The 288,358-nt window shown below is 37.6% G+C and overlaps 4 protein-coding genes and 2 long non-coding RNA genes across 17 annotated transcripts in view; 2 read left to right on the top strand and 4 right to left on the bottom strand.

The window, feature by feature from the left end:
• CCNB2 (cyclin B2) overlaps positions 1–23,874 on the bottom strand; it is a 28,285-nt gene extending 4,411 nt beyond the window's left edge. The window contains exons 1-6 of the mRNA XM_037502589.2: positions 23,751–23,874; positions 19,829–19,957; positions 19,610–19,717; positions 2,695–2,865; positions 2,139–2,297; positions 1–164 (exon numbers count right to left, since the gene is read on the bottom strand). The exon at positions 1–164 is cut by the window's left edge and continues 73 nt beyond it. Coding sequence (XP_037358486.1) covers positions 1–164; positions 2,139–2,297; positions 2,695–2,865; positions 19,610–19,717; positions 19,829–19,957; positions 23,751–23,774 — 755 coding nt within the window. The 5' untranslated portion in view covers positions 23,775–23,874. The remainder of the gene's footprint in view (positions 165–2,138; positions 2,298–2,694; positions 2,866–19,609; positions 19,718–19,828; positions 19,958–23,750) is intronic.
• An 8,171-nt stretch (positions 23,875–32,045) lies between these two features.
• Positions 32,046–116,147, bottom strand: RNF111 (ring finger protein 111). Of its 9 annotated transcripts, XM_037502583.2 has the most exons (15): positions 115,859–115,906; positions 115,430–115,550; positions 80,858–81,753; positions 69,413–69,539; positions 64,680–64,843; positions 62,803–62,997; positions 56,309–56,625; positions 52,398–52,656; positions 47,497–47,845; positions 45,274–45,426; positions 44,105–44,231; positions 37,896–37,988; positions 36,310–36,405; positions 35,181–35,308; positions 32,046–33,690 (listed from the first exon to the last, which is right to left on the bottom strand). In XM_037502583.2, exons 3-15 carry the CDS (start codon positions 81,732–81,734, stop codon positions 33,573–33,575), a joined length of 3,003 nt encoding a protein of 1,000 aa, XP_037358480.1. In that variant the 5' UTR covers positions 81,735–81,753; positions 115,430–115,550; positions 115,859–115,906; the 3' UTR covers positions 32,046–33,572. The 9 variants fall into 9 exon arrangements, with proteins under 9 accessions (XP_037358480.1, XP_037358481.1, XP_054557876.1 ...); XM_037502584.2 differs by lacking the exons at positions 115,430–115,550; positions 115,859–115,906 and adding an exon at positions 116,085–116,147; XM_054701901.1 differs by lacking the exons at positions 115,430–115,550; positions 115,859–115,906 and adding an exon at positions 115,800–115,820.
• LOC129146982 (uncharacterized) lies at positions 108,946–110,411 on the top strand. The gene is made up of 3 exons (XR_008554414.1): positions 108,946–109,054; positions 109,902–109,965; positions 110,078–110,411. It is a non-coding gene; the product is annotated as an uncharacterized LOC129146982 (long non-coding RNA).
• Positions 116,148–140,745: 24,598 nt separating the features above from the next.
• Positions 140,746–186,891, top strand: SLTM (SAFB like transcription modulator). Of its 4 annotated transcripts, none has more exons than XM_037502576.1 (21): positions 140,746–140,977; positions 141,944–142,031; positions 153,640–153,704; positions 156,397–156,594; positions 157,458–157,505; positions 166,424–166,451; positions 167,816–168,230; positions 168,857–168,906; positions 171,782–171,900; positions 173,758–173,907; positions 174,133–174,236; positions 174,333–174,499; positions 174,944–175,029; positions 175,240–175,403; positions 177,717–177,897; positions 178,637–178,761; positions 179,505–179,675; positions 180,239–180,550; positions 180,663–180,807; positions 183,454–183,614; positions 186,218–186,891. In XM_037502576.1, the coding sequence occupies exons 1-21, from the start codon at positions 140,825–140,827 to the stop codon at positions 186,324–186,326; spliced, it is 3,039 nt and encodes a 1,012-aa protein (XP_037358473.1). In that variant the 5' UTR covers positions 140,746–140,824; the 3' UTR covers positions 186,327–186,891. The 4 variants fall into 4 exon arrangements, with proteins under 4 accessions (XP_037358473.1, XP_037358472.1, XP_037358475.1 ...); XM_037502575.1 differs by having other exon boundaries at positions 167,762–168,230; XM_037502577.2 differs by lacking the exon at positions 140,746–140,977 and adding an exon at positions 141,269–141,339 and having other exon boundaries at positions 167,762–168,230.
• On the bottom strand, positions 178,597–199,472 carry LOC129146981 (uncharacterized). The gene is made up of 3 exons (XR_008554412.1): positions 199,344–199,472; positions 179,887–180,020; positions 178,597–178,847 (listed from the first exon to the last, which is right to left on the bottom strand). It is a non-coding gene; the product is annotated as an uncharacterized LOC129146981 (long non-coding RNA).
• A 1,437-nt stretch (positions 199,473–200,909) lies between these two features.
• MINDY2 (MINDY lysine 48 deubiquitinase 2) lies at positions 200,910–278,790 on the bottom strand. The gene is made up of 9 exons (XM_037502574.2): positions 277,856–278,790; positions 260,864–260,921; positions 247,868–247,932; positions 242,573–242,731; positions 233,465–233,567; positions 225,943–226,085; positions 213,345–213,518; positions 209,297–209,491; positions 200,910–207,271 (listed from the first exon to the last, which is right to left on the bottom strand). Exons 1-9 carry the CDS (start codon positions 278,699–278,701, stop codon positions 207,146–207,148), a joined length of 1,869 nt encoding a protein of 622 aa, XP_037358471.1. The 5' UTR covers positions 278,702–278,790; the 3' UTR covers positions 200,910–207,145.
• Positions 278,791–288,358: the final 9,568 nt, after the last annotated feature.

The raw sequence follows: 288,358 nt of genomic DNA, 5'->3' as shown, positions 1-288,358 counted from the left end.
AAAATTAGAGTTTCCATTTCTCGGATTTCGGAACTGGTATAAGCATTGTCTGTGATGTAAACAAAATCTTCAATATTTGGAGAAAACATCTCCTCATATTTGGAAGCCAAAAGCAGAGCTGTAATCCCAACCAGTTGAAGTTTCTTTCTAGATACTGGCTGAACCTAACAGAAGAAGAATGTGTCAAAAGTCACATCTAAGAAAAGGATCAAGACTCTGGATGGAAGAAGGTAAGAGTCCTGAAGTAGTCGCACACATCATCTCTGCTCATACCCTTCTCCATGGTACCACACAAGACACCTGAATGTTAATAGTAGGTGCCAGCACCACTCACAGTAGCTGTCAGCAACACTCACTATGTGCTGGCACAGTGCTGAGATTTTTAACACATGATCTCCTCAAATCCTCACACACGCATATAAAAAAAAAAAAAATCACAAGTAGTACATTTTCTTATCCTCATTTACAAATAGATGGCCTGATAGGAGATTCAGCACTACCCCAAGATCACTCAATGTGTAGGGAAGAAGCAAGTCTGACAACTGAGCTCCTAGTCATGGCTCTGCCTCCCTCATCCTGATTTCAATGTCTGGGACATCCCTAACCTAGCACTCAAGATCTGAATCAAGTTGAGGCCAAGCAAAAAAGAAGAAATTTAATGGCTGCCTAGGGGTGAGGGAGGTATCTTAAACACATCCTTAGTTCTCATTACAAGTTTACTCATTATTCGGTTTAAAGAATCTTTCACAATGCTGCAGAGCCAGGGATAAATCTCAATCTAGAGTTAAACGGTTCCTTTAAAGTAGCCTAAGTACCCAAAGACAGATTAGGAAAATGCAGCACACACGCACATGCACGTACCTACTACTCGGCTATAAAAAAAAGATAAACTCTTGTCATCTGCAACAACATAAATGGAACCGGAGGGGAGTAAACTAAGCAAAATAAGTCAGAAGGAGAAAGAGAAACACAATAATGTCACTATATGTGAAATAGAGAAATAAAGGGTCAGATCAAATCAAACCCATAACAAGCCCTAGAAATCTAATTTGAATTGAAGCTATGGAGAGGAAGAGTAGAGCAGGGAGGGACACAGCAAACTATGGTGGAGGACTATGGGCACCTGGGTGGGAGTCGGTGTGGCATGGTAGGAGCACACTTTACACTGAAGAGTGTGATCTTGTATCTCTAAATCACACAGTGTTGTAAACCAATGTTGCCTCAATTTAAAAAAAGCTTCCCTTAATTTCCTTTTTTAGAAAAAGAAAAATACCGGGACTTTATATTATTGAAAATATACCTAAATTATGGTTGTGCTTTCCTGCCCCATGAAGACTGTATAATGCAAACCTCTAAATCTATACTTAGGATTTCACAGTATTCAGGGTCATTATTATAAACAATAATTGCTGTATTGCTTGGGTAGAATTTGTACTTACCCTAAACCTCTATCAAAAATATTTTAAATAAATAAATCCTTATTTATAGAGCTACTTTCTAGATAATACTTGTGGTTTATGTCTGGTAGCTTTTCTAATCGGTCAGTCTTAACATGACCAGTTTATAAATATTTTGATGATCACATCTACCTCTGAGTTTATTTTCTTACAGTCCTCTTTAGCTTGTGCCTCACAGTCTTAGTACACTTAGTAAACTGGCTGCACATAACCCTCCCTTATTCCTAAAAATGGGTGTCTCCTCCCTTTTCTACAGTGATTCAGTGCCATGGCTGGCTGGAAATTTTTAAGATTCTCTAGTCAAACTCATTTTCAAATGGAAAACAGTACCAAAAAGTACCAGACTCTGGAAGCAGCATCCAAAGGCACCACAGGCTTCATACTGACTTTCAGCCAGCCCATCTGGTAGCACAGTTCTTTTGAGGGACAATCATGCAATGTAATATTTCCCCTGAGCACTTTCAGCAGGCTGAGCTAACTGAGAGGCCCAACATTGGTCAGCATCATTGAGGTTTAACACTCTTGGATTATTTCCCCTTTTTTAACATCTATAAGATTCCTTTATTCCTTATAAACTGGTTTTGGTCTTTTCTTCAGAGGCCCCACACTTTAGCTTTCTATCCAGAAGCATAAACTCAGTGTTCAGTGAGTCACTGGCACAGTTTCTGAAGCTGTGCTTACCTGTAAAAATCGATCCATAATGGCGATACACATGTACAACGTTTCCTGCAACAGCCTAAACTTGGAGTGGACTTGCACCAGCCAGTCCACCAGGATGGCACGCATACGTCCGTTTATATCTCTTCCATCTAAGAAATGTGGGTGTATGGATTGCAGAACCTGTTGGTATAATTAAAAGTTTAAAAAGCTGGGCCTCCCTGGTGGCACAGCGGTTGAGCGCTGGGTTGCGAAGCTGCCCGCAGCCTCTGCAGCGCCGGTTCGATCCCCGGCTGCTCCCCGGCCACCGGAGGAGGGTCCCACATGGTGCGCAGACCTCTCCTGCCGCCCGCTGCTCCCCTCAGCAGTGTACTTCAGTCCTTCTGCCTGCCCTGCTCCCCGCTCTGGCTCTGGTGAATTCTCTCACCCTCCCACGCTTCTGACTGTACCCAGTGCTTGTATAAATAAATAAATCTTTAAAAAAAAAATAAATAAAAATAAAAAGCTGACTTTCGTATTTTTCGAAGCTGCATGGCAAACTGTCCCTGCTCATACAAACGAAACACAAAGGTCTACTCACCTCAAGCTGCCTTAGATACTGGTAGATATCCTTAACATAGTCACTGCAGAGCTGTGGGTTCTCCCGATCTTCATTATCAATGTCCTCAATCTTGCAGAGCAAGGCATCAGAAAAAGCTTGGCAGAGGCTCTCTTCCTTCATGGAGACATCCTCAGGTACAGGAGGAGGACCCTGCAAAGTAAAGCACATGGTTTACTACCCTAGGAGTAATACTACCTACAAATGCATGCAGAGCCAGTTGGCCTAGAAGCCAGTGGCCTAGAAGCCAGTATCATATGCTTTTGAAATAGTTAAGAAGAATTTCACAGAAAGACAAACACCTCAAGATGAAGTTTTTAGAGATAAAATCCTGTTGTTTCAAATTCATAACCTTTAACCTCACTTAGAGTACAAACCTAAGTTGTCAATGTGATGCCCTTGACAATTATCTCATTTCTCTCCCTTTGATTAGCTTCACTCCTGCTTGTGTCCTGTCCTCTATACACACTCTCCCCCTCTCAGAATGCTCTTACCCCTATATCCAGAAGAGTAATTCCTTCATCTTCAAGTTTTGCTTAAATGATACCTTCTTAATGAAGTCTAACCAGATTCCTATGTAAAATCACTGATCTCCTATATTCCCCCAATACATTTCAACTTCCTGTTGTTCCTACACAGAACCTAGAACTTTCAGATATACCATAGAGTTTACTTGCAGATTATGTATATTATTTTCTGTCTACCTCTGCTAGAACATAAGCTCTGAACACTTTGATTTACTTTAATGGATAAAATTAATATAAGATCTATATCACCCTGACACATAGTAGATGCCCAGTAACTACTGAATGCGGGCCACCCTGGTGGTGCAGAGTTAAGACAACCTATGAAGCTCACCGCAACCACTGCAGCATGAGTTCGATTCCCAGCCAGGGAGCTACCTATATGGCGCAGCAGACCTCTCCTATCTCACCCGCTGCTCCCCTCAGCAGTGTATTTCAGTCGATCTGCCTGTTCTGTTCCCCACTCTGTCTCTGGTGAATCCTCTCACCCCCCACTAGTCTGGCCTATACCCCAGTTCTTGTATGTATAAATAAATAAATCTTAAAATATATAAATAAATATTGAGTGCAAGAAACCTAAGACATCGGGTTCGGAGATTCCTAGAACTGATTCATTTAGCAGTAGTTTCTTTAAAAGATGTAATGTTTTCTTCTTGTCAACTAATTTATTCTCAATTGAGAAATTGTTTGACAACTAAAAAGCAGAAATGCACATTCTAGCCTATGAATAAAATAGGAAGATGAAGCAAAGACTGAGCAAGTAGACACCCAGCAATTTTTCTTATGTTGACTGGGTGATTATAACAATCAAAAATTAAAAATTTATAAAGTAAGTTGAAACAGGGTTAGAATGAAGTATGAATAAACCATTATTTTTAAAAAGTATAAGAGGCAAGATGGCAGCCTCACAGTGACCAGCTGTCAAGGGATGAAAATAGGTTCTTGATTCGCCATGGCACTAACAGCAGTAAAATGGACAACATCCAACAGAACTATCTTGAAACATTTATTTCCAATTCAAAATGGAACCTTATTATGGTGTTTGTAATAAATCTACATATTCTTCTCTTCCAGATGACTATAACTGCAAAGTAGAATGTGCTTTGACATCTGACAGGAGGATAGGATGCTACCACCCATATGTGGCCGTTCCATATGAGCACACAACACCCACCTTCAGCCAGACCCTGTACATAATAATGAGAAAACACATGATCAAGTGCTGAAAAACAGAGTAGAGGGAAAAGGTGAACACTTTCAGCAAGGACATCTTAGCAAACTTTAGATATATATATATATATATCTCACAGCCAAACAAAACCAAAAGCTCCTAAAGGGAAAACAGAGGCCACAGCACACAGCAGGAGTAAGGTCCAGCAGAAAGGACTAGGAAGAACTGTAAGGGAGCTGTGTTATGTGATACCAGGGCAGTACAACCCTCAAGAGGGAGGGGCAGCTGCTGTGCAAAGTACCCAACAGTTGCTGACGCAGGGGCACATAGCAACATAGGGAAATCCTGAAATCCAGCATTGTACTGGGTAAGGGGATATGCAGAACTGGCACCCAGGACAGGGAGTGCAGGGGCAAGCATCCAAAGTGAAGATTACTGACTTGAGTCTGAGATTCTCCAAATAAAACCGCTAAAAGCCCAAATTAGTAGCGACAAACAGGTCAAAGCGGAAGTTGAGATATTTAAACTACCTGCTACCCCTCACCTCAGGACTAAACCAAAGCAAATAATCATTTGCATTAACCAAGTATGTATCTATTAAAAACAAAAACATCCCGACAACTCCTGGGCCTGTGACCCCCATGTCAACTATAATCCTTGCCTAGTGCTACATCTAGTGCTCAAAAATAGCTTAGATGTAGAAGCTGACTAGAAGAAACACTAAAACTAAGGAGCTGGTCTAGAGGAAGGATCACACTGGACCCCCATCATACAACTCTGGCACCCACAGCAAAATAAGAACATTGAATCCCTGACTCTCACGGGAGGTGATCCTTTGGTGCCCACTGCCCCCTACAGCTTTTACACCTACTACCCCTCCCCAGTTCCAGTTCTCCAATTACTTAAGCAGCTGTAAAGACAACAGTTTGAAAGACAGTATTACAACCCATGAAAACTGAAAATGAAGAACCTATTACAAATGCTGGGGCAAAATTATTCTCAGAGGAGTCTCACCCAGTAAAGCTAAAGAATATGACAGAAGAGGAGTTCAAGATAACAATAACAACAATCCTTATGGAACAGGGGGGGAACCCCAGTGGATTAAAAACAGCAACAGAATAAAGATCAAGAAAATATGAGAATCTAGAATTAGAAGTGATGGCACTTAAGAAATACTATAATGACTTGAACACAATTGAGGGCCTCGACAACAAACAGGAGCAATGTAGAGAAACAATGAGCTCGAAAGCACAAAGTAGAGAGCACAGAAATAGAACAGAGAAAAAGAAATTTAAAAAATGCACGTAATGTAAGAGTCCTATAGGATAACCGAAAGGAAGTAAAATTTGTATCATGGGGCTTCCAGGGGATGAAAACGAGAAAGTTATAGAAATTTTGTTTAAAAAAGATATTTCTGAAAACCATCTCAATCTGGGAGACAAACCAGACATCATGATCTAGAGACCCAAAGAGTTCCATGAGACACACAATAAATAAGGTTGTTGAAAACCACCAAGAACAGAATACTAAAAACATCAAGAGAAAAAAGGTAACCTGTAAGACAATACCAGTCAGACTGTCAGCAGACTTTTCAAGTAGAGATAGTACAAACACAAAGGAATTAGCAGGATATTTAAAATAGTTAAAGGAAAAAAGACTACCCTGCAAGATAAACATTCGAGATAGAAGGGAAAGTAATCAACTTCAGTAAAAACAAAAGCTAAAAGAATTTATCAACACCAAGCCACACATGAACATCTTAAAGGGGTTATTATAAAGCAACAGAACAATGAGTACAGAGTTAGTACAGAGGCAACAGACACCTAAATCGCTTATATGGAGGAGGAACAGGAAGAACAAGTCAGAGATCAGACCATCCAGTTTGTCACACAAATAGCTTATCCGATAACTTCAGCAGAACCCTCAAAGAGAAACTAACTGAAGAAACACATGACAACAGAAATGGGACCTAAACAAAACATAAAAAGGGGGACCTCAAAATATAATAAAGACAAAGCAAAAACAATAAAATGGCAATGAGCACTTACATCTCTAAAACCACCTTAAATGTAGACAGGCTGAATTCACCAGCCAAAAAGTATAAAGTAAGACTGAGGGGAAGATGACTGCAGAATGAAAATGTGTACTTGCCAACCCTTTTACTCCCAGGTAGACTGCAGAAAAACAAAGCTAATGGCTCCTGAAGGGAAAACAGAGGGCTGCAGTGTGCACTGGAAACAACAATCTCCATTGGAGAGGAGCCCAGTATGGTCACCAGTTGCTCCAAAAGTCCAGCTGCTCCCAGACTGCAACTACCAGCTGTGGGAGACTGGGTGCCAGCAGTGAGAGTCTAGCCATCAGCTGCCAGCCACAAAAGCTTGGCCATTTGGGGTCGCCAGCTACCAGCCACAAGAGCCAGGCTGCTCTCAGCAGCTGGCTACAGCAGTCTAGCCAACAGCAGAGAGAGCCAATGTTAGGGCCTGGAGACCATTAACTGTGGTCCTTGGTGCATGGAATGAGATGGACCCCGGTCTGAAAGACAGCCCCAAGGATAGGACCAGAATTGATCACCTCTGGGCCAGCACAGACTAGTGCAGACTCCAACAGGTTCCAAACTGAGGCAGTTCATGCTACATTAAACAGAAGATTGGTGGAAAGAGGAACCTGGGGATTGTGGTCTGGAATAGAGGACACTGGTTGTAGGGCTGTCAACTTGGTGAGGGTACCTGGAGAGGGGGAAACAGAGGTTGTACAGAGGGGAAAACCTTATAGAGGACATGGGATGCTTTGCACTGGCTGGGTTCCCCCATAGAGATAATAGCAGGACAGGTATTCTAATCTGTACTCCTGAGATGGAACACAAACACTGCCAAAACTCTTTCCCAAACCCCACAGATACCAAGGGTGCCACAAACAGGAGCCAGACGCACCCGCAACTCATCCACCCTAATGTCTGGACCCTTCCAAACTCCTTTCACCCTACTGACTCAGCAACTACAAGATAGATCTCACTATATACAGAAGTCAGCAAAGCCAAAATAAAGAAAATCAAATCAACAGCACCACCTGTGGGGAAAAAAATACTTTAACCCCCTAAGTTGCTGCTACAGGTTATTGAAATAATAAAGTAGGTGGATCTCAAGTAGTAAAATAGGTCAACAAAATATATAATACATGAAAATATAACACGTCAAGAGAACACATCATCACAAAGTGAGAACTACTCTCCATAATCCAAACACAGAAAACTAATATAGAATTCAGAATTGGGCCTCCCCAGTGGCGCAGCGGTTGAGCGCTGGGTTGCGAACCTGCCCGCGGCCTCTGCGGCGCCGGTTCGATCCCCGGCTGCTCCCCGGCCACCAGAGGAGGGTCCCACATGGCGCGCAGACCTCTCCTGCCGCCCGCTGCTCCCCTCAGCAGTGTACTTCGGTCTTCTGCCTGCTCTGCTCCCCGCTCTGGCTCTGGTGAATTCTCTCACCCTCCCGCGCTTCTGACTGTACCCAGTGCATGTATAAACAAAATGAACAAATAAATAAATAAATAACATGCCTCTATTTAAAAAAAAAAAAAAAAGAATTCAGAATTACTTTGGGTAAAGAAACTCAAAGAGATAGAAGAAAACTCAGAAAGGCAAATCAACAAAATACAAGCGAACTCAGAAGAGCTGAACAAAGAGAGCCAACAAAATTAAGGAAAATAAGTTCAGGAGATAAAGAGCACAATAAATGAAATCAAGAACTCTAGAGAAAGCTATGGAAGTAGAACAGATCAAATGGAGAACCAAATCTGTGACCTCAAAGATAGTAATGCATGAAGAGCCCAGGTGGAAGAAGAGAAAGAAATGAGATATTCAAAAAAAAAAAAAAAAAAAATTCAGAGGCAATTCAATGACATCAAAATGAAGTCAACATTAGATTTATGGGAATCCCAGAATGGAAGAGCAAGGAAAAGCAGGAGCCTATTCAAGGAAATAATAAAAGCAAACTTCCCTCACCTAAGGAAGGAATTAATTGTGCAAATCCAGGAACCTAAAAGAACACCTAGTTACCGAAATATAACAAGACCTATAACAGAGATACATCAAAATATATCGAGATACATCGAAATATAACAGAAATACATCAAGATACACACTTGTGAAACTAGCAAGCATTCAAGACAATATTAAAGGTGATGAGGGAAGGAAAGCAGATAACTTATAAAGGTACCCCCATTAGCATTACATCTAACTTCTCTGAGGAAACCCTACTGGCAAAGAGAGAATGGAATGATGATTTCAAAATACTTAAAGAACTTAAAGAATACTTAAAGAACTTCCAGATTTGAGGGAAAATTAAAGGCCTTGCAAGAAAAACAGAAGTTGAAGGCATTTGTAAACATTAGATCTCTCCTACAAGAAATCAAAGAAAAACCAAAAGAAATCAAATGAGAAAATAAATAGAACAGACTCTAAAGACAAAATAGCAATTGTAAATCCTTCTATATCAACAATCACTCTTAACCGTAAATAGACTGAACTAGCCAATCAAAAAGGCACAGAATGGTTGGTTGGATCAGAAAATAAAACCCAGGGCCTCCCTGGTTGGTACAGGAGTTAAAGACAGCGCTATCAAGCTATTGCCAGCCACTGCAGCACAAGTTAGCCAGGGAGCAACCCCCATGGCACAGCAGACCTCGCCTGTCTCACCTGCTGCTCCCCTCAGCAGTGTATTTTAGTAGATCTGCCTGTTCTGGTCCCCACTCTCTAGTGAATCCTCTCACCCCCCGCACCTCTGGCTTACACCCCAGTTCTTGTATGCATAAATAAAAATAAATCTTTGAAAGAAAAAAGAAAAGAAAACCCCCACTATCTGTTGCCTCCAGGCCAATCTGAGTTCTGAAGTAAACAAATTCACTACACAAAAATCAGTTGCATTTCTATAAGCAAACAATGTATAAGAAGAAAGGGAAATAAGGAGTACAATTCCATTTTTAATCACACCAAAAAGAATGAAATAGCTGTGAGGTGAGCTTAACAAAGGCATGAAGAACCTATATATTGAAAACTCTAAAACTGTTAAAAGAGATAAGACAAAGTAACAGGAAGATATCCCGAGCTCATGGATTGGAAAAATAAACATCATTAATAGAGCCATATTCGTTAAAGAAATCTGCAAGTTCAATGCAATACCTATTAAAATCCCAATGGCTTTTTTCAAAGTACTAGAACACATATACAATTTATATGGAACCACGAACAGCCCCAAATAACTACAGTAATTCTAAAAGAAGAAAAATGGAGGAATCACAATTCCTGACTTAAAACTTTATTACACACCAATAGTAATAAAAGTATTTATGCACACCAACAGTATAACACTAGAACAAAAACAGAGGCTCAGACCATGGAACACAATAGAAAACCCAGAGATAAACCCACACAAAGAGGCTATGGTCATACAGAGAAGAAAACATTGGCTCTTTATTAAAAGGAGTTGGAGTTAACATTATAATGCCACAAGTAAAAAAAAAAAACTAGATCCATACTTTATGTACAAAAAATCATTCAAAATGAACTGAAGATCTGGATATAAAAACCCAAACCATAAATTACTTGAAAGAAAACATAGGGGACACACAGCGGGACATCCACCGCAAACATCTATTTGGGAACTCAACCCCAACAGTAAGGGAAACAAAGTGGGGCAATATCAATTAAGAAGCTTTTATATCTCAAAAGAAACCATCGTAAAAACAAAAAGGTAATCTACAGAATGGGAAAAATATTTGCATATCACACATCATCTCGAAAATTTACAGTTTTAATACAATCCAACAATAAAAAAAGCCCAATCAAAAAAAGGATTTCTAGGGCCTCCCTGGTGGCACAAGGGATTAAGCATCTCACTATGAAGCAAGCCACAGCCTCTGCAGCACGAGTTCGATCCCCGGCCAGCCAGAGAGCAACCCACATGGCAAGGCAGACCTCTACTGTCTCGCCTGCTGCTCCCCTCAGCAGTGTACTTTAGTCAGTCTGGCTGTTCTGTTTCCCACTCTGTCTCTGGTGAATCCTCTCACTCCCCACATCTCTAGCCTGTACCCCAGCTCTTGTGTGCATAAATAAATCTTTTTAAAAAATACATTTCTAAAAATTACACTCAGATGACCTACAGACATGAAAAATTGTTCTACATCACTTATTATAAATGCAGGTAAATGCAAATCAAAACCCCAATGAGATACCACCTCACCCTACTGAAAATGGCCCATATTTTAAAAAATTAAACTCAACAAGTGTTGATGAGGTTGTAATGAAAAGGAACTCATCTGTTGCTGGGAATGCAAGTTGGTACAACCTCTTTGGAAAATGGTAGAGATTTCTTAAGAAAATAATGGAAATTAGGGCCTCCCTGGTGACACAAGGGGTTAAGTCTCAGTACTATGAAGCTATCGGCAGCCACTGTGCCATGAGTTCGATCCCCAGTCAGGGAGCTAACCCACATGGCACAGCAGACCTCTCCTGTTTCACTCACTGCCCACCTCAGCAGTGTATTTCAGTAGATCTGCCTGTTCTGTTCCCCACTCTGTCTCTGGTGACTCCTCTCACCCCCTGTACCTCTGGGCTACACCCCAGTTCTTGTATGCATACATAAATATTTTTTAAAAGAAAATAATAATGGAAATTCCATGTGATCCAGCAATACCACTACTAGGCATTTATCCTAAAAATATAAAAAACCTTATATAAAAAGATTTATGTACACCTACATACATAGCAACACTATAACTGCCAAGTCATGGAACCAATCTAAGTGCCCCTCAACAGATGAATAAAGAAATTGTGGGATTTATACTCAATGGAATACTATACAGCTGTGAAAATGATGAAATAGTGGTTTCTGGGACAAAATGGATGGACCCCAAGTTGATTACATATTAAGTGAAATACATCAGAAAGTAAAAGATATCAGATAGTTTCACTCATTTGTAGAATATAAATAACTAAAAAACATACTCAGGAAAAATGTAATAAGAATAAATCTTAAGGGACTCCCCTGGGGCACAGGCAGTTGAGTGCAGAGCTGTGAAGCTGTCCGCAGCCTCTGCAGCATGGGTTCGATCCCGACCAGCCGGCGAGGATCCCAGATGGCCCAGCAGACCTCTCCTGTCGCACCCACTGCTCTCAGCAGTGTATTTTGTCAGTCTGCCTGTTCTGTTCCCTGCTCTGTCTCTGGTGAATCCTCTCACCCTCCCGCGAATCTGGCATGTACCCCAGTTCTTGTATAAATAAATAAATAAATCTTTAAAAAAAAAAAAAAAAAGAAGAAGAAGAAATCTTGAGTTCAGTAAAGGAATTTGTTACCAGAGGACTATGAGGGGGATAAGGAGGGGATGGGTGACAGAAAAAGCAGGTATCGACGGATGGTTTGCTGAAGGGTGACTGGGACAGGTGCACATAAGAAAGAGTAAAAAGGTAACCCCCCAAATTTTTTAGAGTGTATATTGTATACACACACACACACACACACACACATACATAAATACACACATATGCACCAAAGAAGCACCAAAATATAAAAACTATCAACAAACCTAAAATCAGACAGTGGCTCAACTTGATAGTACCACTTCACTTACATCCATGGATAGACATATCAACCACACAGAAAATCAACAAGGAAATAACAACCTTAAATAAGGAATTTGACTGGATGAGCCTTTTAGACATTTATAGGGAACTACACCTGCTCTCTACCCCCACCCAAAAAAGCCGAGTATACATTCTTTCCAAATGCACATGGAATATTATCCAAGATAGACTTCATGTTGGGTCACAAAGCAAGTATCAGTAAATTCATGAAGATTGAAATCATATTGAGTATCTTCTCTAATCACAATAGTATTAAAGTAGAAATCAAGGAATCAAGTAGAAATCAAATATGTCAATATAGTAAGGTGGCAGGCTACAAAATCAATATACAAAAGACTTGCATTCCTGTTTGCGAATAACGAACTAGAAGAGAAAGAAATCAAGAAAACAATCTCATTTACAGTTGCATCAAAAAGTATTAAATCAGGGCCTCCCTGGTGGCGCAAGGGGTTAAACACCGCACTATGAAGCAATCCGCAGCCTCTACAGCACAACTTCGATCCCTGGTTGACCAGGGAACAACCCACATGGCGCAGCAGTCTGCCTGTTCTGTACCCCACTCTGTCGCTGGTGTATCCTCTCACCCCCCCACATCTCTGGCCTGTACCCCAGTTCTTGTATGCAAAAATAAATAAATCTTAAAAAAAAAAGTATTAAATCACTAGGAACAAAAACATAGGAGGTGAAAGTTCTATTCAATGAAGACTACAAAACATGGCTAAATGAAATAGAAAATGTAAGGAAATAGAAAGCTATTCCATATTCATGGATTGGAGAATTAACATTGTCAAAAAGTCCATCTTACCTAAAGTAATACATAGATCCAAAGGAAACCTATGAAAATTCCAGTGGAATTCTTTAAGAAATAGAGCGACTGGGTATGCCTGGTGGCGCAGGGGTTAAATTCTCAGAGCTGTCAAGCTATCACCAGCCACTGCAGCATGAGTTTGATACCCAACCAGGGAGCTGACCCACATTGTGCAGCAGACCTCTCCTGTCTCACCTGCTGCTCCCCTCAGCAGTGTATTTCAGTAGATCTGCCTTCCCCACTTTGTCTCTGGTGAATCCACTCACCCCCTGCATCTCTGGTCTACACCCCAGTTCTTGCATGCATAAAAAAATAAATCTTTAGATTAAAAAAAGATAGAAATAAAACAAACATTATTGAAATTCACATGAACTACAAAAGACCCTGACTAACCAAAGTGATTTTGACAAAAAAGAAGAGCAATGGGGGTATCACTGCCAGTACACTTCACAACAGTACAATAGTACAAGGCCACAGTATAGTACTGGAATAAAAAAGACACACAGACCAATGGAATAGAATGTCAGTCCATAAATAAACCCACAATTATATGGACAGTTAATCTATTACAAAAGAACCAGAAGTATACAATGGAGAAAGGAAAGTGTCTTCAACAAATGATGTTGGGAAAACTGGTCAGTAACATGCAGAAAAATGAAACTAGACCACTCATACCAGACAGAATAATTAATTCAAAATGGATTAAAGGTTTGGATGTAAGACCAGAAACCATAAAAGAAAACATAGGCAAACCATTTCATGATGTTGGCTTCAATGATATCTTTGGGGGCATAATCCAACGGAAAGGAAAATAAAAAGCAAAAATAAAGAACATCAAACTAAAAAGCTCTGGAGCCTCCCTAGTGGCACTGGGGTTAAAACAGCACTATCAAGCTATTGCCAGCCACTACAGCATGAGTTCGATCCCCATCCAGCCAGGGAGCAACCCACATGGTGCAGCACACCTCTCCTGCCTTGCCCGCTGCTCCCCTCAGTAGTGTATTTCAGTAGATCTGCCTGTTCTGCTCCCCCACTCTCTCTGGTGAATCCTCTCACCCTCCACACCTCTGGCTTACACCCCAGTCCTTGTACGCATAAATAAATAAATCTTAAAATAAAAAGTTCTGCTCAGCAAAAAAGACTATTATTAAAATGAAAAAATATCCCACCAAATGGGAGACAATATTTGCACACCATACATCTGACAAGTAATATCCAAGATATACAAATAACTCATATGATTCAATAAAAAGCAAAGAACCCAATCAAATAATGGGTAGAAGAGCTAAACAAACGCTTCTCTAAAGAAATACAAATGGGGCCTCTCCTGGTGGCGCAGGTGGTTAAGCACAGCGCCATGAAGCTGTCCACAGCCTCTACAGCGCCAGTTCTATCCCGGCCAGCAAGGGTCCCACATGGCGTGGCAGACCTTCCCTGTCGTGCCCACTGCTCCCCTCAGCAGTGTATTTCGTCAGCCTGCCTGTTCTGCTCCCCGCTCTATACCTGGTGAATCCTCTCACCCTCCCATACATCTGGCCTGTACCCTGGTTCTTGTGTAAATGAATAAATAAATCTTAAAAAAAAAAAAAAGGTTTTAAGAAATACAAATGGCCTACAGGCATATGAAAAACTGTTCACCATCACTTATCAGGGAAGTGCAAATGAAAACCAAAGGAAATATTACCTCACCCCTGTGAGAATGACCTATATCAAAAAAGACCAGAAAATGGAACCCTCCTACACTGTTGGTGGGGATGCTGGTGGTCCAGCCCCTATGGAAAACAATACGGAGTTTTCTCAGAAAGGGCAGGAAATATGGACACTTCACCAAAGAGATTATCTAGAAGATCAATGGAAACAGAAAAAATGTTCATCATCACTTAAAACACTAAAAATGGAAATATTGTATGACCCAGCAATCCCACTCCTGGGGATCTATCCAAAGAATATGAAACCATCAACACGAAGAAACCCGATGTCCCACATGTTCAAGGCAGCATTATTTACAATGCTAGGACACTTACAATAGTAGCACCATTATTACAATAGCTAGGACTGAGAAGCGTATTTACTGTGCATCAATGGATGACTGGATTAAGAAGACATTATATAGCCACATTCTGTAGTACTATTCAGCCATAAAAAAGGATGAAATGCAGCCATTTTCAACAAAAATAGAGGGAGTTTGGGAGAATTATTTGTAGTAAAGTAAGTTAGAAAGATAAAAACAACTATTACAAATTTACATAGCAAATGATTCAATAATGTAAAATGCTTTCAAAACCAGTGGACATCAATAAACACCATGAGGGTTCAGAGGTTAAGAGGAAGGGAAAAGGAAAAGGGATAAGGGAATATAAGGATAGTGGTGGGGAAAAAAAACTATCTTTTTGGAAAATCTCTAGCAAATGCAAAGGTAAAGAGAATAGTACAACAAACACCAATGACATCACCTGCTTAAGCAATTGCCAACTATTTTTTTCATATATACCTTATAGTTGGTGATATGGTGGCCTCCTAAAGAGAGAAATTAATGTCCAAATATTTGAAACCTGTATATATGACCTAATTTGGGAAAAGGCCTTTTGCAGATGTTACTAGAGAACTTGAGATCAACCTGGATTATCCAGGTAGACCTTAAATCCTATAACCAGTGTCCTTACTAAAAAAATGTATGAATAGAAGGCACTCTTTTTAATTGTAAATAGTCGTTCTTATTTCTCTCTTGTGTTAACCTTTTATATCAGAGAATGTAAAGCCATAAAACATTCTTATACTTGAATAATGACTATCAGTGAATTTAGTGTTTAAATCAAAACAAGGGTGGGAAGAGCACAAGGGACCATGGTAATAGTTTATGGGTGGTGGGAATTTTATGGGGACTATAACCAAGATGAAAATGCATACATTGGGACTCCCCTGATGGCACAGAGGTTGAGCGCTGAGTTGCAAAGCTGCCCACAGCCTCTGCAGCCCCGGTTTGATCCCCGGCCACCGGGGACGGTCCCACATGGTGTGACAGATCTCTCCTGCCGCGCCCGCTGCTCCCGCCCACTGCTCCCCTCAGCAGTGTATTTCGTCAGTCTGCCTGTTCTGTTCCCTGATCTGGTTCTGGTGAATTCTCTCACCCTCCTGCACTTCTGACTGTACCCAGTGCTTGTATAAATAAATAAAAAAAAGAAAGAAAGAAAGAAAGAAAGAAAGAAAATGCATACGTTGTACAAAAATGAAAAATAATGTAAAAATATATAAAATAAAAATAAATTTATAAAAAAAAAGTATCTAAAACTTCATCCAAATTTCTAGCTGCAACTTCCTAGTACATCTTCTAAGTTTGCATCTACCTCTGTTACAGTGCATTTTAACACATTTTTACTCCTCAAGTTGTTGACTAGGAGCTACTTGAGGACAGTGTCAGCTTATTCAAAGCAAAAAACAGTTTTTTCCCCCAAACTGCAGTATACTAAGTTTCTGCAAATACCTGTGAATGAGTAGAATCTTTTCAAAATCTCAGCCAAGGCCTGTTGTGATTCAGTTGCTTATCTGCTACAAAGAAAGACCTGCCATCCAGTTTTACAGAAGGGAGAATATGAATTCAGTTATAAAAGTCTGGGAACATGTGCTGTCACAGATGTGTAGCTTATGTGGTAAGCTTTCCAGGGCAACCAGAGTTGCTAAAACCCCTTGTGCTCAGCTGGCATTTCCATACCTGCGGGGTATGGCTGTAAAGGAGCAGCAATGGCTGCTAGAACAGATGACAGAACAGGTGACATAAAAGCCAGAGGGCTGATCAGAGAGAGGGAAGCAGCCTGGAGGTGGGGCTTCCTCTAAATTGTGGATTTAACTATTTCTTCTATATTATGTATCTCAATGTGTATTTGAATAGGAAATAATTGTTTGTTAATTCCCTCAGTCTTCTAAAACAAGCTCATTTCACCCATGTAAGTGATTTTTTAAATGAAGTGAGCTACAGGTTCACAATGGCCTCGAATTTGTAAGGAAGCTACAGAAAAAGGAGTCAGCCAAGGATATACTAAAGTAAAGGGAACTCAGAAAGAATGGAGCTGTGGTTACAGGAGGAAATTTCTCCTTTCTTTTGTTCATAGCCTCCCCGTCCCCTTTTTTATCTCCCTTTGATTAAAGTAGAAATATGTACCTATGGTGAAGTCTGAAAATTTTAAGGAAGAAAATATAAACCAATTGTAAGCCCAACATAATACAAATAAGCTACCATTAATATTTTGTATATAAATGCATCCTTTAAAAGTAAATGTGGGGTTTAACTATATATTGTTATAACCATATTTTTCCACTAATATAACATGTATTTTGACATCTTTAATATTCCACTAAAACATTTATAGCTGCACAGCTTTTCCATTAAATGGTTTAAAGTGATGCTGTAACATAGAATATACCTTTCTATATAAGAGATATCCATTGTAGCACTTTTAGAATTTCTCAGTTGTCCCTCTGGTAATTATCTTAGGACAAATTTTTAAAACAGACTTACTGGGTATGGAGAATAATCATTTGAAATATACTGCCAAATCGCTTTCCCACATAAAATGTTGCATAATGGTTAAGAGAGGAAAGTCTGAAAAGTTACCTTTGGGTATGGCATTTAGGAGGTCACTAAAAACTTCCAAAGAGAGGCCTACTAAAACATAATCATTCTTATTTGTCCTGCGCTCTTCTTGAAGCTTTTGTAAGCAACATGCTTACAAACAACACCTCTATATAGGAGGCTTGCAAGTCTCTCCCTTTCCTTCAGAAGTCACTGTATATTTCCAACTTCATTTTCCAGTGGATGTCCCTCTGCTCCCTCAACAAATCAAAAGCCAAATGAGCCACCTTCTCCAAAGCTAACTCCCTTTCCTGACTCCTACTTATTTATTCCATAAATGGCTTCTTAAATACTCACTCGGGCACTCTAAACAACATACCCTAAATACAGGAGGAGGACCCTGAGAGGAGTTCTGCTACATCCTATTACATTTGACATTTTTTCTTACATTACATTATATTACCATAGAGAATGGTGTATGGGTGAGTGCTTAGGGGAGATCTGAAGAGTTCAAGGCCCTCATCAGTTCTTCTTTGGACAAATTATGTCCCTTCCATGGTCACTCACACTGCTTTCTTCATTTCTCTTCAAAATTTTCCTCACTGCCTAATGGGATAAAATCCAAATTCCAGGGCCTTCAACTCCAACTCAACCCTCTTCCCAAATCTATCTTCCGCTTCCTGAAAAACTTTCCAACCCAATTTTGACTTGCTAACTCTGTCCAAAGGACATGATTTTAGATGTATTTCTACTTGGAGTCCTTGATTCCTATTGCCTGCTTTGTTCCAAAATAAAGTGCTCCTTCAGAAACATGCAATCCCATGTTTACTGCAGCACTACTTACAATAGCTAAGATATGTAAACAACTCAAATGCCCCAAAACAGATGAATGGATCAAGAAGATGTGGTATATACACAGACAAAGGAATACTACTCAGCAATCAAAAAAGATAAACTCAAGCCATTTTATGCTCAGGGTTATGCTAAGCAAAATAAGTGAGAAGGAAAAAGATGACTATTGGATGGTTTCACTTATATGAGGAATATGGAGCAACCAAACAAAGGGTCAGGAAAAAGACAAAACTTGCAAGCTGACCATAAATCTGAGGCATCCAGGGGGAGAGGGAGAGGAATCAAAATAGGGGAGGGAACAGCAAAAGGGACTATGGTGATGGGTTATGGGTGCTATGGTGGTAGGAGAACAATAGAGATTATACCTAAAGGGAGAAATCAAATACTATACAAAAATGAACAAAAAATGTAATAAAATAAATTTAATAAAAAGAAAATAAGGTGCTCCTTCATACAGCTTCTCCCTACCTTCAAAAATCCCATTTATTCCATGAAAGTTGCCCTGACCACTCATCCTTCAGTGTTCTCTCCCTCCTTCAGGCGTCCTTTCTGAAGGACAGCCCTCCATCATTTGACATTCATTGCCCAGGGGTATTGAGTATCATTTCCTAGGATTACTAATTTAATTTTCAGGTCCTTATGCCTCTCCTAAATAAGTCTCCTAACGGCAAGGTAGCTCTTTATCAGCCTTAATATAACTGGAGGTATATAGTATATACTTTCTCTCTGTATTTCTTATGTCCAATTTTTATTTCAAAAATTTCAAACATACAATACTGCTTTTTTTTTTTAAACTAGAACAAGTGAGATAGTTATTGTATTCTCAGTACCCACAATAGCACCTGGCTCATAAAATTATATCAGTGTATGCAGTCTATGAATGAGAACATGCATGAACTTGAACAAATAGAAAGTGAACAAGTCAATGAGTCCATTAGCATTCTAACTCCAATTAAGCCAACCAGTCACAGAGACTACAATTTATCAACACAGAGTTTTGGCATTATTCTTACATGAGTATGGGTCTCACAATTGTGAGTTTCCAGATTTCATGAACAAGTTCATTCTAATAGTGGATTATTTTAATAAAACCACTGAATTTCACTCTGAGATCACTAAATTGATTTGGGTATCAAGGTAATTAGTTATTCATTAAATTAAAATGCCATAACTAAAAAGGTGTATATGTTCATTTTCCTACACTATGGTTTCAAAATAGAGCTCTAGCTATGAATGTTCTTCAAAAGTTGCAGTGATAACAAAAGCACCCTGAAAGTTTATCCCACAATGAGTCTACTTCACTTAGTATTTTTGTGTAATATTCCAAAGATAGTATTCCTACCTTTGGAGCCAACATTTGTACTGGTTTCACAGAAGCAGTAGGTTTCAGTTGTTTGTTGACATTTGTCATTTTGGTGGGTTGAACTGGCACTTTGGTGTTCTGAGCTTTCTACAAGGAAAAAAGAAATATAAGTAGGACAAGACAGCCAGTGTTGCCCCTCGATGCTTTACAGAAATAGTTAATAGTCCCGAATGCATACATACAATCCCTGGCTGTTACCTTAGCTACTTGCGTTGCTCTTGTTGAAACTCTATTTCCAATTTCTTCTAAAACTGCCCGCCTGATAGTCACATGACTCTTAGCTTTAGAATTAACTCCTGTGTTAATATTCTCCAAATCAGAGGAAACCTAAAAAAAAAAATAATAATAATAATAATGAAGAGTTGAGATGTCAGATACCCAAATTCAGAATTGCTTGGGAGAAGATGAGTGTGTTGGGATCCATTTAGAAAGGAGGCAAGGTATATTTTTCGGAAATCTAAAAACACTATTGTGATTGGTAACATTCTAAATTAGGCAAATTACTTATCTACCTTAGCTTATAAAAAAAAAAATTCCACTAAGAGCTTCCCAGACTAGTGATTCACATACAACACCCATGTCATTAGAGATTCCTATATATTAAAGACATCTATTTTTAAACGCTCCTTTACAGAGGTTAATTACAAGTGCAATTAAGATACAGTATTAAAAAGCTTAATAAGGGCCTCCCCGGTGGCGCAGCGGTTGAGCACTGGGTTGCGAAGCTGCCCGCGGCCTCTGCAGCGCCGGTTTGATCCCCGGCTGCTCCCCAGCCACCAGAGGAGTGTCGCACATGGCGTGCAGACCTCTCCTGCCGCCCGCTGCTCCCCTCAGCAGTGTACTTCGGTCCTTCTGCCTGCTCTGCTCCCCGCTCTGGCTCTGGTGAATTCTCTCCCCCTCCCGCGCTTCTGATTGTACCCAGTGCATGTATAAACAAAACAAACAAACAAATAAATAAATAAAAAAAAAAAAAACATGCCTCTATAAAATAAATAAATAAAATAATAAACAAATAGAAAAGAATGTATGACATGTTTAAAAAAAAAAAAAAAAAAAAGCTTAATAAATCTGGTTGTTTAAAAAACAGGTGTTTAAAACCTAACTTTGGGGCCTCCCCGGTGGCGCAGCGGTTGAGCGCTGGGTTGCGAAGCTGCGCGCGGCCTCTGCGGCGCCGGTTCGATCCCCGGCTGCTCCCCGGCCACCAGAGGAGGGTCCCACATGGCGCGCAGACCTCTCCTGCAGCCCGCTGCTCCCCTCAGCAGTGTACTTCGGTCCTTCTGCCTGCTCTGCTCCCCGCTCTGGCTCTGGTGAATTCTCTCGCCCTCCCGCGCTTCTGACTGTACCCAGTGCATGTATAAACAAAACAAACAAACAAACCAGCAAACAAATAAATAAAGCATGCCTCTATAAAAAAAAAAAAAAATAAAAAAAATAAAACCTAACTTTGGTCCTTATAGAGGGACTCCTGTAGCTGTGATCTTTTTAGAGATACCATCTTTTAAAATGAGATTGCCATAACAGATTCATGTAAGGACCAAGTGATCCTCATGAATTGCATAAGACTGTACTGGTCATATTATACTCCATCCTCTCTGTGGTTTGCCGAGTGGTGGAGGGGATAAATTAAATAGTAACTTCTGACACTAAATGGGAAGGTGTTTTGTTTTAAAATTGCAATGAAATTGGTGTAATTAGGAATGAAGATAAAGGTTTGTACTGCAGGACCTCCCTGGTGGCACAGGGGTTAAAGATATAGCACTGTCAAGCTATTGCCAGCCACTGCAGCAGAGTTCAATCCCCAGCTGGCCAGGGAGCTACCCTCAAGTTGCAGCAGACCTCTACTGTCTCATCCACTGCTCCCCTCAGAAGTGTATTTCAATAGATCTGCCTGTTCTGCTCCCCACTCTCTGGTGAATCCTCTCACCGCACTCCCCCCCCATCACCTCTGGTCTACACCCCAGTTCTTGTATGCATAAATCTTTTTTTAAAAAGGTGTTTAAAAAGTTAGTACTGCAACAGAAAAGGTCTATTAAAATTATAAAACTTGGGGCCTCCTTGGTGGTGCAGGCAGTTGAGCACAGTGCAGCAGACCTCTCCTGTCTCACCAGCTGCTCCCCTCAGCAGTGTATTTCGTCAGTTTGCCTGTTCTGTTCCCCGCTCAGTCTCTGGTGAATCCTATCACCCTCCCGCACATCTGGCCTGTACCCCGGCTCTTGTATGCATGAATAAATAAATCTTTAAAAAAAAAAAAAAAGTATAGCGGGCTCCCTGGTGGCGCAGCAGGTTGAGTGCAACGCTGTGAAGCTGTCAGCAGTCTCTACAGTGCCGGTTCGATCCCTGCCAGCCTTGGAGCAACCCACATGGCACGGCAGACCTCTCCTGTCTCGCCAGCTGCTCCCCTCAGCAGTGTATTTCGTCAGTCTGCCTGTTCTGTTCCCCGCTCTGTCTCTGGTGAATCCTCTCACCCTCCTGCGCATCTGGCCTGTACCCCGGTTCTTGTATAAATAAATCTTTAAAAAAAAAGTATAAAACTTGGTTGCATTATTTGTGGAGGCTCAAACTTGTCTAGTTAAATTTCCATTTGTTCTGCATTTTGATTCTGAGAAGAAAGCTGGCTTTGTCCATTTCTAATTTCAAAAATAATTTCTAATTTTAAAAATTAAAAAAAAAATAAAATGAGGTTGCCATGGCATGCACTCTTTTAAATTAATACTCAGGAAGGAAGTAATTTTCTTGGGTAAAGTAGTTTCACTCTCAAGAGGAGGGAATTATATGAAATAAAAATTGTTAGCTCACCTTAATTAGCTTTAGACAGAATGTACTTAGAAACAAAATTTGCTAAGAAAAGCAATTCATTTAAAATGTTTTATTATAGAAGTGATAAACATTTCATGAAAAAGAAACAATATTTCCTACCCCTGAGAACTGGGAGTCTTAATCCTAAAAACTAACAGGGAATATGAATGGAACTACTTGGATAGAAAGGCGGGGAAAACTCAAGTCTTCTTTGGCTAGAGAGAATTTGAGGAAGAACTTTATGGGATAGACGAGACATAAATTACTTTTCAGTTTGACTTACATCCATATAAGGATAGGAATTAAACAAGGAGTGTATTCAATTTATTAAGATTCTTAAAAGTCACACTATTCAATTTTTCCAGTAGTACTGCCAATTTTCAAAGGTGAAAGGGTTAACATTAAATGCTTATGGTTTGGAACCTGGTACTAGGACTACAGGCGAATGCATCTGCAAGGGAAGATTGGCTTTAACTAGCCTTCTAACAGGGGATGGAATTCAGGTGTGTCAGGGCCCTCTATGTGTCAACAAGGGAAAAACAGGTCCAGGTAAAAAATTCAAGCCCCCTCCCCCCGCAAAATAAATAAATAAATTAAATAAATTAAAAAAAAAATAGGGGGCCGGGAATACCCTAACAGTTTGACCTTTGCAAAGAGGAAATAAGTGAATTTGGACCCTTCGCTCTCAGTCTGCCATATTGCTGGAAATCGTATGCCAAGTCTTATATTTACACTTGGAGTAAAGAAATTCATTTGAGGGACAAACGCATACGTTAGTGAACTTCACCTGGAAGACTGTGTGTCAAAATAGATGGGAAACTCCTATAAAGCCAAGTGTGGAAAAATCTGAAAAACAGCTGTTGGCTGTTGTCTGCTCCAACATTCCGAAGACTGCAGAATTCCTTCCAGCCCCTCTTCCCACCCCGCCACGGATCCCTTAACGGCAAGGAGTGTGGAAAAGGGGGGCCACCCCAAGCTCCCGCATGCAGACCGCTAACCGCGCAGGACGCGAGGAGTTGGGGGGGGGTTAAGGCCCAGGGCTTGGGAAGCCGCTTGACAGCCGCCCCCTCGGAAGTGCCCCGGACGCCGCCCGCGCCCCAGACAGGCGGGGCTGTGGAGCCCGAGCGGCGCCCGGAGAGCCGAACCACCGCGGCGCGGCGGGAGGGCCCGGCCTAGGGCCCGGGGCGCGGGGCAGGCCGGCGGCGGGGAGAAGCGGCGCAGGTCGGCCCACGCAGCTCTGAGAAGAACCGAGAAAAGCTCGCGGCAAGAGGGGCGGCGCGGCCTGAACTCCCCGCCCGCGCTGGGGGTCTCCGGGCCCACTCACCGTCGGGCGTTGGAGCAGCGCCATGAGGGACGCGGTAGGCGAGGGGGCCTGCCCGGCCCGGAGAGGAACGCGGGCCGGACCGGGAGGGCGCCGGCTACTGCGACGCCGTTGGGCCCGACTGCCGGCCCGCACCGCCGCGGCTCTGGGCGTCGTCGCCGCGTTCAGGATTCAAATATCGCGCCGCTCGCGCGCCATTGGGCGGCTGTGCGCACGCGCGCGCTGTCATTGGCTACACGGACGTTCGCGCAGGCGGAACTGTCGGCGCGGTTTCGTTGTCATAACAACTGGGTGGGTTTTGTTTTTTTTTTTATTCTGGGCCTTAGATAAACAAAATATTTAAGTCTTACTGGGAGAGCAGACGTAGGGCGGCGTCTCTGAATTTTGACAAGGCCGCACCTCCGAGTGAATCTTGACGTTTGTGCGGGGAAGGCGGAGGTTTTAGGGAACACCCTGGAAATGCCATTTCTGACCTTTATTCTTTTTCCGGGAATTTAGGGCTGGAGTTTTGGGGGGGTTGGCCTAGGTAGTGGAACTGGCGCCTTTGGGTGGCTCCGGGCTGCAGTGTTAGGTGCTTAAAACCAAAGTGTGCTAAAAGAGTGGGAATCGTGGCTTAACTTCAAGGCTAAAATTTCCAAGAGGCAAAAAAGAAATGCGATCTGTGGTTCGTGCTTCACAGAAGCTCTCTGTTGTACGGCTGGCACCAGTCACGTGGTTGGGTATGTGTCAGGGTCGGTGTTCAATACATAGTCATCCAGTAAATGACCCTATCAAGTACGGAAAATTTTTAAATGAAAACTAAGATGGGACCTCAAAGCGTTGGGGAGAAGGGTAGGAGGAGCAGGTAAAGACAGGAAGAGAGAGAAGGCCCAAGACCAACAGTAAAGATAGGGGAACGACTCTAGATGCAGGCCCCATCGAAGAATTTGAAGCTTTCCCATCACTCCTACTCTTTAAAAAACAAAGGTGGGGGTGGGGGCGGGAATCATATCTCTGTGACTGATGTGTGAAGAGACTTAAATGAAGTTAAGTGATTCTAGATTAAATTCCTGTCCTTGTCCTTGGCACCTGACATTTCTTTTTATAGAGGCATGTTTATTTATTTATTTGTTTGCTTGCTTGTTTGTTTATACATGCATTGGGTACAGTCAGAAGCGCAGGAGGGTGAGAGAATTCACCAGAGCCAGAGCGGGAAGCAGAGCAGGCAGAAGGACCGAAGTACACTGCTGAGGGGAGCAGCGGGCGGCAGGAGAGGTCTGCGTGCCATGAGGGTCCCTCCTCCGGTGGCCGGGGAGCAGCCGGGGATCGAACCGGCGCCACAGAGGCTGCGGGCAGCTTCGCAACCCAGCGCTCAACCACTGCGCCACCGGGGAGGCCCGGCACCTGACATTTCTAAACCTGTTTCCCCCTCTGTAAATTGGGCAGCTACTAGTTAGCACAGGAAGATGTTGCTATATCTATCCACCATCCTATAACTGAAAATTAGGCATCCAATGAAAAATTTTGAGGAAGGAAGCATAGATACTTCAATGCACCAGAGTTGTAAGTAAAATTATGTTTTTGCTTTATTGCTATAATATTATGGTGTTATCAAAAACTACAATCCCTGCTGATTCACAGGACTTTGTAAACAGAAATGTTATGAACAAGTTTTATTGACTTGCATTGCAAAAATCAAATAATTTAATACACACTTTCAAATTGTATCTTCATTAAAAATGGAAGAAACATTTTTGTATCTGTCATAGTAACTAATATAGAAACTTACAAATACCTATTTTAATTCAACTTATTTAATGCATTTTACTTTTCTATTTTTATTTCTCGTTCCCTCCTGTCTTAGGTAACATTTATTGATCACTCTCCTCCTTATGTACTAATTTAAATCTCATTGAATGCTCATAATAATCCTTATAAAATAGGTAGTACTATTCCCAATGCAACAAATAAAACTAAGCTTCAGAGCTTAGTTTTGCTTTTTTTTTTTTTTTGAGGGAACATTGATTTGCATCACTGCATATATGTTAGGAATATAGGTTCATGTCTTTTGAAATGAAGGTAAATGTCTTGACTACAGACATAATGCTTTTACCATTTTCAGAGCTAGGATTTGTAATTGGGTCTGATTCCAAAGCTTATTCTCTTCCCACACTCTATCATTGTCTGCTTCTATTTACATTTGGCGGAAAGAGTATGAAAAGTTTGAAGCAGTGACCAAAGGAAATCAAATAGAAAATTTATCAAGCATTAATTTCTTAAAGATCAATGACCCATACAGTATGGTAAATTCTACGCAATCTATTTTTATTTCTTGGTCAAATATTGCTTCTGAAGGGTGTGTATATGTACTTCAGCGGCTATGGGGTAAAGGGAGGATATTGTAGATCGAAGGAGCACCGCAAGTAAAAGCATAAACCACATTTCTGGGTTGGCATGACTGGAGACAAGGTGAGTAGCTTGGGTTAGCAGAAGCTATTGGTCTTCAAGGTAGCTATAGTCTAGAGTCTCCCAACCCCATGAAAGGGAGTTAGATAGAAAGAGTGCAAAATTCCTAAACAAATGTTTAGGTCCTGCAGTTAGTGCCAAATGGGAACTCTTCTGACACTAAAATCCTCCAGCACCGGGTCTTGCAGTTTGGGCTGTCAGGACTGTCCTGAATCACTGAAGATTTACTGGCTGTCAGATCCTCTTGACCTTCAGTTTCTTACTCAGATACCCATCTGTTCCTCCTGGCCTTAGGATTCATATTTCCAGGAACTTCCCCTATTGGGAATACTTCACAGACACTGTTGGTGAAAAATTAAAAAACTCTCAGGTTCAACCCTGAAAGCTGTTTAATGCCAACAAGTGCACTAGAATGTAAACTCAGTGAGGACAGAGGTGTTGGTTTTGTGCACCATTCTCTCTCTAGTGTCTAAAACAAATAAGGTACTTATTTATTGTTGAATTTTTTTAGGATTCATTTGAGCTGCATACTAGTCTCAAATCTAAATTTTCAGTTCATAGCCATTCTATACTTTGAAGAATGCTTTTCCTGTTTGTCCTTGATGACTCAGAAGCAATTGTCCTAGTTCAGTGAGAGAACAGAGAACCCAGTTTAATCTATATTATCACTAATTCATGAATGAAATTCAACAAATTACAATTTTCACCTGCTGATTTTTTAACAGAAGCCAGTTATCTTCCTAATATATTGCAATGTTCTTCAATTATTCTTCTCTTATTTCTGCTCTCTATCCCTACCCATTTTTGCATACCTTTCTGGTTTCTTCTTTTCTCTCTTAACTAGCTAGAAGATAAATGAAAATTTAGTTGCATTATTATAATTAAAAATTGCAGTATGTTTAAGGCATTGCAAGGAATACAGAGAATAATTAGCCATCACCAAAGTTCAAAACAAGAAAAGGAAGACACAAAGGCACAAAACTAGTAGAGGAGGCAAAGCCTATAAAATATTGAGCACAAAGGAGATTAATTCAAAGTGGTGGTAGGTGAAAAAAGACTTACTAGGAAGAGGACATTTGAAGTAAGTATTGAAAAAAGAAATTTTAGAAGGCAGAAATGGCAAAAGTGTTCAACGATTGGGAACAAGGAGAATAAAATCTGTGAAGAAGCAAAGCCGGAAGCATTTGGATCCGAGGAATATTAAAGGTAAAATTACAAAAGATCCTGAAAATGATGAATCACAAAAACTTTTTAAGAAGGATGACATGGTTATAGCTTTGCTTTAGAAAACTAGTTCCTGGGGGTTGCAATAAAGATGGATTATACTGAATTGTAAAGCTACAGATTTTCCAGGTGAGATGTTAAAAAATCTGACTTGGATGAAAAAGAAGAATGAAAACATAGAAACAAAAATAAGGTATTTTTGGATAAATGGCAGAATATGGCAAATAACTGAATGTAGATGACAAAGGAAAACAATTTTCTCCCAAGTCACTCAAAGATATTTAAAAAAAAAAAAAAAGACTAATTACTTTGGAGGAAGGGGCAAGTCAGTCATTTTTCTTATAAAGTCTTTTTCCTGTCTTGCTCATATCCAACTTCATCCACTAGTTTCACCTTGATCAGTAGGTGTTTTTTTATCCATTGCCTGAAGGTAACAGGTACTCTATTGCTGGTTGGACAGGGTGTATGCAGATGCCCCAGTCTCCGACCTGTAGAAATAGGGAGTCCCACTGGCAGAACTTTCTATTGCCTTCATGAGCCTTCACTCACAATGATTCTTTAAAATCTAGATACCTCAAGCTTGTGGATTATTCAATTTTTTTAAATCAACTAATTGCCTTCTTATAAGCAAAGCACTGTGCATACTACTTAAAATGAAAAAAAAAAAGACATTAAAAAAGTGGATCCCTGCCCTCATGGTGCTTAAAATAGATAAGGATACATGAATGGATAACAATTTTCATCCTTAGAGTAGGTAAAAATGTATGTTAAAAGCCTCCCTGGTGACACAAGGGGTTAAAACGCAACCAATGAAGCTATCCCCAGCCTCTGCAGCATGAGTTCGATCCCCGGAGTTCGATCCAGGCCAGGGAGCAATCCACATGGCGCAGCAGACCTCTCCTGACTCAGCAGTATACTTCGGGTCAATCTGCCTGTTCTGTTCCCCACTCTGTCTCTGGTGAATCCTCTCACCCTCTGCCCCCTCCCCAGCCTGTACTCCAGCTCTTGTATGCATAAATGAATAAATCTTTTTTAACAAATACATGTTAAGGATAATAAGCCATTGACTCAAGAGTTCAATTATGTATTTCCTGTTCTCTAAGAGAGAAACATTGTGAACACTTTTTTAAAAATCATATCCCGGGCCTCCCCTGGTGGCGCAGTGGTTGAGCACTGGGCTGCGAAGCTGCCCGCAGCCAGTTCAATCCCCGGGCACCAGGCGAGGGTCCCAAACGGGGGCGCGCAGACCTCTCCTGCCGCCCGCTGCTCCCCTCAGCAGTGTACTTCATCATTCTGCCTGTTCTGCTCCACGCTCTGGCTCTGGTGAATTCTCTCACCCTGCCGCGCTTCTGACTGTACCCAGTGCTTGTATAAATAAATTTAAAAAAAAAATCATATCCCAATCAACTTTGGTGGAATACTTAAGAGTTGCAGAATGCAGAGAATGTCCCAATTGGTATAGCAAATTGACAAACAGTTCCAACAGAAGCAAGCTAAGTAGCTCCCAGATTCCTGGCCAACAAAACTGAAATATATTTGATGTTTAACCCACTAAGTTTGGGGTTGCAAAGCAATTGATAACTATTTCACACAATATGTAATATAAAATTTAAGGGAGTATGTGGTTAACTGAAGTTTTAGGAAACTTGGTACACGGTAAAATTTAATCTGAGCAAAAACCAATAATGTGTGGTCTATTAAATAGTGGGTCAATTTTATTCCTTTTCATTTTATTCCTTTTCATCACTGGGATGCAGTGGATGGGAGACTTACCACACCTCATCCAATTCTTCTGTCACTTTTCTTACAAAGGCTCTTGAGAATGTGAAGAGTGGACACCCTAAGATAACAGCTTTGGGGCATCCCCTATTACCAAGGAAATCCTAGATATGTGAGATGGGCAGGCAGGCCTTGTGATCATCCCTGAACTGTCAGATTGGATATCTAAGTGTCTTGATAAGGATTTGCTGACAAAAGCCACAGAAGCAATGGAAGAAGTCAAATTCTTCCTTTCTTGAGTATAATGTATCATAATAATCTGTAGAATTTTACACTTCCTAAAAATTTCTCCCACACATACATCTTGGATATGCCAACTAAAGCAAAACTGATTCACTTCATACTCATGATGCAGCAGACCCCACAATGAAAATTAGGTATTCAGTGAATCTAATCCATTGTCTGTAGTGATGATAGGATTAACAGAAACATGCAATTAGGTGAAACAAAAGCTTCCTCCCCTGTTAACCCAGACTTTCCATATACTGTCTCAGTGATAGCTATCAGCTTTCAGCCTGACAGAAGCAGCTAACAAAACCATGTAGGAAGGGGTCAATATTGTGTGCTAATTAACCCGTAATGGGAACCAGGCCCTATATGACATGATTTTGCGAGGGAAAAAAAATCAGGTGAGAGAAAACCTGGTTAATTTCTCCACTTTTATTTTTTTAAAGATTTTATCTATGCATACAAGAGCTGCGGTATAGGCCAGGGGGGTGGGGGTGGGGGGGTGTATGAGAGGATTCACCAGAGACAGAGTGGGGAGCAGAACAAGCAGATCTAATGAAATACACTGCTGAGGGGAGCAGCGGGCGAGACAGGAGACATCTGCTGCGTCATGTGGGTTATCTCCTTGGCTGGGGATTGAACTCATGCTGCAGTGGCTGCAGATAGCTTTATAGTGCTGAGACTTAACCCCAGGGAGGCCCTCCATTAATTTTTCTTTCAGATTAGAGAAGGCACATGATTTCATGTCCTTTGCCAATTTTGATGCACTGGAAGTAGCTTCTTAAAACACAGCATTGGATGTTTTTGATGGACAATTATTATGCTCTTGTTGTAACTGGAAGGCAAGGGAAGAAAGTACCTGTAATAAGAATATTCTATCCTCTAGCAGAAGAAAAATTCCAAGCCATCTCATAAGGACTGAGGAGAACTGTTCTTTCTTATTGATATATCCATAATAATTAGTTGCTTGGAGTCAGTAAGAGAAAGTTTAGCAGCAAACACTAATCTATGATTCAGTACTTTGTTATGCGACTACATTTGTTATCACAGACAAGTAGGATGGAGTGATGATCATCAGGAAAACTTATATTCTTAAGTATGAACTACATGCAAAGCTCTTTACACTCATATAATTCAGGTAACAGCCCTAGGAGACAGGTTTTATTTGTTTTGTAGATAGAAGGACGAAACCAGAAAACTTAAGTTGTTCAAAGCTACACAATTCAAATCCCAAGTCTGTCTGACTCCATCTTTTCACAACTCCACAAATCATGTATAGCCTGTGAATTTAAATAGAACACACAGGGAGATAGAGGAGATTATCCCCAGCAAGTCCAACCACAAAACTGGTGATGTTTATTTTTCTTAGTAAAAAATAGTTAAGACATAATTTTTAATTCAAGAAAATGATTGAAATCTATAAATGAGAAGATATTTCAAGCTTGATTATCTCCATTATTACGATACATGTTGAATAAGCAAGAAAATTTACTATTTCCAGAGATTTGGGAAGGTAAGTTAGAAATTAGGATGCATTTTCTACAGAAAATGAAAAACTAATGAAATGTCCACAAGAGTTCATATTTTAATTTCAGAGTTTCAATTAGTTACAAGTATCATTTTTAAAACAGAGTTTTCTGTATGCCAAGTTGTTATGGTTCAATGATGAAGTGTGCTAGCAGCTAAAATAAAGTCACCAGAGTAAGGAAAAGTTTCAAATATCAGTTTATCACTTGCATATTAACAACAATAAAAATAAGGATTTGCTGACAAAAGGATTTCGTTTTAAAGTATTTGGATAGCTGTCACTGAAATTTTCATTTTGACATAAGATGCAGCAGGATATGGAAGACACCAAAACAAAGCACAAAAAGTTAAAATATTAAAAAAATTATTTTCTTCTTTACTTGGCTCATTACTAATCACATTTTTCTGTAACTAACTGCAGTAGCTTCATAATTAGCTCCTGCATTAACAATTCAGATTTATTCCACAAATACTTGTATTAAATAAATTTCAAATCAACGCTTTATCTACATAAAAAATCAGTAGCAATTATTAAACAGGTCAACAGTGAGTCGTGCATCTAAATCTGATGTCATATTAAAATATAGAGAAATCTATCTGTATTTCCTTGCATTTGGGGGAGCAGCAAGAGGACTCCAGAGTATAGCATTCTCCCCGTCACATACTTCTTCAATTCCTTGGCATAAACCCTGGGTTTTCCAGTGGCAAAATCCTACATCCATCACAGGCTACTTGAAGACAGGCTACTTGCTCTTTTCCCAAGATGGCAGATATGGGTCACACTCTCTTCCCCCACCAGCCCCCTTCTACAAGCTGCAGCTTAATGAAGTATACTTTTAAAAAATGTTATATCATATCTGAATTTCTTAACCATAGTCCATCCTCCATCTCTACACACACTACATTGAAACATGTTGATATTGACAAGTACTACAGTGTAACATTTACTAATACAAGAAAGGCAAGTTGACAGAACTGAATGAATACAAACACCAAATTATGCAAATGTCAACTTGAATTAGATCACTATTTTTGAATTCCAAGATGTTTAATGTAAACTCTTTTTATAAAAACTAATTATGAAACACAAAGACAATAGAAATATAAGTTATTTATTAATCGATCCACTTACAAAGCAGGTGGCTTAATGCAAGCTTATTGACATCTTCACATATGATCCATGGGAACATGTCTTCCACATACAGACAGTGATGTTACTGACTGGATGCAATTGCAATCTGGGGCATATTAAGCATATTTAGACATAAAATTAGGCTATCCTGTATATGAAAGTATCTGGTAATATGCATCCTGAAGTGGATTAAAACTTTCTCCAAAGGAGAAATGTTAGTACATTAACTTAACTTTATATTCTATATTATGCAGTACATCTTAACTATAGAAATTAAAAATTTTAAATCAGTGATCGACTCTTGGTAATATATGCAATGGGAGTCTAAAACCAGAGCAACAGTAGGTTGACAGTATAATTTGATTCTCACAGTATCTGCAGATTTACTGTTTTCAAGTTTAAAGAGAAATAAAACAAGAGACATGTAGATTCAGCTGACTTTATTTATCTTTAAACTAATAAAAATCCCTTAAAAGTAATCCTGGGACCTTTAGAAGTTCTATGAATGCATAAATACCTGCCAATGACTGCAATTCTAAATCTTTACTGGATGTGTTTACAAAATTAATGTAAGCAGATATTTTTCCTATACGTGCTTAGCAGAAGGCTGAACAAAATTCTACATGTCTTCTTCAATTTCCCTAAAATTTTGTTAAATCTGCAAGTATGTACAATCCAGCTAATTGAAATTAATATTTAGTGTTCATCAGAGCTGTTTCACAGCAGCAAAACTGAATCAGGGAAATAAAGTTATAAACAATGTAGGAAAAAGATAAATACAATCAGAACAGCAGTCTAAATGTATGATATCAATATTTAACTCTATCTGCATTGTGTTGAAAGAAAAAGGATACACCAAGAAAATTTCTATTGATCACTCTGGTGATGTGAATACCACCTGCATCTGATTGAATATGGTTTTTAATCTGTTCCCAGCATTAAGGATGGTATTTAACTCAGAACTCTATATTGTAAATATACAGCAGCCATTTTGTCCTAATTAAGGAATGTCTTAATACACAATATTATCATTTTCTAGAGGATCTTTATACATTAAACTAAAGTACATGATTGATTAAATTAAAGGTTAGTAATGGATAAAAAAATTCATAATTCTCAAGGCCTGGTACTATGTAAAAATCAGAAAGACCACAAAATTCTACTTACTAAAGCAGCTAATCTTGCCTGCAAGTTTAGGGTCACAAGCCCTTAATATGTGCAAAGAAATGCAATACAAGGAACCATGCAAAAATACAGTAAAATGATACAGGAAAAATGTCAAATCTAGAAAAAAAAGCTTTTATAAATACATCAAAATCAACTGTATACATAAAACTGTAAGTCTAGCATTAGTTGTACCATATAGCAGAGCCAGCACTCTTAAGTTCAAGGCTTCCAAATCTGCGCAGGTAAGTCATGCCATCTTTGGTTGACTGCAGTACCAGGAGGATGGGAATGAGGAGGGAGGGCAAGAGTTCTGAAACATGGTGTCAACTTTCACTTGGCAGCTGGGCCTCAATGTCCACTCTGCATATGGGGCATTTCTTATTGGTAATCAACCACTGGTCGACACACACTTGGTGGAAAAGGTGCATACAAGGAAGGCGTCTATTATAAACAAATAAAACAAAAAGCAAAAGTTAATTTCATGATAACTGCACGTGCATTTATTTTTAAACAAATGATACAGTGAAGTAGTGTTAAAAATTTCTCTAACAAGAGTTATGCCTAATATTAAAATTAATACCCTGGGTAATATAATGTATAAATGACTAAGACAATTAACTGTCACAATTCTGGAAGCAAATTATATGGTAGCTCAAGAACTGTTAAGAATTACTTTGACAGTTATTCCAGTTTTGTTTCTGCACACAAAGAGCTGCCAACACAAAGGAACTGGTATATGTTTCCTGTTGTATAATAATGCAAATAATTTTTAACATCAAGTCATTTTATTTATGAAGCATTTTTTAAAAGTTATCGCACTTGATTTTCCCTCAAAAACATTAGAACTTGTGTTGTAAAGTAAATAGCAGTTATGTGGCACTCACAAATGTCTTAAAACATTTTTTTCTATCAGGAGGACCTTTATGCATTAAACTCAAAACCAAAATTGATTAAAGATTAGTAATACTGTCATCATGGGATAACTGTTATATCCATTTAATACTATGTTACTCTTTCATAGGTAGGTTAAAAGGAGATATTTAGTATACTAAGTTATCAATTTAAAAACTGAGAAAGCAAGCTTCCAGACAATACAGGATAATACTAACTCTAAGTGTAACAGGAGATGGTAAAAGTTACTGACTTAAGGGTCCTTTTCTATTTCAACACTCTGTTAAGAGCTGTCGTACATTTTCAGACCTCCTAACATTTTATGAAAACATTAGCTAAAAAGAGGTATATGGTTGACAACTGTTCATAATTACTTTTCTTGCTCAGTCAAATGAAGAAATATAACAAAGTTATCCTTATAAATTAGGGCAACAAAAATACCATACCACTGTTACATATTTTATACAACCTGTTTCATGTAAGATCACATTACATTAGAAAAAACAGAATAGGAACAAAATGATTACTTAAGCAATTATAAAATAAAATGCCTCAAGTTAATACTAGGTTAGCATAGGAATGTTTTCTAAATCACAGAAGTGTAAGAATAGTCCTAGTTGAAAGGAAATTTAGGACAAATTAATTTGTAAATGGTGCTATAAAACAAATTATAGATGCTGGAACTAATCCAGGATATCTTTTTAAACTCTAGAGAATAAAGCTACTTTGAACTCCAAAGCCTCTCAAGAATTCTCCTTTCTGTAAGATTTAAAGAAGGCAATTTTGATGACAAAATTTCCCTGGCCAATTCTTGGTGTGACCCTAAAATAGTTATTTCCCACTTCCACTCCCACTCCCTTATTGGTAATAGAGGTTTTTATCTTTTTATTCTCTTACTCACTATATGAAGGCAATTCTACATGACTGAGGTTGGTGACAGAGTATGCTAGGAGTAATATTATTTAGTTTCTAGTCGACACTCAAATAAAATCTCATATCCAATTTTGACAACAGATCTTGGATAATTCAAGTCTAGTTACCTCACATCTTCACCTTCCTCTAAAATAGACAAACAGATAGTACATTTTTCCTCTGTGTCTTCTTCAGTCCCTTCTTCCCCATCTTGTTTACAGTGCAGTTTCCTCTGTGAGAACCAATCAGTTGTTACCTTATTAGTAGAGATGACATTATTGAACAACTGAGTAAAGTCTGTGCTTATTTGAAAAACAAAGCAAAACAAACAAAAACATACATTCACCCACAGTTTATTTCCCATGAACAACAGTCATGAATTAATGAATGAATTAAATAACTATTATCAACAAAATATTTTAAAGACCCTTAAATAATCCACATTAAAAGCAAAATTATATGAAACAGAAACTGATTAGTTTGAAATGTATTTTTATTAACCCACATTAGGATGCTATACAATATAAATTCTATGTCCTATACTGAGTATAGCTAAATATACTTAATTTCACTAGTGAATGTTTCAAATACTATCCAAATAATTAATGATAATTATAGTATTTAGTTTAGACACTTGAAAGGACTTAAATTTAGTGGTAATACCTTATTAATATACTCTTAGAAAACAGATGAAAATGTAAATTATATTAATTTTCATACTTTATTATTCTCAGTGTAGCATAGAGCATATTTAACATGTCTATTCTATAACTTCTAGATATAATACTACACATGGGATTGAGGATAGACTATAAGAAATGTAGATCAACTAAATGTTCATCAAACAAATGACTAAATCATGGTACAGTCATATGACTGAATTCTGTATGTTATTAAAAAGAATATGGGTGATCTGTGGGTGCTGATATAGAATAAAAAGAAACTGCAAAACTATGCTTCTCATCTCCTTTGTGTTATTTCTTAAAGTGGAAGAAAAACATAAACACAGGCATCTTATTAATGCATGAAAATATCTGGGACTATTACCTAAGAAATTCTTAACCATGATTTTCCTCGTGAGAAGACTTGGTAAGAAACTTCAGAGTATGTATTTTTGTACTTTCATTTTTTAACCATATGCATGTATTTTTAATAAGTAATGTAGTTGCTAGAATCCACAAACCCAAAAAAGGTCCATAATATTATCTGTTATGTATTTCGATAATGAGTTAGATGTTTCACAGAATAAATTCTTACCTTTTTGTATTTATGTGGGTATGTACATCTTTCAATTGTTCCCTGGGATGCTCCTCGATTGACATTTCCTAATCTTTCTTCCAAATGAATCAGTTCCTGAAGTGAAGGAATAACTAGCATTAAAAATCAGGATGAGTGCCTCCCTGGTGGCACAGGGTTTAGACAGCGCTATCAAACTATCGCCAGCCAGCCACTGCAGCAAGAGTTCGATCCCCAGCCATCCGGGGAGCAACCCACATGGCTCAGTAGACCTCTCCTGTCTCTACCGCTGCTCCCCTCGGCAGTGTATTTCAGTAGATCTGCCTGTTCTGCTCCCCATTCTCTCTAGTGAATCCTCTCATCCCCCACACCTCTGGTCTACACCCCAGTTCTTGTATGCATAAATAAATAAATCTTTAAAAAAAAAATCAGGATATTATTCCTTAAACAGTACTGTCTATATTGTAAAAGTTCCATTTTTATAAACCTGCAATATAAATACAATGTTCAAAAAGATATATAAAACAAACATTTGTTTATATAATCTTTTTTATATATGGTAAGGGAAATTATTTATAATTTCTTTCCTAATCAATTGAAGTGACATGGAAATTTATCCTTTCAGATCAGAACATTTCCACATACAATCAGGTAAATCAGTAAGTATGTATACCTATAGAACATGAAACCATTCTAGTAAAAGAGAAATCATATACTGACTCCAAATTTCAAATTGATAGGAAGGAACAAAACTTTTTTTTTTTAAGATTTGTTTATTTATTTATACAAGCACTGGGTACAGTCAGAAGCACGTTAGGGTGAGAGAATTCACCAGAGCCAGAGCGGGCAGCAGAGTAGGCAGAAGGACCGAAGTACACTGCTGAGGGGAGCAGCGGGCGGCAGGAGAGGTCTGCGCACCATGTGGGACCCTCCTCCGGTGGCCGGGGAGCAGCCGGGTATCGAACCGGCGCTGCAGAGGTTGAGGGCCGCTTCGCAACCCAGCACTCAACCGCTACGCCACCAGGGAGACCCAGGAACAAAACTTTTTTAAAAAAATATTCATGACTTATAACAATCCACATTTATTTATGTTATATATTTGCAATTATTCTTTCCTAAATGCTTAGGTAACTTTTGACCCAAGAACTAATATTGCTTAGAAATCTTCCTGTAATAACCCCTCAGAAGTAATATCAGAAATTAAGGGCCTCCCTGGTGGTGCAAGGGGTTAAGATACAGCTCTATGACGCTACAGGCAGCCACTGCAGCACCAGTTCAATCCCAGGCCAGGGAGCTGACCCACATGGCACAGCAGACCTCTTCTGTCTTGCCTCCTACTCCCCTCAGCAGTGTATTTCCTCAGTCTGCTTATTCTGCTCCCCACTCAGTCTCTGGTGAATCCTCTCACACCCTGGCCCCTGCCTGCACCCAGCTCTTGTTTGCATAAATAAATCTTTAAAAAAAAAAAAGAAATTTACACAATTTACTGTCTTCTTACCCACAGCCACTGCAGCAATCCTATACAACTGTGAATACTAAAAATACATAAATACACTTTCTGCATTAAAGACACTGTGATGAGTATCTTCATTAATTTTATTACATACCTCAAAATTGCCCCTGAAAGGACCTCTGAATGATGTTCCATCCAATCCCGATGAAATATAACGGATATGAGGATAGCCTGCCATGTCAGGAACCTATTTCAATAAATAAGACAAACTGTATCAATTAAGAATAGGCTTGAGTTTTACTGTACATTGAATAATTTAAGATAATTCTATTCATTTGGTTACTCATAAAATTCAACTCAGTATGTATACCTAGTCCAACTAATTAGCATTCTGTAACAAGGCTAGGTTCCTATAAAAACATAATCTCAGGAGCCTCCCTGGTGGCACCAGGGGTTAAGTCTCAGTACTATGAAGCTATCCACAGCCACTGCAGCACGAGTTCAATCCCTGGCCAGGGAGCTAACCCACTGGCTCAGCAGACCTTTTCTGTCTCGCCCACTGCTCCCCTCAGCAGTGGGACAGGCAGACGCCTGTTCTGCTCCCCACTCTATCTCTAATGAAACATCTCACCCTCCTGCACCTCTGGCCTCTACCCCAGCTCTGTATGCATAAATAAATAAAAATCTTTAAATAACATAATCTCAAATAATATTAAGATATATTCAGGAGACATTCAATAATTGTTTCATGAGATAACAGGTTTCTCCTACTTGATTTATTTTGCACAAAGAATCCTATGTTAAAAATATCAAATCCATGATTAATGTTCATAGTAGCATTTAAATAAGCAATATCTTTTAACCTTCAAATAGGGTACTTAATATCTGCAACTTAACTTATAATCACGTTCAGTACTGTCCAGCTCACAGTAGATAACCCAACCTCTTACACATCTCCAAGAAAAGTGAAAAATCAGAAGGAACTTTTTCCAAATTATCTTGTCTTCCAAATTATCTAACTGCACTTACTCTGCTGTTAAACTTCTCTAATCTCCCTCTTCTAGATTTAACAGATGAGCTTCCTCTTTCTCCTACTCAAAGTTAAACTCCAGGGTCTTCCCGGTGGTGCAGAGGTTGAGCGCAGCGCTATGAAGCTGTTCACAGCCTCTACAGCACAGGTTCAATTCCCAGCCAGCCAGGGAGATACCCACATGGCACAGCAGACCTCTCCTGTCTCGCCCGCTGCCCCCTCAGCAGTGTATTTCGGTCAGTCTGCCTGTTCTGTTCTCGCTCCGTCTCTGGTGAATCCTCTCACCCTCCTGCACATCTGGCCTGTACCCCGGTTCTTGTATAAAAATAAATCTTTAAAAAAAAAAAAAGTTAAACTATCACTTGCTCCCTTCTTTGCCAGTTTCCCCACCCCCAATCATCCTTAATTAACACTAGCGACCTTTCTCTTCTGTATCTTCAAACAAGTCCTCTCTAATGGCATTCTGTCTTAAATCTAAAAATACCTTTCAAGTTCCTCCAAATCTAAGTTGTTTCTTTTATGCTGGAATAATTGTCAATCATATTTTCCACTTTTCCAAGTAGTCTATATCAATGTTCACATTTTCACCTTCCATGCTGTCATCTGAGCAGCACCCTGTCATCATTCCCCATTAATAAAATCACTCTGACAAAAGCCACCATAAACTCCAATGCCAAATTCATTCAACATTTTTCAAACTTTTTTTTTTCTGGTGAGACACTACTGACCATAGTATTTAACATTATTCTAACTTTGCTTCTCAACTTTTCTAGTCAGTTTTCAAAATCCTTTTTTTTAAATACAGTATTGTCACCTAGCATATTATCACGCTATGTATTTTTTCCTAATCTTTTGTCATTCTACACATTTTCCTAAAAATTTAATCTTCTTCTATGGGTTTATATAATACGATATATATGTTGACAGACCACTAATATCCTACTGGCTGTTTTTATTTCAGATCTCTACATAGCTTTAACTCAGTATCAGTTTACGGTTTGGACGTCTAGACATTTCACCTTGATGCTCAGCTTTTCAAATTAATCATGTTCAAAACCTAACTCACCTGACCCTTTCTCTTAAACCCTTAACTCATTGCTCCAACTTAGTGAACTGCAACACTACACACCTAATAACCCAAGATAGCTATCTGGGAGTCATCCTAAATTTTATTCAAATATGTCTCATTATTTTTATGCCACTGCCTCTATTCAGGTATTTATCAATTTTTATCTCTTCTACTATATTGCTCTAACTAGTTTCCTTCCTTCTACCATGACCTATTTTCCACACTACCAAGGAAGTGGTCTTTCTGACTACAATGTGATTAAATCACACAAATATGACAGGACATTCCCCTTCAATGTTTCCTGAGCCCCAGTTTCTTGGTAAGGCAGCTTTATTCTTTGTTACTGATTGACCCTCACCCATAAGCTCTAGAAACATTAAATTGCTTGGAGTTCCTTGTGCTTGCACTGTTTGTTCTCTATATAAGAGCACTATTCACAATTCCAATGGCTGTTTAGAAGTTGCATGTACAACAAAACATCTCGAAAACCCTTGTAGTGCCTCTAACCCCAACAAGACATAATTATTTCCTTCTCTATATCACTGTTTTAACATGTATGATGAATAGCAAACTCAAATGTTTACTAAACTTGTTCTTTAGAATTCAAATTGGTATAAATCTGTTCAAATCAGATAAAGATTTAGTATAGTCCTTCTGCAGGTCAGAAAATAAAGTATGACTGCATCAAAGCAAACCTATTACCACTTATGGCAAAATAAACTAAACTATGTGTCCTAGTGACAGTGGATCAAGATTATCAGCATTGACATGGATCATTCTCCAGGATCGATCACATACTGGGGCACAAGACAAACATCAACAGATACACCAAGATTGAAATCATATCAACCATCTTTTCTGACCATGAAGGCATCAAACTAGAAATAAACCATAAAAAGAAGGCAAGGAACTTTCCTACCTCATGGAGATTAAAAACCACACTACTGGAAGACCACTGGACTAATGAGGAGATCAAAGAAGAAATTAAAAATTTTTTTGAATTGAACGACAAGGAGGACACCAATATCCTAAATGTATGGGATGCAGCAAAAGCAGTAATAAGAGGAAAATATATAGCAATAGAAGCTCACATCAAGAAACAAGGAAGAACTCAAAGAAACAACCTAATCTCGAAGCTCAAAGATCTAGAAAAATAACAACAAAAAAACCCCAAAACCAGTAGAAAAAAGAAATAGTAAAAACCAAAGCAGAAATAAATGAAATTGAAACTAAAAAAACAATCCAAAAGATCAATGAAACCAAGAGCTGGTTCTTTGAAAAAATCAATAAAATAGACAAACCCCTAGCCAGGCTCACAAAGGAAAAAAAGGAGAAAGCACAAATAAACAGGATCATCAATGAAAGAGGAGAAATCACAACGGACACAGCAGAAATCAAAAGAATAATCAGTAACTACTATGAACAGTTATATGGAAACAAGTTTAACAATCTAGAGGAGATGGACAAATTCCTACAACTCTACAATCACCCAAAGCTAGATAAAGAAGAAATACAACACCTAAACAGACCAATTACAAGCAGCGAAATTGAAATGGTAATCAAAAACCTCCCCAAAAACAAAAGCCCAGGACCTGATGGATTTACAAATGAATTCTACCAAACATTCAGAGACGAATTAGTGCCTATCCTTCACAAACTCTTCCAAAAAATTGAGAAGGAAGGGACAATACCAAACACGTTCTATGAAGCCAATATTACACTAATACCAAAACCGAACAAGGACAACACAAAAAAGGAAAACTACAGGCCAATCTCCCTAATGAACACTGATGCAAAAATCCTCATAAAATTTAGCTATCAGAATCCAACAATGTATCATAAGATAATTCACCACGACCAAGTAGGATTCATTCCAGGGACACAAGGATGGTTTAACATCCGAAAATCAATCAACGTTATCCAACACATCAACAAAAAGAAATATAAAAACCATATGATAATATCAATAGATGCCGAGAAAGCTTTCGACAAAGTGCAACACCCATTCATGATAAAAGCCCTTGATATTCTTGGGATACAAGGAACATACCTCAACATCATAAAGGCCATCTATGACAAGCCAACAGCCAGTATCATTCTCAATGGTGAAAAGCTGAAAGCAATTCCATTAAGATCTGGAACAAGACAAGGATGTCCACTCTCACCACTGCTTTTCAATATAATACTGGAAGTCCTAGCCAGAGCAATAAGACAAGAGAAAGACATCCAAGGAATCCAAATAGGAAAAGAAGAAGTCAAACTATCACTATTTGCAGATGATATGATATTATACATAGAGAGCCCCAAAAACTCCACAGAAAAACTAATTCAACTCATCAATCAGTTCAGTAAAGTGGCAGGATACAAAATCAACACGCAAAAGTCAGTAGCCTTCCTATACACAAACAATAATCTGAAGAAGAAGAAATCAAAAAAACCATCCCTTTGTTATTGAAACAAAAAAATCAAATATTTGGGAATAAATCTAACAAAGAGGTAAAGGACCTATACAAAGAAAACTATAAAACACTGTTAAAAGAAATAGAAGAAGACCAAAGAAATGGAAAGACATCCCTGCTCATGGATTGGAAGAATAAACATTATTAAAATGGCCATCCTTCCAAAAGCATATACAGATTCAATGCTATTCCAATCAAAATTTCAATGTCATTCTTCAAAAATAGAACAATTATTGATGAAATTCATATGGAATCACAAAAAAACCCGAATAGCCAAAGCTCTCCTGAAAAAAAAGAAGGGAATGGAGGCATCACACTCCCAGACTTCAAACTATACTACAAAGCCATAATCATCAAAACTGCATGGTATTGGAACAAGAACAGACATACAGACCAATGGAATCGAATAGAAAATCCAGAAATAAACCCACAGATTTATGGTCAACTAATCTTTGACAAAGGAGCAAAGACTATGCATTGGAGCAAAGAAAGTTTGTTCATTAAATGGTGCTGGGAAAACTGGGTCGCTACATGCAAAAGAATGAAGTTTGACCACTACCTCACACCATACACAAAAATCAACTCAAAATGGATTAAGGAACTAGACATAAGACCTGAAACCATAAAATATATAGAAGGAAATATAGGCGAAACACTACGTGATTTGCACATCAAGACATCTTTACAGACACATCACCCAAATCAGTGATAGTGAAGGCAAAGATAAACAGCTGGGACTACATCAAATTAAAGAGCTTCTGCACAGCAAAAGAGACAATAACAAAAACAAAGAGAAACCCCACAACTGGGAGAACATTTTTGCACCCAACACTAATGATAAAGGACTGATCACAAAAATCTGCAAAGAGCTGATGAGACTCAACAACAACAAAGAAAATAATCCAGTCAAAAAATGGGCAGAAGAGCTAAAAAGAAACTTCTCTGAAGAGGAAATGCAAATGGCCAACAGGCATATGAAAAAATGTTCAACATCACTTGTCATCAGGGAAATGCAAATCAAAACTACCATGAGATACCATCTTACACCAGTGAGAATGGCACATATTAAAAAACTAGCAACAACAAATGCTGGCGAGGGTGTGGAGAAAAAGGAACTCTTCTGCACTGTTGGTGGGAGTGCAAACTGGTCCAACCACTGTGGAGAGCTGTGTGGAGATTTCTGGACCTACTAAACATAGAGCTTCCATATGATCCAGCAATTCCACTCCTAGGTATTTACCCAAAGGACATAGAAACATCATTCCAAAGAACACTGCACCCCTATGTTTATAGCAGCACTGTTTACAATAGCTAAGCTTTGGAAACAGCCCAAATGCCCAAAAATAGATGACTGGATCAAGAAGATGTGGTACATATATACCATGGAATATTACTCAGCATTCAAAAAAGATAAACACATGCAATTTGCAGCAACATGGATGGCGCTGGAAGGGATCATGCTCAGCGAAATAAGCCAAAAGAAAAAGAAAAATACCGGATGGTCTCACTCATAGCAGGAATCTAGAAAACTTAAATAAGGGACCAGGAAAATGAATAACTATAAGAAAGTGAAAATCAAAATCAACAAAAACTATGAACCAGAGACACTTTTAGGGGTGGGGGCGGGAGGGAGGGATTGGGGTCAGAATGGGGGGGCTGCAATTGTATGGGGAATATAACAATAAAATTTATTATTAAAAAAAAAAAAGATTATCAGCATTGAAAACATTTCTAACAAAATATTTAATTTAGAAAAGAATACTTTTAGAAGAATATGTCAGAATTTTGAAATTTTTCTATTTTACCATTAAAGGAAGCGCTCCTAATTGCAAGTGATGAAGTCGAGGAGGTGCATGGTAATGGGCCAAGTGGGGGTGCAATGCACCAGGTGTGTAAGTAGCTGCAGTCACTCCAGCTTCAATTCCCAGTTCCCTAACAAAGGATGAAAAAGTTTAACTTTTAGTTGTCCTTAAAATGTCTCTATTTTCAACAATGGGTGGGTATGTCAAAATTTCTAAAAGTGATCTAAAGATTTTTTAACTTACATAGCTGAGAAAAAGATGATTTACTTCAAAAGGTTTAACTAATATAAAATTCATTTCAGAAATTAAATCTCAAAAACTCATTTTATGACCATGAAGAACAAGGTTTTTTTACTGTTTCACATTTAAAAAGGAAGGAAATATTATGAATGGTTCCTATGGTTACTTCCAATCGAAAAGTCTGATTCCACCTGAGAAGCATACAAAGTAGAGTTTACTTTTTTGGTTTATAAGAATGCTGCAAATGCTCCAGGGGCTTTTGCTTGGTAGATAGTATCTCTAGGTTGTTGGTATCAGAAAATTAGAAGAGCAAATACTCCACAAGGGTGAAAAAAAGGAGGGGAAAGAGAGAAGTAAATTGGTAATTATCAAATCTTCATTTATTTATTCTCTATTTTACGTTTTGCCTCAAAAGTCATTGTGGATCAAAATCTCAATGACAACCTACAGACAATAATTTCAGAAAGAAAATTAATGCAATTCTGCCTCCAATTCTCTAGTAAAGCTAAGCCTATGAGGATGCAGCCTGGATTTCTTTTATCAACAGCAGAGGTTAGGAGTGGCAATTGGGTACAAAGTACGGGAAAGATAAACTGAAAAGTAGGGGCCATTTAGGGAATTAACTTTGATGGTAGATACCCCTGAAAAATAAGAAAAACAAAAAGATCAATTCTTGTTTGAGATAGTTTCCTACCCCAGAATTCAAGCTCCTATTCTTTCCTCTCTAGGAAAGAATTTTCATTTTGATTTTAATATTCCTCTCCAGGAAAGAATTTTAATTATTATTATAAATTAGCCCGGAGATAGTGCCTCACAACTATGCTGGAAGTCAGTTCTCCACATCACTCATATGTCATTCCACTGCAAAGCTTCTCTTCCAAAGGTTTTACCATAGCTGCTGAGGATAGTTTTGAAATAAACTAGATACTGACCAGGCAGATCTCTCCGGAGCCTGTCGAGGATGTGAGGACATAGTCTGAGGCACATGAATATGATGCCCATGACCATAGTTTGGGTGCATCCTATGTGGATGGGGTGGGGGGCGTTCATGTGCCCGCCTGGAAACACAGAACACAAAAAGACCACTGGAAATAATTGAATAATTGGTTATTTCTTAATGTAGAAAGAACAGCCTAGTATTACTATTATAAACATCTACAGATTAGTCATGAAAAATATTCTGCAACAATAAATTTTAAAAATGTTATGTACAATTATTTAATAATAATAAATCAAGAAATAATAACCCTGCAAATTCTCACTGGTCATTAAATATAATGCCTCTAATTCATATGTCACTAAAAGAAAAAAGTTAGTTTTAACATTATCTTGTATGCCTTCTTTACATCAGATATTTTAAGTAGAATAACAGGAACTGAATGGAAATAATAGTTTTAATGAAATATCTCAGAAAAATGCTACAGGTACACCTACATTATTTTTTATAAACATGTAAGACAGAAAAATGTAACCTATTTTTTTGCTTCACTTTTATATTGTTACATATCCATTTTAATGGATAAAATTTTTAAGAGAAAAAATTTTTAACTTTGTGTTTGTTTTCAATACATGCAATTCATACAGTACTCATAAATACATATGGGAAACTGGTATTAGCTCCATTCACATTATTCTGCATCCAGTTTATATTTTTTATTCCTAAAGTGAATCAAATTTACAAAAGCAAATAGTCATAAAGTTCTAAACAACTAGCACTAGAAAAAAAAATTCCAAGGATTCATTTTTATAGTTTAATTCATATTTTCTATTAGCTTCTAACACATTTGCAGATATTCCATATTAAACCTTAATGATTTAGAACCAGTAATTTTCTAAATACTAGAAGATCTGAATGTTAAATTGGAAACTGTCTGTATATACAAAGAGTTACTACATTAGAATGACAATAGAAATTATGGACATAACTTTATATAAGTAAAGGAAGAAATTACACAGCTCTAAATCATTAATCAGATCAAGAATTTTGCAAACATAATCATAAAGGGCCAAATAGTAAATATTTTTTCGCTCTATAGGTCATATGGTCTCTGTTGCAACTATATAACAAGCTTTGTAGTGTGAAAGAATTCATACATGAATGAACAAATGTAGCTGTTTTCCTATAAAACATTACAACAATAAGCAGTAATTGTCCAACAACTTGCTGCCAATCAGAGCCTTAATTTTCAAAAGAAAACAATAAGTTCAATTACAGTCTTTCCATATGTTTAGCAAGTACAATATTTTAATATTTAAATTTATTACTAAACTAAGCTATGGACTCTTTTGTTTCAATTCTAGTTGTTGAAAATTCTGCTAATGGGGGAAGGGGCTCAATGAACTATGGTGGAAGATTACTGGTGCTACGGTGGTATGTGAGAATATATATTTGTAGAGGTATGAACCTATACCTCTTAAATATAGACAGTGTTATAAATCACGACCTCAATAAATACAATAAAAAAAGAAAATTCTATTAATATTCTTCTTCCCTCTGGTTAGTAACATGCATCAAATTAAATCTTAGGTCCCTTAGTAACTAGGGGCCTCCCTGGTGGCGCAGGGGGTTAAGATGCAACCTATGAAGCTGTCCACAGTGTCTGAAGCACGAGTTCGACCTCCGGCCGGTCAGGGAGCAACCCACATGGTGCAACAGACCTCTCATGACTCGCCTACTGCTCCCCTCAATAGTGTACTTCAGTTGATCTGCCTGTTCTGTTCCCTACTCTGTCTCTGGTAAATCCTCTCAACCCCCACACCTCTGACCTGTATGCCAGTTCTTGTATGCATAAATAAATAAATCTTTAAAAAAAAATCTTCTATAACTATCTTTTGTTCCTCAGTATCATTAATTTTAACATTAATCTTTACTAAGGAATACTGCAGAAATAAACAAATGCGATTGGTATGCAAAAACAAATATCTCTGGGTCATCCTAAAAGAGGTTTGATTTCATTAAATTGATCCAAACTTGTCTTGTCAGCACCTACAACTCAGGATAAGACAGGAAGATTCTGGAGGTAAAGAAAAAAATCAATTTCCTACTGAACTGTAGTTCTAGTATAATTCATTGCATCAAAAGATTTTATAGTTGTAAAGAGCAGCGGAAACAGAATGAAAAGGAATGTTTATCTTTTTAAAAACATGAAACATACGTTGGATGCTGCATCATCCTCCTCCTTTGAACTTCCATCCTCTGCATCACTTCATGAGGATGCAATCTCTGTGCTGGAGGTGCTGTGGCTGGAATATGGTGTGAAATTGGCTGGTGTGTAGGAGGAAGATGCTGAGGGATTGGTGCAGCTGTACTGGCTAAATGAGTTGGAGGTGGGGGTGCCACAGGGTGAGATGTTGCATGAGAAGATATTTGAGAATGGAAAGCATGTACAGGATGAGGAATAACATAATCCACTTGAGGTGGAGGTTGAGTCTGAGGAGGAGGGTTTCCATGAGAATGTGGGCAGGCAGAGGCTTGATGATGAAGTGGTCGTGTCAAAGAAGCATCTGTAAGAAAAACATAGGTCTCATGAAGTTGCTATTAAACATGCCTTTTGTATTTCACAAAACAAATATTTTACAAATATAAATTAGCATATACTGAATTTTTATAAATATTTATCAGTGCTTAAGGCTCCTCAATTCTGCTTTAAAACCTGCTTCCTTCTTTGAAGTCTTAGATGTCTTCTCATGTCAATATATGTAGCTTTAATTCATTTACAGCTTCAGCACTGTACTACAGCAATGTATCACATTTTTAAAGAAAACATCGTTGATAAAAACTGGAAGCAACCCAAATGTTACAATAAACACCTGTATATAGGCTCCCTCTTGTGCTAACTCCTTCATATGTGAAAGTACATGTGTGTACACATGTGTGCATGTTTACACACACACACACACACACATTACTGAGACAGTTTTTGTAAGAAAATTTCTATACGTAGTTTGAAGATTGAGAGAATTTAAATTCAGATACCATTTGAAAAAATACCCATCAAAAAGTTGTAACTCATGTCTATCAAAAAGTACATAAGAGACAATAACAAAAACAAAGAGAAACCCCACTGACTGGGAGAACATTTTTGCACACAACACTAATGATAAAGGACTAATCACAAAAATCTACAAAGAGCTGATGAGACTCAACAAAAACAAAGAAAATAATCCAGTCAAAAAATGGGCAGAAGAGCTAAAAAGAAATTTCTCTGAAGAGGAAATGCAAATGGCCAACAGACATATGAAAAAATGTTCAACATCACTTGTAATCAGGGAAATGCAAATCAAAACTACAATGAGATACCATCTTACACCAGTGAGAATGGCACATATTAAAAAAAACTAGCAACAACAAATGTTGGCGAGGGTGTGGAGAAAAAGGAACTCTCCTGCACTGTTGGTGGGAGTGCAAACTGGTCCAACCACTATGGAGAGCTGTGTGGAGATTTCTGGACCTACTAAACATAGAGCTTCCACATGATCCAGCAATTCCACTCCTAGGTATTTACCCAAAGGACATAGAAACATCAATTCCAAAGAACACCTGCACCCCTATGTTTATAGCAGCACTGTTTACAATAGCTAAGCTTTGGAAACAACCCAAATGCCCAAAAATAGATGACTGGATCAAGAAGATGTGGTACATATACACCATGGAATATTACTCAGCATTCAAAAAAGATAAACACATGCAATTTGCAGCAACATGGATGGCGCTGGAAGGGATCATGCTCAGCGAAATAAGCCAGAAAGAAAAAGAAAAATACTGGATGGTCTCACTCATAGCAGGAATCTAGAAAACTTAAATAAGGGACCAGGAAAAAGAATAACTATAAGAAAGAAAATATCAAAATCAACAAATAACTATGAATAAGAGACACTCTATAGTGGTTGGGGGGTGGGGGTAGGGAAAGGAGGGCTTGGGGTAAAAATAAGGGGGTTGTAATTGTATGGGGAATATAAAAATAAAATTTAAATTAAAAAAAAATAAAGTTCAATCATCCATTCTTAAAAAAAAAAAAAGTACATAAGAGTGCCTGAATACCCCCACACTATTACTAATTATTTTAAATGCTAATCAGAGAAAAAGCTTGTATTTATTGGCCACTTTTTCATCCCTATTCCTATTCTTAACATTGTTCACTTTTTTCTCAGTTGCAGTGGCTGCTGATAGCTTCGTAGTGCTGAGTCTTAACCCCTTGCGCCACAAGGGAGGCCCATGATTTTTTAATCCAATTTATTAAAAGTTGTATTTTCAGATCAATAATTTATTCTACGAAGTCACAAAGCTTAGTACTTCTTGGTCATAAGCAGTCACTATGGGCCTCCCTGGTGGCGCAAGGGGTTAAGCACTGCACTATGAAGCAATCCACAGCCTCTGCAGCACGAGTTCTATCCCCAGCCGGCAAGGGAGCAATCCACATGGCAAAGCAGACCTCTCCAGTCTCAACCACTGCTCCCCTCAGCAGTGTATTTCAGTCAGCCTGCCTGTTCTGCTCCCTACTCTGTCTCTGGTGAATCCTCTCACCCCCCTGCATCTCTGGCCTGTACACAGGTGTTTATTGTAACATTTGGGTTGCTTCCAGGTTTTATCAATGATGTTTTCTTTAAAAATTTGATACATTGCTGTAGTACAATGCTGAAGCTGTAAATGAATTAAAGCTGTATGTATGCTCTTGTAAAGCTTTAGTAAAGCTCTTGTATACATAAATAAATCTTTAAAAAAAAATAAGCAATCACTGTTTTATCATTGTTCACTATCCTTTCTCAAATTTAAAGCAATTTTTCCAGTTTTACTTCACAGTTTTCTATTTCTATAATTACTATGCAAGAATTAACAAATATTTAAAAAATTTAATTTTACATCACTTAAGTTTACATTTAAGTTTATAATCACTTAAGTTACATTCACTTAAGTTTAACTTCACTCTAATTTTTTTCAGTTTGATTTAGGTTTATTTTACAAAAAATTCTATATACTTAAAATGTACATTGTGGTAATATGATATAAGTATATTTTGTGAAATGACAACTACAATCAGGTTAACTAACATCCATCACCTCACACAGTTACCTTTTTTATGTGTGTGGTGAGAACTTCAGCTATCATTATAATTCACTGTTTGTCAAAACAACACAGACTGTTAACCGCTGTAGAAAAGGGGTATATTCTACATTCCACTTATCACTTCCCTCTCTTCTATAATTTACATGTTCTTGCCAGTGAAAAATAAAGTTCTTGATATTGTTTCCTAAAAGTAGATCATGTTACTCTTGATGCTACAAACTTACTCCTAGGACATTATCCAATAGACTCAATCAAATATGATCATTTAAACAACCATCAACAGAGGCCTCCCTGGTGGGGTTAAGATGCAGCCTATGAAGCTGTCCACAGCCACTGCAGCAGGAGTTCAATCCCCAGCCAGGGAGCTACCCACATGGCTCAGCAGACCTCTCCTGACTCGCCCGCTGCTCCCCTCAGCAGTGTATTTCAGTCAATCTGCCTGTTCTATTCCCCACTCTGTCTCTGGTGAATCCACTCACCCCCGCACCTCTAGCCTGTACCCCAGTTCTTGTATGTATGCATAAATAAATCTTAAAAAAAAAATAAAATAAACGACCATCAACAGAGGGCTGACTTAATGTGCTAATATGGAAAAGGTCTAAATTGTATAATTTAAATTTTGGAGAAAAAAAAGTTGAAAAATCAAAAAGAAGCAAATATATTTGCTATGATCCCATCTGTCTATTTAAGGAGAGGCATATGTACTTCTGTTGGATGTATAAAAAAAATTTCTGAAAGATTTTATAATAAACTGTAAGCAGGGCCTCCCTGGTGGCACAGGAGCTGAAGTCTCAATGCTATCAAGCTACCAGTCTCACCACTGCAGCATGAGTTCATCCCCATCTAGGGAGCTAAGCCACATGGCGCAGCAGACCTCTCTAATCTTGCCCACTGCTCCCCTCAGCAGTGTATTTCAGTAGAGCCTGTTCTGCTCCCCACTCTTGTCTCTGGGGAATCCTCTCAACCACGTACCTTTGGCCTAAATCCAAGTCCTCATATGCATAAATAAATAAAATAAATCTTTAAAAAAATTAAAATAAAAAAATAAACTATAAGCAATTGCTACCTTAAAGTATTCAGAATAGCAACATGGGGGAGACAGGAGTTTTAAATTCTCATTTTAGTTCATTCTGCAGTTTGAACTTAAGAGGTAACTTTTATAATAAAAGTCAAACAAGTTTAAGTTTCAAACATTTTTTTACTATTTATTCTTTATTATTTTAAAAATTCAATAAAGGAATGAATTCATGTAAAAACGGGCAGAAAGCCACACATTATGAACTTGTAGTAAAAGATGGTCAATTAAAAATGACTATCAATAGCTATTAGAAAAGAGCCTTTATATATGTTCATACACAAAATGTGCTTTGCAAAAATCTGTTTTCAAACTTACATTTTGAATTTTAAATTGACTAACAAGGTAAGGGGTACAGAGATTTCACTGTACAAATTCTGAGTTGTCTCCAGCTGTATTTGCGGAACCCAGACTTTAAAAAAACATAAGAGTGGAAGATGAAATCTAAGGAGATACACAATTGAAATTATCCCTTGCATGTAATTAAAACAAAAGTAAATTTCCTATCTAACTTCCTGGTTTACTCCTGGCATGAATTTTTTTTAAATCAAAGTAGCTTTCCATTTGCTTATTAGCCTACGATTTAACAATTACTCAACTTTCGAATTCTTGTTACTTTAAAGGATAAATCTAATTTCCTTTAAAACTTCCTTTTATAGGAATCTAGGGTGTCAAAGTTTTCAATTTTGTAAAATAGGCAAAACATGGTTTTTTTTTAATTTTCCTAACCCATTAAAAAATCTACCCTTTTTACCTTAGAAAACTGTTTTGGCGATATGAACTGAAGGGGGAATGAAATGGGAAAAATACACCCCATGCTAGAGCCAAGGAAATATTAAAAATTTATGAATGAGGATTATTTCATGGAGGAGTATACAGAGCTTCATTTATATACCTCTAAGTAAATTTATACTTACAAGGAGGTGGCATATAATGTCGACATGAGGAAAGTGAGGCTTGTGGAGGGGGCTGGGGTGGGGGCTGCGCAACCATGCTTGTTCCATAACCATCTATCGATAATGGCTGACTTGGGGCAGCAGCAGCAGTCTGATGGCTAAAGATTGCAGCTCGGGAAGAAGAAACAGGGCAGCAAGGGTCAAATGCAGATGCTCCATGAAAACCACCACTTCCATGACTTCTGATCCCACTGTTGCTCAGGTCTACAGGCAACGCCTGCTGTATAAAGAGAGAAACTATATTTTAACTTTCTTATAAAGTTTAGGCAAAACAATGCTTCATGTTATATTATAAAAGTATACCTAATACAATCTAGAAAAACAGACTCTTTGGATTAAAAAAATTTGAAAATGACATTTTTAGTGTCAAGAACTATTGAACACCCAGAAAATATTGTCTAGCTTGGACTGTGAAAATTATAGTGATTATATACTTAAAATCTAAAATGAATTTTTGAAAATTATAAGCTTATAGTACAAGGTGAACTAAAGTTAATTAACATTATTTAAAGGACTGTTTCTCTTCTATTATTTAAGTCTCAGAGAGAAGGTATCTTTGAAATCACACTTCCATATTCTCCTTTACCCTAAAGTCATTAGTAATTTGGGACTCCTTTGGAAAACATCATTATACCACTGAAAACAATAAGGTTCTAGGTAAAAACTTATCTGTCCCGAATTTCTAAGCTGTTATAGCAAGTATCCAATTGAAATTCTAATACTTCAAACACTATCCAAAACAACAAAGGGTTGTAAGATTAGTCAGGCAAAACCATATGTTATTTCTGAACCTTTTTCACTTGCAAAGGAAAAAATAATTAAGCCACTGGTTTCACTTATTAGGAATATGATTTTAGGCAAGGTCCATCACTAAGTTGGAAAATAAATGAAAAAGTCTAGATTCCATCTCTTCTCAACACAAAAGCATTTTTGAAAAATCCTGACTAAAAGACTAACTTCTGTACAGCAGGATACAGAAACAGAATTGCTTTTATGTACCCTTACATAATTTAAAAACCAGCCTTTGCTTAGTGTTCAGAATAGCTGTCATTTTTTAAACATGATTAAGGAAAATAGCTGCTGTTATATATGAAACTATATATAGGAATTGTTTGATATGAGAAGTTGAGAGGTTAGAAATAAAAGAAAGCTGGTATAAAACATTTATTAAAAGCAGAAGTCACCCGGCAGTGCCAGAGGAAATTAGTAGTCTTTATATATCTAATGGGCTTCAGGCTCAGAAGATATTAGAAGCAAAAGGAATTCTGGATGCTAAAAGGGCAGGGAATCAATGGTACAAGAACAGCTGTATGAAGGTGAAAAAGGAGAGTTCCTTTCTTCGATTTTATGTGTCTACAATCAAGTAAAGTCAGGCCTTTCTTTGCAGTTGGCAAATACAATTATGTCCTCAACTTGGATAAATGAGGTTTAAAAATAACACTGTGAGACTGTGAATTTATGATTCAAATCCTCTATTTTCCGATTCTGGCTAAAGTTTGGCAAACATACTGGCATGTCAACATCCTATGATACTCTTCTTCACCAGTCACTGATTAAAATTAAGGAAAAAAAAAGAAAATTAAGAAAATTCCCAAAGAGGGAGTTAAGAAAGGAAGGAACCAAGGTAAAGTTAAAAGTGAAGAACAAAGTGAAAAGGGGTAAAACAACGAAGAGAGCCCTCTTCCTCAGAATTCCAAAAGTTCATTCAACTTTTATTCTCGAAGGACGAGGTAAACAAGATGGGTACAGAAATGGAATAACATTACTTTCCATACATTACAGGCAATACATAAAACTAAATAAACTATCCTTCTAAATGGGAAAGGTACATCCAAAGGAGCAGTAACGGCTACAGTCATTTGATTAAACCATTCTGTCAACAGGCCTAATCCTCCCCAATTTTCCTCTGCCTATTCAGAATCTTTTTTTTTTAAGATTTATTTATTTAATTAATTTAATTTATTTATTTATACGAGAACCGGGGTACAAGCCAGATGTGCGGGAGGGTGAGAGGACTCACCAGGGACAGAGCGGGGAACAGAACAGGCAGACTGACGAAACACACTGCTGAGGGGAGCAGCGGGCGAGACAGGAGGGTCCGCCGCACCATGTGGGACACTCACCGGCAGGCCGGCCGGGATTGAACCTACTCTACAGAGGCTGCAGACAGCTTCAAAGCACAGCGCTCAACCGCCTGCTCCACCAAGGGAGGCCCTCATACTATTCTTACGTTTGAAAAAACCTCACTCTGTTCTCTCACACCCATTACCACCACTAATAATACCTGACCCTGCCGATTTTCCTCAAATTTTGTGTGCAGTCTAAATACCTCTAATTAGAGATAGGTAAACAGGTTGCACTTATTTCACACTGAACAGAACTGTAGTAGAGATACTACCTATAATTAACTCACTCAGCTTGAAAGAACCTGTTACAGACACAACAGATTTTGTAAATCAAGTGTATTTTTCAGTTCAACATTCCATGAATAAAAGGTCCACACTTTGGGAATGAATGTGGGAGAAACTGGTAGAATATGAAAGATATTTCCAGTGAAAGGAAATTTTAAGCGGGCTCTTTCATTTGACCTACTGAAAGGTTTTTCTTAACATTTTTTTATTCCCAAGAGATAGAACAGCTTTAGGCAATGTAATAGATGTTAACACACTATTAGCAGAACCAAAACACATCTGAATCTCCTTAATCATATAGTCTACTAAAGCCTTTTAAATTTCCCCTTTCAAATCTCCTCTTGAGGGCCACCCTGGCGGTGCAAGGGGTTAAGCACTGCACTATGAAGCAATCTGCAGCCTCTGCAGCAGGAGTTCAATCCGCTGGCCAGGGAGCAACCCACATGGCACAGCATGCTGATCTCTCCTGATTCGCCCGCTGCTCCCCTCAGGAGTGCATTTCCATCTTTCTGCCTGTTCTGCTCCCCACTCATCTCTGGTGAATCATCTCACCTCCCACACCTCTGGCCTGTACCCCAGTTCTTGTATGCATAAATAAATATTTAAAAAAAATTTCCTAAATAATAATAGCTAATTTTTTAAGGGAATACCACTTTTACTTTTTATTAATTTTGTTTTGAATTTTCTTTTTGACTTTGCTCTAGCACTTTTTCTCTAGCATCTATGTCAATTAGTTTTACCTTAAAAAATATGTTTTGTTTTTAAAATATGAAACACCCCCAGGTTTGTATCATGATTATACAAAGTGATGACCCAATAAAAGTTAAAATAGTGTACAAAACCTGACTTAATTTATTCTATGTAATCACCACTACTGAACACTATTATTTTACATTTCAAGCATTCACTAATATCAATTTACTTAATTATAATTTTTGCTGATTTCAATTCCTCATAAACTAAAAATCTCATCTCCTCCTACAAAACAGTGTCACAGGTCTACCTACATCAGAGAAAGCTATTTATTTCCAGATGAGTGGAGATTACAGCTCCAGAGTAGAAGGGAGTAGGGAAAAACTGGGAGAACTTCCCATTATTTCATGAATTAGGTTGACACTGTAGTTGTGACACTGTATTTGAAATAAAATCCCGAAGATTAGATTTAACTGTCTTTAACTAAAAATATCAAAAACAATTCCAGAATAAAAAAATTATGATTTTTAGATAAAGTATCACTTCTGGTTTTCCACATCTCTGGCCCCCTCAATTAGTTATAATAACACAAGGTCATCAGAAAATCCTAATGATTTAATTAAAAAAAAAACACACACACGAACTATTAAATTGGCCACAATTGCAGGGATAAACTAAATAAGGATAACTAAATAATACTAATGACTTATTTAGTTCCTGAAGGAACTAGAATTTTAATTAAGAAAAAGATCATCAAATTCCACATACCTGGTCATGATAGCTGGTACCAGAACTAGTATTTGCTCCACAAGGTGCTTGTATTTGTGGTCTTTCCACAGGACAAGTGGGATCACTAAAGGAGGGAGAAACTGGGACAGCTGGATGGGGTGTATGATGGTGGTGGTGGTGATGTTGAAAATGGTGACCATGCTGCTGAAAGCAACTTGTGTGCGGATGTCCTAATGCGTGGTGATTCTGTGATGACCCTCCACATGGCGAGTGCTGAGGACAGCAGGAAGGTAACCTTGGCATTGCAGGAGGGCCAGTTTCAGTTACAGCACTAGATGTAGTTCTCCTTGAGTCATCTTGAAACCAAAAAATGCATAAAACAATCAAATATCACTGTGTAACAAAAAGGTACTATGTATAAATAATAAAGAATTAAGAAATTCAATTCTCTATAAATAAAAATGTGATAGTGTGACTTCCTTAATATACATATCATTTTGGGCAGTGGTCTTTACTGAGATTTTCCTGAAAACCTAAATTCTTCAGGAGACTCTTGTTTATCATGTTATTTAAATATGGCAACAGATCAGTCTTTTCCTGGATCATAACAAATGACTAGTTTTAAAAAGAATTTTTAAAATTCTAAAATATGTTAGTCCTTATACAATATGCAACGAAATGAAGGTTCTTTTCCTGAGACCCACGAATCCCTATACCATAAGTCATCACTACATAAAGCAGACTAATATGTACTTAGGGAATCTTACTTTAAGACATAATCACCCAACTCAGCGCCTACTTGATTAAGTCTTGCTAACCTCCAATGTTGTTTGTTTTTCTCTAGCCTTTAAATTCAGACCCAAAAGAATATAAGAAATGATAAGTTTCTAATATTTGAAAATTAAAGTTACCTTATAATAATCTAGGGGGAAAAGCATGTTCTAATGTTGTCTAATCCTGAGCAGTGTGAATTTAGAATTATTTAACCCCTTTCTCACCTATTATATGGAGTAATAATTGCCTTGCCTTGATGTTAGTAATCTTGTAGGTAGGAAATATCTGAGTCCTGATTATGTTCTCTGCCACATGCTCATAGTTATTTTGAAGATACGTTTTCCCATGCCAGAACTGCAAAAGTGCCTCTAGAAGGTCTATCCCAGTATTTCAAAACTCATCTAAAAAAAACAGAACTCTTCCTCAAACTAATTATCTAGAAATTATGTAAAACAGAAAAAATGAAAATAAGTTTCTTTACTTAAAACTGGATGAATGGGGAACCCAGAGTCTAAGTTTCCCTCTCCTAGTTACTCCCCTCTTCCCACTCCCCCACATCCTATGATTCCTGAGGCATTGCCTCAGAATCTTTAGGATTCTGGACCACCACTATTCTAGCCTTATTTCTAAAGGAGTCAATACCAAGGACACCCCTATTATATTTGACTCACAACACCTAGCTAATCTCTTCTGGGCCAATACACCAGTTAGGAATCTTCTGGTTGTTTACAAATAGTACAAAAATTCAACTAAAACCGAGAGGGGAACTCACAGGTTCACATAAGCAAATCTAGGTGGGATGCTTCAAGCGCTGATTAATAGGAACTCCTTGTAGTTCTCCTCACCCCGCGCACTCCCATATGCGGCCTATCCTGACTCTGCTGATTCTCTTTTGGACAAGGTCTGTGGTCTAAACCCTGGTATGCAGTATCTCTATTCTAAATTTCTGTATATTGTTGGGTTTTTTTTTCCCAAGCTACTAGACTGGCCCATTTGACTAATTTCCTGAATCATTTTGTAAGGGTTTTTAAACTGAAGACTAGGATACAGGAGTTTTTGAATGCAGATGGAAAAAACCCACGTATTTTCAATAACTTCTAATTGTCTCCAGGAATTGGTAGTATACCTTGTCAGTATCAGTTGAGAGGTTAATTATTACCAGTAATTTGCAACCAAAAAACAATGGAAGTCAACAAATTGTTTGCTTTTACATAAATTGTAGTATATTCAAAATCACTCTATAATTAGGTCACTTTCATTCCTTGGTACTCCCAATTTGTTAAATAAATAACCTGGACAGAGTTACAACTAGCATTAATAGAAACTGACCATGATCAACAAGCCTATCTTAGCTATGCTTATCTGTGCTGAATCAAACATTAAGTAACTATTTTCTGTATTCTATATTATTTGTATTTGTAACTCATTATTATAGTAGCTTTATTTCCTGCAACATGTCAGGGTTTTATCTCAGTCTCCCTGTCAAAATGCTAAACAAGTGAACATCACTTATCATGTGTTAATCAGAAAAAAGGATGAAAAACCTCTGGGATACTAAGTTCATTCAGTTGATAAAAATAACCTTTATGATTATGCTCAACAATGTCATTTTAATTTTACAAATCTAGTTATTTGAGGATTATGTGTAATTCTAAGATTCAAGAAATGAATTTACAATAAGAGCAAGAAATCTACGAATTCCTAGGGTCATGATTGTTTTCTGTTCAGAAAGAGCTCCCTCTTTGTCTTCAAATATTTCAAATACAAAAATCAGAGTTGGTGAAGATGTATTTAAAACTAAAGACATATTTTAAAATCATTGACAGTGTAACCTAGTAACAAGATTGACCTTACAGTTCTACTTCTTAGGATACTGTTTTGATTTCCAATTAAAGTAACAGCCTGTTCTCCTCCAGTCCAGAACCTCTTTAATGGTCAAATAGGCTAGCAACCCATAGTAAAGACAACTGAATCGCCTCCTGTTCAACAGTTACTGACCAAAAAAAATGGCAAGAAATTAGAGGTGAAATACAAACATAGCTGACAAAGTAATATAATACTTCCTTTTATTAAAAACAAGCTACAGAGTGTCCACCAAAAATAGACAATCACAAATCTGCACCAGAGAAATTTAACTCCATGGCCCAGTGACATCAAGTTGGTGAAAGTATTTTCATTGTAATTCTAGGAGGATTACTGAGTTGTACTTAAGCATATTCATTCACTTGGCAAGTCTTATACATAATAGTGGCACAGTAAAGGATCTACAAAAAGCACTAAAAAATACAACAGTGAAAATAAAAGTTCTGATCTTTAAAATAATTTATAGTGATGTCTGCCTTTGTTATTTATCTCCAGCATGCCTGTACAATATAGGTGGCTCAGTAAGCATTTGCTAAATTTATATTAACTTTATTAAGGAAAAGAGGAATAAATGCATACATACATGTAGCTAAGTGCTAAGAAGAGAAAGACTTGATCTTTGATCCTCAAGGGAGGAGATACTTTAAGATATAAATCAACCAATAGTATAAGAGAAGCACTGGATCCTAGTATAACACAGAGCAATGTTGTACTCCCAGGAGTATCTGACAACCCCTATGGGGACAGTTTTGGTTGTCACAATTAGAGAGGAGGTGGGGTACAAGCCAAGAATGCTGCTAAATATCCTACAATGCATAGGACAAACTCCAGTACAAAGAATTGTCCAGCCCAAAAACAACAGTGTCAATGCTGGGACATCCTGACAAAAAGGAAGAGTATGGGCTCCAAGTCAGACTTCCTAGGTTTGTATTCTTGCTTCATTTTCATATAACCTTGGGCAAGTTACGTCATCTGCAAAATGAGAAAAGCAATAGAAAGTATGCCTCATAGATTATTGTAAAAATCAGACAATATAGATAAATTATTGATTAATATTATGAACTTAAATAATAGCTATTATTACCCACTAGAACTTAAGTTCTGTTAGGGCAGAAAATCTACCTTTTATTCCCAGTGCCTGAGACATAGTATAATCAATATTTGTTGAATAAATGAACATATAAGATACTGTGTATGCACAAAGCAAGGAACACATGAAAATTCAGACAAATCATGGGCTGTTTGGGGCATATTGAGTTGAGATGACTACATAATGGTCCAGAGGAGATGTCCATTTCAATATGAAAATTGAAATCAAGGAGCGGGCTTGGGAAACAAAATGGGAAGTCACATGAATACTCTTTTAGTTAAGAGATAGGCCAGTGGAAAAAGAAATGGAGATTAGAGTCCTCTGAGAAAAAAAGATGAGAAAGAGATAATTGCCAGATTTTTAAACATCGTATTTGTGTGTTTTGAAAGGACTCAGAAGAAAGTTACAGGAAGTTTAGGGTGTACACAGACTTAGCACAAATGTATGTGTGCATAAACTAAAGGAATTGACTAGTGAAGATGCTAAAGACATAGGAAATATAATTGTTAAAATAAGGTCAAGGACACTAGAAGACATAGGATGCAGAGCATAGCTAATAGGGAACAGGAAGGAATAGAAAGGAGTTAAGAGAGCAGGAGTTAGAAGGATAGGCACAGTCACACAAAGGTTTTTAGAAAGGAAATTCATTCTTAAGAACCCCTATTTATTTTTTAATTATTTTTCCCTAGAAAGATTAAATTCTTGAGGAGAATGAAAGAATTTTGGAGTAGCCTCTGAGGGGAAGGAAAGGGAACTGACTGATTCAGGGGTTGAAATGTACAAGACGGTACAAAGAATGAGAATTATATTCTATAGTGTCTTGGAAGGAAATGAAGCCACCAGAAGTGAGTGTCCCAAATTTCATCTGCTACATGTTTCTATCAGGTCTATTCAGGGAACAATCTGGCCTGGATCAAGGTTTTCCTACTCTAAAGAAATGCAACACAAGGTATATACCAAAGGTGGTCATCAATATAGAACCATATCATAAAAAGGCCAATCAATCGGTGAAATTGCTACCTAAAATAAATTTGAACGCTGAGTAAACAAGGGTCTTAAATAAATAAATAAAAGCTTTGGCGTGTCTTGAAATAAAGTTGGAACTGTGCTGTATAAAATCTATAGATAAGCATATGGATATATAAAGCTAGCAGGAGAGAGGAGTGAATAAGAGTTCAAATCTTTGCCTCAAAGATTCTTATTGATCTTGAAAGTAATTAGTGTTCCAGAATTCTTCATTTCTGAAAGGGGAAGAGTAATATCAACATCAATAAAGTTCTTAAGGATTAAATAATATATATAGTATAAAACACATGATATATTGACAAAGGAATATGTGCTCAATTAAATAAAAATCAGATCATTTCATTTCTGCCTACATTTTTTCCAAAGAATGTAGCATTTAAAATGGAAAATTTCCTTGGATACTGCCTTATATTTTCCAGGGACGGGAGACCTAAACCAATAATAATCAGTTTTCCAATTATAGTAACAACAACAATATTAATAATAATAATATGATCCAGTTATAAGGGTTAAATGAGAGACTATTAAAAGCGAAAAAAAAAAAAAAAAGATAGGAACTCTCAAGTGGTTTCCTTAATAATGGTCACAGAGTTGAACTACAAGCTTCAGGTCTATGATATCTCTGTTAATAAACAGCAAGTTCCTATCTGTGTTCCATTTCCAGGAAAGAAAGATGGCTAGTTTGATGCAGTTGAATAGTTGACAGGAAAAAGAAGCTGAAGTATTATTGCTCACCAAAACATAAGAAATAATCTGAGACATAAAACTATAAAATTCCTAAAGGAAAACATAGGAATTAAGCTTAAAAGATCTTGGGTTATGCAATGGTTTCATAGTTACTACACCAAGAGAACAACAAAACAAAACTGAGAAAATGGGTATCATCAAGCATTTTACAATTCCCATTCCTGTTTTCAATTCTTTTGGGTACATATCTTAGAGAGAAATTGCTGATTTATATGGTAACTGTGTTTAACATTTTAAGGAACAATGATGTTGTATTTAACTTTTTAAGGAACTGCTAGTATTTTCCACATCAGCTGTACCATTTTACAGAATTCCCCCAAATTCATAAGGGTTCCAATTTTTCAACACCCTGTCAACATTGGCTATTTTCTTTTTCCTATTCTTTGGTCTTCTGGTTTTCATTTTTGTTTTTTAATTATGGACATCTGGTGGGTATAAAGTGGTCATTTCACTGTAGTTTTAATTTGTATTTCCTTTATAACTAATGATGTTTTCATGTGCTACTTGGTCATTTGCATATCATCTTCAGAAAAGTAGCTCTACAAATACTTTGCCCACTTTTTAAATTGGGTTGTTTCTCTTTTTATTCTTAAGTTGTGAAAGCATTTTATATATTCAAGATACTATATCCTTATCAAACATGAATTTGAATATTTCTCTCACATTCTGTAGGTTTTTTCACTTTCTTGTAATTTTTTGGGTGTACAAGTCTTAAATTTTGATGAAGTCCAATATACCTATTTTTGTTGTTGTTGCTCCTATTTTTGGTGTCAGCGATTTAATTTTCCCAATCTCTCATCTGAGTTATGCTACTTTGGTAACATACAAACTCATGAAACATAATTCAATCATCTGAAATCAAACTCATCACGAAATCACAGACTAATTCTACTAGAGACTTCTTTGCTCCCATATCATCTTTATTGTAAGACTACACCCTTACTATTTCAGCTAAAATCATAAAAACTATACCTTTCCTAACAAAGGTAGTGACAAAGAGTCCCTCCCCCTGCCTTTTTTAAAAAAAACATACCTCCTATAGAAGTACCAGTCATACTATTGCTTGTAAGAGTAGCTGAAGTCTCTGACACTGTGGAGGGTTGGCTACTAGTGACAGTTGAAGCAGTATCAGAGGCCTGCTCAGAGGTAGATGGATTTGAATTGTTAATGGAAGCGCTTGTGGTTTGTGATTCCATTCTTGCAGAAGTGGTTGGTACTACAGTAGGTTCTACAAAATACAAAATGTTTATTTAGCTTTTCAAAACAAATTAGGTAACAGGTTATATTTTAATCAAAGCTAACATTTTTACTATAGTTATTGAAGCAAACTTTAAAAATATAAAGTAATAAGTAGAGACTAAAAACTCTCTGTAGCTTCTCTAACACAGTTAAAAAAAAACTTTTCACAAAGATAAACTGCAACAGTAAAATGACAAATTACTAAAATATGACTTTAAAAAATTCACATGCATATGCATATCCCAATAATTCAGGTGATTAATATAGTTTTGGGGGTCATAATTACGTAAGTTTTCTATTACAAAGTAAAAGTCCCTTGCCCCTCTGCTATATTCATACACATAGCCAATGTCAGAACATTACTACAAATTGTTCTTTGGTACAGTATACATTCTAGAGTCAGATTGTGTGGATAGCAATTATGATTTTACTAATAACCTGATCATGGATAGATTATTTAACCACTTTCCTCATCTGCAGAAGTAAGAAAGTACAGAATCTTTCTTCAATTAAGTGTTATGAAGGGTAACTGAGAAAATAAAGCCAGAGTTGGAATACAGAGGTTAGAGAAAGTGATAGAATTTAAAATAGGATGACCTGAGATCATAAATAGAAAGCTTTACCTGTGACATTCACTTAATAAACATTTCAAATATGTTTTACAATATTTTTCATGTCTTTTTGTATGCTTCCCAAAACCACATATTTTTACAAATATTAATATTCATCAATGCTTTTTAATATAGTAGTAGAAAGTAACAAATTTCAAGCATGAAATGATTAATATTTTAGACTCTGCTTCTAAAATGATTATTAGCTGACTATAAAATGGTTGAAAAAATGAGAGTAATGAAAATAAACCTGCCCAAATAAACAATTACATCTGAAAACAATTACATTTAACGTAACAGAAACAATTCCATCTTAATGTGACAGGGAACAAGAGGAAAACTGTTCTATACAATGCAGTGTGCTGGCCTGAAATTCCTAAAACAGAAATAGTACCTGTTGGTCTGTTTAAGACTTTTGATGCTTAAAAAAACATAATTGCATACATATAAAAAAGGGAGAGAGGAACCTCTATTTCTTTGCAAATACCAATAAGTATTTTACATTCTAACCTCTTTTTTTCACATACTAACCACTTTCTCTAACCTCTATTTCCCAACTCTAGCTTTGTTTTCTCCGTTACCCTGGCACGACTGTAAGTCAAAACAAAATAGTAATGCTTATTAGCAGCTCAGATGGTAGCGGCAATATTATATTAAATGATAACATAACTTATAACCAGTACTAACCATTTAAATTCAGTTACATTGCTTTTTTATTGTCTGTACTTAAAAGTGCTGCTTCTATAAAGCAAGGTTAAAGTATGACAATAATATATATTGAAGCAATAGGAAAGATAAATCAAGCTACCACTTATAAAAATATTTTTTCCTAAGTAAATAATTACCAAGTAATGAAACAACGAAAAAGATTAAAATGTTAAGCACAATTTATAAACCAAAGTTGTTACATTAGTTGAAAAATAACATTAGGAAATATGACAACTTCCCTGCAATTTAATAACAGATTATCATTAACCAATAATAGAAGCTTCTCATATATTAAGACAATACATTTTATCAAATTCTCTTCATATTGTACACTGCTACTACTCCAACTTACCATCTTCATCAACAGTAAGGTCCACAACTTCTGCTGCATTCTGCCTTAAGGGCTGTATGACAGTAGAAATCCTACTGCGGTTCCGTGGCTCCTGTGGCCTACTAGTATGAGAACTTGAACCTTGGCTCCAATGAGATCTGGAGTGTCCAAGGGTTGAACGAGACCTTAAATGACATCAATATTAAACTAGTAAATATAAAAAACAAACAAAATATTTAGTTACCCAAGAGATCATAAGCTTTTCTTATAAAATAAGTTGTGATGTTCTTCTCAAGACTTCTCCAAAAAAATATTGGTAATTGAACTTAAAATTATGGCTAGTCAATATCTGGCACTCAATAAACTTATGCTGAATGAAATGCTTAGCAAATATTCACCAATCAAATGACCTAAGAATATGAGAAATTATGTTAGACAATTCATTGGTATAAAATATAGAATTCCTGTTTTAAGACCACTACTTGATTTTCAATGGTTGTTTTGATATTTATTTGGGTTATATACTCAATTATGTACATTTTCTGCTAATAACTAAAATTAATAACTAAAATTATTCATCATATGTACAGTAATAAACATATCAGCATCCTAAACCATGTCCACATCATCTTGTGTAGTTAATCCAGACGGATTTACAAAACATACTTTGGCAATCCTAAATAAGCTAAGTTCGTGGTACTGACTGAAAAGAGGTCAAGATACCAGATAGATTTCCCAGGATCAGGAGAGATAAGGATAGTTGCAGTTAGTTTACTAGTTTTGAAGTCTTAAGAAACATCAATATTTGTGGCCTCCATGGTAGTACAAGGGGTTAAGACACAACCTAGGAAGTTGTCTGCAGCCTCTGCAGCACGAGTTTGATTCCTGGCCGGCTGGCCAGAGAGCAACGCACATGGCACAGAAGATCTCTCCTGTCTCACCCAAAGCTCCCCCTCAGCAGCAATCTGCCTGTTCTGTTCCCCACTCCGTCTCTAGTGAATCCTCTCACCCCCCACACCTCTGGCCTGTACCCCAGCTCTTATATGAATAAATAAATCTTAAAAAAAAGAAACATCAGTATTTGAGCTGCATTATGCTTTTAAAGCATGTAACCACAAACCCTCAACACCTAACACTTTTATCTTCTTTTAAATTTATGTGTATGGCTTTGTATTGTTCTAAATTACAGGTTATGTCTTTTAAAAAATTTCACTGTAATGATCTGGACTGAAGGTACAGAGGAATAATATACAGAATATGTAGTCCCACAACTCCAGGTAGAAAGGTAGATCTTTACAATGTTTTATTCCTGACCAAAATTAATGCAAAACTTCTTTTAAGCTTATAATCACCATATATGGAGAGGGTGAGCCAGAACCATTAATACGCAGTCATCAGAGGTGTAAGCTTGACTACTCTGAAAAGGACATCAAAGGTCAAACTGAGCTAAAAATGGCCTCAGCAAGTATAGAGTCTGAGTTTAAAAAGAAGTTCAAATTCAAAAATGAAATCCTTAAGTAAAAGGAATATAATTCCTGAGACAGGAAAAAAAGGACAGCAACAATTATATAGATTGAGGCATGATAGTAAAGGTACACAACAGTAAACAAATGTCTCATGATGAAAAGGTTTTAGATGAAAAAATGGATCACCATTTAAAACTCTTGAGGGCCTCCCTGGTGGCACAAGGGGTTAAGCCTCACTATGAAGCTGTGGCAGCCACTGCAGCATGAGTTCAGTCCCCAGTCAGGGAGGCTGGCCCACACGGCACAGCAGAACTCTCCTGTCTCGCCCGCTGCTTCCCCTCAGCAGTGTATTTTGGTAAAACTGCCTGTTCTGCTCCCTGCTGTCTCTGGTGAATCCTCTCACCTGTCTGCACCTCTGGCCTGTACCCTAGTTCTTGCATGCATAAATAATAAATCTTTAAAAAATAAAATAGGGCCTCCCTGGTGGCGCAGCGGTTGAGCACTGGGTTGCGAAGCTGCCTGCAGCCTCTGCAACGCCGATTCAATCCCCGGCCACTGGCGAGGGTCCCACATGGCGCGCAGACCTCTCCTGCCTCGCCCGCTGCTCCCCTCAGCAGTGTACTTCGTCGGTCTGCCTGTTCTGTTCCCCGCTCTGGCTCTGGTGAATCCTCTCACCCGCCCGCGCTTCTGACTGTACCCAATGCTTGTATAAATAAATAAATAAATCTTAAAAAAAAAAAAAAAAAAGCAGTAAAAAATTAAAAAAAAAATAATAAAAAAATAAAATAAAGGGCCTCCCCGGTAGCACAGCGATTGAACGCTCGGCTATGAAGCTGCCCACAGCCTCTGCAGCGTCAGTTCTATCCCCGGCCAGCGGGCGAGGGTCGCACATGGCCCACAGACCTCTCCTGCTGTGCCGGCTGCTCCCCTCAGCAGTGTGTTTTGTCGGTCTGCCTGTTCTGCTCCCCAATCTGGCTCTGGTGAATTCTCTCACCCTCCCGGGCTTCTGACTGTACCCAGTGCTTGTATAAATAAATAAATCAATCTTAAAAAATTAAAAAAAAAAAAAAAAAAAAACCTCTTGAGAAACCAAGAATCTGTGATGAGACTGAGTAGTCCATTTTTTCTGGGATGCCGCAGAAAGTTTCAAGTCCACTTTGTAGTATTTTTGTTTTAAAAGCCTCATTGGATGTCCTAACTCCAAATATCGTGCTGAATGGAGAATCAGCATAAAATTTGATGTATGAAAAACAGTTTTATGGAGGCTATAAGAGACTCTATGATTAGTGGCAACTTTCAAACCCCAACACAAAATAATTAGAAACACAGATACATTCTCTCTAAAATAAGAAGGACCAACAGGGCCTCCCCTGGTGGCCCAGCAGTTGAGCGCTTGGCTGCGAGGCTGCCCGCAGCCTCTGCAGCACCGGTTCGATCCCCAGCCACTGGCATGGGTCCTACATGGCTCGCAGACCTCTCCTGCCGTGCCTGCTGCTCCCCTCAGCAGTGTATTTCGCCACTCTGCCTGTTCTGTTCCCCACTCTGGTTCTGGTCAATTCTCTCACCCTCCCGCACTTCTCACTGTACCCAGTGCTTGTATGAATAAATAAATAAATCTAAAAAGAAAAAAAAAAAAAAGTACCCAGTGCTTGTATGAATAAATAAATCTAAAAAAAAAAAAAAGAAGGACCAAGAGTCAGCTAAGGGGTGATAAAGCTAATATCCCAGCTAACAATGAGGAAAATAAACATGGGTCATGAGCACTATGTCTTTCTCAATATCACTGTCTATTACTATGATAATGTATCTGCTTGACCACTGAGCAGGTTTATGACAAGAAATATCTTCAGTTCTCTCCCCACACACACACACACACACACACACATAAAAAAGACCTTTAATTTCAGCAACTTTGCAGTTCATAAAAAACTGAGTCAGCGCTGTACCAAACACTATGCAGTCACGGGATAACTGTGGTACATATGGTAGAGGATCAGTTCTCCTCAGAGTCTATGAAAATCACTTAAAAATGAAAATAAACACGCATATCTTATGGTGTGCTCTCTTCCATGCCATCAAAATTAGCATTCCACTAAGAAAGTAGCAAGTAACATGCTTCCAAAGTAAGTGTCTTTTGTTTTTTAACAGTAACAAAGTAAATTAAATGTAAGAAAAAACACATTTCAAACATCATTCTGACACATAAATTAAGATCCACCTATAGATTATTTTGGTGTATCAAAATAAACAGCAATACTTTACGGCTTCTCTTACAATTTTGTATTCATCTAAAGCACAAGGTAAATACAGCATTAGGGTTTTTTCTTTCTTTTTGGTTAAAGTGATTCTCAAGAGGGTGTGTCATTTCCAGCTATTTATTAAAACAAATGAGGATTTTTTAAATTTTACTTATTAGTACAGGGCTTAGGTGAAGTCACTGAGTGAACAACAAAAACAATTCCAAAGTATATTTTATACTAGTTGCTCTAACATAATAGCACAAACTTGGCTGGTATCAATAACATCTTCAAACAAGTAGATTGTAACAGAAAGAACTATTTCAAAATTAACACTCTTTAATATCTTTTTCCACTTCTAATGTTAGCGCCATCCGCAATATTTACGTATTATTCACATCTTAATTTCTTTTTTTTTTTAAAGATTTATTTATTTATGCATACAACAGCTGGGGTGCAGGCCAGAGATGCAGGGGCGGTGAGAGGATTCACCAGAGACAGAGTAGGAAGAGAACAGGCAGACCGACGAAATACTGCTGAAGGGAGCAGCGGGTGCAACAGGAGAAGTGTGCCTCGCTGTGTGGGTTTCTCTCTGGCAGGCCGGAGATAGTGCTGTAGCAGCTGCAGATTGCTTCTTAGTGCAGTACTTTACCCCCCTGAGCCACCAGGGAGGCCCTATTACATCTTAATTTCAAAGGCATTCATGAACTCTGAATCATAAACTCTATTTTGTAAAACATTAAGTAAAATTACTATTTATCTAACTCTTAACGCTCACAATATATTCCAGGTGTTTAAAAAATACTGACCCCTAAGATTCTGGTTCAAGTTGGTTTGGGATAATGTCAGACAACAACACATCTTTATTTAAATCTTCCCAGGTGAGACTAAAATGGCCTGGTTTGGGAAAAACCACCAATCTGTTATACGCATACTCAAACTAGGGCTCGGAAAAAAAAAAAAGGCAAAAAAACAGTATCTGTAGCATGCAAATATATTAAAATACTTGTATTTAAAACTTCAAATATACAAATAGGAATTAAAATCTTACCTAAAGCTTTCTCCAACTGTTACAATCTCCACTTCACTGTCAGTTGAGGTAACATTAATTTCTTCATTGGCAGTGACCTGTGGAGTGGAAGAAGCTTCTATCACCACAACATCTTCATCAATACTTCCTAGAATCAAAAAAGAAAAAAAAAATTTAAGAGCATCTGCCTGTCAACTAGTTGATAAGAAGAAAATTTTTATTTTGACTTTGAAGACTATGAAATTAACTACAAAGCTAAAATCTGTCAAAATTTAAAAACAGAATAAACACAGTAAAAACAGTACTTACTCTCTTAATCTGCAGTTGAATGTTTCCTCTTTTGTTTGTTCCTTACAAACATTTAGTAGTTTGAATATGAATTTGCATGATATTATATAGATATTAACCTGTACTATGTAAAGGTATTAATTTAAGATCTTATATAAGATATTTATATTTCAGGGCCTCCCCGGTGGCGCAGCGGTTGAGCGCTGGGTTGCGAAGCTGCCCGCAGCCTCTGCAGCGCCGGTTCGATCCCCAGCTGCTCCCCGGCCACCGGAGGAGGGTCCCACATGGCGCGCAGACCTCTCCTGCCGCCCGCTGCTCCCCTCAGCAGTGTACTTCGGTCCTTCTGCCTGCTCTGCTCCCCGCTCTGGCTCTGGTGGATTCTCTCACCCTCCCGCGCTTCTGACTGTACCCAGTGCTTGCATAAATAAATAATAAATAATAAATAAATAAAAAGACTAAAAAAAAAAGATATTTATATTTCATAAAATATTAATTTTTAAAATCTAAAATAAAGAAATTACATTTGCTGTACATTTTCCCCCAAGTTGTTTTTATTTGCATGATAAGGTATTCTTTTGAGAAAACACACAGTAACTTTTTAGTTCTCTGCTCTAAAAACTCATTTTTTTTGGGCTCATATTCTTTTCTATGTCATTCTAAATTTGAAAAGTGTGTCTTTATTTGAACAATGGATACACATATTAGGTTCAAGGTGTTTCTGTAATTATTTACTTCATCTAGAACTAATTCTTTTTTTTTTTTTTTTTTTTATTAGAGGCATGTTTATTTATTTATTTATTTGTTTGTTCTGTTTACACATGCACTGGGTACAGTCAGAAGCACGGGAGGGTGAGAGAATTCACCAGAGCCAGAGCGGGGAGCAGAGCAGGCAGAAGGACCGAAGTACACTGCTGAGGGGAGCAGCGGGCGGCAGGGGAGGTCTGCGCGCCATGTGGGACCCTCCTCCGGTGGCCGGGGAGCAGCCGGGGATCGAACTGGCGCCGCAGAGGCCGCGGGCAGCTTCGCAACCCAGCGCTCAACCGCTGCGCCACCGGGGAGGCCCTAGAACTAATTCTTTTTTATGCTTTAGATAACATTATAAATAGACTAAATACCTGTTCCTCAATGAATGACTTGCTATCATCAGAACTTTTATTGAACGGCTTTGATTTTCATTTCTGTAACAACTAATCACATTCAGCATTTCTTCACGTGCTTATTAGCTACATGGATGAAATTTCTATTCAAATCTTTTGTCCATGCTTAACTTGGACTTTGCATAATAGCTGAGTATTAGAGTTCACTGTTTTTTTCAAGTGATTTTTTTCTCTTTAAAAAAAAAAAAATTTATTGAGTTAATATTGGTGTACATCATTGTTTCCATTATAGAAGGGCAGGATCCCTCCCTTCAAGCATTATTGCCTCATGCACCCGCCACCAAAGAACCCATAGTATACCATCATACAGTCTTGTGCTCCCCCTTTTTTGTTCTTGTCCCTCTCCTTCTGCCTCTCCCCGCTGAATATAAAGTAAAATAAAGACTAGCTTAAAAACTAACCCTTGACAGCTGATTATAGAACTGAAACATCAATGAGGAAGGTGTACGGGGAGGGGTAAGAACAAAGAGGGAAGAAAGCACAATGGACTAGGACAGTGAACTAGGGATGAATAAATTGGTGGTGGGTGCACTACAGTGGTAATACCTGATGAGGGTATCCAAATATTACCTGATGAGGGTATCCAAATATTACAATTAAAAATAAATTTTAAAAAATACACTGTTGGGCCTCCCCGGGGGCGCAGGGGTTGAGCGCTGGGTTACGAAGCTTCCCGCAGCCTCTGCAGCGCCGGTTCGATCCCCAGCTGCTCCCCGGCCACTGGAGGAGGGTCCCACATGGCGCGCAGACCTCTCCTGCCGCCCGCTGCTCCCCTCAGCAGTGTACTTCGGTCCTTCTGCCTGCTCTACTCCCCGCTCTGGCTCTGGTGAATTCTCTCACCCTCCTGCGCTTCTGACTGTACCCACTGCTTGTATAAATAAATAAATGAATAAATGAATAAATAAAAATAAGTCTTAAAAAAAAATAAAAATAAAAAATACACTGTTGCCATTCACAGCAACATGGATGGATTTGGAAGGGATAATGATAAGCAAAATAAGTTGGAAGGAGTAAATCAACTACCAGGTGGAGTCACAGTTCTTTATAGAGTAGTCCCCTACTGACACCCACAGTTTTAGTCAATGGCAGTCCAGCAATAAAACGTACACTAAGATATTTTAAGACAGGTCACGTTCACATACATTTATTTCAGTATATTATTATAATTGTTCTACTTTATTGTTAGTTACTGTTGTTCATCTTTTACTGTGCCTAATTTATATACTAACTTTTATCATAGGCATATAAGCATAGGAAAAAACATTGTATATATAGTATTTGGTGCTACCTGTGGTTTCAGGCATTTTTAAGGCACTGGGGTGTCTTAAGAAGTATCCCCTGTGGATAAGGGTAGACTACTGTATATTCAGAATACAAGTCATTTATCAGACATATTATTTCTTTTTTTTTTAAAGATTTATTTATTTATTTATACAAGCACTGGGTACAGTCAGAAGCGCAGGAGGGTGAGAGAATTCACCAGAGCCAGAGCGGGGAGCAGAGCAGGCAGAAGGACCGAAGTACACTGCTGAGGGGAGCAGCGGGCGGCAGGAGAGGTCTGCTCGCCATGTGGGACCCTCCTCCGGTGGCCGGGGAGCAGCCGGGGATCGAACCGGCGCCACAGAGGCCGCGGGCAGCTTCGCAACCCAGCGCTCAACCGCTGCGCCACCAGGGAGGCCCCAGACATATTATTTCTAAATATTTTCTCCCAGAAGGTAGCATCTATTTCCATTTTCTTAATGGTATCTCTTGAAATCTAAAAGTCCGTAGTTTTGAAGTCCATTTAAGCAAGTTCTTTTATGGATCCTGTTTTTGGTGATACATGTAAGAAATCTCTGCCTAATCAAAATTCACTGAGGTTTTTTTCCCTGTTTCTCCTAGTTCTATAATTTAGCTCTTATATTTAAATCTCTGATTCATTTTGATAATATTTGTGTTTGATATGAGGCAAATGGCCTAAATCATCTTTTTTTGCATGTGGACCTACAGTTGTACCAGATACTATTTGTTGTCAATTTTGATACCTAGTGGTAGATTCAGATACTTCTGATTATTTTTCAGGATTCTAAAATCATTTTTGAGAGTTGGGCTAGCATTACATTAAGCAACCCTAATGAAGCCCTGGGATCTCTACAAAATGCATTTTTTTCATACAAGAATAAATTTGTTATTTTTATTACATTTCAAGAAAATCTGTAGAGTTAAACATAAAACTCTATAAGGTTATATCATTTTCTTTATAGAGGCCAAATATACTCCTATTAAGATCCCTTTTAAACACTTTATTATTTGTATTCTTTAAATAAGTTCCTTTTTCACCGTATTTTTACCGTATTTCTACTAGTATGTGGAAATACCATTGATATTGTATGTCCATTTTTATCCAACTCTTACTGAACTCTTGCTTATCATAACAAATGGTTCAACTTTGCCACTGGAATTTACGCAGTCTACATTCCCTCACCCAAGGCGCCATCCCTTGGCAACTTGGAATTTCATCTCTCCTACATCTCTCTATCATCAAGCATCTGCAGTACGTCAAAAGCTGGCCAGTATCTGGAGGAATTACAACCCTATGAAAAAGCTCTATAACAGGGCCTCCCCTGGTGGCGCAGCGGTTGAGCGCTGGGCTGCGAAGCTGCCTGCAGCGTCTCTAGCGTCGGTTCAATCCCTGGCCACCGGAGAGGGTCCCACATGACACGCAGATAAATAAATACATAAATATTAAAAAAAAAAAAAAGCTCTATAACATACTCTCTAATACTCCAAGAGGAAAAAAGCAGGCACTGGTAAATAACAGGCAATGGAAGATGATCTGATTTTGAGAAATAAGTTTTGGCTTTAATATTTCACACTACTGTGTTTATATTTTGAAATATTTGCAAATTATTATATTAATTAGATAGAAAAATTAAATAGAAAATAGAAAAACATTAGAAATTTTAGAAAATAGAAAAACAGAACACAAAAGTTATAGGATGTGCAAATTTCTGAAGAAATATCTAATTCTTAAAGATTATACACAGTGATTTTTAACAGCACAAATATACCTTATAAATAGAGAATATGAAATAATAGCACTTGCATACTTTTAAAATAATATTCTATATTCAATTTCCAAATTGCTTTTCTAATTCTTGCCTCAGAATCGTGTATATGATGCAGCTTAAGGCAGGAGTACAAATCATATTTTTTTTTTTATTGTTTTTGATAGGATAGCCATTTTATTTATTTATTTATTTATTTATTTATTTTTATTTATAGAGGCATGTTTTTATTTATTTATTTGTTTGTTTGTTTGTTTTGTTTATACAAGCACTGGGTACAGTCAGAAGCGCGGGAGGGTGAGAGGATTCACCAGAGCCAGAGCGGGGAGCAGAGCAGGCAGAAGGACCGAAGTACACTGCTGAGGGGAGCAGTGGGCGGCAGGAGAGGTCTGCGCGCCATGTGGGACCCGCCTCCGGTGGCCGGGGAGCAGCCGGGGATCGAACCGGCGCCGCTGAGGCCACCGGGGAGGCCCCAAATCATATATTTTTAAAATTAAAATCACCATGTGTTTTTAAAATTTCCCTTATTTCAAACCACCAAGTGGACATTACCATTCACATGGACAAAAGTTATTTCCTACATATGAACTTTATTGTGATTTCTCTCCATGAATGTATCCATACAATTTCTGAGAGTCCATAAAAAAGTTAAGCACCTTTTATAGTGAAGCAAAATCAAATATAAATGTAACATTTTAAAATTCCAAAGATAAATAATACATAGATAGCTTTGCTAATGCATTAAAATTCTATTTGTATAATTTTTTATAAATACAGATTGTGCAAGTAAAAGTAATATAAATAGCTCACTTAAATACTTTTACTCAGTTCTTTAATCACCACTATATCTTACCAAAGCACCTTTACTGGCATAACTCAAATTTAACAGAATTATTAACTAAATAATAGTCACAGTAAGCAAGATTTTGACATCCACAATTTCATGTTATCTCTACGAAATTTTTTAAAATTCTCTTACTTAAAACATTTAAAGAAAATAGTCCTAAAATTAAGAAGCTAACCCATAACAAAATTTTCTATGGTTCAGGAGACTAGGTCACTTTTTATTGGGCCAATTTTATTTTTTATGTTGTCTTTTTACATTTAGAAATATTAAAGGATAAGAAGCTTAGTCAGCTAAGACATTAGTCTGCAGGGACTGTAGATGACTTTCTTTCAAAAATTACCTATGCTGTCTGTACCTTTTTAAACATCATGAGAAAAACAACAAATAAGAGCCTGGAAAGAATGTAGGTAATGAAACAATGGTGACAACTCTGGCAGAGTTCTTCATGACTTCCCAAGGTCCATTTCTATTCCCTGATATGGGAACCTAGATTCTCTTGGTAGCAGCTATAAGCACTGTCAGCCACTGTAATCACTGATTACCCTGGTCCCGATGTGCCTGAAGTCTGGCATGATGCCAATCATAAGAAGCGCTTCCAATTTGTAAGCACATATTGTGTGTCATGTAAATATTCTACATGTCTAGCTCTAGCAAGAAACTGAAACTTAGGAAGTTCTATCACTTGTAAGCATACAGTAATTCCAAAGAGTTGCTACTCTTGAATTCAAACCTTATTCGAATTCCAAAGCTCAGACTCATTACATAAACTGCATTAGTACAAAAACACTCAACATGTTGATGCTAGTTACTATCAAAAGTATCTTTTTGCTCTCAGTTGCTTTTGGCTCTTCCACTCTTTTGTGGTCACAAAGTTACTGAAATTATAGCAGCTCTCTTCTCTGGACTCCTGTTGGACTATCTAACAGAAATGAACACACACACACACACACACACACACACACACACATACACGAATATATACAGACACAGATTAGTAACCAAATATTCATAGCTGCATCATTCATAACAGCCAAGTACTGAAAACAACTCAATATCCATCAACTGACAAGTAGATAAACAAAATGAGGTATTATTCACATAATGGAACACTAAAATAGAACTAAATAATACAAGATACAGAAACTGGGGCCTCCCTGGTGGCACAGATGTTAAGTCTCAGCACTATCAAGCTACCGCCAGCCACTATGGCATGAGTTTACTCCCTGGCCAGGAAGGTAACCCACATGGTGCAACAGACCTCTCCTATGTTGCCCACTACTTCCCTCAACACCCCTCAACACTGTATTTCAGTAAATCTACCTTCCACTCTGTCTCTGGTGAATCCTCTCACCCACCCCACCCCTAAACCTCTAGCCTACACCTCAGAGCTTGGTCAGATTCACAAGAGATAGGACCATGAGAGGAGCTGGTGTGGTGACCTAGTGCATGAGCAATACCTACACTATCTCTGGGGCCTGAGGAACTAACCCCTTGGCCCAGAGATGTGAGCAACAAGAGTCAGGCTTCCTCCTTTTCCAACTGGGGGAGAAAAACATCAGAGATGTGACTGGGGACCCAAGGCAGGCCTGGAGACCATGAATGGAGACGAGAGGACCTGCAGCAACCAACTCCTGCAGTCTGTCCCCACCGGGGAACTTCACTGACGTTCGTGAGAAGCAGGGCTCTCAAGGCCAGAATTATGAGACTCAAAAGCAGCATCACATGACTGTCACCAGAATGGATGGTACAAATAGGATGAGGAGGCATGGAACCCAGAGACCGCATCAGCCTGGACAAAACGGGACAGTCTTCTATACTGCAAGAAGCTCCAAAATCAAGGAACCCGGAGAACCACGTGACACGTATGCCCTACCAGAGGTTTCTGAAAAACTCTGCCTTGCTACCTGCCTCACAGCTGCTCCTGGTCTGCTGAGGTCCAGAAGCCCAGGTCCTCATCCAGGATAAGGACAAGGTCCTCATCCAGGAAAAGGACCCACAGGGTGGATCATCAATCTATGTCTTGCAAAGGAGGAGTGGGAGTGACAGGAGCAGGGTATCAAGAGACTCGGGAGCTGGGTGGTGGTACGTAGGTGTATTACTGGTGGGATGCCACACCTAAGGGGAACAATAACTACAAGATGACCCACGATGTAAGAAAATAAATAAATTCATGCAATTTGCAGCAACATGGATGGAGCTGGAAGGGATCATACTCAGCAAAATAAGCCAGAAAGAAAAAGAAAAATACTGGATGGTCATAGCAGGAATTTAGAATACCTAAAAAGGGACCAGGAAAAAGACTAATTATAATAAAGTAAAAATCAAAATCAACAAGCAACTATAAACCAGAGAGACACACTATGGGGGAGTGGGAGAGAGGGATTAGGGTCAAAATGAGGGGGGTGGGAAGTGTATGGGAAATATAACCAAGATGAAAATGCATACATTGTGCAAAAATGGAAAATGATGTAAAAATATATAAAATAAAAAGTAAAAAAAAAAAATTATGCAAGGAACAAAAGTCCATATATTGTATTTCACTTATATGACATGTCTAAAAAAGATAAGTCTATGGGGGAAATAACACATTAGAGTTTGGTGGGAAGGAAGGTTGGACAGATATTTCAACACCAAAAAAGCAGGAGCAATCTTCAGAGATCTAAACATGTATTGTGGTGATGGCTATACAACTCTAAATTCACTAAAATTTATTGAATTGCACATTTAAATTGAATGAATTTTATGGTGGGTATACTATACCTCAATAAACCAATTTTTTAAAATTATATAACATTCCTTGAATGATACAAAAAATAGATTTCAACAAATGAAAAAACATGCCAAAACCTGGAATGGGACTAACGCAAATCCTAAAGATGGCAGTTCACTCTAATTTAGCCTACAAATACAATTCTAATAAAAATATCATTATGTGTCTCCCACCACACCCATTCTCAGATAAATAAATTGATTATAAACTCACTTAGAATAATCAGGACAATTTAAGAAGATTCTCTAACTAAAAGTCTGCATCTATTGCATGGATAAATCAAAGGAACAGAATGAAACTCATGTATTTTTATTTCCCTCTAACATCTCTCTAACCCTAATAATTGCACAGTAAGGGAAAAAAGTGACTCATTTGAGTAAGAGAATGGACGGAGGATGAGATTACATATACATACTTGCTTATATTTTTGAAGAGAGAAAAACTGGAATAACAAACCTAAACAGAAAACTAATGAAATGGTTATCTATGTGGGAGATGGGAGGAGCGGGGAGGTAGAAAACTAGACCACAGTGAATCTAACTTGTTTGAAAGTTTTGACTTTGGAGACAGGTAATGCTTTATATAATTAAAAAGCAAAATTAAATTTTTTTAATATGCTTTTATTAATGGCAAAACACAGATAACTGGCCAAGGGCAAAAACAAATGACCGAAAAAAATACTCATATTCATTAGAATTACTGTCAGTAAAAATTACATTTTCATTTTGAAAGCAGTTCACTTATAAGTATTTATAGTATGCCATAAAGCAAAAAACTGTCATACTATTAATATACTGAAGAATCAAGAATTTTAATGTAAGCATAGAGATATAAATATAAAACAAAAGCTTACATAAAAGTCCTAATCCTAGAATTCAAAATATTCCTAGAAATTTATGATTTATCTTCTCCTAAAATCTATAATTTCTGACTTTGTCCATTAAAAAAGCCAAAAAGCAAGGATAACCCCGGAGCACAATGAGCACCTTAAATATCACTTCTCAACATAAAAAAAAAAATCAGGAGTACTTAAGGAAATCATTATTTCTGAAGTATGAGGCAGGAAGTGTAAAGAATCATCTGTTACATGAGATAGTAAAAAAGTTATCAAAGACTATTGGGGCCAGTATCAAAAGGACATAGACCCAACTTGATGTTTGTTTCCCCTGACCAAAGATGAAAGTATTTGAGACTCAAAAAGAATAAAATCACTCCAACAAATTGAAACACATCAACTATGATAAAACCCATGAATGCAAGATACCTGAAAATGAAAAACATCTTTGGATATTTCTAGAGTACCAATTCATTCTGAAAAATGGAAGTAAAAGGTAAGGAGAATGAAGCATTCATCTGGCATTTCCTGTATGGACTACACTGGCACTACATTTCAGAGTAGCCAATCAGATGAAGAAAGAATTTTTTCCTTACAGGACTTAAGTTATAAATGTAAATAAAATGATAGAATTAGAAAGTCAATAGTTTGCAACCATAATAAAATGAATCCAGGTAAGATCATCAAAAGCTGCTAAAAACATTACATATGTTGTTAATGGCAAATTATATAATGAAAGGATCAGGTTGATACCATCTGATCCCTCTAATCAATTTTAATATGTGATACAACAAAGTAGACAGCATCACCAAGGGAAGTGTGGCTGAACTGAATCTGAATCAAATCAAGCTTTTAGAGCCAACTACCAGTTAATAGGAAATATGCAGTATATAAAACAATGTCTAGAAATTGTTAATGAAATTCTACAGGAAAAAAAAATGGATGAAATAAGAATGGCAGAATGTGAAAAACTGAAGCAAGAGTATGAATATGTGGGAGTTTGGTGTACACCTCTGTTATTTTTTTAAATTATTCTTTTCTTTTTTTTTTATTTATTTATATAAGAACCGGGGTACAGGCCAGATTCGCGGGAGGGTGAGAGGATTCACCGGAGACAGAGCGGGGAACAGAATAGGCAGACTGAAGAAATACACTGCTCAGGGGAGCAGTGGGCAAGACAGGAGAGGTCTGCTCGCCATGTGGGACCCTCGCCGGCCGGCCGGGATCAAACCCATGATGCAAAGGCTGTGGACAGCTTTACAGTGCGGAGCTCAACCACCTGCACCACCAGGGAGGCCCCACTTCTGTTTTTATATATGAAAATTTCCATATAAAAATAACAAAAAAGCCCTAATCAGTGTTATTTTTGTAAAAAGAAAAGAAATATTCAGAGATTTAAATCTAATTCTTAGTATCAGGACTTTACCGTTTCAAGGGTTATCTTCTTAAGCAAACTTTTAAAATACTAAAGTCAATAAATACAGCATGGAATACATGTATTTATTGGAAAACAGCTGTTGGAAAAAAAGAAAACTGGGAAATAGTTATTTCACAGCCCTATGACAAGGTAACATGGAATCAGTAATTTGGATAAAATTTTCAGTGGCATCAAAACTTCATGAAATCAGCAAGTACTGTATCTCATACAAAGTTGATGAGGATGATATGCTTGTAGAAGCTGTCTAATGACTTAAAAAATGATTCTAGCTACTAAGTCTCTGATGTCTAAATTACCTAAGTGTGAATGACAAGCAAGAACTACGGGTACTAATAAATTATTATAAATTATTATTCAAGACTTTTTATGTGCATTTAAGTTAGAAATTTAGTTATAAGACATCTAACTATTTCAACTATAGCCCTAACGTGTGTATTTCAAAGTAGGTGACTTTTCTATCTCCTCAGTAAGAAAATGAGAATGGAATATTCAGGCTCTCATCTTGGGGGCATATATGCTATTTACATTTCCTTTCAGTCTAGAGGCAATTTAATTTATAAATACCTACCTAACTAAAAAGTTAATAAATAAAGAGGTCCTTATAACCACATTTGAGCAGTCCAAGACTTAGCAAATAAAAAGTTAAGTAAACAGTTCTTGTATAAATCAATAAATCTTAAAAAAGAAAAATAATAATAAATAGTCTTTGTTAACGACTAGAATTGTTCTTAGTATGGTTGAATGTGAAAAAAATCCATTATAAAGCTACCTGAAAAGGTATTCTTAAAAGTTAAACATGCTAATGTAGCACTACAGGAAGAGAAACTACCATTAGTCAACAACTCATAAAATATAACCTAATGTGTATAAAATGGCAAAAATTATTTTTCCTCAAAAAAGGGTTTTTTGCCACTAAAAAATTCTTAAATTTTTATCTTAGAATTGGAGAGTCATGATTTAATACTAGAGTTGGTAAATATATGACTTAAAAGCTTCTGTACACAATGAAATCACTAAAATATGGAAGAAAATAAGCACAGTGCATTAGCTTCCATGTTTTACTCAACTTAAGAATCATTTTTACCTGAGGGAACAGCTGGATTATTTTGGTGGTTTTCACTGGTAGAAACAAACAAATCTTCTTCTCCTTCAGTTGATGAGCTTGAAGAGGATTCACTGCTGAGGTCATTCTCACTAGAACTACTAGAACTGGGTAGCAATGCATATTTTCTTCGGGCTAACACCTCTCGTTTTTTCCTCTGCATTAATATCCTCTCTTTTTGTTTCTGCGTCCTCTGTGAGGAGTTATTTTTTACAAATCTCTTTCTGCATGGAAGTCTCCTTAATGAACTGCTATGAAAACAGGGTCTTTTCATTAACAGTCCTGAAACAGATTCTGTCTCCGTCCGAGGCCACTTTTGGGACCGTGCACTGTTAGTTCTACTTTTAGCGCTCAAAATCGCCTGGGAATGTCTTACAGAGACTTCTTTATCCTCATCTGAAGTCACAGTATCAGAATCTCCAAAATGCAGACTAGATGATGGAGAAGAAAGACAATCACTAAAGGAGGAATCATTATCTTCATCACTTGGTGTTTCTAGGTGTTGCCTCAATCCTAATATTCCCTGGTTCTCTTTAACACAATTTTGCATGTATGAAGGGCCAGCCTGCTGGCTTTTGCGTTTTTTCCTCACAACACTTTTTTCTTGCTCTTGTTGGTTACCATTCATGTCCTTCTCTTGTTTCTCAGAATCATCACACAAATGAGAGAATTCATTCCCCACTTTACTATTAATCATCTCAACTCCTGCAGGAAAACTTTTGGCTGCCCCAATGGGCCCTGGATGCAAGAGGATCCCTTTCAAACTCTCCTGTGTCTTTGGTGCATCAGAAGGAATCTCACTCTTCATATCCACTTTTAAGCTATAGAGCTTGTTATATTCAGGAGTCCATTGAGACATGGGCAACTTTAACGAAGGCCTAGAAGACACAATTAGATATTTAAAAGATTGTTAATTTGTTTTATTATACTATTTAGTAGATGACTTCAGATTCTACTGACAACATCTTTGTAACAGTATAGAATTGCTTTTTCCTCATATAGTAATATGGCTATTACTATAATGAGTCATTGTAATGTTCTTATAAAACATTCTTCTCTGACACCTCTACCATATATCCAGTTTCTAGAAATATAGTAAAGGTAATGGAACATAAGCCTACTTGGAAATTTCTATTAACCAAAAACTGATCTTATTGTATATCTGCTGCCAGCAACATAACACATTTGATCAACATCAAACAATTTCTTCAAACCCCATTATAGTAAAAATAAGTAAAGAAATGAAAATTCAAAAGAGTTTGGTTAGTCAGCAAGTTTTTCTTCTGGTATTAAATTTAAAGTAACTACATTAAATCTTTTCTGTATATCTAGACAGTTACTCTATTAGAAGAATTACTATCAATGACAAACTAGGGTAAGGATAGCTTTTCTTTCCCATGATTCTCTCCTTCATGTTACTCTGTTCTCTAATGAGAATCTGAATCAGTTGATAGGCAATAGGCAGAACTACCACCTTTCAGGTTTAGACACATACCGGAAGAAAGAAGACAAGACTGTGAGTTGCTTAAAATTATTCAGTTAAGGTAGCAAAGCAGAACATAAAATCAAACTTCCTAGAACTAATGTAAATGTACCTGAATCAGTCAATCTTTGAAACTATAATCAAGGGGAATGAAAATTCACACATCTACATCAATTCAATGCACCAACAAAAATGGATAATGTCCTGATTCAAATGGAACATAGTCGTTAGAAAGGTAATGAGTGTGACAATAGGCATCACTAGTACAAACTGTTATTAAATAATGCTAACATTTTAAACTTAAGTTTTTATTGACATATAACACATACCCATACTCTAAGTTTATAACCTGATGAATTCTCACAAAGTAACACATTTTGAAACTAGCTCCCAGATGAAGAAACATAGATAACCACTTCTCTCCACTCTACCAAGAGTTATGATCACTACCCTAACTTTTAACACCATCATTCATTTTGTACTTAATATGCACTTTTAAACCACTTCCGGAAAAAAAGGGGGGAAGGGGGAAGACATTTAGTAGCAAGTGTTTTTCCTTTTCCCACAAAAGCCATAGAGAAAAATACAATCTCATGGATATCTCACTTTATTCTATTATCTATTATCAGAACAAATGACAGTAATTTAAAAATGAAACAGAGTATTTCTACACAAAGCAAGCAACACAACTATCTCCTATTATTTACAAGGACAGGCTTGTAATTTTTGGCATTGTATCCAAGATAAGCCACCAAGTCCTATCTGGAGTTTAGCAGGATCAGTGGAAAATTAGGAGCAACACAAATTTGGGCAAACATATGTACACTAATAAACAAATTACAAAAGGCAAGCCATTCAGCAAGGATCACCATAATTAAATGCAAGAAAACACAAGTCACTATAAGACACAGGAACATGTGATTTAAGAAACAATGGAGGTAGGGGGGATGCTAAGATGGCTATAATAAAAAAAAATATTCTGGGCCTCCCAGCGGTTGAGCACTGGGTTGCGAGGCTGCACCGCAGCCTCTGCGGCTCTGGTTTGATCCCCGGTGCTCCCCGGGCACCAGGCGAGGGTCCCACATGGCGCGCAGACCTCTCCTGCCACCCGCTGCTCCCCTCAGCAGTGTACTTCAGTCCTTCTGCCTGCTCTGCTCCCTGCTCTGGCTCTGGTGAATTCTCTCACCCTCCCGCGCTTCTGACTGTGGCCAGTGCTTGTATAAATAAAATATAAATAAATAAATCTTTAAAAAAATTTTCAGTAGATAACAACAAGTGTTGGGAAGGATTTAAAGAAATTGGGAGATGTTGCACATATACACCATGGAATATTACTCAGCATTCAAAAAAGATAAATACATGCAATTTGCAGCAACATGGATGGAGCTGGAAGGGATCATGCTCAGCGAAGTAAGCCAGAAAGAAAAAGAAAAATACTGGATGGTTTCACTCATAGCAGGAATCTAGAAAATTTTAATAAGGGGCCAGGACAAAGAATAATTATAAGAAAGAAAATATCAAAAGCAACAAACAACTATGAACCAGAGACACTCTATGGAGGGTGGGGGGCGGGGAAAGGAGGGATTGGGGTCAAAAATAAGGGGGTTGTGGGCCTCCCCGGTGGCGCAGCGGTTGAGCGCTGGGTTGCGAAGCTGCCCGCAGCCTCTGCAGCGACGGTTCGATCCCTGGCTGCTCCCCAGCCACCGGAGGAGGGTCCCACATGGCGCGCAGACCTCTCCTGCCGCCCGCTGCTCCCCTCAGCAGTGTGCTTCGGTCCTTCTGCCTGCTCTGCTCCCCTGCTCTGCTCCTTGCTCTGGCTCTGGTGAATTCTCTCACCCTCCTGCGCTTCTGACTGTACCCAGTGCATGTATAAACAAAACAAACAAACAAACAAATAAATAAATAAAACATGCCTCTATAAAAAAAAAAAAAAAAAAGTATAAAAAAAAATAAGGGGGTTGTAATTGTATGGGGAATATAAAAATATAATTTAAATAAAAAAAGAAAGAAACTGGGGCTCTCACACATTGTTTATGGGAATGTGAAATGATTAGCCACTTTGGAAAAGTGCTGGGCAGTTCCTCAAAAGATTAAACAGTGTTACCATATAAGCCATAATTTCATTCCTGTGTATATACCCAAGAAAAATGAAAACATACATTCACACAAAAACATACACAAATATTTACAGCACCACTCATACATAATAGGCAAAAATTGTAAACAATACAAACGTAGATTAGCTGATGAATAAATAAGTCCATGCAATATATTACCACTCAGTCATCAAGAGAAACGAAGTACAAGATTCACGCTATACATGAGTGAACCTCAAAAACACTATGCTAAGAGAAAGCAGTTAACAAAAGACCACATATTATAAAATTCCTTTTATAAGAAATATCCTGAACAGGCTACTCTATAGAGATAAAAAATAGACTAACAATTGCCCAGTGCTGAGGATAACAGAATTCAGGCTGATGACCACAGGGTATACAGGGTTTTTCTTTGTCCATTTGAAAATGTTCTAACATTGATTGCAGTGAAGGCTGTTCAACTGAGTGAATGTTTTAAAAAGCCACTGAGTTGTACACTTTTAAAGGAAGAATTGTATGGTCATAAATTATCTCAATAAAGCTGTTGTAAAAAGTCAAGAGAGAAAGTGTCAAGATTTTTCAGCATCAGTAATTATGGATCCCATTAGCATCAAAAAAGTAATGTCATTTGGAATGATCTGGGATTCTTCCAGAAGTCCATGTCCCCTGAAAATTGTATTGCATTGGAAATAGTCTTTGTTAAAGAAAAAATGTGTTTTAGACTCCTCATCCTTAATAACTAAGTCAATCTCTGGGTCTTAGTAATGGAGATCCTGAGAGGCGATGAAAATTTGCCAAAAGGACAGATAATTTTAAGAACATGAATCCATAAGTGAGTTTACAAAGAAGTGATTCATAGCATAATTTACTAAACTCAATTTCTTTTCCATCAGCTTATGCCCCAAAGCCAAAACAATAAACTCTTTTTGGTGAACCATGTTCTGGTTCTTAGTCAATTTTGTCGGCTCAAAATGGAGGGAGGAAGGAAGGAAGGGAGAGAGGTGGTGTGTTGTGTGCCTATCTGTATACCAGTAACTGCTTTCTAAGTTAAATTATATAGTCATTAAATGCAAGCTTAATATCTGAGATTAACTGAGATGGTCCCCAAAAAGGAGTACAAATTTATGCTCTACTTTGAACCAAGAAAAAGAAAATAAGTTAATTAAAAGAAATACCAGTACTACATTTAACTTAAAAAAGCAGCAAACATATAGGATCAATGAAGAATGTTCTCAACTATTTGCTATTTAATAAAATCACAATTTAGTCTTTCATTTCTGTAAAAAATTATTGGCTGACCTATTTCACAAAGAAGTAACTGGGCACTCGATTTATCCAAATCCTTGGCTACATTATGACTAGTTTGTTATTGTACATTGTTTCAGTACTAAAACCATACTTATCCCTCCTCCTTGTACTGATTTGCTCCAATCATTTTATTGTTGTGTCATGATGGCAGCATACCAATTACTCCTGATATTAATGTAGGACACACCATTAGTAGAATTAAACTTGCACCAAAAAAAGTACAATAGTTCAAAATGTTAACTTCCAAAATTGAAAATTAGAGTTAAGATTTAGCAAGTTGAAGTTAAGCAATTTGTATTATAAATTAAGTTTGTGTGAGCATAAGGGAATAGAACTTTGAGGAACCCCACTTCTAAATGATGATACGGTTTAGAAATAGTTATTACTATTGGTATGAATCTTCACCATCAATGATATGTACACTTAAGTTTACAAAAAATTTGATGATTCATTTTACAGAACTCTAAAGGAACAAAATTTAAAAAAAAAACTCTAAAATGATTTTGCATTCCATGAGTTTTAGAAATTACAGAAAAATAAATTATAAATATGTCCACTGCTTACATTTTTCAAATAAGTGGGAAGGAAATCAATATTTGTTCAACAGGAGTATTACTTAAGGATTAATTATAAATTCTTAATTCTCTTTTACTGCTATGTATTTTACTATGTGCAAGTTTAAGAATATTCAACCAAGAGTCTGGCAGATTATTCTCCCCTACTTACTAAATACTTTATAACTACCAGTACTTATGATCTGATAGTATAGACAACATGCTTTGTTACTTATTCTGATTATTCAAAGTTTTATTAGCAAGATATTTCCCCAAATAGGCATCATTCTGGGCTCATAGCTACATTAGCCAAGTGCCCAAAATAAAACAAACTTCTTAAAGAGAGATTTCTGCTCTTGCAGGTAATAGAAGCACACAATGGAACACTATACTCAGTTATGAAAAGGAGGAAGGGAAGTTTGATAAACTTATTAGAGATAGTAATTAACTTGCAGGCAGACACTGGGTAGAAAGAAAGGAAGAAATTACATTCAGGATAACTGTTGTGAAGATGCAAACACCTAAACACAACTTCTTTTGCAAGGCTAGATATAAAATAAAAGCTTGAAAAAGAGGCCAATAATCAAGACCACCAATCCAGAATAGACAATAATTTTCAAAAGATAGACTTTTAGCTATTTTAAGATTTGAATCCCATTGACCAAGGAATCAAGAAGAAATGAACAATTACAGATAATTGACTAAAAGTTCTAAAAGGGGAAAGTATAAATATATGTTATCAAAGCAGAGAAGGAAATGGGATGGTGTTAGGGACTTCCAGGATAAAAATCACAGAACACAAAAAACTGCATTAGTTGAATCAACAGTACAGCAGATCTACGATGGTACGATGGTACGTACTAGGGAAGGCATGAGACAGTGATCAGCGAAGCAACATTCTAAAAGCAAAAACACAAAAAGCCTCATAATCCAACCCTCAAGAAATGTCTAGATTGAAAAGAGACACAAATACAGATTATAAGGCACTAAAGGGAAGATACTATAAGGATACTTAACTCAAATGGGTGATTAGGGAAGGTTTTGGGAAGGAATCCATAACATAAAGGATAAAAATGAGAAAAGGAGACAATACTGCAGGTGGGAACAGATGAAGCAGAAGAGGCAGGTCATTCTAAAATGTAACAAAATGAGCACACCTTGAATAATCTTATAAACTACAAAGTTATATCATTGCAGTTGCACATAAAATGGATTCCCTGGTAATAATGTGTGAAAAAATTAATTGAATGGGGTCAGAACTGAGACAGAAAAATGTTAGGAGGCTGTTCTCATATAAGATGAGGAAATACAAAGATAGACAATAGGGGATTAGTGGTTATAACAGGAAAAGCACAAAATACAGAGATATTATAAGACAGAATTACCAGGATTTTGTTAATCTTTGGGCAGAAAATAACATCCTATTCCAAATTATCATAACCTTTTCACCTGTACTATTACAACAGACTTCTACTTGACTTTCTTATTTCTACGAACAATTCATTTCTATACATGAATAATCTGGGTATACCCTAAGAATATAAATCAGATAATTATACCCATGCTCAAAACTTCCAAATGTCTCAAAAAACAAAACTCAAACTCTATCACAGTTTAAAGACCTTTTATGATCTCTTGAGCATTTATATCTCCTACTTCCTCATTTCTATTCACTATATTGCAGTCCAACTTTATGCTTTCTGTTCCTTGAACATGGTAAACTTTCTCTGGCTCAGAGGCTTTGCATTTTGTGTTTTACACGCCTACAGTGTTTTTCACAAAGATTGAAAGGCAAACCAGTTTCTGCTCACCATTCAGGTCTTGGTTTAAATGCCATCTCTTTGGAGAAGTCTTTCCTGACTGCTTGTGGCAGTCGTGAGAATGTGCCCTGCAGACTTTAAACTATAGAAAATTTAGCCGATTGAGAGTCCTAGGAGCCGTGCTCTAAAATTCATCACTACATATGCCCAGAAGTCACACTTCCCACAGGGTGCTCTTGGCCAATGACTAAGTGACACAAGGATACTAAGTTTGGAGTTCCAGGACCCCTATAATGGCTGATTTTGGTACAGGAGTCCCTGGTGACACTGCTGAAATTCCCTAGCTTACCTTTCCTTCCTCTTCTCTCCACTCAAGGTCAGAACTGATGGCTCTCTCAGTCATCTCTAGCTCCCTTCCTCATTTTCTCTCATAGGTACAGCCTCCTAATAAAATCCGTCACACTGTACATCTAAGGGCACTACCAACAGAAAGACAATGTGCCATATAAGAGAAAATATTTGCAAATAATTTATCTGAGAAAGGACTGGTACCTGGGATGTATAAGGAACTCATAGAACTCAGCATCAAAAAACAACCCTGTTAAAAATGAGCGAAGGATGTAAATATTCACTTTTCCAAATTAAATATACAAATAACCAGTAGGCATAGGAAAAGATGCCCAATGACTTCAGTAATCATTAGGGAAATGTGCATCAAAAATACAGTGAGATAGACTTTATACCACTTTATCCATTAGGCTGGGTATAATAAAAAAAACCAAAATAACAAATATTGGTGAGGATGTAGAGAAATTAGAACTCTAATCCACTGCTGGTGGGTACACATCTGTTAAAAAGACATAATTCCTCAAAAAAATTAACACACAATTACCAAACATTTCTAGTTCTACTTACATATCTTAAAAAACTGGGATTCTAATATGCATTTGTACATACATGTTCACAAAAACATTACACAAAAAATGGAAGCAATCCATATGCTGACCAATGAGTGAAAGGATAAAAAAAATCAATATACATACAATAAGGTATGATTCAGCTTTAAACAGGAAAGAATCTATACAAAAACTCACAGAGATGCTTACAAGAGTTTTATTCATAATTGGCAGGCACTGGAAGCAACTAGGATATCTTTCAGGAGGAAAATAAATTACAGTATATCCAGACAATGGAATATATTACCCAGTGATAAAAAGAAATGAACTAACAAGCCCTGAAATGACGTAGTCAAATTCATAGAATCATGGCTGTGAGGGGCTAGTACGAAGAGAGAATGGGAGTGTTCAGTGGGTAGAGTTTCAGATGGGACAAATGAAAAGTTCTGAACGTGAATGTGCACAAAATATGAATTTACTTAATGCCAAACTATATACATAAAAGTGGTAAAACCAGAAAAATTTATGCTAGATATATTTTATCATTGAAAAAACTTTTCTTGCCTATTTAATCCCATCTTGGCATCTGGTTTTCACAGGGCCTGGACCACCACAGATACTCCATATAAAGAACCAATTTTTTTCTCCATCACTCAATATTACACGCTGCTTTTTGTCAAGTATTTGACTTGCCAGTAATTGAAAGTATCTTTTTGGCCTACTTACTGTATATTGCACAAATCCCCTTAGTTAAATGCAAGTGCCAAGAAAGCAGGAACCTTGTGTTCGCTTTTCACTGCCAGATCTCTAGCAAGAGTTGATTGACACATAGTAGGCATTCAATTAATACTTTTATTGTATTAATTGGTTTAAAAAAAATGAAGGAATAAAAGTAAAAATTAACTGTTGCATTTCTGACTTGTATAACTAAGAATATAATGCCACTCACCAAGACAGGGAAGAAGAAAAGAAAGAATGAGAATAGTAATAATAAAAATTATCTAATAATGTCTAAGACTTCTTAAACATTTGTGGGGTCTCCTCGGTGGGGCAGCAGGTTGAGCGCAGCGCTATGAAGCTGTCCACAGCCTCTGCAGCATGGGTTCAATTCCCCGTTGGCCAGAAAGATACCCACATGGCACAGCAGACCTCTCCTGTCTCACCCGTTGCTCCCCTCAGCAGTGCTTTCAGTCTGTCTGCCTGTACTGCTCCCTGCTCTGTTTCTGGTAAATCCTTTCAGCCTCCCACGCCTCTGGCCTATACCCCAGTTCTTGTATAAATAAATAAATCTTAAAAAAAAAAAAAAACTTCTTAAAAATGTGTCATTACCCAATTTTCAGTTATAGGTGCTCTGAAACCACAAAAGGCATTTTTCTTACCTTTGGGGATCCAGTAAGTCTTTAAAATAGAGGAATTGATCATGAAAGAAAACAGTAAGGAGCCAAGAGCTTTATACATCAGGCATATAATGTTTAAGATTTCCTTTATGCTTAGAAAGAATCTTCAAAGTCAAAGAAGGGTATAAAATCAACTCTTTCTAAAGAAGCACAGAAAAAAGGATTAAATCTCTTTGGCACAAAAGCTGAGAAAGGAAATAATTCTACAGACCCCCCTATTCTACAGAGGATTAGACTTTGGGAAGGTGGATATTTCAACTCTCTAATTTCTAACATAATAGAAACTATTATCCAAGATTTTGTTTTCCACAGTGTCAGTCACTTGTGGTCAACTGTGGTCCAAAAATATGTACCAGGAGATATTTTCAGGGAAACAGACCACATTCATATAACTTTTCTTATATTGTTATGTAACTATTCTGCTTTATTACTAATTGTTGCTTATATCTTACTATGCCTAATTTACAAATTAAACTTTATCATAGGTAGGTAGGTATAGGAAAAAACATAGTATTTATAGGGTTCAATACTATCTTGATTTTCAGGTATCCATGGAGGTCTTGCAACAGATAAGAGAGGACTACTCTACTAGACATTCTACTTTAGCAAAAACATAATTACATCTCAAATGACAGGTTTCTATTACTCAATGAACTTAATGATTTTCTTGTTTGTCTTGTTTAAAGTATTCTAGAATCTCTAAGTATTAGTCATCAAAGAAAAACACATCTATTTAGGCCTCCTATCAGTACAAACTGGGTGGAGTTTAATATATTATAGTCTGCTGCTCTAACCTTGATTGTGTTGCTATCATGGCCAGTAGCAAATGAAGGGTATATGGATCCAGACAAGCAGAAGAGTATCTGGGTGGGAGTCAGTTTCATTTGGTTAGCAAGGTAGCACTATAAATCATACAGTATACCATACAATCGTCTAACATTTCCAATATAGCAGTTTGGACACTGGAATTTATAATGGAATATGAAGTACGAGAGAGAAAGACATTGCTAATTATATATTATATAAAACATTTCTATCATGAAAATCTAAAAGAATCAACCAAAAAAATCTAAATGCAAAAAAATACACAACTGTATAACAGGATATAAAAGACAATCCACATAAGTGCAAAAACAACCTCATTTCTTGGATAAGCAAAGATTCCAAAGAGTTTCTTTTCCAAAGAAAATCATAATTTAAAAAATAATAAAACATAAATATCATCACCCTGGAAAAGCTAGACCCATAAACCATTACAATTTTTTTCAAATAATCTGAATACCTAAAACTAAAGATTAACTCAATTTGATTATTTGCACTTAGATTCTCATCATGTTATTCACTGGGATTTTCAAATAATCAATATTTAATTAAAAGTAATAGCTGTACAGAGATGTATATAACTGAGGAAACTAGAAGTAAAAGGAAACATTTTAATTCAATTTTTCCCCTTTTTTAAATTAAGCTTTAATTTTTAAAACTAATACAAAATTAGGGCATATCCACAAGACAAATTGCTGCTAAGCAGCCTTTTAAAATGAGGATCTGGGTCTCCCCTGGTGGCACAGTGGTTGAGCGCTGGGCTGCGAAGCTGCCCACAGCCTCTACAGCTCTGGTTCAATCCCCGGCCACAGGAGGAGGGTCCCACATGGTGTGCAGACCTCTCCTGCCGCACCCGCTGCTCCCCTCAGCAGTGTATTTCGTCAGTCTGCCTGCTCTGTTCCCCGCTCTGACTCTGGTGAATTCTCTCACCCTCCCACGCTTCTGACTGTACCCAGTGCTTGTATAAATAAATAAATAAATCTTTAAAAAAATAAAAATTAAAATAAAATAATAAAATGAGGATCTGTGCAATATCAATAATTTCTTTTTAAGGTGGGTTACAAATAAGTGTTATAATAAGACATTTTTGTAAAACAAAATGTTTTACATTTATGTTAATTCATGAATGGGAAAATACAAAAATATATACACTTTACAGTCCGGGATTGAAATTGTAGGGTAGAAATTTACATAAAGCACTGAGTTGAGAGCTTTCACCTTTTGTGTTACAAATTTTAATTTTTTATAAAACACTCATTTACCACTCTTGAAATTAAAATGAGGGTTTATTTAAAGGAATGAAAAAAACATATTTTAAGTTTCCACTGTAATGATACAACTTTGTTAACAGCAGATTGCTATTTAAAAAATGCTGTTATGATTTTTACAGGAATCTTTATTAGCATAAAATTCCTCCCTAATGACAAGAAATGACCACCAATCTTGGTTAGCTTAACAACAGGGCAGAAATAGACAGACAGCTTCTGTTGCCAAATTTGAATGGAGTTGTCAGATTTGAGAGCTGCTTATGTTTTTAATTTTTAATTCTAGTCTATGGTTTGAGGCACATTGTTTCTGAACTTATATTTATGAAGAAATGTTAATGCTTTGAAAATAATAATTTATCAATTTCACAAAATCTACCATTATGAAAAGTATGGTAATTATTATTGTTAAGCTAACTGAAAAGTATCAATAAGAAATCAAAGTATAATGTGCAAAAAAAACAAACCTGCACAATCTTTCATTCTTGATATTTCTTCAAGCAATAAATTGCCACTTTCAAAGTTTCAAATTTCCAAACTACTCTTAGGGATTATTGTTATATAAACTTTCAGTTTCCAAAACTGAACTTCGAGAGGGCTCTAGGTTTCCTAGGAGATTGGAACTCAATGAATTAGAGTTCTGTCTTTGTTAAAATGAAAGAAGTCAACTTAAAGATGATTAATATTAGTATTTTTATGTGGAAAGATATGTCTAATATCTTATCAAATTTTACCAACTTTTAAGAGTTAAGTATAGAGTTAAACCATACTGCTAAATATGATCTTATATTTTTATAAGATTGCATTTAATATTTTGAACTAATATATACCAGTAATTCTAAATGACTTGGTCTATTTCTTAGGAATAAGCAGTCACATATGCTGCCTGATCCTAGAGAAAGAAAAAGCAAAATCAAAAATACAAAAATAAAAAATATGATTTACACAAGACTCTGAAAGAGAACCACCTCAATGAAGCACTGGGAACATCCTTATGAGAATCAGAAAATACTGTTTGAAATAAGTAGAAGTAACCAATTTATGGTGGTCTAAAAAAGACGAAAAATTCTGAAATGTTATATGCCTGGTTACGCAATTACAAAATCACTACTCTGATGCAGAATCTGAAGGCAGGGATATAAGTTAGAGTGTTCTGTCCTTCAAGAAAGTTCATTATCTAGCATGATAGAGGAATATGAATAGCCAAAATGTAGAATGATATAAATAAAAGCATTTTCTATAGGAACATAAAGGAGGAAGCAAAAACTTCACAGAGGTGACACCTAAATCAAACAATGAAAGAGATGCACTAGGTGATAGTAGTCAGCCTAGTTTCAAACAATACCGAGACAAGGCAAGAAATAGCAGTATCTAAACACTCTAAAGTTTGGGATATGGGTTCTTTTGTTTTTGTTTCCCTAGTGGGAGAAAATAAGCTGAGGGGGGGCCTCCCCTGGTGGCACAGCGGTTGAGCGCAGAGCTGTGCAAAGCTGCCTGCAGCCTGTGCAGCGTCGGTTTGATCCCTGGCCGCTGGCGAGGGTCCCACATGGCGAGACAGATATCTCCTGCCACGCCCGCTGCTCCCCTCAGCAGTGTATTTCGTCAGTCTGCCTGTTCTGTTCCCCGCTCTGGCTCTGGTGAATTCTCTCACCCTCCTGCGCTTCTGACTGTACCCAGTGCTTGTATAAATAAATAAATAAATCTTTAAAAAAAAAGAAAAAGAAAGAAAATAAGCTGAGGTGGGGCCTCCCTGGTGGTGCAAGAGATTAAGTCTCAGTACTAAGAAGTTATTCGCTGCTGGCCAGGGAGCTAACACACATGGCACAGCAGACCTCTCCTATCTCTCCTGCTGCTCCCCTTAGCAGTGTATTTCAGTCAATCTGCCTATTCTGTTTCCCACTCTGTCTCTGTTGAATTCTCTCACACACATCCCCCCACACCTCTGGCCTACACCTCAGTTCTTTTATGCATAAATAAATAAATCTTTAAAAAGAAAAGAAGCTGAAGTAAATCATCAAAAATGAAATTAAGTATTTCTGCTTGTACTATTTAGAAAGATTTAGCTAAGGAGCTGTAGAAAGAAGTAAGTTGAAAGGAAAGTCAAGAAAGACTAGGAAAAAAATTTCACAGTGATGGGGGCAAGGGATGGTTTTAGAGGGTAAAAGGTGGCATGAAGTATGAGGCAGCATAGGAAAATAGGAGAGTTATTTAAGACAAGGAAATAAAATATGGAAACTTTACTGAAGAAAAGGCCAATAATAATGCTGGGACCTCTTGTCTGGGTATCTGGAAGAAACAGAAATCACCACTGGAAATGAAGTTAATCAGAAAAAGAATGCAATAATTCAGTTTCTGATATTTTCATTTTGAAATAATATAACTAGGTGAAAGAATGCCTATAATAAATTGGTCTGAAAATATAGACTTGCGCATTATCTACTTGAAGGACAATAAAAATCACTAGAGTAAATAACCATTTTCATAAAACTGAAGTTCTGAATATGAAGAACAAATGGCTAAAAGTATAAGACAATATATTTCCAGTAAGGCAACAAGAAAATAAAGCACCAAAACACAAGAAAATAGTAACAACAATCTGAAAAAGGCACAAATCTGAGAAGGCAAGCCCTGGAAATCACTCTGGAAATCATTCTTCCAATTTATTAATCCCCTTCTGACTTCTCATTTTGACTAAGAACTCAGTCATCAAGTACGAAATTACAAAATAACTACTTTGACGCCAGATCAGTAGGCAGAGATATAAATCAAATACTGGATCAAGTACTCAATCACACTGTTCTTACCGGTACCATTCTTAACAGTTCTATGAATTAGCGCTTACCAACTATTTTTTTATATCATGATGCATACACATAGAACATTGTATATGTTAGGCATAGATAAGGATGCTCTCTACAAGATGTCAGCTATAGTGCTCCAGCCACCCTAAGATCCTTCCCCTTTCATGCCTACAAGGCTGAGACAGCCATTATCTTTTCATACCTGCAACGCGATCATGGTACACTGTATGAAAGCTCTGCTCTGCATTCTTCCTCCCTTTCTTCGGTAAATACTCTTCTGAACAATAATTAATTTTGTCAATCAACCACTAATTTTTGCTTTTTAAGTGCTTCTATGTTTTTTAAATCACTCTGACCAGTGCCAAATATTTTTAATTGAAAGATTTCTTTCTAATCTCAATTAGGCTGATAACTATTTGGGCAATTGTTTCTTATACTTATTTGCACATTCCTCATAGAGAAGGACCTAAATATTTACGTATTTCCTCAAGTCCTCTACTCCATTTACAGCTCTTCATTTTAGGCAAATGACTAGCACTGCCTCTGATTTTGGAGAAAATATAGGCTATCAAGAATAACCTCCAACATCGACCCTTTACCCTGTCTAAAAAATTTAAAATTGAAAAAGGCTTTTCAATTTCCATCCATACCTACCTCTTATCAAATGTCACTCTGTATTGGAAAAGATGGTGCAGACAGAACTAAGGCAGTTGTCCTGATTACTAGTCAGTAGTTTGTCTGAATAAAGTAACATTATTTATGTGAACAGACTTAGTGGGCAACACTATAATACAACAGAGAATAAAAGCTTATGTTCAGAATCATAATTCTAAATCATCCAGAAAACAGCCTCTTCAGTAAAATAAACATGCAGATAGCATGTTTTAGGCATATTTACAATACTACAGTTAATAATTTTTAGTTGCTTATTAAGATGACATGGTTAACACACTCATTGTATCTAATATTATCTCAGTCTTTAGTTAAAATTTACAAAAAATTTTCAACAACGCAAAAAACTGCATATAAATTTAAACAGTAAATGAATAAAATTTTTAAGTAATTGCAAAATATCAGACAATATTCCTAATATGCAAAGTTTCTTCACACTATAACATAGATGGCTTCAATCTTACTGATGTTTTATTATATATTTTCTTTTTATTTTGAGAAATTTATAAAGCAAAATAACCAAAAAAGAAAAAAAATCACATTCATTATTTAAAAACTCTGGTACCTGACAAGTACCAATCCTAAATTCTAAGAATAAATATAAGTAGGAAGACAAAAATGAACTACAGAATTTTTTTAAAAGATAAGAAACTGGGAAGTCAGAAAGCCTTGTAAGTATCACTGGCCCTTCAACTGGTTACAAGGACAAATTTTGATGGACTAAAACCTTTTCTTAGAGCAGCAGTTGCTATTTCAAATCAGGTTTTGCAGGAGAATTCAGCAATAAACTCTTTCCTAGATGTAAGTCCATTCGTTTTCTAAAAGGTTAATAAAGTTTTGAGGCAGATAAATATTTAAAAGCCCCAATATTCATTACTTGGTATCAAACTCCAGCCAAAGAGAATGGAAAGAAGGCTCCAAGCCCCCTAATCCTTTACCTACCATGATAATCTACAAATAATTTGTGATTGTTCTGATAAAAAATCCAGCATTATGGGAAACAGCAGAGTGGAATAACAGCAATTATGACAAAATAATACTAATATTACTGATGGTGACAGCAGTGATCATAATGATAATAAAGATGATGATGAAAAGGAACAGATTCTAGGATGTCTGCAATTCCTGTTAGTAAAGTTCTCTGAGACACCTCTTTGTATGTGGCAGGTTTCCTGATGACAGTCTTCCTCTCTGCATCCAAAGAGAGTTCACTTATTTTCTTAGGTTCAGAATAAAGCAGAAGAATCTGAAGACTTTGCCTACCCCTAAAACACGCATGCTTGCCTTCTAAAGTTTTCTAACACCTTTTCTTTTTAAAAGCACGAAGCATTGCTTTTAAAAAGATGTTTCTTATGATTCCACAGCAAAAGACAAAGTCAACACACATGGATACCATAAAGTACTATGGTTAACAAATATAAATATGCTAAAAGCCCTCACCATTCATCCAAATATCCAGGTTCAGACTTTCCAGGCATTTTTCATAGGAACTGAAGAGTGAAGGAAAAGGTGCTGCTGCAAGGAAAATACAAGATGTATCTGGAGCATCTTGTAGTACCAAAAAGTAAAGAACACTCAAAAATCAAAAGGATAGAGCATGTCAAAGAGACACTGGAACCAACCTAAAAGAGCACCAATGGCCAAAGCTAGAATGATTTTTTTTTTAAGATTTATTTATTTATACAAGCACTGGGGTACAGGCCAGCGGCACAGGAGGGTGAGAAAATACACCAGAGACAGAGCAGGGAGCAGAACAGGCAGAAGGACCGAAATACACTGCTGAGGGGAGCAGCGGGCGAGACAGGAGAGGTCTGCCCTGCCATGTGGGAATCTCCCTGGCCAGCTGGGAATCGAACCAGTGCCGCGGAGGTTGTGGACAGCTTCACAGCACCGCGCTCAACCCGCTGCACCACCAGCGAGGCCCCAAAGCTAGAATAATTATAGTAAGAAAATAAGATAGTATTGGATTCTACCCCAAAGTATAAATATACATATGTATTACTCGACACTGGAAAATTAAGTATACTGAAGGAATTTCTATGGGGAAGTTACTGAATTTCTATAGGAAAATTATTGAACCTTTCTAAATAACCACAGGAATTTGACAAATAAACATTCATTTCTGGATTGAAATATTCAGCAATAATGCGATATACACAAAAGCATCCATGTACCCAAGAATGTATACGCGTATGTATGTTTTTTTAAACAGTTAAGGAAAAAATTCTGAAGAGTCTCAGAATTGGACTCTTCAAAGGGCCTTTAAAGAGGTAATTAACATTAAATGAAGTCACATAGGTGGTCCCTGATCCAATCTAGTGTTCTTCAAAAGAGGGAATCTGGATACAAAGAAACATGGAGAACAGAAATTTGTGCATATAATAGGAAGGCAGCCATTGCAAACCATGGGAGAGGTTTTAGGAGGAACCAAACGAGCTCACACCTTGTTCTTGAATTCTAGTCCTTAGAATTGTGAGAAAAAGATTTTTAGTGTTTAAGTCATCCACTCTATGGTATTTTGTTTTGGCATCCTAGAAACTAACACAATGCAATAAGTATTTCATGAGTATCTAAAATGAGCTAGACTGCCCCCAAGTATTTTAAATACAAAGATGAATAAGATACAGCCTTGTCCTTAAAAAGTTATAGTCTTTTGGGCCTCCCTTGGTGGCGCAGCGGTTGAGCACTGGGCTGCGAAGCTGCCCGCAGCCTCTGCAGTGCCGGTTCGATCCCACATGGCTAGGGTCCCACTTGGTGCGACAGACCTCTCCTGCCGCACCCGCTTCTCCCCTCAGCAGTGTATTTCGTCAGTCTGCCTGTCCTGTTCCCCACTCTGGCTCTGGTGAATTCTCTCACCTTCCCGCACTTCTGACTGTACCCAGTGCTTATATAAATAAATTAATTAAAAAAAAAGTTATAGTCTTTTATAGTCAGTAAACATAGCAGCAGATAATTAAAATATAGTAAGTCTTATGACAGAGGTAAGCACTGAAACAAATTGGAGTCCAACCAAGGTTTTCCAGGAAGAATAAAAGGAAAGAGCTGGTGGAGCTCAAGGGGTTAAGCATAGCACAGCACTGTGAAGCTATCTGCAGCCTGCTGACCAGGGAGCTACCCACATGGGATGGCAGACCTCTCCTGTCTCCCCCGCTGCTCCCCTCAACAGTGCGTTTCAGTCAGCTTGCCTGTTCTGCTCCCCACTCTGTCTCTGATAGGTCCTCTCACCACCCACACCTCTGGCCTGTACCGCAGTTCTTGTATGCATAAATAAATAAATCTTTAAAAAAAAAAATTAGCCTAAAACATACATACCTAAATCTGTTTTTAGCTATGATTCACAAGGGCATAAGTGGAATGTTTGCAATATTCTCAACCGATGCAAAGCTGAAAATGCATTACATGTAAATTGAATGAAAATAAAAGTTTATAGGCCTCCCTAGTGGTGCAAGGAGTTAAGTAGCAGCACCATGAAACTATCCACAGTCACTGCAGGACTAGTTTGATCCCCAGCCAGGGAGATAACCCACAATGCTCAGCAGATCTCTTCTGTCTCACCAGTTGCTCCCCTCAGCAGTGTATTTCAGTCAATCCACATGTTCTGTTCCCCACTCTCTGGTGAATCCTCTCACCCCCCCAACACACACACCTCTGGCCTGCACCCCAGTTCTTGCATGCATAAATAAATAAATCTTCAAAAAAAGAAAAGTTTATAATGATCAGCAAGATCACTTAAAAATAAAACTTTAATAAATATAAAGTACTCCAACTAAATTCACCGTATATATAAAGACACAGAAGAGGAATTAATTTTAGTGTTTTTCACAGAATGATTTGCCTAAAGTCAATAACCGGCAAATATTCTGAGACATTGACTTATAAATGTTCCACATGATTATTCTGACATAGTTTATAAAAAAAGTATATGATATAACAATCTTTTCTGAGACTCAAATATCAAAATTTTCCAGTCTCAATTTGTCAAATTATAAAGACTTTTTTATAGATCATCACCATCTGGTCACTTTTGTAAAAGGAGAATGGAAATAAATTCTACAAGCATCTTCCTTCACTAAGATACTGACCCTCATAAAAATTATTCTTTAGAAATCCCTGAAAACTAATAAAATACAGGGGCCTCCCCAGTGGCGCAGCGGTTGAGCGCTGGGTTGCGAAGCTGCCCGCGGCCTCTGCGGCGCCGGTTCGATCCCAGGCTGCTCCCCAGCCACCGGAGGAGGGTCCCACATGGCGCGCAGACCTCTCCTGCCGCCCGCTGCTCCCCTCAGCAGTGTACTTCGGTCCTTCTGCCTGCTCTGCTCCCTGCTCTGGCTCTGGTGAATTCTCTCACCCTCCCGCACTTCTGACTGTACCCAGTGCATGTATAAACAAAAAACAAAACATACAAATAAATAAATAAAACTAATAAAATACAAAATTTACAAAAAGAACCCAAAGACAAAGGGGAGCAAACGGAAATAGGTTGTTCTAAGTTTCTCATATTATGGGTGAAATAGTCCTTGAAGGCAGACAGTGTAAAGTTAAAGATGTACAGTATAAATACTAGAGCAACCACAAAATGTAAAAATTAAAACAAGTAGCTTAAAAACCAGCAGTAAGAATACAATGGGGGGGGCCTCCCCGGTGGCGCAGCGGTTGAGCGCTGGGTTGCGAAGCTGCCCGCGGCCTCTGCGGCGCCGGTTCAATCCCCGGCTGCTCCCCGGCCACTGGAGGAGGGTCCCACATGGCGCGCAGACCTCTCCTGCCGCCCGCTGCTCCCCTCAGCAGTGTACTTCAGTCCTTCTGTCTGCTCTGCTCCCCGCTCTGGCTCTGGTGAATTCTCTCACCCTCCCGCGCTTCTGACTGTACCCAGTGCATGTATAAAACAAAACAAACAAACAAACCAGCAAACAAATAAATAAAGCATGCCTCTATCAAAAAAAAAAAAAAAAAAAAAAAAAAAAGAATACAATGGGGGAAAAAAAGCCAACAGGGGGAAGGAGAATGGGGATAAAAAGAACATAGGACAGATTAAGACAAATAGAAAACAAGAGAATAGAGCAAAACTCAACCATATCAAATGGTACTGTTGGCATAAGGATGGACTGAAGAGTCCAGAAATAGACTCCTACATTATGATCAAATGTCTCTCAACAAGAGTGCCAAGAATGGGTAAGGAAAAATCCAACAAATGGTAAGCATGGAGTGGTGGGGAATCTTAAACCCTACCTCATACCAGACATAAAAATTAACTCAAAATAGACCACAGCCTTAAATCCTTTAACAAAAGCTATTAAACTTCGAGAAGAAACATAGGAGGAAATTTACATGATCATGAGCAAAGATTTTGTAGAAAACAAAAATCAGTAAGCAGTTATTTTTTAATTGATAAACTGGACTTTATCAAAATGAAAACCATTAAGAAAACAAAAATACAAGCTAGCAAGTTAAAGATATAGAAACACGTAACTTGAATCCAGACTATTTGTATATCTTAATTTGTAAAACTCTTATATCTTAATAAGACAGCCCCTTCTCCAAAACAACAGGAAAAAGGTTTTTAACATTTCTCTAAACACATACAAATGCTCAATAAATATATATTGATATATCTTTACCAGGTAAATGCAAATCAAAGCACTAATGAGAAACTTATAACAAAAGGCTAAGACTAAGAAGACTAAAAACCACTGTTAACGGGGCCTCCCTGGTGGCACAAGGGGTTAAGATGCAGCACTATGAAGCAATCCACAGCCAATGCAGCAACAGTTCGATCCCTGGCCAGGGAGCAACCCACATGGCGCAGCAGACCTCCCCTGACTCACCCACTGCCTCCCTCAGCAGTGTATTTCAGTCAGCCTGCTTGTTCTGTTCCCCCACTCTGTCTCTGGTGAATCCTCTCACCTCCCACATATCTGGCCTGTACCCCAGTTCTTAAAAACAAAAACAAAAACAAAAAAAACCACTGTTAACGAGAATGCGGCACAATTAGAACTCCACAGACAATCTTTGAAAGTTTAAAGTTATACAAACATTTAATCTATGATTGCAGTGATTCCATACCTTAGTTTAGAAACAGGTATACAAAAATGTCCACAGTTCTATTCATAATAACCAAAACTTTAGGAAAAACAAATCTTCAACAAGTGAATGAATATACAAATGAGAGGCACAATGGGATACCAAACAGTAATAACAACAACAAAGATAGTGCTACAAGTGACATTAAGGATTAATACAGAAAACACCCTGCTGAGAGAAAGAAATTAGACATGAAGTAATTTTATGATTCCATTTATATGTTCTAGAGCAGGCAAACCTAGTCTAAGGTGGAAAGATGCAAAGATAGTGGTTGTGTTTACGAAGTATACAGGATGATTGGATAAAAGTGTGAAGGAATTTTCTGAGGCGATAACGTTCTATTTCTTCCTTAGGATTTGGGTCATACAAATGTATACACTTGGCAAAACTTAACAAATGGTACACTTAAGATTTGTGCATTTCACTACATGTAAATTTTACTTTAAAAACAAGTAATTACAGGGCCTCCCTGATGGCGCAGCGGGTTAAGCGCAGCTGTGTGAAGTTGCCTCTGCCTCTGTAGCGTGGGTTCGATTCCCAGCCGGCCAGGGAGATTCCCACATGGTGCAGTAGACCTCTCCTGTCTCCCCCGCTGCTCCTCCCCCACAGTGTTTTTGGTCCATCTGCCTATTCTGCTCCCTGCTCTGTCTCTGGTGAATTCTCTCACCCTCCTGTGCCTCTGGCCTATACCCCAGTTCTTGTATAAATAAATCTTTAAAAAAAAAAAAAAAAAAGACAACTACAAATAAGTATTCAATTCCAGCTAATGATATGGAAGCTGAATCAGTTTAGGGGTAAAATGCACTGATATCTGCAACTTACGTTAAAATGAATTAAGTTTCATGAATAGTTAGGAAAATGAACAAATGGATAAGCATGTGAAATGGTAAAAATAGCAAATTGTTCACTGTACAGTCTAGGTGATAGGGAGATGGGTGTTTACTGTACATTTTTTTTTCCAACTTTTATGTATGTAAAACCCCTGGTGGCTCAGGGGTTAAAGTCTCACGCTATCCAACAACAAATGTTGGTGAAATTGTGGAGAAAAAGGAACTCTCCTGCACTGCTGGTGGGAGTGCAAACTGGTCCAACCACTATGGAGAGCTGTGTGGAGATTTCTGGACCTACTAAACATAGAGCTTCCATATGATTCAGCAATTCCACTCCTAGGTAATTTACCAAAGGACACAGAAACATCAATTCCAAAGAGCACCTGCACCCTTATGTTTATAGCAGCACTGTTTACAATAGCTAAGCTTTGGAAACAACCCAAATGCCCAAAAGTGGATGACTGGATCAAGAAGATGTGGTACATATACACCGTGGAATATTACTCAGCATTCAAAGAAGATAAACACATGCAATTTGCAGCAACATGGATGGCGCTGGAAGGGATCATGCTCAGCGAAATAAGCCAGAAAGAAAAAGAAAAACACCGGATGGTCTCACTCATAGCAGGAATCTAGAAAACTTAAATAAGGGACCAGGAAAAAGAATAACTATAAGTAAGAAAATACCAAAATCAACAAACAACTATGAACCAGAGACACTCTATGGGGGGTGGGGGGCGGGGAAAGGAGGGATTGGGGTCAAAATAAGGGGGTTGTAATTGTATGGGGAATATAAAAATAAAATTTAAATTAAAAAAAATTTTGCAAGACTAAAAAAAAAAAAGTCTCGTGCTATCAAGCTATCACCAGCCACTGCAACATGAGTGTGATCCCCCACCAGGGAGCTGATCTACATGGCACAGCAGACCTCTCTTGTCTCGCCTACTGCTCCCCTCAGCAGTGTATTTCAGTAGATCCGCCTGTTGTGCTCCCCTCTCTGTTTCTGGTGAATCCTCTCACCCTCTGCCCCACACCTCTGACCTATACCCTAGTTCTTGTATGCATAAATAAATAAAATAAACCTTTAAAACAAAATGCTAGAAGACACTGATGAACAAAGTAATCAGACACAGGAGAAGTACTACATGATTCTATGTATATGAAGTTCTAGAACAAAATTAATCCATGTCAAAAATCAGTGGGCCTAGGGCCTCCCCGGTGGCGCAGCGGTTGAGCGCTGGGTTGCGAAGCTGCGCGCGGCCTCTGCGGCGCCGGTTCGATCCCCGGCTGCTCCCCGGCCACCGGAGGAGGGTCCCACATGGCGCGCAGACCTCTCCTGCCGCCCGCTGCTCCCCTCAGCAGTGTACTTCGGTCCTTCTGCCTGCTCTGCTCCCCGCTCTGGCTCTGGTGAATTCTCTCGCCCTCCCGCGCTTCTGACTGTACCCAGTGCATGTATAAACAAAACAAACAAAGAAACCAGCAAACAAATAAATAAAGCATGCCTCTATTAAAAAAAAAAAAAAAAAAAAAAAAAATCAGTGGGCCTCCCTGGTGGCACAAGGGTTTAGGTCTCAGTACTGTGAAGCTATCAGCAGCCACTGCTGCACAAGTTCTATCCTGGGCCAGGGAGCTAACCCACATGGGGCAGCAGACCTCACCCACTGCCCACGCCTGCCAGCAGTATATTTCAGTCAGTCTACCTTTTCTGCTCTCCATTCTGTCTCTGGTGAATCCTCTCAGCCCCCGCACCGCTGGCCTACACCCCAGCCCTCACATGCATTAATAAATAAAATAAATCTTTTTTTTTAAATCAGGTTAGTAGTTGCTGGGGCAAGAGATGGGGGTGACTGATGACAAAGAAAAATAAAGAACTTCCTCCTAGGGTAATGGAATGTTTTATGTCAAGGTATTGGCTACATGGTTATACACACTTGCGAAAACTCACTGACGTGTACAGTACTTACGTAAATTATGCCTCAATTAAATTGATTTTTAAAATATGTTCAAAATAGAAAATTGGAATTCACAGAAAAAGTATAGAGAATTACACACCCCCTAATCACACCAACCAAATAAAATATCACTATCCTTCCCGTTCTTTTGAAGAAGGGCATATCACTGGAGATAAAAATATGCGTTTACTGTTTTCCTTAAAGGAAATATAGAAATGCTGGTTAAGCCCCTGAATTTTGGAATTCCTTTCTCAGGTAACTCCAAATCTACTGATTTAAATCCCTGTGACCCATCAAAACAATGAGTTTTAGCAAATTACTAAGAATTCCATGCCTAAATTTGAAAAAGAAAAAACGGAAATAGGGCCTCCCCGGTGGCGCAGCGGTTGAGCGCTGGGTTGCGAAGCTGCACGCGGCCTCTGCGGCGCCGGTTCGATCCCCGGCTGCTCCCCGGCCACCGGGGGAGGGTCCCACATGGCGTGCAGACCTCTCCTGCCGCCCGCTGCTCCCCTCAGCAGTGTACTTCGGTCCTTCTGCCTGCTCTGCTCCCTGCTCTGGCTCTGGTGAATTCTCTCACCCTCCCGCGCTTCTGACTGTACCCAGTGCATGTACAAACAAAACAAACAAACAAACCAGCAAACAAATAAATAAAGCATGCCTCTATAAAAAAAAAAAAAAAAAAAAAACGGAAATATTTTCTTAATTGAAAAATGGAATTACATATCTTAAAGAGCTGTTGAAAATATTAAGGGAAATAATATATGCATATGCTGACTTTTATGTTTTTCAAGCTGCAGAGTCAGCTTTTAAAAATCATCCTAGCAAAGAGACCACAAGCTTCCGCCCCCACCCCCCCACCCACCGGCCATCTTCAATTCTCTAAATACACCCATCTCAAGTTCATCTCTTATCTGAGTGACTTCAAATTCCTCTTCAGGATCAGACCAAAACCTTGAGCTGCTAAAGCCCAAAGAAAAGATTGGGGTAACAAAATAGAAACAGCAAACTATATTAGGAATAATGGCAGCTGGGCTGAGAATGCAGGCTCTAATGTGGTGAGCACAACTACCCAAGAAAACATTTTCCCCTTGAGTGAAGTTCAACAACTTTATTTAGATAAAATTTGTTTTTGCTCTACCTATGTAAGTCGGTCAAAATAAGTATCCTGGAGAATACTGCTTAAGAGTATGTTCTAAAGTATGAGTAATAAAAAAAATAAATAAAAAATAAGTATGAGTAATAGTTGTAAAAGAAAAATCAGAAGTCATTGACATTTTATGATTGAAGGTAAAGGCATACCCAACACTGGTACAGGGAAAATCTCTCTGGATAGAGCACACCCATAATGTGAATTCAACTTACATGAAGATAAGAAAAAAAAAATGTAAACCATGTCTCTATGCTTGATGCTATTCTGCTCAATGATTACATGCCTAAAATGAACACAAAAAGATAAAATTTTACTGTTCTCTAGTTGGTTTCACTTAGAATGTGCCTTTCATGAAATGAGCATCTTGCTGTGCTGTCAGATTCTAATGTTTAGAGCCATTTATTTTTCCTACAATATGGACCATAAACACAAGCCTACTACTTCATCTGGTGTTTAACAATAAAAAGTGATTTGTTCCAATACTGAAGAAAAACCGGGTGTGTTGGACTTACAGAGACTGCATGTCTACATTTTATGTGCAACTCTAGGGATTTCCAACGTTATTTTAACTAAATGACATTTTTTTATTCCCTGAGTCTGTGTACTTTGAAGGCAAAGTGAAAATCTTTGTGGTAAGAACAACAAAACAATTCTAGCGTACTGGTTTGGGGAACACAAGGAATTATTTATCTTGTATACTAATGTCAAGCCACTTTATTCAACAAAACTTTGATTTTTGCTACCAGTCACTGCTCAAAGTGATAATTAAGGCCACAGGACACTACCCTGTCCCAAAGAATTTCACATTCTAGATAAATATAGTAATCCTAACATTAATGTGGATTCCCATATAGGTCAATCCAATCTACACAAATTTACTTATATACTACATTCTTCAGAAAGTTGGTTTCCATACACCTACATATACATTGTGAATTTTTCCTATTGAGGATAATCAGAAAGAGAGGCAACTAAGGATTACTAATGACGATGGGAGAAAAAAGAAAAAAAAATAGTTTAAATTGAAACTTGCTGAACATAAAGAAAGATGACTAAAAGTAAATCCAAGCCTCAGAACTGCTATCCAGACTACTATCTCTGAAGAAAAATATTCATTCATGCAGGAATATAATGTATAAATCCAAGAGTCTAGAAAGAGGGCTTCAGAAAGAGCAATTCAGTGACTGTATCCTGGCAAACAGGATATAGTAAAAACAAGCTGGATTATCCAAACTTTTCCCATACAAGCATCTGAAATCAGAACAGGATCTGGAAATGTCACCCAGGTAACTTTACAGTAATTTGTTAATATCTGAGAAGAGACAATATCATTGCTAATACAATAGATACCAGTTATTCACTTACTGTTGTCATTCAATAAATATTTATTGAGAGTTTATTATAAGCTGGGTGCTAGCATCAGCCATGAAGAGAACGTAGAAAGTCTTTGCTCTCATAGAAATTACATGCAAAAGAGGAAGCAAAAGGATCATGAGAAGGAGCCAGTTACCAGTCAGAAAAAGCACATAGTTCTAAAGAACACGCCTGGCAGCAGAAACTGGAAGGATCATATGTGTCAGGAATAGGCCTAGCCCGTGAAAGAACAGAAAGAAAGGGAGCGAAAGGAGAGTGCAATGGCAGATGACGGCATGAAAAGCGATGGCGAGTGTGAGCAGGCAAGGTCTGTAAGGAATTCTGTGCCATAATCTTGTTTCATTTTAGTCACACTAAAAACTATTATCTCCAACAAACGGAGGATTACAAAAGTTCAACCACTTGCCTAAGTAAGTTCTGACACAAGGATCTGGGGTCTTAGCTCTTATGTAAGTTTTTGGATTTGGTCTCTCTTTTTTCAAAAATTGAAACTTTATGAGAGCTTTCACACAATCACTCACGACTTCAATTCCCATGACCTTATTTTTATATAAGATTCTGTTACTCACCTACAGTATCTTCTATTTACCATGGAGATTTTCAGAATTTAGTTCCCTCAGTGGGAGAATGTTAAAGTTCTAATAAATGTAATAGCTACTAAAAGATAACTGGGAAATCCTATGGGAAGACAGAGAGAGAGTTATTTCATTCTTATGAAGGAACCCCTCAGAAGTTTAAGAGCTGGTGCTTAAAAGTAAGATTTCTTTAAGTGGAGAAAAAGGGTAAAGCCACATCAAAGGAATATAGCAGGCAGAAAGATGGCAATAAAGTGCCCAGTTTTGTCTAGTACATTAGGTTGATTTTTTTTAATGCTATTTCATAGAAAACAATCAAATCTATGGTAATAAATCATGAATTGTAATCTGTGGTAAAAAAAAATGTTTTATCACATGATTTTCTTCATTTAAGACTACTTTGTATTAAAAAAAAAGGTTGTTAAAGTTGACTTAAGCTTATTAAATGAACCTATTCACCCCATATATGAACACTGTATTTATAAATATACTGAATACGATTTTACCATTGGGAAGAGATCCCAGTTCTCTATCAATATGACTTGAAAAAGAAAAATAGCATGACTTGCTCCTATTAAAACTAATATTTATCAAAAGCAAGAAGTTTTATATTAAAACAATATTAATCAAAAGTTCACATTTTGCTTAAACATATCTTTACCTCAAATTTCCTTGCAATCCCCACTAAATTGACAATAAAAGAAAAAATAGTCAAACCCACACCAAAAATGGTAGCTAATAACAAGTAAGATGAAGCAACATCTTTGTTTCCATTTGTCACAAGAAATATTGTAAGAGACAGGTAATCAGGGTCAAGATTAAAAAAATTAAGTTTTACTATTTCATAAAGCACATTTCTTAAATGAAACTATTTTTTACCATATATGTGTACTAATGAAGAATATAAATGACTATTAATATACTTTTTTGTCACTGTAGGACCAGCGGTTTCATCCACCACCGTGTTTGCACCATCACTGTAAATGTCAACATAGTTAAGTAACAAAGAAGTACTATTACAAAATAGTTTCAACCTAGCAGATCACCTGAAACACTTGAAGACCCCTTCAAGAGTCCACACTCTTGAGAAGCACTGCTTTGGAGATATACATAAAATACTAAGAGGAAGTACATCTCCAAGAAAAAGAACTGGGTAGTAGGACAGCAAGGTGACTTATTTTTTCCTGTACACCCTTTGTACCTTGTAAATTTGGTATCCTTTGTATTTTATCTGAAAAAAAAAGTACATTTTTTAAAAACAAAGATGTAAACTCACACTTTTGTTTTTTTAAAAAAGTGGCAGATAGAAATATAAGCATAATATTTAGAAATATGAAGTGAAATACCAGAAAAAAAATTTTAGTAGCTGAGTTTCCTCTAAGGAAGTGGAACTAGGGGGTTTGTTGGGGTGGTAGAGGTGACTACTACTTTACACAATAAGCCTTTTGGAACTGACTTTTAAAGCCATGTACAGATACTAATTGGTTTTAAATAAAAATTATTCAAAATATTGCCTGTAGTGTATTTCAGTCAGCCGCCTATTCTGTTTCCTACTCTGTCTCTGGTGAATCCTCTCACCCCCGCTCCTCTAGCCTGTACCCCAGTCCTTGTAAGCATAAATAAATAAATCTTAAAAAAAAAAAAAAAGAAAATATTGTCTGAAAAATACTTACTAGTCAGATTTTAAAGATAAATAAAGCAAAAACCATGCACAGGGAAAGAATGGCTATGAAATATGCCAAAATGTAATAATAACTGCCTAGATTGTATGCCTGTGAGTTACTGCTAATATAGGTAACATTCTATATTGAAATTAAAATTTTTCATTTAAAAAGCTAGTTGAAAGAAAACAATTTACTTCAGACCAGAATGTCTAGTGACTTCCTTAAAAAAACAGTTAAGTATGTAAACCTTAAGTTTAACAGTCAAGTGGTTAAACCCTACAAATACACAGACACACATTCCCACACACAGAAAATAAAATACCCATTTTTTCTTCTTTTTATTTGATCACAGTTAAGACCACATGAGAACTTATTTATTTAAAAAGAAAATAGAAGAACAAAATATTTGCTCTTTGGTAAGTACAATAAACTACTAACTCTTATATAATTATAATCCTTAACATAACAAAACCTTCACAAAAATAAAAACCCACTATCAAAACCCTAATTTAAATTTGGCTTTTTTAGAGCATATCCTGATTCAGGAAAGACAAGATTATTTCTATGTATACATAGATAACTCAAAAGCAAATGGGATTCTCCATCAAAAGGAACAGTATTCTTAGGAGAAAGGCTGATTCCTGAGAAAGGAAAGCTACAAGACGAACTTAGAACATCTTGCTGTGCCAAGAAGAAAGGAAATATTCCCCAAAAATGACAGTATGTCCAAAAGGATAGGAACCTGGGTGGAGAGGCTCCCCCTGTACAAATTGGGGACAATTTGACATCTAAATAAATAAAAGCAGTAATGGAGTAGAACCCATCAAATATAACAGGGAATACAGATAGTAGATAAGATAAATAAAAGGATGCTGTTTCCTTACAACAGAATGCCAACTGGTAAGGTGAAGATGGAAGAGTTAGAAAATAACAACTCTGTAACACCAGAGTAAAGATCAGTATAGGCCATCCCTGGTGGTGCAAGGGGTTAAGTCTCAACATTATGAAGCTATCCACAGCCACTGCAACATGGGTTCAAGCCCCAGCCAGGGAGCTATCCACTTGGCACAGGAGACCTCTCCTTTCTCACCGGCTGCTCCCCTCAGCAGTGTATTTCAGGAGATCTGCCTGTTCTGCTCCCCACTCTGTCTCTGGTGAATCCTCTCACCCCCACACCTCTGGCCTACACCCCAGCTCTTGTATGCACAAATAAATAAAATAAATCTTAAAAAATAATCAGTAAGACAATAATCACCTATTTAAATCCAGAAAAGAGCGTCTCCCTGATGGCACAAGGGATTAAAGACGCAACCTGTGAAGATATCGCAGCACAAGTTCGATCCTCAGCTGGCCAGGGAGCTACCCACGTGGCACAGCAGACCTCTCCTGACTCGCCCACTGTTCCCCTCAGCAGTGTGTTTCGGTCGGTTCTGTTTCTCACTCTGTCTCTGGTAAATCCTCTCTCACACACACACCCCCTACACCTCTGGCCTGTGCCCCAGTTCTTGCATGCATAAATAAATAAATCTTTTTTAAAAAAAAATCCAGAAAAGACAGTTTGATTAGGCTACAGATTTGATTAGAAGCACGGTATCTGCATTATCTCAAAGTTATCTACAGATTGTTTAATGGAGGAAATAACTACACTGTGAAGAAACAAAACACTGTTAGAAATAAAAATCATCAATGAAGGGCAGATCAGTGACACACACATGCTCCCATAATATGTCCTGAGATGGACACAAAACCCCTAGCTGAAGATGTATAACTGAATGTAATTGTAAGGAAATATCAAACAATGCCAAAATGAGACGTATTCTATAGAATGTGTAGCCTGGATTCTTTAAAAACATCATGTAATGAAAGATAAAGAGAAGCTAAGACACTGCTCCAGATTAAAGCCACTAAAGAGATATGACAACTAAATGCAATTTGCAATCCTGGACTGGATCCAAGGGGAGAAACACTATTAAGGAACAAATGCTATTACTGAGACAAGTTGACAAAATTGGAATATGGGTTACAGATTAAAGTATAGTATTATCAATGTTAAATTCTCTGAATTCGGTAACTGCACTGTGATAATGCAAGAGTATACACTACACAGCAAACATCCAGAGATACATGAGCATAATGCAGGCAATTTACTCTGAAGTAATTCAGAAAAGAGAAAGAGAAAGCAAATGTGACAAAAACGTTTAAAATTGGTAATTTGAGTAAAAGGATATTTAAGAGTTCTCTGCATATTTTTTAAAACTTTTCTGTAATTTTGAAATTATTTCAAAATAAGAAATTCTTTTCAAAATTAAAAATAAGGTAAATTGGAATGTTAAAAGTGATTTATACTGATGTCCTACATACATACAAATAAGGAAAATAACCACAACGAATATTCAGACTGGCACATAACCTCCATAGAGAATTTCTTCAATTTTCAATTCTCTAGAAAAAGAAAAATATTTTAAGTAGCCACATAAGCAGCAAGATGCTGAGCCTGTATATGCTCAGGAAAACACAAAAATCTGTTTATTCACATTAACAGAGTCCACACTTTGGGACTCCCTTCCTCCAGCAGGCCATAAACTCCTGGTCCATAGGTCTTAAAGCCCTGCTCTTTGTTATAACTCAAGCACTGACACAGAGCTGAAATGCAGCACTCATATTTGTTGACTAGATGCTGAACTATTTAGGAAGAGACTACTACATTTTATCAAAATTAGGAGGAAGAAAAAGAAGACACATAAATACGGTATAAAGTTATTTTTAAATCATCCTTAAATATGGGCATTTTCAAGCTTCACAAATGCAGAAAACAGTATCACTAATACCCACATACCTATCACCTCAACCCAACAATTATCAAGACTATACTACACTGGGCCTCCCCAGTGGCACAGCGGTTGAGCGCTGGGTTGCAAGGCTGCCCGCAGCCTCTGCAGCGCTGGTTCGATCCCCAGCTGCTCCCCGGCGACCCGAGGAGGGTCCCACATGGTACGCAGACCTCTCCTGCCGCCCTCTGCTCCCCTCAGCAGTGTACTTCGGTCCTTCTGCCTGCTCTGCTCCCCGCTCTGGCTCTGGTGAATTCTCTCACCCTCCTGCGCTTCTGATTGTACTTGTACCCAGTGCTTGTATAAATAAATAAAAAAATCTTTTTAAAAATTTTAAAAAAAGATTATACAACACTGCTTCCTCTAACCCATCTCCCCCCTTCCTTTTATCATTCTAAAGTATTTTTAAGCAAATACCAGACATATTTCTCTTCATTCTTCAGTCTCCATCTCTAAAAAACAAGTTCTTTCTAATATAAACATAATAATGCTATTATCATCCCCTAACAAAATTAACAGTAATTCCTTGATATCATCTAAAATCCATCCACATTCAAATTTCCTCCAAAGTGTTTCAAAAAATGACTTTCTATAATTGGCTTGAGTCAGGATTTAAACAAGGTTAACACATTACCTTTGGTTCCTATACCTATAGAATTTTTAACCTTTCTTTTCACATTGTCTATCAGCAATTATGAAAGTGTGACAAACCAATTAATTTACACTTTCAAATTCTCCCAGTTCAAAACTAATGAAATGGACTCACTGTTCCCTTTTTTTGTAGCACCCTTCCAGATTGTTACTTAGTAAGATTGATTCTTTCTAGTCATTGATAGCAAGTTAAATATAAGCTCCAAAGAGTCCCTCCCATTCATTCCCCATTACATGTTCCCATTTTCTTCACAGCACACATTACTACCTGAAACTATTCTGTTTCCCCTCCAGCAGAATATCCATTCCATGAAGGCAGAGTGCTTTCTTCATTGGAAACCAAAAGCAATGCTTAGAACATGAAACATTCAATACTTACTGAGTTGCTAAATAACAATGCTATAACCTCTATTTAAGATATAAGCTCAGTTTAGTATTTGCTTTGAAACATACATAGCTCACTCCTCATGCAATCTTATGAACTGAGTACCTATAGAAACCTTGATCAGCTGTTACCAAGAATCTGTGGGATGTAGGAAAGAAAGAAGAGAGGTGTAAGACATTCAAAGCAATGCTGGGCTTTTAACAAATTATGGTTACAGGTTATTTGAAAGAAAAATTATTCAGGATGATTTAGAGAACATTACCAGAAGTAAAACAAAGTTTCATGTTTTAGTATCATATGAGAGCTATTGCAGGATGAGTAATATCTACAATGGGACAGAAGCATTACTGGAACAACACACATTGCCTTACCATAGTGTTTAGTGTTCTCTCTCTTTCTTTCTTTCTCTCTCTCTCTCTCTCTCTCTCTCTCTCTCTCTCCCCACCCCTCTCTCTCTCTCTGTGTGTGTGTGTGTGTGTGTGTTTGTGTGTGTACTCTAAGTACAATATTTCTCTCTGGAAATGAGGATCATGATTAATTTAACAATACATACCAAAACACCTATCTGAAAAAACAAACCAGTAAATTTGGGACCTAGAAAAAACTAGAGTTATCTATCCCTACACTACTCATTTACCAGTTGAGAGAGATCCGAACTCCAGGAATGGTTACCAATCAAGTCGAGATATAAGTGACTGGCAAGCACTTACGCGATCTAAATCCAGAGTTCCTATCTCTAGCCTTACACTCTTTTTAAGATAATGTCACCCACAGAACGTTAATGTCGAGTGTATGACATATTTTAATTACTGCCATTTTTACTACTGTCACTTTTCCCCCCATTAATGTCCAAACTGTTCACCCCCAGGGGGCAAGTCAAAACAGGGCACAAAAAACTATGCTCTAAATAAAGCATGGTACAGAAACCCCTCTTTGACAAAATAACAAATGTCTAAAAATCTAAGTGGTTTGACGCAATGAATCTTTTATTCCACTTTAAAATTTCAAAGTGAAAAGATATTTAGAAATATCTGTTGGTTACTCCTTTGCTTTGATGTGTATAATGCTGTTCTCTTCATTTTAAATATCAGCATTGCTATTTTTCAGTTCTCTGTACAAATACTGTACCAAAGTGAAATCTGTCATCTTTCTTCAAAAACCAACTCTAGCGAAAAAAATAACATGTGAGTGACAGACACCAAAAAAAAGGAAAAGTGATAGAAGGATTCACATACATAAGAGAGTGTACCTCTGACGAATAAGGAGAGACACTACTCTTCCTACTTTTTCCTACAGTACTGTTCAGACCAATTCATAAACACGCTCACCAGTTCTTAGACTACTACTCTGAATCTTGGGCCACAAACCAATGATCAGGAACGAGATGCTATTCATCCAAGGTTATACGACAAGAAATGGAGAAAGGTAAAATAATTCAAAGTTTAAAAAAATTTTCAGATTCTTTTCAGAGTGAAAGGCCTTCTTTTCATCACCCAATCAAAGACTATTGGTTAATAGGAAAAGCAACACAGTTTACATGGACGTGAAAATTTTTACTGAAAACATAGTAACAAATTATCAAAATGTAGCCCCTCACCCAATAAAGCTAAGTAAAATGGTATCATAGAATTTCTATGGAACATCCAAATCACATTCTAACATGAACGCAATCACACGCACACACACACACACACAAAATGGGAAAGAAAATGGAACCTCGGCTTATCTTTTCGCGGCTGCTCTTTCTGAAGAAGTCCGGAAAACAAGAACATTAAACATAGAATACCAAGGGAAATGAAAGTTTGGATTCGGGCTGGCTCAAAACCTGTCAGAACTCCTGCGAAACGAAGGCAGCCGGCATGCGACCTACTCGGGAGAGTTCCCAATTTATACCGCACAGAAATCAAGAAACAGGAAAGCATATAAAACAATGGAGTCATCCCCCACGACACACAGGAACAAATGCAAGGCATCCCCTACACTTCCTGGTATTTTTAAACGATAAAACTTACTTACACTCGTGCTAAGAAGTCTCTGCAAAGATCTAGGACTTATATAAAAATTGCAGTGGCGGACCTCGGCGACCGCCATGGGGGGCAGAGGCTCCCACCGCAGCCGTCCCGGGGACGCTGGAGAACTGCGAGGGACAATAATAAACACAGTGAGCCGCCGCTCGATGACCAGCCAGCCAACTCCACGCAGAAACCCGACGCGTTTGGAGGCTGCTGTTCCGCCGACTACATTTCCTCGGTCCCAGGCGGCGACTCCCTAACCGTCAGGGCTGGCGTAGCGCCCCCCAGCAGCCGGGGTGCGGGCTCCCCTCCTCGCTCCATTGTCAAATCGCCCCCCCACCCCCGCCCCACGCCTCGGTCCTCAGCCCCCCGACCTGAGACTCCCGGGAGAGGCGGAAAAGGGAGCGCAATCCCCTCACCCACACTCCCTTACAGCGGGGTGTGGGTGTGTCTGGAGACCGGCGCCTTCCTCCGGCACCACCGAGGCTCCCGCGGAGCCCCAGACCCGCGGCGGCCGAGGGGCGGCGAGCAGCGGCCGGCCCCGGACCCCCGCCTCGGGCGGCCGCGGCCCTTCCTCCTCCTCCCCCGTCCCGGCCGGCCCCTCCCCCGCGGCGCGCACGCGCGGCCTCCGCGCGCTCCCCTCCCCCTTAGCCCCTCACCTCGCTCATCAGCCGCCTCTCCCCAGGGTCGCGGGGGCGCCGGCCCTGAGAGGCAGGCGGGGCCCGTGGGGGGGGGGGGCGGCGGCGTCCGCGCGGCGGCGAGCTGCGCCTCGGAGCCCGGCCTAACAGGCCCCGGGACTCAAAAGCCGCGTCTGTCACCGCCACCACGGCTGGGCGAGCGGCAGCGCCCGGTCGGCCCGGCTCCCCCGGCGTGGGCTCCGGACGCCTCGCTGGGCCTCCCAGGAACTCCCGCCCCGGCGCGGCCGGCGTTTCTGCGCTGCGCAGACCGAACACCTCGCCGCCGCCGCCGCCACTGCTGCCGTTCTGCTGCCGCCGCCAGCGCTGCCGCCGCCTGACCAATCCCTCCTCTACCGAGCGAGCGCGACACTCGGGGCTTTACGACAGTTGGGAAAGTGAGAGCGCCCGGCCGTCACGCCTCCGGGAGCGTCGGCTCGCTTCTGCGCCTGCGCGGACACCGCCCGCCCGGCGTCCCGCCCCTGCGCCCCGGCCCTCCCCTTTGTGCTGGCGGTATCGGTCGGTCGGCGGCGCACCCCGACTGTGTGCCACAAAGCTCCGTCTCGTGTTCTCCCCGGTGGTTGTGCGTCCAGTTTTTCAGCAAGCTGCTGACTGCAACGTGGCTTGTTTTTTAATAACTGAAAAGCGCGAGGAACCACGGACTTAGTGGCTGTACTGACCATGACAGTGAAGCGAAAACATCATGGTTCAGGGTCTTTCCCAGCAAAAGAGACCCAAATCATATTTGCTAACGACATAAAGATCTAGAACCTCATTGTTCAGATGCGTTTGCTTCCGGGAACCAGGTCAAATGTAGCAATACGTATTTGGGGAACTGACTGTACACTTAACCTACGCCTTCTTTATCTTATAAAAATTAGTCGATAGCAAATGCTTCATTATGTGCATTAGGAAGATGTAAGGAGGAGAGTGGATGTAGGATTTGGAAGCAATCAGACTTCATTCGAATCCCAGTGATGCCCCTTAAGAGCTGTCTCCTCTCTTAGACTTCTATAAATCTGTCTTCTCCTCTATCAAATAAAATTATTCACCTCAAAGAGTCTTGGTGAGATTAGATGAAATGGTTTATAGAATGTTTCGAATATTACTTAACAATTAAGTGCTTAATAAGCATTAACTCCCTCTCATTGTCATCAATGTTATCTTTTTTTAATGCCCTTTCCTTTGCTCACTCATATTCTCCATACTGTGTAGTGCAGAAAATATTTAAAGTATTAATAATAATGATTAAGAGTAATAATGTGGAAAAGGATGGGACTAGGATTTTTCCTCAGTCCTCCTGTATTCTTGCTCTAAATATAAAAATCTACCCAAACATCTTATCTACTCAAAAGGTGTGAACTGTTACCAACTTATGCCTTTCTAAGGTCATATATTGGATTTATTTCCAGACTTATATAGCCATACTATTTTCCTAGCTCTCAAGACCTGTGCTCTTCAACAAAGGAGACACTAGCCACATGTAGCTGTTGAACATTTGAAATGCAGCTAGTATAAATTAAGAAGTGCTGTAGGTGAAAAAACACACATCTGATTTTAAAGATACAATACAAAAGAGTAAAAATCTCAATAGTTTGAAATAGTGATTACATGTTGAAGTAATATTTTGGATATACTGGATTAAACTAGCGGTTCTCAAGCAGAATGGTTTTGCCACCTCTGCAACCAAGGAGAGCATTTTGCAATATCTGGAGACATTTTTGGCTGCCACAATTTAGGGGGGGAGAGGAGGGCATATTAGCTACCAGCTTCTCATAACTAGTGGTCAAGATAAAAAAAAAAAAAAAAAAAAAGATGTGTTGGTGAGTATGGGAAAAAGGGGAACTCTCACCTCATACATTGTTGTTGGGTATGTAAATTGGTACAGTGACTATGGAAAACAGCAAGGAGATTATTCAAAAAATTAAAAAGAAATACCATATGATCTTGTGGCCCAGAAACACTTTGAACTATTTATCCAAAGACATTTTAAAAAGATATGGAATCCTACAGTCATTGCAAGATTTTTTACAATAGCTGAGGTATGTAAACAACCTAAGTGATGATGTGGGTGAATGAAAGGGGTGTGCGTGTGTGTGCTCTCACGCACGCACACATACATGCACACGCACATACAGTAGAATACTACTGACTATCAAAAAAAGTTGAAATCTTGTCATTTTTTAGGGTGTTATGCTAAGTGAAATACGTAGATGATTTCACTCAAATGTGGAAAATAAAGAAGCAAAACAAATAAACAGCAAAACAAAACAAACTCTTAGATACAGATAACAGTTTGGTGTTACCAGAGGGAAAGAAGTTGGGGTGGAGATAGAAACTAGACTTTTGGTGGCAAACATGATATGGTGTATACAGCTGTCAAATTATAATGCTGTGTACCTAAAACACATAATGTTGTAAACCAATGTTACTTTAAAATAAAATTTAAACAAGAGGCTAGGGATGTTACTAAACATCCTACAGGACACAGGACAGCCCCCCTGAGAAGAAATTATCTTACCCAAAATGCCAATAATATTGAGTTGAGAAGTTCTACTTTTGAAAGGACTGAATGTATGGTGTAGTTAACATGGATCAGTACTTTTTTAATGAAATTGGTACTCAGTGGGAAAAGAAAGACACATGTCTAGCATGACATGGAGTCAATAAAAGGGAGACTTGAATCCTGTTGCTATGTCCAAGGGAAAGAGTCAGTGGAAGAGAGGAGAAACATAGTGGGAAATGATGCAATGTTCAATGGAGAAAAATTCCTATAGAGGCAGACGAAATGGTTTCAAAACTCAGATGGAAGAATTAGCCTTGGCGATAGAAGAAAGGATATGCCTTTCACTGAAACAGGTGGGGTAGAGGAAGTGATTACATAAATGGAGTGATGGTTGTTAACTTCAGAGGGCAAACCCGGGACTTAATCACTGAATGAACTTGACTTCTCTGTAAAACATGAAGTAAGGCCATCTACTAAGACATCAGGTTTAGGAAATGACTGGGTAGGAAGTGATAAGAGAAAGATAAGAAATTAGAATAGCCACTAATGGCAGGGTGGCAGGGTGGAGAGTAGTAGGTTGGGCAACAAAGCAAGGACAGGAAAATGCAAAGCAGAAAAGGAGGTGAGACTGAGCAGACAGGTGCTGTGAGATCATATTGAGGGGAATAATGTTACATAAGAGTGGGGGATCTCTCTCATATGAAATACAAGTATCCTGATTTTTATGCTTCTGCTCCCACCACTGTCACTGCAACTCTCTCGTTTCAGCCTAAAACCACTGTCACAGTATGAGAGAAACATACTGAGACACTAAGTTACTTAAAATCCTTTGCCTAAAAGACACTAAGTTGTTTAATAACCCTCTGTCACCTTCAGGATAATGTCCTAAATCCTCAACCTGGCAAATCAAGTCCTTCAAAATTCAGATTCTCCAGTGCCATTTCACAGATCCCCTGTCCCTGCTTGTATAAACTTCAGCAGATTTTCTGTATGTCTCTGCCTTTGCACCTAATATTGCTTCTGTCTCAAAATATCCTCCCCCTCTTTTTCACACCACCACCTCTGTTTTATCTGCTTAGCAAAATCTTACCTATTCTTCGAACCCTCCTTCATGTAGGATTTCCTTACCTCTTTTCTTGGCCCTCACAATAGAGCTAACAGTCACTCTCACTATTGCACTCTTCAATCTTTGTAAACATTTCTATTTTATTTTTTTTTAATAGAGGCATGCTTTATTTATTTGTTTGCTGGTTGGTTTGTTTGTTTTCTTTATACAAGCACTGGGTACAGTCAGAAGCGCGGGAGGGTGAGAGAATCCACCAGAGCCAGAGAGGGGAGCAGAGCAGGCAGAAGGACCGAAGTACACTGCTGAGGGGAGCAGCGGGCAGCAGGAGGGGTCTGCGTGCCATGTGGGACCCTCCTCCGGTGGCCGGGGAGCAGCCGGGGATCGAACAGGCGCTGCAGAGGCTGCGGGCAGCTTCGCAACCCAGCGCTCAACCGCTGCGCCACCGGGGAGGCCCAACATTTCTATTTTAAATATTATACTTATATACATTTCTGTCTTTTTAAAAAATATTTATTTATGCATAAAAGAACTGGGGTACAGGCCAGAGATGTGGGGGGTGAGAGGATTCACCAGAGACAGAGTGGGGAACAGAACAGGCAGACTGACTGAAATACACTGCTGAGGGGAGCAGCGGACAAGTCAGGAGAGGTCTGCTGCGCCACGTGGGTAGCTCCCTGGCCTGCTGGGGAACGAACTCATGCTGCAGTGGCTGCGGATAGCTTCATAGGTTGCCTCTTAACCTCTTGTGCCACCAGGGAGGCCCCATTCCTGTCTTTTCTTAAATAAAAAAAAAATGTCTTTCTTTAGTAGAAAAATAGAACTCAATATTTATTGAATTTACTGAATACAGAGATTGGGGTTCTAGCCCCAATTTTGTCACTAAGAAACCAGAAATCCTTCATTTCAAACAAATTAATTGGAAAACTAATTTTACTCACCTGTGGAAAGATCAGAATTATGCAACATATAGTCCCAAACCAAATTCTGCCTGCCTGAAACTGTATCAAAATAAAATTCACCAAATTAGCCATCTTGTATGGGTCCGTAGGGTCTGACTATTTGCTAGACAGGAATTAGAGGAGCTTGGCCTAAACATGAAAATACTGAGCTAAATTAATGGGTGACCTGCAATAAATGGGAAAAAGAAAATTTATAGAAATTACCAAAGTTAGAGGGAAGGACTAATATGTTCACCATCCATTGCATACTTCACAATTACATGAAGTTTGCAAATGAAAGTAATCAAGGGCCTCCCCGGTGGCACGGCGGTTGAGCTCTGGGTTACGAGGCTGCCAGCAGCCTCTGCGGCGCTGGTTCGATCCCCAACTGCTCCCCAGCCACTGGAAGAGGGTCCCACATGGTGCGCAGACCTCCCCTGCTGCCTGCTGCTCCCCTCAGCAGTGTACTTCAGTCCTTCTGCCTGCTCTGCTCCCCGCTCTGGCTCTGGTGAATTCTCTCACCCTCCCGCTTTTCTGACTGTACCCAGTGTTTGTATGAATAAATGAATAAATCTTTAAAAAAAAAAAAAAGTAATCAATTACCTGGCCGGTTTTGTGAGTTCTTAGGAAGAAATGAAAAAAAGTTTGGAGATTTAACACAATGAAATAGGGAGATCTTAGTTACTTTTTGAAAATTTTTATTGAACTATTTCCTAAGACCAAAAGCTTTGGAAAGAATTAATAAAAGCATTTAAAAGATACACTAGTCTGAACACTTAGTGAATAGCAACATTTTACTTTCTTATTGATGTGTCAAGATATCATTGGAACTTGAAACTGAAAGGAAAACTTCATAGATTTCATAACACTGCGGATTTAGTTGAAGCAGTACTGGTTTTTATTAAAGTTTTAAATATAAGAAATTGATTCCAGGTTACATAGTTTGAAAAGATAGGCTGCATTTAGTTTGCAGATTATATTTTTTATTGCATGTACAGAGGCAAAGACAGAGAAACAGAAACAGGAAGAGGGAAGAGTCATCAGACAGCACTTATTTCCTAGTACTACCCTGTTTTGAAGTCAATAGAATCATAGATTTTGAAAAGTTAAAGATGAAAGGTGAAAAGATAACCTTAAAAGACAATACGAATTTTATAAGAATTTATCATTTTTAAGTCTCTAATCAACTTTGAAATGCAATCTTCAAGATATATTTGAATTATCAGGCATTATTTTATCTGTGTGACTCAGTTTCTAAAAAACTAAAGTAACAAATGATGGGCTAACAAGGAGACATAATATGTATGGAATTTTGTAGATAAGCATTTGAAACTTCAAATATCCTGAAATATGTCTGACTATCTGGACAAATTCTGGACATGTTTGAGGCCATCTGCTTCTGTGGAAATACATGTTTTAAATAAAAACGTAAAAAAAAAGAAAGAGAAAGTCACCATCCACCATTGTAATGGTGTCACAACTGAGGTGTTCAGATTAATTGCACTTGTTTTCATGAATAGTTTAGATATTAAATATCAATATTGTTTACACTTTGTCAAATTTGGTCATAGTTTTACCATTGAACTACGGTGTATGGTTTTACCCCTTTTTGGAATTCTTTCACAATGCTCTTTTTCAAATCCATAATTTCTAAGGGGATCAATTCTGTTAGCATTTTAATGCATCACCTTGATGATTAAAAGTTGGATCATATACTCTCCAAAATTCCTTAAAGCCATAGCATCTCATGTTTTGCTTCAGACCTAATAAAATTTATGTGAACCTGTATTATAGTTTCAAGTGTGATTTATACTGATAAACTATTTACAGGTTGAAAGCAGGAAGTAAAGATTTTTTTATGTACTTGTTTATTATTTATAGATCATGGGCCTCCCTGATAGTGCAAGCACTATGAAACAATCCACAAGGACTGCAGCATGAGTTCAATCCCCCACCTGGGAGCTAACCCATATGGCGCAACAGACCTCTTGTCTTGCCAACTGCTCCCCTCAGCAGTGTATTTGGTCAATCCACCTGTTCTGTTCCCCACTCTGTCTGGTGAATCCTCTCACCCTCCTCCTACCACACCTCTAGCCTATACCCCAACTCTTGCATGCATCAATAAATACATCTTTAAAAAAATAAAAATAAAAATATTATTTATAGATCATGCAAATTTTCCCAAAAATATTAAATATTTCCCTAAAATGTATAAGTACTTGTTCAATTGTTTAATGTGTATCTTGGTTATCATATGATATAGGATTACAAACAGAAACTGTGCTTTGTGTAATGTAAAAATTATACAGTACACTTAAAATACTGATATATTTAGGAATTATTCAGAAATGAGTATATAGGAGAAGGAAGAAGAGAATGAAATGAAATTGCCCATGAACTAACAGGAGAATTTCAAAATACTAAAAATTTGAATCTGAATGCTTTCATACTCAAGACTTCTGGTAAGATTTAAATATTTTTAGCTTTTAGTAAAGCAAAACCCACTATTATACTTCTGTTTCAGGAATTTGGAAAGATTATTTAGATATTTAAGTTTAATATTTTAATTTTTTTATTTGCTCAAATATTTTAAAGTTCTGAAAATTAAAATTGACCAAATTTGATGATCACCAAATGCTAAAACTCTATTATTGCTTATTTATTTTAGTAAGGATAAGGATAAATAAAATCTTTCTATTCTAGACCCTTCAAATACTAATTTAGAATTGAGTAAAACTAGTAAAGACTGCCACCTACTGAATCAAAATTACTTACACAATTCAACATTCATTTTACAGAACATTTAAGTTCTAGCATTTTTTCCTTATATTCATTCAGAAAATATTCTTTCATTTTAAATTTATTTTCTTACATCATTGTTCATTTTTGCACAGTATTTAGATTCTCCCCTCACGTGCTGTCCCCATTGTCCTCCCACCACCATAGCACCCGTGATCCATCACCATAGTCTCTTGTGCTCTACCCTCCCCTGTGTTTTGGGGATTTTTTAAGATTTATTTATTAATGCAGACAAGAACTGGGGTAGAGGCCAGAGGTGTGGGGGTCGAGAGGATTCACCAGAGATAGAGCAGGGAACAGAACAGGCAGACTGACTGAAATACACTGCTGAGGGGAACAGCGGGCAAGTCAGGAGAGATCTGCGGCGCCATGTGGGTAGCTCCCTGGCAGCCTGGGGATTGAACTCGTGCTGCAGTGGGTACGGATAGCTTCATAGTTTGCTTAACCATTTGCGCCACCAAGGAGGTGCCCCCTCCCCTGTTTTGACCTTTCTCTCCCTCCCCTGCCCTATAGCTCAGATCTATGATCAGTTTGCAAATTTTGTCTTTTTCCTGATCCTTTGTATGGTTTCCCTATATTCCACCTATAAGTGAAACCAGCCAATATGTCTCTCTCCCTTCCACATAGAAAATATTCTTAAAGAAATTACCCAACTAAATATCTCCTTCCAGAAAATAACAAACTGGCCATAATTGTCAGCCCTAACATCACCCTGACAAATGATGAAAGAATCAAAAAGGTACAAAGCCAAAACAAGAAAACAGGATGATCAGTGGGCAATCCCACCAAATTTCTGGAAAATGGAAATCAGATAAGAGAACTGGTACTTTATTCTACTGACCAATGAGAAAGAGGATGCCTTGAAGAATACACCAATGCCTAGGGACAGGCCAAAGACAAGAGGGGCCAATTTAAAAATAAAAAGGGAAGTGGGCCTCCCTGGTGGCGCAAGGGGTTAAGAGGCAACCTATGAAGCTATCCGCAGCCACTGCAGCACGAGTTTGATCCCCGGCCTTCCAGGGAGCTACCCACATGGCACAGCAGACCTCTCCTGTCTTGCCTGCTGCTCCCCTCAGCAGTGTATTTCAGTCAGTCTGCCTGTTCTGTTCCCCACTCTGTCTCTGGTAAATCTTCTCACCCCCCACACCTCTGGCCTATACCCCAGTTCTTGTATGCATAAATAAATCTTTTTTAAAAAGGGAATAAATTAATGATGTCTCTATGTGGTGTGATCAACCCTTTCCATTCTCTCATTACCACATAAAAAATATATGGCATCTTGACTTTAAAACCCAATGGTGGGCCTCCCCAGTGGCGCAGCGGTTGAGCGCTGGGTTGCGAAGCTGCCAGCAGCTTCTGCAGTGCCGGTTCGATCCCCGGCTGCTCCCCGGCCACTGGAGGAGGGTCCCACATGGCGCGCAGACCTCTCCTGCCGCGCCCACTGCTCCCCTCAGCAGTGTACTTCGGTCCTTCTGCCTGCTCTGCTCCCCGCTCTGGCTCTGGTGAATTCTCTCACCCTCCCGCGCTTCTGTCTGTACCCAGTGCTTGTATAAATAAATAAATAAATCTTTAAAAAAAAATAAAAAAATAAAAAAATAAAACCCAATGGCAGGGAATTTTGTAATGAAACTAATTGAACTAGTTGAGGACATATAAAGCAGCTGGTATGACAACCCACACTAAATACTTTATACTTGAAAACTCATAGGCTCCACCTACCCACATCTGCCGGCAGTAGGTGTTGCCCTTTTACACAAATTTCAAACATTTGTTTGTATACGACATCATTTAAAAATATTGACAACCAACAGAAGGGGGGTGGGGTGAATAGTTTAAGTACCTTAGTACCACATTCTTAAAATATGGTATGGGAAAAAAAAAAAAAGAATGCTTAGAAATGAAAATTATGATTTCTTAAGCCAGAAGGAAAAAGAGAATATCTGATAGTTTCACTAATAGGCAGAATATAGGGGAACCAAATAAGGGATCAGGAAAAAAATAATAATAAATAAAAAATAAAATTAACAGGCAACTATAAATCAGAGACTTTCTGCAGTGGAAGGGGAAGGAGAGGGATCAAAACAGGGGAGGGAAGGGCCTCCCCCGTGGCGCAGCGGTTGAGCACTGGGTTGCGAAGCTACCCGCAGCCTCTGCAGCGCTGGTTCGATCCCTCCCGGGCCACAGGAGGAGGGTCCCACATGGCGCACAGACCTCTCCTGCCACCCGCTGCTCCCCTCAGCAGTGTACTTCAGTCCTTCTGCCTGCTCTGCTCCCTGCTCTGGCTCTGGTGAATTCTCTCACCCTCCCACGCTTCTGACTGTACCCAGTGCATGTATAAATAAATAAATAAATCTTTAAAAAAAACAAAAACAAAAAACAGGGGAGGGAAGAGCACAAGGGTCTATGGTAATTTGGTGGTTGGAATTTTATGAGGACTACACCTAAGAGGAGAAAGCAAACATTGTACAAAAAATAGTGGTATAAAAAATATATAAATAAATAAATTTAAGGAAAAATATTACAATTTCTGTAACTAAAATTCAATCAAAAATTTGAACGATAAGAAGCAAGAAACTATAAGAGAGTTACAGAGAACCAATCCAAGAAGCAAAATATCTACAAGAAATTCCACAAACGGGGCCTTCCTGGTGGCACAGGGTTAAGTCACAGCACTATAAAGCTATCACCAGACACCACAAGAGTTCGATTCCTGGCCAGGGAGCTGACCCACATGGTGCAGCAGACCTCTCCTGTTTCGACTGCTGCTCCCCTCAGCAGTGTATTTTAGTCAGTCCGCCCATTCTGTTCCCTACTCTGTCTCTGGTGAATCCTCTGACCCTCGGCACCTCTGGTCTACACCCCAGCTCTTGTATGCATAAATAAAACCTAAAAAAAAAAAAAAAAAAATCCAGAAAGGAGGAACAGAGAACTGGAGAGAAAAAATTATGAAATAAAAACTCTCCCAAAACTGAATAAGAGTTCTAAAATTCTAAAATTGTTAATTCATATCTTGAAGGGCACTGGGTTATTTCCACCTTCTAAATATGTTGTGAAGATGCCCCTATGAACATTTGTGCACACATATCTGTTTGAGCTCCTGTTTTCAGTTCTTTTATTAGATATAAACCTAACAGTACAGTTGCTGGGTCATGTGGTAATTCTATGTGGTTAACTTTTTGCAAAGTCACCACAGTGACTGCATCCTTTACAATCCTATCAGCAGTAAAATGAGGGCTTCAATTTACTTCACATCCTTACCCGCACTTGTTATTATCTGTCCTTTTGATCATAGTTATCCTTGTGGGTGTGAAGTGGCATCTCACTGTGGTCACACTTGGTTTTGTTTAGTATGTACCCTAAAAATTACCATAGTCATCCTCACATACCAAAACCTAGCATCATTGCCTTTATCATCCTCCTGGAAAAGAATCTCTAAATGTTTTACATTTATTACATATAACCCCTCCCCCCATCACTTATTGCAGTTTTGTCATGTATTTTAATTATCATTTAAAATCTATAAGACATTACTTTTTTTTCACATGTCCTACTCTCACTGTCAATGAGATTTATAGTTACCCTCATTATTTTTTTTAAAAAGATTTATTTATTTATTTATTTATTTATACAAGCACTGGGTACAGTCAGAAGTGCAGGAGGGTGAGAGAATTCACCAGAGTCAGAGCAGGGAACAGAACAGGCAGACTGACGAAATACACTGCTGAGGGGAGCAGCGGGCATGGCAGGAGAGGTCTGTCACACCATGTGGGACCCTTGCCGGTGGCTGGGGATCGAAACAGCTCTGCAGAGGCTGCGGGCAGCTTCGCAGCCCAGTGCTCAACTGCTGTGCCACCGGGGGAGGCCCAATATTTACTCTCATTATTACAAATTTTTTTAGTCTCCATCACATTCCACATCTGCTCTTTTAAGCAAGATTATTTTTTTCTGAATGAGGAACAATTTATAGAGTATTCCTTAATATTTAGTTTTCTTGAAAATGTATTGATTTTACCCTTGTTACTGAAGTATTTGTAGAGTGGTAGATATTTTCTAAGGGTACCTGAAAATATCATTTCACTGTCTTCTGAACCTCATGTCATTGAGATGCATCGGTGAGTTTAATTGTAGTTTCTTCAAAGTTAATTTGTCTTTTTCTGATTATTTTAAGAATTTTATGTCTTGATTTGTTGAAGTTTCACTTTGTATATGACTAGTTGAAGATTAGTTTTATTTCTTCTCCTTAGGCTTTGTAGGACTTGATTATCAGCAATCATCTCTTCAAAACATATACTCAGATCCATTCTTTTTCTTTTTCGTTTGGAACTTTAATTAAATATGTAATATCCTCTCACTCTATGTCCTTTGCCTTTTATATTGAATTACCTATTTTTCAATTACTCCTTGCTTCATTCTGGTTAGTTTCTTCTGAAACGTACTCTAGTCACCTAATTCTCTCCTCAGTTGTGACTAATATACTAATACAATTCTTTAAAATTTATAATCATATTTTCACTTCTGGAACTTCTATTTTTCCCACATCTGCTACAGCACTTTTTACAGTTTACAGTTTCCTACAAAAAATTTTCAAGCTTGATTTTGTCCCTTAAATCCAGTAACCACAGTTGTTTTATAAAATCTGTGCCTGATAATTCCAATCTGTGGAGTCCCTGTGGATCTTTTTCTCTTATTTGTCTTTCTGGTTGGTTTTAATTCACAGCATCTTATCTCTATGTGTGCAATTTTAATAGTGTTCATGGTATGGTGCTTGACATTTTATTTATAGAAATCATCTGAGATCTGCTATGATGTTAACTTCCTCCACAAAGGGTTTTGTTTATGTCTGCCAGGTGCTTACACAGGCCTGCCATGCAGGACTAAGGTGTGTGGCTTGTTGCACCACTGAATGATATAAAGAAAGATCACAGTCCACATCCTTTCTCTCAAAGGATGTATCTTCATGGACCTTGCCCAAAGTTGGGGCTGGGTCACTCTCCTTGGTAAGCACCATCTACCAACTCTTATTACTTCAGTAAAACATTTAAAAATGCAGCTTAGGGCCTCCCCGGTGGCGCAGTGGTTGAGCGCTGGGTTGCGAAGCTGCCCGCGGCCTCTGCAGCGCCGGTTTGATCCCCGGCTGCTCCCCGGCCACCAGAGGAGGGTCCCACAAGGCGCGCAGACCTCTCCTGCCGCCCTGCTCCCTTAGCAGTGTACTTCGGTCCTTCTGCCTGCTCTGCTCCCCGCTCTGGCTCTGGTGAATTCTCTCACCCTCCCGCGCTTCTGACTGTACCCAGTGCATGTATAAACAAAACAAACAAACAAACAAATAAATAAATAAAACATGCCTCTATTAAAAAAAAAAAAAATTAAAAAAATTAAAAATGCAGCTTAGTCTTTCATTTACCTCTTCAGGATTGGCATACACAGCCAGGACAAACATATAGCTAAATGGCTTTCCTCTCTGGGCCATCCCCCCATATCTTGCCCTTGTAATTCCTCATTAAATTATTACCTGTTTCCTGATTTTAAGAAGAAACATTCACAGCATTATTTTTAGTTAACTTCAGTAAAAGGAGATACAAATGAGCTAATCTACCATTATTTAAAGTCAGATGTCCTGCCTTTAAGATTTAACTTGTGGGCTTCCTGGTAGTCTAGGGGTTAAGTCTTAGCACTATCACTGCTTAGGACTGAATTAGATCCCCAAGCAGGGAGCTACCTACATATGGTGTAGCAGACCACTCCTGTCTCGCTGATTGCTCCCCTCAGCAGTGTATTTCAATCAATCTGCTTGTTCTGCTCCCCACTCTGTCTCTGGTGAATCCTCTCACCTCCCACACCTCTGACCTACACCCCAGTTCTTCTACACAAAAATAAAAATAAATAAAATACATAAAAACTTTAAAAATTTTTAACTTGTACTATATCCCATCTTCCCCTACCTAAGTAATTTCGTTTGCTACTTCATTTATGTGCAGATATTTCAAAATCTTATATGGTTGCACATATTTTCTGAGTATGACATATATGTTCAGCGGCCTATTTTTTTTTTTTTTAATTTTTGTTTTTTTCCTATAGAGGCATGTTTTATTTATTTATTTATTTGCTTGTTTGTTTATTTTGTTTATACATGCACTGGGTACAGTCAGAAGCGCGGGAGGGTGAGAGAATTCACCAGAGCCAGAGCGGGGAGCAGAGCAGGCAGAAGGACCGAAGTACACTGCTGAGGGGAGCAGCGGGCGGCAGGAGAGGTCTGCGCGCCATGCGGGACCCTCCTCTGGTGGCCTGGGAGCAGCCGGGGATCGAACCGGCGCCGCAGAGGCCTCGGGCAGCTTCGCAACCCAGCACTTAACCGCTGCGCCACCGGGGAGGCCCATCGGCCTATTTTTTAAATACCTCAAGAACTGGGGTACAGGCCAGGTGTGGGGGGGTGAGAGGATTCACCAAAGACAGAGCGTGGAACAGAACAGGCGGATCTACTGAAATACACTGCTGAGGGGAGCAGTGAGCGAGTCAGGAGAGGTCTGCTGTGCCATGTGAGTAGCTCCCTGGCTGGGGATCGAACTCGTGCTGCATTGGCTGCGGACAGCTTCATAGTGCTGTGTCTTAACCCCTTGCGCCACCAGGGAGGCCCCGTTCAGCTGCCTATTGTACATTTCTACTTGAATGTCTCATAAAAACCCCAAATTCAATGTATAGAATTGGATTTATATTTATTAGTGATTCTCAGTTATATACATTTTGTACATGTATTCCAATGATACGTATATTATTTCATTCATTTTTTACATCTTCCAAGTACACATTGTCACCAATGTTTTAGTTTGTACTGTACATGCCACTTTATTTTTTTTACATTTTAAAAGGACAGGTTTATTAGGAAAAGGAAAAAGAAAAAGAGAGGCAACGACACAGTCACAGGCAGGCAGGAGAATGGCTATACATGTCACTTTAAATGAAGCATCTATTATGTTTACTTAACTATATAAACATTCCAGCCCTATTCTCTAAGAGTATTGTAACAACTTACACGAACACAGTTTTAGAACAGAAATCTAAATGGAAAAATACTTTGGAAAAACAATGAAAACTGAATAAGGATAGTAAAATTCAGTCAGGATAGCAAATACATTTCTGTAACACAGAAATATATACCATGGGTTCCTAGACAATTTCTAACTGTAAGCCATAAAGTAAGTTTTGGCAAAGTCAATAGGGAAATGCAATAAAAAAATTCACAGTGTCAATAAAGTCATATGTCTCAGAAGAAGCAGAAATTCTGCTTACCTGAGACCTGGAAGAAATATTATCATTGCAGGGACACTGTGTGACAGCAAGCACATTCTTCACAATGTCTCTAGAGTAAAGACCTATATCATAGTGAAATCCTTCCATAACTCTTAAAGAAAGGAAGAGAGCCCATTTAAAAGTAAACATATAAGACAGAGGCTGGTATAGAAGCCAAAGTATGAGTCTGGTAATAAACCCTCTCATAGTATCTTCCTACAAAAACATTATAGGAGGGCCTCCCTGGTGGTGCAGCGGTTAAAGGCAGTGCTATCAAGATACCACCAGCCAGTGCTATCAAAATAGCCAGTGCCATCAAGATACCCCCAGGCCTGCCACGGAGCAACCCACATGGTATGGCAGACCTCTCCTGCCTTGCCCGCTGAACATGATTTATGCATAAATAAATAAATGTTTTTTAAAAAATTATAGGAGGTTTAAGGCCATCTTCTTTCTAACCAAATCACGAGAGCTTTGCAAGAGGGTTCGTCTATAGATCAGATTCCTTGTATACCATCTCCTCCTGCCCTGTTGGTATAACTTAACTTAAATCCAAAGGCTAAGTAAGACAAAGACCATGGGTTTTATTTTATTTTATTTTTTAAAGATTTACTTTTATTTACTTTTGTATATAAGAACTGGGGTGTAGGCCAGAGGTGTGGGGGGTTGAGAGTATTCACCAGAGACAGAGTGGGGAGTAAAATAGGCAGATCTACTCAAATACACTGCTGAGGGGAGCAGAGAGAGACAGGAGAGGTTTGCTGTCATATGTGTTTAGGTTTGTGTCATATGTGGGTCAGCTCCTTAGCGAGGGACTGAACTCATGCCATAGTGAAGACCATGGGTTTTAGAACAATCTAGTACAAGGCATAACGAGAACAGTCATTGCATAACATAAGCACTATTATTCCAATAGTACCATCTTCGTGGGGGAAACTCATGTATCTGTATAATGGAATACTGTCAGCAACATAGGAAGAAAGAACTGATACAGGTCACAAAATAGATGATCCTTTGAAAAATCAGATGATAGCATATACCATATTATTTCATTTATTTTTTAAAGATTTATTTATGCATTCAAGAGCTGGGGTACAGGCCAGAGGGGTGTGTGTGTGTGAGCTGGGGTACAGGCCAGAGTGGGGAACAGAACAGGCAGAGTGACCGAAATACATTGCTGAGGGGAGCAGCGGGCGAGTCAGGAGAGGTCTACCGTGCCATGTGGGTTGCTCCCTGGCTGGCCAGGGATTGAACTTGTGCTGCAGTGGCTGTGGACAGCTTCATAGGTTGTTTTTTTTTTTTTTTTATAGAGGCATGTTTTTTTTTTTTTTATTTGTTTGTTTGTTTGTTTGTTTTGTTTATACAAGCACTGGGTACAGTCAGAAGCGTGGGAGGGTGAGAGAATTCACCAGAGCCAGAGCGGGGAGCAGAGCAGGCAGAAGGACCGAAGTACACTGCTGAGGGGAGCAGCGGGCGGCAGGAGAGGTCTGCGCGCCATGTGGGACCCTCCTCTGGTGGCCGGGGAGCAGCCGGAGATTGAACCAGCGCAGCAGAGGCCGCAGGCAGCTTCGCAACCCAGCACTCAACCGCTGCGCCACCGGGGAGGCCCCATAGGTTGTGTCTTAACCCTTGTGCCACCAGGGAGGCTCTATAATTTCATTTTTTAATGAAATGTTCGGGAAAGGCAAATCTGTAGAACTATATTTGCCTGGGGCTGTAGGTGGCAACAAGGGTTTAATACAAATGGGATAAAGGGTCATTTGTTGTGATAGAAATGTTCTAAAACTAGATTGTAATGATAGTTGCATTACTTAATAAATTTATTAAAAATCATTGAATTGTACATATGAAATGGAACCTACATTTGCTATAGATTGAATGTTCATGTTCTTCTAAAATTCATGGGTTTAAAACCTAATCCTCTATGTGATGGTATTTGGAAGTGGGGCCTTGGAGAAATGATTAGGTCATTATAAAGGATTAGTGCCTTTATAAAAGAGGCTCCTAAGTATGTTATTACCTATAAGAATATATGACCATGCCCTTCTGCTGCCAACAGTTGGGCTGTCTCCTTACCATGAATCAGCTGGATTTGTTTAAAACCTGTTTTTCCAGTAATCCTTGTTACTCTAAGTATGTAATTTAATTAAATATTACTTAAGCCTAAGAAATATGAGTTTCAAATTCAAAGAAAAGGCTTTATCCTTTTGAAAAGTCATGGGTAGGCCTACTGCACTGAAACTTCAAATAGGCCTGTTGAAGCCATATGAACTAGAATCTAGAGTATTAAATTCTTACACAGAAAGAATTTCCTCATCTGGTAATAGAGTGGATTCTTTTTTTTTTTTTTAAAGGTTTATTTTATTTATTTATACAAGCACTGGGTATAGTCAGAAGCACGGGAGGGTGAGAGAATTCACCAGAGCGGGGAGCAGAGCAGGCAAAAGGACCGAAGCACACTGCTGAGGGGAGCAGCGGGCGGCAGGAGAGGTCTGCGCGCCATGTGGGACCCTCCTCTGGTGGCTGGGGAGCAGCCAGGGAACAGCCGGGGATTGAACCGGCGCTGCAGAGGCAGCGGGCAGCTTCGCAACCCAGCGTTCAACCGCTGCGCCACCGGGGAGGCCCAGGTAATAGAGTGGACTCTTGAACATGGCTGTGGTTGCCTCATCTTGTCTCACTCTAACTTAAAAATGATATGAAAATCATCCAGTCCTTCATTCTGCCACCACTGACCTGGCAAATTTTTCATTTTCATGGGCATCTCAGACTGTTGCTCTTTGGCTGTACCTCCATGAAGAACCCAGGTAGGCTTGGGGAACCATACTAATTTGTCTCATTGACCTTGTATATATTTGCTGACTGCTTTTTTTACTAGTTTAATAATGAATCACTTATGTGATCACGCTTGCCAACCAAACTTGACAAGAATTTAAGCCTGGGCCTGTTCAACCACACATCAAAAGTCTTGAACATTTTTATATTTTAAATTAAAATATTCAAGGTATCTTTTGTTACTAAAGTAATAATGAGTTCTAATTGTAGTAAAGTCAGACAGGGAGGCAGAGGAGGGGAAGAGGAGGAAGAAAAGAGAAGAAAAGAAGATAGTTGATAAAATCTCAGTTGAAATGTGGTGACTTAAAGTTGCCTACTTAGGCAGCAATAATAAGAAAGGGCATTCTGTTTTCCTGGGAGTCAAACAGAATCACCTTAGAAATATGTAGTCCCCAAATTCCACTCTGAACTGTTGGCTGTAAATAACTTTTTTTTTTAAAGATTTATTTATTTATGCATGCAAGAGCTGGGGTGCAGGCCAAAGGTGTGTGTGTGAGAGAGGATTCACCAGAGACAGAGTGGGGAACAGAACAGACAGATGGACTGAAATACACTGCTGAGGGGAGCAGAGGGCACCTCCCTGGCCAGCCAGGGATGGAACTCATGCTACAGTGGCTGCGGATAGTTTCATAGTGCTGACGCTTAACCCTTTGTGCTACCAGGGAAGCCCCTACATAACTATTCTACAGTCATATCTTCCCAGAGATAATCTCTGTGAGATATCTGTTCCCTTGAGATGACAGATCTCAATCTCTGTTATTAAAAGAGTGATTCTACAAACACAGAAAGGTTTACAGTAAGTTTAGAGATATGCAGATCAGATCGAGAGTATTAATTCAATGTTACATCTACAAATAACCTCTCCATATTATTTGAAATGTTATGCTTAAGAAAATATTTTATATTCATTGTGTTAATGTTTCAATTTTAAGCAGATATTTCCACTAGTGTATCCACATTAAGGAAATTCAATATATGCTAATTTTCTTCCACCTTTCAGAATGAGGTGGTATATTCATTTAATCACTTATGTGATCATTCTTGCCAATCTATTATCATGTGGATAATTATTAGTCAAAAGTAGCATATGAATTGCCCTACAGTGATAAAACATGAAGAGAAAAATGGCAAAGACCATAAACTTTTTTAATCAGTTACTATTGTAACTTGACTAAGAATAATTTAAACACATTAAGTTTATTTATCTTATTCAACAAGAAGACTGGAGGTAGGCAGTTTATTGTTGATAGGCTTGAAGATATAATCAAATAACATGACTCTTCCCTATCCCAATCCTTTGCTAATGACTAAAATCAAGCATTTTCCTGACTTTTACAGCAAGCACTGCCTTGCTTTTCTTTATAGTTTTTCCATTTCAGTATATATTCCTAAACAATATAATTTAGTTTTTCTTGTATTTGTATTGTATTGAAATGATGTAGTATGTATTCTTTTATGTTTGATTTTTTCCAATATCATTTTGTTAGATTTATCCATGTTATTGCATGAAGCTACAATTATTTCATATCAATTATTGTATAATATTGCTTTGTCTGAATATACCACAATTAATTTATCCATTCCACTGCTAATTAACATTTATGTGGTTTCTAGGTTGAGACCATTACAAAATATTGCTGTTATGTGTATTTGTTTTTTTCACAAACCATATACTTAGGAGGAATTTCTGGGTCAAAAGACATGGTCCTATAACTTTACTAGATAATTCTAAACTAATATAAGAAGCAGATAAAACACAGCCCTCACTAATATAAGAAGCAGATAAAAAATTAGTAAGGAAATATGATACTTGAACTTTATATTTTATCAATATTCATAGAGTGCATTTATCTGATTTACCTCCTCTGTCATTACCAGAAGTTACATACTTTCCATTAGCAGAATACAATGATGCAACTATTGCCAATAGTCAAGTAAAGATATTTCAAGATAGGAATGGTTTAAAAATCTATTTGACAGTTGAGGTAAGTAAGGAATAATAATAATGTTGGACAGGAAGATGGTAAGCAGACATGAAAGTATCTCAAAAAAAAGTGAACTTTTTAAATTTAGACTTTAGACTTAGCATTAGAAAGAAAGAAGACAACACTTTGGGAATGAAGATAAATTTTGATGGAAACCAAGATGTCACAATAAAAAATCTGCAGAGGGTCTCCCTGGTGGCGCAAGGGGTTAAGCACCACACTATGAAGCAATACACAGCCTCTGCCGCAAAAGTTCAATCCCGGGCCTCCCCAGTGGCGCAGCGGTTGCGTGCTGGGTTGTGAAGCTACCTGCAGCCTCTGCAAGCACCAGTTCGATCCCCGGCTGCTCCCTGGCCACTGGAGGAGGGTCCCGCATGGTACGAAGACCTCTCCTGCCGCCCGCTGCTCCCCTCAGCAGTGTACTTCGGTCCTTCTGCCTGCTCTGCTCCCTGCTCTGGCTCTGGTGAATTCTCTCACCCTCTCACGCTGCTGACTGTACCCAGTTCTTGTATAAATAAATAAATAAATCTTACAGGAAAAAAAAAAAAATCTTACCAAAAAAAAAACAACAAAAAAAACTTTAAAAAAAAAAAAAGTTCAATCCCTGGCTGGCCAGAGAGAAACCCACATGGTACGGCAGACCTCTCCTATCTTATCTACTGTTCCCCTCAACAGTGTAGTCAGGTCAGTCTGCCTGTGCTGTTCCCTACTCTGTCTCTGTCTCTGTGCTGTTCCCTACTCTGTCTCTGTCTCACACACACACCCTACCCCACGCATCTCTGGCCTGTACCCCAGCTCTTGTATGCATAAATAAATAAATCTTTAAAAAAAAAAGGATTAGGGCCTCCTGGGTGGTGCAGTGGGTTGAGCAGGCCAGGGAGATTCCCCACCAGCCAAGGAGATTCCCACATGGCGAGGCTTCTCCTGTCTTGCCTTCTCCTGCCTTGCCCACTGCTCCCCTCAGCAGTGTACTTCTGTCCCTTTGCCTGTTCTGCTCCCTACTCCCTGTCTCTGGTGAATTTTCTCATTTTCCCGCATGTCTGGCCTGTACCCAAGTGCTTGTATAAATAAATAAATCTTTAAAAAATAAAAAAAAATTAAAGGATTAATTTTTTTATTATAGGCTCTCAGAGCACTGTGCTTCTCTCCTTTATTGTCCTAATTACAGTTTGAATTTTATACTTGTTCTTAATTTTCATTAATGTCTTTGTTTGCCATCAGAATGCAAGATTCATAAGGGCAGGGCAATCTATTTTCCTTCTAGCAATCAGTATTTATTGTCTACAGTGTGAGAGGAGCCTATAGAATCACAAGCTTGATAAGGTAATCATTTTCTTCCCAGAGTCTGGCAGATAATAAATATTCGATAGACATTTTTTGAATGACACACTTTTGTAAATACCACAATACATGCAGAAGTACTCAATAAATAGCAAGAGGCTTTATATATAAAATACAGGTTATTATTTTTGAGCAGTGTTCTTATGCAGAAATAAGTGTATCATGTTCTTTTCCTAACTATATTTTAGTAGAGATGAAAAATAGGAAAACATATTGTAGTAAAGAAATATTCTAAATGTGAATTATTTAGATAATTTCAAAAAATAGGAATATAGGCTAAGTGACAAAATAGATATCTTACATGTTAAAGTTGAAAATATATATTTTCTCCATTTTATTTTTCACTATTACAAAAAAACAAACAAACTATGTATGGCTTTCCCCAAAGTTATTTTGAGTAACTTTAAAACTGCAAAAAAAAATGTGTAAACAGTATGCAATGAACAACCATATGTGCTTCACCTCTGTTTCCTGGTTGTTAATATTTTTCCAGGTTTCCCAAATTATTAACATTCTGCTACATTTACTTTAATGATTGTTACCATATTGCTTCTCTCTCTCCTCCTTGCCACACCCCCATTTGAAAGCTAATTGCAGACAGCACAGTACTTTATCTCTAAGAACCTCTGTGAAGATCTCCTAAGAATTAAGACATGCTACATAACCATGATATAATATTCAACATATTTAACACTGGTACAATAACACAATCTAATATATAGTAAAATTTCCCAATTATCTCCAATTTTTCAATAATCCTTTAGCAGCTTTTTTGTTCTTTGGTTCAGGACAAAGAAAACCACACCTGAAATTTATGACTCATCTGTGTTCTAGAATAGCTCTATTTCTTTAACTTTCTTTTTTTTTTAAATTTTATTTTTATATTCCCCATACAATTGCAACCCCCTTATTTTGACCCCAAACCCTCCTTTCTCAGCCCCCGATAGTGTGTCTTTTGTTCATAGTTGTTTGTATTTCTTTAACTTTCATGAGTCTTTTTAAAAAGAATCCAGACCCACTATTTTCTAGCATGTCCTACAATTGGAATTGTTTGTTTTCTTATGATGCAATTCAGGTTAAACTTTGTGACATTTTGGCAAATGATAGGTCCTCAAGTGCAGCAGATCAGAAGGCACAGATCTCTGCACTTGGAAATAGCCATTTGAAGATATATCCATTATTAGGTTTCCTTAAGACAAAGAAAAAATTTTAATTTTCAGTGGTGCACTGGTGGAATGGGAGGGAAGAGGGAAAAGGGGAGGTGCTCAGTGGACTAGGATGGAGGACTATGGGTGCCGTGGTATTGGATGTGATGTGGTAACGTATATCTGAAAGGCTGTGAATTTAGAACTCTGAATTGTACACAATTCTGTAAACCAATGTAACCTCAATAAAAAGATAATAAATGAATGAATGAATGAATGAATGAATAAATAAATGAATAAAAGCATTGGCTTTTGGTTAGTATAATTCCTCTTTACAAGTGTCCACAGAAGGTGAGAGGAGGGTGGCTGAGATGGAAAGACTCTGGAATGAGATATGAAGTTTAGCTCCAATTTGGCAAATAATTAATTGTGGTTCCTAGGTAAATCTCTTCAAATCATTTATATAAAAAAAGCGAGGATTGGGGCCTCCCTGGTTGTGCAAGGGTTAGGATGCCCTCTATGAAGCAATCTGCAGCCACTGCGGTGTGGGTTCAATCCCAGGCCAGCGAGCTGCCCACATGGCGCAGCAGACCTCTCCTGACTTGCCCACTGCTCCCCTCAGCAGTATGTTTGGTAGATACGCCTGTTCTGTTCCCCACATTGTCTCTGGTGAATCCTCTCACCCACCACACCTCTGGCCTTACCCCAGTTCTTGTATCCATAAAGAAATAAACCTTAAAAAAGAAAAGAGAGGATTGTGCTAGAGGATTGCCAAAGATTCTTTGAATTCTGAAATCTTATGACTGTGAACCAAATTGTAGTAGAGACAGAGCTGGATTTGGAATCAAATCCCCTGATTCCAGCACTAGTTCTGTCACATACCAGCTATGAGAACATGGGTAAGCCATTTAATCTCTCAAAGCTCTGGAGAGATTTACTTCACAGAGTTTTGAAGGATTAAGGGGTTATTGTATATCAATGTGCATTATAAACTGTAAAGAACTACCTGAATGTCAGATATTATTTTATAATATCCAATTTTCCTCCTTTTGATCTTATTAGTCAATCAGAAAAAGCAACTTAAGTGAGACAACCCTCATCAAATTTAAAACGAGGAAATGTCTGGTTATTTAACCATACATCATACTGAGTTATGGAATTTATTGAATAGTTTTAGCCCATACATGCTTATACTTTGATGATTAATAACATTGGTTAAAGGGCCTCTCCTGTGGTGCAGCAGGTTGAGCACAGTGCTATAAAGCTGTTCGCAGCCTCTGCAGCGCAGGTTCCATTCCCAGACGGCCAGGGAGATACCCACATGGTAAGGCAGACCTCTCCTGTCTAGGCCGCTGCTCTCCTCAGCAGTGTACTTCAGTCCTCTGCCTGTTCTGCTCCCTGCTCTGTCTCTGGTGAATTCTCTCACCCTCCCACACTTCTGGCCTGTACCCTGGTTCTTGTATGTATAAATAAAATAAATAAATCTTAAAAAAAATTGGATAAAGTGACAAATTGGTACTCACCTGTAAATACTGGGTCCCCATAAAGGGATGGTCTTTGTTCTCAGGATCCCCAGTTTTGGGAAGGTAAAACAGTGAACACAGTATGAGAATGGCAATGTAAATGGAGGAGTGAGTAGCAACCTCCGAGCCAGTGGGTGGTGCTCATAGCCAACTTGATTGTAGAAGTCTTGACTCCCTGGAAGGGAGGCTGCTGGGAACTAGGGGAGGAGCAGAACCACCAAGTTGACCTTAATGAGACTGAACATGGGCCAAACCACTTTTTCTACCCCTCCCACTGCTTCTGCTTGCATCCCAGTCTCTGCTCTGCTGAAATGGATCTGTCAGGACAGACAGCATCCTGCCACATGCCAACCAAAAAATTTTCTTCTCCTGTTGCTTAGCTCTCACTTTGCTCACTCCTTAAATAGATTTGCTTTTGGATCTTGTCCTGTATTCTTAAGTGTTCAGGGGAGGACTCAGAAACCTAGATCATCTCCTGCCTCCTCAACTCTCCCAGATTTGCCCCTTTGCAGTCACAAGTTATTTATAATCTTAATTTCCTCATTCAATGATAGTTTCATTTTTTTGCCATCAACATCAAAAGTGACTAGCAAACTGTGGTCAGTGCAATGGCTCTGTCCTGTTTCTCCAGTGAGCAGGGGCAGCCCTAGAATAAACCGAAGTCTCGGACCGTGGGCTTGTTCCCCCAGAGACAGCCCGTGGGACTTGTCACCCAGGCCAGGGCTTTTAGTATTAAAACACTTGTGGTATTTTATATTCTTATTAGGCCTTGTGACTGGTTCTCATGGAATTTAGGTCACTAGTTCACATTTTTTCGGTTATTCTACTGAACTGACAACATATTTTCCTGAAAGGTGAGGGCGAGCAAACACCCCTTGGTTTTGATTGAGCAATGCGCTCGCCGACTGTTTGCTCCGTCTAGCGCCTGGCATGCTATTGTTACTCAAGACTCGGGGACGTTGCCAGAAAATGGCTTACGAATCGCCCTGAAACGGCTGCGGGCCGGACCTTGCCGCGGTTGGACGTGCACGACCTCCCAGCCTACGCGAGGGGTCGCACCGCCCAGGTCGCCGGGCCCGCCTGTCGCGGGCGCCGGCCTGCACCCCAGTGCGCACGCGCGACCGTCATCCGGGTGCTGGCTGCGGCAGCAGGTTGCGCCGGGGTGGCGGGCAAGGGGCGGGGCCTTCGGCTCATTGTGCGCAGCGCTGCGCGGCGCCGGCGGCCGCGGAGGCCTGGGTCGAAGTTGGCGCTGCTGCCGCCGCCCTGCAGCCCACTCGGTGCCTCGGCAGCGCGCTTCTCTCCTAAAATGGCTGCCGCTACCGGTGCTATGGCAGCCTCGGCCCAGGCGGAAGGCAAAAAGATCACCGATCTGCGGGTCATCGATCTCAAGTCCGAGCTGAAGCGGCGGAACTTGGACATAACCGGAGTCAAGACTGTGCTCGTCTCCCGACTCAAGCAGGTGAGGCCCGGCCGGTTCCAGGAAGGGGAGCTTAGGCCGCGCCTTGGAACCCCCGCTTCCGCTGCAGTCCCCGGCCGCCGGCCACCGCCGAGACCCGCGGGGCGGTGCGGTGGGAAGGCCCCGGCCGGCGCGGGCGCGCGCTGGGAGGACGGAGACCCTCCCGCGGCGCCCCCGCCCCCGAGCGCCGGGCCGGGCCTGCGAGCGGCCCGCGAGCCGCCCGGGACCGGCCGCCGCAGCCGAGTTCGCCCCTGCTTCCCCCGGGACGTCCCCGCCTGGCTGCGAGGGCTGCGGCCGGCCGGCGCGGCCTCCCAAGGGCGATCGTGGAGACCCGGGAGGCGCTGGGTCCCCAGCCTTTAGCGATGGTGAGCGCGTGCATTGCTTGGCCTCGGAGGGAATGGTTACTTTGGTGACTTCTGCGAAGTTACCGTTTAATTGTGCCCAACCGTTTCTTCCCCATCTTGGGGGGGAATGGGTAGGGGGAGTTCATGGGTGGGTGAGACAGGGGGTTTGTTTTCCGCTGGGTTTTTCAGTTTGTGCATTAGCGCAGCAATCTGCTTTTTGATCCCTGATTATCTTTCTGGTTCGAGAGAGCGTTGGAATTGTAGTAGAGGAGAAATAAAAGTGCATTATAGAAATTAGGAAAGATCATTTTAGTTATATACTTTGGTAGCTTGCAACTTTTGCGCAATCGCTAATATTTAGATTTTTGTTCAGTATGATAATAAGTGATATGTAATTACCTCGACTCGGTAGATTTTTAAACTCCATGTGATTTTGATGCCTAATGTTTCCCCCAGATGAAAGTTTCTCTCACTCGTGTGGTTTATTGCTCTTTTTTGAAGTCGGTTTATGAAATGAATGGCATTTCTAATGTCTTGAGGCCTGAGGGTTGCTAATTTTTTATTTCGTTTTATAAAATAAGTTTAGATAGATTGTGTAGCATATTAACTTCTCTTTCTAATGTAGGCTATTGAAGAGGAAGGAGGCGATCCAGATAATATTGAATTAACTGTTTCAACTGATACTCCAAACAAGAAACCAACCAAAGGCAAAGGTTGTTACGAGTTATGAACATATTTAAAATATATTTTGGTTATATAACTTGCCTCTGCTCTTGTGCCACTTGCCCTGTTTATATAGTGCTACTCTTTGCTATTTCCCTCTGGCACTCTGCCTTCTTGGGTCAAGGAAGAAAAGTTACTGTTGCCAGACTCTGGGTGACTTGTAGTTCTTAAGATTTGGCTGACGCTGACCTGAAAGTTAGACGTTCTTTATTGCTTCCGAAAAAATTGCAAAGTCAAGTTTCATAATGTTTCTTACTTTACAGTGTGGAGACGTGAAGAATAAAGTGCAGTTTAATACATGTCTACCTTGGCCCACAATTGGCAGAGTATTGATGGAATTCCTACCAGATCTTTCATCTTGGCTCCTTGCTGTTTCTCTAGTAGATTAAAATTCTGAAACCTTTCTGTTTAGTATTTTGTTTGACTTGGTGAACTTAATTTGCATTTGACCTTATAAATTCTGATTTGCAGTGAAATTTAAAAAAGACCTCAACAGTCATACTAGCAAGGTAGAGGAAATCCATGATTAATTAGCAAAAAAAAAAAAAAAGATTTTAAATTATAGGTGTATGTTGAAGATTTTTGTTTTGGAACTTTTAACTAGGCCAGAATGTATTTCCAGGATATGGTGATTTAGTGGTTTTTAATGGACATTTTGGTGATATAAATGGGACTTATTTTTAAAAGATTCCAGTGGGTGAAATATTTATTTGAATGATTATAAATTTTTCTCTTCCTTCGTAAGGACAGTGGTAGAGAGTGGACATGATGTGCATTATCTTGATCCCAGTACCTACAATTTCCACCCAGGATGTGTCATAAATAGATGCAGCATTTTTTATAATCCAACCTTCTTTACTTTTAAGTGATCCAAAGGCTACTCTAACTTCCATAAACCAGATTTGTTGCAACTAGAGTAAAATGGGCTGGGTTAACCTCAAAAAGAAGGGAATATTAAATTTGATCTTACGCACTCTGTGGGTATCAGGACAAGGCAGATTTTGAGTGAAACTGACTATTTGAGTCTTAATAGGTTTGGAAGTGACCCCTATTTGTGCCATAGGAAATTGAAAGGGGCTTTAGAAGCATTTCCTTGGTGGAATGGGAATGACAGAGGAGGAAATAAAGTTTAGAAGAGATGTCATTTTGTCCTTCTGTGACTTTAATATAACTCTGGTACAATGTATTACTTTAATAGAAACATTTATTATCACTTAGAAAGATGCATTTCCCTATGTTTAACATTTCCCTATATTTAGGCTTCTTTCTAAAGCCTTTATTTGAAAACTAGAAGCTATTTCAAAAAGAAACAAAAAATTCATAAATAAGTTCATTGGTATTAACCATATTTCTTATACTTATTCATGTCATTTATTTAGCACAGTATGATAGTTTGACATGCTGTGCATTAAGCATCCCAACATTTTGGAGCTGATTATTGCTTTTAGCAGTGAAGCAAACCTCATTTGATTTATTCAGTCTCAACTATATTTGTTTTTTAGTTTTTTATTTGAAACTTGCTTTATCTTACTCTTAGAAATAATTTCAATAATATAAAAAGTTTTAAGAAGTTTTTCATTGTTTTTATATTTTACCAGTATAGTTTTTTTCCCCTTATGTGGATTTTAAAGATACTTAAACTTTAATTTTTCCATAATTCTAATGTTACAGTATCTTGGTTATCTTGTGGTCTTTAGTTAGAAGTTATAACATTTTAGTAACATGCTACTGAGTATTTCATGAGACTTATTGTAGGTCATGCATGATAAGTTCCTTGTGTCTCCTTGAATTCCATTTATCATTGTTAATTGAAATTTTTTGAATTACAAAGAACACAATGTAAATCTCCAACTAAGAACTGAGATTGAATTAATTTACAATTAAGATGCAAGAATACTTTAAGTTTTAAATTAAGTTTGAAAATGAATTTTAGAAATCAAGTTAGTGTGGGGAAATTTGTTAAAATATCAATAATGTGTCAGTTTTTCAGTTTAATTGTTTAAATTACTACATAAGTTCTTTTTGCCCAATCTTATTTCACTTACTAGTTAGTATCTACTTGGAAAATAATTTCATCTCAACCATACCACTTTTCTTTTAGTGGGTCTTTTTCCTCTTTTGTAAAATTGGAATCTTTTACTAGGTCATCTTTAAGGCTCTTTTAGTTCTGAATTTAAATAGTTATATATTGCCAGGAGCCAAAAGAAAAATGCTTTGGTTAACTAAAATAGAATATAAGGAAAAAAAAGAAAGCTTATAGGTCTTCAGTCAGGATGGAATTTTTTTTTTTTTTTTTTTTTTAGTATAGATTATTACACGGGGAAAGAGTGAAGGAAGGGATTACTTGGAGGCAGCAATGTAGACAGACACTAACAAGACAAAATATAATAGCCTGTCAGTAAAATAAACCCTTAGAATAATTTTAAGGTAGCAAATAAAAATTAAATTATGTAAATGAGAAACTTTTTTTTTTTTTAAAAGATTTACTTATTTATACATACAAGAGCTAGGGTACAGGGCCAGAGATGCGGGGGTGGGGGCATGTGTGAGAGGATTCACCAGAGACAGAGTGGGGAACAGAATAGGCAGACTGATGGAAACACACTGCTGAGGGGAAGAGCCGGGCAAGACAGGAGAGGTCTGCTTCACTATGTGGGTGCTCCCTGACCAGCTGGAGTATCAAACTTGTGTTGCAGAGGCTGCAGACCACCTCATAATGCGGTGCTTAACCCCTTGTGCCACCAGGGAGGCCTTAAATGAGAAACTTTATGGGTTTTCAAAAGCTTTAGGTGAAATATTAAGTTCATCCTCTCATAAATGCAGGGTCACTGTGCCTTAAAATTTTGTGTGTTATAAAATGATTGTGTTTAGATTAGAGAAAAGGAACCAGCATTAAGTATATTGTAGAATGTTTTAAAAGTACAGTTACTGCAAGTATAAGCTTGTAATAAATGTTGACGTTAGAATCAACATATTTATAAAGTGTTCACATATAGCTAATATGCTGGAAATGTTTGTAGTTTTGATTGTTCTTCTGAGTCTTATATTTTCTTTGCTGTGAACTTTTTAATAAGTAACTTAGAAGAAAGCTTCACTGGTGAGATTTACTGTCCTATCATTTGGGTGTGTGTTAAGAAAGTGGCTAAACAGGTTGCACCAACTCATTAGCTTGTTTTAGAGATTATAGATTTAAAGTTTCTTTTTGTTTCATTTGACAGTGGCATATCAATTCTTTTGGATTTTCAACCTTTATATCGCCTCTAAACTTAAGCTAAAGTTGTTTATGTTGTTAATCAGTAGCATTCAGAATTAATATAATGCAGTACTTACTGATATTGAGTTCATTTGCAATATTTGCAGGCTTGAAAAAGATTAAGATTGCTATATAAAATCTGATTTTTCCTCCTAGAGGAATGAGTATAATTTGGGGTTACAGGTTTATTCAAATATGTAGTGCCTACTTTTTTAAGGAAAATATCGCACAGACAGTATAATCCATGTTTACTGTGTAAAGCTTTCTCTTTTTAAAAAAGGTTTATTTTTATTTATTTATGCATACAAGAACTGAAGTGTGGGCCAGAGGTGGGGACGGGTATGGGAGTGGTGAGAGGATTCACCAGAAACAGAGTGGGGGGCAGAACAGACAGATCTACTGAAATACACTGTTGAGGGGAGCAGCAGGTTAGAAAGGAGAGGTCTGCTGTGCCATGTGGGTCAGCTCAACAGCCGGGGATTGAACTCATGCTTCAGTGGCTGCAGATAGCTTGATAGCACTGACTTTAACCCCTACACCGCCAGGGAGACCCTACTGTATAAAGCTTTCTAAAGATTTCAAATAAGAACAGTAATCAGTTACATAAAATGCACTTAATAAAATATAGTATCATAATGCACTATAGCTATTACCTCTTTTTTTTTAAGGATTTATTTATTTATGCACACAAGAGCTGGGGTGTAGACTAGAGTTGCGGCTGGGGTGGGGGTGATTGATTGATTGATTTATACATACATACATACAAGCACTGGGTACAGTCAGAAGCGTGGGAGGGTGAGAGAATTCACCAAAGCCAGAGCGGGGAGCAGAGCAGGCAGAAGGACCAAGTACACTGCTGAGGAGAGCAGGGGTGGCAGGAGAGATGTGCGTGCCATGTGGGACCATGTGGGACCCTCTCCGGTGGCCGTGGAGCAGCTGGGAATGGAACTGGCGCTGCAGAGGCTGCGGGCAGCTTCACAACCCAGCTGCTGGGCCACCAGGGAGGCCCCGGGGGTGTTTATTTTTGATTGCATATTTGTTTGGAGGAAGCACCTATATCAGAGATGAGAGCAGTCTTTATTATATTCACCAGAGGCAGAGTGGGGACAGAACAGGCAGATCTACTGAAATAGACTGCTGAAGGGAGCAGTGGGTGAGAGACAGGAGAGGTCTGCTGTACCATGTGGGTCAGCTCCCTGGCCTGGGATGCAGTGGCTGTGGATAGCTTCACAGTGCTGAGACTTAACCACTTTTGCCACCAGGGAGGAAAGCCCTATTTCCTTTTTTTAATGGAAGTGTTTTTGTGTGTTAAGGAAACTGATTGGAACTGTGGTATGGAGAAGGACTTTGGGGTTAGAATTGTCATAGATGTTTGTGGGTGCCCAGTAGGCTGAAAACTTTGATGTGAAGGAAATAATATTTACCTATGTGTCTGATACCTAACCTAGAGTTTGGCACATAATAAGTGCTCAGAAAATACTTCTTGAATGAATACTGAGGTTTTCTTTAAAACTGCTTTTTAAAATATATTTTGATTATTTTATTTGGAGGAAGCACCTATATCAGAGATGAGAGTGGTCTTTGTTTATTCCAAACAGTCTGCCTTTTTAAGGTACCATTCTCAACAGCACTAGCGTCTCCTCCTTACTCTGGTATGTAAAGTATACATGCGATATTCTTGTACTCCTCCTCAAGTTCATCTTGCATTGGAAAGCCTTACAACTTTTGCTGGTATATTGTCCAGTATAGAGGTGTTATATGTCATTTCACAAAATCAGACCCTATTTCTGTTATTAAAATAAACATTTACCTTTAGCAGTCATATATAGTGAGTTATGCTTATCACTTTTGTACTTTTTTCACCTGTTTTATCATATCAAATGTGGTATGTATTAAGGATACTGATGGGGAGCTAGGTAAAATTCTCTACTCCCTTAAGATACTGTGCTTCTCCTAAGTCAGCCATCATCAAGATACTCTGAATTAGGACAGAGGTCTTCAAAATGTATCTCCGCTTTCATGAACTCATGTAAAATAAAGTGCTAATTTTCTGGGAATTAGGAAATAAAAGAAATTGTTATTAATACTTGGTATTATAAACTACTTCAGTAAAGAGATTGAACCTGGTTCAGGGTTTAAGGATGGAATGTACTGGTTATATAATTAGTTATACTATACTTCTCACATATTACAGTAAAAGTGTCCTTTTGCTGTGCAATTCAGGAGTTAAACTATTGACATCACAAACTTTTGAGTTAGCCTTACATGGTAATACTGGCACCCTGAAATAGTAGTTTGCATTATGGTTTTAAAGTATGGTTTTCCAGATTATAAAAGTGAAATGTTTTCACATAATAAGTGCTCAGAAAATACTTGTTGAATGAATACTGAACTTTCTTAAAAATGCTTTTTTAAAGTATCCTTTGGTGCTTATTTTAATTGCATATGTATTTGGAGGAAGCACCTGTATCAGTGAATAGTCTTTATCATCTTCCAAACAGTCTGCGTTTTTTTTTTTTTTTTTTTTTTTTATTTTTTATACAAAAACTGGGAACAGGCCAGAGGTGTGGTAGGTGAGAGGATTCACCAGAGACGAGTAGGGAACAGAACAGGCAGATGGACAGAAATACACTGCTGAGGGGAGCCGCAGGCAAGTTAGGAGAGGTCTACTGCCACTATGTATGTTTGTTCCCTGGCCGGGGATCAGACTCATGCTGCAGTGGCTGAGGATAGCTTCATAGGTTGTGTCTTAACCCCTTGCGCCACCGAGAAGGCCCCAGTCTGCCTTTTTTAAGGTACCTTTCTCAACAGCACTAATGGCTCAAAGTACAAAAAAATGAAAATTATCCATAATTCCACCACTGTGAATTCCATCACAGGTAACATTTTATTGATGTAAGGTATGTGATATATGTACTCATGAAAAATTTATGTTTAAGAACATTCTTTTCCTTTTCAACAATTAAAATAAGTTTTGTTAAAGGAAGATATCTTTGTTATCTCAGTTTACACACTTTCTAGTATTTTGAGTTTTATAGGTACAGACACCAGCCTCCTGTCTACCTTGGATTTAAGTTCTGTGCTCTGTTATGGGCTCAGACATTAGTGTTTTCTAGAAGCACTCTAGAGGATCTCGTATGCAGCTAGTTAAGAACCACTACTGTGCTAGACTGGAGCTTAAAACAAACATTTTCTTTCATCTCTCTTTCTGCCCACCAGTCTCCAAATTATTTTATATACTTAGTTTTCATAAGATTTCATGTTGCTTTATTCGATTCTCACATTACTAAGATTAAGTAGTGCTATTTTCTTTTTATTGGTAGGATAGAAAAGTAACCTGTTAGGAACTTAATTTTGTTTTTGCTGCCTTTTAAAAGCATGTGTGTGTGTGTGTGTGTGTGTGTGTGTGTTTAGTTTGGTTATTTTTAGATAAGGGATTTTTAAAAATAAACACTTGATGTTTTCCTGATTTATTATAGTGAGTGAATTTTCTTCATAGTTGATTTCAAAAAAAAATAATAAAATGACCTATTGAATGACTGTTAGGTTTAAAACAATGTACATGGCATTTTAGAAAATGATTTCATTAGTAATATTTGATAGAAGAGAGCTAAAGCACATGCAGACAATTAACACAGGCATAGTTGGTGTTCACTTCAAGATACTGCATGCCATTTGGTTGTTGGTGGAAGCGTTAATGTTCATTTTGGCTTAGCCTCAGAATCTTCCCCCTCTCTTCAGCAGAAAATTTTTGTCTAAACATTTCCTACATTTCTTTGCTCCTGTGAATGCTTAAGGGGTAAAGTTACTCAGCCACAAAGATATTTGGCAAATTTGCTTTAAGACCTACTAAGGTTTTTTTTGTTGTTGTGGGTGGTTTTTTTTTTTTTGGCTTTAATTTGGGAGCTATTTCTGAATTTGAAAGGAAAATTGCAAACCCTTATAAAATCAGTTGCATTTGGAGGAATGCTTTATTCATAATTCTACAATAAAATTCTGAAAACTAAAAGTTGGATGGCAAAAATGAGGCTGTTTCTACTTTTGATTTATCCCATTTGATGTTGCTACAGGGCAAACCCTGATATAAAATGGGGTTGCCTGGCTGTGGGTCCTCACCCGCACGCTTAAAGGGACTTATTAATGCTAAACTGCAGACATACACAAAAGGTTGATAAAAGGTTTTATTTACAAGGGAAGGGGAAATGAATAACTCAGGGAGAAAAAGAGGGAGATAAGTTCGTAAATGCGTCCTACCCGTTTCTTTGACCTGGAATCCCAATGACTCGCCGAGCTGGCCAAAACCTAGCACGTCTGGAGGCCAAGCCCCCGACCCCTGGCCACAAGGCCAGTTAAATACCCAAACCAGGAGCCTAGTTGCTTAACTCCACCCTCAGGTCCTCGCAACCTTCCCTTTGGTGATCTTGGGATTTGTAGTTTCCAGTGTCTTGGGGTAGAGTCCACAAAGCCTGTAGGGAGTTTGCTCAGGACATCCTTTCCCTTAACAATGTGAACATGCATATATTCCATTGCATAAACACTTCTGTGATTGAGAAACACTGTTCCAGAGATCATTGGCAGGTTTAAATTAATAAATGATTTTTACACCATTTTAGCTCTTCTAAAATCTGAAAATTCTTAATTCTGACAAATGTCTGGCTACAGAGGTTTCATTAAGGGTTCAGGGACCTCTAAAAATTTATGTATAACAAATACGGAGTTTTTTTAGTGTCATCTTTTTTTTTTTAAAAAAAGATTTATTTTTATTTATTTATACAAGCACTGGGTACAGTCAGAAGCGCGGGAGGGTGAGAGAATTCACCAGAGCCAGAGCGGGGGGTGGGGGCAGAGCAGGCAGAAGGACCGAGGTACACTGCTGAGGGGAGCAGCGGGCGGCAGGAGAGGTCTGCGAGCCTTGCGGGACCCTCCTCCGGTGGCCGGGGAGCAGCCGGGGATTGAACCGGCGCTGCAGAGGCTGCGGGCAGCTTCGCAACCCAGCGCTCAACCGCTGCGCCACCGGGGAGGCCCTAGTGTCATCCTTCTTTCATGTATGTATGTACATTTTTACTGTGCTATTGTTTTGCCCTAAAATCGCACACAAACTATGGTGAATTTTGTGTAATTTCAAATAGCCATGTATTTCAACTATAATAGTTGAAGATGTGATGAGTTAATTTTACTTCCATTTGTATTTTGTTATTCACACTATTTGTATTGTCCAGTTTTTCCTCAAAGCATTAAAGTTAGACTTCAGTTACTACCTTTCAGTTAGCGACTTCAACCTGTTTGTGCTACTGTCCTTTGCACTAGTTCACATTTTTGTAGCATATGCTAAATTCTCTCAAGGACAAAAGAGATGGAACTGTTGATTAATTTGCCCTAGGAGCTTTGATAGCACTGGCTTAAATGGGAGATAGGAATATAAATGGTTACTGATTGTACAAAGATCTGTCCGTGGCTGTTGGATTTTGAGTCTTCTCTTGTTTCTCACCTGTGACTTTACAAAATAGGAATCTATAGATATAATTTGTGGCATCATTAAAGTGGGAGTTTACAGTCCTTATTGACTGAATGGAGTTACACATGATGCTCTTTTGACTGGCATGTCACCTCTTTGTCCCAGTTGAGGAATGAATTGAAATCCAGACCTTATTAATTACTGGCAGCTTCCATAGGACTACTCCATTAGTGGTCAGGAAATAGATAATGCCCATTTTTCAGCATCATTCTAGGCACTGGAATGCATGATGAAAATCATAGCTTTAAAACTGGGAATGGGACAGAAATGGTGCTTTGTTGTCATAAAGGAAGAACTTAGAGTTTTGTTTCTAACTCAACATGTGTACAACAAGCCCATTACAGATTAAGTAAGTATGCAAAAGCTAGTATGTAAAATTTCAGTTTTCTTAAACCATTTGTATCTGTCAGGTTATTACTGTGGTTTCATTGGTGTATGTTTGAAAATATTGTCCTCATGGTTTTAATGTTTGCAAGCTGCTGATGTTCATGTCCAGTGCTTTCTGTGACACAGTTGCTGGGAATCAGTAAGGGGTAGCAAATTTGACCCTTTTGTGTACTTCTGCCTCTTGTTGCCAGGTTGACATGGGGCCAAGTTAGGAAATCTGTCTCATTTAAAAATTTTATAAATGTGGCTTTTCGAGTCTGTGTACACTAAAAAAGAACATTTTCAACAATTGGCACATTGTAGCTATTCAAAGATATGAAAGGATTGTGTGGGTTTTGAAGAGTGGGTTTTATAGGCCTGGGTTTAAATTGAAGCACGGCCTTTACTAGTTTTGTAATCAGATTATCACCATCAATTTCTTTATTTTTTTGGTAAAACGGGGGTGATATTAGTAATGATAATAAAATGCATTAATATATATTAAGCAAATATCCTACTGCTTGGACCATAAGAACCACTTAAGGAGGAGTAGTAACTACTGGTGTTTTTGTTGCCCTAGTGTAATTTGATTTTCCTGTAAACGAAAGCAAGTGAACTCATCATGCAGTGTGCATGGTTTATCATTATGCTGAGGTTTGCCATTTCAAAGATACTATCTTTAAATTAAGTTAATTAACTACTCCCTACTAGAATAGTGTCTTTTAAGTAGGTCATAGTAAGACACAGTGGAAAGAATTGGAATTCTTGACCTCTAGTTGTAACCATACCATCTATTAGCTTTGGGCAAGTTATTTAACCCCTCACATTCATTTTCTCTTCTGTAAAATTGTGATTACCTGCCCCTTGCACTGTAGGGTGCTTGGAAAAATCAACTGGATAAGTGCTTTGCAAATTGTAAAACAATTTATAATTGTAAGGAGTAAATATTTGCAAATCATCTGAAGAAATTCCCTCCAAAGCTTTACTACTTATGTTATTTAGAGGTGTGTGTGTTGGGGAGAGAGTCCTATATTTTTAAAAAAAACATATTTCTCCCAATTACGGAACTGTCTCTAAATGTGATAGAAAAATTTAGTGACCTGTTTCTCACCTAATATGCTTTTTCAGAGCAGGATCTCTTTACTTGCATTTTAAAATTAGATTAATAAACACTTTCTGATGTCTTTGCCCTTGTGGTAACTTTTAATACATTTTCCCTACAATACAAAAAAACCCTCAAACTTTCTAAATAGGGAGCCCCCACACTAAGCTCCACCCTTTGTTCCTCTTGATTCAGAAAAGCCCTCAGGGACAAGGATAAGCCCTCTTTTGTCTTCTATAAGTAGAAGAAAAATCTTCATTCTTAATCTTGTTTTTCACATACCTGGAAGGCCAGGTATCTTGTTTTCTTTCCTTTTATCACTCATTCACAGCAGGGTTTCAACTTGGGAGTAGAAGGAAGGGAATGACTGGTGTGGGGAGCAGGAAATGGGAGGTGTCCTGATTTTGGCCTACAGCTAAATCCTGTACTCAGAAGCTGGAGATAGTTATGTGACAGTTTCTGTTTTAGGCAAAGAGAAGTTAATTAGTTAGCTTCAGAAAATAAAATACATATCTAAATAAGTAAATTTTCAAAAAATAAAGTTCCAGCTGCTATATTTTTTATAGCATTTCGAGTACATTATAGGTTATTAAAAGGGATTTTTGTGGACTAGTCTGAAAAGAAACTTTTAGCATTAGCTCTGTGGAAAATATTTTTAAAGTACTAGACACCAGTTTGCAGTTTGATAGATAGTGGTTGGGCAAGGGAGGCCTCTAGTCTACCTGGTAGCTATTAACAATTTTCAGTCTGAACTAATTTCTGCTGTGTTCAATCAGTCGTTATGTTATGAGCCCAGCACAATTTATACTTACACCTTTGGAGAAATACAATGTACACATAAAAGCAATCTCTGTATTTAAGGAATTTCTTCTCTAAAAGGTAAAACAAAATACACTTAATAGTATAACCAACTGGCCAATTGTAAGGTATAAATAAGGTGAAAATTTCAGAGGAATCTGAAATTGACAAGGAACATTTCAGGTAGACTGTGGGAACTATGAATCTTAATTCAGACATCTGGTTAAGTTTTTAGTTAGAATACCGTTGGCGGGTGCTGCTACTTCTGGAGAATTGAAGATAGAGAATTAGAGTGGTGTAAAAAAAAAGTATCATATGTCAAGTCAGTTATGGGTTCATATGTAGGATTAATTATTTGCTTAGTTTATTTTTGAGAAACAGCATGACATTGCTAATGAAGCTGTTTGGGACAGCTATGTCCAGGTAGTTTACAAGTAGTTGGCATTAGCTTTCTCAGATGATTTGGGAGTGGAGAGTGAGTGATACCTCGGGGTTAAACTCTGAATGTTTTTTGCTCTAAAAGTATTAAGTGTTGGTTGTTAGCCCATTTTCCTTCTTTCGTAGGTAAAAAACAGGAAGCAGATGAGTTGAGTGGAGATGCTTCTGTGGAAGATGATGCTTTTGTCAAGGTAAAGTGTTAATTACACCAGGATGAGATGTTTATTTTGAGCCTAGTATTTTGCATGATGGATTCATGCACTTTACTTGAATGATAGATACTAAATTACCTGGGTAAATAGAGACTTATATAATATTGTCAGTCTCATTAATTTTGATAGTTGAGAAATACAGCAGATAAATTTGTCTTTGGATAAATGAGCTATAAAACTAAAAATGTTTGTATAGGCCTTTAAGTAGCATTCTGAGAGCAGAGAAACAGCTGCAGGACAATTGATAATGTTAGTTCCTGGGCAAGATATTGCAATGAAAGATATTGATAATTTATTTTTAACCTTCCATTGCATTTAGCTTTTGCATATAGTATATAGAACTTAGATTAATATAGTCCTTAAAACAAAAAATGATGTGTTGCCACTTAGTAAAGGTCAAATTAAGACATTTGTTTTGTCCTTTAAAGATAAATAATCCAGGTTTGTTTTGGGGGTGTGGGGAGTTTGGTTTGGTTTGGCTTTTTTTTTTTTTTTTTTCTTAAAAAAAATAAAAAGAGTTATTTCAAAACTGATCACCCAGAAAAATTATGTGATTTTAACTGGGGTCATGGCAGTTATGAATACTAAATTATTTTTAATCATAAGGTTTTTTGTTTCCATTTTAATAAAATGTGATTTGCTACTTACTGATTGTAAGTCTTAAGAAGTGTGAATTTGCAAAATTATTTAGAGTATAGTTGCTCTTATATACATTTATACTCTGGTGTATTCCATTTTTTGTTTACAGAGTCCATATTGTCATAACATCTGTGTATGTCTTTGGGCTCCACCAGGAAGTCAGCTCATATCCAGTCACCCACCCTTCTCTTTATACTGCCTAGCTCTCTTCCCTCCCCACATTACGTACACACAGACCACACCATTTCATATACCCCACACTTTGTACTTTGCACCTTGAGGGCAGGCACAGAGAAAAAATGCTTGAGGAGATAACCCTGAAATCAGATAACTTTAGGAAATATTTGTGCAGGGAGTCCTCAAAGTTGATGATTGTGTGGCTGTAATCAGCTTTTGTATGAGCCTTTAAGAACTGTTCAGACTGTATCTATTACCTTTGTGGTATATCTTGCATTAGGTTTGTTCCTTTGTTCTTATATCCTCTAGTAGTCTTTACTAGAGTGTATCATTAAGCAAAAATTATCCATAAGCTGGAAAAACATTGTGACTCAATAAAATCAAGTCAGATGATTTTCAAATGACTTTCAGCTCTTCAGTTCATAAAAATGTTACATTTGAGATGCTATGAAGAGAAATACACCTCTACTCACCATTATAGTACTGTCTCTTATGTGTGCTGTACAGGATGCCTTTGTATTATTAAATGAACCTGGTTATGATGTGTAGGATGACAAAAGAGCTCTTTTAAAAAGTTTTATTTAAATACAGCTTTAGTTTCTTCTTTATATTTTTTCACTTTGGAAGTATCAGTATATGTTAAGTGAATATACTGTTATCAGACGACATTTGTAACTGTATCAATACTTTCCTTGCCTCCAAGTGTTGGCAATTTTGGAGTTTATATAGTACTGGTGGGTAAACATACCACTTGCCACTTAGATATATGAATAGTATTAGAATTAATTCCATTTTATAAATGAAGGAAATTGTCAAAATTGTTGGAATTTCAGAATAGATCAAGTTCCCTCCATGACTTCCCTTTTTTGGGAGGGTGTTGTGGGGGTGGTACTTATTCTTCTACCATCATGCAACTACTTACTCCATTTTCAATCCCCAAGTTCCCCCACCGTTGTGTGGTGAGTTGTTCAAACCTCCTCTCTCTGAGATGCCCTCTACCTGAACACTCCACATACCAAAACAATTACATTGCTTCTCTGGGACCAACTCCCTCAGAATTTCTATTCCCTCACTTCAGTTCAGTTGTGACTAACGAGTAGTCATGCCCCTCCTCTTTTCCCCTTTTAACCCAGAAGGCTTTTCTTCAATTTACATTTACTCTATAAATAGCAAAGGGGAAATGAATGTTCATTTGCTTTCCACCCTTTCTTTGCAGTTAAAGAGGAAACAAACAGATTGCTGCTTTTCTTTGTTTCTGCTTAAGTACTGTGTATTCATAAACACTGAAGGGCAAACAGACATTCCTTCACAGAGACAGTCCCAACCTAAGTTCCCTTAAGTGATGATAGGGAGAAATGATAGCTTTTTAAAAAAATACATTGAAATTATTTGTATATATTTTTAAGAATAGCCATTGGTGTAATAGTTGGGATTCTTTATTATTAATTAGGAATAAACTATTATAATATATAAGACTTAAAAGATCTTTGAAGCTAAATCAAGAGATGGTATGTGGAGAAATGAAGTTATTTCTTTGAATCCATCTCCTAGGACAGCTTCTGGGATGTGACTTTAAAATACTAAATAACTGAGATTTGAGAGCATCTCTAGTGGCAATCTAATTAGTGTGTAAGATATTTGGGAACTCGTATGCATGATTTAATGACCTTGCTGTTAGACCCCTTTATTTTTAAAGATAATTAATATGTAAGATAAAATAGTTGAATTTTGACTTTGGGAATAATGTCAAAATGATAAAATTTAAAACCTTTAGAGATATAAATTACCAAAAACGTTTGGTGGATAGCCTACACTACTTTGCTCTAGTTGTACCACATTTTCTTACCATTAAAAGGACTGTGAATTGGAGAATCAAGAGGCACATGAACAAGATGGAAATGACGAACTAAAGGACTCTGAAGAGTTTGGTGAAAATGAAGACGAAAACTTGCATTCCAAGGAGTTACTTTCTGCAGAAGAAAACAAGAGATCTCATGAATTAATAGAGGCAGAAGCAATAGAAGATTTAGAAAAAGACGACATCGAAAGTCAGGTCTTTAGCCAGTTTTTTTGAAATATGACTCAGATAAATTAAATTATAATAAATATTTCCTTTTAATTCAATGTGGAAGTCTCAGATTAAAAAAAAGCTTTTTTAATTTATAAATCAGCCAAAGTCCTACTACCTGAGAGGACCTTTAAAATTTTTGCTTATCTTCCACATTTGTATTTATTTTTACATAGTAGCTATCATGCTATAAGTTGCTATTCTATATAATATTTTCACGTGTGACTTCATAACTGGTATATTATGCCATAATTTATTAGATTGCTTTCTGTGTGTCTAATGGCCACGTCTTTAATTTGGGGTATTTGAGCTTTAAGTTGTTTTCTCCCTCATTATAAATGAGTATACCATTTTCACTTTTGTCTTGCCAACTTTACCTGGTAGTGGTCTTTTTTTTTTTCCCTTCTTTTTGCTACTTTAATAGATATAAATGAGTAATTTGCATTTCTTTGGGTATTATCAAGGGTGGGGAAATTATGAGAGCATATAATTTCAAAAATCTTTGAGTGGTATGCATTATTTGGCCTTTTTTGAAGTATGATACTACATCTTTTAAAAAACATCAGTGGACTAGGGAGTAAATGTTAGTATCCATGCTTAAAACACTTCTAGCTCAATAAATGAAGGGATCAAGGAAGAGATTTTTTCTAATTCTGTATTAATGTGGCTAATTTTATGTTGGCATTAAAAAAAAGTAACATGAATTATTAAGCATTAACTTAGAGCCCACACAGTATCATAGACACTGCACCAAACACAAGGCAAGTGATAATCAAGTGTAGCATAAAAGAATTCTCATGTTACCTAGATATTTTATAAAGCAAAGCTATTGTATACCCTTTTACTAGGAAATTGAAGCTCAAGAAGGTGAAGATGATACCTTTCTAACAGCCCAAGTAAGTTTACATTTAGTCATATGAACTTGATAATTGTGGGTGGAGGGGCTTGGAAAAGGAATCTAATTTTGAATTCATAAGTATTTAATTTATAAAACTTATTTTAATGCTATTTATTCATTATATAAAAATACTTAAATTTGGAAACTGAAATTTCTTTTGCCACAAAGGTAATTGGAAATTATTATAAGGAGGTTCCTACCATTTTCAGAATAAAAATAAACACAGTTAATCTTTTCTATAAAACTTAATTCTGATTACCAGTCTTGAGATGTCAACGCCCTTCTTGAATTTTTTCTGTCACTTTGGTATAAAATAAATCCTTCAGAAATACTAATATCCTTTTCAAAGCTTTACTTAAGTATTTTGTTAACACTCCTAATAGGAGGGACATAGTATAAAAATGATAAAAATCTCTGTTTTAGAAATTAACTTGGGATGTGTATACAGAAAGTGTCTGCTCTTCTATTGTGTTAAATTTTGGTATTGGTATATGTGATATACAATGTCAGGATCTGTAGTGTGCATTTTAACTTTTAAATTTTTCAATATAATTGACATATAACACATAGTGTACATTTAAAAGCATGACAACCTATACTCTGAATATTTATAGCTCAGTTTCTGTGGTAGTTTTTTGTTTTGTTTTTAAGGTTATCCTTTGTCTTTTTCTGATATACTTTGTGCTCAAGAACCCCTTTTCCACTTTTTTTTGAAGTACGCTTTCAAACAGAGATAGGAGTTCCCTCTATTTACTAGATTTAGGAAAAATTCCTCACGATTACTTCCTCACTGTGGTATTTACTAGATGAGTATCTAGTGAGGCTCATATTTAAGAACTGCTTAGCTGATTGCCTAAGCGCATACCTTCTTTCCTGTACCTCTCTTGCCTTAAATGCTGGTGATGCTGTATGTGACTCTTTTATTCATTGAAGTGAGAGTAGAAATTGCATTTCTGAGAGAAGTGTTTCTGATAACTTAGAATATTCAGAAAAGCCTTGTTGGGGCTGTGAAAGTCTATAGACTTGTCCCACATCTGATTCCCAAGTATGTTCGTTTCTGTGTGATGAAGAACCGATGAGGAAAAAACTAGGTCTCAAATTGAGGAGAGTACCTTTTCTACATTAGTTCAAAAAAAGGTGGAGTTGAGCTCTGCATGCTCTTTAGTAACTAGTCTTTGAATTTCCATCAAGGGCCACTCCTGCAGTTGTACAGATTGTGAGCTGTGTGAAAACATCATTTCTGAGGGCACCCATTCACATAATAGAGCATATTTATTCTATAAATTAAACTTAAGAAATGGGTGCCTTTTTGTAATTTTCACAAAATTTTTGGGCCAGAGATGGCCCTTGCCACCTCTTCCTTCACATATTGAACAAATGTTTAGTCTTACCAAGAGGCAAGATTTATTTTTTTGGTACAAAAGATAGGGAGGTAATATAACTTCAGTGAAGTTTTAAGTAAAGTGATTTTTTCCCTCTTTCCAAGTGCATTGTGGAACATCTAGAAACATAAATGTTTCTGGATCCCATCATGATCTAATGCTTCTATACATGTTTAATAATCGTTAATTCATTATATATTGTTTGACTTATGCATTAAGGAATGCTACATAGAGTAGAACCATCACTAGTTTTAGCTATTAGCAACTCACAGCAGTCTTGTTTCACCTGTACCTCCACATACCTTCCCCTTTGTCCTTTATTTTAAAACAAATCCCAGGGCCTCCCCGGTGGCGCAGCGGTTGAGCTCTGGGTTGCGAAGCTGCCCATGGCCTCTGCAGAGCTGGTTCGATCCCCGGCTGCTCCCCGGCCACCAGAGGAGGGTCCCACATGGCGCGCAGACCTCTCCTGCCGCCCGCTGCTCCCCTCAGCAGTGTACTTCGGTCCTTCTGCCTGCTCTGCTCCCCGCTCTGGCTCTGGTGAATTCTCTCACCCTCCCGTGCTTCTGACTGTACCCAGTGCTTGTATAAATAAATAAAAATTAAAAATAAATAAATAAAAAATAAAAAATATTTGCAATTCAAAAAAAAAAAAATAAATAAAACAAATCCCAGACATCATATTTTGCTTTAAAATATTCAACATAATCTCTAAGACAGCATATTCTCTTTTTTTTTCAATTCTAATATAAGGTTTTTAAAATCAAATATATGGTTAGTATTCTAATGTTCAGTTGTGTTAGGATTTTCTTTTAAACAGGTTTTGTTTAAATCCAGATACAAATAAGTTCTACATGTTGTGAGTGATTAAAATGTATACCAGGTCTCTTTTACTCTAAAGATTTACCCTTTATCTTTTCTGCCCCATTTTATTTGTTGAAGAAATTCAGCTGTTTATCCATAGAGCAAGGGTTGTCAAAGTTTCTTTTAAAGGACCTGATAGAAAATATTTTAGCCATTTTGGACCTTATGGTCCATGTCATGATTATTCAACTCTGCCATGTAGTGTGGAAGCAGCCACAGATCATAGGTAAATGAATGTGCACACCTGTTTTAATAAAAATATTTACAAAAACGGACAATAATGTAGTGTGCCAACCCCTGCTCTAGAGTTTTTAGATTTTGCTGATTACATACATGTTTACTGTATTTCCTGTAAATTGTTCCTTGTTATAGGATCGAAAGCCTCCTTTATTCAATTCAGGCCCTCCTACCCTCCAACTCTATCACTACTTCATAGTTAGTGTTATATTTAAGGTAGCTTTGCGTTGCATTTGGATACATGTGTTGGGTGATGTGCCAGGCATTGGTGATCCATACCGCATTCATTTATTAGTGTTACCAAAGTGGTGATAATTCTCATTCTTCTTAGCTAGACTGTTCATAGGAAGGTAACTTAACTATCTACTGAGTGGTTACCCACCCAGTGGTATAGTTTACAAAGAAAAACCAGGATATACATTTGATTCTTTTCCTTTTATTCACTAATTCTCAGTGTAGTCAGGTGGTTCATTATCCTCCTTAACGGTGACTAGTGACTAATCTTTCCTTTTTTTTCCTTTTATTTCATTTTGAACTAATGGTCTTAAATGTGCTTAATGTATTTCAATTTATTGTAGTTATTATCCTTTTAATGTTCCGATTGTCCCATCTGTAGCTAGTGAGAACCTCTTAGCATGGACTCTTGAGTTCTTTCACTATGATCCTAGTAGTCTTTGATTGTTTCATTATTTCCTAATATGTAATAGTGTTCCATTTCCTGCTCCAGACCTGAAATTAGCTTGTTTTTCCTTTTAGTGGTAAATGGCATTTTAAGACAATAAGCTTGATGGTAGGGGTTCATTGCTACTGGGTCATTAATGTTCTAGGAATTTTCAGTGTTATAGAGCTAGAGAATATGTGTAGGGTTTTTTTTTGTTGTTGTTAGTACTTTTAAAATAAAATAGATTTGAGTTCATAGGGATACTTCTAAGTTGATAATTGTATTTATCTCACAATACACATACAGCTTTTAGAATCATTATCCCAACACCACCACTGATATGATTACTGAAATAATTTAAGATTTTTCCCCCCCCCGGTTACATCTGATACAAGGGTGGACCCCTTTAGAAATGAGCAGATTATTGTGTATTTTAGACTAGTTCTGTTGTATCATCAACTAAAAGGCTAACGTGTTATATTTTGTTTTCATTATTTATGTGTTTTTTGTTTGTTTTTTGTTCTATAATTCCTTATGAATCTATAATTATTTTAAAAGAAAATATTAGGATATTTAGTCAAATGTTACAGTTATTTAAAATAACATTTCCAAAGTAAAAGCTATGAGATCAGGTATTTATTCATAAGTCTCCTTCACATATCCTTTTACTGGTAAACTTTTAATTTACTCTTCTGTTACTTACTTTAAAAAATATAAGCAGTAGGCAGTATATTTGCTTAGGGATATATTTATTTTAAGACCAGACTTAAGACTTTGTCTTAATGCTTACAATTTTAGCCTTTAGGTATTATTAGCCTCTAGATTCTTTGTCATACTGAATAGAATTTGGTTCAGGTTCTGTTTCTATTATTACTTAAAATATTGTGACTTTGGACTGGTTCTCTTAGTTAACATTTGTAAATGAACATTATTATAATTCCTACCCACTAGATTGATGTGAGGATTAAGCATAGATCCTGACACATGATATCTATGCAATTAGTGGTTATTTATTGTATTTTTCCTAACTTGAAGATACCAGTAACTAGAGAATTTTCTGGAAAATTGTCTCTACAGTATTTATATTTACTAATGCTTTAATGATTGAAAATTTCATGTTATTCTCAATCGATCCTTCTATATTTGCCTTTACTCCTAGTGTTTCACTAACTTAAATCCCTATTTTTCATTTATGAGTTTTATACCTCTCAAAGCCGGTTTATCTCATCTCCTACATAGTAAAGTTTTCTCTAATGTCTCTCTTATATGTAGTGCTTTTACTCTCTACAGAGAACGTTTTATATCCATTATCTTATTTAATCCTGTTAATATTTAGATTACATGTAATTTCTACTTTATAGGTGAAGTTCACCTAAATAAATGAAAATATCAAAGAGTATAACTATTTCACTAATAACAGGATAAATACTTAGGTCTCATGATTCCTAGTAGTCTGCTACATTCTTTTTACTAAATAACTCCATGCCAGTGAATATTGTTTTCTGAATTGTGTTATACTTCCACAGTACTGCAGTTAAGTGTACATACATATAAATGGTTAGTTGAGTCCTTCAACAAGCAGTGTTTTATATTTATTTGGTACATTCATTCAACAAATATTTATTGAGTGCATATTTTGTAACAGTTATTTTATATTTCTCAGAATCATTAGCAAAAAGCCAGATAGATAGCATTCAGTTAGTGGTTCAGGGTTACTTTGAAGGTTTATTTTAAGTTAGTTAGGCTGAATACTGTCTTCATACAAGTCAGGGAGGAATTCAATGGAGACCTTCCTACTTAGCCACATACATGTATTACAAGGTTAACCTAGGGTTAGGTAGTAGAATAGGTATACTAGTGAATACTTTGTTACATGAGGTAAATCATAGACCTGTCTTTGTCTCTTACTAGTTTTTGCTTCCACTAGAATTAGATAAACATTGAGAAGCTCTGTATATGAATTTTGGCATTTGATGAAGGGTTGTAGGTCACCCCACAAATATATCAGTATGAGTACCTACCTTACAGAGCATTTGCTTCATTTTCAGATGTGTGAGGTATATTTTTCTAAGATACACTCAAAAAGTAGTTAATTTAAAAGAATGCTTCACATTGTGGTTATTTACTATATTCCTCATTCTGAAAAAACTTTTCAGTAGAACAGAATGAGTTTCAAATAGGGTACACATCATGTCTTTGCATATATGTCATTTAAACAGGAAAAATTTCCCACTGCATTTTCCTAATTTCTTATTACAAGGATTATTTAGGGCTTTTAGTGGTTCTGGCATACTATGAATACTGCATAGTAAAACATATATGCACTGATGTGTGGCTTTTTTTTTTTCTGCTACCCTAATTGTTTTTTTGGTGATTTATCACTAATGTTGGTTGTTTTCTAGAAGCTGGGTAGACCCCTTTAATAAGGATCATTTAAATATATGTAATGAGCTAATGTTACCAGTATTTTGAAAATAGAAAATTATGAAATCTTCAGAAAACATGTTGAATAATGAGTTTAAGTACTTAAAACTTTACCAGTTTAGCAATTGGAAATAACATTTCTGGCTGGCAGGGGAACTACATCAGAAAGAAATTTTGTTTTGATGTAATAGTATTTTTAAAGTTTGGCTTTACTTTTAAAAATAACAAGTACTTTTTGCCATTTCTTTCCTTGAACGTATTAGTATGGTATCTCTTGAGTAATATGCTGTTGGCATATGGGTAGAAAAAGGAGAGGCAAGTTGCATTCTTTAATTTCTTTTGTCTGCTTTTAAATAAAAGTTCAGGTGTTCCAAAGTATTCCTCCAAGAGCAATTGCTAAAGTAAAAGATAACTTGGAGAACAAAGATTTATCTGTGATTCCAACATACCGCATTCTTTCTTTGCTGCCACTTAACCAAAAAAATTTTTTAAAAGATTTATTTATTTATTTATACAAGCACTGGGTGCAGTCAGAAGCGCGGGAGGGTGAGAGAATTCACCAGAGCCAGAGCAGGGAGCAGAGCAGGCAGAAGGACTGAAGTACACTGCTGAGGGGAGCAGCGGGCGGCAAGAGAGGTCTGTGCACCATGTGGGACCCTCCTCCAGTGGCCGGGGAGCAGCCGGGGATCGAACCGGCGCTGCAGAGGCTGCGGCCAACTTCGCAACCCTGCGCTCAACCGCTGCACCACCGGGGAGGTCCACACTTAACCAAATTAAAGCATTTTTCTTTACCTTCCAAATGTTGCAGACTAGGAGCGTAATGATTAAAATTAAATTTCAGTATAATAATTTATTAAGAAATTATGAGAGCACAGTATACTTACGTAATGATAGGACTCATATTTCTATCAACCAATAATTTACTCGTTTTGTATTATTTTATTCCCTAAGCTTATGGCTTAGTTTTTCATAGCATTTTTAGTTTCCCTTTGTGTTACTTTGGTGTGTGAAGCAATTGATTGTTCCCTAAATAGCTTAAAATTGAAAAATCATTTTTAAATGATTACTTAGAAATATGATTTTTACCAGTATGATTTTGAGCATATGGTAAAATATTTGGCATTTTAAAGAAATGCGTGCTTTTGTTTTAAAAAAAGATTTATTTTTATTTATTTATGCACGCATATTTTTATATTTATTTTTATTGATGCATTTTTTAATTTTTATTATGCATTTATGTATGTATGTATGTATGTACATATGTAGGCCAGAGGTATGGGGGTGAGAGGATTCATCAGAGACAGAGTGAGGAACAGAACAGGCGGATCTACTAAAATTCACTGCTGAGGGGAGCAGCAGGCAAGACAGGAGAGGTCTGCTGCGTCTTGTGGGTTAGCTCCCAGGCTGGGAATTGAACTCATATCACAGTGGCTGGTGATAGCTTCAGAGTGCTGAAACTTTAACCCCTGCACCACCAGGGAGGTCCCAGAAATGTGTGCATTTATGTGACTATAAAATTGTGTTCTAAGATATATGCCATTTCAAAGTTTTATTTAGTTCAAATTTTAAAAATCTTAAACAAAGCTGCTAATTCCAAATAATTTTTCTTTAACTCTAAGTAAGTCTTAAAGTGTGGGCCAACAACATCGGCATCACCTGAAACGTGTTAGAGATACAAAGTCTGAAGCTCACTCCACACCTTCTGAATCAGAAACTGGGGTTGGTGCTCAGCAATCTTGTGTTTTAACAAGCCCTCCAGGGGATTATGATTGGACTCAGCAGTGGAATAGCACTACTATTTAGGCTTTGTATATGGTAACTTCACACCACCTTGACTGAAAATGATCTACTACTCTCATTTTTCATTTTAAAAGTTACAAATTAGGGCCTCCCCGGTGGCGCAGCGGTTGAGCGCTGGGTTGCGAAGCTGCCCGCAGCCTCTGCGGCGCCGGTTCGATCCCCGGCTGCTCCCCGGCCACCGGCGGAGGATCCCACATGGCGCGCAGACCTCTCCTGCCGCCCGCTGCTCCCCTCAGCAGTGTCCTTCAGTCCCTCTGCCTGTTCTGCTCCCTGCTCTGACTCTGGTGAATTCTCTCACCCTCCTGCGCTTCTGACTGCACCCAGTGCTTGTATAAATAAATAAATATTAAAAAAAAAAATTTCATTCTTTAAAAAAAAAAAAAACAAAAAAAAAAAAATAAAAGTTACAAATTAAAACATCCCTTACAGTTTTGTCCAATTTTTAGATTATAATGCTTATTACTTTGCTTGTTCATTATGATATTAAATTTGAGAAAATTGTTGGTTCTGTCATGCTATGATTACTTCAATGATCTTTGCAGTATTTGCTTAGTAAAGATTTTCCCTTTTATTTTTTATTTTTATTGTTTTAAGACATTTTTATTTATGCATACAAGAACTGGGGTATAGGCTTGAGGTGTAGGGGGATTCACCAGAGACAGAGTGGGAAGCAGACAGACAGATCTACTGAAATACACTGCAGAAGGGAGCAACGGGCAAGACAGGAGAGGTATGCTTTGCTATGTGGGTTAGCTCCCTGGCCTGGGATCAAACTCATGTTGCAGTGGCTGGCCATAGCTTGATAGTGCTGAGACTTAACCCCTTTGTGCCACCAGGGAGGCCCCAAGATTTTCCCTTTATATATTCCTGTTTGCAAGGTGAAAATAATTACATCTTTTAAAATTTAAATCATTTTTAAAAATGTAAGAGTTAACTTGTTTTGATTAAAAATGTAAGCGTTAACTTGTATTGATGCACAAATATAATTTTATGTTAATAGCTACCAGTGTATATGTGACACTATTGATTCATTTTTAACAGATTAAAAGAAATGAATAATTTGAAATTAACTACTCTTCTCACTTCTGAGGTGCCCCAAAAGGGAGTATTTATTGGTTGTTTATTAATATGCATTCAGTCTTTTCAAAGTATATGTCTTCAGGTTATACTTTCTGGTAATATTTTTAATAGTGTGTCCTAAGAGTGCTTTTGAACTGAATTGCAAAATAATCAGGTCAGTGTTTTTTTATTGGCAGCTTTTTGATAAAAGAGTCGAGTTATATATGAGTTACATGAAGTAGCTTTGAGTACTGAAACTAATAAAATTCATTATTTAGCTAATCATTGGCAGATATACCTGTTTCTTACCTAAAATTCTAACTATCAGACTTTTCTCTAAATGGGTTCTTGTTCTGATTGGCAAATCCTGTATTTGTCAGTGATAGGTATCCCTAATTAATATAGACAAATTTAATTTGACTGATTTTATACTCTTACTAAAATCCAGTTTTATGTGAATTTATTTACATTTGCTTATTCTTTGAATTTTAGGATGGTGAGGAAGAAGAAACTGAGAAAGGTATGTTTGATGTTAAGTAGAGTTTTAAAATTGTTCACATTTAGAAAAACAGTAAATTATGTGAAAACATTCCTTAGTTGAAATCTTTTTTTTGAAATGAGTTTGTTTTCAAATTTATCAATTTAATGAATTAAGTTAGCACCTTGGTTTTATTTTTCAATTGATTTTAATTTTCTTTTTTATAATTAAGATATGTTCTAACTAAATGGTACATATCAGTTACTGTTGGGCACTGCCATTTTCTATTTAACCCAATTTTAATTTTATTTTTTAAAATAACTTCTAGCATACGGTAAGTTGACTACATCCTTAGACTGGCACTGCAGTAAACTTGTGTGTGCTTATTGGAATCCTTCTGTGTAATGGGTAATGAATTTTCCAACTCGTCCTAAAAAGGGTGGGTGAGTAGGAGACTGACTTTCATGTGCTGCTTAGAGAAACTTTATATAGTAGTTTGAGAGCTGTCTCATCCAGTACAATTACAGTAATAGTAAAACGTGGTCGGTACAAGATCATGGCAGAGTGCTTGGATAGAAGCCAAAGAATAAGGATCCTACTTTGGACTAGAAAGGACATGGAACAGGGTTCTGAGCAAGGCAGAATGAAAAGTCTAGAAGCAATGATGAAGCAAAGATACTGACTGAAAATCTCATATGCCTGAAGCCTTTCTATTTTGGGGGAATGGAAGACATCTTTGAAAATGGTAATTGCGGGACTGACTGGACAGGATGAAGACTGGAAATAACCCATTTCCTGAACGTTACGAAGCAGGCCATCTTTGGAGCCTTCTGTACCAGTTTTCTGTATGATTCTGGACTACCCAAGAATTGGATAAGAAGAGTGAAAAAGTTGCCCTGAAATATTCTGAAGACTGACTGACATCCTCAGACTGTGACCTTTCAAGATGTCACCATGGGAGTTCAGAAGGTCGCCAGGGTTAAATCCCAAGATGATTGGAACATTGAATAACAATTCTGCACATTTTCCATTATCTCATGAAGGATAAAAGTCTTCTATATGCATTAACTTATAACCAGAAATGAAGAACTGGTATCATCAGCATGGAACCATTTCCATCCACCCTTTTGTTGTTTGGTATTTGTATGTAGAAATCATTTTTTCCATGAAGAATAAGTGATCCTGGGTAAAGGATTGTTTATGTTAGTTAATACCCTTGTGTTTTTTTCCCCCTGATCTTCCATCAGTGCTAATAACTGGCTTTATATTTTCTAGGTCCTATTCTAGCTTATGAATATGAAATTGTTTAAACTTCTTGTTTTGCCATATTTATTCCTGTTAAATCCTCTTAGATATAGCAGGTTCTGGTGATGGTACACAAGAAGTATCTAAACCTCTTCCTTCAGAAGGGAACCTAGCTGAAGCTGATCACACAGCTCATGAAGAGATGGAAGCTAATGCGACTGTGAAAGAAGCTGAGGATGACAACATCTCGGTCACAATCCAGGCTGAAGATGCCATCACTCTGGATTTTGATGGTGATGACCTCCTAGAAACAGGTAAAAATGTGAAAATTACAGATTCTGAAGCAAGTAAGCCAAAAGATGGGCAGGACGCCATTGCACAGAGCCCGGAGAAGGAAAGCAAGGATTATGAGATGAATGCGAACCATAAAGATGGTAAGAAGGAAGACTGCGTGAAGGGTGATCCTGTCGAGAAGGAAGCCAGAGAAAGTTCTAAGAAAGCAGAATCTGGAGACAAAGAAAAGGATACTTTGAAGAAAGGGCCCTCGTCTACTGGGGCCTCTGGTCAAGCAAAGAGGTTTGTTTTTCTATGTCAGTTCTTTACGATACTGAATTCCAGCATTCAATAAGATCACTCTACATTAAGGGGGTGGCTTCAAGACCATGTACAGTAATTAGTACTTATGATCCTGCCTATAATATTTTTGACCGTCATAAGTTACTTTAAAAAATTTTCAAGATCTTCGTAATATGCAGTGTGTCCTACTGATTGCATTGTCGAAATGTCAGCATATATTTGGTTTTTTTTTTTGGTTGTTTTTGTTTTTGTTTTTGTTTTTTTCAAATTGACAAATTTTTTGTGTTTTATTTTTAAAAATCCTTGTGATGATGGTTAATGAACAACTATCAGTCCTAAGAACACAAAATGAAGTCAAGTCCCAGTCCTGAAATCTGGAGAAGATGGCCATATATCCACTGAATAGAATTGTCAGAAAAATCTAGATCTTCAGGCATCTTGGGGAAAATCAGTGCAAGAATCCTAAGGGAATCATTTGTTCAAATAACCTAATCTAGGCCTTTGGAATTGTTAATTTGTGTGACTAGCACTAGTCTGAAATACAGTCTATATCAAGCTGTTCGATTTTTGGATTTTTTGTTTTTGTTTTTTGTTTTCAATTTTCTTCTGGTAATTTGCTTCTTTAGCTCTTCAAAGGAATCTAAAGACAACAAGACAACATCCAAAGATGACAAAGGTAATGAATATTTTCCTTTTTATGTAATTTGTAACATTGCATATTTTTGTTAAAAACTAATAATTGCCTGGGGTTTTCTTTGATATTTATTCCTTAAATGCTGACAAACTAAAAATGTCGGGATGATCTTTGCTACAATAAACTCTTGGTATATTGAAGCAATCACTATTTACTTACTGGTATGAGTGTGCCAAAAATTTATTTGGTGTGTGTTTTTAACATTGTGTTGTAAGCAACTTTTGAATATTAATTCATTAGGTATTTCATTTTCTCACATTATAATTTCAGAATTATGTTAAATTTACTTGCAGTCATTTGTGACCTCTGCGTACCAACACAACCTTTACCCTGTTCTGTCTCTTAGGAAATGTGATATAAATAATACTTGTGTATATTTGTGGAGTCTGGTATTAGAGGAAAATGTCTCTAATATTTGTTTGCCTTTTTCATTCATTAAAGTAAGGCAAACTTATTAATATAACTAGTCTATAGTATTTTAGTGTTCAGGGTTTACTTTCTAATTTAGCTTACTTTGGGTGAAAGTTTGATGTAAGAAGGTTTTATTTTAAAGACTCATAAGCTTAAATATTTGATTGCTTTCTGTTATTGGGTAGTCTCTCGTTACTTCATGGCCTTGCCCTGTAGTTTCATCTCATACATATGCTGTCTTCTTAAAAAATACTTCTTTTCTATAAAAGCATTTTCAGGGAAATTACCTGTTCAGGTACTGTGAAATTCTGAAATGCCTCCTGAGTGACTAAAGGATGTATCCTCTGATTTAATTAATTTTGTTGCCATATTTTAATAGCTGGAAATTTTAGTAATTGATTTAGTAATTGACAATTGCAGTGCCCATGTCCCTTACAGTCTTGGTTAATGAATAAGCTATAATTAAATTTATAAGTATTATCCTTTAAATTTAGCCCTTAGTAGTCTTGGTTAAATTTAACTTCTTCCTATTATTAAATTTTTTTCCCTGTAATTAGAGTAATACCTAGCTCAAATGTTTACCTGTAACACAAAAAAGCAACACAAACTTAAACATTTTATAAGATAAAATAGATTCTTTGGGGCCTCCCTGTGGCCTAGGCATTAAGTCTCAGCTCTTTCACCACTATGGCCTGAGTTTGATCCCTTGCCAGGGAGCTGACCCACATATGGCACAGCAGACCTCTCCTATCTTGCCTGCTGCTCCCCTTAGCAGTGTATTTCAGTAGATCCTCCTGTTCTGCTCTCTAATCTGTCTCTGGTGAACCCTCTCACTTCCCCCCATCTCTGGCCTATGCCCCAGTTCTTCTATGAAAAAATAAATTTAGGGTCTCCCCGGTGGCGCAGCTGGTTGAGCACAGTGCTATGAAGCTGTCCACAGCCTTTGCAGCGCCGGTTCGATTCCAGGCCGGGAGATTCCCACATGGCGCGGCAGACCTCCCCTGTCTCACCCGCTGCTTTCCTTAGCAGCATCTTTGGTCTGTCTGCCTGTCCTGCTCCCTACTCTGTCTCTGGTAAATCCTCTCACCCTCCCACGCCTCTGGCCTGTACCCCAGCTCTTGTATAGAAATAAATAAATCTTAAAAAAAAAAAAGAAATTAAAATAAATTTTAATCTGGGGCCTCCCCAGTGGCACAGAGGGTTGAGCGCAGTGCTGTGAAGCTGTCTGCACCCTTGCAGCAGCGGTTCGATTCCCTGCCGGCCAAGGAGATTCCCACATGGCAAGGCAGACCTCCTGTCTTGGCCGCTGCTCCCCTCAGCAGTGTACTTCGGTCCTTCTGCCTATTCTGCTCTCTGCTCTGTCTCTGGTGAATTCTCTCACCCACCCGCACCTCTGGCCTGTACCCCAGTGCTTGTATAAATAAATAAAATTAAAAAAAAATTAATCTTAAAAAACATATAACTTAAAAAATTAATTCTTTGATGAATGCATTTCTATTCTTAATATTTCAAATGAGTCTGGTATATGTTGTCAACACTGAGAGAAGCTTTTTACATAATTTTTAAAAAGAATTGAAAAGTTACTCTTTCTACATAGAATAATTTGAAGTTATAAAAATTGTTACCTTTTAATTGCTTATGTATTGTTTCTTAAAATGGGTAAGAATTGTTTTACAAATAAAGTCAAATGAATGAAAATTCTCCTAGTTTAATAGCACATTTGAAGAGAAGCACTGAAGGTTGACCAGGCCTATATTCTAAAAAATGGCATCTGTATGTAAGACACTAATTTCTGCATGGAAATAGTACAGAAATGTTTCATATAAATAACCATTTACCTATTTTAAAGGATTTTAAGGTTTCTGATCTTATAATTGATTTGTTTTAGAAAATTGTTTTTTATTAAATGCAGGGTTATCCAGCTGCATATAATTCCCATTTTCTCTTATTCATTGTCTAATAGAGAATGAAGATGAACTGGTTTGTTAGTCTTTGTTATTGAACATTAAATTCTTGAAATCAGTTTTCATCCCTTATTGTAACTTGTCCCTCTTGCACTCTAAATTTCTCAGGATCTGAAGCCCACAATAGAATGTGGATAATTAAGTAGTCAGATTCGTAGATAATTGCTTCCTGGTAGCCTATACCGAGTACAGTGATATAGTATAAATTATTAAGCAACAGCAAAAATCCAAGACATGTAATTGATTTCTTAACCCACTTTAACTTAAAACTCATACAGTAGGAAGTGTACAGATGTTCACTCAGATTTGTTTCCTTGCTAGTTGTATAGTTAAATGTATTTACTTTTAATGGCAAAATCATAGAATTTTGATAATAGTAAGCATGTACTATCAAAATTAAATGAGAAAGAACATGTCCCTAATAATTTTGTGGAAAAACTTCAATTTAGATACTTAGACATCTAATAATAAATCTGTTCTAGGAAGCACAAGTAGTACAAGTGGTAGCAGTGGAAGCTCAACTAAAAATATCTGGGTTAGTGGACTTTCTTCTAATACCAAAGCTGCTGATTTGAAGAACCTCTTTGGCAAATATGGAAAGGTACACTTTTCTTACCTTTTTATTTATCTTTTTGTGTCTCCATTGGAAATAGGGATTCTATATAAAGCAGTATAGTGTAAAATCTTCTAATTTCTTGTTTCTCTTAGGACTGTTACAGGCATAATTATTGAGTTCTATGGTAACGGTGAGTTTTATCATAAAATCTCACTCTGAGCTCTAAAGATCTTTGTATTAAAAGCTCATATTTTGACCCCATTTTAACCAGGAACTGAGTTTTATTCATCACATTAATCATGGTTTTTTTAGCACCAAGTGTTGCAAAGGCAAATTTGGTCAGCTGGAAAATATAGGTAGATTAATATTAGGCATACAGTATTGGGGAAGAAACTTACAACTGACATAGCCTCTATCATGCAGATTCATTACAGTGTTGGGGGAAAATATACGTTAACCAGAAACTGTGAGGTGTGCTGTGAAACAGGAATGCCAGTAGATTAAAGAGGAATCTTTACTGTGGTTGGTGCCTCAGGAAAGGTTTCTCTGGCATATAAAGGGGAGACCTAAAGTAAGACAACAATATTCGATAATATTCAGTTAACTATTGAACTGAGCTCTGTCCTTTCTCCCTTATGTTTTAGTTTTCATTATACTTTTACATTTTAGTTTTCACCATGCATCATATTTAACCTATGGTGTAAACTCCTTGAGAGTAGGGTGCTTCTCTACTGTACTTTGTGGGCATTTGGTAGACTTTCAAATATTTATTAAGTTAATGACCAATATAGGTAAGTAGTCATTAATGAATGTTATAAATATCTGTTTGATCTTGGGAATTTTTTTTTAACTAGTTGGCTGGGTATTAAGGTGGTTGTTATAGTTGTCAGATCAGAACATTGAGAATTATAGTGTTTGGTATATTTTTTGTTCTGTTTTCATTAAAATGATATTTTAATGTTGGCATTTATTAGGACTGAATCTATGTAAAGCTATCATGAGCTTGGCAGCAAGATCTTCAGCTTCTAATTAAATCACTGTTGGGGGCAAGTTAACCTTTTCCAGAATTGACATAAAAGCTGATAGTTTCTAACCAGCCACATCATACAACTTTCTAAATTCCCTATTTACTTCTTCCTGGCATTGTGTCTGTGTTATTCTTGATTATTCTCTCACTTTCCTTCTCACTCATCCATTCTTGGCTTGTCTCTCATAATAATTCATTTTGTAGAATGGAAGTTGTCGTTTTTATATTGGTATAAATTAAAAAAAACCCTCAGTGGGAAGTGTATTCAGGGTATATTTTTACAGCTGCTTTTTTTTTTTTAACATGTGACTGAATAATTCATTTTGAAATTTTCTTATAGTGACTCATAGGACTATGTTCATGCTCATCTAAAAAACTTTCTAGAAACTTAACCTTATTTTCTTCTCTAACAGATTCAGGGTGGGCCTATGATAGGTAAATTTGGACCCAAATTTAATCGACAATCTTATTTGTTTCATTAATTTTACCATTACTTCACTGATACAAATAATTGTGCTTTGACTATGTATTTGAAAAGAAGAAAATACTTAATGAATTAAATTGCCTTTCTATACTTTAAATTGTTCCCCTGAATATTTAAGTACTTATAAGCAAGGTAGATGGCAATCCTCAGTATGTAACACAGAATATTGTGTTGTTGGAAAAGTCATGACTCATTTTCTCTGTTTTTCAAAGAAAAAAATACATCTTGACTTTTCTGACTACCTAGTAATATATATCTTAAATTGATCATTTGTCCTGAATTTATATACCCTAAAATATCCTTTAGTTGAAGTATTTTCAGTTTTAAAGTTTCTTCTATTTAAAAATGTGTGTAGTTGTAAGATTTTCTAAAGTATGATTTCATTTTTCAGGTTCTGAGTGCAAAGGTAGTCACAAATGCTCGAAGTCCTGGGGCAAAGTGCTATGGCATTGTAACTATGTCTTCAAGCACAGAGGTATCCAGATGTATTACACATCTTCATCGCACTGAGCTGCATGGACAACTGATATCTGTTGAAAAAGTAAGTTTGTCTAACTTTATAAAAGGGAAGTTACTCTGAGTGTTAGTAATTCTTAATTTTAAGATGCTACACTGGTAGTATATAGAATTTGGAATGATTTTTATTTTTACATTTTTTTTCTTTTTATTATTATGCTTTCTAAATTTTCTATCATCAACGTACTTTTTATAATTGTAAAAATGTAACTTTAAAACTCAGATTATTTTTCTGGTTTAAATCTTTCAGGTTAAAGGTGATCCTTCTAAGAAAGAATTGAAGAAAGAAAATGATGAAAAGAGTACTTCAAGAAGTTCTGGAGACAAAAAAAGCACAAGTGATAGGAGTAGCAAGTAAGGACTTACTTTTTTGATAAACAGCACATAGATTTTTTATACGTTGATGAAGTAGTTCTCATTCTGTTTTCTTGTGTGGGATGGTATGGTCAGGACACAAGCCTCTGTCAAAAAAGAAGAGAAAAGGTCATCTGACAAATCTGAAAAAAAAGAAAGCAAGGATACTAAGAAAATAGAAGGTAAAGATGAGAAGAATGATAATGGATCAAGCGGCCAAACTTCAGAATCGATTAAAAAAAGTGAAGAAAAGAAGCGCATAAGTATGCTATTATCTTCTCAATCTTTCTAATGCATTCTGTAACTTAATTTTTACAGTGGAAGGAAAGAGATTACAGTGCAGATACTTAAATTTCATTGTTGGATAGCACTTTCGTAGAAGAGGAAGTTTTATAGTACTAATTGTCTTTTTCTTTTTTTACTCTTTGGAAAGAAATGTTTTTGTAGCTGTAAGCCCCTCTAAGGTCTGGATTGACTTAAAACTATCATTGATTTGTAGCTTGTATTTGAGTTTGGGGTCTTCTGATATCACTGAAAGTATTTATATTAAGAGATTGAGTAATTGTTAAAAAAATATTTTACATTTCAGTTTTCATAGAATAAGTAGTTCTTTCATTTCATAATTATGACTGAAATACAGCATTTTTACATTTATTTTCTTTCTTAAGGAAAATTTAGACCTTTGTTTAATTTTTTTTTCCTCATAGGTTCAAAGAGTCCAGGACATATGGTAATTCTAGACCAAACTAAAGGCGATCATTGTAGGCCATCAAGAAGAGGAAGATATGAGACAGTAAGTCTCTGAGAGGGATGTTGTATACTATGCTACTTTTTTCTTAGAAAAGATAATTCAGTATCTCTGACCAGTTTTGCATACTTCTGTGGTAGAAAATCTAAGAAAAATACCATTATATGTCTAAGTTTTTTAAATGACCAGCTAAACTTGAAAAACAAAACCCAAAATTATTTAAATTTCTAGTTCTATTATAATTTTTTTCTATAGATTCATGCAAGAAGCAAGGAAAAAGAGAGAGCTAGCCTAGATAAAAAAAGGGATAAAGACTATAGAAGGAAAGACATCTTGCCTTTTGAAAAGATGAAGGAACAAAGATTGAGAGAACATTTGGTTCGTTTTGAAAGATTGCGACGGGCAATGGAACTTCGAAGGTAGGAGAAAGTCTATTTTATACCCGTCTTTTACTATTAGGTGCATTTTTAACACTAGTTATAAGCCAAATTCCTGGAAGTTGTACTCCCACAAAAAACTGCCACTTCTCAGCAGTGCGATTATACCTAACGGTTTCTTAAGTTTGCATAGCATTTTACAATGTACAAAAATACTGTTCCATTTATTATCTCTATCTCCAGCAGTTTAAGTTAGTTATGCCATTTATATACTTTTTAAAATGGAGGCCCAGAGAGGCTAAATGACTCTTCCATTGCCACCAGGCTAATGAGTGGCAGAGTCGGGACTCAGACCCAAGTCTTCTGACTCCAAGTCCAATGCTCTTTCCTCTACTCCAAAGCTGCCGCCATAAAAATCATGACTTTAAAGAAAAACTTGATTTTGAGATATGATAGTCTCAACATAAACTACAATGTTTTAAAAAGTATGTTGACACTTTAGGGAAAATTTATTGTACTTTGAATTAGAGCCCAAGTGAAGGAAGGTTTGCCCTGTGATTCTTAATATGTTCAAGCTGTGTCCAAAAGCAAGCATTCTCTTTAAAACAAACAGAACGAAACATTTCTATTTATAGAGGCAGTATCTCAGAAGTCCATGAGTGCCCATTTGCTTCCCTATATTAATTTTTGAGTGTCACATAAAGGATTCTTGTGAATGTTTTTTCCAAATATTAACCTATTATTTTGAGAGGTCACTTAAAAGGAGTTTTATTTATTCATTCTCAAGAATATTAGGAAACGCCAGAGGGTAGTTTAAGCAACTGAAATGATGCTGTGATTGTCACACACTTTACTAAAAGAAAATAATCTTTGTATTGCTCAGAACCCATGTTCTCTTTTATTATTATTTTTTTCTTTTGATGAAGCCCCAACATGCTTTCCCTCCTCCTTACATAACAAGTTGGGAGGAGAATGTTGGTAGGAGCCTAATAGAGCAAAGATTCTCAACCCCTAGTTAGACAACACCCCTTCTATAAATAAAAAAAAAGTTGCAGTTCACTCTACTATCCTACCATGAAATTGATAACAATGTACCTATCTGTACAAATAACTTTTAAAAATCAACTGAGTGTCATTAACTCTAATACAAAGGAGAAATAAAGCCTTTCATGAAACATATATTCCAAATATGACATTCTAGGCATGATTGTTTAGAGGCCTAGTGTTGTAGTCAGACGTTTGCACCTCTCTTTAGACTCCTGAGAATGTGAAAGCTAGAAATAGACTGATAAAGTCATACCAGGAGTGCTGTTGACATTATGACAGGATTTCTGAAATGATGAACAACTCTTCAACTTCTCAATAAAATACAACTTTGCCCTTTTTTACGTGGAGTTACATTCCTGGAAATTTTAGAAAACAAACCAACCTAGCATTTTTTAAAAATGTGTTAAGTTCTAGGCTCAGAATTTTTTTTTAAGGATTTTATTCTGTTTTGTTTTAATGGCTTGAATGTCTTTTGGCATTTGAAAGGTATTAGGAGTGTTGGATAGTTTTTTATTGTGTAGGACTATCCTCACTATTCCATGCATCATAGGTTATTTAGAATCTTTGGTCCCTTCCCACTAAATGCCCTTCAGATAATTGAATTTGCCCCTCACATTTCCATGGGGGCAGTCCATTAAGAATTACTGGGTTAGAGGAAAACATGCTTATAGGTAAAAGTATACTGCCTTCCTTAGAGTGAGGAATTGACAAAAAACATGATTAAAAATCGTAACTTTATCAGATGGGCAAACTTATGAACTAGCTCCTGACTCAAAAAAGCATGTTGCCTGGACCCATCTTTTATTTGCCAGTGAGCATTCCAAGAGTCCTTAAAGGCAACCATTTTACTTATAGCATAATGTTACAATTCATGTTGATGGTTATGATCCCAAGTTATCAAAATAAGGTATACCTTGTCTAAAGAAATAGGCTGTATATTAGATAATGGAAATTTTTCTCTTAAAAACATTACAAGTTGTAGGTTTGGAAATTCATATGTGTAGAATATCCATTTTAAAATGTCAATTAATTAATGGGCTATTATTATAGTGGGATTTTTATTTAAACAGGAATCTTCTAAGAGGCAACTCTATAAAATTCACATGCTCAGCTGACAGTCTTAATAAATAAGTAATAGTATTGGAATGTTTAAAGTTTTATTTTAAGTTCTCTTTCCAGTTACATTAAAACAACTTAGAGTTGAAGCTTAAAATTTCCAGCCTCAAGGAAAAATTCAAATTCAGAAGCTATTCTCTTTCACACAGTGCTAGCATAATTTAAGTATTTCTAAATACTGATTTTTGTTAGACGAAGAGAAATTGCAGAAAGAGAGCGTCGAGAGCGAGAACGCATTAGAATAATTCGTGAACGGGAAGAACGGGAACGCTTACAGAGAGAGAGAGAGCGCCTAGAAATTGAAAGGCAAAAACTAGAGAGAGAGAGAATGGAACGCGAACGCTTGGAAAGGGAACGCATTCGTATTGAACAGGTGCAGTCAGAAAATCTTTTCATCTTAAATAACTGACCTTTTTCAAACCCTGTGATTTTGCCCTAAAATTTGCTTTACTTGTTGTAAAGCTTCTATACAATGAGTTAAACTATGAGCTTTTATTAAATGTCCCTGAAAGATAATAATGAATTAGGTGCTAGTTAAAAATCCTTTAGTTGTGACTTTGTTCTAGCTAATTGGTAATAACTGAGCTCTGCAATTTCATGGCAGCCTAATAGTCTGAGCATAGGACTATGAGTCCAGAGTAGTTGTAATCCAGGCTCTGTCACTATCCCAGTCTTAGGAAATATAACTGCTTCCTTACATATTATAGTGGGAATGATTTCCCAAGGCTGGAAGGAAATAATGCCTCTCTTTGCAGAATTGCATCCAGGACTTTAAGGCACTTAATCTCCATACATATTAAGAATTGTATTTCTAATTCCCTTTAGGTTCTTTGATTCAGTCAAATGATTAAACTAAATCTGACCTCCTTATTTGCTTGCCTTAATTACTTTCATCACCCAGTCATTACTATTTTTTTAATGTTGCAGAACAAAACCATAGCATAGATCACTGATTACTGAAATCAAATCTGTTTATTTGTCCCAGGTATATGTTTTGCCTGGTGCTTGCCTATGATGGTTTCTTAATGACAGGATTAAAACAAGTTTGCATATATATTTACCTTATGTTTTCATTTTGCATTGGTTGGTTCTTCATTCTGTGTTGTCTGAAGGAACGACGTAAGGAAGCTGAACGTATTGCCCGAGAAAGAGAAGAATTGAGAAGGCAACAGCAGCAGCTTCGTTATGAACAAGAGAAAAGGAATTCTTTGAAACGCCCACGTGATGTAGATCATAGGTAGTTGCTTATTTTCTTCTTTAACAGTTACACAAATTGTCTTATTTCTCTTTCAACCTAGGACTAACTAGAGAAATACAGACAACCTGGAATAAAAAAAGCCATGATCAGCAGGGTTGGGGGAGATTGTGGTACTGGAATGGACCCAGTGCATTGACTAGTAGGGCAGTGCTTTTCCCTTTTTCTCTTCCTAATGCCAAATATTTTTCCATCATGACTGGGAATGTATACTGGGTTATAGTAGGTTTCAATGACGATTCTCAAATTTTTGCCCATTTTGAAAATTCTTATAAGGTAGTGCAGATAGTATGAAAATGGAAGTCATAAACTTAGCAGGATTAAAGTGTAGATTATATTGTATTTTTGTGTTCACACTTTTTTCAAAATATAAACATTGTATTCATATTAATTCTGTGAGATTCAATTGATTTTGTTGAGAAATAGAATGAATGAAAGGTGCTTGGGACATCTCTACCCCTCACAAAGTTAAGTATAGCTAAAAATGGGTGGGCTGCTGGTTAGAATTTCATTATAAAATAGATTCAAGTGTTTGGTCTTTTCCATTTAATAATTTTAAACAATCCTGTAAAATTCCTCTTAATGTAATTTAATAATTCTTTGCTAGCTTGTTCTTGTAACAGTGTTTTGAGCTTACTAGCCCTTTATATCCAGAGTTCCTAGCATGTGGTATGTATAACTCCAAATGAGTGCTGATTGCTCATGAGCAAATATTTTTCTTTAAGGCGAGATGATCCTTACTGGAGTGAGAATAAAAAGTTGTCTCTAGATACAGATGCACGATTTGGACATGGATCTGACTACTCTCGCCAGCAGAACAGATTTAATGACTTTGATCATCGAGAGAGGGGCAGGTTTCCTGAGAGTTCAACAGTACAGTCTTCATCTTTTGAAAGGTAGATAGATAAAAATTGTAATATTTGCTACATGAGACTTGCTAATGATAAGTTTGGGTTTTCCATTAAGAAAATCTTAAGACTTACATGTCAGAACTATGTGTTCAGAACAAATTGTTTTGTTTTTGTTAAAGGGAATGTGGTTCAGTATTCAAAATTGGTTTAATTCAGCTGCCATGTCATGGTTAAGTATTAGGCTTTATCTTCTTACCCTTTCAAGCTATGTGGGAATACTGTTAGCTTTGGATGTGCCTCAGCTGTTAAGAACAAGAAATCGTCCTCCTTTTACAAACATTCCTTCATGTTCATAGTAGTGTGAGTTTTCAATGTAGTTCCTCCTAGATGCTGGGGAAAAAAAAAAAACCAACCTTTATGCCAGTCATTTAGCTCAGTTTGAAAGGATATGATTTAATATAATCAATAATTGTGACTTTTTGGGTGACTTTGCTTTAAGTGAGTTTTTAAAAGTGTTCTTATTATAGGTTATGTAAATAAAGTTAAGATGAATGTGGCCAAGTAAGTATTTCTTAGGACCTATGTTCTTTGTTTTGGATGATCAATAGGCGAGAACGCTTTGTTGGTCAAAGTGAAGGGAAAAAAGCGCGTCCTACACGAAGAGAAGATCCAGGTTTTGAAAGGTATCCCAAAAATTTCAGTGATTCCAGAAGAAATGAACCTCCACCACCAAGAAATGATCTTAGAGAAACAGACAGGCGAGAAGTACGAGGGGAACGAGATGAGAGAAGAACTGTCATCATTCATGATAGGCCTGATATCACGCATTCTAGACATCCTCGAGAAGCAGGGCCCAATCCATCTAGACCAACCACCTGGAAAGGTGAAGGAGGCATGTCTACTGACAAAAGGGAAACAAGGTATTTCCGTAGTTTTAAATGCCTGCCTAATGGTATATAATGCATTTGGGTTTCAAAACAAAAAATTACAACAGCATTTTGATAGTATGTGTTTTGGGGTTTTGTTAAACAGAGTTGAAAGGCCAGAACGATCTGGGAGAGAAGTATCAGGGCACAGTGTGAGAGGGGCTCCCCCTGGGACTCGGAGTAATGCTTCAGGCTATGGAAGCAGAGAGGCAGACAGAGGAGTCATCACAGACCGAGGAAGTGGAGCTCAGGTAAATATGTCTGAAGGTTTATTGTCTACTCTTCAAAAGAAAATTAAGAGGACTGATGAGATAGTCTGTGTGTAATATATATGGTGTCATTTTGATGTGGCCTCAACTAGTTACATTGGAATGACTGGGAAACATTTCTTGTAAAAGATCTTAACATTTCTCATATTTTACAGTCAGTAGCTGAACACCAATAGTCCAAAGAAATAAAGTAATAAACCCTATAAGTCATTCCATTTTTACTAATTTCCTGCTGAAAATTGAGGATTTGTTATATCGGATATTGCCTTTCTAATGATGACTTTGGTTTTATTTCTTTTTTAAGAAATTGAGGTCTTTAAACTGGAAAGGAAGTCTTTGGCCCCTTTCATTTTTTTTCCTTTTTTAAAATATTCTCCCTCATCGTTAGGTAGTTTAGAGTATAGAACTGAAAGAAAACTTCTCTCCATTTTTTTATTTCTGAGGATAGGTGAGTAGAATATTTAATTTTTTTTATTTTTAATTTTTTTTTTTTATAGAGGCATGTTATTTATTTATTTGTTTGTTTGTTTATACAAGCACTGGGTACAGTCAGAAGCGCGGGAGGGTGAGAGAATTCACCAGAGCCAGAGCGGGGAGCAGAGCAGGCAGAAGGACCGAAGTACACTGCTGAGGGGAGCAGCGGGCGGCAGGAGAGGTCTGCGCGCCATGTGGGACCCTCCTCCGGTGGCTGGGGAGTAGCCGGGGATCGAACCGGCGCCGCAGAGGCTGCGGGCAGCTTCGCAACCCAGTGCTCAACCGCTGCGCCACCGGGGAGGCCCTATTTTATATTTTTTAATTGCTTTTTACTCTTGTGACACTTTATTGACTTGAATATTTTTACGTTCAGTGAACCTGGGCAGTGAATATTTCTTAGCCACTCAAATGAGCAAAAGCCCTTTTACCAAATTTGGAAACATTCTATTGATGAAATACTGGCATATGGGTTGACAGTAGCAGATATCAAATATCCCCTTGTATACTGAAAAATTCTGAACTGTGTATGCATTGTATGTATTTATCCATCCGTCAACCTGCACTATACTTATTGCTCTGTTTTGTGTTTAAAATACATATTAGGGGGGCTTCCCTGGTGGCGCAAGGGATTAAGCACAGCACTGAAGCTATCCACAGCCTCTGCAGCAAGAGTTTGATCCCTGGCCTGCCAAGGACCTACCCACATGGCACAGCAGACCTCTCCTGTCTCACCCGCTGCTACCGTCAGCAGTGTATTTCAGTCAGTCTGCCTGTTCTGCTCCCCACTCTGTCTCTGGTGAATCCTCTCACCCCCTGCATCTCTGGCCTGTGCCCCAGCTCTTTTATGCATAAATAATCTAAATCTTTAAAAAAAAAAAAAACATACATATTAGGTTTTATAGCAACTTATTTTTTCTAGAAAAGTTTCAGTCTTTTGTCATTCTAATAATACCATACACTTTCCATTTCACCTTGAGCATTTGTGAAACAGAACTGAGCCTGCATTACAAGTTTTCATGTTTGTGATAAATAGAAATTAAGTAGATTAGCTCATTGAATTGTTTACTCTGAACAGAACTTTTAAGACTGGGACTCTGCCTAACCCAGAGACTCTGCCTTATTTATTTTTGTTTTATTTTGTTTTGTTTTTTTCTTTGTTTGGTTTTTTTTTTTTTTTGCATAGAAGAACTGGGATATAGGCCAGAGTTGCTGGGGGTGAGAGGATTCTCTAGAGAGAGAATGGGGAGCAGAACAGGCAGATTTACTGAAATACACTGCTGAGGGGAGCAGCAGGCAAGACAGGTGAGATCTGCTGTGCCATGTGGGTTTGCTCCCTGGCTGGGATCAAACTCAGGCCATCATGGTAATAGCACTGAGACTTAACCCCTAGGCCACCAGGGAGGCCCTCTGCCTTATTTAGAGTAAAGTTTAAGACAGTCTCATGGATTACAATTCTGTATTCTCAGATAGTCTTTCAGAAACAGTATCCTGAGGAGATTTTTTTCCTCCCTTGAAAGTTCTGTTTGTCATGTTTGTTTACAAGTTGTTCTGCCAATATTATATCTCTGTAGGGTACCTTCAGTTTTATTTTCTGTAGGCTAAGTATCATAATTTTTAACACTTCTTTCCTTAGATTCTTAGTTCTGTGGCTTTTGTTCATTGATATTTAACCTCTCTCTTTTTCCTAGTCATGAATTGTGGGACCTTGTAAGAGTCATGGCACAACTACTACAGTTTAAAATAATGTGACAGATCCTGTTTGTATGTGTGTTTATATGTTGATCATATACCCTACCCTGAATGGTCTTAAGGTTTTGACCTCTCACTATGCCTTCTTAATATGTGTGGTTGTAGGCGTTATAGATATATCCAGAAATACTCTGTGATTCAGTGGGTGCTAGCAGATATAGAAATAGAAATTATAGTGCTGAATACTTTCCCTCACACTACCTTGACCTGTCTAACTTCCCAATATAAAATAGATGGAAACCCTTTTCATAAGCTGTTGTATTCATTCTTTTCTCAGACATCTTACTAATTTGCTTCTGACATTAAAAGCACGCCAACATAAATAAATTGATGTGCGGTTGAAGGTGTCATGACTTTTAATATCCTGTTGGTTTTTTTTTTTTTTTTTTTTTTTTTTTTTTTTAGCACTATCCTGAAGAACGACATGTAGTGGAACGGCATGGACGAGACACAAGTGGACCAAGGAAAGAGTGGCATGGTCCACCTTCTCAAGGGCCTAGCTATCATGATGCAAGGCGAATGGGTGATGGCCGGACAGGAGCAGGCATGATAACCCAACATGGAAGGTAAGTCAGTTAAGACTTGAGTACCAGCACACAACCAAATCCTTTATCATTTCCTTAAAGGTCATTATAGTTTCTAAGAGATTGAATTGAACTAGTAACAGCCGTAGGTCTGCCCAGACATTTCCCCATCTTAATTCTAAATCTTCAGGGAAAAAGAGAGCCAATAATATAAATAAAAAGTACAAGAAAAAAAAGATAATGAACATTAACTTCTTTTTGGACCCGTTTTTTGGTTAATGCCTATCATTCTTAAAATTCCTAGAAAGGAAGAAGAAAACAAAAGAATGTTCTGCTTCTTCCCTTTTAAAACTAGCAGAACTTGTGGACATTTAATCTAAAGGCTGATCATTTGCTAAGAGACAAACTTTATTTTCACTTTACACCAACATCCATTTTGGCCCTTCAGCTGGCAAGTCTTAGGTCGTTCCCTCTCTTCCATGCCTTTCCATCTTTCCTATTCCCCTGTCTTAAAAAAGATACTGACTTGGCTTGGGCTTCCCTGGTGGGGCAGGGGTTAAAGTCTTAGCACTATCAAGTTTTTGCAAGCCATTGTGGCATGAGTTCAATCCCCAGCCAGGGAGCTGACCCTCATGGCACAGCAGACCTCTCCTGTCTTGCCCACTGCTCCCCTTAGCAGTATATTTTAGTAGACCCACCTGCTCTGCTCACTACTCTGTCTCTGGTGACTCCTCTCACCCCCTGCACCTCTGGCCTACAATCCAGTTAAACTGCATAAATAAATTAAAAATAAATCTTAAAAAAAAAAAAATGATACTGACTTGGCTCAACTGACTTTACTACTATTTTATTAGTCACTTCTACCATCAAACTTAACCTGTTTGCTATACTTGTGTTTGCACAGCCTCATTTCTCATTTCCTTTAGTTTTTTAAAGATCATCAATGTCTTTTTCTTTTATAAATACAGATTCTTTTATAGCCTTAGTTCTTGAACTCCTTGGTGGATAAACACTGTTGTGTTTGCTTTCACACTGTTGCTTTACCTTGTACGAAACACCCTTCTGTTTTTTTTTTTTTTAACTTTATCTTTTTTTTTTAAGATTGATTTATGTATGCATACAAGAACAGGGGCACAGGCCAGAGGTACGGGCGGTGAGAGGCTCCACCTGAGACAGAGCGGGGAACAGAACAGGCAGACTGACAGAAACACACTGCTGAGGGGAGCAGTGGGCGAGTCAGGAGAGGTCTGCTGCGCCATGTGGGTTGCTCCCTGGCCGGCCGGGGGATTGAACTCATGCTGCAGAGGCTGCGGATAGCTTCATAGGTTGCATCTTAACCCTTTGTGCCACCAGGGAGGCCCCCTTCTGTTCTTTAATGCGTCATAATTTTCTACCTTTTTACTTCCTTTCATGACTCCTTCAAATGGTTAAACCTTAGACACTGCTATTTATTTTTAGCTCTATATTCTGATCTTCATGTAAATGCTTTGCTGCTTCCATAAATTTAAGGCCAAAGCTTAAGTCCTTTCATGTTTGAAATCTTCATGTTCATTTGTTGCCTCCAGCCTTTAAAATTTGCCAGTGCCACCAGATATCGTATTTACCCAGACTGAAAAACATGGGACACATCTTTATCTTTCTTTCTTCCTAGCATAAATTTCTTAAGTGTGTTTCAGTTTCTTTTAAATATGTAGCAGCTCTTTCTCCCTCACTTTTAACATCTATCTGATTAGTCTTTTTCTTGCTTCATTATTCATACTACTAATAAACTTAAAAGTTGTCTAACTGTTCTTGTGTCATTTACTTGCTCCAAAACCACAAGCAGCTTCTCTGGGTCACAGTATCTAATCCAGATTCCTCAGCCTGGCATATAAACCTTTACATAATCTACTTTTAATTTTTTTAAGCCTTTTCACCGTATGTTGTTTTTATTTCCCAGATGTGTGATAATGTTTTTGGACAGGTCTTTTTCCTATATCTCTCATTAGTACCTGCTGTCTCGAATTACACATATAAAAAAATTCCAAAAATATTTCTTGAATGATGTTCTCTAGCTCAGAGATTCAAATTCTTAGTTCATGCTTATGCTACTGATCTGGGGATCATACTTTGAGGGCTTCTACTTCAGTCCATTTATGTGCATTCCATTAACTAACATATTAAGAGGCTTTGAAGTGAAGCTGCCCAAGTTCAAATCCTCCTGCCACTATTTACCAACTGATTTTTTTTAAGGATTTATTTATTTATGCATACAAGAGGTGGGGTATAGGCCAGAGGTGGGGGGCGGGTGAGAGGATTCACAGAGACAGTGGGGAACAGAACAGGCAGACTAACTGAAAAACACTGCTGAGGGGAACAGTGGGAGAGACAGGAGAGGTCTGCTGCACCATGTGGGTCACCTCCCTGACTGGGGATTGAACTAATCCCTTGCTGCCACCAGGGTGGCCCCCTCACTTTCTGATCTTAAGCTAGTCACTTAACCCCCATATCTCAGTTTCCTTATCAGTGGCGTTAGTACTGGTACATACCATATAGGAATGTTAAATTACTTAGTAGGGACAAATAGAACAGTACACTTTGCAGGTATTGATGTAATTATTCTTTTGGTCTCTGATTTTTTTTTTTTTCTTTTAAACCTTTTTCAGTACTGCATCCCCAATTAATAGAATTGTACAAATCAGTGGCAATTCCATGCAAAGAGGAAGTGGCTCCGGATTTAAGCCATTTAAAAGTGGACCTCCACGACGATTCTGAAAAGTTAGCTCTCTACCATGGTTTCAAGATAATTTATTGAAATCTCCTGTAAACTTTACTTGACAAATTCTGAAGAGGACCTCTGACTGCTTGAGAGTTGCCAGACTTTTTTTTCTTTTTTAAAAATTTAACATAATTGCTTTTCTCAATTTTGGAGAAGATGTTTAAATAGTTCTGTTGTAACTTTTAATAGTTTTGTGTATCATTCAACTTTTCCTTGCAGCACCAAGACACATTTGAAAGGTTGGCATCAAAACCATTTTTGTTTAATGCCGTGTGAATATAAAGAGTAGTTTGAGGATGTGTGGTAGTAGTTTAATTTCAGCATTAGCTCTATGGTGTCAGGCTTTAGAATTATTTCTTTTCACCAAGCATTTTCAGTCTCCATTTTGAAGGCTGTCAAAGCTTAAATGTCTTCTGTCTAATTTTTAGAGAATAAGATTGTTCTTGCATTTCTGAGTATTATGTAACCTATTTTTGCAGAAGGTACTGTTACATTAAGTGCATCTGTGTTTCCTGGTTTAAAAAATGTACTCTTTTTTGAAATAAACCTTCATATTCTGTATAGTTGCTAAAGCGTTGAGAACATTTTTAATTGTAAAATGAGAAATGATTTTCAGTTTAGTGTAGCAGCACACTTGTTCAGGTTTGCATGGTATGAAACCAAATAGACTAATGAAACCTTTGCCATGGGGTCTGTATCACTGAGTTCTTAGACTGAGTTGTGCAGGTAAGTGCACTTTTAGGTAATCTGCACTGTTTGATGGATAAATTCCATCTATGGGGATTGTGTGGGTATTAATGTTTCCATGTTCCCAACTATGTTGAGAAATGGAAAAACCCAGGTTCTAGATTCGTGAATCAGTTGGGTTTTTGTAAATACTTGTATGTGGGACGGCATTCTTGTCTCTTTGTGAAAATAAAAATCCACACTTGGAAGTGTATGTGTCTTTGTTTCCAGCTCTTTAGGTGTTAGTCCTCCAGTCCTTTCTGGAATTAAGCTCAAAGTGATTAGGTTTGGATCTATGGGTGCAGTCTTTTGTACTGTTTCTAGGAAATAAGTTTGACTCTTCACCTCAATAGCTGGGAGGCATACTTTGTTGAAGTGCTAGAGAATTAACCACTAACATTATGGCTTTTTTTAAAATTGCTTCTTTTCTAGGAAAGCCCTTCAAGGCATATTCTGAGTATCATCTTTTAAAGGTTTTCATGTTCTTCCATATAAACTAGTGATGAATAATGTAAATGGTCTACATTTTTTAAAATTCAGCAATCTGTGTACTCATACAAAGTAAAGTGTAAGATGGGAGGGCCTCTGGCGGTGCAAGGGGTTAGGATGTAACCTGTGAAGCTGTTTGTAGCCTCTGCAGCACAAGTTTGATTCCCCAGCCGGCCAGGGAGCAACCCATATGGCACAGCAGACCTCTCCTGACTTGCCTGCTGTTCCCCTCAGGAGTGTACCTCGGTTGGTCCACCTGTCCTGTTCTCCACTCCGTCTCTGGTGAATCCTCTCACCCCCCACACCTCTGGCCTGTACCCCAGCTCTTATATGCATAAATAAATAAGTCTTTTAAGGTATAAGATGGGAGAGAGGGATCACATTGAGTCTACCTTTACATTTGAAGAGGAATCTTTTTTTTTTATTTATTTTTTTTTTATAGAGGCATGTTTTATTCACTCATTTATTTGTTTGTTTGCTTGTTTATACATGCACTGGGTACAGTCAGAAGCGCGGGAGGGTGAGAGAATTCACCAGAGCCAGAGCGAGGAGCAGAGCAGGCAGAAGCGAAGTACACTGCTGAGGGGAGCAGCGGGCGGCAGGAGAGGTCTGCACCATGTGGGACCCTCCTCTGGTGGCCGGGGAGCAGCCAGGGATTGAACCGGCGCTGCAGAGGCCGCGGGCAGCTTCGCAACCCAGCGCTCAACCGCTGCGCCACCAGGGAAGCCCTGAAGAGGAATCTTTATAGTCCCTACGTGAATATGGTCATACCAACAAGATGACACAGGCTTTGGAGTGCTGTGAGCAGACAGACCAGGGTACCCTGGTCTTTGCCCCTTTGGGATATTTTGGTACTTTTCATATTACTCTCAATTTCATAGCTTTTTCTGTACTTCCAAGTCCTATAATCTGGTGAGCAGGCAGCATGTGTGTGCGCTTGCGTGCATGCGCGCACGCCTGGGGTGTGTGTGTGTGTGTGTGTGTGTGTACACTTCATTTTTTCATCCCCACACTTTGTAGAATGGCATAACAAAAGCCTAAGTACATACTGCAATGAACTAATTTCAGCTCTGTGAATACTTGTGGGTCATTATGGCACTTCTAGTCTTTTTCCTCATTTGTAGAGTGAAGTGCTATTCTCTTCACAAGGGATTACATGATAGTTGCTAACATTTGCTAAGCCTTTTTATATGCTTGACAATGTGCTAAGAATTTTAATTTCACTTGCTTGCCTAGAATGCAGAAGAATTCTATTAGGATTTCTATCTTCTAAGTAACAATTGCTGTTCTACCTATTTTACAGATAGGGATCTGAGATGTAATCTTCTAAAAAAAATTAGATCCAATCTCTTTTGCACTTAAATGGAGGGGGTACACAGTCCACAAACAATGGATGGAATTACTTCTTTCTTGGTATCTATTTTTCAAGTTGACAAAACTACCTTCTGAAATTTTGGCATTGAAGCTAAGTAGCCCTCAAGGTTCAGGGGCACCATTTAGTAAAGCTGGCCAGTCAGTGAAAAACAAATTTACATATTTTATAAAGACTGGGTTCCTCAAAACTAAGAGAAAGGAATATTTGACTTTCTCTGTATATTTGATGAGCAAATATTTCGCCATAATATAGAAGGTTTCCATGACTTAGGAGCAGCAAATAGCTTACAGGGTTTTAAGAAGGAACCAGTGTTAAGCTTGAGCAAGACACTGAAGTCAGAAACTACACATGCCAAAAATAATTGTAAAAGAAAGGCAAAAATTTCAGGATTACATAGAAAAATTTAAAGCTCTTAAATATGTGAAATAAAAATGTAGGAACCTTTCTGCTTATATTTATATCCTTTGCTAGATCATCACTTAATTCAGTTCTGCATATATAATCCAGTATCAACAAATTAAATGAGAATTCTTGCCAGAAAAAAAATGTCAATTTACTTTTGCATTCTTTATAAAAAACCTCATCTGATCCAACTCCTTGATTCTTCCAAACACTTTCAATGAATGCTTAATCAGCCTTCCTCCCAAGCACCTCTAATATGTCCAATTAGTCCCTGTAAACTAATCCACTCAGATAGTCATCTTCAAGTAAATAAAGCTGTCATACATAAAATTCTCTTAAATCTTACATCGCACATTGTATGGCATCATACAATAAATATTGCTTATTTTTACTTGGAAACCATTGTTTTCTGAAATTCTTCAGTGCTTCCTACAAGATAAGCTTCTGTTTTTCTGGTAGCCATTTCAACTTAAGGGTCTGGTTGCATACAGTTAATTTGCTCCTATATGTGCTGCCTCAATCACCTTTATCTTACTTGTACACTACCACACCCCATCTATTTTTCTCTCTGCTTTATACCCTGCAATACCTTCTATTGCCCTTGGGATAAATTTACTTTTCTGAGTGCCTACTTCTCTCACCTCTTTTTTTTTTTTTTTTTTTTAAACTACTTTACTTGCTTTGTTTGTTACATTAGCCTCTGCCTATTCTTGCATACAGCATTCCATTCTCTAGCTGTTTGCACTAATGATTCCTTTATCTAGAATGCTCTTCCCCTAAATAATGCACACATCTTAAGGTTTTTGCTAAAGTGTTTTCTCAATGATGCCTTCCCTGACACTTCAAACTGCCACACTCTTAGCCCACCCTCAGTATGTCTCCTTGGCCCCTCCCTGGCCCATTTATTTATCTCTTGTCTTGCTCTCTTTATTTTTTTTTTTTTTTTTGAAGACTTATTTATTTATTTGTTTGTTTGTTTGTTTATTTATTTATTTATACAAGCACTGGGTACAGTCAGAAGCGTGGGAGGGTGAGAGAATTCACCAGAGCCAGAGCGGGGATCAGAGCAGGCAGAGGGGAGCAGCGGGCGGCAGGAGATGTCTGCGCACCATGTGGGACCCTCCTCCAGTGGCCGGGGAGCAGCTGGGGATTGAACCGGCGCTGCAGAGGCTGCGGGCAGCTTCGCAACCCAGCGCTCAACCGCTGCGCCACAGGGGAGGCCCGTCTTGCTCTCTTTAGATGTAAGCTCCAGGAGGGCAGCAATTTTTATCTTTGCTTTTTATCCACTCTCATGCTTTCAGCATTTAGCAATTAGCCATGCAAATGTTAATTGATTAAGCAACCATGTAGAGGAATGAATCTTTTTGCAGTAGGGCTTAGGAACAGTAATCTGCTTGGAAGGGAGGGCTCTAGGATTTTTCTTGAAATTACGCTGATAAATATTCTCCTAAGATTGAATTTTCACGAGTAACTGAGAAGTGAACTAATGAAAACTAAGTGAAACTTAAGGTTTACTATGTGAACATAGTTAAAACTTAAAATGAGGGCTTGAGGAGAGCCAAAAGCCTTTCCCAAGTTCCCCATTGCTGCAGCCATCAGTGAGAAATGGTACCGGTCATGATAAGTAAGCCCCTGTGGCTCATTCCTTCTGAGAAGAGATGCCTGCCTCAGGCATTAACATCAGTCACCAAGTCATCTGAGCTAGTGCCATGCTCACCAAGTTTATATTTTGCTTCCCACCTGGATTTGCCAACAGGCTTAAGAAAGCCTGTTAAGATCTTAATATTCATTGGTTTATTAGAAACTGACTAAGCACATCAAAAGCTCAAGAAATAACAAGCTATTTGGATAGAGACAGTTCTTTCTCTTAATAATTATCTTCTAGCAGCTCCCCTACCTGCCTGTGACTATGCAGGTGCCTCTTCTTTTGCTAATAACCCTGTCCTTTTAAGATGTTAAAAAAAGGGGGGGGGGGCCTCCCTGGTGGTGCAAGGGGTTAAGCACAGCACTGAAGCAATCCACAGCCTCTGCAGCACGAGTTTGATCCCAGCTGGCCAGGGAGCAACCATATGGTGCAGCAGACCTCTCCTGACTCACCCGCTGCTCCTCTCAGCAGTGTATTGCAGTCTGTCTGCCTGTTCTGTTCCCCACACTGTCTCTGGTGAATCCTCTCATCCCCCGCACCTCTGGCCTGCACCCCAGTTCTTGTATGTTAAATCTATTTAAAAAAATGAAACAGGGCCTCCCTGGTGGTGCAAGGGGTTAAGTCGCAGCACTATGAAGCAATCTGTAGCCATAAATTTGATCTGTAGCATGAGTTTGATTCCCCCACCAGGGAGGTGACCTACATGGTGCAGCAGACATCTCCTGATTTGCCCACTAAGCAGCAGTGTATTTCAGTCAATCTGCCTGTTCTATTCCCCACTCTGTCTCTGGTGAATCCTCTCACCAGCACCCCCCACCCCGCACCTCTGGCCTGTATCCCAGTTCTTATATGTATAAATGAATAAATTAAAAAAAAAATCTAGTGATAGTCATCAATATAAATAGTCTACAAGGTGGGCTGGAAGGCAACGAGTCAAGTACAACAACTAGGATAGTTGCACCTTTCAAGTATATGATAATGTGAAATTAAAAATCCTAAAACATTGAGGCCCCCTGCTACGGCAGGAGTTAAAGTCTCAGTGCTATCAAGTTATCACCAGCCACTGCAGCATGATTTCGATCCCTGGCCAGGGAGCTATGCCACATGGCACAGCAGACCTCTCCTGTCTAGCCCACTGCTCCCCTCAGCAGTGTATTTCAGGCCATCTGCCTGTTCTGCTCCCCACTCTGTCTCTGGTGAATCTTCTCACTCCCTACACCTCAGTTCTTGTATGCATAAATAAATTAAAAATAAATCTTTTTTAAAAATCCTAAAACATTGATTCCATTAAAAAAAATACCCTTCTGGGGCCTCCCTGGTGGTGCAAGGGGTTAAGTACAGCACTATGAAGCTGTTGGTAGCCACTACAGCGAAAGTTCGATCCCTGGCCAGGTAGCTTCCTACGTGGTGCAGCAGACCTCTCCTTGTCTTATTCACTGCTCCCCTCAGCAGTGTATTTCAGTCAGTCTGCCTGTTCTGCTCCCCACTCTGTCTCTTGGTGCTTCCTCTCACCACCACCCCCCGCAACTCTGGCCTGTACCCCAGTTCTGTATGCATAAATAAATCTTTTAAAAAAATACCCTTCTGTAAACATCCTAATTTTACTAAAATTATCATATATACCTATTAGATTCTTTAATGACATTTACTCTACTCCCCAGTTGATCTGCCATCTTAGCCCTTCTTCCTAGTTCTTACCTTGGGAAGGCATCCGGACAGGGTCTGCTTCACCTGTCTTTTCACTATCTCTGTACTACTCCCCATAGTCAAATGGGTGACACTGTAATACAGGGTCAGCCTTCACATATGGGAGAATTTGGAGGTTGTCCATATTCTTAAATACCATAGATTTAGGAATATGCAGGGATTAGGAGTCCAAGAGTTAGTTGTACCATTTGTGTGCAATTCTGGGCAACTTATCTATAGAGTTCAGGACACTATGATCAACTTTGCTTATTCAACAGGGTTGTTATAAGATTTTTTTTAAATGGGGAATTTTTTTTTAACTTTTAAAATAGTGGGAAAATGTGTGGCATACTGAACAAATTCTACCTATTTAGTATTGTGAAGTCATACTATGTGATTTTAAGACAAAAAAGAAAAACTTCATTTGTAAACGTAAATAGTTAAATAGAGAACTGAACCAGTATTTTTCCCTCAAAAGATCCACCAACAGATTTACATGTGCAACCAGTGTGGTGAATTACTATAGAGCTATAGCTCAGAATAGGTAGGACAAATTCTCTCAAGAGCAGCTGGCAATTTATGGGTAGTAGATTTTCCCTCATCACTCTTCCAACACATCATATTTTAGTTTTAGAAATCCCATGTTTTGCCAGTGGGATGTGATGTCCAGGTTAATGTAATTTTGTAGTTAGTTGATAATAACTACGGAACTATGTGGGGGTGATGGAAGGGTAAGTTCTGCATCTGCTATGGGCACTTGTGTCTAGAGATTTCAGAACTCCTGGTTTTATTATTTAATCAATATTTTGTTTTCATTCTATTAACTGGAGTGACCTTTGAAAAAAGTTTGAAGGGTTATAGCCAAATACCAAGGTAAAAAGACTAGCTCAAGGACTAGGGTCTAACTGCAACATACAATTTAACCTTTGTGATACCTACTGTCTGACTTATAATAAAACCTTCAAATATAGGCATCTTTGATCATTCTAACCAATCACAGGAAACTAAAGGGGAACAAAAGGTCACATTAGAAGGCAACAAATATTTCAGGGGTGGGGGGAAGCAAATACTGTTTAAAAATGATCAATGATGTAAAAAATAAAAAATTAATTAAAAAGAAGGTAACTGATATTTTAACCTGTGTGCCAGTCATGTTAATGCTTTAGGAGTATGATTATCGTAGAAGTATCTATTGAACATATACCATGGGTTAGGCATTATACTAGGTAATCACTATGCATTATCTCATTTAATTCCCACAAACCTAAGATTTAGGTATAGGTACTATTATTCTTGTTTTATATGTGTGGAAACCAAGGAAGAGTTTGCCCAAGACCATAAAGATAAAAGTGCTGGAGCCAAAATTTAAAGATAGGCACATACTTACAAGTCACTTCAAGTCATTACATCTGGTGGAGATTTGACCAGTGACATATGCAATTTATTTAACACACAAACCAGATACTTTCTTAGCACCCTCTCTATATTACAACGTTTTTTTTTTTAAGATTGATTTATTTATGCATACAAGAACTGGGGTACAGGCCAGAGGTGTGGAGGATGAGAGTATTGACCAGAGAGAGTAGGGAGCAGAACAGGCAAGCTGACTGAAATGCACTGCTGAGGGGAACAGTGGGCAAGACAGGAGAGGTCTGCTACGCCATGTGGGTTAGCTCCCTGGCAGGAGATCAAAGTCATGCTGCAGTGGCTGGTGATAGCTTGATAGCACTGTGTCTTTAACCCCTGTGCCACCAGGGAGGCCCACAACATTATTTTCTGTAACATTTCCTTTTTTCCTTAGTTTTATTTTTTTAAAGATTTAGTATTTATGCATACAAGAAATGGGTTACAGGCCAGAGGTGTGGGGGGTGAGAGGATTTACCAGAGACAGCAGGAAACAGAACATGCAGATCTACTGAAATACACTGCTGAGGGAGCAGCGGGAGAGACAGGAGAGGTCTGCTGCCATGTGTATAGCTCCCTGGCTGGCCGGGGATCAAACTTGTGCTGCAGTGGCTGCAGACAGCTTCATAGGTTGTATCTTAACCCCTTGTGCCACCAGGGAAGCCCTTTCCTTAGTTTTAAAATTATTTTCAATTTTAAAGATATTATTAAAGTAAAATACTTTTCATATCAGTTGGACATTGCACCTACCAAGCAAAATTCACACTTTCTACTTCTCACTCTGTTTTTAAATCTCCCAAGTAGTCACATGGAATGAAATAAATAACTAACTTTTCAGTATATAGGCCTTGCACATATTTTGTTAAATTTGTATCTAGGTAGTATGTTGTTTGATGCTATTAAAATGGAATTTTTTAAATTTCAATTTTCAATTATTTGTTGCTAATATAGAAAAATATAATTAAATTTTTGAAGTAAAATTTACAACTAATCATACATTTTAAGTATACAGTTTAATGGCAATTTATATCCTCAGTGTCTACTATCATGATTAAGATGCAGAATATTTCCTTCACAAACTTTCCTGTGATCTTTCCTGATTATCACAATCACATCTCTGGCCCCACGCAACCACTAGAGATTTTATGCTTCCTAGAGTGTCATGTAGACAGAATTATATAGTAAGCCCTCCTTTTGTAGCTGACTCTCTTTAGTGTAATATCTTTGTAATTCAGCAATATTGCTTTGTGTATCAGTTCCTTCTTTTTGTTGCTGTGTCTACTGTATGGATATATCACAATTTTTTTATTCATTCACCTATTGATGAAAATTTGGGTTGTTGACAGTTTGGGTTATTGTGAATAAAACAACTATGAATGTTTCTGTACAAGTCTGTGAGTACCTGTGTGTTCATTTTTCTTGATTAAATATCTGGGAGTGGATTTGCTGGGAGATGTGTGTGTGTGTGTGTGTGTGTGTGTGTATAAAATGTTTAACATTATGTAAATTGGAACTATATCATTGTGGTTAAAGTTTATATTTTCCTGCTAAATAATGATGTTGAGGATATATTCATGTGCTTATTTTTTTAAAGATTTATTTATTTATGCATACAAGAACTGGGGTAGAGGCCAGGGGCACCAGAGACAGAGTGGGGAGCATAACAAGCAGACTGACTGAGATACTCTGCTGAAAAGAGCAGCAGGCAGGGATTGAACTCGTGTGCTGCAGAGCCTGTGGATAGCTTCATAGTGCTGAGCATAACCCCTTGAGGCACCAGGGAGGCACTCATATACTTACTGATTACTAGTATATCTTTGTGAATTTTCTGTTCATATATTTACCCCATTAATTTTGGTTTTAGTCGTCTTAATATTGAGTCATGAGAACACTTTCTGTATTAATGATGCAGATGATCCTCTAATATATGATCCATATATCAATGAATTGAAAATATTTTCTCCTGCATGTGAACCTGTCTTTTCATTTTCTTAGTATTATCTTTTAAAAAGTAGGTGTTTTTTTTTCAAAGATTTATTTATTTATGCATGCAAGAGTTGGGGCACAGGCCAGAGGTGCAGAGGGTGAGAGGATTCACCAGAGAGTGTGGGGAACAGAACAGGCAGATTGACCAAAGTACACTGCTGAGGGGAGCAGCGGGTAAGACAGGAGAGGTCTGCTGTGCCATGTGGGTTGCTCCCTGGCCAGCCGGGGATCGAACTCGTGCTGCAGTGGTTGCAGAGAACATCATAGGTTGCGTATCAACCCCTTGTGCCACCAGGGAGGCCCTAAAAAGTGGGTTTTTTAATTTTGATACAGTTTATCAATATTTTCTTTCAAGACTCAAGGATATCTTCTTGTCTTAAAATATCTTTGTCTACTTCAAGATTACATACGTTCTTTTGTGTTTTCTTCTAGAACTTGTATGTAAGGTTTTTTTTTTTTTTTTTTTGAGGTAACAGTGGTTTTCAATGTTGTATGTAATTTGAGGGTATATGTTCATACCTTGTCAGATGTATGTTACCATCCCATGTCCACCTCTAAAACATCTATATTCCTCCACCATATTCCACTGAGCCCCTTCCTCCCTTGCTCTCCTGCTCTTAACCTCCCCTTCTGGTAATTTCAGTTTTTTCCTTCGATTCCTGGGATTTATTTTTGTTTTTAGAACTTCTATAATTTTAGCTTAGCTTTTAGATTTAGCTATACAGTTTTTCCAGCATAATTTGTTGAAAAAACTTATTATTTCCCCATAAATTATCTTAGCACCACTGTTGAAAAAAACCAAGCTACCCTATATGTGTGAATCTGCTTCTGGACACTATTCTGTTCCATTGATCTATATATTGATATATCTATATGTTTTCACCAGTACCACACTATTGATTATTGTGGCTTTACATTAAGTCTTGAAATCAGGTAACTCCTCCAATGTTGTTACTTATGTTTTTCAAAACTGTTTTGGTGGGGCCTCCCTGGTGGTGCAGGGGGTTAAGACGCAACCTATGAAGCTGTCTGCAGCCACTGCAGCATGAGTTCGATCCCATGCCAGCAAGGGAGCAACCCACATGGTGCAGCAGACCTCTCCTAACTCGTCTGCTGCTCCCCTCAGCAGTGTACTTCAGTCAATCTGCCTATTCTCTTCCCCATTCTGTCTATGGTGAATTTTCTCACCCCAACACCTCTGGCCTGTACCCTAGTTCTTGTATGCATAAATAAATAAATCTTTAAAAATATAAAATTTAACGTTATAGTTTTAAATCCAGATTACTGACTGTCCAAATATAGTCTAGTTTCCTGGGTATCCTATGTTAACTGGATAAAGTCTCAATTATAGATAGGGGTTTATTAGATAATCAAAGTAATGATTTGAAACCAGAAGAGACTGGGAGAGGGGTCCTGATCAGTTATTTCTCCCACTCTCCATCCCCCATTCCAGGTAGAACTTGGTTTGATTTTATTTTTTATAAAGATTTATTTATTTATGCATACAAGAGCTGGGGCACAGGCCAGAGATGCAAGGGGTGAGAGGATTCACCAGAGACAGAGTGAGGAACAGAATAGGCAAACTGACCGAAATATACTGCTGAGGGGAGCAGTGGGCGAGACAGGAGAGGTCTGCTTCGCCATGTGGGTTTCTCTCTGGGGGTTTCTCTCTGGGTTTCTCGCCGGGGATCGAACTTGTGCTGCAGAAGCTGCGTATTGCTTCACAGTGCTGTGCTTAACCCCTTACATGACCAGGGAGGCCCTAGGTCTTGGTTTTATAAAATGTTGAGATAGGCAGTGTTTTCTCAGAAAAAAATAGAGTTACATTTGAGACCAGAATATGGCAGAAGAATTCATTGGGGTTTGGGTATTTTGGGGCAGTATATGTTAATTTCCAGACAGGGTATTCTGTATATTTTATTCTTTTTTAAAGCTTTTTATTATTTTTGCATAGAAGAACTGGGGTGTAAGCCAGAGGGGTGAGAGGATTCACCAGAGACAGAGTGAGGAGCAGGGATTTACAGAAATACACTGCTAAGGGGAGCAGTGAGTGAGACAGGAGAGGTGCTGCGCCATATGTGGGTCAGCAACCTGGCTGGGGATTGAACTCAGGCTGTAAGGGTGATAGCACTGAGATTTAACCCTAGGCCACCAGGAAGGCCCCCTAATCTGCATATTTTAAATCTGTTTGTGTGAGAACAGCAAAAATTATGAGATATAAGATTTTACTATAAGGAAATACTGTTTGGTTGGACATCTACATGTCACTTCAGGAGAGGAGGTTCTAGGCTTCCAGACAGTGATTTCTGTTGATTTGTGACAGGGTTGATTACAGAGTCCCTTCACAGTAGTTCTCTTGCTCTGCTAACTTTTGCCACTGCTTTCCTTTGAGTAAAAATTAATTTTCTTTCTTGGTATATTTTAGTCTTGATGAATAATATAATCTCTGTTGTGGTATCATTATTAAAATTAAAAACTAAGCCCACACTCCTTGCCCAGCAAACAATTTGGGGAGGTTTAAATGGACCAGGGGAATATACAGCATTGCTAATGGGATCTGGGCCATGAAGTTGATGATCCAGATCCTTAGGGCACACCCAAGACTAGTCACACTATCCCATCAATGATGCCTGCAGTATAGTGCCTCAGGATCCTCACTCTCTGTGCAGTAGAGCTTTCCTGTGTCACCCACTGCTTCTCTTAGCCGTGTATTTCAATAAATCTGTCTTTTCTGTTCTCCATTTTGTCTCTGGTGAATTCTTTCACCCCTGTGCCTCCAGCCTCACTCTGATACTCTCACAATATTCTCCAAGGAGAGTGTGCCACAATATCCAGTTATATCTAGCATACATGATTATTATACTATATATTCTAAAGTTTTTTTCTAATATATTTTACTCTGGGCTATTCTGAGAATAGGTAGATGTTAGCCATCATAATTGTATCAGTGTTATAATTAGAGGTAATAGGAAAATGCCTGTCTAAGGATTAATTGGTCTTTTAATCTTAAAGTTTTTTTTCATTTGCAGTAAGTCTCTAGTCAGTTATTAATAATCCTATAATTTATTGAATGCTTATTTCATATAATGCTTTATGTGTATTATCTCTAATCCTTACAATTTTAAGAGATAGAAATTATTAATTCCATTCTAGAGATGAAAAAACAGGCAGTGCAGGATAAAATTGCTCTAAGATCAAAAATACAAACATGGCAATCGACTTGATTTTGAAGATTTTGAGACAGAAGTGACATTAAAAGTCTAGAGTTAAAAACTGAACACAGATCTGGTCTTAACTTACCTTTCCCCTTCCAGGTATATTTGTGAGCGTAGGCTCTTGGAGTCAGGTTGTTTGGCTTCATATTTCATCACAAACAAATTAATAGGTGCCAACTTCACTACTTTATAGTAACAAAGTATGGAAACAGACCCTGCAAGAAGGGTTAGAAATGGAGGGAGAACAATACTGTTTACTATAATTTTTTTGAGACTGTTTTCCAAGCATCCTCCCACTGGCTCTAGGAGGATGTAAGATGATATGATACCCAGGGAAAATGGGGGAAGGGTAAGATTAAGGATTTTAGTTCCCTCTATCTATATAACTTACATACCTAACTTAAATTTTAAGGAAGAACATCAATAGCTATATAATATGGGTATTTAAAAAAATTCCTCTAAATATTCAAATTCATTTAAAGAACCAATGATCACATTATGTGCCAAGAAAATAAAGATGAATAAAATATGATCCCTGCCCTAATAGACTCACAATCTATCTTAAAGTCTATAATGAAGGGAGGTCAGCAAAACACTATGTGCAATGATTAATTTTGCATAGAGGGCTGTGGGGAGTCTAATAGTTTTCACAGGGAAAAGTCTGATATTAGCTGTTTTGTATAGCAAATTGTGGACAAAAACTTTACATTGGGATTTGATTTAAAAAAGAAATTACCCCTGGGCCTCCCCTGGTGGCGCAGCAGTTGAGCGCTGGGCTGCATAGCTGCCTGCAGCCTCTGTAGTGCTGGTTTAATCCCTGGCCTCCGGTGAGGTTCCCACATGGCGCTACAGACCTCTCCTGCCATGCTCGCTGCTCCCCTCACCAGTGTATTTCATCAGTCCGCCTGTTCTGCAACCTGCTCTGGCTCTGGTGAATTCTCTCACCCTCCTGCGATTCTGACTGTATCCAGTGCTTGTATAAATAAATAAACAAACAAACAAATAAATAAATAAAAAGAAATGACCCCTTCTCAGCTCTTTTTAGTTTTCCAACTGAATAGAAATATCAGAGATAACAAATCTACCACAGGAATCAGGTAGTTAACTGTTTCTATGGCTTTGGGTTATTTCATGTTCACTGCCTCTGGGATGCACTGGGATGGGAGTGGCAAGAATCTTTATCAAGAGTTGGTCCAGGGGGCCTCCCCGGTGGCGCAGCGGTTGAGCGCTGGGTTTCGAAGCTGCCCGCAGCCTCTGCAGCGCCAGCTCGATCCCCGGCTGCTCCCCGGCCACTGGAGGAGGGTCCCACATGGCGCGCAGACCTCTCCTGCCGCCCGCTGCTCCCCTCAGCAGTGTACTTCGGTCCTTCTGCCTGCTCTGCTCCCCGCTCTGGCTCTGGTGAATTCTCTCACCCTCCCGCGCTTCTGACTGTACCCAGTGCTTGTATAAACAAAACAAACAAGTAAATAAATAAATAAATAAAACATGCCTCTATTAAAAAAAAAAAAAAAAAGAGTTGGTCCAGGTATTTAAAGCATTAATCCTAGGGAAATATAAATCAATGTATCAATTTTTCATTTTCTTACTCATCTTAAAATTGTACAAATTAGTTTAATGAGATGAATACACATAACAGAAAGGCTGTGTGGTCTAAATATCAAAGTTTATTGAAATAAAATATAATCTATAATAAAAAATACTAAGGGTGTTATCACTGGTTACAGTTTTGAGTATATTTACAAAAATCCAACATTTTAATCCAAGAATGACACTATCCTCATGATACAATAACAAATGCAAAATTAAATGTTGAATAATACTGAATAATTCTGTCAAATATTTTGTACTTCCCATCTATGTTAAATATGCCTCTTAAAGGGTTATTCTACAAAAGTGAAACTTTTGAAACATAAGACACAGTTTTTAGAATTAAATAGTATGAGCACAATTAGCATTTAAAACAGTAACTTTCTTTCATAGAAATTCAGTTCAATCCTAAATTGGGTAAATGCTTTTAGATATCTTTATTAAAAAAACCTATCTCAGTGTTTTTTTTTATTAATCTCTAGGGCTGCTATAATTCTTAAACTGGAATTAAAGTTGATCAGAAATCCAAACAGATTATTCCAGAAGTGGAAAGGGCATTACAACAGTAAAGGATAGAAGAAAAACAGGCACTCATATATGTCATACACTTAAAGTCTTTGTGAATTCTATGTTAATTGGCCAGTCTTGGCATGGCACAAAGAGATCTATAATGTCATAGCAACTTCTTGACCCAAATAGTCCTGAAGTGGAGAAAGAAAACTTCTTTCCTCTTACTATATTTCAAAATCACCCTCTGCAGTTCATCACACCATTTTACCTGCTACTACCCCAAATATAAGCTTCAATCAATACAATTATCCTGCATCATTCAAGGAAAAAGTCTCACTTGTACTAACTTTAGGAAATGACTTCCAGGGTACCTCTGAAGTTTCATAAGTGAAGATTATCCCACTTGCTGACTGTTGTGTAGCAGTCATACATCAATCTTCTAATCATAATGTCCTACTTGTGACTGATGGATCTGTGAAAACAATAGTTGTCATTTTATTGAAGAAGGTAAGCTTTTGATAACCAGTGGATGCTTTTCAAATCCTTAGCTTAAAATTCTACAAAACTAAGAGCCTGTACACTCTGGGGAAAAACTACATCTTACAACTAAGATGTAAAAAAGAAGAAAAACTCACAAAATTGAGAGACATGGGATTGATCTTTAAAGATTAAATGCCTACCTTATTCTTAAATGCATCCCATTAGGTAAAACTGTTCTGTAAGGTATTTTAGTTATAATGCCCATCTAAACAGTCACTGAGTTGGGAATTTAAATGGGGGTTTCAGTTTTTTGACTTCCTATTTAAGGCTGTAACTATTGGAGCCAAAGAAACCAGGATCACTTTCAGAAGAATTTTGCTTTGTGCAATCTAATCTAGGAGACATTCCTGTTTCTCAAAGCAGAGTATTACAGTAAAAATTGTAGTTTGTGAAGTTGTGACAAATTAAGTGATTTGAAGAAATTCCCAGAATATAAACAAAGTAGAGAGACTTGTAGAATAATATAACATTTTGTTCTTTAAATCTACTGTCGCTTAAAGCTTAGCTTTTGTATTTCTGCCATGATTTTCAACACCTTAACTGGGATATTACCATGCCCTGAAAAATATCGGTTAGAGTGAGACACATTTAAACCTCCTCTATTCTTAGGACAATAGGGCAAAACTGAACTTTGAGGCAATAGTTGAAGACTTTTACCCTGTTTGAGTTCAATTTTTTTGAGATCAGAAAGGTGAAATTAGAAACTAGAATCCATCATGTAAAAATATATATGCATATCACAATTTATTAAACTAATTTCTAATTGCAGGAAGCTGTAATTAAGTAACACACAAGAATTAAAATTTAATAGACTTTCAAAGTAAACTAAACTTACCAAGGTCCTGCAACTTATTTGTACCTCAGATTCCATTATCTCTATTTTGCAATTTATGTTGTTCAGAAAGTCTTGGAGATCAAATTTTAGTTTGCTTTAAATTATTTGAGAAGAGTAACCTCAATTCTTCATAAAATTTCCCAACAGCTTTAGAAATGTTGAACATCAGTACAAAAAGAGACTAAACTCTGAGTTTCTTTAAATTTTGTCATTTTTTAAAAGGAATTTAACCGCACATTATCAAATAACATTTTCCACTTAAAATAGAATTTAAATAGCCCTAAAAATGATAGTACGTGAGAGATCTAAATGAATTCCATCCATGCAAAACAACTTTATATATATTATAAACTGATTCCATTGTCCTTTATTCCATGGAGGAAAAAGCAAAGAGAACCTAACATATAGAGATTTATAAAAAATACTGGAAAACACAGATGTTAAAATGCTTTTTATAGTACCCAAATCTCTTGATTTTGACCCATAGTCCACAGGACACAAAAACAACTGTGAAATACATTTAGGGACGAGATGATGATACAAGATAATGTCGCCAATGTTGACAGCATTTAAAAACCTGACTTAAGAAATATTGCCATTGGGTGAAAAGTACACATACAAGAACAAAAGGTGTGATATTTATGATTATTTAAGCAATACTGTGTGTTTATACTATGCCCTTTACTCAGGAGCAAAGTGCTAAAAAAAGAAAGAAAAAAGAGCATCCTTTACAAAGTTAGAGTAAATTGAGGCACAGAATGTTTACTCATAGCAAAAGTCAGACTTTTACACATAAAATGAATCAAAATCTCACATTTCCAGTTCCTTAAAATACAAATTACACACTATCTTTAATGACTCTTATTTTGTCAAACATTAGCAACTTTACAATTGTATTTTAACTATAATTATTTACAAGTATACTTCAAATTGTATGCTCAAGTATTGTGCGACAGGCAAAGCACACAAACCTTCTGTCATATTCTAGAATAACTGGTACATTGCATAGAAAAGTAAAATGTAACCAGTTTAACTTTTTTTTTTAATAAATGAGATTGCTCGAGGACAGTTCTGTAAATTCTTGCCTTGATTTTTCTCTAGGATTTTAAAGATCTGCTTTATACCAATATTAATATAGGGACCCCATGTTATTGATATTTTAAATTTTCATTTTACTTCTAATCCTCTTTCCTTTCAAGATCTTTTGTATCTTAGTGAACTGAATCAGTGATTCACTGAAAACAAAATGCTAACTTTCTGTACAATTACAAAATGGCTAATGTGCTTAGGCAACTTAATCTCTGCTACTAACTTGTTTCATTAAGCTAAGATCAAGAAGTATGAGGAAGAATTAGAAACACAATATGGGATAAGGAGTTAAAAATCAGAAATCTGAGACAATAAAACAACATATATTCCAAACTCTAATCCTAACTGACACTTTGAAACATGGAAGAAATTACTTTACCTAAGCACTTTAGACCAGCATATTATAGGAAGTAGTCAAAGCCAATTTTAGCTGCCTCAAACTTCTTAGTCTATATATGAGTCTGCGTATTCTCAAAATGGTGATTCTTAAATTTGAGAGAAATTTCCCAAATTCCTTTGAGAATCTAATAGATGTCATGGGTCCCTGCTTCAGAAACATAAAAACAAAAGTGTTGATCATTTATAAATCACAGAATTGTTGATTAAATGGGATTAGACATGAAGAAAATTTTCACATTGTTAATAGTAAGAATGGCAACTAAGGAGTAAATTTTAAAAGAACAAGAAAGTACAGTGACCATATCTATTCATTCATGTGCCTCTTTTACTAGTTCTAACAATTAGTTGATGCAAATGTGCCCCTAATCTAATTTACAAATATTAAAAACAAAAAATCATTAAATTTTAATTTCTGATAGCAGTATATATATAACAATATATATGTAAGTATTACAAAATACTGTGAAGAAAGACTTTACTATACCACTGTCAAGTTCCAATGTACCCAAACCAGCAAAGAAATGTCTGAATATATAATTTGTAACTTCACAAAATTTAAGAAAATAAAGACACACTAGCTCTGAATTCTTTATAACCTTCAAGGATGGGAAACTAGTATCTCTGAGAAACTTGTTTTAATAGAATTAAACATTTAATTTTTCCCCCACAGTAATCAAAGCAAACATTTTATTATTGTTCTTTGTATATGAAACTGAATTCCAGGAATGTAAGAAAGTCTGACTTTGAAATATTATACAGAAAAGATTGAATTAACAAACATATTACATTTTTAGTTATCTCCTATAAGTATACATTGATATCTACTTATCTGATAGCAGCATTGCTGGTTTTGAGTAATTTTTTTTTCTTCCAAAGGGAATGTAGAACGGCAGTATTATCTTTGGAACAAATTAAGAAAACAGTAACAAGTAACAAAACAATAATTTCTACACATATAGTTTTCAAGGGCAATAAATAATAAGTATGTAAATATGGAATATATGCCTCAAATATGATTTCTTAAACTGCTCAAGATATATATAATATATATATTTTAATTAAAATGTAATGTACGGTCACTATCTGCTCTGGGACAAACAAACCTTAAGGTCTGAGTTTCCTCCTTCAACCAATACAGTGTTTATCAAGAGTAAACTTGGAATAAGGTCAACTTGTTTGAGCCAACAGGAATTCTGTAATACTTCTGATTACTTGACCAATGTATGCATATTTTAGGTTATCAAGAGTTTCACCAATTATTTTGTATCAAAGTTTATACTCCAAACAAGTTGTTTGATGATTTATCATGCTAGCATAGGAAATTTGAAGGAATAACACATTGTATAACATAAACAAACATGCAATACAGGACATAAAACACAGAGCTTGACCCTGGATTTTTCCTTAGAGTAATTCCTTCTATAAATAAGACTGCTTTTTACAGGTAGACTCAACCTACCACTGGTTTTGGATCAGAAAATGTTAAAGACATAGCTTAAGAAATCTAGACCACTTTGATTTTGTAGTCTATTGTCACCCCAGCCCACAAAAAACATTCTCCAAGTGGATGCTCAGGTTAGATTAAGATGATCTTAGACAAACATATTTACCGAGGCTTAGGATGTAAAGTACGTATCTACTTGCAGCAGCAATAGTCTCTTCAAAATGAGTAAAACAAATTTTTAAATATAAAACATATAAAAAGGACTATCAAGGATAGTTTTCCAAACTATATCTAGAAATACAGGAAAATATGTGTTGCCTCATAATAAAGTTCAATAAATATTCTTTCTGAATCCTATAAACACTAAAAGATGCTTTAGGTTTATTTGGTTCTCAAAAATTAAAAAATCTGATTGCTTTTACATAAATTTCTCAAAATTCTTATCTATTTCACACAGTTTTATTAGTGCTTTTTCACTAGACTCAGAAATTATCTAACTCCCTTTCAGAATGTGCTTTTTGTTGATTTTAACAATATACTTAATTTTCTAGCAAATAAACATGATCTAAATTTTAAAGTTCAAGGAAATTCTAGAAAAAGGTAGACGATGAACTATCTGTTTTTCTATATTCCCATATTTACAAAACCTAGCATCCACTGTGGTTTCCTCTTTACACTCATCGCATTGTTAATAAATAGTAACTGTGGTCCAGGTTACCTATATTAAAGATTTCAAAATTCTTCAAAATTTCACAATACTACAAAGTCATTAATATCTGGTTTTGATAGGATATTAGTACTAGTATTATGTAATTTTTTGCTATTGGAAAAGAAATACAAATCTTTATTTTTTTCTAACTAAATTACATCCAAGTTCCTTTATCATTTTTCAAGATAATATCTAAAATGTACATTCCTAAAGAAAGGTAAAGCTGTTCAAGGGCTGAACTAGTCCAATATACAATAAAGGGTTATTTATTCCTGTTATTTTTTTGTTTTTTTCTTATTAAATTTCTATATTAAACCCCTGGTTTTTCATGGATTAGATCATAATTTAACATTGTAAAAAGTCATTTCAAAAATTATTGTGCTAATATTTAGGTTTCAGGAAGGAATCAGACAAAATCAATTATCTCCATTCATCATTTGAACAGAAGATAAAATAGCTTACTAACTGATATGAGTTATGAATGTCACTATGACACAAATTTGCTGTGATTTGCTTATTTGGCTACAAGTGCAGTATTTTTCATGAGACAACACACAGCATTTCCAACTTGTAACATGAAATGCCAGCTCATAAAGAGTACTGTGTGACTTGAAAAAGTCTGATTGTAACTAAGTAACAACCTTTACCCTGAAAAACATTAACAAAATCCATTGGGGAATCAGGCACAGACGGTATTTATCGGTTTTTCTTCCTTTCCTCCTGTGGTTCTGTTTCTTGAGACATATAGATGGTTTGAACAGAATCTACCACTTCTTACAAAATGACACAGCTATTTTTTTCCTTTTCTTTTTCTTTATCTTTTTCTCGAGGTTCTTTTCGTTTACGGTCACTATTTCCAGATTGTCTTCCATTTGATGGAGAGGCTTGTGCTGGCTGGCTCTGTTTTATGAAAAATAACAGGAAGAAATTAACTCAACTACCCTTAAGATATTAAATCAGTTATCTAGATTAAAAAAACTATAAAAGTGAAAGGCATTAATGCAAAAAGAAGTTATTGGTGTATAGACTTGTTATTTTTCAAGTAATTGCCTCTATCATTCTGGAGAGGTTAAATTAACATATCCATTTTCCAAGCAGATGGAATTTCAAACATAAATAACTAAGATTATTCAAGAAACATGTATGCAAAAATTTAGAAAATGTTGAAGAAAGTGACACCTTTTGGTAAACTACAACAGTTTTCATCACCTCATTAAATACCATATTAAACATTTATTTTTATTGTTTTAAAGATTTATTTATTTATTTATACAAGCACTGGGTACAGTCAGAAGTGCAGGAGGGTGAGAGAATTCACCAGGGCCAGAGCAGGGAACAGAACAGGCAGAATGACGAAGTACACTGCTGAGGGGAGCAGCGGGAGGCAGGAGAGGTCTGCGAGCCATGTGGGACCCTAGCCTGGTGGCCGGGGATCGAACCGGTACTATAGAGGCTGTGGGCAGCTTCACAACCCACTGCTCAACCGCTGCACCAAAGGGGGGGCCCTTAAACATTTATTTTTTAAAAAGATTTATTTTATTGATTTATGCATACAAGAACTGAGGTGTAGGCCAGAGATGTGGGGGTGAGAGGATTCATCAGTGACAGAGTAGGGAACAGAACAGGCAGATGTACTGAAATATACTGCTGAGGGGAGCAGAGGACAAGAAAGAGAGGTCTGCTGTGCTATGTGGGTTAGCTCCCTGGCCAGGGGATCAGAATTCATGCTCAGTGGCTGGAGATAGTTTGATAGTGCTGAGACTTTAACCCCTATGCCACCCGGGAGGCCCTATATTAAATATTTTAAAAGGAGAAAATGTCCTGAGAACTGAGCAAGTGGAATATATGTATTCTGTTATATAAGGAACTTTTTTCAGTGAAAAACCAAAGTATGGTAGGTTTTAACTTAAAAGACAGAGCTAGAAATAGAAATATTTGAACAAGAACTAGAAATATTACACTTATTTTAGTGAATATCTCTATATAAAGCTTCATAAGACCTTAAAGGCATCTTCTTTTCTTGACTACCTAAATCAAAGAAAGAGTTCTGGCATGGTATGGTTAAACATAAAATAGGGGAATTATTTTTTATTTAATGAAACGAGATTTATCATATAGAAGTCTACTACATAATGGCCCTATCTTCAATGCTTAAAACCTTTAACTAAGGCAAGTGAAAAATGGAAAAGTTAAATACTTTGTACTTATCAGACAGTAAGTGCTAACATTATTTATCTTAACCACAAACAAAAGAGTTAAGTGTTATTTTCTATTTCACAGAAAGGAAAAATGAGGCTAAGAGAGGTAGAGGTCTATGTCCAAGGTGTTGCAACTATTGAGGGAAGATAGAAATGCAAATCCAAGTCTATCTGGCTCCAGTCTACATTCATCCCAGTAGTACCTCATACTGCCCTCTAGTTGACAGAAAAAAACCTTGCTCAAATTGGTTTATTTTCTTGGTAGTTAAGAACTTAAAAATAAATTTGAAAAATACTGCCATCAGAAGTTCAGGAAAAGTAAGTTCACTAAATGAGAAATTTAAGACAATATCATAAAACCCAATAGGTGCTAAAATGCTAAGATAACTGAAGAGTTAGTAATTAATTAAAAAAATTTGATCTCAGAACAGATTTCTTTTTTTTTAAATAATTAAAATTTTTTAAAAAAAAGATTTATTTATCTATGCATACAAGAACTGGGGTACAGACCAGAGATGCAGGGGGTGAGAGAATTCACCAGATACAGAGTAAGGAACAGAACAGGCAGAGCTACTGAAATACACTGCTGAGAGGAGCAGTGGGCGAGTCAGGAGTGGTCCACTGTGCCATGTGGGTCACCCCCTGGCTGGGGACTGAACTCATCAGCACAGATTTCTTTATTGCTGAAGTGATTTTTGTATTTAAGAATGAGAACACTTATTTTTACCTGGGCCTGTGTAGAAGCAGAAGCTGCAGCTACTGCTGCTTGTTCCTGTTCTTGATAATATTGAGAAGCCCGTCTATCCTCTTCTTCTTGGAGTTTCTTTGCTAGTTCCAAATCACTGATTCCTTCAGGGATTTGTTCCCAATTTATTTCTTGGCTCTGTTGTTCTTGTTGTAGAGATAATGCCATAAGATAATCCTAAGAAATTAAATTATAAACAATTTTAGCCATGAGATTTACCCAAGAACTATTAGTTATAGAGGTTATACCTATAAAGCTTTGAAAAAAAATTTTTTTAAAAGATTGATTTATTTATGCATACAAGAACTGTGGTGTATGCCAGAGGTATGGGGGGGGTGAGACAGATTGGGGGGCAGAACAGGTGCATCTTCTAAAATACACTGCTGAGAGAAGCAGCAGGCAAGACAGGAGAGGTCTGCTGCGCCATGTGGGTAGCTCCCTGGCTGGGGAATGGATCCAACTCATGCTGCAGTGACTGGCAATAGCTTCACACTGTTGAGACTTAACCCTTTACGCCACCAGGGAGACCCTCTCCAACATGATTTTTATTTATTTATTTTTTTTTTAAATAGAGGCATGTTTTATTTATTTATTTGTTTGTTTGTTTTGTTTGTACATGCACTGGGTACAGTCAGAAGCGCGGGAGGGTGAGAGAATTCACCAGAGCCAGAGCGGGGAGCAGAGCAAGCAGAGGGACCGAAGTACACTGCTGAGGGGAGCAGCGGGCGGCAGGAGAGGTCTGCGCGCCATGTGGGACCCTCCTCCGGTGACCGGGGAGCAGCCGGGGATCGAACCGGCGCCGCAGAGGCCGCGGGCAGCTTCGCAACCCAGCGCTCAACCGCTGCGCCACCGGGGAGGCCCTCCAACATGATTTTTAAAGCCAACCTAATTGACTTTAAAAGTTATATCAAATTATCTTACATCCCCTCCCACCCACTCAAACCCCCAGATTATTTCCTGTTAGAAAGAATGATGCACCTTTGGTCAAAAGCTATATTAAATTAACAACTGGGCCTCCCCTGTGGCGCAGCGGTTGAGCGCTGGGTTGCGAAGCTGCCCGCAGCCTCTGCAGCGCCGGTTCGATCCCCGGCTGCTCCCCAGCCACCGGAGGAGGGTCCCACATGGCGCGCAGACCTCTCCTGCCGCCCGCTGCTCCCCTCAGCAGTGTACTTCGGTCCTTCTGCCTGCTCTGCTCCCCACTCTGGCTCTGGTGAATTCTCTCACCCTCCCGCGCTTCTGACTGTACCCAGTGCATGAATGAATGAATGAATGAATGAATAAATAAATAAATAAAATCTTAAAAAACAAATAAACAAACAAAAATAACCACTTTTATTAATAAAATAATTTGACTACCCTTTACACCCCCCCATCTATTTTCAAAATTTAAAAAAAGGGAATTTTAAATAACCTCAGAGGCTATATAAAAGATTGTTGACTGTGAACACCTAGTACTAGATACCACAACTATTTTACTGACAGCAAGAATTTGTCCTTTGAATTTTTTTCCTTAATTCTTCAAACTCTGCTATTTGCCAAGTTCCATGGTCTTTATTTTTTGTAACTTGAAACAAATTTATAAAACATTTTTAATATTATATTGCCCCTCTAAGTCCTACAGTCCTGAGGTAAACAAGTCCCATTGTCTCAAATTCGCTTCTTCATTGCTACTTCCACTATTATATATATTTTATCACCTTTATGATCCTATCATATATGATATTAACACCTTACAATGGACTACTGTGGCAGTCTATTGCTTCACCTTTATTCCCTCTGCTCCAATATTTTTACCTATAGCGTCTAGAAAAATTCTGAACATTTCTTTTTTTTTTTTTAAAGATTTATTTATTTATGCTTACAGGAGCTAGGGTACAGGCCAGAGATGCGAGGGGGTGAGAGGATACACCAGAGACAGAGTGGGGAACAGAACAGGCAGATTGATCAAAGTAAACTGCTGAGGGGAGCAGTAGGCGATGGAGGAGAGGTCTGTTGCTCCATGTGGGTTGCTCCCTGGCCGGCCTGGGATTGAACTCATGCTGCAGAGGCTGTGGATTGCTTCATAGTACAGTGCTTAACCCCTTGCGCCACCAGGAAGGCCCCATTTCTTTTAAATATTTAAAAAAATCAATTCCCTTGTATAGCTTCTGAAGAAAAATGAGAATGATGACTTTTATGACTGTTCTTGAATCAAAGTCAAAAGTTCTAGAAAGATTAATATTGTTTTAATCAGATATTCTTATGTTCAATCATAGCTTGTCACTATAGAACTTAACATAAAATATCAGTTGGTCAAACATCTGCCTCCCCTGCTAGGCTGCAGAATCTTTGAGGATAGGATGGAATGGTTTATCTTTGTATCATTAGGACCTAGTAATAATGCAGGAGTAAAACTGCTAAAAAAATATTGGCTAAATGAAGATAGCTTCTATAAACTTAAAATGTTACCAGCAAAACATGTGCTGTTTAATGTAAATATATTTTTGCCTCAGTCACAGAAGAAGTAACATCATTGTTATCTTGTAATAAACATATTTGTGGCTCCAAGACTGTCCAATGATAGCAGGCAAAAATCTTATTTGTCTAAGTTCTAAATGAAAATTCTATTCACTATTGCAACTTCTGCTGTAGGTACATATTCCTCCTTACCTTAGACTTTAATGCTTAGAATAGCCACTTACTTTTTATTTAGTGCATACTATCTTCAAGATAACTTCTTTTCTACTTTTTCTTACTAGCAAAAGTGTATCTCAAATATGTGCTCTATGATAAAGCAGAGCTAAGCCAATGTTAAGGAATTGTCATCTCTTGCTGGGATTGCTCATATTTGTGTCTTTCTAATGCATTCTTCATATATGACAATTTTTTTACTAAGTAAAACAGATGGTGTCCCCTTCATGTTTAGTACTTGGCATAGCATCTTGCAATTCCTTTCAAATTAGAATTTCTAAACACAATTAAAATTCAAACTGCTTACCATGACCTTTGTAGATCAATGTGATCTGGCCTTCTGAACAAAGATGTAAAAATATACATGTAGAATGATCTATTTAGATAGGGTCAGGAAATTTCACAAGTATATTAACAGATCTTTTTTTTTTTTTTTAAAGATTTATTTATTTATTTATACAAGCACTGGGTACAGTCAGAAGCTTGGGAGGATGAGAGAATTCACCAGAGCCAGAGCGGGGAACAGAACAGGCAGACTGACGAAATACACTGCTGAGGGGAGCAGCAGGCACGGCAGGAGAGGTCTGTCGTGCCATGTGAGACCCTCGCCAGTGGCTGGGGATCGAACTGGTGCTGCAGAGGCTGCGGCAGCTTCACAGCCCAGCGCTCAACCGCTGTGCCACCAGGGGAGGCCCACCAGATCTTTTTTTTTTAAAGATTTATTTTTATTTATTTGTGCACACAAGAACTGGGGTGTAGGCCAGAGGTATGGGGGGTGAAAGGATTCACCAGAGATAGAGTGAGGAGCAGAACAGGTGGATCAACTGAAACACACTGCTGAGGGGAGCAGCGGGCAAGACAGGAGAGGTCTGCTGTACCATGTAGGTCACCTCCCTAGCTGGGGATTGAACTCATGCCACAGTGGCTGGTGATAGCTTGATAGTGCTGAGACTTTAACCCCTGCGCCACCAGGGAGGCCCTATTAACAGATCTTTAGCTCATTATAATACTATTTACAATAATAAAGACATGGAAACAGCCTAAGTGCCCAACACAGAGGAATGGAAAAAGAATATGTGGTATATACACATAATAGAATACTATTCAGATATAAAAAAAGATGAAACCTTGCTGGAAATGGGTAGAAGGGCCTACTGGTTAGTAGTGGATAGTAAATGAATATTTGGTGGTGGTGTTGGGCATGGTGAGAAAATGTAATCTTGGAACATATACAGCATTGTAAGCTAATGTTACCTCAGTACAAAAAAAACACCTCTAGTTAAAAATTTCAGATTATTTAAATTCACATTTGAAAGGAATGAACATTTAAAACAATACAAAGAAGACAAAACAAACTTACTTGATCTATCTGATCTTGTTGGCCTCTGTATACAGTTTCAGGATCTGAAGGTGGCCGCAGATGAAATTCTGAGTCACAGAAATTTCCATCACCATCGACATTGTGTAGGCTTTCCCAAACAACTTTTTCTTCAGTAAGAAACCCCTGGTCTGTTACTAATAAATACAATAGACCCTTAATAAGAAACAAAAGAAAAAGGGCTGTTGAATTGATACAAACTAGTTAATATTTAAGAGAACTTTTATAACCTATATATTTAAAACATATTGTCTCTGCTAGCTAAGTTTGCCCAACAAATAGTAGACCAAGTAGATACCCTATTTGCTCACTGAATTAAATCTACCTAGCTTTGATAGTTTCTAATTGTTATACTACAACACAATAAGAACCAAGAGCTCTTGGTATGCTCAATTAACACGTGACTTATAAATAGCCTTCGGTGCTAGGTGTTGAGATATTGACAAAACAAATACAGCAAAACATAAGATTGTAGAATATAAGTGATTCAATTTTTCTCAGTTTGTAATTTTTCTTTTATCTTTTTTTTTTTAATAGAGTTGTCTGTTTTTTTTTTTTTAATTTATTTATTTATTTATTCATACAAACACTGGGTACAGTCAGAAGCACGGGAGGGTGAGAGAACTCACCAGAACTAGAGCGGGGAGCAGAGCAGGCAGAAGGACCAAAGTACACTGCTGAGGGGAGCAGCGGGCGGCAGGAGAGGTCTGCGCGCCATGTGGGACCCTCCTCTGGTGGCCGGGGAGCAGCTGGGGATTGAACCGGCGCCGCAGAGGCTGTGGGCAGCTTCGCAACCCAGCGCTCAACCGCTGTGCCACCAGGGAGGCCCTCAGTTTGTAATTTTTCATAATAAAATGTTAGGAATGACTTTTGGTGGCTTATATATCACCTTGCGAAATAGGAAATTACTATATATGTTCTTATAAAATTTGTCATATAGCAAATAAGACATAGTCACAACAAATGGTATCACATTAACTTTTTAAAATTAAGCTTATATAATTAATCTAATAAATAGCAACTTTTGCTTTCTCTACACCATGAGCTACTCTTTCTTCATAATCAACACATATATCTTGTATTTTGTTCCTGTTTCTGTTGTAATACTGAACCACTTTACCACAATTGTGTTTTCTTGGCTCATTCCCCAGACTATGTATTTAAATACCTGTATCTCTAGACCTAATGTAGGGTACACCACAAAGTTTGGGTTTAATGTTTATAGAATCAATCCATGAACTCATGATTATAGTTATCACTACAGAATTTAGCAATGCCCTCTAATATTTTATATGAACTAGCTTTAAATCCAATTACATGCAAAGCATCCCTAGTCTACCATATAAGCTTTTTTTTTTTTTTGATTTATTTATACAAGCACAGGAGGGTGAGAGAATTCACCAGAGCCAGAGCAGGGAGCAGAACAGATAGACTGACGAAGTACACTGCTGAGGGGAGCAGCGGCGCGGCAGGAGAGGTCTGCGCACCATGAGGGACCCTTGCCAGTGGCGGGGATCAAACTGGCGCTGAGGAGGCTGTGGGCAGCTTCACAGCCCAGTGCTCAACTGCTGTGCCACCAGGGGAGGCCCTACCATATAAACTTTGTAAGCCATTTCTTCTTCATATTTACTGAGAATATGACTTTTATTTACTTGCTCAGAGTTCTTACTGGCTAATATAGTATTTTCTAATGTGTAAGAACCATACTTTTTCATGTTCTCTCCTATCATTCACACAATCTTGAGAGTTAGGAATAAGAGCTTCCTATAAAGAGTTTGGTGGGGGAGGTGGTAGAGAAATGATTGAATAAATTCTGAAGCTTTAAACAAAGTAATTATTATTATTTTTGAACATTTACTATGTGTTCAGTACTGTGGAATACAACTCTTCCCAACGTACAGTCTTTCCTTTTCTCTAATACCAGTTACATTCAAGAATAGCTGTAGATACTGATTAATTTACATATTCATTGAATTTGCTATAGTAACCTGTAAAGTACTTGAGAGGAAAAACATTTTGTTATTAAGTTTAAAGACATGGTTTTAAATAAAAGTTCAGTCTGGACTCACACTTTAAAAAAAAATCAGGTATTTTCCAATTCAACAAATATTTAAATGCCTATCATATTGATCACCTTTCCTAAGTGCTTGAGGATTCTTATCACAAGAAAATAATGATTCCACTTTACTCTGATATTTGGTGCACCTTTTCCATGATTCCATAGAAACCTGAATTTATCATTATCAAAGCACTTTGCAGTTAGTTGTTTGTTTACTTATCTCTCCTAATAAGTTTCAATGTCTTTTATGAGTAGAACCATGTTTTATTCACTCATACATCCTTATTACCTAACATAATTTTATTCATTTATTTATTATTTTTTATTTATTTTTGCATAGAAGAACTAGGATGTAGGCCAGAAGTGCAGCAGTGAGAGGACTCACCAGAGACAGAGTAGGGAGCAAAATAGGCAGATTTACTGAAATAAACTGCTAAGGGGAGCAGTGGACTATACAGGAGAGGTCTGCTGCACCTGGCCAGGGTTTGAACTCATGCTGCTGATAGCTTCATAGTGCTGAGAGACTTAACCCCTTGCGCCACCAAGGAGTCCCCCTAACATACTTTTAATACCTAGTTATGATCTACCTTGCCCAAGGATAATTTAAAGAAAAACTGAAAGTTCTTTCCAGTCAATTTTTTAGTAAGTAGATCTGATCCTTCTCTTTATAATCACAATACATTTCAACATATAATTATATCATCCAAGCTCTAGGTTTTATAACTTATTTGATGTAGATGATATATTATAATGATGCTTGCAATAGGAGTAATCAAAATCTTATCCAAAAATTGTTTTCCAAACGACACTTTAGGATGAGTAACTTTGGAAGTGTATTACCCATAGCACATATATATTTGCAAATTTTAACTAAAAGGGTGTCCTTTCTTGGTATAGCTGAGCTGTTTTCTAATGAACTACCAGTCTCAATTTCTTTTTTTCCTTGATCTTGACATTTATCAAAAATATATGTAACTGGTCCCCTGTCAATAAGGCTGGTTATTACTCAACAGTTTCTTACATAATGGCAATGTAGAATGGCAATGTATGTACTAATGTAGAATGGAATAGTTTAGGCTCCTTTGTTCCTTAGAGTCTATAGTTAAATCACCATTAAGACTATTTCTTGCTTTTATACTCCTGCATTTTTGCCATTTTGAATTTTCCTTCTAATCTCATCAGCCTTTAAAATCCTAATTTCATAAAAAAATAACCAATAAAGAATGGGTATATTAAAGTCTTAAATTATTATGTACTAATGTATGTTATCATATAAAAATGTTAAAGAAATAAAGTTAGATAATTTTTATGATATTTTTTAAAATTAGGCAATTGCAGCCTCCCCAGTAGCACAGCGGGTTGAGCACAGAGCTGTGAAGCTGTCCACAGCCTCTGCAGTGGGGGTTCGATCCCTGGCCAGCCAGGGAGATACCCACATGGCGTGTCAGACCTCTCCTGACTTGCCTGCTTCTCCCTTCAGCAGTGCTTTCGGTCCGTCTGCCTGTTCTGCTCCCCGCTCTGTCTCTGGTGAATTCTCTCACCCTCCCATACCTCTTGTCTGTACCCCAGTTCTTGTATAAATAAATAAATTTTGAAATTAAAAAAAAATAGGCAATTGGATCATACAAAAGACTAAATGAAAACCTATTCTACTGAAAATGCCCCAATAAATTAACTACATAGAATGAGTTACTTTTATTTACAAAATATGTGACAATATCACAATTTATAAACTGAGAAAACTGAAGAGAACTTATTAATGTAATAAAAATAATTAATATTAGCCTTTAAAATACAGAGGAAAGTACTACTTGAATATTTTAGATTAAATGGCTTAGATTCAAATTACTTAACATCTTTGGACCTTAGTTTTCTTTCCTCATAAATGATATAGAGGTAATTAGAACAGAGAATTTCTGATATTTTACAAACTGAAAGATGAACTTTACTTCTACTTAATGAACATCAATCTCACTCACAAAGAACTTTCTTAAACCTAGAGAGGCAGAGTTGTTGAAAGTGTAAACTGAAAGTCAGATTGGAGCTATTTACAAGCAGTGTGTGTGGTCTTAGGAATTCTTGCTTAGGGCCTTTTAAGTTTGTTCTCTCAGCTGTAAAGTGGGAATAATGAAATTCACACTTCATAGAAAAGTTGTGAAATTAGATGAAATAATGAATAAAAAGTGCCAGGCACAGTGTAAGTGCTTAATGATATGAGAGATTACATTTATGACATCACCAAAATCTATCTCAGTTTCTTTTTTTAAAGATTTATTTATTTATTTATACAAGCACTGGGTACAGTCAGAAGCACAGGAGGGTGAGAGAATTCACCAGAGCCAGAGTGGGGAACAGAACAGGCAGACCGACGAAATGTACTGCTGAGGGGAGCAGCGGTCGTGCCAGGAGAGGTCTGCGCGCCACGTGGGACCCTCGCCAGCGGCCGGGGATCAAACTGACACTGCAGAGGCTGCAGGCAGCTTTGCAGCCTAGCGCTCAACCGTTGCATCATCAGGTAAGGCCCAATCTATCTCAGTTTCTGTATGGGTTGCCCCCTGCCTCCTATTTATCAGAAAATAGGCTCTGCCTGTACCATGGCACCCATTATTTTTCTTAGTTTCCACATTTTTCTTCCTTTTCCTTTAAAAATTTTAAGTGACAATTTTTATTTTTATTTATTTTAAAGATTTATTTATTTTTATTTTTATACAAGAATTGGGATACAGGCCAGAGGTGTGGGAGGGAGAGAGGATTCACCAGAGACAGAGCAGGGAGTAGAACAGGCAGACAGACAGAAAACACTGCTGAGGGGAGCAGCAGGCGAAGCAGGAGAGGTCTGCCACACCATGTGGGTATCTCCCTGGCTGGCTGGGAATCAAACCCGTGCTGCAGAGGTTGCAGACAGCTTCACAGCACTGTGCTCAACCCACTGCGCCACCAGGGAGGCCCTTTAAGTGACATTTTTTAACGTATCAACTATATTTTTAAAATAATTACAAAAAAATTCCACTATAGTCTTAGTCAAAGAGGAAAGAGATTGAACAAATTTATTTCTTTAACATGGCTTTAGTATTTATCTAAAACTGTATTTCCTTCTATACTACTCTTCGCTTTCAATACCTAACTGTAAAGTTAAAAAGCAAATGAATAAAAAATCCACCCCCAAAAACCTTGCTTTTGAGTATACTCCACAGAGATGTCAGTAACTTAAACCAAGACATAGAGGAAGCAGTTATGACATGAATATAAAAGTTGATAATGGAAAGAAATGATCAAGAGGGAATCCTAATAGAGAGTTATGCAGATGTCATTATATAAATCAAAGATCTAGAAACAGGGAATCAGCAATTTATCTAACTTGAGTAAACAGAAAGCATTGAAGAAGTGGAGGAGGACTATAAAAAATAGATCTAGTGAAATAACTAGATCTTGGATATAAAATCTAAGATCTGTGACTTATGACTGTGAATCTATCAGTCATAATCATATGGATAATATTAGAAGCAAAACAGACCTAATCGGATCTGTTTCTAAGAAATAAGAGATTTATTTACAAACTATTTTTATGCTTTCAATAGCATAAAAATTCCTGCCTGGATAAAAAGCTGGCTCACTATCTAAAACCACAACAGCCAAAAAACATCTGGGGGTCTCTTCCTGTTGCTTTTAGACCATATCTAGGTAAGATGAAGAAACGTACATAAATCATGTACTTAATGTGGATTTGTCACAATGATATGCCCAGTATAATTATAAGATTATGTGGAAGTATATGGAGGGAGATAGTAAAATAACAGAAACTGCAAGCAGATGTAATTGTTGTCAATAGACAGACAGACAAGGGATGAATAGTTTAATCAAAGGTTCATAGAAAGTGCTGTTATAACTAGTAAGTAACAATAACTGGACTTGATTACTTTGCTAGTAATGGAAGAAATAGCTGAGATTACATGCAATAATGATACTGTGGTTTGGAAGGAAAATGTTATTTAAAAATGTTATTTAAAGGGGCCTCCCTGGTGGCTCAGTGAGTTGAGCGCAGCCTGTGAAGCTGTCCGCAGCCTCTGTAGCGTGGGTACGATTCCCGGCCTGCCAGGGAGAAACCCACATGGTGCAGAGACCTCTCTTTTCTCACCCCTGCTCCCCTCAGCAGTGTATTTCAGTCAGTCTGCCTGTTCTGCTCCCTGCTCTGTCTCTGGTGAATTCTTTCACCCCCTGCACCTCTGGCCTGTACCCTAGGTCTTGTATAATAAAATCTTTAAAAAAAAAAGTTAAAGATTGAAAGATAAGCACAAACATAAAAAACAGATAAAAATAATATAATGTCAAAATTGTTAAAATGATAAGTATAACAGGCACGCACTAAATTAGCCTCATTACTTTTCTGTAAGTTTGTAATTTTTTATAACAAAAGATTAGAAATAGTGTTACTGTTTTGGTGGTCACTATAATAATTAAAGGCATTTTCCCTCATAACTGGCCACCAGGATAATTCTACCTATCCCTTCTATGAAAGTCAGATATTAGTGAAGAATGGTGTTTTATTTTTTCTAGGCAGTATTTACAAACTTAGACAATATTATCAGTTTCATAATACCATCATGTCCCTAAATGCCTTTGCTTTTTCTAATTCCTTTTTGCACACAAAGTCCCAAATTGAGTGCAACAAATTAGCTACCTACCATCTTCATGCCCATACCGCCATGAATACTAAAGAAAAAATTATACAGAGTATATGAATGCAATAACTACCATCCTCAACACTGCCTGTTGATTCTTCTTAATTTCTCTAGGCAGAACTTTTCCCCATGTGCTATAATTACTATTTTAAATTTTCTTTCCTCAAATATGGAACCACACCTTTTCACCCCTACTCAATTTCAGTGAACTTGACTTCTATATAATACAGAAAATAGACATATTCAAAGAGAACCTTATTTCCTGCCATCAAACCTATACATTTACTTGAAGCTGACTCAGTCTATTCCTTCCCTCCTTTACAATGAAGAAGACTCTTTTTAAATACTTCACCTGTGAACTGTTCTGTCCTTTCTCACTCTCTTAGGAGCCTTCTAATACCAATTATTCCTTCTGAATTTCACCCTTTCTCTCTCTACTGAATCCTCCAATATTAAATATGATCAAGTTTCTTATATTAAAAAACAAAACCAGAGGCCTCCCTGGTGGCACAAGGGATTAAGTCTCAGCACTCTGAAATTATTGGCAGCCAATGCAGCATGAGTTCAATCCCTGGCTAGGTAGCTGACCTACATGACGCAGCAGAACTTTCCTGTCTCGTCTGCTGCTCCCCTCAGCAGTGTATTTCAGTCAATCCGGCTGTTCTGCTCCCCACTCTGTCTCTGGTGAATCCTCTCACACACACATTGGTACTTCTGGCCTGCAGCCCAGCTCTCATATGCATAAATAATCTTAAAAAAATTAAAAACAAAACCAAAACCCTCCCTGTATGACATACTCCACTACAGCTATAAGCCAATATTGGTATGTCTAAGTCCCCTTCCAAAATAAACTGTTTCGAAGAGATTCCTGTGTATTTTTGTGTTTACTTCTTGTCATCCCAATAATTCTTAAGCAATAGAAATTGTTTTTCACCCCTGCTGCTACTATTCTCTAAAGGATCACCAGTGAAATTCATTTGCTATGGGCACTCCTCCCCTTTCCCTAGTGTACTTATTTTTTTATAGATTTATTTATTTATGCATACAAGACCTGGGGTACAGGCCAGAGGTGTGGGGGGTGAGAGGATTCACCAGTGTGAGGAACAGAACAGGCAGACTGACTGAAATACACTGCTGAGGGGAGCAGCAGGCAAGTCAGGAGAGGTCTGCTGCACTATGTGGGTAGCTCCCTGGCCAGGGATCAAACTTGTGCTGCAGTGGCTGCAGACAGCCTCACAGGTTGTATCTGAACCCTTTGCGCCACCAGGGAGGCCCTCCCTAGTGTTCTTACCTGACTCATCAGCAGCATTAAAAAACTGAAATCTCCATTCATGAAACACTGTCTCCCTATTGGTTTACATGCTACCATATTCTTTAGATTTCCCTTTTATTATTTTATTTCTCAGTCTCTTTTGCCAGTTCATACCCCTCCAGTTGGTCTTTAAATGGTGGCATCTCTGTCTTCTAGGCCTTCTCTTTTCTACTCATTCTGTATCTTTCTTTTTCTTTTCTTTTTTTTTTTTTTTTTTGCTTAGAAGAACTGGGGTACAGGCCAGAAGTGCTGGGGGTTAGAGGATTCACCAGAGACAGAGTGAGGAGCAGAATAGGCAGATTGACTGAAATACACTGCTAAGGAGAGCAGCAGGCGAGAGAGGAGGGGCTGCTGCACTATATGTGGGTTAGCTACCTGGCTGGGGATCAAACTGAAAGGGTGACAGTGCTGAGACTTAACCCCTAGGCCATCAGGGAGGCCCCCATTCTGTAACTTTCTTATAAATCTCATCCTCCTTCCAAATTACTATCTGTACAAACATTTCCACTAGTCAGTGTAATAGTCATTAAACTCTCTTCCAGTGTTGTTTCAATAAAGAGCACTAATGTTCATCTAATTGTTCATGTTGAAAACCCAGAAATCATTCTTTCCTTATTTTTCACATCCTAATCATCAAATTTGATTGATTACATTTCCTAAAATCTATGGAATCTATCCACTTTTTATTTCTTTACCATCTTAGTCCAAGTCACTATAACCTCTTGGGTGTCCTGCAATAATCTTCCAAGTAAATTCATTCTACTCTTGCCTCAAAGTCCAAAGCAGCTTAATGTTGTGCCAGGGGCAGGGAGACAGACACCACTGCATCATAATGACACACTGTTTAGCAGAGGAAAATTTAGAAGAATGCACACAAGCTCTAAGCTATCATTATCTCACAGGAAGGCACACTTAGTCCAGAAACAGACAAATGGCAGAAAGTACTCCAGGAGAGACACCCCTTCCTATAACACATTAAGAAGATTTCAATATTTGGGGCCTCCCCGGTGGTGCAGCGGTTGAGCGCTGGGTTGCGAAGCTGCCCGCGGCCTTTGCGGCGCCGGTTCGATCCCCGGCTGCTCCCCGGCCACCAGAGGAGGGTCCCACATGGCGCGCAGACCTCTCCTGCCGCCCGCTGCTCCCCTCAGCAGTGTACTTCGGTCCTTCTGCCTGCTCTGCTCCCCGCTCTGGCTCTGGTGAATTCTCTCACCCTCCCGCGCTTCTGACTGTACCCAGTGCATGTATAAACAAAAAAACAAACAAACCAGCAAACAAATAAATAAAGCATGCCTCTATAAAAAAAAAAAAAAAAAAAAAAAAGAAGATTTCAATATTTGACTAGTAAAGAACTTCTTGGTCAGGAATATTGCCTTGATGGAAAGGGAGCACCTACACCTCAGTTTTGGGGGTTAGAGACCTTATTTTCCCACTGAACTATGTCATTCCATTGAACAACAACAACAACAAAAAACAGAAAATGGAACAAAAAGAAACTATAGGCTATTAGGGGACCAGGTCTGTTTCTCTTCTCAACTCAAGACTCTACAAGATCTGGTACCTGGGCCTCCCCTGGTGTGGCAGTGGTTGAGCGCTGGGCTGCGAGGCTGCCTGCCCGCAGCCTCTGCAGCGCCGGTTCGTTCCCTGGCCGCTGGCGAGGGTCCCACAAAAAAAAAAAAAAAAAAAAAAAAAAGATCTGGTACCTACCTGTTTCTTTAGACTTACTTATTTTCTAGGTATCAGCAACACAGATCTTTCAGTTCCTTGAGGAGTTATTTCCTTCCTCAGTGCCTTTGCACACATGTTCCATCTGCTTAGTTAACCCTATTTTTTGTTAACTGATTAAACTCCTAGAAGATTCATTTTTCAGGTCTCAGTTTAAAGGTTACTATCTCGGGCCTTCCTGGTGGCGCAAGGGGTTAAGCACTGTACTATGAAGCAATCTGCAGCCTCTGCAGCATGAGTTCGATCCCCGGCTGGCCAGGGAGCAACCCACATGGTGCAGGAGCCCTCTCCTGTCTCGCCCACTGCTCCCCTCAGCAGTGTACTCCGGTCAATCTGCCTGTTCTGTTCCCTACTCTGTCTCTGGTGAATCCTCTCACCCCCTCGCATCTCTGGCCTGTACCCCAGCTCTTGTATACATAAATAACAAATCCTTAAAAAAATAATAAAAAATAAAGGTTACTATCTCAAAGGAAGTTTTTTCCTGACATCCCCGAGTAAGCTAAACATCTTAATAAAAGCACTCATAATGTTTGTATATATCCTTTACAAAGTGCATTACAATAGAAATAACAACTGCAATTTAACATCTGTCCATTTGTGAAGCTAGCAATCCTTAAATGGAAGGAACCATAACTGTCCTGCTCAGCTGCAATCATAGTACTTAGCTGCATACCCAAGCACAATCATGCTCAATAGATATTTGTTGCATGAATGAATAAAGTGTGGACTTGAGGAGATCCAGTAAAGCAAGATGACATGGCAAAAATTACTGTGCAGCAATAATTCTGACTGAGGTTCTTTGCCTTAGCTTTCTGAACATTATAGATGATTCTGGACTCATACCTACCATACATCGAATCAAATGTGGAAGCAATACAAATGAACCCTTGTTAACTAAAATAGGAATAGGAGAGCCAGGGTTTTAGAGTATTCTTACATAAGTTAACAAATCATTATTTTATTTGACTTTGGGCAATTCATTGATTAAAGTGTCTAAGACCTAATTCCTAACTTTGATAAACTTTCTCTCATTTAGAAAAATATGACACATTTACAGGGAAAGAAAACCAGTAACTAGGTATTCTCTAAAGGTCAAAATAAGGGGCCTTCCTGGTGGCACAAGAGGTTAAGACACAGCACTATGAAGCTACCCACAGCTACTGCAAGCACAAATTGGATCCCTGGCCAGGAAGATGACCCACATGGCGCAGCAGACTTCTCCTGTCTCACCTGCTGCTTCCCTCAGCAGTGTATTTCAGTCATCCACCTGTTCTGTACCCTATTCTATCTCTGGGGAATCCTCTCACCACCACCCCCACACCTCTGGCCTGTACCCCAGTTCTTGTATATATGTATAAAATAAATAAATCTTTTTTAAAAATTTAAAAAATAAAGGGCAAAATAAGAATAATGGCTCATTACAGATAGAGGAGGATGGACGGAGTAATGGCCCTTAGCTTTAGCTGCACATTAAAATTACCTGGGCAACATTAAAAATATGCTGAATTTCAAGTCCCACCTCCAGAGATTATGATTTAGTTGAATTTGTCATGGAATCTAGCCATCGGCATTAAAAAAAAAAACCCAAAATCAAAAACTTCCCATATACTTTTAGCATGTAGTCTGGATTGAGAAACACTGATTTAAGGAAAGAAAGTAGTTTTACCGAGGAGCTAGTATTTGATATGTTTCCTAAAGGACAGGCAAAATTTGGATATCTGAAAACAAATGAGATATTTTCAAATGGGGATTAAGGAGTAAGATATGGCAGCAAAGGCACTGAAATGGGAAAGCATAAAATATATATAGGGATGAAAGATTATTAGTGAGTAGATAGATCATTGTGGCTAAAGCAAAGTGTTGCCAAAGGGAAAGAGCAGAAAATATTTTACATTTTTACTCTCTAGGCAATAGCTATTACTAAACATTTTTTTTTTTTTTAATAGAGGCATGCTTTATTTATTTATTTTACTTGTTTGTTTGTTTGTTTATACATGCACTGGGTACAGTCAGAAGTGCGGGAGGGTGAGAGAATTCACCAGAGCCAGAGCGGGGTGCAGAGCAGGCAGAAGGACCGAAGTACACTGCTGAGGGGAGCAGCGGGCGGCAGGAGAGGTCTGCGCGCCATGTGGGACCCTCCTCCGGTGGCCGGGGAGCAGCCGGGGATCGAACCGGCGCCGCAGAGGTCACGGGCAGCTTCGCAACCCAGCGCTCAACCGCTGCGCCACCGGGGAGGCCCTATTACTAAACATTTTTATTAATTAATTAATTACTGATATAATCAGTGTAGCATTCTACTACAGAAGTCAAGGTATAAGATGATAAACTCCTCTGAGGGTTTTATAGGTGGCAGCTGCAAAAGTGGAAAAGATAATGAAGGGGATGAATTAGTAAGATTTTTTGGCAGAGTCATGAATGGCATAATAATTTAAATTCACAGTTAACTTTAACAAGTATCATAAAGATAAATCCTGGTTCTTCTAAACTCCTTTTGTCTTCAAATTAAATAGCCATCATTAGCAGTCATCCTAGTTCTGTCTCTAGAGTTATCATTTTATTTTCTTAGGAAGAAAATAATAAATACTTAATGTAATAACCCTTGAAAAGGGGGTTGAGACTTAAAACCAAATAACTTGATTTGAGGTAACACTTAAATTACTAAATTACTATGGAATAATTACTTTCATAATTTGATGATTAAGGAAAATTATGCTAAATTAAAAAAATTTTGAAGCAGATTGTAAGACATCTCTAAAGCAAGACCCGTTAATTTAGAATAACAATCAAATAGCTATTTCTTTATCATACCTTGTACTTGGTCATGGTGCTAAAATGATTATTCCGAAAGAACACACAAAGTTCTCCTTCCTGAACTGTTGAAGTTAGTTCACATAATCCATGGTATGTCAGTTGAGTGGCTGTGTTATTTAGAAACTGCTCAGCTACAAAGCCTACGGAATCAATGCATAATATTAGATGGAAGAATAATTTCAAGATTAAAAAGTTTTTCTATTGCCATTATATTCCAAATATGAAGAAAAGCCAATCAAAAGAAGACTTTCCTTACTATAACATGATGGCTCCAATTTGGAGATTCTTCTAATATTGCTAGGTAAGATGTATGTATAGGCATTCCCATCCTAAAGAAACAGTTATGTGAAATTCTTTTTATCAATAAATGTATTAACTTACACTTCAACTACTTTCAAAAAAATATTTCAGACAGCTTGCAATAAGACACAGACACAGTAAAGCCAAAATCAACTTAAAAAAAACACAAGAATTCAGAGTCAGCAATTTTAAAAGTGGACAGGAGCAAAAGATGTATGTCAATAGTTACTTAGCCAAATAGACAGATGTTTGAAATTAAAAGACAGTCTTAACAAATTGAGTTGCTTGAGATTTTAAAAAATATTCCAGATAATTCTTAATTCACAATGGCTCAATTCTTGCCAAAACAAAAAGCAGGCATAAAACTAAACAGAAAAGAGTAGGATAACCAATGCCGTTCTAGCCTAATTTCCCCTGACATATGCTACTCATTATGTAATATATGAAGTTCAGAAAAAGGAATAATCTCTTTTGAAGCATGAGGAAATACAAAGAAGTTTTCTGAGGTTTAATTTAAAAGACCTATGTACAGCTGATTGTCAGTATTTGCATAGATTCATATTTGCAAATTCATCTAGTAGCTAAAATTGAAAACTCCAAAATCAATACTCATTGTATCTTCGTGGTAATTCCTGTACATATGGATAGCAGTAAAAATTTGAGTCACACATTTTCAAATGAAGTCAAACAAGGCAATTCTCTGCCTTCCTGTGTCAGCTCTTGTACTGTAAACAAGCACCCATTATATGGTCTATTTAAGACCACATTTTTCACATTTTTGTGCTTTTTTGGGTGACTTTTTACTGTGTAAAATGGGTTCCCTTCACCCCAAGTATAATGGTAAAATATTGGCTAATGTTCCTAAGTGCACAAAGGTTGTGATGTGCCTTGTAGAGAAAAAACATTTTTTGTACCTTTATTCATATGTGATTTAAAGCACTGTTGGCATGAACTTAATGTTAATGAGTCAACAACATATATTGAATAAGGTGTTTCTAAACAGAAACACTCATAAAATAAGGTTATGAATTGATCAGTTGATGAAAATCTTATCACCAAAGGTTCCCAGAAATCTTACCTTGAATTTTAGTATTCATTAATTCAGTGTTGATAGCAATTTTATAAAACATAACTACTACAAATAATGAGAATAAACTGTATATTTTTAAAGCTTGTATTTCTTGTCTTTCCTTCTTTCTCTTCCTCCTTTTGCTCCCTTCCTTTAAAAAGGAAGAAATATCTCAGAAGCAATAGGTAGAAAGACAATGCTATAAAAAGTTTTATATCTGAGTGGTGCAGACATAGGGAGTAAAGATGAACTTGTGTTAAGAAATTTTTCTTGGGACCAGAAAAATGGAAGGACAGGGTACTAGAGGAGTGGGGCCTGGAGCTCCAGCAGGATACAGTAGAGGGTACAAAGGCCCAAACCAAAAATCCTGATTTTTGATGTGATATCTAGGCTGTTATTCTAGTTTTTGTCTTTTCTTATTTAGATGACAATCTTTCAAATTCTTGCATTTTAGTAAGAAGCTACCTTTGTATGGATGTTAGCAGTTTGTTGACTTAATATTTGTAAATGGCCTTTTGAACAGAAAATTATGTAATGTAGAATTTGAAATCTTTTTCCTTTATTTTTTTAAACTGTATAATGTTCATCAAGTGATGGCAGTGTACCTCATGCCACTTAATTTCCAAAGTGTACCAATTTATTTTTACTGTGCTTTAAAAAATAGAAAAAAATAGTTATAATATTAAAATAAATTTCTCAACAAGAAATTGAAAATAAACTTGGTAGGGCGAGACACATTTGGAGAGTAGCTTATTCCACTCCTTTATCCCTCATCTTTAGTGTTTTGTCATAGCACTTCAAGATGCAAAAACTTTGTAAAAAGTAACAATATATCACATAATTCCAAGGAAAGAGTTAAGTTAGGCGGGGAAGTACAAAAAGTTACACAGAAGGCCACAGCCATAAGAAATCTATAGCAAGCACATTTGCCTTTTCTTTTTCTCATCCCCGCCTTGACTATCATCCTTATTTTGCTAAATACTCAGTTACTGAGAAGTACCACTGTCTACAACAAAACATTTCCTTAAGAAAGATGTTCCTAAATGCCCTTTCCACAAATCACTCACACATCATCTTTTCTACAAATTCTTTTCAAAAAGACAAAAATTCTGTAGAGATATACACAACATGACTTTCATGTGTATGAAATTCAAAAACTCAACCCCGAAAATGTCTTTCTCAGTTATTTCTTCCTATAGAACAGATCATAAGCTCACAGAGAATAAATGACTTGCTCAAGAACATAAAACTACTATGGCAAAATAAAGACTGACAGGAGAATTATTGAGATATAAGTAAAAAACTTTAGTGAAGGTTATTATAAATACCAACTGAGTTAAATCTGTCCCCAAACCTTAAAGCATAAACTAATTTAGACTTACAAGGAACAAAGTTTACTAATTCTCCTCCTATCTTAAAATGATACCCCTGTGAATTTGGTGGACTATTCAAAAGGCCAATTTCATAACTATTTAAGCAAATTTTGGGGAAAAAATTCTAAATGTTATAGCAGCTTGCTTATCTGCAATGATTCAAATACAGCTATTTGTAACATTTAGTTTACATTTCAATTTTATTATTATAGTTACACTTAGTAACTATATTAATGTAAGGTAAAGTTAATATAATGGTAATACTAAAATATTACTGAAAATAAATTTAAATTAAAAAGTATTTTCCTGGTAACATTAGTGTGCTTGAAAATACTTTTTGTTTCAGAAATTCAATATCAAAATAGTTTATCAAATTATTTTCCTCTGTTACTAGAGAGTTATTAGAGAACCCAGAAGTACTACTGAATACTTCAAAGGAGCTGAAGTTAGAAGGCACTGAAAATAGGAAAGAGGAAATAGAGAAGGAAACTTGGTTTATTTTTAAGTGTTGGGTAGATGTGGTCCAGCCTGAGATTTGTGTTCAAATTTAAACTCAACCAGAAGTTAACTTTGTTACTGTGATAGTTTTAAATAAATGATCTGATTTTCTTTTTTAATTTAATGTACTGTGTGTTTCAAAAATCAACTATATTAATATTTTTCCTCAAGAGGATGGGGTAAAACAATCTTTTTTAAGAAGACCAATGTCCAGACTTGCTTTGAAATTGAAAACATAGGGGCTATATGATTTGATTCCAGGTATGCAGCAGGGAGCCCATAAAATTTTACTGTGTTAAAAAATAAAAAAGAGCTCAAGAAATGATGAGGACATATCAAATGAACAGGGGATCCAGCTTGAGAGGATTCCACTGTCCAGATTTGGGACAATTTAAGTTTCAAAAAGAATAATGTAATAATAGCGGGTTATAATAATACACTGAATAAAAAAAAATCCATGAATCTATCATGATAAAAAATATTTTAATGCAGTTGGAAGAGAAGAAAAAACTAGTTTTCACAGAAGTATGCCAACTAATAAATGCAGAAGGAATAATACAAATGTCACAACCACTGCAGCAATAGTTCATTCAGGCAAGAATTGATAGATTCCAACTCTATTGGGGGAAGACATTGGTGAACAGGTTATTCATACAGTTTCAAAGCATAATATCAGAGATTACTTATTACAAAGAAAAAAGGGCATCTTTATAATGGAAATCTTCACAGATATCACCTTAATCATATTTGAACATTATCAATAGTGGGATAATCAAACATCTCATGCCATACCTTTTGAGATAAGGGCAAAAATACAGTGTCACTTATATAAGTAGTCCCACCAAAAATGTATTCATGTGGAAACAATTGGATGACTCCAAACTGAAAACTATTCTACAAAACAATTGGCTTATACTATTAAAACAAGTCAACACCACAAAAGGCTGGAAGGAGAAGGGAAAAAGGTTAGGAACCTGCTCTAGATTGCAAAAGATTAAATAGATATAATTAAATGACCCTTGATTGAAGCCTTGATTGAAAAACTTAAAAAGCTATTTGGGGCTTTATGGGAACAACTAAGAATTTTGAATAGCATTATATCAGTAATAGTATTGTCATTCTATAGAATTTATCTAGAAGTATTCTTAATTGATAGGATACACATGTTGGAACATTAATGGGCATATTGCTATGACATTTGCTACTAATTCTCACAAGTTAGGGGGAAAAGTGTATGCATGTGTGCCTATAGAAAGCAAAAAGCCAATATGTTAATATTAATACTTGCTCAATTAACATGAACTGCATACATATTTTCATTGTGCTATTACAACTTTTTAAGGGCTTAAGAGCTTTCAAAATAAAAAGAAATTAATTATTTAATAAAAAAGTGAATTCAAGCTATAATATTCAGTGTTCATGGAAAATTAGGACTTAATAAATGTTTGAATAAATCAATATTCTGTAATTATTTTTACAAGCATATTTTTGACCTGAAAACAATTGTTAAAGAAGAAATTGTTCAAGAGAAACATCTGGAATTAAATGACCTGTTCTGGTGAAATCTAGCAGCTGGTACTATACTATTATTTTCCATGTTGATTTCTGCTGCCATTCATCATAATTTCATAGTTTATAATTCATCATTATAAACAGATTCAAAAAAGTATTAACACCAAAAACAGGTAACAAATAATATGGTCTCTATGTACACATAAAACTCTGCACTCTTACTTATAAGGCATTGCCAGCAAAAGAAAATAAACATTACCCGAAAGAATACAAAATAAAAAAAATCTAATTCTATTTGACTATTAGCAAATTAACATTTCTTTTTCATCAAAAAAATAGAATGATAGTAAATGTACTGCTTATACTTTGCAGCTTATGGAGATGAATATTTGAATAAAAATAAGTAGTTATCACCTAGGATCAAAGCTTAATTAATTTTTGTAATAAAGGATTAGAAATAAACCATCTTTGGTTATTTTAATGATTCAGAAAGAAATTTATAGTTGTAAGCTAAATAGAAAAAGAAAGAGGACTACTCCATTTGAACACTAAATCTAAGAAAATATGATGAAGGAAAGCTAATTGTTCTATCACAAGTAAAAATGTCCATTGTAGTCTTTTCTTTCTATATGATTTTTTAGTGTCTTATACAAGTAACTACTGAGGTTGAATTATTATTTCAAACAAATTACATATTTGTGGTCTCTTGTAAACAAAAAACTAGTCGATCTTTTTATTAATACTGAATTCCATATATAAAAATTCATTGACATGGAAATCGAATATGCAAAATTCACCATTACAAATTTATATATAAAGGAATTAATCAATTCTGGTATATATTACCTAAAAATTGTATACAACTAAAGGGGGTAAGTCCCTCCTTGTTTCAATGAATACATTTGTCCCAATTATCAATACTATATAAATTAGTTGTAGTTTTTCATTATCTTAGGGATTCAATATCAGAAAAGTAGTAACAGATGTAACATCAGGTTGAGGAAAAAGAAGTGAAGGGACTGGTTTTTTGTTGTTGCTGAGTCTATAAAGAGAGGACTAAGTCCTAACCTCCTTGCATTGCAGCCTTGCTTGGAAAAGATACTGTAACAGTATTTCTTATAGGTTCTTATCTTAATAAATCTACTAAGCCAAACATTAGTTCTTAGCTATCATTCTGTTAACACTTTCTGTTTGAATTCTACTGTTCCCTCAATTACTACTGAATAGCATATTGAAAGTCAGTGAGAAAGTAGGATTTTACTTTTTTTTTTTAAGATTTATTTATTTATTTATACAAGCACTGGGTACAGTCAGAAGCTCAGGAGGGTGAGAGAATTCACCAGAGCCAGAGCGGAGAGCAGAACAGGCAGACTGACGAAGTACACTGCTGAGGGGAGCAGTGGGCGGCAGGAGAGGTCTGCGCGCCATGTGGGACCCTTGCCCGGCGACCGGGGATTGAACCGGTGCTGCAGAGGCTGCGGGCAGCCTCGCAACCCAGTGTCAACCTCTGCGCCACCAGGGAGGCCCAGGATTCTACTTCTTTATAGTCTGCTTTCTAAGAATGCATTTATAATAACGAAAGTTTGGACAAGGAATGGAAAGTTCTAATGCATGGAATTTTACTACTAGAAAGAAACTTTAAAAGTTTTTGTGTGCTCCTCTCTTCCTTCAAATTTAAATTTTGTTGCCTTAGGTTGTAGTGAAAGACTTTTCATACAATTCAATGATCAATATCCCTATATATTTACATGCTTATTGCAAGTAGAAGACTAGATAAGCCTCAACTAAAACACTGTATTTTCTTGTTACTTGCCTCTTGAATAACATGTTAAACTTCTGGATAAATTGAATAATATAATTTGTTGGGCTCTGATTAATCAACAGAACATAAACATCTTCTTTAATATGTTCCTACATATTATTGCCATCACTACACTTTAAAAAATGTGGTGATTGCAACCAACTTTTAATATACCTAATATAAGAAATATGTTTCTCAGAATGACAAAGTTAATCCTATGCTTCTCATGATTTCTCTCTCTCTCTCTCTCTCTCTCTCTCTCTCTCTCTCTCTCTCTCTTTTTTGATACCTTCAGAGTCAAACAGCAGCCTGGATATCTCTGAATATTTATATGAAAGTGGGTGGTGGAAAAGGTACATACAAATGCTCTGACTCCTGATAGTATTCTGGTTTCAAATCTGTTTTTTCCTATCATTGACTGGAGCATAGCTGAAAAATCTATGAAACTGATTCTAACATGATGAATTTAGCAATTTCAATGAGCTATGGATTAGGAAAACTGATGATCAGAGGTAAAAATATAATTCAGAATGATGTTAGATTCCATTGTACTGAAACATAAGGCAGACATCTACTGAAGAAAAAAAAACAAAACTTGAGTACATAATACTCATGTCAATTAACTGAAATATTCAAGATGAATTACAAAGTTTAATCAGTACTCCCAAGCAATAATCACTTTTTAAAAGATTAAATATCAGTAACTCTTGGTTAACTGAACATATTCAGGCTAGCAAGTGATTTTTACTAGAATCCAGGTCTGATTTTATGAGTCAAATGAAAAGGATTTAAAAAAAAACCTTTCATTGGTACCTTTATGAATAATTATTATACTTCATTTAATTCCTATAGGTAGCATCACTTGTACTTTTTAGAAGTCTTATTTAAGACATTTAAAAGACACTAAATTATAGGACAGGTATTTTTGCCAAGAGTAAGAGTCAGGTAATAGCAGCAATCACCCACCTTCGCTAACCAGCTCACTATTGTCTGACTGCTTACAAGAGATGATCTTCTCCACTAGTTGGTTGTAGCTGCAGTTACCAACAGCTTTTACAATGTCATCAATCTAGAAAACAAACGACTGTGTCACTAATCATGATAAGATATCCATATCATTCTTTAAATTTTTTTCTAATTCAATATTAAGTATATATTACTTATGAAAAAGAAAATCAAACTAAAATCAACACCTGTTTCCAATTTTGTTTACAATTTAACATTATGAAAAATATGGCTTAGTTGTATTTCAGTTATGCACAAAATAATTAAATGGGATTATTACAAGTAACTTTATTTCTTAAGGTTGTAAATATAAGAAGAGATCAGTCTAAAAAAACCCAATGATTTGCATTTACAGCAAGGCAAACATAAAGATGTTAATTGATAGAATTAACAAAGTTTTTCCATTTTATTTACAATGCAGTATAGTGAAGATATGAGCAGATACAAAGAACCTTTGATGCTCAGCTAAGTAAGGTCTTTCCTTTGAAAGAAGATCTTTTGAGGGTAGGATTCTTTTTTTTTTTTTAAGATTTATTTTTATACAAGAGCTGGGGCACAGGCCAGAGGCACGGGAGGGTGAGAGGTTTCACCAGAGACAGAATGGGGAACAGAACAGGCAGACGACCCAAATACACTGCTGAGAGGAGCAGTGGTAACGACAGGAGAGGTCTGCCATGCCATGTGGGAATTTCCCTGGCCGGCAGGGAATCAAACCCGCGCTGCAGAGGCTGCGCACAGCTTCACAGTGCTGCGCTCAACCCACTGCGCCACCGGGGAGGCCAGATTCTATGTTAAAGCATACAAAAAGAGATAAAGGTATGAATTCAATTTTTGATTTATTTAACATGAAAACATAGACCCTTAAGAAGCAATTTGAGGCACAGTCTCTTGGATTTTCATTATTTTTCTCAATAACTTTACTGTTTACACAATTTTCTTCAGTGACTCAACTTTATTGTCTTTCTAAAGAATATGAATTTTCAATCCTAAGAATCCATAAAAATACAGCCAGACTAAGACAAGATCAATACACAAGAATCAGCTGGACTTCTATAGACTAGCAATGAACAGTACAAAGACTCAAGCTTTTATAGGCAGAATCTCTGCATTAACATTTCCTTTAGTCAATTGATTTGAACACCTTTAATGCATTAATAGGTACTGGGTGCTGTTAGAAAAACTGTAGATTCAACAATGAACAAAAGAGATGGTCTATGCTTTATGTCATAAAGTTATATTCTAAAGACAAACAGTAAACCAAATAAGCAAATATATAGCATGCTAGGTAGCTGTATGTAGTGGTATATGGCTATTTTAATTTTTATTATAGTATTCTATAGTATGAATATAGCATAACATATTACATTCAACATACAAATATATTCATAATATACCAACCTGTCTTTCTGTTGGCTATTTAAATTGCTTTCATATTGGTAACATGACAAATAATACTACTATGAACATTTTCGTAGAGTTACCCTGTTCTCCATAGCAAGAGTTTCTTTAGAGACCATGCATTATCAAATTGCCAAGTCTTAGGACATGGCAATTTTATTTTATTTTATTTTAATTTTTTAAAGATTTATTTATTTATTTCTACAAGCACTGGGTACAGTCAGAAGCGCGGGAGGGTGGGAGAATTCACCAGAGCCAGAGTGGGGAACAGAACAGGCAGACTGATGAAATACACCGCTGAGGGAAGCAGCGGGCATGGCAGGAGAGGTCTGTTGCACCATATGGGACTCTCGCCAGTGGCCAGGGATGGAACCGGCGCTGCAGAGGCTGCGGGCAGCTTTGCAGCCCAGCGCTCAACTGCTGCACCACCAGGGGAGGCCCTATTCTTAATTTTAACAGGTAACTCCAAACTGTTTTCTAAAGCAGATGGTTAACTTATATTCTCTTCATCAGAAAACAAAAAATCTACATACTGCACACCTTCTCCAACACTCAGTATTGTCAGACTTTCATAAATGCTAGTCATTCTGATGTGCATATACTGATATCTTATTTTGCTGTTAACTTGCATTTCACTGCTGTTTAGTTCATATATTTACAAGCTATTTGGGTATCTATTTTTGTTAATTACCTATTCAAGTCATTTGTTCCTTTTTAAATTGGGTTGTCTATCTTAAAAAAGAGTGTAGTTTTTTATATCTTCTTGATATTAATCCTTATTCATTATATAATTTGCAATAATCTGCTACTCTGTGGCTTCCTTTTACATTGTGTTTGGAGGGTGTAATTTCTTTAGACAAACACATGTTCCCAATTTCCATGCTGTCAAGTTTACCATTGTTCTTCATGGTTAAGGCATTTGTGTCTTGGTTTAGAAATCCTTTCCTGTCTTTAAAGTCAGAAATACACTCTCAAACTTTTGCAGTTTTATTTTTCACAATTAAACATCAATATATATGGAACAGAATTTTACAGTGTGAATCTTGGAAAACAATTCCTTTTATTCCTAATTTTTAAATTGGCATTCTAAATGGTTTTTCTAATTGTCTTAGAACGCTTTTAAATGAAAGGGCTGCTTGTCCTCCATTGCTCTAAAATGCCCAATTTCTTAAAAATAAATAAACAAAATGCCCAATTTCTGTCTATATGCATGGTTATTTTGGTCTCTTTATTCTTTGCTATTGGCCTAATTTTTTTTAAAAGATTTATTTATTTATGCATACAAGAGCTGAGGTACAGGCCACAGGTGTGGGGGGTGAGAGGATTCACCAGAGACAGAGTGGGAAACAGAACAGGCAGATTGACTGAAATACACTGCTGAGGGGAGCAGCGGGCGAGTCAGGAGAGGTCTGCTGAGCCATGTGGGTAGCTCCCTGGCTGGGGATTGAACTCCTGCTGCAGTGGCTGCGGATAGTTTCATAGGTTGCATCTTAACCCCTTGCACAACCAGGGAGGCCCCATTGGCCTAATTCTTAATTACCATACTTAAAATAGTTCATATCTGGAAAAGCAAGTCCTCTCAATTTGTTCTGCTTCAACAATATCTTGGTTTCTCTTCCTGGCACACTGCATATTTATATAAAATCTGCTATAAACCTGTTTTTGGGTTATATTGAAACTAAAACTTATTTTAGAGAGAACTGACACCTTTATAAAGTCAGTCTTGAAATTGGAATTCTAAGAACAAAGTTGAGACCTCATTTACACAGGTTTCTAATTGCTCTTACATTTAAATTTATTTTCAGATTTATTCCTAAGAACTTAAATTATGTAAATGACATTTAAAATTTTTCATCTTCTGTCATTTAAAATTCCTTTTGAAGCTTTGTTGACTTTCTTCATTTATATTTTTCTATTTTAAGACTTTCTGCTCTTAAGATGACTAGATAGTTCATTCATTTTCAGTCTTTTCTTTTACTTTCATATATAAATTTAGCTCCTTTAAAAGCCATGTTAGTTAAATCTCTCAGGTTTTGACATGAATTTACTCTGTGTTTAAAATATTCTTTAAGTTTCATTGTGATTTTTGATCCAGTTTCTATTGTTTTCACTGATTTTTGGTTTAATTGCAGTGCAGTCAGAGAATATTCTATACTCTGTATGGGATTATACCTGAGAGGAGAAAGCATACATTGTACAAAAATGAATAATGGTATTATATATATATATATATATATATATATACACACACACACACACACACACACACACACACAATTAATTTAAAAAATGTTAGTACATGATAAAAAAAAATTTATTGAAATTTGCTTCATGACCCAACTTTAGTTGAATATTTCATGAGTGTATAAAAAGAATCTATACTCAGGTTCCTGAAAAACAAGGAAAGACTAACAAAATGTCATGAGCAAGAGGAGACTAGAAAGATATGATCAAATATAAAGTGATACCCTTGATTTGATTCTGGAACAATTAAAAAAATTAGTGGAAAAATTGGTGAAATGTAAATGAAATTATAATATAGTTAATAATGTACAGTATTAAATTTATTCATGCTTTTTAAAAAAAGATTTATTTATTTATGCATATAAGAGCTGGGGTCCAGGCCAGAGACGTGGCTGGTGAGAGGACTCACCAGAAACAGAGCAGGGAAGAGAACAGGCAGACTGACTGAAATACACTGCTGAGGGGAGGAGTGGGCAAGACAGGAGAGGTCTGCTGCACCATGTGGGTTTCTCCCTGGCCAGCTGGGGATTGAACTCGTGCTGCAGAGGCTGCGTGCGGATTGCTTCATGGTGCGGTGCTTAACCCCTTGCGCCACCAGGGAGGCCCAAATTTATTCGTTTTGACACAAGTATCATGGTAATGTAACATTAAGGGAAAATGGGTTAAAATTATATGGAAGTCTCTGCAACCTTTCTTTGCAATTGCCAATAAATCTGAAATTATTAAAATATCAAGTTTATGAAAATATCAATTTTATTGATTTTTTTATTAATTTTTAAAAGAATATATTCATTAGAATTTATTTTCTGCTTCTACCAGTTATAGAGAAAGATATATTAAGATCTTCTGGCATGACAATCTTCTTATAATTCTATTAAACTTTGAGGATATTTATCAGATGAAAACATTTTGTTTTACATTGTCAAAAACTGACCTTTGCTTTTTGTGACAGTTCCCAAGGGTCCAAGGAATGAACAGTCAATCAGGGTATTTGTTTTCCAGATGTCTCCAAGAACATACAAATTTATAATGAATATATCTTCTTGGCAAATTAAACGCTATCATTGTTAATGCTTTTTAACTTAAAGTTTATATTCTTTCCTAAATTACTACAGATATATCAGTTTTCTTTTGAATAGCAATTATATAACATCTCTTTTCCTCTTTTTACCTGCAGTCTTTCTGCATAACTTCATATTGTCTTATATGTGTCTTTTATAATTATAATTGCATGAATTATAATTATATGAATCAATCTACCTACTTCCTACCTACCGACACAATTCCAGTCTCAAAATCTGTCTTTTAACTAAACTATTTACACCTATTTATATTTATTATAATTATTTATATATTTGGATTTATCAAGTACAATATTCTCTCCATTCTTTTCTTCCTTCTTTTTGGATTAATTTCTCTTCTAATAATTTAGTAGTTACTCACTATTTTCTACTCTTTTTATGGTTACTCTGAAAAAACATTATCCAGTAGCACACTCTGTAATAATGGAAATATTCCAAATACGTGTTGCCCAGTAAGTTACCCATTAGCTACATGTAGCTACTAAGCAATTGAAATGTCTCTAATACAATTCATAAATTATTTTTTTATTAAAAATTTCAATTTAAATAGCAACAATTGACCACATATTAGAGAGTAAAGTTATAGAAATAGTAACATCTATTCCTACCATTTCAGAGTCAAAAGTTAATTCTCTCCTCTGGGGCTTCTCTAGTGGCACAGGGGTTAGTCTCAGGGCTATCAAGCTATCGCCAACCACTGCGGCATGAGTTTGATGAGTTGGATCCCTGACCAGGGAGCTAAGCCACATGGTGCAGCAGACCTCTCCTGTCTAGCCCACTGCTCCCCTCAGCAGTTTATTTCAGTAGATCTGCCTCTTCTGTGCCCCACTCTGTCTCTGGTGAATCTTCTGACCCTCTGGCTTGGATCCCAGTTCTTGTATGCATAAATAACTTTTCCAAAAAAAATTAATGCTCTCTTCTTTAACAATTAGTTGTGGAGGGGCCTCCCCGGTGGCGCAGCGGTTGAGCGCTGGGTTGCGAAGCTGCCCGCGGCCTCTGCGGCGCCGGTTCGATCCCCGGCTGCTCCCCGGCCACCAGCGAGGGTCCCACATGGCGCGCAGACCTCTCCTGCCGCCCGCTGCTCCCCTCAGCAGTGTACTTCGGTCCTTCTGCCTGCTCTGCTCTCCGCTCTGGCTCTGGTGAATTCTCTCACCCTCCCGCGCTTCTGACTGTACCCAGGGCATGTATAAACAAAAACAAACAAATAAAGAAAGAAAGAAAGAAAACATGCCTCTATATAAAAAAAAAAAAACAATTAGTTGTGGAATGCTTTATCCTCTTCCCAGCTATTGTTATTATTTTTTCATTGGCTAAATGCATTTTAAATTTTATTTATTTATTTTTAAAGACCTATTTTTATTTATGCATGCATGCAAGAAATGGGGTATAGGCCAGAGGTGTGGGGGGGCAGGGGTGAGAGGACTCATCAGAGACAGACTGGGGAGCAAAACACACAGCTCTACTGAAATACACTGCTGAGGGGAGCAGTGGGTGAGACAGGAGAGGTCTGCTGTGCCATGTGGGTTAGCTCCCTGGCCAGGGATCAAACTCATGCTGCAATGGTTGGCGATAAGTTGATAGTGCTGAGATTTTTAACCTCTATGCCACTAGGCCCAGGCTAATGCTTTTTTTAACCTCAAAAGATAATGTTTCTTGATAAAGTTAAAGTCATTTATATTTATCCATATATTACCATTTTCTCTCTATCTATTCTTCTATCTAGGATCACTTAACTTCTTAAATCCTTGTTTAGAATTTTTATTAATGATGGTCTACTGGCAGTAACATATCTTCATTTAATTAACTTTTATTTAAAAAATTTTATTTTGTTTTTTAAAATAAAGATTTATTTTTATTTATTTATGCATACAAGAACTGGGGTGTAGGCCAGAGGTGCAGAGGGTGAGAGGATTCACCAGAGACAGGATGGGGAGCAGAACAGGTGAATCTACTGAAACACACTGCTGAGGGGAGACAGGAGAGGTCTGCTGTGCCATGTGGGTCAGCTCCCTGGCCAGGGATTGAATTCATGTCATAGTAGCTGGCGGTAGCTAGATGGTGCTGACTTAACTCCGTGTACCCCCAGGGAGGCCCCTATTTTGCTCCACTCTTGAAACATAATTTTTCTAGGGGTAGGATTATAAATTAGTGTATGTCTTCTTCAACACAGTGAATATCTGATTTTCACTGTCATCTGTGGCCTCAAATACTATTAATAACTACTAATTAATAATAATAATCAATAACTATCAATTAATAATGGAGCCACTTCTCAGTGGCTGAATTCTGGTGCCCACATCTAAAGAACTGCTGGTATTTATCTGCAGAACACATAATCAGACTACAAAGAATTAGCCAGTTCTGAGAGATATTTCATACAGACCTATGAATTTCAAACTATTGCCTTTTCCTTTTCTCTAGGTAACAGAATTATTCTGTCAGAAAACAAGTAAGTAAAATAGTTTAAAAAGTACAATTCTCAAGCCCTTCCAAGCATTTGGAAACTATTGTATTGACCAGAAAAGTTTAACAATATCTGTCCTACATTAGAGTACCTTTATTTTCTTCAAGCAGATGAATTCAACTGTTCACCAGATAGTACATACATAGCTACTTATTTTAAGAACTCTGGCTTAAGTTGCTCAGAGTGTTAGCTCACTCACCTCAAGTATCTAGAATTGTCATACACAGGATCCAACATGACTCACTTTGGAGGTATAAACTGCTAGGCAAGTTTTAGACTTTTCAGTGAAATTCTTGGAGAAAGTACCAATACAGATACAGATGCTCTGCTTACAGAAAGTCATCTTTTCATTGCCCAGAATACCTGTTGCTTTTACCAATGAATAGGGATATAAGAAAAAATGCTGCCAAGACCTTGCTATTATCATCTCTCCTTCTCTACAGCTAATCATGCATCCATGCTTCATCCTTCATTCTATATTTATTGAGAACCTACTATGTGCCTTGGCACTGTCCTAAACAATGAGAAATAAGAGCTCAGTCTTCATAAAGCAAACATTCTAGTGCGCTGTGACAATCAGGTGAAGAAATAAATAATTCCACATAATGATGAATGGTAAAAAGTTTTCAAATAGGATGATGGGAGAGTAAAATATTAGGAAAAAGGAGTGTGACTAATTTTAACAAATTGGTCAAGGGGGCCCTTTATGATAAGGTGACATTTGAGCTAAGACCTGATTAACGATGGATCAGAATGTGATGATCTGGAAGAACAACGTATTAGGGAAGGAAAAAAGTGTTATACAGTAGGCAATCAACTAACACAAAATCCAAGACAAGAATGAATTTGGCCTATATGGAGAACAGAAAGCCAGCTAGTGTTACTGCTAGTAAAAAAAAAAAAAAAAGTAGAACTATATGCAGTGAAGTTGAACAGACAGGCAGAATCTATATCAAACAGCATGTAAAAACCCAATAAGGATTCTGCATCTTATTTTATTTGGACTTTGGCATGACAATAAAGGAGAGGGGTATTTTGTGCTCTGAATGCCATGACTACTCAATTTGGGAAAAGAATAATCTTTTCAACAAATGGCACTAAGACAATTGGATATCCACATGCAAAAGAATAAAGCTGGATCCCTCCTTCCTCTAGCCATATATAAAACTCAACTCAAAATTTATTATATTCCTAAATACAAGTGCTAAAACTATAAAATTCTAAGATAAACATATTGGAACAAATCTTTGTGACTTTGGGTTATGCAAAGCTTCTGGTTAAATTTTGGATACCAATAAAAGAAAATATAAATTGGACTGTATCAAAATTTAAAACTTTTTTGCTTCAAAGGATACTATCATAAAAGTGAAGACAATCCATAGAATGGGAGAAAATTTTTGCAATTCATATGTCTCACCAGAGACTTAGAGCTAGAAGGCATAAAGAACTCTAGCAACTTAGTAATGAAAAGATAAACAAGTCAATTAAAAATGGGCATGGGATCTGCAGACATATTTTTGAAGAAGATATATGGAAGGCCAAGAAGTACATGAAAAGATATTCAATTTCAGTAGTCATCAGAGAAATGCAAAAAATCCACAAGAAGATATGTTTCTATACCTACAAGTATGACAGTAATCAAAAAGTCAAATAACAAACACTGGTGAGGATATGAACTTAACTTTGTAGTTGGCCCTAACTCCTTGTAGTTAGAATCAGAAGCACTGGGCAGATTAGCAATCTGGAAAGTTTATCCTTAATCTCACAATTGGCTAATTCTGTTTAAAACCACAAATATTTAAGATGACAATATATAAATCTAGAGGAATTTATAAATTTTTACTACATTTGTGTCTACATAATTTAAAATTTTATACTTACCTGAGGGTCCACTAACCACCCATGGTACAAAGGAATATCAAGGAGATCAAATACTATGCATTCCGGTGTATATTCAAACACTCGAACACCAGTGAATTTTACATTTACATCCAAGCCTGTCTGTAGTTTGTGCAAAATTGCCATAGCATCACTCATATTCTAAACATAGAAAAGGGAAGAGTAAAAATGAGAAAAATCAAACAATAGGCATTTAAATGCAAGCATAATTACTTCTAATTTTCCATTTTATCCAATTTATGTATCACCTCAACAAATTTTTGTTAAGTACCTACTATATACAAGGTACAAACCTATGTTCTAAAGATTTAATGTTGCTAAAATAGAATAGTGAGCAAAAAAAGTCCCTAACCTGACACAACTAACACTGCACTGTAGAAGACAAATATGTAAATATACAACATAATGTCAGGTATTAGTAAGAAAAATTGATCAGGATAATGATGTACAGAGTGATAAGGATTAGGGATTTATTTTAGACTAGGAGGTCTAACAGACAAAAGTTTCTAATCAAATAAGAAGGTCTCTCCCACTCTATAATTGAAAATAGGATCTTGAGAGGCCTCCCTGGTGGCCTAGGGGTTAACTCTCAGCACTATCACAATGCTTGAGTTTGATCCCTGACCAGGGAGCTAACCCATACATGGCACAGCAAACCTCTCCTATCTTGCCGGCTGCTCCCCTCAGCAGTGTATTTCAGTAGATCTACCTGTTCTGCTCTCCACTCTGACTGGTAATCCTTTCACCCCCACACCTCTGGTCTACACCCAGTTCTACAAAATAAATAAATAAATATTGAAAAAACAGAAAATAGGATCTTGAAGAGATTTGCACACCCATGTTCATGCCAGCATTATTCACAATAGCCAAAAAGTGAAAGGAGCCCAAATGTCCATTGATAGATAAATGGATAAAGATAATGTGGTAAAATACAATGGACACCTAATCTTAAAAAGAAGGAAATCCTGTTTCATGCAATGGCACGGATGAAACAAGAACGTTAAGTTGAATGAAATACGTTGTTATAAAAGGACAAATACTGTATGATTCCACTTATATGAGATTTCTTAAGTAGTCACAGTCATGGAAAATCATGGTGGTTGTGAGGGGCTGCCAGATAGGAAAAAAGTGAAGTTGCTTGATAGGTGCAGAGTTTCAGTTTAACAAGATTAAAGTGCTCTAGACATCTGTTACACAATGTGAATATAATTAATGCTACTGCACTTAAAAATGGTTAAGAGAATAAATTTTATATTGTTTTGAATCACAGTTTAAGAAAATGAAGAAATGAGCTATTAGATCACAAATTGACACAGCGGAAATTTAAATATACAGTATTGAGTAAAAGATTAGTCAATCTGAAATGGCTACATACTATATGATTCCAAATTACATTGTGAGAAAGGCAAAACAATAGAGACAGTGTAAAAAACAATTATTGCCTGGGATTAGGCAGAGGCAGAATCATATAGGCAGAGCTTAGAGGATTTTTAGGGCAGTAAAACTATTCCTTATGATACTATAATGGTAGGTACATATCATTTTACAATTGTTAAAACCTATAGAATGAATCACACTAAGAGTGAACCCTAGTGCCAAATGATGGGCCCTGACTTATAATTATGTGTCATTGTAGATTCATTGCTTATAACAAATGCCTCATTTTGGCAGAGGGTGTTGATCGTGGGAGAGGTATATGGTATATGTATATGGGGAGAGTGGCAGGGGTGGACAGTGTTACATGGGAAATCTCTGTATTTTCTATTCAACTTTGCTGTGAACTTAAAATTGCTTTTTAAAAAGGCCTCTTTAAAAATGATGTTTAAATAATGACCAAAGTAAAATGCTGAGCCTTAGGAAGCTCTGGGAAAAGTGCATTCCAGATAAAGTGAACACTAGGGCAAAAAATCTGATGTAAAAGTGAATACATTACTGTGTCTATGGAACAGCAAGGAGTCCAGTATGGTTGGAATAAAATTAATCAAATGTAAAGTAGTGGGAAATAAAATCTGAGAGAAAGACAGAAAGATTGGATCACAAAGACTTGGCCAATTTAAGGAGTCATTCTGTCCATATCAGTTTTCTCAATCAATATGGTCACATAAAGTCTTTAATGAAGATTATCCTATAACATATTTTCCTAAACATCTTAATACATTAAATATGGACTACTTACTAAGGATATATTTGACAGACAAAATAAAATGCAATAGATACAATTTAATAAGCTTCTACTGAATCCCTACTGTTAGTCAGACATTGCCACATACTAAAGATATAAAATAGGAGTAGAATATAGTCTACTGGAGGGGCTAATAGTAGAAAGGGTAAACATGAAATAAACCCTTTTATATTAAAAAGGGTTTTTATATGAAAAAGAAAATTTAGGTAATAAGAACAAAGTTCTGTTTTACCAAATAACTTATAAAATTCCACTTTAAGAGACTGCACAGCCAAATTGTTATTAAAATGCTTTAAACTTATGAATAAAACATTATAATATAACACTGTTAGTCTTTGCCCTTTCTTAGTCTCATTTTTTTCTAATAACTATATTCCTCCCAAATAATGTATTTTCTCAAGCTTTCTCAAAGTTGATCCATTATAATCAGCTCACATTTTTCCTTTCAGTGTTTTAAAACTTTTTCTAAAGCTATAGCAATGATAAATCTGAGAAAACAATAACAACAGTGAGCAATCTTAGGATTAATAGCTCTACTACCACCAATTTTTTAATGTTTATTAACATATTCTTGGCTACCAGTTGCCCAATTTTCTATAGGATAAATATAATTTGTAATAGTTCATGCTTTATCTGCTTTATTTGTCTTCTATATTTTTATAGATTATATAGTATTAAAATTATTAAATTGATACTATTTGATGAACTCCATAAAGATTAACATAACTGATAAAAAGCAAATTTATAAACAAAAGGTTAAAAAGAGTAAGGATTTTGCCATATGGTTCCTAAATCTAAATCATGATCATAAATATAAAATATAAATCCTAGGGATGATAAGAAAGAATTACTATTGGTTCAGTTAAGGCAGTGGTTAAGCTGTTTTTTAGAATTTTTTCCAAAGGTACTTCTAAGAGAGTGAAGTATTTTAAATTTAAATGTAAAATTTATTTTAAAAATATATTTGCAGTCATTTGGGAAAAAAACCCCTTTCTCCCACCACACACAGACATACAATGTTTTCTTGTATTGTCAGGGTATCTATCATTAAACAAGGAAAAAATATGCTCCTTGTTTACAATACACCTTCTAGTAAAGAGGTTTTAATTAAGATGATTGCAGTTCAGCATTGGTCCTTCTAAAATTTAGGCTTAAAAATTTCTTTTCACATAAAATTATATAGAAAAGAACTCTATTACATCACACCTGTGGAATATTAAATGCCAACTTATACTCAGCCCTATCAGTTTGGTACATACTATTCTCAAAACCAATGGTAATATAATCATAATACCTTAGTTGAAATTTTAGAGTTTATTTAAATGAAGGGTTCTTTTTGTCTGACGTGTTTATGAGAAATGCAAAGAGTTGTGAGATATTGTTTGCTTTGACTGTGATAAAAAACTGTACTTTAAATCATTTTCTAGGAGTATAGATACTTAATGAAAGCATATCCTGAGACTGCAAGATGAACTTGAAACAAGCCAAAAAAATTGCTGCTGTCCTTTGCAAACACTCATCAGTCAAAATTTTGTTAAGGTTGTTTAACAGATGTAAAATGAATTTTGAGGACGATACTACAAATACCTTTCATAATTCCTAATTTCAAGTTTTTGTGTTAATTAAAACAGACTAATTCCAATAAAATATATGGTACTTCATTAAAAATATAAAAACAAATTTTAAAAATCTATAAAAAATAAATTTGATAAATGATATAAATTGAATCTTACCACTTTATACTTATATCATTTGGAGGTTAGTATAAGATTTCATTTGAAAAGGTTTCTATTGCTAAAAATATTTGAGGGCCTCCCGGGTGGCACAAAGGGTTAAGTCTCAACACTATGAAGCTATCACCAGCCACTGCAGCGTGAGTTCAATCCCCAGCCAGGGAGCCAACCCACATGGTGCAGCAGACCTCTCCTGTCTAGCCCGCTGCTCCCCTCAGCAGTGTATTTCAGTAGATTTGCCTGTTCTGCTCCCCACTCTGTGTCTCTGGTGACTCCTCTCACCTCTCCACACCTCTCGCTTTTTCCCCAGCTCTTGTATGCATAAATAAATAAATCTTTAAAAAAAATTGAAAATTGTTGCTTTGCTACAATTTTACTACAAATTGCTTAATATACCCATTTGGTGTATATTTTACTACAATTTTACTACAAATTGCTTAATATACCCATTTGGTGTTCGCTATATAGATTTCCAGCCTTGCACAGTGATGTAATACATGTTCACTTTTAGATTCCATTAGAACTATATTACTCAAATATTTAAATTGAAGAAATTTTGCAATACTGAGTTTTGCTTCCCTTTTTGCCAATTTGGCACCGGTAAAAGTTTGTGAAAATGGCTGCTTTGAAAGTATGTTCCAATGATATCTGTTTCTCCCCTGGGCTACTCTTCCTTCCACTCTAAGAGCCTGATCCTTCTTGCCTTTTATTGGCAAGTTAAGGAAGAACACTTAAGAAAATGAAGCTCAATTTGCTTTCTTCCAGCTCTAAAAATTTGAGGCTGGTGCCCCTCCTCCATCACAGAACAGAATCTTTGAAGACCTTGCCAAAAAGTATGGACACATTAAAACTATGAAACAGCAAGTTTTGTCTTAATGACAAACCGCAGACATTGTTTGCTCAACTTTCTCCTAAATATAAATTGTAACCAAAATGAAAATGCATCATACATTGTGCAAAAATGGAAAATGATGTAAGAATTATAAAAAATAAAATATTCAAAAACAAAACCAAAATACCTATATATAAATTGTAAAATATAAATAAAGTATGAGTGAACAACAAATTCACTTGAATGTTGATTTTTCAGGGAAAATACCAGAATATCACCCTATATAGATCTGTTGATACTATCTATATTTCATTGTCTTTATATATGTTCACATAAAACCAAGATCAACAAAGTATGGCATGTGGGTCAAATCTGGCTGTGATCTATGGATGGTTTTTAAATTTTTAAAGGATTTTAAAAAAGAAAACAAAAAATATGCTTGCAAAGCCACTGACAGAGACCAATGAATACATATGTAAGTTGAAAGTACATATTTAAATACAACAAAAATTGTAATTTATGTCTATTACCTGCTCATAGTTTAGACGTTGAATTTCTGAAATTTCTTTTGGCTTTGCTTCAAGCATGTAATCTCCTGTAAAGAAATTGTGAAGTTGTCTTTTAAAAATACTGCTTTAATTCTGATTATAAAACAGACTTTGATTATACATTTTAGTAATAGGTAACATAAAATTGATCCCCCAGTTCTATTCACAGAATATTTATACTGTTTGCTATAATCTCACATATTTTCCAATGTATAGTGCTTATGAATTTTTCTTCTGGTTTACAATATATTTGAGTATCTTTACACGTTACTACATTTGAAACTCTAAAAGGCTATATCAAGTTTCATTGCCAGCAACAATATAGGTATTACCCCATTATTTTTATAACAATGGTGCTATCAGTCATCTAAATCTTTAACTTTCTGATAAGTAAACATATTTTTTGCATCTAAAAATTGATATTTTTTCATGTATGTACTTTATTTTTATTTGGTAGCACCTTTTTAATATATGTATGTCCTTTTAGCAGATGTGCCCTTTTAAATCTATGTGGCACTTTTTAAAACATATGTATCATTTTAATATATGCAGTACATTTTTAATATATGCAGTACATATTTAATGCATTTAGTACATTTTTCCTTTTTCTTTTTTGTTTTTTTCTTTTTAGATTTATTTATTTAAGGATACAAGCACTGGATACAGTCAGAGGTGAGGGAGGGTGAGAGAATTCACCAGAGCCAGAGGGGAGAGCAGAGCAGGCAGACTGACGAAGTACACTGCTGAGGGGAGCAGTGGGCGGCAGGAGAGGTCTGCGTGCCATGTGGGACCCTCCCCCAGCGGCCTGGGATTGAACTGGCGCTGCAGAGGCTGCGGGCAGCTTCGCAACCCAGCGTCAACTGCTGCGCCACCAGGGAGACCCTCCTTTTTAATTATATATCAACTATATAAACTTCTTCTCTTTGACTTGCATGCTAATGAAAGCATCATTTTTTTCATTACAAACTGTAAAAGCTTTTTCAATTAGAATTGAAAACATCGTAACGTTTCTGTTATATGTGTTATAAATTTTCCCTTCATGTTGGCTACTGACTTTGTAGTGATATTTTGGTCTATTTTTTGCTGTACAGAAATACTTAATTTTAATATAGTCAAATTGGGCCTCCTTGGTGGCTCAAGGAGTTAAATTTCAGCATTACGAAGCTACCAGCAGCTACTGCAGCAGGAGTTTGACTCCACACCAGGGAGCTAACCCACATGGTGTAAAAAACCTCTATTTTTCCTGCTGCTCCCTTCAGCAGTGTATTTCATAAGATCTACCTGTTCTGCTCCCCACTCTGTCTCTGGTAAATCCTCTCACACAAACCCCTCTCCCAACACACACCCTGGCCTGCACTCCAGCTCTTGTATGCATAAATAAAATAAATCTTTAAAATATATAGATAGTCAAATTCTTCTGTTATAGCTTCTGGGCTTCATGTTTAGAAAGATCTTTGCCTCTTATGAATAAACAAGCATGTTTTCTCATGTAATTACTTGTCTTTTTAATGTTTAAATCTTTATCTCACCCTTATTTTGAAATAAACAGTGATATATAGAATAAACTTCTCACCCAGTCTTCCAAATCACTAACAAGTTGGTGAAATTGTTTTTAATATAGCTAACTTAATTTTCTAGTTCAAAATAAACTTCTAAAGATTGCATCAAGTATTCTTTTAAACTTTCCAACTCTGACAACAAAGGTATGTCTGAACATCAAGATATTCCTATTTGTGCTTTTATTTAGAACTTATATTATTGTGAGCTCTCCTGCCTCCCAATGACTATTCAGGTGCCTCTCCTTTTCTTTCTCCTCTTCCTAATAAACTTGTCTTTTTAAAATGAAAAAAAAAAAAAAAGAAATTATTGCAAAGTCTGATTAGTAATAACATTATTCCATTAAGTACAAGGACTCCAAAAGTACTAAATTAATTGACTCACAGAAATAAATAGGAAGTCTATTTAACAAATATTTTTGAGTCCCTAGTACCTATAGATGGCACATTACATATTTATATGTTGAGGTTTTGATATAATATTTAACTAAAAACAAAACAAAAAACAAAATGTAACTGAAAACTGTGGGTCTGCTAGACCTAAGCGGCTGCTAGACTTAAGTGGCCTGCTCAGCCACCATTATAGTTACCTGCAGTTCTGCATTCCTATACAAGGTCAGAACTGCACTTCAGAACTGGTCAATCAGCCACAGGAGCCAAACCTTGCAAGGTGCCTTTCATATCAATCAAGAGCAGAAAGCTTGACCACTCTGGGAAGGGTATGCATCAAGAGGTATGACTGGTAGGGACTCCCTGGTGGCGCAGCGGTTGAGCACTGGGCTGCGAAGCTGCCTGCAGGGCCGGTTCGATCCCTGGCCACCAGCGAGGGTCCCACATGGCACACAGACCTCTCCTCAGCAGTGTCCTCCATCTGTCTGCCTGTTCTGTTCCCTGCTCTGGCTCTGGCTCATTCTCTCACCCTTCTGAGCTTCTGACTGTACCCAGTGCTTGAATAAATACATAAATGTAAAACAAAACAAAAAAAACACTTAAAAAAAAAAAAAAAGAGGTATGACGGGGCGCTGAGGACGGATGCATAAACTTACTCCCCACTCACACATCAGGAGGTATGAACAGGAACGCCCGGGGGCCGAGGATCAATGTATGACAAGGGACCCCAGAAGCAGATCAGTGGAATACCTTGTTGATAAGATTAGGACTGTGGCCTGGGGTCTGGGTGTAGTTTTGATGACAACACTTGGTCATCAAGCTGATAACATGGTCAGCAGATTCATGTCCCCCCAAGCCCTAGATGACATTCCTGAGTTTCACCCATCCTTTTCTCCTTGTCCTCCTAACGCAGGTGATGCTCTGTGATTATTCTATCAATAAAAATGGCCAGGATCTTGCTCTCAGCAGCATCCTGCCTTGTGCAGCCTGCTCCATGACTTCCGTGTCTTTTTTCAGTGTGGTGTTGCTTGAGTCAACAGAAAACTAAGCTTTCTTTTGAGTAATTCTATATATTTATTTAAATAATAACATAATTGCTACACTTATATGCTATATTTCACTTAAATTCTGTATTTATCCTGATAAGAGACCATATGTGATTTCCTAACACTTTTACCTTCAGGATGAAATATATAATTTAATATTAAATGAACCTAAGAGTAGAATAATTATTGGGAAAAGCTATGATAAGCAACTCCTTACCTGAGGCCAGGAAAGGTATCTGGACAAGAGAAGGATGACCTGACCTAGGAAGGCATTCTCTTAGATGGACCTCAATGATCCTAATCTCCTGGTATTCACACCTTTGTGTAAGCCTTCCCCCACCCTCCTTGAATGTGGATTGGATTTACTGGATCACTTCTAGTGAATAAAATATGACAGAGTTATCTGAAATGTCACTTCCAAAAATAGAATACAAAATATTGTGGCTTTTGTCATGGTGCTCTTTCAACTTGCTCACTCTGCAAAAACCAGCTGCCATGTCTTAGTTGCCCTATGGAGAGGCCCACATGGCAAAGAACTGATGGAGGCCTCTGGTCACAGTTATTGAGGAACTGAGGACCTCAGTCCAGCTACCTATGAAGGACTGAATACTACCAACTACCAAGTGAGTGAGCTTCGAAGCAGAGCCTCCCTTTGCTGTGCCTGGACATGAGAATGCAGCCCTAGCAGACACCCTGACTCTAACCTCAGAGACACCTTAAATCAGAACTACTAAACTAAACTATACCCAGATTCCTAATATACAAACAAAATGAGATAATAAATGATGACTTTCAAGCCATGGACTTTTGAGTTGATACATACCAATAGATATCTATATTTTTAAGAAAGTTTAACAAAAGAATCAAGTATTTCTTAAAGGCTGGGTTTGCATTTCTGAGGGAGCATCATTCAGTTTTAGACATGTAAAAAAAATCATCTCTTGTCTAGTTCTTTAATCCATTTTAAGTTGGTTTTTGTGCATGGTGTGAAGTAGTGGTCAAGCTTCATTCTTTTGCATATAGTGACCCAGTTTTCCAGCACCATTCCAACCACGATGGAGAGCTGTGTGGAGATTTCTTGAACTACTAAACATAGAGCTTCCATATGATCCAGCAATTCCACTCCTAGATATTTACCCAAATGACACAGAAACAGTAATTCCAAAGGGCACCTGCACCCCTATGTTTATAGCAGCACTATTTACAATAGCCAAGCTATGGAAGCAACCCAAATGCCCAAAAATAGATGACTGGATCAAGAAGATGTGGTACATATACACAATGGAATATTACTCAGCAATCAAAAAAAGATAAACACATGCAGTTTGCAGCAACATGGATGGAGCTAGAAGGGATCATGCTCAGTGAAATAAGTCAGAAAGAAAAAGAAAAATACCAGATGGTCTCACTCATAGCAGGAATTTAGAAAACCTAAATAAGAGACCAGGAAAAAGACTAATCAATACAAAGTAAAAATCAAAATCAACAAGCAACTTTAAACCAGAGACACACTACGGAGGGGGGAGGAGGAGAGGCAGGGAAAGGAAGGACTAGAGTCAAAATAAGGAGGGAGGTGCAATTGTATGGGGAATATAATCAAAATGAAAATGCATACATTGTGCAAAGATGAAAAAAGAATTATATAAAATAAAATATTTAAATAAAAAAAATCATCTCTTAACAGGGTTGTTTTGCTCAATTTATCTAACCTTTGCATCTGAAATTGGTTGACAATAATATTTCCCTCAGGAAGTATTTATTGAGAATTATATTTAATAATGTGTTAAAGCAAACATGAAGACATGAATGCTTCACTTAAAAAACTAATAATGTGATTGGGCAAAGAACACACAGGAAACAGACTAAAATGATAGAGTATAACACAGTGTAAAACATAATGTCTTAAGTACCAAATGAGTTTGAAAGTGGTAGTGATAAAGCTTACAGAACTTATATTTATTTATTGAAGGACCTAGTACCTAAATTGGATTCAGAAAATCAACAGAACTTGGCAAGGCAGTGACGTTATGCACTCTTTGAGGGGGAAACAGTGATAGCAAAATCACAAAGATGACACATCATGGCCATATGGACAACTTATAAGAAAGTTTAAACATAAATATATGTTGCAGAATGGTGGGAAATATATGACTAAATAAACTCGAAACTATAATCATAAATAATTGCTGATAAATTTGGTTGCTTGTGAAAGATCATGAAGAATCTTTGTTTTTGTTTTTGATTTTTTAAAATATTTATTTGTTTGTTTGTTTGTTTATTTATTTATTCATACAAGCACTGGGTACAGTCAGAAGCGCGGGAGGGTGAGAGAATTCAGCAGAGCCAGAGAGGGGAACAGAGCAGGCAGAAGGACCGAAGTACACTGCTGAGGGGAGCAGCCGCGGTAGGAGAGGTCTGCGTGCCATGTGGGACCCTCCTTTGGTGGCCGGGGAGCAGCCGGAGATCAAGGCCGCGGACAGCTTCGCAACCCAGCGCTCAACCGCTGCGCCACCGGGGAGGCCCTGTTTTTGATTTTTAAATAGGTTATGGATGAAACTGATGTTTAAGAATATAACATAGGGCCTCCCCGGTGGTGCAGCGGTTGAGCGCTGGGCTGCGAAGCTGCGCGCAGCTTCTGTGACGCCGGTTCGATCCCCGGCTGCTCCCTGGCCACCCGATGAGGGTCCCACATGGTGCGCAGACCTCTCCAGCCACCCGCTGCTCCCCTCAGCAGTGTACTTCGGTCCTTCTGCCTGCTCTGCTCCCCGCTCTGGCTCTGGTGAATTCTCTCACCCTCCCACGCTTCTGACTGTACCCAGTGCATGTATAAACAAAAAAACAAAACAAAACAAACAAATAAATAAAAACATGCCTCTAAAAAAAAAAAAAAGAATATAACATAGGTATGCAGGCTAATTTGGAGGAGAGAGGAAACAATAGAGCTTGCCACAAAACATGGTGTGAAGTATTAATATACAGAGAGGAGGAAAGATTTCAGAGAAAGAATTCCCAAGACTTTGCTATTAATGGGCTATTCCAGATAAACAGAAATCAAGAAACTAAAATCTGACAGCTACAAAAAATGGAAGAGAGATTTCGGCAGTATTTGGCTTTTCCTGGTGAGCATTTGGGAAAGAGGAGACGTGGTCAACTTTGAGCAAAATTAAAATACTTCAATATTAACCTCACTTTATGGTATTTATATTTTAAAAAATAAACTAAATTATCTTTTTAAAAGTCAGACAACACTAACATCCCAACTAAATTTCTTCCTTAGTATAAAACTACACTAGCCTCATCATCATACAAATTATTTTGGATGGTTAAGGTCATAGTATACATTCCAGTTTGTATTGTGTTTTTTAATATTCTTTCTACTCTCCATCTATATTTCCCTACTTTATTTTCTCAAACCTCCTAGCACTTCCCAATTTGTCATGTTCTTTTCTCTATGTCAAAGCTCTCCAACAAGCTTGCCCATGTTTGGCCATCAAATGTACTTTGCTACATCTGATACTGACGTATTTTCTGCTTTAATACATTGGTAATAAAAAATTCCAGGGCCTCCCTGGTGGTGCAAGGGGTTAAGCACAGCTCTGTGAAGCTATGCACAGCCTCTGCAGCATGGGTTTGATCCGAGTTCGATCCCCGGCCCCCGGCTGGCAGAGAAAGCTACCCACATGGTGCAGCAGACATCTCCTGTCTCACCCGTGGCTCTCTTCAGCAGTATATTTCAGTCAGTCCAGCTGTTCTGTTCTCCACTCTGTCTTTGGTGAATCCTCTCACCCCCACACCTCTGGCCTGCACCCCAGTTCTTGCATGCATAAACAAATAAATCTTTTAAAAAATTTTTTTTTTAAATTCCAAATGAAAACTCAATCTTCCTCTAATCTCTGCCAAACAAATTTCCCACTCCCTGTGATTTCTCAGCTAAGTGTTAGAAAAACAATAGTTTCTCTCATAATCTTTCTATTAGTGTTTATTAACTCAAAAGCATTTCTGGTTCCTCCAGAGAAGTGGAATAATCTCAAGAGGGGAAAAATCAAATAGCTTAGAAAATTAAACAATTTATTCTGGCAGGTTTGGTTCTTACTTTTGGTAGGGCAGAGTCTTCAGAATTTCTTTTTTCATACTATCTCTGCTCACACCCCCACCTCTCATAGGAAATTATTACTTTCATGCTGCCCCTGGTAGCTGATGACTCACCAGGACTTCTAAACCTCTTTAGGTACTCTAGACATAGATATTTCTTCATCAGTTTTTCTTTGCCCCTATTAAAATTCTTTATCCTACATCCTGCTTCCTCAGGGTTTTGTTAGTGAACAGTTAAATAAATTTAATATATCAAGACGTGCTAATTTGCTTTCCAAGAAAAATGCCATGTTAACATTTTTATAACAGAGGACACTTACACAGCTACACTGATTGCATTGTTGATAGCTCCAAATAACCTGCCCACAGAGCATGCTCGGTAAATATTTAATGGATAAGAAAACAAAAAGACAAGTCATGGGGATTTCAAATACTTTATCAAAAACACTTTTGACTGGTGGAGGACAAGAGGGCTATACTTTTGAGTATGAGCCTTTCAGCATTCTTTAATCACATAACGAGCCCAGATAGGGACGGCACATTCTTTAACTTCTCTGAGTTTTAAGAGGAATAACAATTTGTGATAATTTTATTTCTGCTCCAATCTCACATTAGTCACTCTATACTTATGACCTCTGGCTGTGCTCCTGGGTCTCTGCCACAATTGTATTCTTCACTTTAGGAAACAGTCTTTCCTGTGCCTCACCCACTTTTCACACCCATTTGCAGCCAAACTTCTGGAAAGTTATCTGCACTTGAGGCCCTTACTTTTTCACCTCTTAAGATGTTCTTCAGCTCACCACTCCATTTCCATCCCATTGCTGAACCGGCACTGTCTTGTTCCCCAAGGAGGCAAAAACTAATTCTTGAGGGAAAGGGTCAAAAAGATCTTAGGTATTACAAAGCTTTACTACCTTCGAAGGGCCATACTGCATGAAGAGTCTCTCTGTGCTATTAAAATTTCCTAGAGTGGGTGCTTAGGACAAACCTGTCAAAAAAGTTCCCAATAATGAAATAATGAAAAAAAAGTTGAGAAACATTGTTCTACCCAAGCTCTGCATGCTGGGAAACTTCGAGAAACAATCCTGGACCCTCTTATCTTCCTTTTTTCTTTATTATTTATCTTAATGATCTCATCAATTTTCATAGATTTAAAAAACATTTTTATACTGATGACACTTAAATTCTTATCTGATTTCTCTGTCTCTGGAATTCATGGTCTCTCATGAGAAAAATCACCTAGTTATTTTCTTCTTTTAATGGTCCCATGACCTTCTTTTCTAAATGAAATTTGGCTCTGTCTTGATGACAATGCAGCCTTCTCATGCAATAGCTCTTTTCTCTCATATTGCTATAAGTAAGCTTAGAGGTGGGACAGACACCTACCTGCTCCTTATTGTCATTCTGACCCCCGTCCTGAAACTCCTCAATTTTAATGTCATTGATAATATTTCCCATTAACCAGCTACCTTCTTGCATTCCTCACTAACTTTGGGATTGATCACCCTCATTCATAGTCATTCCTCTCTCCAATACAAATCCTGACATAATTTTTGGTAATTTTAATATTCATAGACATGATCAATTTAATATTCTGATCTTTCTGAACTGGACCTCTTCTCCAACCAAAATCTTCTATCTACCTTAATCTCAGATACTCATTTCCCATATTCATTACTAGGCTTCAAAAATTCTTCAGCTCTATCAGGAACTACTATCTATTAATTCCAGTCTATTTTCCTCAACATATTTACATCCTTATTTCTCCTTTATGCAATAAATTCTATGGTCCATCATTATAATCACTTCAACACACGCCAATTGCTGAAGCTCTTCAACATATTCACTTGACAAAAAACCAGGTCTGGTTAAATCCTGCTTCTCCACTGCTGAGGCCTATAGTCATGCTGACTTGTCTGACCAATCTCAGAGGTAACACCTAGGAATCATATAACATCTCTCCATTCATATCTCCTATTCTTCTAGACAACGATTTTATATTTCCCTCTCATTTCTTTTTTTTTAATTTTTTTTAATATTTTTTTTTATAGAGGCATGTTTTATTTATTTGTTTGTTTGTTTGTTTTTGTTTATACATGCACTGGGTACAGTCAGAAGCACGGGAGGGTGAGAGAATTCACCAGAGCCAGAGCAGGGAGCAGAGCAGGCAGAAGGACCGAAGTACACTGCTGAGGGGAGCAGTGGGTGGCAGGAGAGGTCTGCGCGACATGTGGGACCCTCCTCCGGTGGCCGGGGAGCAACCGGGGATCGAACCGGTGCCGTAGAGGCCTCGGGCAGCTTTGCAACCCAGCGCTCAACCGCTGCGCCACCGGGGAGGCCCTATTTCCCTCTCATTTCAACAATTCCTCCTTCATTCGCACTCTCAGCTGATGATATGGCTTCTTATTGCACTAGAGAAAATAGTAGTACTATACTACAAAAGCTACAAACTACCACAACTACCTTCTACCTAACTATCTGCATTCATTTTTTTTATTTTTAATTTTTTTGTGGTTTTATTTTTATTATTATTTTAATTATATATATTTTTATATCATTTTTCATTTTTGTACAATGTATGCATTTTCACCTTGGTTATAATCCCCATACAATTCCCACCCTCCCGCCTTGTGTTGATCCTATTCCCTCCTCCCACCCTGTAGTGTTTCTCTGGTTTATAGTTGCTTGTTGATTTTGATTTTTACTTTATTATAATTAGTCTTTTTTCCTGGTCCCTTATTTAGGTTTTCTAAATTCCTGCTATGAGTGAGACCATCTGGTATTTTTCTTTTTCTTTCTGGCATTCATTTTTAACACAGTTTGTCTTTCTGCCTATTGCTATGAATGAACTATACGTACTTACACAATATAAGGCCAATTCCATTTATTTAAAATAGTCTTTTTTATTCCCTAACTCCCATTTTTCTCTTCTTTAAATAGCTTTTGAGATTTTGTTCACATAGCATATAAATAACGCATTTCAAATATACAATTCAATAATTTTAAAGCATAATAACAGGTTTGTGAAATAATCATCATCATTATCTAATTTTAGAAGAAAAGAAATTCTTCTAAATTTCTAAAAGAAATTCTGTACAGTGATCCCTATTCCCCTCCTGCTGCTATCCCAGTCCTAAGCAACCACTAATCTTTCTTTAAAGTATATATATGTTATAGCATGTATCAGTACTTCATTCCTTTCTATGACTGAGTCATATTCCACTTTATAGATACACCACATTTTATTTATCCATTGATGGACATGGGGGTTGTTCCAATTTTTGGACTATTATGAATAATGCTGAACATTCCTGTACAGTTTTTATTTCTCTTCAGTGAAATTGTAAGATCATATGTTTAACTTTTTTTAAAAAAAAGATTTATTTATTTATGCATACAAGAACTGGAATACAGGCCAGAGGTATGGGGGGGGTAAGAGGATTTACTAGAGACAGAGTGGGGAGCAGAACAGGTAGATTTGAAATACATTGCTGAGGGGAGCAGCAGGCAAGACAGGAGAGATTTGCTGCACCATGTGAATTAGCTCCTTGGTGGGGGATCAAACTCGTGCACAGTGGCTGGGAATAGCTTCATAGTGCTGTGCTTAACCCCTTGTGCCACCAGGGAGGCCCCTTTGCTTAACTTTTTAGGGAACTAACAAACTGTTTTTCAAAGTGGCTGTATAATATTATATTCCTATGATCTATGTCTGACAGTTTCCAATTTTCTCTTGTGCACACTCCAATTAGGTTTTCATTCCTTGTACTGGTTGAGGTAACCAAGGACTCCTTATGGTTCAACCAAAGATCAATTTTTAGTCTTCAACTTGTTTACTTATTAGTATTTGATTCAGCTAATCTCTCACTTCATTAAACTCTCCTGCTTTTCCTTTACCTGGATGATCATATCTGTTCTTCCTTTTTCCCCAACCTCTAATCACTGGCAAGTCCTAGACTCACTCCATTGATGTTTTCTGTCTCTATCTACAGTCATTCTCTTTGTGATCTCATTCAGGCTATCATTTATGTGTATTGCCTGCTCCCGAATGTCTAATAACAGACTAATTCTATACTGTCCAATCTAGTAGCCAGTGCAACATGTAGTTATATAAATTCAAATTAATTAAAGTTAAATTTAACACTCAGTTCTTCAGTCACATTTAGCTATATATTTCAAGAGCTTAAGTGTCATATGTAGCTAGGAGCCATTGAACTAGACAGCACACACAGAACACTTTCTTCATCACAGAAAGTTCTAATGTACAATGTTCATCCAAACCTCTCCTCTGAACTCAAGATTTACAAAATCAACTGCCTTCCTAATATCTCTACTTGATGCCAATAAATATCTCAGCATCAAAATATTGATATTCCTCACTAAACGTGTTCTTTCCAATTTTTTTTTCCATTTTGGTTGATGTTAACACTATCTTTTCATTTGTCCAAGTCAAAAAACATGGGGTAACCCTTGATTTTACTCACTCCATATTTACTCATGAGCATATTCTGTCAACTCTAAATCTAGAATGGAACCACAGTCTATAATCTCCATTTCTACTGTCATTGCCAGTTGTAATAGCTTCCTATAACTGACCTCCATGCTTCTGTCTTAGTTCTCCTTGATGCCCATACTATTTTTAACATAACAGCAAGAATTTGAATTTTGTAAAACTCAAAGTCAGATCATTTCACTCCTCTATTCAAAGTCCTCTAATTGCTTCCCAGTTTACTCACAAGAAAAGTCAAAGTTGTTATAATAGCCTTACAGGGTACTATATGCTCAGACCCCATTACTTCTCTAATATCTCCTACTGCCTCCACCTCGCACACTCCTCAGTAGTCATAATGACTGCTGCTCAAAGCACCAAACATATTTCAACCTTTCCCATGAAAGCATAATTCACAAATCACTAATCTTAAGAATCAAAAGCTAGACTAAAAGCAGGGTATTTAGAGATTCTATTTCTAGGTATCTAGATATTTAATCTACCCAGTCAATGAAGGGAATTAAATAATATTAATTATATAAAGAAAAGGATTTTCCAAAAGCTAAAAAGTGAATGACTTTACTAACCCTACATCTCAAAAAAATCAATCAGTTGTCTGGAATAGCAGAGACAAACTGATCAGTTGACAAGATTTTTTTTAATAAAACTTTACCAAGAAAAACCCTGTAGGAATATAGTTTAAGATTTCTTATTTGTTAATAGTATAACTATATGTACTTATTAAATTGGTAAAGACCTTCAAACAACTACATGGACTATGAACAAATTGTACTCAATGAAGCTGGTATACAAACTGTCTTACTGGTCTGTTTTGAAATAAGCAGCTTACATAAGAACCCAATTCAATGCATTGTTTTCTTTATCAAGAAAACTTTGTTATGAAAAAAATTTCAATAAGCTAAGTAATATGCTTACTAATGTGAATGTTTTACATTGTGGTACAAGTTCTCTGTTCACTGCAGACTGACAATTAACATTTTAAAAATTGGCACAGGTGCATAAATCATACTTTGGGTAGCACTAAATCACCTCTGGGGTGTTTAATTCAAACCCACTCAATATTTTATTTAATATTTTCTATTATACATGCAATGTCAGAGTTTTGGTGCCATTTTTCATTCTACAATTTATTGGAATGCATCTTGTTTCTAGATGTCACCCAATCTCCTAATTTATTTTACAGAATTTTAATGCTGGTCAGGAATAAGGCTTTAACATACAAGAATAGTAACATATTGATGAATTTCTAAGATACTCAAAATTATAATTTTAAAATAAATTATATAAAAGCACTTCAGAAAGGTGAGATTTGGTAACATATTAGCTTTGAAAACTTTTGTTTTATTTTGAAAGAGATATATAAAATCACCCACTTTTCAACACTAACCTAAATATTCCATCAGTTGTTCAGCAGTTATGATTTCCATCATCGGTGGAAGTTTCACCTGAAAAACAAAGTATTTCTTCTATAAAATCAAAGGTTTTTGGTGATTAAAGTGTTTCCTCAATCGGAAACACAAATATGTATATATGTATCTATTATTAAACACAAGTATGTAATGTGTCTATATATGTACACATTAATATTCACATTATTAAAGTCTTTATAACTAATTTTTATAAAATAAAACAGATTCAATACTATCATCATAAAATTTGCAGGGTGATATAAGAGCTCAGAGACATTGAGAAATCTGCTTTCAAAGCCAAGTGCTATGCCTTTCACCACCCACCAAGATTGTCATTAGGCACCTGCAATAACATCCTATATGATAGAAAATTCAGTAAAAGGTCAGGAAGAGGCATCAAACATGTTGTCACAGGTTACCCATGAAGACAGGTTTGAACACAGCTTAATATCCCATTACTTTAGTACACTTTGACCTTTTTCTTCTTCTTCTTTTTTAAAAAAAAAAAAAAAAAACTATTAGATGGCCTCCACAATCCTTTTTTAAAATTTCTTTTTTTTTTTTTTTTTTAAGATTTATTTATTTATTTATACAAGCACTGGGTACAGTCAGAAGCAAGGAGGGTGAGAGAATTCACCAGAGTCAGAGCGGGGAAAAGAACAGGCAGACCAAAGTACACTGCTGAGGGGAGCAGAGGGTGGCAGGAGAGGTCTGTCACACCATGTGGGACCCTTGCCCGGCAGCCGGGGATCGAACCGGCACTGTAGAGGCTGCGGGCAGCTTCGCAGCCCAGCACTCAACCGCTGCGCCACCAGGGGAGGCCCTAATTTATTTTTCTTTATTTATGCATACAAGAGCTGGGGTACAGGCCAGAGGTGCGGGGAAGGTGAGAGGATTCACCAGACACAGAGTGGGGAGAATAGGCCGATCCAATGAAACTTGCTGGGAGCAGTAGGCAAGACAGGAGAAGTCTGCTAAGCCATGTGGGTAGCTCCCTGGCTGGCGATAGAAGTCATGCCACAGTGGCTAGCTGGTGATAGCTTGATAGCACTGAGACTTTAACCCCTGTGCCACCAGGGAGGCCCTGGCCTTTTTATTCTTGAATGGCTAAAATTTTAATACATTACCATTAAAGTAGTAGACATACAATGAAGAATTCATACTATATGATTCTACCTGTAAAGTTTAAAAATGCAAAATTAAACTACATTGTTTAGAGCTCCACTGTTAGGTGATAAAACTATAAAGAAAAGTAAGAAAATGGATATTATAAAAATCTTATGGCTAGCCCTAGATATAAGAGAAAGTGTTATATTTGGAACGGAGCAAAGAAGAACCTTCTGGGGTGGTGGCAATACTCTGTATTTCTTGATTTGCATGATAGTTTTACTGATATTTGCTTTATAATAACTTGTTAAACTGGACATCTCTGCTTTATGTACATTTCTATTGTGCTGTGTGCCACATTAAAAGGTTAAAAGTAGATATACTCATTATGGGCACATTTAAATTTCTAAAGTTAAGGGCCTCCCTGGTGGCACAAGGGGTTAAGCACAACACTATGAAGCAATCTGCAGTCTCTGCAGCAAGAGTTTGATACCTGGCCAGCCAGGGAGCTAATCACATGGTGAAGCAGATCGCTCTTGTCTCACCCACTGCTCCCCTCAGCAGTGTGTTTCAGTAGATCTGCCTGTTCTGTTCCCCACTCTGTCTCTGGTGAATCCTCTCACCCTCCACATCTCTGGCCTGTACCCCAGCTCTTGTATACATAAATAAATAAATCTTTATTATTTTTTAAAAGATTTATTTATTTATTTATGCAAGCACTGGGTACAGTCAGAAGCGTGGGAGGGTGGGAAAATTCACCAGAGCCAGAGTGGGGAGCAGAACAGGCAGAAGGACCGAAGTACACTGCTGAGTGGAGCAGCAGGCGTGGCAGGAGAGGTTTGCCGCGCCATGTGGGACCCTCGCCAGCGGCCTGGGATCCAACTGGTGCTGCAGAGGCTGCAGGCAGCTTCGCAGCCCAGCACTCAACTGCTACACCACCAGGGGAGGCCCTAAATAAATCTTTTAAAAAAAAAAAAAAACTTCTAAAGTTAAAACAGGTGCAACAACACATTAAATTTTTCAAATGAATTGCCCGAAGAGTTACACAGATATTACAGTGGATGACTGTAAATATTTTAACTGATTCACAGTTAATATATATAATATACCATGCTCTATGGTATATTCATAGAAGAAAAATGTGCACTGTAGGATGGGAACTTAAAGTAACTATATAGCAATGATAGGAGCACAGCAACATAATTAAAAATTCTTCTGTAATTATTTTGTTCTAGGATATAATTTAAATCACCAATTTCTTCAAAAATTCCTATGAACATTAAAAAAGGAGTTCTGAGTATTTATGCTGTCCAATGTGGAAAGATATGTCAAAATTCTTTGTTTTTATCATTGAGTAAGTTCTACAAAAGATCCCTGTGAAAAAAAACAATTTGAGATCCTCTGAGAATATACATGACAGTAATGCTTACATTTGGTTATCCAGTAGATTTATCACTCAGAGAAAACTACGAGATGCCTTGGAAATTTTGATCTTTACTTATTCTACATTATTTTTATTTTCTGTGACATCTTTTTAAAAAAATGTAATAGACTTTTTTTGAGTTTAGGTTTACAGAAAAACTGAGCAAAATGTACTAAGATTTCCCATATATGGTATATTTTTAAATTTTTCATAGTCACCTGTCCGTTTTTCTAAATAAAGTTTTATTAGAACAGTTACTCTTTCTCCTTTATGTATTATCTTTTATGGCTTTTAAACTGCAATAGCAGAACTGAATCTTTGTAACATAGCTCATATGGCCCACAAAGTCTAACATATTTCCTATCTGTTCTTGTAAAGAAGGTTTGTTTTTTTCTGCTTTAGATTATTTTAACTGTTAATATGTAATAATAAAGATATTTCAATACCACTTTCGAAGGTCTGACATTTAAACCAGTAGTTTATATCCAATATGAATGTTTATGTTCTGAACAATTGCCAGGCCAATCTGAAAGCCCCATTTATACTTAAAATTTTTTCTTAAATAAGACCTATATATATATATATTTTTATTCCAGACAGATTTGTTGCAGAAATGTATTTATCCAAAAACTCCATTAATAAGTAGCTTATCCAGGCCTCCCTGGTGGCACATGGAGTTGGGCACGGCACTATGAAGCAATCTGCAGCCTCTGCAGCACGAGTTTGATCCCCGGCCGGTCAGGAAGCAACCCACATGGCGAGGCAGACCTCTCCTGTCTTGCCCACTGCTCCCCTCACCAGTGTATTTCAGTCAGTCTGCCTGTTCCATTCCCCACTCTGTGTCTGGTGAATCCTCTCACCCCCCACAGCTCTGGCCTGTAACCCAGTTCTGTATGCATAAATAAATAAATCTTTAAAAAAAAAAAAAGCTTATCCTCTGCTTTGGTGAATGCAGTAATCCTACTATAAAGTTGTCAGAATAAGAAACCATAGCACTAACAAGTGTATATATTTGGGAAATGTTTTCTATAATCCTGTATTTCTATAAATGAATGATTTCAGGTTTTAGACTTAAAATTTCCAAATAGTAACAACTGGCTAATTAACATGTCTTGCTTCAAACATTGGAAATAGGAACTGACCACCTTTATACTGGTTTTAGATGTAGAGCAACAAATAATGCGAGTGCTTTAATTGATTTATTCACAAGCATATTCAGTGATATATTCACTTCTTGAATCCTAGCCAACAAAATATTCTGAATGTTCATTAAAACTAGAGACAAAGGAGAAAAATGAAGAAATGCCTGCCTCCCACTAATACTCAGGAGTCAGCAATAGACCTTAATGTTTTTTGAACTATAAAATTATCTTCCTAATGGCTTGCTTCTCTTCTTGCTTTTCTTCAACACCATCACCTCAAGAGCAAGTGCCAAAGGTTTTGTTAATGATCCTAAGATGTTCACACTTTCAATCCTTTGTCTCCTCGATTTTATTAGAGAAGAAACAGGTTATGGGATAACTAACTGAAACCACAATTAACAATTGTGGCAGTCTATCTGAATCTCAAAAATTTAAATATAAAAAAAAAACCCCACAAATGAAGTATGACCTAGGTTTTCAGGTGGTCCACCTTTATTAATAATCTACAGCCTATCATTTATAAGTAAATGAGTATACAAAGATATTTGGAAAGTACCAGCTTATTTTCAATATTCTAAAATCTGAGCAATGTCTCTGAGTACATATTAACACATAATTCCAAATTTATGAAGCCCAAATAAAAATGAAGTTTTCATTATCCAAAAAATTTATTAGATGGGCCTCCCTGCTGGCACAGGGGTTAAGACACAGGGCTATCATCTATCGCCAGTCACTGCAGCAGGAGTTCAATCCCAACCAGGGAGATGACCCATGTGGCCCCTCAATAGTATATTTCAGCAGATCTACCTGTTCTGCTCCCCACTCTCTCTGGTCAATTCTCTCATACCCACCCCCCCCATACCCTAGTTCTTGTATGCATAAATAAAAATCTTAAAAAAAAACAAAAACCTTAAAAAAAGATAAGACAGCAAAATAGAGGCACCCCTTTTGAGATGTTAAAAAAAAATCTGTAAAGTTGATAGTTTAATTGTGCCAATATTTTTTTAATTTAACAAATCTATTTATTTAAGATAACCTGGTCACCTTATAACATTTTGTATACTTCAGGTGACAGAGCTATCATTTATTTGATAACGGGGTTATAATAAGTTATAATAGGTTATAATAAGGTAAAATTGAATTTGATGTATAACGTGTTTCATTTCTTCCTTGTCAGAAGAGTACAAGAATAACCAAAAGGCACACTTGGATATTTACTATAACTGTGAAGTTTTTAAATCCTCAATTTAATTATTAGTTTGGTACATTAAAATTTTTAGGCCATTTTTTGGTCTATAATATAGTTTTCCTTCAGAGGCATTGCAAAACATTTAACAGTCTATGAGAAATTTTCAGCACTCCTTTTAGGAAGTATTTAGTTAATTTAAACAGTTTTAATAGTAAAATCGGGTTAAAATGGGCCAAAATAACACAAAGAGAGCCAAAAACATAGCATAAAATATCAAAGTTCTTTTTAGAAGTACCATATAATATAAAATGAAATATGTGTTTTTGCCACTGGTCATTTTAATATTAAAATCAAGTCTGTTTAGGGCCTCCCAGGTGGCGCAGCAGTTGAGCGCTGGGTTGCGAAGCTGTCCGCGGCCTCTGCAGCGCCGGTTCGATCCCCGGCTGCTCCCCGGCCACCGGAGGAGGGTCCCACATGGCGCGTAGACCTCTCCTGCAGCCCGCTGCTCCCCTCAGCAGTGTACTTCGGTCCTTCTGCCTGCTCTGCTCCCTGCTCTGGCTCTGGTGAATTCTCTCACCCTCCCGTGCTTCTGACTGTACCCAGTGCTTGTATAAATAAATAAATAATAAATCTTTAAAAAAAAACAAAAAAATCAAGTCTGTTTAAAATAAAAAAATAAATTAAAATAAATAAATTATTAGATTAACTAGACTTTCTGAGAAAGTTAATAATAAAAGTACAAGAATTTTTAACAAAAGGAAATAGCTACTTCAACTCTAAGTATTCAATTATAAAGGAAAACCTCAACAATACAGCATAATGATTCTGTAATTAGTCATCTTGAAGTGTATTTAAGAATAGACTCAAGTGAGGGCCTCCCTGGTGGTGCAAGGGGTTAAGTCTCAGCACCATCAAGCTATACCAGTCACTGCTGCTCCCCTCAGCAGTGTATTTCAGTAGATAGGCCTGTTCTGCTCCCTATTCTATCTCTGGTGAATCCTCTCACCCTCTGCAGCTCTGGCCTGCACCCCAGTTCTTGTATGCATAAATAAAATAAATCTTAAAAAAAAAATAGACTCAAGTGAGACAAAAAATAAAAACAATAAAGCCTTTGCTTTAAAGTGTTAATAAAGTGTTAAACAGGAATGTAAACTATCCCAAAAGTGATATGCCAAAACTTCAATACCTATAATTTTTACATTCTCAGGGAGAGAAAGAAATGTAAGAGATCCAGTAATAAGTAAGAAATAGTATCACTCTATACAGGTGATGGTAAATATGAGAATGACCAGCCAAAAACCATTATTAAATGTTTAATTAGAATACCAACAAGTACTCAGGAAATACAGTTAAGGTTCTAATACCTCTTTAAAGTTGGCAGGATACTTGAAGATATAAATAATTGATTGTCCATCTCTGCTATTTAAGAAAGTCAGGAAAAAAATAGGAAAAAATTAAATATATTAAACTTCTAACTGCCATTCAGTTTACAAGTTACCTCAGGCCACAATCATCCTATGAAACAGGCATTATCATCATCATTCAAAGAACAAATGAAGGTATTAAAATTTGTCCAAAATAACAGAGTTGTGATATGAATTGATATCTGACTCCAAAGTCAATTGCCCATTGAGGGCCTCCCTGGTGGCGTAAGGGGTTAAGACGCAACCTATGAAGCTATCTGTGGCCACTGCAGCATGAGTTCAATCCCCTGCCAGGGAGCTACACACATGGCGCAGTAGACCTCTCCAGACCCACCGGCTGCTCCCCTCCGCAGTGAATCTCAGTCAATCTGTCTGTTCTGTTCCCCACTCTAACTCTGGTGAATCCTCTCATCCCTCAACATCGCTGGCCTGTATCCCAGTTCTTGTATGCATAAATAAATAAAAAAAATCTTAAAAAAAGTCAATTGCCCTTTCTATTTACAGACTTTTAAAAACAGCAAAAAAAAAAAAACCCACTTTCTTTCAATTAAAGTTTATGAAAAACATCATCTGAAAATGTATTTTTTTTTTAAGATTTTTATTTATTTATTTATACAAGCACTGGGGACAGTCAGAAAACATGGGAGGGTGAGAGAATTCACCAGAGTCAGAGCAGAGAGCAAAGCAGGCAGACTGACAAAGTACACTGCTGAGAGGAGCAGCCCAGGGTAGAGAGGTCTGCAGTCATGTGGGACCCTCACCCGGTGGCCGGGGATCAAACTGGCGCTGCAGAGGCTGCGGGCAGCTTCGCAACCCAGCGCTCAACCGTTGTACCACCGGGGAGGCCCTGAAAATGTATTTTAAATCACGAATTTTTGTCTTTTTTTTTAATAACCAATGAAAAGTTAAAAAAAAAAAGTGGAGGATGATGGGGCAAAGATAATCAGAGTTGGCTTTAAGACTCAGGAGACTAAAAATTAGGATCCATTCAATCAATAAAAGTAAGAAATTTGGTAAGGAAAAGTAAGTTAACAGAAGAAAATGATGTCTGCTTCAATACTGTGCTGCTTAGTTTTATTCAAATGAAGTTGAGTTGGAACTCTGGAGACAACCGTCTTTAATTTGTGCAAGAATTATTTAAGTCCTGAGCTGCAGCTTATTTTTGTATTACTTATGGCAAATTGGACCAACTAAATAACAACTAATAAAACAAAATAATATATAATAAAAAATTTCTTCACATTTCACTAATTTCAGTTAATCATAGCATTTATGATTTAATTGAAATTGTAAAGAACTTTTCTTTTCAAAAGATTAGAAGTATTATTAATAGAAATTAGGAAAGAATTTTAACTTTTTTCTTTTTAGAAATGTAACATTTTCGGGCCTCCCCGGTGGCGCAGCGGTTACGCGCTGGGTTGCGAAGCTGCCTGTGGCCTCTGTGGCGCCGGTTCGATCCCCGGCTGCTCTCCGGCCACCGGAGGAGGGTCCAACATGGCGCGCAGACCTCTCCTGCTGCCCGCTGCTCCCCTCAGCAGTGTACTTCGGTCCTTCTGCCTGTTCTGCTCCCCGCTCTGGCTCTGGTGAATTCTCTCACCCTCCTGCACTTCTGACTGTACCCAGTGCTTGTATAAATAAATAAATAAATAAATAAATAAATAAATAAATAAATAAATAAATAAATAAAGTAGAGGAAATTAAAAAAAAAAAGAAATGTAACATTTTCAAAATAAGGATGCAAAACTTTTTTTTTTTTTACATATGCAGTTTTATTCAATCTTTTTTTTTTTTTTGGTGCTGTGTTTTTTATTTTATTTTTTTTTAAATAATAAATTTTATTTTTATATTCCCCATACAATTGCAGCCCCCACATTCTGACCCCAATCCCTCCCCTCCCGCCCCCGCCCTCCTAAAAGTGTCTCTGGTTCATAGTTTTTTGTTGATTTTGATTTTCACTTTCTTATAGTTATTCATTTTCCTGGTCCCTTATTTAAGTTTTCTAGATTCCTGCTATGAGTGAGACCATCCGGTATTTTTCTTTTTCTTTTTGGCTTATTTCGCTGAGCATGATCCCTTCCAGCGCCATCCATGTTGCTGCAAATTGCATGTGTTTATCTTTTTTGAATGCTGAGTAATATTCCATGGTATATATGTACCACATCTTCTTGAAGGGATGCAAAACTTAAGAATCCTTTCAACATGCCTTTAATTCTGGCTCCAGAAAATTAGTTTGTGTTTATTACAAGCTATCATATATCAAGTGTCATATTCTAATTTCTTATTTATTTATTTGTTTTTTATATATTTTATTTTTATATTCCCCATACAATTGCAACCCCCTTATTTTGACCCCAATCCCTCCCTCCTCACCCCCCACCCCCCATAGAGTGTCTCTGGCTCATAGTTGTTTGTTGATTTTGATTTTTACTTTCTTATAGTTATTCTTTCTCCTGGTCCCTTATTTAAGTTTTCTAGATTCCTGCTATGAGTGAGACCAATATTCTAATTTCTTAAATGTACTATTCATTTATTGTTATGAATAATTATTGCACTGAAAATTACTAAAATTCAGACATTTTAGTAAATTTAACTGATTTTCTATTTGCCACCAGTATTTCAAAGCAGGAAAACTTTATTATGAGAGACAGCATTCAACTTTAAAAGACCAACTTGAAACACTCTCACATCAATTTTTATAATTTATTTTTTTATTTTATTTTAATTTTTGTTAAAGATTTATTTATTTATGCATACAAGAGCATAAATAAGAGTGAGAGGATTCACCAGAGACAGAGTAGGGAGCAGAACAGGCAGACCGACTGAAATACAGGGCTGAAAGGAGCAGGGGGCCAGACAGGAAAGGTCTGCTGTGCCATGTGGGTCAGTTCCAGGCTGGGAGGGAACTCAAGCTGCAGGGACTGCCCATAGCTTCACAGTGCTAAGACTTAACCCCTTGTACCACCAGGGAAGCCCGATTTTTATAATTTAGATTCTACACTTAGAGTAATAAAAAGGCCTATTTAAACTATTTAAAACTATCAGAAACTGCAGCTATCGCCACACATAGATTTTTTTTTTTATAGAGGCATGTTTTATTTATTTACTTGTTTGTTTGTTTGTTTGTTTTGTTTATAGGAGCACTGGGTACAGTCAGAAGCGCCGGAGGGTGGCCGGGGAGCAGCCGGGGATCAAACCGGCGCTGCAGAGGCCGCGGGCAGCTTCGCAACCCAGCACTCAACCGCTGCGCCACCGGGGAGGCCCACCACCACACATAGATTTTTAAGAACGTAGCATTTTATATGTAATTCAAAGGGTTTTGGAGCAATAGAGAATCTTATTATAGTGAAATCTACCAGTAAAAGATTCAGTAGTAAAGAAGATGTCCTCAGTTCAAAATTCATGGACATATATTTAAGAAGCTCAGCAAGCTTACTATGCTGAAAAATCAATCCAAAGAAAAACTGACAAAGACACTTTTACATTAACTCTTTGATAAATTGGAATAGGGTGGAGATAGGAGATGAAGATGGCCTCAAAGTAGTGGTAACAAAGACTGAAGTAATCAATTATGGAAAATATCACAGAATGTTTTTAATAAGTATGATGGGAAAGGCAAGCTCATTTACCACAGAACCTAAGAAAGACCCTGAAATTGGAAGTGTCACATATATCATAAGATAGAGGATAAAGTGTGGCAAGCTAAAAATGGGAGTCTGTGTAAAGTAAGCAGCTGGTATAGATTCCCAGGATTTGTTCCAAGGAATCATGAAATCTATTTCTGCTGCTCCTACTTTATCACTAGTTCTTCTATCTTACTTAATGCAAGACCTACAGTCCTCCAGGGTTATGGGTATCTGAATTTTAACTTTCAAACTAAAACCTCAAGTAAGAGCTCAGCTTTTAGAATGGGGGATAATCTTACGTTAGGCAATTTATACTTAAACTTTATGCACCACAATTTTTTATACATGTGAGACAGGAACAATTTACATAAGGATTTCATGATGTGGTTGAGAAAATTAAAAGAGATGTGCATACACTGCATTAAAATATCTGGCATCGTACTGGACATAAAAATACTGTTATTGGGGCCTCCCTGGTGGTGCAAGGGGTTAAGTCACAGCACTATGAAGCTATCTGTAGCCACTGCAGCACAGTTTGATCCCTGGCCAGGGAGGTGCCCGCTGCTCCCCTCAGCAGTGTATTTCAGCAGATCTGCCTGTTCTACTCCCCAATCTGTCTCTGTCTCTGGATTGGTGTCCCCAATCCTCTCACTCCCACACCTCTGGCTTACACCCCAGTTCTTGTGTGCATATATGAATAAATCTTTAAAAATATAAAGAAAATAAAATGAAAGGTTTTCCACATAACTACTCATAGCTCGGGGAGGGGAGAATTAATACATCACTGATGGGATAACTACCCACTAGTAATACTCATCAGTGCTCAAACAATTTATTTCATAAAACCAGATATACTGCCAAACCTACTTTAAAAGAGACTGGAAATGAAAGCCTTAGAAGTGTTACTTGCATCTATTTAGTAAACAAAACTCCACTATTGTGTGAGGGTTTTAATCTCTTCATATAAGAACTATAATTAAAAAACAGTGGGCAGGGGCTAAAATGGAATTGTTGGTTCACCATCTGTTTTTCCATTTCTACAAGTAATACGTGCACTTGGAAAACCTCAAAAGAGCTTTGTGCTTACTTAGGAAAAGGGGAACATGAGAAAATTTGTATGACTGCAAAGTTCCTACTAGACAGGGGAAAAAGAAGTGAAACTTTGTGAGAAGCAAGAATGGGTATCTATGAAAAGGGTATGAGAAAAGAAAAGTCATCGAGGGAGGGAGAACTAGAGCAAAATCTCATTGATGGGAAGAGGCTCACTTTCACATTACCTCACTATGTAGGTGGCAAGAGATGGAGGTTATGTCTATTAGAATTTTTGAATTTTCTGTTTATGGCCTTTTGCTCATTTTGCTATTGAGTTATTCATCTTTTTCTCCCTAATTTATAAGGGTTCTTTATATATATTAAGAAATTAGCCTTTAGGGGATTCCCTGGTGCCCCAGGGAGTTAAAGTCTCAGCACTATCAAGCTATGCCAGCCACTGCAGCTTAAGTTCCCGGCCAGGGAGCTGACCCACATGGCTCAGCAGGCCTCTCCTGTCTCGCCCGCCCACTGCTCCCCTCAGCAGTGTATTTCAGTCAATCCACCTGTTCTGCTCCCCACTCTGTCTCTGGTGAATTGTCTCACCACCACTACCCCTCCCTCTGGTCTACACCCCAGCTACTATATGCACAAATAAATAAAATAAATCTAAAAATAAATAAAGATGAAGTGTTCTTATCCAGACTTAAAACAAACAACAACAAAAACCAAAAGCATGACAAATCAAGAACTCCATTAATGTCTTCATAAACAAAAATTGTAAGATAGAAACTCTAAGTATTTATAATGAAAAATTTAAATCATTCTCAAAAATGAGAAAAATATCATAAAGAACTTTCAAGTGCCCATCATTCAGCTCCAACATTTATTACATAAAGTCAGTCTCATCATAAACTATTTTATATTTTACATATTTTCTGACTTGATTTTTATAAACACATCTAATCAAATGGGTCACAGGCCTCAAATGTGCCTATAAATGGCATTAATCTTGATAGGTAAAAATGAAAGATTAAAGCAATAAATAAAAGCAAATATAGTCAAAAGTAAAGAAGTAAAATATATTCCAAGACACAAATTTGGATATTACCTGATGTTAGCTAAACAAAATTAGACATCTAAGCTTGAATTAAATTTAATGACTAGATTTCTTTCTTGATTTATTGGATTATCACAGCTCCACTATTTTGCAAATAATGAATAATCACATACTCTCATTGGTTCTAAACGAATACTTTTAATTAAAACTCCAATATTTCTAATTCAGTACTTATGCTGTTTCATAATTTTAACTATCAACTCTTATCCCAAAGCATGGCACTTTCTTTGAATCATTGAAATCCTCCGCAATTTTCAAAGACTATCAATTATTTCACTTTCATTTCTAATTCCATCTAACTCCTTGAAAAACCCTTTCTTTAAAACCACAACCAGCCATTCTTCCTGATCCTATTTCCAGGTATAAGAGAACTACTGGGGAAAACTCAAAACAAAGCAAGACTGATACATTAAGAGTTTTTAAAGAATACTCCAACCTACCCATTACTACTAAAGGTAGTACTTATGCTTCAAATTTCTAGGCAATAATCTGCAGTGATTTTAGTTCTTTAAAATACAATGTATTTTTCTCACAAAATCCACGCTTTCCATGCTTCACACGCTCTCTCCTTAATTATTGACATATTCAAATTCAATAGTTATTACTGATGAAGTCAATTGTTATTCTGCCAAAATGCAGAATGAAGTCTCAATTTCCAACTTCCTCTATCTTAACATGATTTTGTCTCTGTATGGTCCTATCCCATTCCTTCCACTACTTCAGAAAATGAGTTTGTTGCTCCTTTCCTTTGATGAGAACTTCATTACCTATTCTGAGGATTCTATATAAATCTGACTTTTCCAAATCTTGTTCTCACCTCTGCCCTTTTTTGGCAAAAACATTTCCTATTCACCAGTCCCTTTATCTATTTATTGCATCTACAAATAACTGATCACTTTTTAATTAATCTCTCTCCTAGACTATCAGTGTTCGGTTTCTCTCATTTACACATGGCTATATTGTTTTCTTTTTCTCCCCTCCCTTTTGTTAATTTCTTTTACATTCTTACCCTTAATGCTGAATATTTCCCTCTCCCTACAAGTTTAATCTTTATTCTTGTTTTCTCATTATCTACTAGAAAATGAAGTAGAAGAGAGTGGATAAATAGGGGATAGGGAGGATGTTTATGCTGGCAATTTCTAGTTGTTCATATACATGGGGGTGGGAAAATGTTAACTATTGCTCACCACTCTCTATGAAGAAATTACTTATTCTCATAGGTATCACAATTGTAGCGATGGAGTAATTTCCCGATTCAATTCTCTATAATCTTAATCTCTTTTCTGAAACCCAATCCATGCTCTTGTGTATAACAGTTACATTTTTATGTCCCACTATTAGACATTTCCTGAAACAACTAAACATTGGCATCAACTTTCCCATGTAAGGTATCTTTCCTATTTTTTGAATAACCCAACTGATCTGTATTATCCAGAGTAGAACAAGTGTGTCATCTCTTTTACTTCCTATATCCAGTTAAGTGATCAGCTCATCATTTGGGCTGCCATATTATTCTCATCAAAGAGGAAAAGAATTTCCCATCCAAACACTCATTCTTCTTGCTTGCTAGACTTACTATAATCCTACCTCTTTTCTTTTTTTTTTAAGAGCAATTAGCAAATTTATTTAATTTTGTATTTATTTATTATTTTTTAAAGATTTATTTATTTATTTATACAAGCACTGGGTACAGTCAGAGGTGCGGGAGGGTGAGAGAATTCACCAGAGCCAGAGTGGAGAGTAGAACAGGCAGAGTGACGAAGTACACTGCTGAGGGGAGCAGCGGGCGACAGGAGAGGTCTGCGTGCCATGTGGGACCCTCGCTGGGGGCTGGGGATCCAACTGGCGCTGTGGAGGCTGCGGGCAGCTTTGCAACCCAGTACTCAACTGCTGTGCCACTGGGGAGGCCCCAAATTTATTTATTTTTAACATTTATTTATGTATACAAGAACTGGGGGTAGGCCAGAGGTGCGGGGGATGATAGGATTCACCAGAGAGAGTGAGGAGCAGAACAGGCGGATTTATTGCAATACACTATTAAGGGGAGCAGGTGGCCAGACAGGAAAGGTCTGCTGTGCTACATGTGGGTAAGCTCCCTGGCAGGAATAGTGCTCAAGCCTAACTCAGGCGGCAGAGGTGAGAGCAATAGCGTGACAGTGCTGAGACTTAACCTCTACACCACCAGGGAGGCCCCTTTGTGTAAAGTTTAAACATCCCTAGTGGTGGGTCTTCTGAAATCTTTCAACTGCCTTCTTATTTACTACGTTTCTTTACATCAGCAATTTTCTGCATTTTTGGTTTCAAGACCGTTTACACTACAAAAATTACTGAGGGCCTCCCTGGGGGCAGAGTGGGCTAAGTGCAGCACTGTGAAGCTGTCCACAGCCTCTGCAGCATGGGTTCAATTCCCGGCCAGGGAGATCCCCACATGGTGCATCTGTCTCACCGGCAAGTCAGGAGAAGTCTGAAATACCATGTGGGTTGCTCCCTGGTTGAGGATCAAACTGATGCCGCAGTGGCTGCAGATAGCTTCACAGGTTGCATCTTAACCCCTTGTGCCACCAAGAAGACCCCCTCAGCAGTGTTTTTGGTTGTCTCTGTCTCTAGTGAATTCTCTCACCCTCCAGTGCCTCTGGCCTGTACCCCGGTTCTTGTATAAATAAATAAATCTTAAAAAAAAAAATTACTGCGGACCCTAAAGAGCTTTCGTGTATGTGGGTTACATCTATAAACAGCTGCCATACTAAAAATCAATCCTGACAAAAATTTTAAACACAAGAATACACAAGCACACATCAGACCTTGGTAGTCTCCCTATCTATCATTGATGATTACTGCTGAATAGTTTTTATGTCCATCTATATCTTGACAATAGGAAGACTAAGAATGACAGATTTATAAAATCATCTTTCATTATTATGCTTGCTCATTCACAATCTAACTCAACCTATCAATTTGTCTGCATCAGAATCTTTGAATACACTATTCCCTCTGCCTGGAAGGCATTTTCTCATTCATTGGTCAGATCCAGTTCATAAGTTACCTCTTCTATGAAGGCTTCCTTTGACACACCCCATCCCAGTTACCCTTTCTCGGTAATTTCATAGCACATTTAGAACTCTCCACACTGCCTTGCAATTATTGTGTATATGTAGGTCTCTACATGGTAGGAAGCTACATGAAGGCAGACTTGCACCTATATGTTTCTTATTTCTAGCACCTCATACATAGTGAGAGCCCAAACTCTTGACTATTCATTTGAATCTATGTCTTTCAGAGTCAGTTCAATGCTCATTTATCCCCAAATATTCCAAGTCATACTACTTACTCCTTCCTCTAAACGTCTGCAGTACTATATGGAAACCAGGAGGGAAAAGCCTAAGAGAAACTAAGTTACTTTTCCCCTGAAGTAAGAACGGGAACTTTGGTCCATAGTTTTAAGTCAAGCTTTGACATCAACTGCCTCCAACAAATGGTCCTTCAGTTTTCAATCTTATGTTCTATTATTTGCTGATTAACTTACTCCTCCTGTCAATCAATAAACACACACCCAATACTCATTCCTTCTGTTTATATAATTTCCTTTCCCATGAATTCCATTTCTCTGTTAATTTAAATTCTACTTTTCCTTGAAAACTTGGTTCAAGATGCACACATTCCACGAAGCTCTCAGGAACGATGTCAGACCAAAGGAAATTTTCCCTTTTTTTTTTTTTGATATCTTATGCATTTCAATCTATTCCTATAACCTAATGCAGTACTATCTTGCACTTATTTTTAATAATTTCAAATATGTCAGTGCTATGGTCCCAAATAGTTCAACAATTCAAGAGCAGGCACAGATCTCATTCAAAACATTTGTGAATCAATATTTACTAGATAATGGTAAATTTTCTAATTTTTAAAAAATCAGTCCCTGCTAGTAATGGGAAGGTGAAAAATACTGTAATAAATATTGTTTTCTTCAAAATTTTTTCCTATCTAGTCAGGATACTTCAGGTTGTGTTCCCCCCCAACCCCCTTGGAGGGGAGGAACATAATATTACACATATAATTTTCAATTTTAAAATAAAATATGTGCTAGAAGATGCAACTTCCCAGTACCCTAAAATTGAAAGCTTAAACAAGACACTTCAGTTGCAGGTAACTCACTATGAGACTTCACTTTGAGAAGCCCTTCCCCTTTTTGCTCCTCTGTGTTGGATGTATCTCTTACTTTACTTGTTACAAATTTAGCTACCTGGACACATGCTGAGGCATGATTACTGGTAATGATGCCAAGCCCTTCAAGTCCAACCAAAGGAAGGAGACAAGTAACACCCATGCATAAAATGAAAATCTAAGCTTTCAAAACCAAGAAATTATGCTAATTGGATCTCAGACCAATGTTTTTCCTTAAATGGAATTAGTCTGAGGGGTCACATCTTCCCTATCATCATTTCCTTAAGTATTCACACCCAAATGGAGCAAGCATTAGTTAGAAAGTGCACTAAACATCACCATCAAAACTTGCTACATGGATGGAGGGTAACGCTCTTCAGAGAAGATCGTTTCCCCCTTTTCTCCTCTCTTTTCCATATACCAAATTCGATAAGAAGGGGTAATAGAGTAAAACAGAGTTAAACACTGAATCATAGGGGTTAAGATGCGCTAAGACCTAGCTATTTGTAAGTCAAACAACCGCAACCGAGCCAACCCTTAAACACTACGGGACAGATGGGATGCTGCCGGCAAGTCTTTCTGGTCTATGCAGACGTGCCGTCTTTCAACAAGGGAGTCCCAAAATGAATTTCACGTAAGAAGGAAAGGGTTACTGAGGAAAGAAAGGAGGGAGCCATCAGATGACAAGCAGCAGCTACCGCACCCCTTTCTCCCCCTCCCCAAAAGCAGTAGGAAACAGCTGCACAAAGTACCTTCCAGGCCAGAAGCAAAACATTGAGGATGGCCAGCAAAGGGCAGGGTCCGTTCTCATTCTGCGTGATGATGGGTGTGTTCTCTTCCTTCCACTGGATCCACTTGATGTGATAGACAGACTGTCCCGGGAAGCGTTCCTTGGAGGCCGCCAGCACCAGCGCTGCCTGCTCCTCCTCCCCTGCCTCCTCCTCGCGGCAGAGTGGCACAGCCCGGGGCAACCCCGCCGCGCCCTCCTCCTCCTCCTCCTCGGGGACCCTATTATCTGCTCCCTCCTCACTATTGAACTCGGAGCTACTGGGGAAAGAATGCAGGTTAGAGAACGACTCCAGGGAGTCCAGGCTCGGCGATTCCCCAGGCGGGCTCGGGTCGCTGCAGCTGCTGCTGAGGCCGCCGGCGCTGCTGGGCTCCCCGGAGCCGGCGGCCGCCGATGCGCCCCGGCAGGTGCCTGCACGATCCGGGCGGGCGCCCGAGTCTCCGGGCGGACCCAACCCGTGGCCCGCTCCGGCCTCGGCTGTGTCCAGAGCGGCGGTCACCTTGCGCTGCCCTCCCAGGGGCGCCTTGTGGGCAGCGGCACTCTCCAAATCGCTCTCCTTCAAGTCCAAACCCGGGAGGCTTCTGCAGGGTTCGGGAACCTGAGGAGAGCCCGCGGCAGAAGCCGCGCCCGGGAGGCTCCTCCCGGCGGCCGCCGCCCCCTGCCCATTCCCACCGCTGCTCTCCGCCGCCCATACTCCAGGACCATCCCCAGCCGCGAGCCGGCTTCCCAGCCGCGGAGAATCCGTGCCCGGCGCGGGCCCGGCCGCCGCCCCGTGTTCCAGCGGCTGCAGGCTCTCGGGGCCGCTCTCCATGCCCGGCCGCCCGCCCCTTGCTCTAAAGAAACCGCGGAGGGTTCTCCTCAGCCAGCTCCTCCGACGCCATGACAGCGGCACTGGCAGCTACAGCGCCCTTGCGCGGCCTCGGCCAGGCACGTCAGGGGTAGGGCGCCGGGAGCGCGCCCGCGCGCCGCTGCGCGGGCCGCCGGGGCAGAGGGAACCGCGCAGCGGCGGCCCACGCGGCCCCGCCCCTCCCGCGCGCCCGCCGCGCCCGCGCGATCGGAAGGCGGGGCGTGGCGGGCGTGGCCCGTGGGCGTGGCCAGGGGCGCGCCGCCGCGACCGCAGCTCCAGTAGGAAAACATCCTCTCCCTGGGTGGCCGGAAGTTGAACTCCGGGGCACCCGGAACGCGCGGCTGCTTTAAAGGCGCGGCGGGCGGCGCGAGGGGTGGCTGTCGCCCCTGGAGCGCCGGGGCGCGTGTGGCCCCGCGTTGGGCTCCCGGGGTGGGGAGCTGCCCCTGGTGGTAGTATTCGGAAAAGAGCCCTTCTCTGAAGGGCTCTGGAGATTTGTTTCTCCCGCTTGTAATATGGAAAATGGAAGGGATTTCTTAAGAGATGCAGGTTTTAAAGGCCGGGACCCAGAGGTGTTTGGGTTACTTCGCTGCACAAATTCTGGACTCTCTAGGTTTTGGCTGAGAAGCAGCTCTCCGCTAGCTACCGGTGTTACGTTCGCCCTGCATGAGGCAGCAGTGCGGTTGTGGATGTTGGCCTGCACGGCAGGGAAAGAAAAAAAGTGGGTGATTTGGGCCAATAATAATATTTTAGCTTCTGTTTGAATCAGCCAAGTCTTTGCGGTTAACTTGACCTGACTTTGCATGGAGCGGGAAGCTGAAAAAATGACTTTTCTGACTAGCTCCTCGTAAGACCCGGCGACTCAGGGAACAGAGGAGTAGGCTGAAAGTTTAGTTGGTGGCAAAATGGGTTTGAGTCTTTTTTTTTTTTAAGATTCATTTTACTTATTTTATGCATACAAGAGCTGGGGTACAGGCCAGAGGTGGGGAGGGGGTGAGAGGATTCACCAGAGACAGCGTGGGGAGCAGAACAGGTGGATTGACTGAAATAAACTGCTGAGGGGAGCAGCGGTCCAGACAGGAGAGTCTGCTGCGCCATGTGGGTGAGCTCCCTGGTAGGGGATCGAACTCGTGCTGCAGTCGCTGTTGCTAACTTCATGGTGCTGCAACTTAACCCCTTGAGCCACTAGGGAGACCCCGGATTTGGGTCTTATTCGGACCTATCCCGACAAGGGCTCCGCTTCCCTCTCTGTCCAGCCCTCTTTTTTCTTCAACACTTTCTAGACCCTGGCTCTAGCCTTATAAATACTTGATACACAGGAATGTTATCTTTTTGTATCTCTTGGTTAGGGAAGGTGGTCAAAATTACAAAGTAGACCAAATTTACAAAGTACCCATTTAACACATTGGAGCAAATGCACATTGCTGAATGCTGTGCTTGGCACTAGGGATGCCCTGGTGAATACGGAAAGGGCTTATTCATATCTTCATGAGAGTTATTGCCTGCCTTTTTTTTCCTTGTTGCTATATTTTTAATACTTGCTTGGAAAGTAAGTTTTCCTGAGAATGCAGTAGAGCTCGTTCTAACCTCTCTACACTGACACAATATAGTGACATTCAACTTTTGGAAAAGAGGAAAATTACAAAAGACAATGGAAAGCTTTTTTAGAATGTGGAATTTAGGAGTTTTGTGTATTTTTGGCCTCCATGTCAATCTATAAACAATAAATGCTCTTGTTCAAATTAGAATTCTTCCCTGAAGAAAGAATTGCAGTGATTAAGCATTTTATTGTATCTAAGGTCAAATGAGTGGACATGAGAATATTACAGATTTCATGAAGTTCAGAATCTAGCATGATGTCCCAAATTTAAAACTGTGTATTACATGGGGCCTCCCTGGTGGTGCAAGGGGTTAAACACAGCAATGTAAAGCTATCTGTGACTTCTACAGCACAAGTTCGATCCCCAGCCTTCCAGGGAGCTACCCATGGTGCAGCAGACCCTCTCCTGTCTTGCCCGCTGCTCCCCTCAGCTGTGTTTTTCAGTTAGTTTGCTTGTTCTGTTCCCCTCTCTGTCTCTGGTGAATCCTCTCAACCGCTGCCCCCCACCCCCCCATCTCTGGCCTGTGCTCCAGTTCTTGTATGCATAAATAAATCTTTTTTAAAAAACCTAAAAACCCTGTGTATTATATGAATAAATTGAATTAATGAATCATTTACAGACAAAAACCACAGTAGAACCAAAAATCATGAACTGTGCACTTCATATAATGATCTTTCACCATTAAAAAATAAAAAAGCAAACCCTACTTCAATAAACCTATACTTACTCTGGCAGTTTTATAGATATGTTTCAAAGGATCATCTGCATAATTTAATAATTTATAACAGAAATAAATCAAGTTTTATTTTCATGTTTGTCAGCAATTATGTAAGCCAAGATAAACAGCTGTGGGAATGTGGGTGCTTATTTAAATTTGTGAAAATGTACATAGTTATTTTTCAAAGGGAGAAGGAGAGTGAGTGGCATCTAAGGAAAAATGCCAGAAAATAATAAACTGAAAAATGTCTCCTTATTTTGCTTATATGTATATTTAGTTAAACATGAAGTTACACACATGGCGCAACAGACCTCTCCTGTCTTGCCCGCTGCTCCCCTCAGCAGTGTAGATCTGCCTGTTCTGCTCCCCACTCTGTCTCGGGTGAATCCTCTCATCCCCTGCATCTCTGGACTGTACCCCAGTTCTTGAATGCATAACTAAATCTTTAAAAAACTAAATATTTCATTTTAAAGTAAAATGCTTACTTTTATTTTTCAAAGTTACAGATACAATAGTCTTAAACGTCAAAGTTTACATGAAAACAAAGTAGTACCCTACTCAACATATTTGAGTTCTGTTCTTTAGAAGCAGTCCCATTTAACTCCTAGATATTATTTCTTCCTTATCCTTGTATTTATAAGTAATTTTATTATACTCTGATTTCTTTTTTTTTAAAAGATTGATTTATTTATGCATACAAGAACTGGGGTACAGTCCAGAGATGTGGGGGGTGAGAGGATTCACCAGAGACAAGAGTGGGGAGCAGAACAGGTAGATTGACTGAAATACACTGCTGAGGGGAGCACCGGGTGAGACAGGAGAGGTCTGCTGTGCCATGTGGATCGCCTCCCTGGCTGGGGATCAAACTTGTGCTGCGGGTAGCTTCATAGTGCTGTGTCTTAACCCCTTGCGCCACCAGGGATACTCTGATTTCTTAATATAAATCATTAAATTATTCAAAAATTGGTCCTCCCTGGCGCAAGGGGTTAAGACGCAGCCTATGAAGCTGTCTGCAGCCTTTGCAGCACGAGTTCGATTCCTGGCAGGCCAAGGAACAACCCACATGGCACAGCAGACCTCTCCTGTCTCGCCTGCTGCTGCTCCCCTCAGCAGTGTATTTCGTCAGTCTGCCTGTTCTGTTCCCCACTCTGTCTCTGGTGAATCCTCTCACCCCCACACTTCTGGCCTGTATCCCAGCTCTTGTATGCATAAATAAATAAATCTTTAAAAAAATGAATTATTCAAAAATTATATTTATTGATTTGCTCCCATGAAAGATGAGGGTTTAGTTATTTTCTCTCATAATATTTCTTCCTCCTTTTACTCCAACCTCCCAATTATTTCAAATTTTTTGATTAAATAAAGTACTCTAAAGTGTTAGGGTTATATAAATATCATTCACCACTAAGTCAGGGATTTTCCTGTGACTGTGATTACATTTCTTGTTAAACTTTTTGTTCTTTCTGGAATTAACTATTGCCTCATCACTTTGTTTACATAACTCTTCACCTACCTCTAAATCAGCCTCACACTTACCAATACAGTCAACCATATCAAGTTACCTCTCAAACCTCTCTTAATTTCTTGCTCTAACCTGAACTTGTTTTACAGGCCACTTACACAGCTACCATACTGGGATTTCTCTTTGCTGTTTTCTCAGGAATTCCTTCCTCCCTTTTTCCATGTTGATTGCTTTCATTCTTGAATCCCCTGTTTTCCTCTTTCTTTGATTTGGTGGAACATATTCTTACTAGCTTTCTGAGAAAGAGTACGTGGGAAGCACATTTCTGTGGAACTTGTCTGTCTGCCAAAAGATAGCCCTTTAGTCTACCTTTCCATTTTATAGTTTGACTGAATATAAGATTCAAGACTGGAAATATTTTCCCTTCATTTTTAAGTCTCATTAAGTTATCTAGATAACAGGTGACTGTAGTGTGATACAATTATACTACAGAACCTTTGTGTGTAACCTGTTTCTTCACCCTGAAATTTCTTTTTGGTTTTACACTTTAGTGTTTGGTACTGCCTTTAGTATATGGTTCTTCTTGGTCTTCTTCTTAGTGTTTTGCATTTAGTTTTGGACATACTTTTGGATGGTTCTGGCTTAATTCATTGGGCTAGGCACATTCAACATAGAAACTTACATTCTTTATTTTTGGGAAATTTTCTTTTTAAATTTCTTTTGTATTCTTATCCATTCCCTAATTATATTTGGGTTTTTTTTGTTGTTGTTGTTGTTGTTCTCTAGTCAAAGAGATTTCCTCAACTTTATCTTTTGAATTTTTTTTATTGTTTATGAGTACAATATGTTTGATTTCTGAGTGTTCTTTATAGTTCCTTTTTACTGTTGAATGGCATCCCAACCTTTCATCTCTTAGTCTATTGATCATAACTTTTAATGTATATCTTTTAAAAATATATTTATTTATTTATGCATAGAAGAACTGGGGTGTAGGCCAAAGATACAGGGGGTAAGAGTATTCACCAGAGACAGAGTAGGGAGCAGAACAGGCAGATTGACTGAAATACACCGCTCACTGGAGCAATGGGTGAGACAAGAGAGGTCTGCTGTGCCATGTGGGTTAGCTCCCTGGCCAGGCATTGAAGTTAGGCCATAGGGATGACAGCGTGATAGTGCTGAGACTTAATCCCTACACCACCAGGGATGCCCTTAATATATATCTTATGTTTTTCAAAGGACATCTGAACCATATGCTATGAAAAAGTGGATTTATTGATGTTGCCAGAAAGTGAGATATATGAGATACAAGTGTAAAACCCAGATTACAAAATCTGTTTTGGTAAATAAGACAGTCACAGGAAATGATCATTGAGAATATGAGTCAGTTAATAACTAACACTAAATAAGTGGTACAAGCAATAACTATTATAAAAATTCAAAGAAGAAAAAATCTTGTAGTGTGAGATAATTATGAGGAATTAAGCTATAGTTTCCTAAGTAAAATCATAGGCTTATTATTACCTCAGACTTAATAAATCCAAAAAGTATTTATTTCACTCTCAAAACTATTCTTCTTTTAAAATTCTCTGTTGTACTCAGTTGGAGCATAACTTTTTAACTACCACTACAGAAAAATTGGTCCTAACTTTGACAATTATCTCACCTATCAACTTTTCCTGATATTATACATTCCTTTATTCATCTGCAGCCACTCCTTAGCTGAGTCCTTGTCATCTTACTACTAGAGTATAGTATTATTCTAATTACTCCCCAGTCTAAGGCTTTCTGTTCCTCAGATTATCCTTCATAACCTTATAAAAGCTATAATTCAAAAATTTTGCTTATATTGATGGTTTTACTAAGCATAATTTGATGGTTATTTATTTTCAGATGAATCAGAATTGTCTGTGACCAGAAGTTTGTTTTATTCCTCTTAGCTTTCCACTCAAGATAGGGTGATCAAATTCTGAGTTAATATCAAGGGTTTCCATGTTATTCAAATTGCCCTGGCTCTGGCCCTCAACTGCTTATGCAGAAACTCCAGCCTCCTGCAATGTGCATTCCCGGTTTAATTATTTCTGAGAGCCCCCATGAGGAGTACCACACCTGTTCAAAAACAGATCCAATCTCATGATATTCTACCAGGTGCTGCTTCTACTCCATGCTGCTTTACCAGATGCTAGTTGGTTCTGATGGTGGTAAAAAGGATGATGGTAAATTCAGGGAAATGACCTTCTTTTCCCTTTTATTGTTGCATTAATAGACTACAGTATTAGTGAAATTTTACTTATTAAGCCTTTTTAAAAATGGGACCTAAGTATGATTCAGATAGGCTAGACAAGGAATGAATTCTAGGGATATTTCCATCACCTTCAATTAAGACTTTCTATTCCCCATTAGGACAATGGTTAAGGTTTGTTATTAGATCAAGTACATCATGCCTCTTTTCTTCTTTCCTTAGAACTTCTCTCCAGTACGCTTCTGCATTGCCAACTCGCCAGTTCTCCAGATATCTTTCAACTCTAGTAATGTTCTCAAAGTGTGGTTTTGGATTAGCAGTATCAACATCACCTGGCAACTTGTTAAAAGTAAAAATTTCTCTACTCCCACCCCATCTACGGACTCAGGAACTCAGTGTAAAACCCAGCAGCACAGAGGACTGTGTTTTAACAAGAGCTCTAGGTGATTGTATACATGATAAAATTTGAGTATTATTACTCTGGTACTAGGGGAAGTTTATTTTAGGAACATTATAAAATATAGATTAGCAAAAAAGAAAATGAAAACACCTTTCATCATGCTATTTAATATGAAGGATTAGTGATAGCACTAATACTTCCCTGTATGCATATCCATCCTAAACTGTCTGAACACATCTGAATACATACATATTTTTTTAGAGGTTTATTTATTTATTTATGCATACAAGAACTGGGTGTATGCCAGAGATATGGGAAAGATGAGAGGATTCACCAGAGACAGAGTTGGGGAGCAGAACAGGCAGATCTACTGAAATACACTGCTGAGGGGAGCAGTAGGTGAGACAGGAGAAGTCTGCTGTGCCATGTGGGTTAGCTCGCTGGCCAGGGATCTAACTGGTGCTGTAGTGGCTGACGATAGTGCTGTTTTTAACCCCAGTGCCAACAGGGAGGCCCCTGAATACATACATATTTTGTAAACAAAACACTGAACCATTATGAAAACAATTTTTTCTGTTATATAATGAATATTTTTATGCATTAATATTCATTAACCTGTAACATTTCTAGAGAATTATCTACATTCCATTCTATGGCTGAACCAATCCCCGCTTCTTAGATATTTATGTTGTTTCCATTGTTTAACTATTATGAACTTCACTGCAACCAATATCCTTGTAACTGAAACAATTTATGTAATTATAGTTGTATTCCTTGATTAATTTGCAGAAGTTCAAGTCAAATCAGGATTTGACTCTTCAACATTTTATTTACAGCTTGCTTTCCAGTCTCTCTGATGCTGCATTAGGTCAGTGAGTGTGTTAGAGTAAACCTGCTAACTGAATTCTCTATAGTTTCTTTTCCTTCAGGTAGTACATTGTGTATATTCCCTAATAAACAGTGCTTTCATTCTTTTCAACTACTGCTGAAAACCTTAAAGACACTAAATATCATGAACTGGACTGGTATTCAAAGCTTTTCTTAATCTGTCTTTATTCTATTTAGCTAGCCTTGACAACTACTAAAATAACCCCTCTTTCCAAAAGATTTAGTTTGCATGCATCTGTCTTTTCTTTTCTTTTTTTTTTTAAATAGAGGCATTTTTTTAATTAATTTATTTGTTTTTGTTTATACATGCACTGGGTACAGTCAGAAGCGTGGGAGGGTGAGAGAATTCACCAGAACCAGAGCGGGGAGCAGAGCAGGCAGAAGGACCGAAGTACACTGCTGAGGGGAGCAGCGGGCGGCAGGAGAGGTCTGCGCGTCATGTGGGACCTTCCTCTGGTGGCCGGGGAGCAGCCGGGGATGGAACCGGTGCTGCAGAGGCTGCGGGCAGCTTCGCAACCCAGTGCTCAACCGCTGAGCCACCGGGGAGGCCTGCATCTGCCTTTTCTGCTCCCCACTCTGTCTCTGGTGAATCCTAGCACCCTCCCATACCTCTGGCCTATGCCTCAGCTCTTGTATGCATAAATAAATAACTCTTTAACAAACAAACAAACAAAAATGATTTAGTTTGCTCACTTGAACTAATTATACCTGTCCAAATTACTGGCTTATTTTGTTTCCCTAATTTGAAATGTCCTTTCTTTTAATTCCATTTGGCTTTCAAAATTTACTCAGATTTTAGGTCTTCCTGGTGGTGCAAGGGGTTAGGCATCAGCACTATGAAGCAATCCACAGCCACTGCACCACTGCACCAGGAGTTCTATCCTGGCCAGGGAGGTGACCCACATGGCACAGCAGTCCTTTCCTGTCTCGCCCGCTGCTCCCCTCAGCAGTGTATTTCAGTCAATCCACCGTTTCTGCTTCCCACTCTGTCTCTGGCGAATCTTCTCACCCACCTACCGCACACCTCTGGCCTGTAATGCAGTTCTTGTATGCATAAATAAATAAATCTTTTTTAAAAATCTGCTCAGATTAGGCCCAACACCTCTGAATACCTCTGTTTTCACTATATCATTTGAAAAATAATTACTGGATTTTCTTAGGTCCATAGTTCACTTTTTTAATATTTAATTTTTCCTAGATTCAGATTTAAACATTTTTTGAGCACTTACTGCTCTTTTGTTCAAAAGCTGGTAGTAAACAAGGGCCTCCCTGGTGGCACAAGGGGTTAAGTCTCAGCATTAGGAAGCTATCCACAGCCACTGCAGCACCAGTTAGATCCCTGGCCAGGCAGCAGCCCACATGGCATAGCAGACCTCTCCTGTCTCACCCACTGCTTCCCTCAGCAGTGTATTTCAGTTAATCTGCCTGTTCTGTTCTCCTCTGTCTCTCGTGAATCCTCTAACCTGCCTACCCTGCACCTCTGGCCTGCACCCCAGTTCTTGTATGCATAAATAAATAACTCATTTTTTTAAAAGCTAGTATTCAACCAATGGTGTATCATATAGCTGAAGGTATCTTAGAATCAAGGAAATATATCCTCTTTTCCAGTATTTTCATAAATTGACATTGACTTTCTAAGAGAACTTAGGTCTTTTATTTTCACTCTACCCCTCATTATGCTTATTTAGGACAGATATTGTCAAACTCTGGCATGTTAACTCTTTGGGAAGCCTGTTAAAAATGCATGTTTCTGGGCTCCATCCCCAGGAATTCTGGTTCACCAGAATTGGAGAAAATCCCAGGAATCTGCAGTTTTGACAAACATCCTTAGTAACTTTGATGCAGGTACTCCAATGGTTATACATTGAGAAACACTCCACTAGAACAATATCAGAAAATAACTACTTATATTGTTGAGAAGGATAGTTGCTAATTGTTGACATGTATATATTAGGAATTATGACTCAGTTGACTCATAATTATAATAACGAATCTCTGTAATTATTTATTAAATATGTACAACGTGGTGCTTGAAGCACAGGAAAGAATATTGAACAAGATCACGTGGAAGCAGCCTAGTATAGCAGAAAATGTGATGAATGGAGACCACAGACCTGGGACCAGAAACTGGTTCTGTTATTGACTTATTTTACAAGCTTGGGTAAGTCAATTCACTTCTCTTAATTTTGGTTTTCACCTTTTGGAAAAGAAAAGAAAAGAAAAGAAAAAAAAAGGACAGGGTCTCCCTGGTGACCTAGGGGTTAAGTCTCAGTGCTATCATCTCTATGGCCAGAGTTCTATCCCTAGCCAGGGAGC

Source organism: Talpa occidentalis, unplaced genomic scaffold (assembly GCF_014898055.3).
Source record: "Talpa occidentalis isolate TD23 unplaced genomic scaffold, MPIMG_talOcc4v2.1 talOcc4.11, whole genome shotgun sequence".
Taxonomy (NCBI): domain Eukaryota; kingdom Metazoa; phylum Chordata; class Mammalia; order Eulipotyphla; family Talpidae; genus Talpa; species Talpa occidentalis.
Note: the sequence above shows the minus strand (reverse complement) of the source record. Positions and strands in the feature narration are given on the sequence as shown.

Coding starts and splice junctions, on each gene's coding strand:
- MINDY2 (XM_037502574.2), bottom strand. CDS start 278,701: ATGGAGAGCGGCCCCGAGAGCCTGCAGCCGCTGGAACACGGGGCGGCG. Junction 233,568..242,572: donor GGTGGTTAGTGGACCCTCAG/GTAAGTATAAAA, acceptor TTTGTTTTCTAG/ATTGATGACATTGTAAAAGC. Junction 213,519..225,942: donor GCACCATGACCAAGTACAAG/GTATGATAAAGA, acceptor TTTCTTATTAAG/GGTCTATTGTATTTATTAGT.
- RNF111 (XM_037502584.2), bottom strand. CDS start 81,734: ATGTCTCAATGGACTCCTGAATATAACAAGCTCTATAGCTTAAAAGTG. Junction 52,657..56,308: donor GTACCAGCTATCATGACCAG/GTATGTGGAATT, acceptor CTCTTTATACAG/CAGGCGTTGCCTGTAGACCT. Junction 47,846..52,397: donor ACATTATATGCCACCTCCTT/GTAAGTATAAAT, acceptor TTTTTCTTACAG/ATGCTTCTTTGACACGACCA.
- SLTM (XM_037502575.1), top strand. CDS start 140,825: ATGGCTGCCGCTACCGGTGCTATGGCAGCCTCGGCCCAGGCGGAAGGC. Junction 156,595..157,457: donor AAGACGACATCGAAAGTCAG/GTCTTTAGCCAG, acceptor CCCTTTTACTAG/GAAATTGAAGCTCAAGAAGG. Junction 175,404..177,716: donor CGGGCAATGGAACTTCGAAG/GTAGGAGAAAGT, acceptor GATTTTTGTTAG/ACGAAGAGAAATTGCAGAAA.